Below are 278,027 nucleotides of genomic sequence, written 5' to 3' on the forward strand. Positions count from 1 at the left end.
ATATACTACCTAGTTAGCTAGCTTACCCTAGACCTAAGTCTACCTTCGGCTAGTACTCGCGTATAATCCTTATAGCTAAGGCTAGGTATTATTATAGGCTCTATAGGTTTTACTCGAGTATTGGTATAACTACCGGTACTATCGTAGAGCTAAGGGCGGTAGGTAATACCGGAGTCCTTAGTTAGGATAGTAGGCTTTCCCGTAACCTAGCTAGTATAGCGGTACGTAGTAAATATATACTAAGTAGATTCTATTAGAGGTATAGCTCGAGACAACTTATTCGTAACGGTGTTACTATTAACCCTAATCGTATTAAGCCTAAGTACCTTATTACTTAGGGGGACCTAATTAGATAGAGCTATAAAGCCTATAGGCGTAGACAACTCCGGCCGGTTATAGTAAAAGTCTATAATAGCGACGGCCGCGTATTTAAACATATTCTTAGCCGGTTACTAGGTCTTACTATCCTTCTTATTCTAATATCTAAGCTATTTCACCTTGTACTAAGTGTCTACTTTACGCTTCTACCCCTTCTTTACTTTGCCTACTCGCTTACGGGTATATATATCTAAGATCTTCTCTACCTTATATATATATTGTTGAGAACATACAGGCCGTAGGACAAGTATATAGGTGTAGGTATGTTATGTGACTAGATCACGTGACTAGGGTTTGCTAGCCTATAGGCTAGCAAACATCCGGATACCTAGTATCTACCTATACTAATACTAGCGATACTATATATAGATATACGCTATCCTATTAGGTCCTTCTTCGTCTTTTATGTGATCCGCCGTCTTCTACTACTATATAACTCGTACCTATTTAACATATATATATATAGGTGTTACGACTATATTAGCGACTATATCGGCTTCGGTAGTATCGGGCTCGATAGTTATCGGCGATAGTAGTACTAGATACTAGCCTTCGAGTAGTAGGAAGTCGGGATAATCGGCTCGCTAAAGTAACGAGGTATAAAAGTAGTTGTCGAGTCCTACTATAGCGTCCGACAATCTCAGTTTATATAAGAGCTTAGCTAGTAAAACTTCTATAATCTAGTACGGGCTAGCGTATCTTCTATCGAGCTTCTTAGATAGTCGAGTCGTACGGATGTTCTTAGTACTTAGGTATACCTAGTCGCCTACTTTATAGTCTAGCGGGATGCTTTAGTAGCGGTTTACTACTTTAGCTTAGAGAGCTTATAATATCCGTATATTTTCTTAAAGGTGCTTATAAAGGTCGTAAATCCGGCGTACGAAGGCTTTAGCTAATTACGTATCTAGTCGCTAGAGAGTAGTTAGTCCTCCCTCTTTTCTAGCTCTTAGGTCTACGCGCTCTATAAACCTAGGGTTATAGCCTAAAGTAGCGTAGAATAGCGATATACTAGTAGTTTTAGAAAGGTAGTTATTAATTACGAACTGAGCTAGACAAAGCTATTCTACCTAGTTATCTTATACCTTGTTAGTAAATATACAAGGATACTGTTCTATTACTTAGTTAGTACGTTCCGACTGTCTATTAGTTTCTAGGTAGTATAAAGAACTTAGCTTACGACTTATACGAAGTATCTTATAAAGTTTCTTCTAGAACTAAAGTAATAGTATTAGGAAATCCGCGTCGGGAGAATATATACTTAAGGAAAAGTCTTACCGTATTCTATATAGTTATCGCTCCGATCGGAATTAGCTCGACTTCCTTCGTTAGCCTATCTATTACGGTTATAATGTTGTTATAGGTTATACTATCGAGGGTACTATTAGGAAGTCCGACTACGAAGTCTACCGCAATATATCTCTAAGGTCGGTCCGGTACTAAAAGTAGGTATAATAATCTAGGGGGCTAGGAGTATAGAGATTTTGTCGTACGGTATATACGGTAATTCGCGGTATATCTACGTACTAATCTTACTAAGCTAGGCTAATAAAATTCTCGTACTACGAGTTTATAGGTTCAAGCTCGTCCTAGATGTCCTACTACTAGAGCGTTATAATTTATTCTAATAAGTCGAGTCCGTAGGGCCTAGTTATCGGGTACCTATAGGCTCTAACTATCGTACTAGTTTTGTATATATCATATATTACTATCTACCTTATAGTACGTAGGATATATCTTCGCCTTCTATAAGAGTAGAGAGATAGTACTATCTTTCTGTAGTATCTTAATTGCCGCCTTAAGTTCTTAGTCTAGGGCGTAAGTAGTCGTTATACGGTACTCGAGTTTAGCTTCGACTTTGGCTTTATTCGTAGTCTATACTTCCTAAGCTAGTGCTAGCTATATTTATAGTACCTATTCTAGTTCTAGAATGAACTCGATTGCTTTAGAACTTAGGGGAGTCGTCTCTTCTTCTTCGGGCGTATCTTCGATAGTAGCTCGTATAGAGTCGATCTTAAGGAATTGCTCTAGCGGAAGTAATATCTAATACTAGTACTAATTTCTCGGATCGTCCACCCCCTACGGAAGGTCCTAGCTACGTCTCGTTAGGCTATCTAGCTTCGTTCCTTATATACCTAGGCGGTATATAATCTAGAAGTTAAATTGTAATAGAAATTCTACCTATCGCGCTTATCGGCGATTTAGCTACTTCGTAGTTATAAAATATTCGAGGTTCTTATAGTCTATAAACACTTTAACTAGATCGCCGTCCTCGTCTACTTCGTAAGTAAGCTCCGGGCGCTACTCTTCGAATACTTTAATAATCGCGAGGAGTTCCTTATCGTAGATCTCGTAATTATACTCCTAGGGGCTTAGCTTCTTCGAATAGAAAGCTATAGAATACAATACTCCCTACTCGTCGTATTATAAGAGTATACCTATATTAATAAAGTCTAAGGAGTTAGTCTTAACGACTGTCTACCTACCCGGTATATAGTATACTAGTATACCCGCCTTACTAAATACTACTTTTAACGCCTCGAATACTCTCTAGTAATTATTAGTCTAGTTGATTCTACGGTTCTTATAATTACTAGGCGAGTATCGTAGTGACCCGAGCGATCATTAGAAGTACTTCAACTCTTTTACTCGTAATATAGAGATCCTTAAAGTTCTCTTCACCCTGTTTCTTTAGCTCTAAACGCCGCGGAGGTGCCTAGCTATATTAGGTAACTCCTAGGCAATAGTAGCCTAGGCTACGGCACTAACGGCGCCTACGGCCCTATAGGCGAAGCCCCCCTAAGACAACTAGTAGCAACTTATAGAGGACGTAAAAAGTATAGAAACTAACGATTAGCTCCCTTACCGGTCTCTATAGATAATAATCACTTAGCTACGTACGGCGCTTATACTATCGTATTACCGAGGGCAATAAGAAATAAGGACGACGTCCTAGGTAATTAGTAAGGCTACCCGGAATCAACACCCCTATAGCTAGGCATTGGTCGCGGCATCGATACTAGGCCCCCGCCTAACGTACGATATAGTTACGATCCGCATTATAGCAAAGGAAGACTAGGCCGAAGTTACGAAGCTATCGAATAAGGAGCTCGCCTAACGAATTAACTAACTAGGGGTAGTCGTAGTGAACTAATAGTCTAACGGCACTCTATAGATCTATACTAGCTCTACTACTACTAGGAGGCACCTAGAGGTATAGCTATAGTAGGCATCTAAGGTTACGGCATTAGCGAAGGTCTTAACGAAACAATTTACGATCCTAGTCTACGACATACCTAAGGAGTTTGACCTAACTAACTAGGGTCACCTACGCGCTCTCTAAGAGGACAACCCGGTCACTCTTAACTCTCTAATCTAGAAGGCGACTTGGCTCTATATAAAATGGCTAGAAGGCAAGAAGGCCTCGGCGCTAATAGTATAGCTATAAGACGCGAAAGCGGCGGATCTAGCGATAGAACAAGGCCTAGTCTAGTAATATAGCCTTAAGATAGTAGAAAAGTACTCCTTATTCTTTCGTGTCCTCTAATGCTTCAAATGCTAATAGTATAGACACTAAACCTATACGTATATAAATAAGTAGGCCTACTCGAACTATATAGGAGACTATATATCTAGGGACTATATATCGGCTACGAGACGGTACGCGAACTGTCCGGGGTACTACCTATCGTATAGCGCGGAATGCCTATAGCGGAAACTAGCAAAAAACAAGGCAATTATAAACAGAACCGTCGCCCTAAGATTCTACGGCGACCGTAAGGCTAGCCTATACCGGAACTAGCTAGCGGCGGTCGGGTATAAGCGCCCTAGGGCCGAGAACAATATAAAGGATACGTAACCTAGGGCGTACGGGAGGCTACGTACTCTACTAGCTACGGCGAGGGAATCTAACTAGGCCCGGCTCCCCTTTAGTATATAGCCGATAGGCGTAGACTAGGACGTATAAGGTAGTAGGATATAGGACGCTATAGAGGAAATAATTGTCGATACCGATAACTAGCCTCGATACGCTTAGTATTATCTAGTATAACGTTAACTATAGCAAGGATATAGTCTAGGACTATTTCCTATACGAGGAGGACCCGTACGTCCACTACGTCCTAGTAATCTAGGAGCTATAGATTAACCCGTACTATAAGAGACTAACGACCTATAAGTCACTAGGCTATACGATATGCCTACGAGGCGACGGTAGACCCCGTACGTACTTCTATATTAGTAAGGACATACTAGAATCCGACTAGGAGGTAGTATACTACGTAGACGAAGAAGGCGGGGGCGATATTACCTCTCTCTACGTAGGTAGTACCTAGATACACAACCTATATATATAACCGCTAGCCTCGAGGACTAGCCGCGACCTAGAGGTCTATAGACACCTAGATAGTACGCTTAAGAGACAAGGGTACCACATCGTAGTAGGACACTTTAACGTATACTACCCTTCCTAGGAAAGCCTTATATAGCCGTACCCTATAGCCGACGAAGTACTCGACTTAATAGCGAGTAACGTAATTGCCCTTAATACCCCGAAGGACCTAGGTACCTAGAAGAGAGGGGGACTCTAAGGCACGATCGACCTCTCCTAGATCTTAGATAGCTACTACTATACGGTAACCTACTATAGGATCGAACATAAACTCGAGGCGTCGTTAGACTATATACTAGTTAGGACCTCTATTACGATAAAGATATAACGTATACTAGCGAGAACCCCTAAGCTAAACTAGGGAAAGGCCTACTAGGCTAATATCTAGGCGTACCTCGATAACTCCGAGAGGCTAGTCTAGATCGCGTAGTAGCAATACATTAGTAAAGACGAGATAGACGAGGCAGTCTAAGGGTTAATAGACAAAATAAGAAAAGCGACCTCACTTTACGTTCCGCTTACCTAACTAACGACATAGTCTAAACTATACTAGATGCCGAAGTGTACTACGGTAGTAAGAGAAGTAAGGAGAGCCCGCCGGGTATAGACGAGTAGCTATAGCGAGGAGGCCTAGAACGTATATAGGGAGGTATACTAATAGAAGAAAGCTATAATACGGAGGGAGAAAGTAGTCGGCTAGAGGGCTATAGTAGAAGAAATCGCCGGCAAGCTAGCGAGGATGTAGAAGCTAGTAAAATAGGCCCGATAGGACCCTATATAGAGCCCCTCCTTCTCTATACTAGCGCTACAATCGCCTAGTAGCCCGGTTAGCGACCCCGAGGCTAAGGCGCGTCTACTAGCTAGTAAGTTCTTCCCGCCCCTAGTCGAGGCTAATCTAAGCGATATAAACAGCTCTACTCCCCTAGCCCCTAGTATCGCGGTCTAATAGGAGGTGTCCGAGGGAGAAGTTACCGCTATACTTAGGAAGTTACCGGCGAAGAAAGCCCCGGGGCCGGATAGGATCCTAAACGAGCTACTAAAGAAGTATAGAGATTAAATAGCCCTAGTAGTTATAGCAATCTTTAACGCCTACCTATAGACCGGATACCACCCGATAGCTTTTAAACAATCGACGATAGTGGTCCTACGTAAGCCGTAGAAGGAAGACTATACGTAGGTGAAGTCGTACCGCCTAATTGCGCTCCTTAATACTCTTAGGAAGGCGCTTAAGAAGCTAGTTATAGCGAGACTCTCCGAGGCGGTAGAGGAACACTCCCTACTCCCGGACACCTAGATAGGTGCGCGCCTATAGCGATCGACGCTATCCGCGATAGAACTTATTACCTCTTAGGTAAAGGCTATCTAGTATAAGAATAGGGACAAGGTGGCTTCCTTACTTAGCCTAGATATATCGGGAGCATTCGACTACGTGTTATACCCGCGGCTACTCTATATCCTAAGGTCGAAAGGACTCCCTAAGTAGCTTGTTAACTTCGTACGGTCCTACCTCTAAAACCGTAGTACGTCGATCCTAGTCGGCTAGTATAGAAGCCTATTTTAAGTAGTCTATACTAGAATCCTATAAGGCTTAACGCTAGCACCTATTCTGTTCCTCTTCTTTATAGCGACGCTACTCCTAGCCCTAGAATCCCAGAACACCGCTACGAGCGGCTTCGTAGACGATACGAATATCCTAGCGTAGTCTTCCTCGACTAAGGAGAACTATAGGCTACTAGAAGAGAAGTACAAGATCTACGAGGACTAGGCTAGGAGGTACGGGGCTCGGTTTGCCCTAGAAAAGTACAATCTAATACACTTTACGCGCCGGCTACGGTTCTATAATATATAAGCTTCTATCTAGATATAGGGGCACACGACTAACCCGGTAGATTAGCTTAGGATCCTCGGACTATAGGTAGACCCGGCGCTACGCTAGAGGAAGTACGTATAGGTAATATTACGGAAAGCTAAACAGAATATAGCATTATACTAGAGGCTTACTACGTCTATATAGGGGGCGGACTTCCGGTAGTTATAACTCCTATATACGGCTATTATACGGCCAGTCCTTACCTATAGTAGCCAAGTATAGTCCTTAGGCGAGAGGGCCTACCTATCGAAGGGACTCGTCGCGCCGCTAGCGAAGATCCAAAACTAATGCCTAAGGAAGGTTACCGGGGTATATAAGTCGACACTAATAAGGATACTTAAGTATAAGACCGCTATACCGCCGATCGACCTATATATCTAGGGACTACGGACCTCCTACTTAGGCAAGTCGGTATAGTACCTAGTATAGAAGGTCATCGCTAGTATAGTCGTAAGGGTCCGCAAATTAGTACTAGCGTATAAGGGCATTCGACCCGGAAACGAGCCGAACTACCGGGTAAGGGACGAATAGCTAGTAATATAATAGGAAGGTAAGAAATCGTTTATAGAGCAACTATAGAAAGAGAGGTAGAACAACTAGGGTATAGGGTATAGTAGACGCCCTTAGCTAGCGGGACAACCTAAGGAATAGTTAGCTACGAAATCCGCGGTTAAGTACTCCCCGAAGCTTATCTACTACCGCCTTACGAGGGTATAGAGTAGTATAGTAACCTAACTACGAAGCGAACATATCGGCCTCTAGGGGTACCTATTATAGAGGAAGGTTCTAGGATATACAAATACTAGCTGCCCCTATAGCTATCGCTCCTAGAACGTACGGTACGTACTCCTCGTCTATCCGAGGTAGTCGCTAGGAAGGGGGGAGTAGATAGTAAAGGCGAGGAATCGGACGATTAGGGCACTTCTTAACAACGCTAAGGACCTACGGCGTATTACGAACTAGATACTAGAGAAGGGCTGGCTAGAATAGTACCGCCTAGTAGGAGCAGTATAGGAAGAGAGGATACGACGTAGCGCGACGAGACCGGCTAGGAGCGGGGGCTAACGGGGTAGTAATATAGACTACGTACGTTTAGAGGGAAAGCTAATCTAGATAAGGAGATGTCGGGGGCGGGAAGGGTTTTTACCTATTCGGGTTTCCCTTTATATATAATAATAGATATATACCTATATAGGCCGGATAGGGTCCTAGAATAGGGGAATGACAAATCTATCTATCTATAATTACTAGGCCTATCTAACTTCGTTAGGTTAGTTAATAGGGATATAATACGAGAGAAGGCCTCGATAAACCTACGGTAGAAGTTCGCGAATCCTAGGAAGGCTTAGACATCCTTATAATTAGTTAGTACTTCCTAGGTCTATATACATTCCAATTTCTCCGGGTCTATCTCGATGCCCTAGGGTCAATAATAAGGCCTAGATATTTTATACGTTCCTAGTAGAACTCGGACTTATCGATATTAATAGTAAGCCCGGTATCTCGTAGCTTAATTAATACCTTTCGTACGTATTCGACGTGTTGCTCTAGAGTATCGCTAAAGATAAGGACGTTATCTAGATATACTAATACAAAGTTATCTAGATGTTCCTATAGAACCTTATTAATATATAACTAAAAGGTTACGGGTCCGTTATATAGGCCTAACGGTAATACGAGGCATTCGTAAAGACCGTAGCGTATTACGAAAGCTATTAGCCACTCGTACCCTTCCGCGATACGTAACTTATTAAAGGCTACTATAATATCTAGTTTCTTAAAGTACTTCTTTCCGTATATACGGTTAAGCGTTTCCTATATTAATAGAATAGGATAGTAATTCTTAATAGTAATAGCGTTTAGCCTACGGTAGTTAATATATACTCGTAGCCCTCCTCTAGGCTTTCTTACTACTAATACCGGTACCGGTAACTAGCTTATTTTCTAACCGGCCTTACGTACCTTACCTTCTTAAGTCTATTCGAGTAACTATTTCTTAACGGCTTTATTCTCCTTCTCGGCTAGTCCGTATAGCTTTCGATATAGTAGTTCTTAAGGTCTACCGGGTTTAATATAAATCTCGTAGTCGATACCTAGTCGGTAAGGTAGGAGTCCCTCGTAGTCCTTTACTAAGAAAGTATCTATAATGTCGTAGTATATAGGCGGGAGCTTCTCTTTAGGATTATAGTTGAACTACTTATTTAAGAACTGATCTAGGTTATTAGCTACTATCGCGCTTAGTTTAAGGCTATTATCGTTATTATCGTTATCCCCGCGCCCCGTAGGTATAATATAGAAGCACTCGGCCCTAGGCCGGTACGCGTATATCTCCTATACGCGCTACGAGACTTCCTAGTAATCCCCCTCTTTATCTACCTCTAGAGCGGACATATTTAGCTCCGCCCCTCCGGCTATAAATCCTACTAATTCGCTAGTAAAGGGCTTTAGTCTATATTTCGTTTACTAGGTTCTACCGATATAGTTTAGAGATTATACTTTTATTAATATCTTATTATATAGATAGTAACCGAATAGTAGTCAGATCTAAACGCTACCTCGCTAGTTTCCTAGAAGATGTTTAGGTTATACGCGGAGAGCTACGGTAGTCTAAAGACGATGTTATATTCGAGGTCGGTAACGTAGTATAGTATTTCCTCGTAATGACCGCCGATAACTACGTCTATAAGGGCTATATATATAATCTAACGCGCTATAGCCGATCTATCTCCTAGTATTAGTTATCTGTTCTTCGTTAAAGGGATTAAGGGGGTTATATATTTACGTATAAATTTCTAATTAAGAAAGAGAGAGGTAGAGGTAGAATCTATAAGGCTGCGAGCCTTTTTATATTATATTATTACGGGTAATACTATATAAGGGTATATAGCTAGTTATTGTTTATCTAGTATATATACCGATATCTTAAGCTCCTTACTATAGTCCGTCTCTTATATTCTATATCTCTTAATTATAGATTAGGCGGTTAGCTCTAATATAGTAATAGGAGTTATAAGTAAGCTAAAAGGACGAAAAGCCCTAGGCCTAGACAGGATACTAAACATACTACTAAAAGAGTATAGAGAAGAGATCGCGCCGAGCCTTATAAACCTATTTACCGCGTACCTACGGCTAGGGTATCACCCGAAGCTGTATAGAGAGTCTATAATAGTAGTACTACGTAAGCTATAGAAGGAGGACTATACTTAGCCCAAATCGTATAGACTAATCGTACTTCTAAACACGATAGGGAAGGTCCTAGAAAAGATAGTAGCCTAGAGACTTACGTAGCTAGCCGAGGACAACTACGTACTCCTAGTAATATAGATAGGGGGAAGAAGCTAGCGATCGACACTAATAGTAATAGAGCTAATTACGGCGCAAATTCAGACCCTCTAGTACTACGGTAGGAACCGAGCGGCGTCCTTACTATCCCTCGACATCGTAGGAGCCTTCAATAACGTCTTATACCAAAGGCTAATATATATCCTATAGTAGAAAGGCATCCCCTAGTAGGTAATAAAGTTCGTCTACTCCTTTCTCTAGGAACGGACGACATACCTAGTCCTAGGAAGGTATACGTCCGACCCGGTAAAGGTAGAGGCTAGAATACCTTAGGGATCTACTCTCTCCCCTATCCTGTTTCTAATATTTATGTCTAATCTAATCCCCCTACTCACCTCTCCGTAAACCTTAGTACTGGGATTCGTAGACGACATAAATATTCTAGCCTAGTTAGACTCGATAGAAGAGAACTATCGCCTCCTTAAAGATAGGCATAAGAAATACGAGGAGTAGGTAAAGAAGTATAGTGCCCAGTTCGCCCCTAAAGAGTACTAACTTATATACTTTAGTAAAGCGAGAACATACTATAATATAAAGGCGGCGGTAAGAATCTAAGGCTATAAGACTAAGCTATTAGCGGAGCTATAAGTACTAGGGATCTAGCTCGACCCGAAGCTAAGCTAGAATATATAGATTAAGAAAGCCTAGAGTCGAGCGTAAGTTAACAAAGCCTCGATAAAGAGGCTTACGGCGTCTATATAGGGAGTAATATTCGATAAGGCAAGAGTAATATATAAGGCGATCGTTAGACTAGCTATATTATACGGGGTATAGATTTAGGGAATAGGAGGCGTAGGCAAGCCGATCCTAAAACGGATAGAGTAACCCCTAAATAGGATATAGGTAGGTAACCTACGTAGGATACTAGGCGTATATAAGACAACGTTAATAAGTACGGTAGAAATAGAGATAGGAATACTACTAATCGGCCAATATATCCGGGGAATAAGAATTTAATACGCGGTAAAGACGATAGATTACCTAGTATAAACTACGATCTAGGAGATAAAGAATAAGATAGAAAGCCGCTACCGGAGAGGGGCCGGACATAGGATAAGCTAAAAAGAGGATGACCTTACTACCTTTACGGCCGTATAGACAAGCACCGAATAGCTAGCACGAAAAGAGGAGGAGCGTAGGACTCGCTAGGCCGGCGGGAGTAAGGCTAAGACCTAAAGCCTAGCGGAATAGATAGCGAGCTACCTATAGGAGTAGGACTAGAAAAGGAAGCCCCCTAAGACAATAGGTCCGATAGTACTCCGAGCATTCTAGAGACACAATTACTAGCTATATAGGGACCTAATAAGGGCCGAAGCAAGTATAGCGATCCAAATTAGGTCCGAATATATTAGATTTAGGGCCTACCTATTTAGGAGACGCGTACTAGACATCTATAGCCTAGCCTACTAGTATAGCTACCTATCGTAAAACCTAGAATATATACTACTACGATACCCGTAGTAGGCGAGAGGTAGGGGAAATTAGAGGTACTAAGCGGGAAGGAGAGACTACAAGTCAATCATTAGGGACAAAGGCAACATTCGCCGAATCTCTCGGTAGATACTATAGTAGGGATACCTCTAGTAGTTTAGCCTCGCTAGCGAGACGGAGGAGTAGATAGATAAGAGGCGGAAGCTAGGGGGGTTATAGATAGGGTAGTTATCAGGGCAGGCCTATAATACTAGCGTACCCCTAATAAGAGAAATCTAAGACGATAACTAGGGGGAAAAGATAGGCGGGAAGGAGGAGGGGTTTTCACTAATACGGTTTCCCCTCTATATATACGAAAACAAGATAGTATAGCTATATAGGCCGAAGGGCACTCTAATAGCTTAATGAAATATCTATCTATCTATATCTCTTAATCTTATGCTCCTTCTGTCTTAGAAAGTTCGGTTACTAACCGCTATCTACTACGCTTAGGTAGCGGTCGTACTATTTCCCTATTACTATAGGTCGGTAGTAAGGGAGCTAAGGTTTAGGTTAGCGTTTGCGTTATTTCGTAGACATAGAGGGCGGTAGTCGCTATCGTAACTATATATCGGGCATTTAGGGTCCGTTAATACGTACGAGCCTATACGGTAGCGGTAGTACTTACCCTACTTCTTAAGGTCCTTACGCTACTTACGGTTTAATAAAGGTAGATTCTATAAGTAAGCCGGTAGGTCCTCCTTTTTCTTCGTACCTATATATTATAGTAGTCGCTAGACAATTATAGCGGTCGTACTAGTAGCTACGGCGCCTACGGTATTACTACCGCCCTATACGCCGTTATTGTTCTAATTAGGGTTGCTACGTAGGCGCTCCTTCTATAGATATAGTCGGTCGGTCTCGTAGAAGCTCTTATCTAATACTATATATTCCTTAATAATATCCTATATATAGTATAAGCGTCTATCTACTTCCCTATTACTAAAAGTCTTAATAAAGTACTTACGGTTTAGACGGTTACGAAATAGTATTAGCTTAGTCTCGTCGGTCTACTCTATTTAAGTACGTAGCTTTAAGTAGCGAGCGTAGAAGGTAATAAAGGTCTCGCCCTACTCCTACTTATAGGTAGCGATATTAACTATAGCCTTAGTTCCTTCGTTACGGGTACCGTACTAGCGCGTTATCTAATCTAGTAGTTCTTTACTAGTCTTAAACTCGTTAAATAATTATTATCTAGGTACGGGGATCCTCGGCTTAATACTTCTCTAAGGGTTACCCTATATCTATCTATATATAAAACGTAGGCTATCTACCTCGGAGCGGAAAGTAGTTATAGTTAGCTTAAGAAGCACGCTACTATACTAACTATTAAAGTTAGGGTCGTTATCGTTCTTGAAGTACTTCGGGTTAGGTACGCCCTTACTAACCTTAATATAGCGTATTAGAGTACGGTTAATAGTACATAGGCGTTCTAAAAGTTCGGTTAGGGGAGTCTATATATAGGTATTACGCGCTCGAGAGTCGCGACCGTTATTATTATTAGGTCGTAGACGGTTTCTGTTACGTCCTCGGTCGTTATTACTATTACCGTTATTATTATTATTACTACTACCTCCGCCGCCGCCGCCTCTACTAGTAGCTTTACGATACTTACGTATTAGCTACTCGAGTAAAGTCTCGCGCGGAGGTAAATAGGAGGGTCGGCGACTAGAGCGGCCCCTACCTCTATTCTATATAGTGTCTTTAGTAGCTTAGAGTCGAGTCTTTAGATCGTTAACCTCCTTCTATAGAGCCTAGTTCTTAGCTTCGGTATCCTATACCTTCTTCTTCTCCTTTTCGTAAATCTCGCTAAATTACTTATATAGGTTATTAGCCTCCCTATTACGAATATAGGTCAGTAGGTATGTCGTACGGTACTAAGACTAACTTAGTATATACTAAGCTAAAGGAGCTTTTTTTATCGATCTCTACGCCAAAACAAGACATATTCGAAAGCTCTTATTAAGGCTATTCTAACGATATACAAAGTAGGCCACTGCCCCTAGGACTAAGGGAGTTCTACCTCATTTAATCTAGATGGCTTAAAGCTCTCTTCACCCTATTTCTTTAGCTCTAAACGCCGCGGAGGTGCCTAGCTATATTAGGCAACTCCTAGGTAATAGTAGCCTAGGCTACGGCACTAACGGCGCCTACGGCCCTATAGGCGAAGCCCCCCTAAGACAACTAGTAGCAACTTATAGAGGACGTAAAAAGTATAGAAACTAACGATTAGCTCCCTTACCGGTCTCTATAGATAATAATCACTTAGCTACGTACGGCGCTTATACTATCGTATTACCGAGGGCAATAAGAAATAAGGACGACGTCCTAGGTAATTAGTAAGGCCACCCGGAATCAACACCCCTATAGCTAGGCATCGGTCGCGGCATCGATACTAGGCCCCCGCCTAACGTACGATATAGTTACGATCCGCATTATAGCAAAGGAAGACTAGGCCGAAGTTACGAAGCTATCGAATAAGGAGCTCGCCTAACGAATTAACTAACTAGAGGTAGTCGTAGTGAACTAATAGTCTAACGGCACTCTATAGATCTATACTAGCTCTACTACTACTAGGAGGCACCTAGAGGTATAGCTATAGTAGGCATCTAAGGTTACGGCATTAGCGAAGGTCTTAACGAAACAATTTACGATCCTAGTCTACGACATACCTAAGGAGTTTGACCTAACTAACTAGGGTCACCTACGCGCTCTCTAAGAGGACAACCCGGTCACTCTTAACTCTCTAATCTAGAAGGCGACTTGGCTCTATATAAAATGGCTAGAAGGCAAGAAGGCCTCGGCGCTAATAGTATAGCTATAAGACGCGAAAGCGGCGGATCTAGCGATAGAACAAGGCCTAGTCTAGTAATATAGCCTTAAGATAGTAGAAAAGTACTCCTTATCCTTTCGTGTCCTCTAATACTTTAAATGCTAACAGTATAGACACCAAAACTACACGTATATAAACAAGTAGGCCTACTCGAACTATATAGGAGACTATATGTCTAGGGACTATATATCGACTACGAGACGGTACGCGAACTGTCCGGGGTACTACCTATCGTATAGTACGGAATGCCTATAGCGGAAACTAGCGAAAAACAAGGCAATTACAAATAGAACCGTCGCCCTAAGATTCTACGGCGACCGTAAGGCTAGCCTATACCGGAACTAACTAGCGGCGGTTAGGTATAAGCGCCCTAGGGCCGAGAACGATATAAAGGATACGTAACCTAGGGCGTACGGGAGGCTACGTACTCTACTAGCTACGGCGAGGGAATCTAACTAGGCCCGGCTCCCCTTTAGTATATAGCCGATAGGCGTAGACTAGGACGTATAGAGTAGTAGGATATAGGACGATATAGAGGAAATGATTGTCAATACCGATAACTAGCCTCGACACGCTTAGTATCATCTAGTATAACGTTAACTATAGCAAGGATATAGTCTAGAACCATTTCCTATACGAGGCGGACCTACGCGTCTACTACGTCCTTATAATCTAGGAGCTATAGATTAACCCGCACTATAAGAGACTAACGACCTATAAGTTACTAGGCTATACGATATACCTACGAGGCGACGGTAGACCCCGTACGTACTTCTATATTAGCAAGGACATACTAGAATCCGACTAGGAGGTAGTGTACTACGTAGACGAAGAAGGCGGGGGCGATATTACCTCCCTCTACGTAGGTAGCACCTAGATACATAACCTATATATATAACCGCTAGCCTCGAGGTCTAGCCGCGACCTAGGGGTCTATAGACACCTAGACAGTACGCTTAAGAGACAAGGGTGCTACATCGTAGTAGGAGACTTTAATATATACTACCCTTCCTAGGAAAGCCTTATATAGCCGTACCCTATAGCCGACGAAGTACTCGACTTGATAGCGAGTAACGTAATTACCCTTAATACCCCGAAGGACCTAGGCACCTAGAAGAGAGGGGGACTCTAAGGCACGATCGACCTGTCCTAGATCTTAGATAGCTACTACTACACGGTAACCTACTATAGGATCGAACATAAACTCGAGGCGTCGTTAGACTATATACTAGTCAGGACCTCTATTACGACATAGATATAACGTATACTAGTAAGAACCCCTAAGCCAAACTAGGGAAAGGCCCACTAGGCTAATATCTAGGCGTACCTCGATAACTCTAAGAGGCTAGTCCAGATCGCGTAGTAGTAATATAACAGTAAAGACGAGATAGACGAAGCAGTCTAGGGGTTAATAGACGAAATAAGAAAAGCGACCTTACTTTACGTTCCGCTTACCTAACTAACGACATAGTCTAAATTATACTAGACGCCGGAGTGCACTACGGTAGTAAGAGAAGTAAGGAGAGCCCGCCGGGTATAGACGAGCAGCTATAGCGAGGAGGCCTAGAACGTATATAGGGAGGCATACTAATAGAAGAAAGCTATAATACGGAGGGAGAAAGCAGTCGGCTAGAGGGCTATAGTAGAAGAAATCGCCGGTAAGCTAGAGAGGATGTAGAAGCTAGCGAAATGGGCCCGATAGGACCCTATATAGGGCCCCTCCTTCTCTATCCTAGCGCTACAATCGCCTAGTGGCCCGGTTAGCGACCCCGAGGCTAAGGCGCGTCTACTAGCTAGCAAGTTCTTCCCGCCCCTAGTCGAGGCTAATCTAAGCAATATAAACAGCTCTACTCCCCTAGCCCCTAGTATCGCGGTCTAATAGGAGGTGTCCGAGGGAGAAGTTGCCGCTATACTAAGGAAGTTGCCGGCGAAGAAATCCCCGGGGCCGGATAGGATCCTAAACGAGCTACTAAAGAGGTATAGAGATCAACTAGCCCTAGTAGTTATAGCGATCTTTAACGCCTACCTATAGACCGGGTACCACCCGATAGCTTTTAAACAATCGACGACAGTAGTCCTACGTAAGCCGTAGAAGGAAGACTATACGTAGGTGAAGTCGTACCGCCTAATTGCGCTCCTTAACACTCTTAGGAAGGCGCTTAAGAAGCTAGTTATAACGAGACTCTCCGAGGCGGTAGAGGAACACTCCCTACTCCCGGACACCTAGATAGGTACGCGCCTATAGCGATCGACGCTATCCGCGATAGAACTTATTACCTCTTAGGTAAAGGCTATCTAGTATAAGAATAGGGACAAGGTGGCTTCCTTACTTAGCCTAGATATATCGGGAGCATTCGACTACGTGTTATACCCGCGGCTACTCTATATCCTAAGGTCGAAAGGACTCCCTAAGTAGCTTGTTAACTTCGTACGGTCCTACCTCTAAAACCGTAGTACGTCGATCCTAGTCGGCTAGTATAGAAGCCTATTTCAAGCAGTCTATACTAGAATCCCGTAAGGCTTAACGCTAGTACCTATTCTGTTCCTCTTCTTTATAGCGACGCTGCTCCTAGCCCTAGAATCCTAGAACACCGCTACGAGCGGCTTCGTAGACGACATAAACATCCTAGCGTAGTCTTCCTCGACTAAGGAGAACTGTAGGCTACTAGAAGAGAAGCACAAGATCTACGAGGACTAGGCTAGGAGGCACGGGGCTCGGTTTGCCCTAGAAAAGTACAATCTAATACACTTTACGCGCCGGCTACGGTTCTATAATATACAAGCTTCTATCTAGATATAGGGGTATACGACTAACCCGGCAAATTAGCTTAGGATCCTCGGACTATAGGTGGACCCGGCGCTACGGTAGAGGAAGTACGGATAGGTAATATTACGGAAAGCTAAACAGAATATAGTATTATACTAGAGGCTCACTACGTCTATATAGGGGGCGGACTTCCGGTAGTTACGACTTCTATATACGGCTATTATACGGCCAGTCCTTACCTATAGTAGCTAAGTATAGTCCTTAGGCGAGAGGGCCTACCTATCGAAGGGACTCGTCGCGCCGCTAGCGAAGATCTAAAACCAATACCTAAGGAAGGTCACCGGGGCATATAAGTCGATACTAACGAGGATACTTAAGTACGAGACCGCTATACCGCCGATCGACCTATATATCTAGGGACTACGGACCTCCTACTTAGGCAAGTCGGTACAGTACCTAGTATAGAAGGTTATCGCTAGTATAGTCGTTAGGGCCCGCGAATTAGTACTAGCGTATAGGGGCATTCGACCCGGAAACGAGCCGAACTACCGGGTAAGGGACGAATAGCTAGTAATATAATAGGAAGGTAAGAAATCGTTTATAGAGCAACTATAGAAAGAGAGGTCGAACAACTAGGTTATAGGGTATAGTAGACGCCCTTAGCTAGCGGGACAACCTAAGGAATAGTTAGCTACAAAATCCGCGGTTAAGCACCCCCTAAAGCTTATCTACTACCGCCTTACGAGGGTATAGAGTAGTATAGCAACCTAACTACGAAGCGAACATATCGGCCTCTAGGGGTACCTATTATAGAGGAAGGTTCTAGGATACACGAATACTAGCTACCCCTACGGCTATCGCTCCTAGAACGTACGGCACGCACTCCTCGTCTATCCGAGGTAGTCGCTAGGAAGGGGGGAGTAGATAGTAAAGGCGAGGAATCGGACGATTAGGGCACTTCTTAACAACGCTAAGGACCTACGGCGTATTACGAACTAGATACTAGAGAAGGGCTGGCTAGAACAGTACCGTCTAGTAGGAGTAGTATAGGAAGAGAGGATACGACGTAGCGCGACGAGACCGGCTAGGAGCGGGGGCTAACGGGGTAGTAATATAGACTACGTACGTTTAGAGGGAAAGCTAATCTAGATAAGGAGTAGTCGGGGGCGGGAAGGGTTTCCACCTATTCGGGTTTCCCTTTATATATAATAATGGATATATACCTATATAGGCCGGATAGGGTCCTAGAATAGGGGAGTAACAAATCTATGTATCTATCTATCTATTAGGTAGTATCGTACGTATCTTACGACGTTACTTACTATACTAGGCTAGAAGAGGTTTTGCCTCTATAGTAGATTAAAAGTCCTTACTATACCTTAGTAGCTCGCTACTCTACTATTATAGTATTTACGTACTATCCGGGTACGGAGGTTCTAAAAGGCTAGGATATATAAGGCTTTATCGATATATAGTCGATCCGCGATAATTTTGTAATCTAATATAGCGATCTTCTATTATTATAGCTATACGTTAGCGATCCCTTACTAGAGATCGGACTTTAGTTTAAGTATACGTATCGTTATAGACCGGCTATTATATACTTCTATATATAATTCTTCTTTATATAACTCCGTTTACTCCTATTCCTCTAGTAGCGTAGGTTTGTCTAACGGCTCTATACTTCCTTCGATAGGTTACTCGTTACTAGGCGTCTCTTCGACTAGGACTCTACTATCTAGTTCCGAGTCGACGTCACTACCTACCTCGGCGTTATTTAGTTCGAGTAGCGGCTATATTACGTCTCGCTAGGCGAGGCGAGTTAATCGCCGGGGGGTAGTGACATCGCTAGTATAGTAGTCTTCTTTATCGTCCGAGTTACAAATTAATAGTGCTTAATAGTTTATTAGTAGGTCGTCCTATACTTATATAGCGAACTAAGTAACGATATCTAGGTTATAGGGTTTTAGAATAGTCTATTATTAATACTACGTTCTAGTATCGTCTACCCCCGCCGGTATGTCCTAAGAGCGACGGGTAAGACTATCTAGTTTCGTTCCTTAGACGCCCGGGCGATAGGTAATCTTAAAGTTGAACTAGAATAGGAACTTAGCCTAGCGTACCTAGCGCTAGTTAAGCTACTTAGTAGTTATAAAGTACTTAAGATTACGGTAATCGGTAAGTACCGGAACTAGCTTATCGTCTATAGCGCCGATAAGTTCCGGTTACTATTCCTCGAACGCCTTAATAATAGCTAGGAGCTCTTTATTATAAATGTCGTAGTTATATTCTTACGGACTAAGCTTCTTCGAGTAGAACGCTACGGGTCTAGGGACGCTATTAATTATCTATAATAGTACCCCTATATTAACCTAGTTGCTAGAGTCTATTTCTACCTAAATCTACTCGCCTAGTTAATAATAGGCTAGTATACCTACTTAGTTAAAGCGCTACTTAAGTTCCTTAAAGGCTATATCGTACTATTAGGTCTATACGAAGGGTAGCTTCTTAACTACCTTACCGTCGACTTTACTCTTTTTACCTATCTTTGTAAGGTCTATAAGGCACGCGGTTACTTTAGAGAAGGCGTAGATAAACTTCCTATAGAATCTAGTGAAGCTAAGGAACGTAAGAACGTCCTTAACGTTACGAGGTACCTCCTAGTTTATAATAGCTTCAATCTTTATAGGGTCTATCTTAACGCCCTCCGTCGTGATAATAAGGCCTAGGTATTTAATTCGTTTGACGTGGAATTCACACTTGTCGATGTCTACTAGTAGCCCTATATCCCGTAGTCTATATAGAACCTTTTATACGTAAGCTCTATAATTATCTAAGGAGCCGTCTATATAAATTAGGACGTTATTAAGGTATACTATAGCGAAGTCGTCTAGGAATTCTCGGAGGATATCGTTAATCTTACGCTACTAACTACTAGGGCTATTATAGAGGCCGAACGGAAGGACCTTAAACTAGTACAATCTATACCTAGTAATAAAGGCGGTTATCTATTCGTCCCCCTTACGGATACGTATATTGTTAAATACGGCGACAATATTAAGCTTAGTAAACCACTTAGCCTTAGAAACTCGCTTAAGTGTCTCCCTTAATAGAGGTATTAGATATCGGTCCTTAACTATAATAGTATTTAGGGCGCGGTAGTCGATATAGATACGGAGTCCGCCTCCTAGCTTTTTAATAATTGACACGGGAGACGACATGTCTAATTTAGATAGTTCGACCGTACCGTTAGCTATACTATTATTAATGAATTTCTTAACGACTACTAGCTAGTCCGGGTTTATACTAAAGGCCTTCTTATAGGGTCGCTACGCTTCTAATCCTACTTTTAAGTTAATCGTATAGTCGGACGGGCTATACTTAGGCAGCTTGAACTCGCTCTTATACCTAAAGGCGTCGGCTAGGTCGTAATATTCGGGCGGTAGCTTAGCCTTTAGGTCCTATACCTTATTCTTATTTATAAAGATTTCTAAATTATCTAGCGATATAGCGAAGGTATAGGTATACTCCCCGTCGTCGAAATCCTCCGGCTATAGTACGAAGAGCTTATCGGCGTCTAGCTAGTCTTATCGCTTCTAGGCTCGCTTTACTATACGATAATAGGCGTCCGCGCTAATAAAACAGATATCGGGTTCTAGCTCGGGTAATACTAGTTTCGGCGCCTTAGGCTTACTATTATCGGCTTCTATTATAATCGTATAAGGCATACCGTTCTAGTAATAATATTAGTAGTAGGTAGGCTTATCAAAGCTAAGTATCTTATGTTTAAAGCTATACGAAGGGTCGTGTTCTTCGAGCTAGGAGATACCTAGTACTAGGTCGTACTTATCGAGGTTAGTAACGTAGTATAGCTCTTAACTAGTATAGCTACCGATAGTAACGTCTATTAGTACTACTTCGAGTAGTTATATAGCCGCTCCGTTAGCTATACGTAGGCGTCTTAGCCTTTCTAGCTTAAAGGTAGGGACTTTGTTTACGCGAATGAATCTTAGGTTAATAAACTTAGAGGAGGCGCTAGTATTAGAGAGGGTAAGTACGTTTGCTCTTCTACCTAATATACTAGTTATAGTACTAGTATATACTATATACTTTCTATACGTTAGTTATATATATATAGGCGTATAAGTGTTACCCTTAGCTATTACTATATATAGGTATTCTTCCTCTCGGGTATATATCTCGTAGTCTTGTTCTTCATATTTATAATTCGTAGATTCGTATATTACTCCTTTAGCGCGACGGTACTAAGGAGCTAGGCATTTCCCTAAACGAGTAGTACTTCGATCTAGAGGGCTAGCGCGTCGGTTATAGCGTTAAGAGCGATAGGTATTTTACGGTCGACGTCGCCGGTACGCTACTTACCGCGGGAGTTATAAAGAATATATACAGGGTCGAGGCCGGTATATCTAGGTTCACGACGGCGGAAGTAGCGGCCTTACTAGCGTAGCCGGTCGCGGAGTTCGTCGGTAAGCTTAGGTAGTATAGTATAATACTAGGGGATAAGGCGTACGGCCTAGCTAGCGTTCTAGGTACGCGTAGAGACCGTAAGCGTATTATTTATAGTAGGCGGCGCGGCTCGTAGTACTATACTAGCGCTCTATTGTCTAAAACCCTATTAGCCTTGTCCTTAACTACTACGACGCCCGTTACTACCTTACTAGGTGTCCTTATCCTTATCCCTCTTACTATATATAATCTTTACGGTATTATATACCTCTTCTTTGTCTTTAGCGATACGAATAAACTGGCTAACGGGGTCTATAAGCTAGTAGTCCTCTATCTTCTTTATCTAGAACTCGTTTAGGCTAATCTATAGCTCGTACGACACTATAGGCTTACTAGCCTTAGCGCTAAGGCGGCGGTATTCGACGATATATTTACTAAACTCCTAGCCGTACTTCTACTTTAGCTAGTATAGGTCGCTTCTAGCCTTAAGCTTAATATCTCGAGGATTCTTACCGAAGTTATTGCCTAACTCGTACTATATGTCCTCGAGGCTTACCTATTCGTCGTTCTCGATAGCCGTACGGATAATATCTCTAGAGATACCGAGAGTATAACACTTAACGTAGTTAAAGATATTAAGGCAAGGTATTTATATAGATAGATAGATTTGTTATTCCCCTATTCTAGGACCCTATCCGGCCTATATAGGTATATATCTATTATTATATATAAAGGGAAACCCGAATAGGTGAAAACCCTTCCCGCCCCCGACTACTCCTTATCTAGATTAGCTTTCCCTCTAAACGTACGTAGTCTATATTACTACCCCGTTAGCCCCCGCTCCTAGCCGGTCTCGTCGCGCTACGTCGTATCCTCTCTTCCTATACTACTCCTACTAGACGGTACTATTCTAGCTAGCCCTTCTCTAGTATCTAGTTCGTAATACGCCGTAGGTCCTTAGCGTTGTTAAGAAGTGCCCTAATCGTCCGGTTCCTCGCCTTTACTATCTACTCCCCCCTTCCTAGCGACTACCTCGGATAGACGAGGAGTACGTACCGTACGTTCTAGGAGCGATAGCCGTAGGGGTAGCTAGTATTCGTATATCCTAGAACCTTCCTCTATAATAGGTACCTCTAGAGGCCGATGTATTCGCTTCGTAGTTAGGTTAGTATACTACTCTATACCCTTGTAAGGCGGTAGTAGATAAGCTTCGGGGGGTGCTTGACCGCGGATTTTGTAGCTAACTATTCCTTAGGTTGTCCCGCTAGCTAAGGGCGTCTACTATACCCTATAACCTAGTTGTTCGACCTCTCTTTCTATAGTTACTCTACAAACGATTTCTTACCTTCCTATTATATTACTAGCTACTCGTCCCTTACCCGGTAGTTCGGCTCGTTTCCGGGTCGAATGCCCCTATACGCTAGTACTAATTCGCGGGCCCTTACGACTACACTAGCGATAACCTTCTATACTAGGTACTATACCGACTTGCCTAAGTAGGAGGTCCGTAGTCCCTAGATATATAGGTCGATCGGCGGTATAGCGGTCTCGTACTTAAGTATCCTTATTAGTGTCGACTTATATACCCCGGTGACCTTCCTTAGGCATTAGTTTTGGATCTTCGCTAGCGGCGCGACGAGTCCCTTCGATAGGTAGGCCCTCTCGCCTAAGGACTATACTTGGCTACTATAGGTAAGGACTGGCCGTATAATAGCCGTATATAGGAGTTATAACTACCGGAAGTCCGCCCCCTATATAGACGTAGTAAGCCTCTAGTATAATGCTATATTCTGTTTAGCTTTCCGTAATATTACCTATACGTACTTCCTCTACTATAGCGCCGGGTCTACCTATAGTCCGAGGATCCTAAGCTAATTTGCCGGGTTAGTCGTGTGCCCCTATATCTAGATAGAAGCTTATATATTATAGAACCGTAGCCGGCGCGTAAAGTGTATCAGATTGTACTTTTCTAGGGCAAACCGAGCCCCGTACCTCCTAGCCTAGTCCTCGTAGTAAGGAAGGAATCGTATTTAGTAAGCTAGCTACGAGATAAGGTAATAAGTCTTAACCGCGCTTTCCTACTTATCTAGTACTACCGTATAGCCTCGTTTCGAGAGGTTAGCCCGGAGCAAAAGCTTCCCTCTACGCCCTCCCTCCCTATTTGCTCCTTAAGCTAATATCTACCTCTATAGGCCGAAGCCCTTTAGTGCTCTCTATTGACCGACATACGTATCCGTCCTCTCGGGCTATATAGACAGTATTAGCCGTCGCTACTAGTATATACTACGCCCTAGGTTTTAATGCCCTTCGCGTTACCGTAGCCTATCTCTAGAAAGCGGCCGTCTATACCTCGTAGGTTTGCTCGGGGCACACACTACGCCGGGTAGCGTACTCCTTACGTTTCTACCTACTAACTAATATAAAGTTCCTTATTACCCTGCCCTCGATCCTCCCCAATTATAGAACTAATCTACTTATATTATACGTCTTTTCCCCGTCCTAATAGCCGTCTTTTCCTTGCTTAGGCTATCGTCTTTTCCTCGTCGTAATCTACTATATTAGACTAGGTGCGTTATGTAGCGGGATAGGTAGTGCCTTAGGCAAAACCCTCGTTCCTATACCGGGTATTTAATAGGCCCTTATAGGCTTTATCGCGTATCTACCTACCTACCGTATTACCCGCTAGTAAACACTAGATTGTTTCGTAGTCCGCTCGACGCCGTTATATAGTCCGCTTAGTTGTTATTCTATAGTCCGCTCGTCTAATGTTCGTCGCTTAGTCCGCTCGGTTTATAGTCTCCGGAGGTAAAAATTCTATACTTATACTAGAGGTGTCCTATCGAGCGTATAGGCTACGGTTCCGCGCCCTTCTTATACGTAGAAATAAGAGGGACTCGCTCCCGACACGAGTATACGCTCGTCGGATGGTTTTTATACCCGTGTTACTAGTAGTCCTCTATTCGCCGCGGCTTCGCCTACGCTACGCGCCCGTCGCGCCTACGACGCTCTAGCGTAAGAATACTTAGCTCTCTCGTAGCTAGACGAGAGGTTCGTAGCCGACACTACGTATAGGTGATTCTCGTCGTCGACCAAGGTATTTATATAGTATATCGTACCGCGATAGAGTCCTTATAGCTCTCTTTCTAGTCGATATAGGAGAGCTCGCCTAAGTTGTCGAACTCTTTAGGATAGGGGAAACGTTAGTCGGTTTAGGTAGCGAATATTATAGTATTATTAGTACGGGCTACTAAGGGTACGAGAGAACCGGCGCGGGTAGTACGGTTATAGGTACGGGCCCGATAGCTACTACCTACTAGAGTCTAAGAACGACGGGTACCGGCTTATAGGAATTCTTCTAGACTAGTAGTCTACTATTCTTACTACTACGGCTATTACTATAGTCGTAACTACTTAGAGAAAGTGAGCGGGCGGTCTCGCTCGCTTAGTAAGGCGATAAGCCGGGCTTATATCTTAAGGTACGAGATCTTAGTGTCCTACTATATAATCTTAGCCTTAAGTTAGTCGACTTCGTCCTCTACTTACTCGAGATAGCTATTAGTAGTATTAATACGGCCTACTAGCTTATTAGTAATCTTCTTATAGTACTCCTTAGTTACGGCGTCGTCTAAGGCTATTTATAGTATCTAGATACGGGCCTTAGTATCTTCCTAGGATGTCTAATATATTATAGTATCGGCTTATATCTTATCTCGCTCGGTTACTATATCCTATCGGTCTTCGAAGACGATATTATATTCTTCTTAGAGCTTCGCGAGTTTAGTATCGACTTGATCGCGTTCCTCGCGATAGCGTCGTACCTAGGCTCGAGAGTAGTCGAGTATAACCTTCTAGTAGGCGTACCTATCTATAGTACTCTTAACCTTAAGATATATAGTATTAGGCCGGAAGGTAACTACCCTCTTAAATGCTTTAGTATCGGCAATCTTATAGTTTATTAGATTATACTCGAAGTCTATATCGTCGAAGTCGATCTAGTCTATACGAGGAGGCGATATACTATTAATAAACTATATAAAGTCGATACCTTTACTATCGTCCTTATAAGACGAGAGACGAGTATCTTTAATATCTAGTCGTACTAGCTTCTTAATCTCTATCCTACTACCCTCGTATCCTATTAAAGACTAAGGCGTATTATTAGTTATAGGAATTTGTAAATCGGGTATAAAAAGATAAGAGAGAGTAGACCTACCTATACCGAACGGCGGTATGTCCCTATCTATTCTATTTCCTTACTTATACTATATCCTACTTACGCGGTCCGGATATATACTATCGCTAAGGATTAAGTTAAGCTAGTTCTAAAGTTCTAGGTTCTAAGGGTCTCTAATTAGTAACTCGGCTAAGATAGAGGGCGTGCGATATAGGTGCTACTATCGCTAAGTAATAGTAGTAGGTCGTATACTTAAAGGTCGTAGGGGAGGGCGTCGAGAGGCCTCGTCGGCGTTCTCTATTATCGCGAATTAATCGTACGGTCTAGTACTATTGTACTGTCTCGGGCGGTCTCGGTCTTGTACGTAGAGGTTAGCTATCTACTCGTAGGTAGGCGTAACTAACTATTACGGGCGAGAGTACTATAATAGGGTCGGATAAAGATATATATAGTTACGCGAGCTATCTAAGAGAGCGTAAGAAGCGCGAGAAGATAAAGTCGCGCGAATCGAGCTAGCGGGCACTAGCGGCCGCTAGCGCGCGGGCGTACGGCCAACGATACTATATTACGAGGTAGTTAGTAAAAAGGGCTGTCTCGTAATAAGTATCCTTAACTAGGACACCTATAACTTCGACGAGATAGGGTTTATAATAGGTATTATTACGTCTTAGAGCGTCGTTACGGGTTTAGAAAGGCGTAGTAGAAAGAGGAAGGTCGTTTAATAGGGTACTAGAGAATAGGTAATAGTAATTAAGACTATTATTAAATAGGTATAGTATATATATACGGAAGTTAGGATACGTAATAGGGAAGGAAGAAGGACTAATATAGTATATAAAGGTATATAGTAGAATAGTATTTAGTACTAAAGGTGTCTCTACTATTAGTATAGAGACTACGTCTCTTATACCTATATAGAGGGATATTGCTCTAGTCCTAGTTCTATTTTACTACGCCTTATCGGTTTTACCTATATCTTATCCTACGACGGTAGTTCCTCCGATAGTCTCGTACTAACTAGCTTAGCGACTTTAAGTCCTCTATATAAGGGAGCCGTTCTTAATATAGGGCAAATAACGAAGTTGTTAGATAGGCTATCTAAGAGGAGTACGAGGTACGGAAAGTTAATATATAAGCCGAGGTATACGGGCCGGTACGTACCGAGTCACGTGACCGACTGCTATTTACTAGACGTCCGCCTAGGCTGTGACACTACCCCACCTCTAAAAAATCGGCCTGTCCTTAGTACTATTCTTTCTTACGACATAGGCCTATACGAAGGTCGTATCGTTCTCTAGATTATCCGCTTTATTATCTATCGCGTTATTATCTATTACTTCGTCCTCTATAACGTCGTCTTTGTCGTTAGTCGTTAAGTCGTCTATCGCTACGCTCTTACGCTTTACTACACTATTATTATCCTCGCTATATCGAATACCGAGAGAGTCGTAGCGATTTACAAAGTCTACGAGGCCTCCGTTATAGGCGCTATTATATAAGTATCTAAAGAGCTATAGGACCTAATACTATTCGAAGATAGCGGTACCGTTAAGCTTATAGAGTTATAGGAAGCTTCCTGTTCGTATTAACGTATATTACTCGTATTCCTACTATCGGTCGCTTTTCTCGGGTCCGTACTATACGGGTCTTTATCTAAAGCTACTATCGCTATTAGACTAATATAGTTATCTATCTTATATAGGAGAGCTATAGGCGCTATTTCTACCTAAAGGTAGTGCCTACCTATAGTTACTACTTTAGCTATAACTAATACTAACGCGGAGGGGTTTGCTTTATTCGCTACCTATCCTTCTAGTACTATAAAGCCGGTAGGTATTAGTTTCCTTAGGCTGTTATAGTAGAAGTCTCTAATAGAGGCGGCGGCTATCTCTATTATATCCTCCGCTAGCTCCTATAATAGATCCTCGTCGTCTCCTACCTAACTAACTAGATACTTATACTAGCCGTACTCCCTCCGTATATTTAGGATCTTATCTATATACTAGAACTAATTAATTCCCTCTTCGTTCTCTACCTCGATCGGCGGTAGGGTTAGTTCTACTTAGCTAGGTAACGCTTTATATATAGGGAGTAAGAGGTTCGTATAGAATCTGTTATATAGGTTCCCTAGCGACCGCGGTAGGCTTAGGCGATACGTATCGTTCGGTAGTACTTCTGTTATTACGTAGGGGCCTACGTAGCGATAGTTAAGCTTCTTAGATAGCCGAGCTATATACTAGTTACGGGTACTTAAGTAGACTTTATCGCCTACCTCGTACGTAGGTACTAGCGTACGATATTAATTAGCAAAGTCGGCTTATAAGTCTTATATTATAGATAGATAGATAGATAGATTTGTTATTCCCCTGTTCTAGGACCCTATCCGGCCTATATAGGTATATATCTATTGTTATATATAAAGGGAAACCCGAATAGGTGAAAACCCTTCCCGCCCCCGACTACTCCTTATCTAGATTAGCTTTCCCTCTAAACGTACGTAGTCTATATTACTACCCCATTAGCCCCCGCTCCTAGCCGGTCTCGTCGCGCTGCGTCGTGTCCTCTCTTCCTACACTACTCCTACTAGGCGGTACTGTTCTAGCTAGCCCTTCTCTAGTATCCAGTTCGTAATGCGCCGTAGGTCTTCAGCGTTGTTAAGAAGTGCCCTAATCGTCCGGTTCCTCGCCTTTGCCATCCACTCCCCCCTTCCTAGCGACCACCTCGGATAGACGAGGAGTGCGTGCCGTACGTTCTAGGAGCGATAGCCGTAGGGGTAGCTAGTATTCGTATATCCTAGAACCTTCCTCTATAATAGGTACCTCTAGAGGCCGATGTATTCGCTTCGTAGTTAGGTTAGTATACTACTCTATACCCTCGTAAGGCGGTAGTAGATAAGCTTCGGGGGGTGCTTGACCGCGGATTTTGTAGCTAACTATTCCTTAGGTTGTCCCGCTAGCTAAGGGCGTCTACTATACCCTATAACCTAGTTGTTCGACCTCTCTTTCTATAGTTACTCTACAAACGATTTCTTACCTTCCTATTATATTACTAGCTACTCGTCCCTTACCCGGTAGTTCGGCTCGTTTCCGGGTCGAATACCCCTATACGCTAGTACTAATTCGCGGGCCCTTACGACTATACTAGCGATAACCTTCTATACTAGGTACTATGCCGACTTGCCTAAGTAGGAGGTCCGTAGTCCCTAGATATATAGGTCGATCGGCGGTATAGCGGTCTCGTACTTAAGTATCCTCGTTAGTATCGACTTATATACCCCGGTGACCTTCCTTAGGCATTAGTTTTAGATCTTCGCTAGCGGCGCGATAAGTCCCTTTAATAGGTAGGCCCTCTTACCTAAGGACTATACTTAGCTACTATAGGTAAGGACTGGCCGTATAATAGCCGTATATAGAAGTCGTAACTACCGGAAGTCCGCCCCCTATATAGACGTAGTAAGCCTCTAGTACAATGCTATATTCTATTTAGCTTTCCGTAATATTGCCTATACGTACTTCCTCTACCGTAGCGCCGGGTCCACCTATAGTCTAAGGATCCTAAGCTAATTTGCCGGGTTAGTCGTATACCCCTATATCTAGATAGAAGCTTATATATTATAGAACCGTGGCCGGCGCGTAAAGTGTATTAGATTGTACTTTTCTAGGGCAAACCGAGCCCCGTGCCTCCTAGCCTAGTCTTTATAGATCTTGTGCTTCTCTTCTAGTAGCCTACAGTTCTCCTTAGTCGAGGAAGACTACGCTAGGATGTTTATGTCGTCTACGAAGCCGCTCGTAGCGGTGTTTTAGGATTCTAGGGCTAGGAGTAGCGTCGCTATAAAGAAGAGGAATAGAATAGGTACTAGCGTTAAGCCTTACGGGATTCTAGTATAGACTACTTGAAATAGGCTTCTATACTAGCCGACTAGGATCGACGTACTACGGTTTTGGAGGTAGGACCGTACGAAGTTAACAAGCCACTTAGGGAGTCCTTTCGACCTTAGGATGTAGAGTAGCCGCGGGTATAACACGTAGTCGAAGGCTCCCGATATATCTAGGCTAAGTAAGGAAGCCACCTTGTCCCTATTCTTATACTAGATAGCCTTTACCTAAGAGGTAATAAGTTCTATCGCGGATAGCGTCGATCGCTATAGGCGCGCACCTATCTAGGTGTCCGGGAGTAGGGAGTGTTCCTCTACCGCCTCGGAGAGTCTCGTTATAACCAGCTTCTTAAGCGCCTTCCTAAGAGTGTTAAGGAGCGCAATTAGGCGGTACGACTTTACCTACGTATAGTCTTCCTTCTACGGCTTACGTAGGACTACTATCGTCGATTGTTTAAAAGCTATCGGGTAGTACCCGGTCTGTAGGTAGGCGTTAAAGATCGCTATAACTACTAGGGCTAGTTGATCTCTACACTTCTTTAGTAGCTCGTTTAGGATCCTATCCGGCCGCGGGGATTTCTTCGCCGGTAACTTCCTTAGTATAGCGGCAACTTCTCCCTCGGACACCTCCTATTAGACCGCGATACTAGGGGCTAGGGGAGTAGAGCTGTTTATATTACTTAGATCAGCCTCGACTAGGGGCGGGAAGAACTTGCTAGCTAGTAGACGCGGCTTGGCCTCGGGGTCGCTAACCGGGCCACTAGGCGATTGTAGCGCTAGGATAGAGAAGGAGGGGCCCTGTGTAGGGTCCTATCGGGCCCATTTCGCTAGCTTCTACATCCTCTCTAGCTTACCGGCGATTTCTTCTACTATAGCCCTCTAGCCGACTGCTTTCTCCCTCCGTATTATAGCTTTCTTCTATTAGTATGCCTCCCTATATACGTTCTAGGCCTCCTCGCTATAGCTGCTCGTCTATACCCGGCGGGCTCTCCTTACTTCTCTTACTACCGTAGTACACTCCGGCGTCTAGTATAGTTTATACTATGTCGTTAGTTAGGTAAGCGGAACGTAAAGTAAGGTCGCTTTTCTTATTTCGTCTATTAACCCCTAGACTACTTCGTCTATCTCGTCTTTACTATTATATTACTACTACGCGATCTAGACTAGCCTCTTAGAGTTATCGAGGTACGCCTAGATATTAGCCTAGTGGGCCTTTCCCTAGTTTAGCTTAGGGGTTCTCGCTAGTATACGTTATATCTATATCGTAATAGAGGTCCTGACTAGTATATAGTCTAACGACGCCTCGAGTTTATATTCGATCCTATAGTAGGTTACCGTATAGTAGTAGCTATCTAAGATCTAGGAGAGGTCGATCGTGCCTTAGAGTCCCCCTCTCTTCTAGGTACCTAGGTCCTTTAGGGTATTAAGGGCAATTACGTTACTCGCTATTAAGTCGAGTACTTCGTCGGCTATAGGTTACGGCTATATAAGGCTTTCCTAGGAAGGGTAGTATATGTTAAAGTCTCCTACTACGATATAGTACCCTTGTCTCTTAAGCGCACTATCTAGGTGTCTACAGACCGCTAGGTCGCGGCTAGACCTCGAGGCTAGCGGTTATATATATAGGTTATATATCTAGGTGCTACCTACGTAGTATACTACCTCCTAGTTGGATTCTAGTATGTCCTTACTAATATAGAAGCACGTACGGGGTCTACCGTCGCCTCGTAGGTATGTCGTATAGCCTAGTAACTTATAGGTCGTTAGTCTCTTATAGTACGGGTTAATCTATAGCTCCTAGATTATGAGGACGTAGTAGACGCGCGGGTCCGCCTCGTATAGGAAATAGTTCTAGACTATATCCTTGCTATAGTTAACGTTATACTAGATAATACTAAGCGTGTCGAGGCTAGTTATCGGTATCGACAATCATTTCTTCTATATCGTCCTATGTCCTACTACCCTATACGTCCTAGTCTACGCCTATCGGCTATATACTAAAGGGGAGCCGGGCCTAGTTAGATTTCCTCGCCGTAGCTAGTAGAGTACGTAGCCTCCCGTACGCCCTAGGTTACGTATCCTTTATATCGTTCTCGGCCCTAGGGCGCTTATACCCGACCGCCGCTAGTTAGTTCCGGTGTAGGCTAGCCTTACGGTCGCCGTAGAATCTTAGGGCGACGGTTCTATTTGCAATTGCCTTGTTTTTCGCTAGTTTCCGCTATAGGCATTCCGTACTATACGATAGGTAGTACCCCGGACAGTTCGCGTACCGTCTCGTAGTCGATATATAGTCCCTAGATATATAGTCTCCTATATAGTTCGAGTAGGCCTACTTGTTTATATACGTATAGGTTTGGTGTCTATACTGTTAGTATTTGAAGTATTAGAGGACACGAAAGGATAAGGAGTGCTTTTCTACTATCTTAAGGCTATATTACTAGACTAGGCCTTATTCTATCGCTAGATCCGCCGCTTTCGCGTCTTATAGCTATACTATTAGCGCCGAGGCCTTCTTGCCTTCTAGCCATTTCCTATAGAGCCAAGTCGCCTTCTAGATTAGAGAGTTAAGAGTGACCGGGTTGTCCTCTTAGAGAGCGCGTAGGTGACCCTAGTTAGTTAGGTCAAACTCCTTAGGTATATCGTAGACTAGGATCGTAAATTGTTTCGTTAAGACCTTCGCTAATGCCGCAACCTTAGATGCCTACTATAGCTATGCCTCTAGGTGCCTCCTAGTAGTAGTAGAGCTAGTATAGATCTATAGAGTGCCGTTAGACTATTAGTTCACTACGACTACCCCTAGTTAGTTAATTCGTTAGGCGAGCTCCTTATTCGATAGCTTCGTAACTTCGGCCTAGTCTTCCTTTGCTATAATACGGATCGTAACTACATCGTACGTTAGGCGGGGGCCTAGTATCGATGCCGCGACCGATGCCTAGCTATAGGGGTGTTGATTCCGGGTGGCCTTACTAATCGCCTAGGACGTCGTCCTTATTTCTTATTACCCTCGGTAATACGATAGTACAAGCGCCGTGCGTAGCTAAGTGATCATTACCTATAGAGACCGGTAAGGGAGCTGATCGTTAGTTTCTATACTTTTTACGTCCTCTATAAGTTGCTACTACTTGTCTTAGGGGGGCTTCGCCTATAGGGCCGTAGGCGCCGTTAGTACCGTAGCCTAGGCTACTATTACCTAGGAGTTGCCTAATGTAGCTAGGCACCTCCGCGGCGTTTAGAGCTAAAGAAATAGGGCGAAGAGAGCTTCAAGCTGTCTAGATTAAATAAGGTAGAACTCTCTTAGTCCTAGGGGTAGTGGCCTGCTTTATATATCGTTAGAATGGCCTTAATAAGAGCTTTCGAATATGTCGTGTTTTGGCGTAGAGATCGATAGTCCGGCAAGTCTTATATTATATATATTGCTTCGTATAGATACTCCTATATATCGCTTATTCTCTTTACGAAAGCGTCGGCCGATTATACGTTAAGCTTCTACTTAGCGGGTATCGCTCGGATCGGAAGGTCTAGCTCGCCGTCTACGTATCGCGGTAGTTTACCGTAGTTAGCTATAAATAGTAACACTCCCGTACTTTTAGATACTCTATTATTAGCTATAAATTCTACTAGCGGTAGCCAATCCGGCTAGTCGTCCTAGGTATAGTTAATAAAAGCTCGGAGGTACTTTTCTATTTCCTTATTCGTGTTCTCGCTCTATCTATCGGTTTCGGGGTAGTATCTAGTAGACAACTTTCGCTTAATCTATAGTAACTCGTAGAGGCGTTACTAGAATACTAATAACTATTACGGACCGCGATTAGACGTAATCGACTTAAGGAGCCCGTACCTACTAAACACGTACTTAATATAGATATACGCGATATACTCGGCCTTTATACTTAGTACTAGGATTAGGTGCCCCTCCTTACTTAGTCTATTAGTTACTATTAGGACGTTCTAATAGGTCTAGCTATCGGTAGTATAGCGTCCTTTAGGTAGCTCGACTACGAAGTCTATAGCTACGTCTTCCTAGGTATCGAATAGAATCGGTATCGGGTATAGTAGGCTATATAGCTTTTTGGTTAAAGCCGTAGTGTTTATATATACTCGATAACTACGGTAGAAAGTACGAACGGTACGCGCTATCCTCGGCTATACGTAGTACTAGGTGACCTTCTTATACGTCTTAGCTCTTCCTAGATGTCCGGTAGTAGGTATATCATAGAAGGACTTAATAATTCGGCTATAGACCGTATAATACTTATCTTCGGACGGTAAAACGAATAGTCTAAGCCCGCTAAACCGGTTCTTTATATAGATTATATCGTTAATAATAATAGCGTCGCGGTCGTTAAGCTTACTACTACGGAGTAAAGTCACCTTCTATTTATCGCGGAGTTACTATAGAGCTTCTTAGGCGTTGTCTTAGTTATATAGATTCCGGATATCGGTCTCGAGGCCCTAGTCAATAAATATACTAGTATTCGTAGTCGTAGCTATAGATATAATCCTACTAGCTAAGAGACTTAGAGCCTTAGAGGCGGAGACGTTTATTCCTACTATACTAAGGAATTGTTTAGGGCCGAGTAGTACGCGGTTTTAGTATTATCGGCGTAAATTGTTAGTATTATACCGCTCTAGTAGGTCCTACGTCCGTCGTATTAGGCTATTAGGCTTTCTACCTTATTTACCCGGTCGATATACGATCTTAAAGAAGAACTAGGAGAGGAATTCGGCCTAGCGTACTTAGCGTCGGTTTAGCTCTTTCGTAGTTATAAACTACTCTAGGTTTTTATAGTCGGAGTAGACGAGTACCGGCTTACCGCTATCTTATAGGTTCTTAAAGTAGCCTTCCTTACTATCTATATCTCCGGCTATAAGCTTAGGCCGCTATTCTTCGAAGGCCTTAACGATCGTAAGTAGTTCCTTATCGTAGATATCGTAATTACATTCCTAGGTAGACATCTTCTTAGAAAGGTAAGCGATAGGCCGTAGTACGCCGTCTTTATCTCGCTAGCTAAGTATAGTAGCCGTTACGAAGTTAGATATATTAGTTTCGAGTACTGTCTCTCTTCCGGGTTTAAATATAGCTAATACGATACCTTCGGCGTCCGTGAATACCTATTTAAGTCCCTTAAATACGGATTGACATTCTAGGGACTATATAAAAACTACGTCCTTCTTAGTAAGCCTAACTAGCGGTAGGACGATCTTACTATAGTTCTTAATAAATCTTCGGTAAAAGCCTACGGATCCGTTAAACGCGAGGATATCCTTAGCCGACTACGGCGTAGCCTAGTCTCGTATAGCCTATACTTTAGCTAGGTCTATAGACACGCCGTCCTTACTAATAATAAGGCCTAGGTACCTCGTAGATTACGTATAGAACTCGTACTTACAAAAGTCTAGTCATAATCCCGCGCCTTAAATCTTCTAAAGGACCTTCTTTATATATTCTATATACTCTTCCCGGGTATCGCTAAAGATAAGAATGTCGTCTAAGTATATAGAGCAGAAATTATAAAGGAACTCGCGAAGAGTATCGTTAATATAAGACTAAAATGTGCCTAGCGTATTATATAATCTAAACGGCATTACTAAGTACTCGAACTATCTATATCTAGTAGTAAATACGGTCTTCTATTCGTAACCCTCTATAATACGGATACGATTAAAGGCGGCGACTATGTTAAACAGGTACGAGTTGCGCAGCAGTGGAAGACGGCGGATCACACCAAAGACGAAGAAGGACCCAATGGGATAGCGTGTATCTACATACAGTATCGCCGGTGTTGGTGTAGGTGTTTCAGGAGGGACAGCTGTACTCAGGACTTGACTAGCAAGCCCTGATTACTAATCCCCCTAAGCACTCAATGTTGACCCTATGACCTGCATATTCTCAACACTCCCACTCAGGTCAGAAGGTCTCAAACAATCCCTTATACAAGCTAGAGCTGCCTCACAAAGTTTTGAAACTGCTGGCCATTGAGGGGCTTAGTCAGCCCATCAGCAACTATGTCCTTTGTGTGGCAGTAATCCACTGCAATCTTCTTTTGCCACTAGAGATTCCTGACATAGTAGTATGCCACATCAATATGCTTTGACCTGTCATGGACATGGGCATTTTTGACAAAGGTCAAAGCTGCTTGGTTGTCACCCATAAGCTTCACGGGTCTCAGCTCATCAACAGTACTGCTTGCCTTCATCCTAGGTTGGAATGAACACTCTCCAACCAGGTCAGGACACCTCATCTCTCTAAGGACTGCAGCAAGAAACTGTGACTACTTAGCTGCTGCATTCATGGCCATGAACTCAGCCTCCATTGTTGATGTGGCAACAGACTTCTGCTTCCTACTCATCCAGGACACAGGTGATCCACAAAGGAACCACACATGTCCAAGGATTGAGACTCTGTCTGCCTTGTCTATGGCATAATCAGAATCTGAGTATCCCTGGAGAATACCTCCTCCTCTTCTGTACATCAAGCCCAGGTCTGGGTATGATCTCAGATATCTGGAGAGTTTCTTCAAGGCTCTAAGATGTTGCTTTGAAGGGTCAGCAACATATGAGCTGATTCTTCCAAGGGGGAAAGCAAGGTCTGGCCTTGTCATTGTCATTGGCCACATCCAGGTACCATTGCAACTCTGGTACTCCTGTTTGTTGCACCTCTCATCCATAGTAGCTGAAGGTCTCAGATCCTCATAGCTGTCCATAGGTGAGAGTGTGGGTGTGGCCTTCTCTGGAGAGATGCCCATCTTGGCAAGGTTAGTTTGGATGTAGTGTCCTTGATCAAGCTTTACAGTACCTTGGGACCTGTTTCTTGTAATCCTCATTCCAAGGATCTTCTCAGGTTCCCCAAGATCTTTGATCTTGAACACTCTTCTAAATTCAGCCTTGAACCACTGAACATCTGACAGCTTTGGAGCTGCAATGGGGATGTCATCCACATAGGTGAGGACCATGATGTCTCTTCCTCTGTGGATGAGTAGGCATGGATCCACCTGGGACTAGGTGGATCCAATCTGTTCTAGCTTGGCAACACAGAGCTTGTTCTAATCTCTAGCTGCTTGCTTCAGTCCATACAGGCTTCTAAGGACCTTGAAGACCATATTTGGTGGAATTTCGACACCTGGGGGTGGGATCATGTAGATGTCTTCAAGAAGGCTGCTTTCGGTGAAAGCATTGTTCACATCCACCTGGTGCATCTCAAGATCTCTCTCACATACTACAGCCATGAAGACCCTAAGGGTATCATGCCTAACAGTAGGTGCAAAGGTCTTTTCAAAGTCAACACCATATTTCTGTGAAAACCCTCTTACAACCAGTCTTGCCTTGAACTCTTCAATGGCTCCACTGATCATTCTTTTCACATCAAAAACCCACTTAGATGTAACCAGGTTTGCACCCCTTGGTAGTACAACTGGATCCAAGGTGTTGTTGCTTCCTAAGGCAATAAGTTCTTTCTGGATTGCCTCTTTCCACATATGTCCCCAATTGGGGTCTCCCACTGCCTCCTTATAGGACTTTGGGATTGGCACTTCCTGCCGGTAGGCTATGGCCTGCCTAACAGCAGCAAATGCATATCCCTCCACATCATTCAGGATTTCCTCAACCCAGCTCATAGTTGGATCAAGATGAAACATCTGAGCAATCAATGCCCTATGATGCTTGGCTTCATGCTCAGCAGAGCCATCATCTTCATCCCCCCTTGACCTCTTGTTGCCTGCAAGCTGAGGTGGCTGTTGAGGTTGATCCTCCTGAACAAGTTCCTCTTCCTTTTCTTTTCTTGGAGTCCCCTCTACTCCAATCTTCTGGTACTCTCTAATGTCTTTTGGAGGTTGGGGAAGTTGCACAAACACTGTTTTAGCAAGGAAAGAATTTCCCTTGCACCATCACTACGGATTGCAGATAGAAAACACCTTGAGCTGTTCTCTACCTGAACCTTCCATTCCTTTAGAGCTGTAGGAGCATCACTCCTAGCCTTCAAAGGGACTACCCACTTCTTCCTCAAGAAGTTGTCTACAATCTCAAGCCAGTACTTGAAGCCAAGTCTTGAGACTGCACCTTGAAAAGGCCCACAGATGTCAATAGAGATGAGGGCCAGCCTCTCTCCTTTCCTCTCTGTGGCAGGTCCTTTGAACTTCCTCATGTCTGCAAGGGAGCAGACCTTGCAGTTCTGGTGTTCAGAAGGAACAGGAATGGGATCTTTCTTGTCAGTGACTCTATGCAGGTTTCTTAGCAGTCCCTTGCTAAGGTGTGCACATCTTCTATGCTATAGCTCCCACTGGTCCTGGGACTCAGTGGCAGTCATAGCCTGTTCCAATTCACACTCAAAATGTGTACCTAACTTGGACAGATCCAAGTCATGCTCCTATAGAGAGGCATATGCTTGAGGCATAGCTTCAAGCTGCTCTGAAACACTTTGAATGAATGGAACACCCCCTCTCAGCTTTGTCTGGACAACAGGTTTTCCAGGAAGGGATTTGAGGGTGAAACTGGGCGGTTGGACAGCAAACTGTTGGCTGAACTGATTCCAAGAGACAAGGCTAACTCCAAGGCCAGGAACAAACAAAACATTCTTCAAGACAATCTGCTTCCCAGAAGGACCACCCATCACTGCACTCCCCTCATGTGTGGCATGTAGGTAGCCACCCCCAACCTTGATCCACTTCCTCTTCTGAAGAGGTTTCAGGGTCCTGAAAAGTGAATCCTGGTCAGTCATATGGGATGAAGCACAAGAGTCAAGCAACCACTCTGAGGAGGGGTACTTGCTTTTGGCTTCCACAGTTGAATGGGCAACCTCATCAACTTCATCATCCTCTGATGGTGTCTCAGGGTCTGATAAGTCTTCCTGGGTTGCACAGGCTCTTCCTTGTAAGGTCCTTCATCACCACTAGGATGTCCCTCAGGCTTGGGGATGGGGACCTCGTTCTCGGTGGTGATGATTGTCTCTTTGCAACAGAGGTGTTTCCTCTGTTGAGCTTGTCCTTCCTGACGGCATGCTTGGCTCCAGAGAGGTGTGGGCAATCCTTGATCACATGATCACCATCACAGAGATGGCAGGTGATCTTGCCCTGGAAACCTCTTCCTACAAACATTGCTGTTTCCTTGGATGCAACTTCCAGCCTGGATTCATGTGACTCAAGCAGTTGTAGACAATCTTCATATGACAGTCCTGGCTAGGCCAGGATAGTGTTCTTGGTCCCAAGATACACCTCAGGCAGGGCTTGAAGCAGATGCTTCAGCTTCCTTGTAGGCTCTCTGTAGTGAGCCTCTGCTGGGTCAACTTCAGCAATCCTTCTTACAAGATTGCCAAGGTGGACCCAGGCCTGTCTGATGGTCATGCCATCTATCATTCTGAAGTTGATCAATTCTTGAACAACTGTCATTGCATATGCAGCATGAACCTTGCTGTACTTTGCCCTCATCTTGAGCCAGATCTCTCCAGCTTGTCTCATCTATTTGCTTTCCTCCAAACTGGACTGTATCTTGACTCTTCAAGTCCAGGTAAGGGATCTGATGACTCAGATGGTGTTGAGGAGCTGGGTGTGCTTGATAATAGATGGCCTCCATCTACAACCCAAAGCACATCTTGAGCTTCAAGATGGTCTTGTATCAATGAGAACCATGTCCTCTAGTTGTCCTTGGTTAGGATAGGTGCTGCTCTCCTCCTACCAAGGGTGCTGTGTCCGGTTTCCTCCATGCTTTTATATATAGGACAGGATGGCTGCCTACAGAAGAAAGGTATTCGTTCGTACGCGATCGGATCGATAGGAGGTGAACCGAACGCGAGGTTGATAGTGGAGAGAATGGCTGTCCACAAGAAAGCGAGGAAAGTCGGTCGTAAGGATCGTGTTTCTGAGACACTGTCTGTAGCTCTCTCAGGGGAGGGTGTTCTGAGACACTACGGCTCTCTCAGACGGAACAGTTAGTCGATGCGAACGCGATGTCCGGAGAGCGACTCTTCTCAGTAAGCTCGCCCACTTGTCTGAGGTATTGGCACAGGCTCCCTGACTCGGAGTCTGACAGTGCCTCACTAGGCTCTTTCACGTCTTATATGCACCTACAGCGCGGCTGTAGCTTCCTGTGCAATGCGGGTGCGGCCTCCAGTCTGCCTTCCTTTTGTTCTGAAGAGGAATAACTCCAATACGACTTTGTCGAGGGTGAAACACCCAGTTGCTAACTCGGGCTCATAACCTGTTAAACAGGTACGAGTTGCGCAGCAGTGGAAGACGGCGGATCACACCAAAGACGAAGAAGGACCCAATGGGATAGCGTGTATCTACATACAGTATCGCCGGTGTTGGTGTAGGTGTTTCAGGAGGGACAGCTGTACTCAGGACTTGACTAGCAAGCCCTGATTACTAATCCCCCTAAGCACTCAATGTTGACCCTATGACCTGCATATTCTCAACAGACTATATCGAGCTTAGTAAACTACTTCTTACCCGCTATCCTATTAAGCGTATCTTATATTAAGGGGATAGGGTACCTAGACTTTAACGTAATAGCGTTTAGGCCGCGATAGTCTACGTATATCCGAAGTCTACTACTAGGCTTATATACTATAAATACGGGCGAAGCTATATCCGCTCGTCCTACGTACCTTCGAATCTTCTAGTCGGCTAGGTAGCTATCCGTCTAACGTGTTGAGAATATATAGGCCGTAGGACAAGTATATAGGTATAGGTATGTTATATAACTAGATCACGTGACTAGGGTTTACTAGCCTATAGGCTAGTAAACATCCGGACACCTAGTATCTACCTATACTAATACTAGCGATACTATATATAGATACACGCTATCCTATTAGGTCCTTCTTTATCTTTTGTATAATCCGCCGTCTTCTACTACTACGTAACTCGTACCTATCTAATAGGTTATAAGCCCGGGTTAGTAACTCGGTATTTCACCCTCGACAAAGTCGTATTAGAGTTATTCCTCTTTAGAACAAAAGGAAGGCAGACTAGAGGCCGCACCCGCCTTATATAGGAAGCTATAGCCGTGCTATAGGTATATATAAGACGTAAAAGAGCCTAGTAAGGCACTATTAGACTCCGAGTTAGGGAGCCTATACTAATACCTTAGACAAGTAGGCGAGCTTACTAAGAAGAGTCGCTCTCCGGACATCGCGTTCGTATCGACTAACTGTTTATTCTAAGAGAGCCGTAGTGTCTTAGAAACCCCCTCTACTAAGAGAGTTATACTATAGTGTCTTAGTACTAATACAATCCTTCGACTTTCCTCCCCTTCCCGGCGGATAGCTATCCTCTCCGCTATTAAGCTCGCGTTCGTTTTATCCTATTTCGATCCGATCGCGTACGACCGAATATATCCTTTTACCTAAGGGCAGCTAACCTATCCCTTAACTTACAAAAATAGAGAACGAAACTAGGTTTATAAGAAAGAGATTAGCACCTATTCTAATAAGAGAGAACTACGAAACATAGTTCAAGCTAATAAGAATACACCTAGTATTAAAGCAGGTTAACTAGGTCCTCGAAGACATTATTACGGACATTCCCGCTATAACCCTATCTATAGCGACACCCTCTATATTATCGGAGTCATCCCTTCCTTTAGATTAAGTAATAAGGAAGGCATCGTATAGACGGCATAATATAACGGCCCTATATAAGATATATATTACAGATGACTAAGAGATGATATACGAGATCCGGTATACGAAGGAGTTGTAGGAATAGGCTAAAGCCAAATATAAGAGAAGACTTCTCGCTACTAGAAGAAGTTTGCTTTAGCAATATACCAATTTCGTGATAATAGAGGACCAGTTAATAGATAACGCCTAGTAGGAGCTTAGCTTAATTATAAGGAGGGCTGTTTTAATCTCGCCTTAGTTCTAAGATATTAAGACTAAGGACAGAAAGATCTAGCAACTCTTAGTAGCTCTACTAGACTCATTTAGCTCAATTCGCGATGCAATTGATACCTAGGTGAATCTCTTACTATAAGACATTCTTACAATCCTTAGGGAGAAGTAAGAATCAATAATTTATTAAGGGACAGCTATATTCGCTAAGAAGGGTTTCTAGGGCAAGCTTACGTACTATCTCTATAATAGTGACCATTTTATAAGCAAGTGCCTATACCTTTCTGTAGCTTAGTAGGCTGTTAGGAATAAGGACAAACTAGCTAGGGTTACCTACCCTACTAAGAGACAACCGTCACCACCTCGTAGGAGGTCATTATTACTAAACCTTCGTGATGTCCTTAAGGTAATAACGGACCTTACAAAGTAGATAAAGGAGAGCCGTAAGCCAAAGGCCTCCTCTAGTAAGCCTATAAGGGCCTATACGACCTAGGAAGACGCATTAGACTCTAAGATACTATTAGAAGATAATGATATTGATAAGGTTGCCTATTCTACTATAGAAGCTAAAGATAAGTACCCCTTATCCGAGTAGTTGCTTAACTCTTATACATTATTATATATAACTAACTAAGATTCACTATTTAGGACACTAAAGCCTCTTTAAAAGAGGAAGTGGATCAAGGTTAGAGGTTGCTATCTATAAGCTATATATATAAGAAGTGTAGTAATAGGTAGTCCTTCTAGAAAGCAAATTGTCTTAGAAAATGTCCTGTTTGTTCCTAGCCTTAGAGTTAGTCTTGTTTCGTAGAATTAGTTCAGCTAATAGTTTACTATCTAACTACCTAGTTTCACCCTAAAATCCTTGTCTAGTAAACCCGTTATCTAGACTAAACTTCGAGGAGGAGTACCGTATATCTACTCGATCTCGGAAATTCTTAAGCTATAGTATACTAGTATACTCTCTTAAGAACGTGACGGTACCGCTATAGCTAATACTAAGTCCGAAGATTAGTAGGAGCTATAGTATAGAAGATGTACACACCTTAGTAAGGGACTGCTAAGAAACCTATATAGAGTCACTAATAAGAAAGATTCTATTCCTATTCCTTCTAAACACTAGAATTATAAGTTCTGCTCCCTTATAAATATAAGGAAGTTCAAAGGACCTACTATAGAGAGGAAAGGGAAGAGGCTAGCCCTCATCTCTATTGACATCTATAGGCCTTTTCAGGGCGCAGTCTCTAGGCTAGGATACAAATATTAGCTTAAGATTGTAGACAACTTCTCTAGGAAGAAGTAGGTAATCCCTTTGAAGGCTAGGAGCGACGCTCCTATAGCCCTACGGGATTAGAAGGTCTAGGCAGAACGGTAGTCAAGGTGCTTTCTGTCTACGATCCGTAGTGATAGTATAAAGGAAATTCTCGCCTTACTAAAAGAGTAGGAGAAGGAGTTTAGTACTTAGATAGACACAACTAATACCTATAACTCTCTTCAAAATAGACCTATAGAAAGGTCAATTTAAGCCTCTAAGAACATAGTCCGGGCTATACTTAAAGACTCTAGTATACTAGTTAAGTTCTAGCTAGAAGCTTTATAAGTATAGACTATAATTAGAAACAGACTACCTAATAGTCCGAGTATTAATAGTATTGCTCTTTTACTAGAAGAAGCCTTTACTAGCCAAGTACCGTTAGTCGACTATTTCCGCGTCTAGGGATACAAAGCTATAGTCTATATAGACCTAAGAGCCTAACCTTAAGGCTTAAGGAGAGACAAGTTAATAAACCGAGGAAAAGAAGCCGTATTTATAGGCTACTTAGAAAACACTACAAAACAATAGCTGTTCTAGGATCCCGATATAAAAGCAATAAAAGCGTATAGTCACGTCGACTAGTTTTAGAATAAGAAGGGGGGGAGATATAGATCTTAGTATCACCTTTACTAACTAGCCGAGTCGAGCGCTATAGCGTAATCCTATTAGGAGGAAGCCCTTTAGGGCGAAATTTTCCGATAGGGGATTATTAGAGACACCGTTACGAAGGCTAGGAGAAAATATTAAGGCGGTTTTAACACTATTGAAGTCCGATAACGGTAGATCTATACAGAACCTACCTAAGTTATTAATACTATAGTAACCGCTATTTGTATAACTTCCCCCTCCCCTAAAGGACATTAGGGAATACTAGAAGTTTAGGGATTAGGGTACTCTAATAAAAGAAAAAGAAGATGTCGTTTAGTTCGACCTATCCGAACACCTAGCGCCACCTTAGGTTATAGGTAATAAGAGGTCAAGGGGGGACGGAGATAATAACTCTAAAGAGTATAAGGCTAAACACTATAAGGCTCTTATCGCCTAGATGTTCTATCTAGACCCTACAATGAGCTAGGTAGAGGAGATTCTGAACGACGTAGAAGAATATACATTTGCTACTATTAGGCAGGCTATAGCCTATTAGCAGGAAGTACTAATCCTAAAGTCCTATAAGGTAGCCGTAGGAGACCCCGAATAGGGATATATATAGAGAGAGGTAATCGAGAACAAACTTATTGCCTTAGTAAGCAACAATACCTAGGACGTAGTTATACCGCTAAAGGGTACGAATCTAATTACTTCTAGGTAGGTCTTTGCTATGAAAAGAATGATTAGTAGAGCTATTAAGAAGTTTAAGGCAAGACTAGTTATAAGAGGGTTTTTATAGAAATATAGGGTTGACTTCGAAGAGACCTTTATACCTACTATTAGACATAATACTCTCCGAGTATTCATAGTAGTAGTATATAAGAGAGATCTCGAGATATACCTAGTAGATGTGAATAATACTTTTACCTAAAGTAGCCTTCTTAAAGACATCTATATAATCCTATCCCTAGGAGTTGAAGTACCTCTAAACATAGTGTTTAAGGTCCTACGAAGCCTTTATAGGCTTAAGCAAGTAGCTAGAGACTGGAACAAGCTCTATGTTACGAAGCTAGAGAAGATTAGATTTACCTAGTCCTAGGTAGATCTATACCTACTTATCTATACAGATAGAGACCTTATAGTCCTTACCTATATAGATAATATACCTATTATAGCTCCGAAGCTATTAGATGTTCAGTAGTTTAAGGCTAAGCTTAGAAAAGTGTTTAAGATTAAAGATCTTAGTAAACCTATAAAGATCCTTAGAATAAGGATTATAAGAGACAGGTCCTAAGGCACTTTAAAGCTTGATTAAGGACACTATGTCCACGCTAACTTAGCTAAGATGAACATAGCTAGAGAGAAAAGGCTACGCTAACCTACTTACCTATAGAGAGCTACGAGCATTTAGTACCTACGGCACCTATAGATAAGAGGTGTAATAAACAGGATTACTAGAGCTATAATAGTACCTAGATATGGCCAATGATAATAATAAGGCCAGACTTAGCATTTCCCCTTAGAAGAATTAGCTTATTTGTTACTGATCCCTCGTAGTAGTATATAAAGGCTTTAAAGAAGCTCTCCCGATACCTACGGTCGTACCTAGACCTAGGTCTTATATATAGAAAGGGAGGTCGACGACGAGAATCACCTATACGTAGTGTCGGCTACGAACCTCTCGTCTAGCTACGAGAGAGCCAAGTATTCTCACGCTAGAGCGTCGTAGGCGCGACGGGCGCGTAGCGTAGGCGAAGCCGCGGCGAATAGAGGACTACTAGTAAAACGGGTATGAAAACCATCCGACGAGCGTATACTCGTGTCGGGAGCGAGTCCCTCTTCTTTCTACGTGTAAGAAGGGCGCGGAACCGTGGCCTATACGCTCGACAGGACACCTCTAGTATAAGTACAGAATTTTCACCTCCGGAGACCGTAAACCGAGCGGGCTAAGCGACGAACATTAGACGAGCGGACTATAGAACAACAACTGAGCGGACTATATAACGGCGTCGAGCGGACTACGAAACAATCTAGTGTTTGCTAGCGGGCAATACGGTGGGTAGGTGGACACGCGACGAAGCCTATAAGGGCCTGTTAAACACCCGGTATAGGAACGAGGGTTTTGCCTAAGGCACTACCTGTCCCGCTACATAACGCACCTAGTCTGACATAGTAGATTGCGACGAGGAAAAGACGATAGCCTGAGCAAGGAAAAGACGGCTGTTAGGACGGGGAAAAGACGTACAATATAAGTAGATTAGTTCTATAATCGGGGAGGATCGAGGGCAGGGTAATAAGGAACTTCATATTAGTTAGTAGGTGGAAACGTAAGTAGTACGCTGCCCGGCGTGGTGTGTGCCCCGAGCAAACCTACGAGGCATAGACGGCCGCTTTCTAGAGATAGGCTGCGGTAACGCGAAGGGCGTCAAAACCTAGGGCGTAGTGTACACTAGTAGCGACGGCTAACACTGTCTATATAGCCCGAGAGGACGGATGCGTATGTCGGTCAATAGAGAGCACTAAAGGGCTTAGGCCTATAGAGGTGGATATTGGCTTAAGGAGCAAATAGGGAGGGAGGGCGTAGAGGGAAGCTTTTACTCCGGGCTAACCTCTCGAAACGAGGCTACACGGTAGTACTAGATAAGTAGGAAAGCGCGGTTAAGACTTGTCACCTTATCTCGTAGCTAGCTTGCTAAATACGATTCCTTCCTTGCCTCGGACTATAGGTAGACCCGGCGCTACGGTAGAGGAAGCACGTATAGGCAATATTACGGAAAGCTAAACAGAATATAGCATTATACTAGAGGCTCACTACGTCTATATAGGGGGCGGACTTCCGGTAGTCACGACTTCTATATACGGCTATTGTACGGCTAGTCCTTACCTATAGTAGCTAAGTGTAGTCCTTAGGCGAGAGGGCCTGCCTATCGAAGGGACTCGTCGCGCCGCTAGCGAAGATCTAAAACCAATGCCTAAGGAAGGTCACCGGGGTATATAAGTCGACACTAACGAGGATACTTAAGCACGAGACCGCTATACCGCCGATCGACCTATACATCTAGGGACTACGGACCTCCTACTTAGGCAAGTCGGCATAGTACCTAGTATAGAAGGTCATCGCTAGTACAGTCGTAAGGGCCCGCGAATTAGTACTAGCGTATAAGGGCATTCGACCCGGAAACGAGCCGAACTACCGGGCAAGGGACGAACAGCTAGTAATATAATAGGAAGGTAAGAAATCGTTTGTAGAGCAACTATAGAAAGAGAGGTGGAACAACTAGGTTGTAGGGCATAGTGGACGCCCTTAGCTAGCGGGATAACCTAAGGAATAGTTAGCTACAAAATCCGCGGTCAAGTACCCCCCGAAGCTTATCTACTACCGCCTTACGAGGGCATAGAGTAGTATAGCAACCCAACTACGAAGCGAACATATCGGCCTCTAGGGGTACCTATTATAGAGGAAGGTCCTAGGATACACGAATACTAGCTGCCCCTACGGCTATCGCTCCTAGAACGTACGGCACGCACTCCTCGTCTGTCCGAGGTGGTCGCTAGGAAGGGGGGAGTGGATAGTAAAGGCGAGGAACCGGACGATTGGGGCACTTCTTAACAACGCTAAAGACCTACGGCGTATTACGAACTAGATACTAGAGAAGGGCTAGCTAGAACAGTACCGCCTAGTAGGAGCAGTATAGGAAGAGAGGACACGACGTAGCGCGACGAGACCGGCTAGGAGCGGGGGCTAACGGGGTAGTGATATAGACTACGTACGTTTAGAGGGAAAGCTAATCTAGATAAGGAGTAGTCGGGGGCGGGAAGGGTTTTCACCTATTCGGGTTTCCCTTTGTACATAACAATAGATATATACCTACATAGGCCGGATAGGGTCCTAGAACAGGGGAATAACAAATCTATCTATCTATCTATATAGAAAGGGAGGGGGCAATCTCTAGGGATACTCGGACTCTAACTACGCTATAGACAAAGTGGATAGAGTCTCAATTCTAGGATACGTATAGTTTCTTTATAGATCACCTATGTCCTAGATAAGTAGGAAGCAGAAGTCTGTTATAATATCAATAATAGAAGCTGAGTTTATAGCTATAAATGTAGCCGCAAAGTAGTCACAATTTCTTGCTACTGTCCTTAGGGAAATAGGGTGCCTAGAACTAGTAGGAAAGAGCTCTTTCTAGCCGAGTATAAGGGCAAGCAAGGGCACTATTAACGAGCTAAGGCTAGTCAAGCTTATAGGTAATAACTAAGCCGCTTTAATACTTGTTAAAGATGCCTATATATATGAAAGGTCAAAGCATATTAATGTTATATATAACTATGTTAGACATCTCTAGTAGTAGAAGAAGATTATAGTAGACTACTACTATATAAAGGACATAGCTACTAATAGGTTAATAAAGCCTCTTAATAGCTAGTAGTTCCAAAACTTTATAAGGTAGCTCTAGCTTACGTAAAGGGATTGTAGGAGACTATGTGGCCTAAGTAGGAGTGTTAAGAATATATAGATAGATAGATATTTCATTAAGCTGTTATAGTGCCCTTTGGCCTATATAGCTATACTATCTTGTTTTTGTATATATAGAGGGGAAACCGTGTTAGTAAAAACCCCTCCTCCTTCCCGCCTGTCTTTTCCTCCTTGTTATCGGTTAAGAATATATAGGCCGTAGGACAAGTATATAGGTGTAGGTGTGTTATATAACTAGATCACGTGACTAGGGTTTACTAGCCTATAGGCTAGTAAACATCCGGATACCTAGTATCTACCTACACTAACACTAGCGATACTATATATAGATACACGCTATCCTATTAGGTCCTTCTTCGTCTTTTATATAATCCGCCGTCTTCTACTACTACGTAACTCGTACCTATTTAATATAACGCTTAATTACTTTATCCTCCTAAGGCGATATACGGAATAGATGCTTAAAAGGTAGCTTACTTCCTTCCTTAAGGTTAATCTTATAATCGATGCCTAGTCGGTATAGTAGTAGCTTATATACCGCCTAAGCCGAGAAGGTTCGAGCGTACTTACGGTACTCGGGTAGTAGGTAATCTACCGGGTCTATAATATTGTCCTTATTAAGCGATTTGTAGAACCGGTCAATATCTACTTACGCGTACATTTTATACGCCCGTAACGAGGGCCCGGATCTTTCTACTACTAGTATAAAGGCTACGGCTCGAGCATCTAGTCGTTACGTAGTCTTATCGTCTACTACTATACTATAATTGCCTATTATACGCCGTATAGAGTATAAGCTTAGCTAAGCGGTTAACATTGCGTATAAGTATAGAGGATCGGTACTTTACTTCGATCCTAGTAGTTTATCCTTTTCTCGGATATATATAAGGTAGACTTAAGCACCCTTTTGTCTTATATATATTATAAAAGCTCCTACTCCTACTTCTAGGATGTCTAGTAACTAATTATCCGGTATTATAGTTACGGTTACTTCTACCGGCGTTCTCCGGTCCTTTCCTAAGGAGCGCCTATATAGCTTCTTAATAGTATCTCTTCCGTCTACTAGTAAGAGTAGTCTAGTATAGAGACGGGGCTTCGGTTTATCCTCTATAGTCACTACCGGACGGAAGGTTTAATACGTCTATATAGACTACTTTCCTTTATTATAGACTGACTGTACCTATACCGGCTTGCCGTCCTATAGGCATAGCTCCTTATAGCGCTCCGAGTCGAGGGTAAGCGTCCTAGATTCGTAATAGACACCTAGCTAATATACTATACTCTAAGGCCTACCGAGGACTATATTATATTCGAGGTCGGCGAGCTATATACTTACGACTTCCTTATAACTATTCAGGTCCAGTTCTATCGTTGTCTATTCCGTAATCTCTACTCCTAAGGTAGAGCTATCTACTAGCGTAAGGAGTAGAGGCTCTAGTAACGAAGAAACCTTAAAATTATTATTATACGTATATATTCGGTCTATAAACTTAGAGTTAGTACCGATATTAAAGAACGACCAAGATTTGATACTATTCGCTATACTAGGCATTACTAAGTATATTACTACCTTAGGTTGCTAATCTTATTCCTTTCGAATCGTTCTTAAGGAACGCGAAGATATCCTTAGCCCTTTACCTAGTAGCGGTAGTAGCTCTAGTTCTTTTAAACTTCTAAGAGGCCTAATACTTACTACGCTTAAGTACTAGCCTGACTATTTCCCCGCTATTATAGAGTAGGTAGACGGGATAGTATCTCGTAGTCGAAGAGCTTATATACTCGATAAGTAAGGCGGTGTCCGGTCTTACGACACTTCTTATAGCGGCCTTTGTTTATATATCGAGTGTACGGTTCTATAATATATAAGCTTCTATCTAGATATAGGGGCACACGACTAACCCGGCAAATCAGCTTAGGATCCTCGGACTATAGGTAGACCCGGCGCTACGGTAGAGGAAGCACGTATAGGCAATATTACGGAAAGCTAAACAGAATATAGCATTATACTAGAGGCTCACTACGTCTATATAGGGGGCGGACTTCCGGTAGTCACGACTTCTATATACGGCTATTGTACGGCCAGTCCTTACCTATAGTAGCTAAGTGTGGTCCTTAGGCGAGAGGGCCTGCCTATCGAAGGGACTCGTCGCGCCGCTAGCGAAGATCTAAAACCAATGCCTAAGGAAGGTTACCGGGGTATATAAGTCGATACTAACGAGGATGCTTAAGCACGAGACCGCTATACCGCCGATCGACCTATACATCTAGGGACTACGGACCTCCTACTTAGGCAAGTCGGCATAGTACCTAGTATAGAAGGTCATCGCTAGTATAGTCGTAAGGGCCCGCGAATTAGTACTAGCGTATAGGGGCATTCGACCCGGAAACGAGCCGAACTACCGGGTAAGGGACGAATAGCTAGTAATATAATAGGAAGGTAAGAAATCGTTTATAGAGCAACTATAGAAAGAGAGGTAGAACAACTAGGTTGTAGGGCATAGTAGATACCCTTAGCTAGCGGGATAACCTAAGGAATAGTCAGCTACAAAATCCGCGGTCAAGCACCCCCCGAAGCTTATCTACTACCGCCTTACGAGGGTATAGAGTAGTATAGCAACCTAACTACGAAGCGAACATATCGGCCTCTAGGGGTACCTATTATAGAGGAAGGTTCTAGGATACACGAATACTAGCTACCCCTACGGCTATCGCTCCTAGAACGTACGGTACGTACTCCTCGTCTGTCCGAGGTAGTCGCTAGGAAGGGGGGAGTAGATAGCAAAGGCGAGGAACCGGACGATTAGGGCACTTCTTAATAACGCTAAGGACCTACGGCACATTACGAACTAGATACTAGAGAAGGGCTAGCTAGAACAGTACCGCCTAGTAGGAGCAGTATAGGAAGAGAGGACACGACGTAGCGCGACGAGACCGGCTAGGAGCGGGGGCTAACGGGGTAGTGATATAGACTACGTACGTTTAGAGGGAAAGCTAATCTAGACAAGGAGTAGTCGGGGGCGGGAAGGGTTTTCACCTATTCGGGTTTCCCTTTGTACATAACAATAGATATATACCTATATAGGCCGGATAGGGTCCTAGAATAGGGGAATGACAAATCTATCTATCTATCTATATCGAGTGTTCTTAGCGTTATCGAGAGGACCGATATTAGCGGCCTATATACTAACTTCGCTACGATCCGCCTACGCCTTACGGGTACGTCGAGATTGTCCTTCGCTACCGCTACTACCTCCGTTATTATTACTAGGACCGGCGGTAGGTAGGTCGGTCTTCTTGTCCTTCTTACTATCCTTCTTATTATCCTTCTTAGTAGGCTACTTTCTTAGGTATAGTATATCGACTAGGCGGAAATCCTCCTTAGCTCGATATAAGTAATCTTCTATAGCTTTAATCGTCTATAGGTCCTTAGAGATAAACTTCTAGAGGTACCGGTAATTTAGCTTACGCTTAAGTATATCGATATAGTCCTCTTAATCGCGGTAAAGCTATATAATATTTGTACTCTTTCTAAATAAGACGTTAAACTTAGTAAAGGAGTCGTTATGTCTATCTACTTACTTTAAGGCGACTATATCGTCGCGTACGTAAGCCTTTACGTTACGCTTACTATAGCGCTTACGTAAGTCCTTTATAAGCTTATTAAGTGTCTTATATATACGGTCGCCCTTTACGCTAGTAAGGGACGGGATTTAAGGTCCGATTAATTAGAACGCGCTACCCTTAGTATAGTTATATACGAACTTTAACGTAGCCTTCGAGATATAGAACGTAGTGTTCTATAGCTTTTTCTTCAGGTGTTCTACTACACCTCGAACGTTAGCCCGATAGGCGTGTTGTCCTTATTCCTATTACCGCTAAACTTCTTTACCTCCGTCTTATCTATCTTAAATATAACGTTAAGGTCTAGGTCAATATTAGGTATCGTATCCTAGTCCGCGTCGAGCTCCTCGTCCTTACTCTTACGCTTACTCTTCTTAGACTTCTTCTTATAGTACTTACGGCGATCTTCGTCGTCGCTAGGGTCGGAGTTAGAATCGGAGTCGGACGAGCTCGAGCTATAGGAGCTATTAGATAGGTTATCGTCTTAGATACTGTCCTTACGCGACCCGCGGCTACGACGTCCTTACTTAGGCTTCTCGCTAAGTCGCTTCTTTAGGTCTATAATTTCGTCGTCCTTAGTCTTCTTAATATACTCGATCTCGCGGTTATAGTCCTTAGCGGTAGACTTATAGTTAGAGAGCTTATTATTAACGTCGCTCTATTAGTTCTTAAGGTCCTAGACACGATTGACGTACTCTACGATCTAGGCGTTAAGTTTAGAGAGCTCTACGTTCTTATCTTAAATCTACGACATAGCGTTAAGTATATATTCGCGGTTCTTAGCTATATCCGGCGTAGGCGGTAGTTTCTTAAAATCGTCGACCTACTATTAGAGTAGATTACGGGCTACTATTAGCTAGTCGCGATCCTTTACGGCGGTATTACGTTTCTTAGTCGTGTTGTCTAAGCTCTTCTAGATATTATTACGATCGGCTATAATTGCCTTTAGATCGTCCTTTACTTTAGCGACATCCGGCTCGTTCCTCTTATACTTGTCGACCTTATTCGTAAGATACTTAACCTACTTATCTACCTTCTACTATAATATCTATATATCTAACTTCTTCTACTTAAACTCGGCCTTGCCCTACTTTAGCTTATCCTAGGCTATTATAACCACCGCTCTCTTATCCTAAAGCTTGTTATACGCCTAGTCGAATATCTTTAACAGCTCGGTTATATTATAGTCGTCGGCTTAGGCGCGTCGAAGGAAGTAATAGATCGTAGATAGTACTTTAGGTATACTAGCTATAAGGGCTTAGAACTCGGTTATATCTAGGTTCTTTAGCTCCTCTAGATTATAGCGGAAAGTCTTAGCTACCTATTATTCTCCTTCTCCTTTGTCTATTACTATATTATCGTTATAATTAAACTCGACATCCTATCTAGTCGTATATTCTTTTACTTCGTCGTCCCGGATATAGTCGGAGAGGTTGATTGTCTTAGGCGGTTCGGTAACTAGTTGTATTAGTTGCTTAATACGCCACTATATTTACTCGTTAGTTAGCTATTAGAGTTAGGTTTAGTGACCTTAAGTCTAGCTACTATTAAATATAAGCGACTCGCGGCGGATCGTAGGGCGACTAGTAAGTAGGGAGTGCCTACCGCCTATACTCTTAGCTAGTATCTTATTAATAAAGGTGCGATTGTTCTTATTAACTTAGACCTATCGCGTTTGTCGCGTAATTAGTATAGAAAACTCGTAATAAGCGTAGTTTCTATATCTTTAACCTATTACTTTATAGGTCCTTCGTAGTACGTATTCTACGGTTAGTAAAGGAGGTCTAATAAAGTATAAGGGAGCCGTTCTTAATATAGGGCAAATAACGAAGTTGTTAGATAGGCTATCTAAGAGGAGTAAGAGGTACAGAAAGTTGATATATAAGCCGAGGCATACGGGCCGGCCCGTGCCGAGTCACGTGACTAACTGCCATTTACTAGACGTCCGCCTAGGCCCGTGACACTCTAAGTCGCTCCTACTATTTATATAGTATCTCGGTAGTATTACCGTACTATTATCTCGACTAGCTTAGTATATACTAAGTTAGTCTTAGTACCGTATAATATACCTACTAACCTATATTTATAATACTCCTACTTAGGTCGTAAGGTAAGGAACGATTATTCCTACTATACTAGCTATAGCTATTACACGAAGGTCTAGAACTAGGGACCGGCTAGCGGTTTAGTTAAACTATCTACTACTATCTCCTTAGTATAGTAGTACTCTACTTTAATCTTCCTCTACTACTAGAGGTACCTAATAGAGTTATAGGTAACATTAATATACTTAGATCTTTCGTAGATATAGGCGTCCTTAACTAAGGTTAGAGCCGCCTAGTTATCCCCTATAAGGCGTACTAGTCTTAGTTCGTCGACGGTACTCTTATCGGCTAGGACTATTAGTTAGAAAGAGTAGTCTCCTACTAGCTCCGGGTAGTTTATCTCTCGGAGGATAGCCGCTAGGAACTAGAATTACTCCGCGGCGGCGTTTATCGCTATAAACTCTACCTCTATAGTAGAGGTTACTATAGACTTTTGCTTCTTACTTATCTAGGATATAGGCGTACCGTATACTAGCTAGACATGTCCTAGAATTAAGACCTTATCTACTCGATCTATCGCGTAGTCGGAGTCTAAGTATCCGGTTAGGGTACCGCTACTACGTCTAAATATTAACCCTAGGTCGGGGAACGACCTTAGGTATCTCGAGACCTTCTTTAGTACTTTTATATACCGCTTTATTAGATCCGCGACATATATACTAGTTCTCCCGAGTAGGAAGGCTAGGTCCGGTCTCGTTATAGTTACTAGCTATATCTAGGTCCTATTATCGCTCTAGTAGTTATCCTTACTATATCTCTTGTCGTTCGGAGCTATAGGACGGAGATTATCGTAACTATCTATTAGCGAGAGTATTAGGCTTGCCTTTTCTTTTGCTATATCTATTTTAGTAAGGGCTTTACGGATATAATAGCCCTAGTCGAGTTTTAGGGTACCGTTACGCCTATTACGAGTAATCTTTAGTCCTAGTAGTTTCTCCGGTTCCCTAAGATCCTTAATCTTAAAGTATTACGTGAACTACTTCTTAAACTATTAGATGTCGGCTAACCTTAGTACTATAATAGGTATGTCGTGTATATAGATAAGTAGTATAATGTCTCTCTTAGTATAAGTTAGGAGATATAGGTCTACCTCGGACTAGTAGAATCCTATTTTGACTAACGTAGCGATATAGAGCTTGTTCTAGTCTCTAGCTACCTACTTTAGGCCGTAGAGACTCCGGAGTACCTTAAGGACCGTATTCGGTAGGGTTTCGACTCCTAGTAGGGGTTTTATATAGATATCCTCGGTAAGATAGCTTTAGGTAAACGCGTTATTAACGTCGACCTAGTATATCTCGAGATCTCGCTCGTAAACTACTACTATAAAGACCCTTAGGGTGTTATAGCGTACTATAGGTACGAATATCTCTTCGAAGTTAACGCCGAATTTCTATAAAAACCCTCTTATAATAAGTCTTGCCTTGAACTTTTCGATCGCTCCGCTAATAAGTCTCTTTACGTTAAAGACCTACTTAAAGGTAACTATATTCGCCCCCCTTAGAGCAATAGCCGTTTCCTAGGTATTATTACTTAAATACGAGAGTAGCTCGGTATCGATAGCGTCCTTCTATAAGTAGCCCTATTTAGGGTCCCCTACCGTAGCCTTATATATCTTCGGGATAGGTACTTCCTATTAGTAGGCGATACCGGGTCCGAATATAGTTAAGGCGTATTCTTAGACTTCGTCGAACAGTTCCTCTACCGTAGCTATAAATATACGTTCGTCGGTATTGGTAAGTCTATTCTTTACCTATAGTAGTTAGTAGAACAAAGCTATTATAGCTTTATAGTGCTTAGCCTTATAGTCCTAGTCCTAGCCGTAGTTATTATTAGGATCTCTAGTCCTTTTCCTTCGGACGATTAGTTCCGGTAGCTCCGGGGTTTCCTCGATCTTCTTATAGTCCGCGATATTATCTAGTCTACCGGGAAGTCAGATATAGAGCGGTCTTAAGACAGTTAGACCTTTGTCCTTAGCCGTAGCAGGTTCGGTCTCTACGTAGGGAGCGGGGATTAGCTAGGTCGGTTCTTCTATAGAGGACTCGGCTACTTTAGTAGTAGAAAGTTAGGGTATTTTATACCCTATCTCGCTTACGTTACTCTCGTCGGGCCTAGGTATTATACTACGCGAGGATCGTAAGATTGCTATCGGGGTATCCGCTAGTCGCTAAACTAGTAGTAGTCGCGAGACCGCCGGTAGTCAACCGACTAGCCTTCGTTTAGGTACCCTACTAGGTTAGTTCGTAAAGGAGATACCTAAGTCTAGATCTCCTCCCTTCTCGTTTTCGAACTAATCTACTTAGCTATACTACCTAATAGCTCGTATATCTAGCTCCTAGAACAACTATTACTTAGTCGATTAACCGTATCTAATGAAAACAGCTTCCTTATCCCGGTTTATTAACTTATACTATCGTAGCCCTTTTAGATATAATTTCGGTTCTACGTAAAGTACTACCCTATAACCCTATACTCTTAGGTAATCTACCGTCGGTACTTTGCTAATAAATACTTCTTCCGGCGAAAGTTAGACACCGTTAAATAACGGTCCGTTCGGTAGTAGGTTACGTATAACCGTCTATACCTCTAGCGCTTTAGGCTAGAATTCTACCGGCATCCCCGATTCCTCGAGCATTACGCGGATCGCGTTCTCTAATACCTAGATTGACCTTTCTACCACTCCGTTTTATATAGAGTTATAAGTATCCGTCGTATCGTATTAAACCCCTAATTCTTTCTCCTATTCTTTTAGAACTATTAGTAGCTTAGGTATATTATTACTCCGTACTACTCTTACGTAGCATTTCGATACTTTCTCTATAGTTAGCCGCTATTATTATAGTACTTACGGTACGTCGGATTTGTTCTTAAGCGGGATTACCTACTTCTTTCTTAAGAAGTTATCTACGATCTCTAGCTAGTATTTAAAACCTAGCCTAGATGTCGCCTTTTTGAAGGGTCCGTAGATATCGATAGATATAAGCGCAAGTCTTTCGTTCTTTCGTTCTACGATAGCGCCTTTAAACTTCCGTATATTCGCGATAGAGTATACCTTATAGTTATACTCGTCCGGGATAGGAATCGGGTCCTTCTTATTACTTACCCTATAGACGTTCCGGAGCAATCCTTTACCTAGGTATACGAATCTTCTATACTAAAGCTCCTACTAATCCTCGGTAGTTACCGTAGCTAGAGCTTCCTCGTATAATATCTCCGGGGGTCTGTTATCTACCTAGTTTAGGGAGTCGGATATTAAAGATACTACCGGTACCCCCCCTCGTAGTACTATTCGTACGATAGGCTTTCCGCTCTTATACTTAAGTATAAAGTTTAGAGGTTCGATATCGAATTACTTACTAAACTGCCTCTATAAAACTAGATTAACTCCGAGATTAGGAACAAACAAGACTTTCTCTAGCGTAATTTATTTCCCTATTAGTCCTTCTATAGTTACTATTCCTTTATAGAATATATCTAGGTACCCCCTACCGACTTTAATCACTTTCCTTCTCGTTGTTTCCTAAGCGATCTAAATAGAGACTTATTATAAGTTATATATAGATAGATAGATAGATATTTTATTAAGCTGTTATAGTGCCCTTTAGCCTATATAGCTATACTATCTTGTTTTTGTATATATAGAGGGGAAACCGTATTAGTGAAAACCCCTCCTCCTTCCCGCCTATCTTTTCCCCCTAGTTATCGTCTTAGATTTCCCTTATTAGGGGTACGCTAGTATTATAGGCCTGCCCTAATAACTACTCTATCTATAATCCCCCTAGCTTCCGCCTCTTGTCTATCTACTCCTCCGTCTCGCTAGCGAGGCTAAACTACTAGAGGTATCCCTACTATAGTATCTACCGAGAGATTCGGCGAATATTACCTTTGTCCCTAATAATTAACTTATAGTCTCTCCTTCCCGCTTAGTACCTCTAATTTCCCCTACCTCTTACCTACTACGGGCATCGTAGTAGTATATATTCTAGGTTTTACGATAGGTAGCTACACTAGTAGGCTAGGCTATAGATATCTAGTACGTGTCTCCGAAATAGGTAGGCCCTTGATCTAATATATTCGGACCTAATTTGGATCGCTATACTTGCTTCGGCCCTTGTTAGGTCCCTATATAGCTAGTAATTGTGTCTCTAGAAGGCTTAGAGTACTATCGGGCCTATTGTCTTAGGGGGCTTCCTTTTCTAGTCCTACTCCTATAGGTAGCTCGCTATCTATTCCGCTAGGCTTTAGGTCTTAGCCTTACTACCGCCGGCCTAGCGAGTCCTACGCTCCTCCTCTTTTCGTGCTAGCTATTCGGTGCTTGTCTATACGGCCGTAAAGGTAGTAAGGTCATCCTCTTTTTAGCTTGTCCTATGTCCGGCCCCTCTCCGGTAGCGGCTTTCTATCTTATTCTTTACCTCCTAGATCGTAGTTTATACTAGGTAATCTATCGTCTTTGCCGCGTATTAAATTCTTATTCCCCGGATATATTGGCCGATTAGTAGTGTTCCTGTCTCTATTTCTACCGTACTTATTAACGTTGTCTTATATACGCCTAGTACCCTACGTAGGTTACCTACCTATATCCTATTTAGAGGTTACTCTATCTGTTTCGAGATCGGCTTGCCTACGCCTCCTATTCCCTAAATCTATACCCCGTATAATATAGCTAGTCTAACGATCGCCTTATATATTACTCTTGCCTTATCGAATATTACTCCCTATATAGACGCCGTAAGCCTCTTTATCGAGGCTTTGTTAACTTACGCTCGACTCTAGGCTTTCTTAATCTATATATTCTAGCTTAGCTTCGGGTCGAGCTAGATCCCTAGTACTTATAGCTCCGCTAATAGCTTAGTCTTATAGCCTTAGATTCTTACCGCCGCCTTTATATTATAGTATGTTCTCGCTTTACTAAAGTATATAAGTTAGTACTCTTTAGGGGCGAACTGGGCACTATACTTCTTTACCTACTCCTCGTATTTCTTATACCTATCTTTAAGGAGGCGATAGTTCTCTTCTATCGAGTCTAACTAGGCTAGAATGTTTATGTCGTCTACGAATCCCGGTACTAAGGTTTACGGAGAGGTGAGTAGGGGGATTAGATTAGACATAAATATTAGAAACAGGATAGGGGAGAGAGTAGATCCCTAAGGTATCCTAGCCTCTACCTTTACCGGGTCGGACGTATAACTTCCTAGGACTAGGTACGTCGTCCGTTCCTAGAGAAAGGAGTAGACGAACTTCGTTACCTACTAGGGATGCCTTTCTACTATAGGATATATATTAGCCTTTAGTATAAGTCGTTATCGAAGGCTCCTACGATGTCGAGGGATAGTAAGGACGCCGCTCGGTTCCTACCGTAGTACTAGAGGGTCTGAATTTGCGCCGTAATTAGCTCTATTACTATTAGTGTCGATCGCTAGCTTCTTCCCCCTATCTATATTACTAGGAGTACGTAGTTGTCCTCGGCTAGCTACGTAAGTCTCTAGGCTACTATCTTTTCTAGGACCTTCCCTATCGTGTTTAGAAGTACGATTAGTCTATACGATTTGGGCTAAGTATAGTCCTCCTTCTATAGCTTACGTAGTACTACTATTATAGACTCTCTATACAGCTTCGGGTGATACCCTAGCCGTAGGTACGCGGTAAATAGGTTTATAAGGCTCGGCGCGATCTCTTCTCTATACTCTTTTAGTAGTATGTTTAGTATCCTATCTAGGCCTAGGGCTTTTCGTCCTTTTAGCTTACTTATAACTCCTATTACTATATTAGAGCTAACTGCCTAATCTATGTCTAGGGGTTCCGGGTATATACTCGGGTCGATGTCCGTAAGGTCTACCTCTACTTACGTCGAAAAGAAATAGTCGGCTAATACTTTTGCCTTATCCCGGGGCGTAGCCTAGGCAATCCCTTCGCGGTCTACGATTAGAGGGAAGTGAGGGGTTTATTGCTCTTTAGGTAGTCGTACCTATTTAGCAAGTCTCTATATCTATTCCGGGTTTTCTATAACGAGCCCGATCGTCGCTCTCTAGTCCTATAGCTTATTACGTCTTATCTATACCTTCTTCTCTTATGTCGCGCGATAGTATTACTCCTACGTCTCTTAGTAAGGAAGGAATCGTATTTAGTAAACTAGCTACGAGATAAGCTAATAAGTCTTAACCGCGCTTTCCTACTTATCTAGTACTACCGTATAGCTTCGTTTCGAGAGGTTAGCCCGGAGTAAAAGCTTCCCTCTACGCCCTCCCTCCCTATTTACTCCTTAAGCCAATATCTACCTCTATAGGCCTAAGCCCTTTAGTACTCTCTATTAACCGATATACGTATCCGTCCTCTCGGGCTATATAGATAGTATTAGCCGTCGCTACTAGTATATACTACGCCCTAGGTTTTGACGCCCTTCGCGTTACCGTAGCCTATCTCTAGAAAGCGGCCGTCTATACCTCGTAGGTTTGCTCGGGGTATATACTACGCCGGGTAGCGTACTCCTTACGTTTCTACCTACTAACTAATATAAAGTTCCTTATTACCCTACCCTCGATCCTCCCCGATTATAGAACTAATCTACTCGTATTATACGTCTTTTCCCCGTCCTAATAGCCGTCTTTTTCTTACTTAGGCTATCGTCTTTTCCTCGTCGTAGTCTACTATATTAGACTAGGTACGTTATATAGCGGAATAGGTAGTGCCTTAGGCAAAACCCTCGTTCCTATACTAGGTACTTAATAGGCCCTTATAGGCTTCGTCGCGTATCTACCTACCCTACGTATTACCCGCTAGTAAACACTAGATTATTTCGTAGTCCGCTCGACGCCGTCGTATAGTCCGCTTAGTTATTGTTCTATAGTCCGCTCGTCTACTATTCGTCGCTCGGCCCGCTCGGTTTACGGTCTCTAGAGGTAAAAATTCTATACTTATACTAGAGGTGTCCTATCGAGCGTATAGGCCACGGTTCCGCGCCCTTCTTATACGTAGAAAGAAGAGGGACTCGCTCCCGATACGAGTATACGCTCGTCGGATAGTTTTTATACCCGTTTTACTAGTAGTCCTCTATTTACCGCGGCTTCGCCTACGTTACGCGTCCGTCGCGCCTACGACGCTCTAGCGTAAGAATACTTAGCTCTCTCGTAGTAAGACGAGAGGTTCGTAGCCGACACTACGTATAGGTAATTCTCGTCGTCGACTATATAAGGAATATAAGATCTTAGCCCTATATATACTATTATACGCCTCGTACTTACTCTAGCTATTAGATATAGGTTGCTATTCGCCTTTAAGGAAGGTATACGGTACTTAGCTCTCGGGCTTAGTACGCTAGCGTATTACTTATATCGATAAAGTAGAGTTTCTACGCGCCTTCCGGGTAGCCTATAACGCTATATTTAGATAGGAGAACATCCTATCGAGCTTTAGAGGCGCTAGTTTAGTTCTATTTAATCTATAGGTAGTAATAGACAAGCTTAATATTAAGCTACGTACGCTAACCCCTATAGCTCCGGACTCTACCCCTTAGGAGTCGAAGACACTATAAACTATAAAAGAATTCGACTCTTAATTAATACTAGTAACGAACAAAATACGTACCCGGGCAGGTTTATCGCTAAACTCGTTATAGGAAGGGGTGTATTAGCTTGTGAAAGGGAGTAGAGAGATAGCGTATTAGATAGCTCTTATACGAAGCGAGATTAGTAAGCTACGTAAGTCTAACAAGGCCCTTATATAGCGGAAAGTACGAAAGCGTAAGTATATTTAGTCTAGAGGGTCTCTAACCTTCGATAAGGCGTCGTAATTAATACTTCTAGAGGATACTAGGAGGTAGGAAGTGAGTAGAGAGTCGCTAGATAGTATTCGGCTAGTACTAAGGCTACGAGGCTATAAGCAATATAGCGAGTCGGGGTATAACGTACGTACCTATTAAGTTGACTTGCTAGATAGCGAAGAATCTGAAGAGGAATTGTCCTCCTAGTAACGATTCTATAGGATGTCGTCGTATTAAGATACCGTCGTAATTAAAGTAGAAGTAGTATAGTTCTTAGTAAAAGTGGCCCGCTAGGTAGTGTGGCCCGCTCGGTAGTGAAGTACGTTATAATTAATCGCAAAGTAATGTATAACTAGTATGTTTCTACCTCCACCTTATCAATGTATATCTAAATAGAGTATAGCACCGGGCCTTGTCCGGCGCCGCTGTTGCTAGCGGGGAAAGAACAACTCGTTTCGCGTCCTGCATCAACCTCGCCTCTTTCACCCATCTTCATCAGCAGAGGTAGCAGGCCAGACCCGCTATAGCTCTTCATGTCATGCTCTGGCAGAAGGCCGCAAGTAGTATGTGTGGCAACAATCGCCTCGGAAACGACAAGGCGTCTGGCTATTGGAGGCAGTCAGAATTGATGGTCAGGCAATACTCTCGGTGCCGTACCAGCTCGAAGAGAGCTCTGCCAGTCTTGACTGTGCATCAAGGGTTGGACAGCCCTTCGGTGCTCGCGGCAAGCATCCAGATGTTCGGACGGCTCGTGATCAACCAAGACGCACCAATAGAACAAGCTCACTACTGGCCGATCCCATCACAGTCCTGGGACGTAGTCGGAGATTAGTCCCCAATGATGCCGTCGAGCACAGGCTCGAACCGATTATCCCCCGCTCAGGTCCAGCCATGCACCTTGTCGAACACGAGATCCCGGGTCCCCATGGGGAAGTGACCAGGAACGAAAGGCTATCTCAAGTAATTGAGATTCTCGATCTTGGGTCATAAGGTTGTAGTGTCAGTTTTTCCTTCGATGTGTCGGAGCTTGAACCACCACCATTCAACTCTCCGTACGCTCAACGACACAACTGTTGTCGGTCTGGCTGTCTTGTTGCATGCTACATATCTCTCCTCCACTGGACAACATTCAACGCTATCGACAAGATGGTGGCAGGAGCTGGCATAGCCATCGGAGCGGCTGCTGTTCGGCGCCAAGAATTGACTGGGAAGAGAGGAGTCGCATCGTTGATGCAAAATAAGAAGGCTTTCTTCATCGCCGTCTTTGCATCGTGAGCGTTGATGATCACGCAAAAGTATCCCAGTAGTGAAGACTGACGTGTAGGTAGCTTCGAACGTCTCCTGTATGGCTACCAGCAAGGCGTACTGGGGCAGGCTCTAGTCATGCCAGGCTTCGTGAGAATCTATTGACCACATTGACTCCGAAGAGAACTGAACGTGTTCACAGATCGCCGCCTTTCCTACAGTCCACAACTCCTCAGCAGCGACCGGCTGGGGAGGCGCATTGACGAGCGGGATACTCTGCGAAGTGTTCTCACGCAAGCACACTTTACTTTGGGGAGCAATGTGGATGACCCTCGGCAGCTATCTGGCTGCCGGTGCAGTCGTCAATTCACCTGCCTAACTCTTTGCCGGACGGTTCTTCACAGGCATCGGGGTCGGGACTCTCAGTGCCATTGGGTACGCTCTGTGATGCAACTCGGCGGTTGGTTGACGCTAACACATACAGACCGTTGTACAACGCGGAGCTTGCGCCACCTGAAGTTCGAGGATTCCTCGTCGCCCTACAGCAACTGACTACCACTGTCGGTATTTTCTTGGCGTACTGGATCGCATATGGTACATCGCACATCGACGGCGGCAGCTCACAATGGGCTTGGCGTATCCCACTTCTTGTCCAAGGCATCCCCGCGATCATCCTTGCTGTTGGCGTCTGGTTCTTGCGATTCAGTCCGCGGTTATTGATGAACAAGAGAAGAGAAGAGGAAGCTCTAAAAACATTGGCGAACCTTCGCGGGCTGCCGGATGATCACGAGCTCGTTCAAGTCGAGCTGCTCGAGAGCAAGGCAGAGGTCCTTTTCGAACGCAAGCCCTTCGCTAAGCAGTTTCCGGACGTCAAGATCGATAGCATCTTTCGCCGAGAGATCGCTCAGTACGTCACCATCTTCCGTAATAAGGACTCGTTCAAGCGTGTGGCGCTCGGCAGCTTGGTTATGTTCTTTCAACAGTGGTCCGGTATCGACTCCAATAAGTTGATACCACCTCTCGCCTCTCATCACAAGCTATCTACTGACCCCACAACCAGTCATTTATTATGCTCCCATCATCTTTCAGAATCTGGGTCTCACCAGTACAAGCACCAGTCTGCTGGCCACTGGCATCACAGGAGTCATCAATGTTGCCGTCACGATACCGGCGATCATGGTATTAGACCGATTCGGTCGCAAGACACTGGGCATATCCAGCAGTATCGGGATGTTCATCTGCCTACTGTCTGTCGGCATCATCGTTGCAGTAGGATCAACCGTTATCGAATTTGGCTTCTGAGGCTGACCTTGTACAGACATGCGGCCATGATTGGCCCAGCCATGTAGCAGCTGGCTGGGTTGCAGTCATCTTCGGTTGGCTGTACATCGTCAACATAGCATATGATTTGGGTCCAGTCTCGTGGACCTTGATAGCTGAGATCTTCCCACTGTCAATCAGAGCAAAGGGAACCTCAATCAGCGCCAGCAGTAATTAGATGAAGTAAGAACACCAGACTATTTTGGACTGCTCAAGACTGACTGAGGCTACAGCAACTTCGTCATCGCTTTCATCACTCCGCCAATGCTAGAAGGAATCGATTGGTTGGTAACATGTTAATGGCGCCTCTTTTGCATCTGGACTGACATAATGTAGGGGAACCTACATCTTCTTCTCTTTCTGGTGTCTGGCTGGCGCCGCTTTCTTGTGGTTCTTCAATCCAGAGAGTGAGTTCAGCTGACCTGAACACTCTTACTTTTGCAATGTGTCAAGCTGACCACTTATCTAGCTGTTGGGGAAGAAATGGATGCTGCTTTTGGAAGTCATAGCAGTCAGGAAGACATGGACGAGCTGTGCCGGATTCTGCAAGAGATAGGCCTCGTAGACCTTCTCACGCGCGACCATCAGGTACCATCCGACGAGAAGGACGGCACGACGTATACGGAGGTCAAGGTGGTTTAAGCAGCCACCACAGAGTTCAACGACGGCAAGACGAGCGGCTGAAACTTGTGCCGACATAGAAAGGAAGAATGCTCGATCTCGAAGTCGACCCTTTTGCAGCACCACACTGCGACTTCAATGACTCAGCCTGTTCTCGTTCCATTCAATTATCAACGGACATGGGAGCCGCCGAGTGCTTGGCTGAGCTCGTTGCAGTAAGCGCCGCGTGCGACTGATCAGTCGCTGCTCCGCGAACCGGAAGACTTTTAAGGACTTCTGATCAAGACGCTGCAAAGTCCTTGTGCCACGGCGAGAAAGACTCACAGCTCCGGTAACAGTATGCGGAGGACGCTTCAATATGGTATGCTATAGCTATCGGCACATACTGCCTCGCCCGCCAGAATATCCTCGCGCCTCCCACGGCGCTCGAGGGTCCACAGTTGTGTGTCCTGCCTAGCTGACCATCGCCCTTTTAACAGACTGCAAACTTGTTAGCTGAAGCTTCTACAAGTCCTGGAGGAAGATAACTTACTACCAATAACACCATTCACAGGTATATCAATGGAAGTCGTATAACTCGCAGCATCACTGAGCAAATACACATACGCACCCCCCAACTCTTCAACCTCCGCCAACCTCGGCATACCCCCATAATACTTCAACTGCTGCTCCCAATCCGGCTGCTGCGGAACCCAATATGTCATCGCAGTATTAACAAGACCAGGCGAAACAGAGTTGACACGAATATTGTACTGCGCCCACTCCATCGCAAGCGTGTGGGTCATGTTGCGCACACCAGCTTTGCTAGCACCGTATGGAGCCGAGGGAACGCGTTTATTCGGACGATAAGAAGCCATGGAAGCTGTGAAGACAATACTGCCTTTCACGCCTAGCTTAATGAAAGCTCGTGCCGCGACGCGGGCACAGTAGAAGGAGCCGAAGAGGTTGATGGAGAAGAGCTGATTCAGTTCCTCCTCCGTAAAGTCAAGAGCCGCCTTATGATTCGTTCGGCCGGCATTGACGACCATACCGCTGAGAGTTCCCGCTTGCTCGATGATTTGGTCGACGGCTTTGGTCGCGCTGGCTTCGCTGGTTACGTCCGCTTTGATGGCATGGAGCTTTCCTGGGTATTTCTTTTGAACTGCGAGGAAGTCCTCGCCGGCGTCGCCGATGTCGATTGAGAACACGTGTTCGGCACCGTTGCTGAGGCAGGAGTTTGCTATGCCGAGGCCGATACCCCTGTTGGCGCCGGTGATGGCGATGACTTTTCCGGCGAGCTGGATTTGTGTGACTGGCGTGGCGGTTGTGGTCGAAGTACTTGCAGATGGGGTTGATGTGTGAGGCACATTACCGTTGACAGCCTCCGATGTTCCATTGGCAGTCATCTTTGTGGTTTGTCCTTGCTGATGCGTCTGGCTTCTGATGCGATGGTCAGCGAGGAGTAGGTATGTGGCAGGTATTCGCAGAGTGCTTCATTTCAAACATCCTCTTCATGGGTGCCATGATGTACTTAAAGACTTCGGCCAGTGTTCAATCGCGACATGCACGACATGACAGGCATTGCTCGGATCGACAAGGTCCACCGCGGCATATGGGTTGGACGCTTGAAAGTGCCTCGAGGCGAGCTTTCTTTGCCCCCGGGACGAACCGATGGCTGGAGTGGATAATGAGCCGTCGTATCGAGACACGGCTTCTCATACCGACCGGGCACGCAGTATTCAGCCGAAGCGCGCTGGCGTGCATGTACGCACCTTAGGCAATCTAGTGAAGAAAGCTGAGTCATGCAATTCCTGCTCTCTGCTTACCTTGAGAGCGATCTTGAGGACAGTCAAAACATCGAACCAATCGAAAACGAAGCATCGCTATATTACTGAAGCTGCTCCGAGCGCACATGATTTCGAGCTTCGAAAGCGGAAGTCGTGGGATCCACTTGTCCCCATGGCGTGCGTATATAAATCCCAGTCCACTTCAACATGCATGTCTTTGCTCTTGACCATCAAGCAGTACAGCCACAAGTTCGACGGCCACAGGAAGGTCGTTATTGACCAGTGCGACACCTGTGACGATGTAAATTTTAAAGTCTTGGATGGGATGCGAGGATCTCTGAACAACAGAGCAGCGTAAGTCAACTGAAGAAGTTCTCATACCCCAGCGCCGCGCTAACGAGCAATAGTACATCATGCAGACCGTGCAGCATGCTCACTGTGTGTTCGCTTCTGCTCGCTCTCGAAGCACTTTCCCTTCATGCGAAAGGCCTGTCAACAGTTCGAATGTTGGTGGCAAGGACAAGCTCCGATCGGTTCAGCCTGTTGCTGATCTGCAACACAGACAGTACTGCAGAGCCTGTACCGCTTGGAGTTCAGAGTACGAATCGTAGAGAAGACGTCTTTGAGGACGAAAATGCGCTGAGATTGGTCGAAGCGTTCAAGCTGGACGCGCAAAGTCGGAAGCTGCCGATACGGCTGATGTTTCAGCAGAAACATCCTCCTCCCAACGTCACCTCATGCCTTGCAGAGCTCATCTGGTCTCGGAATAGTCGTTCAAGGCGACACACACAGCGCCTCGATGGTGGCCATTGTACTGGCGGATGATGTTCTTGCTTGCAAGTTCCCACAACCTGGCGTAGTGATCGCTACAGGCAGTGACCAGGTATGCAGAGTCGGCCGAGAAAGCGCAATCCCACACCCATCGCTGATGGCCATCAAGTTCGTTCTCGAGGGCGAAGGATCCTTCTTCGGTTCCAGGTCCTTCCCGTGTCTTGTCGTCCTCGTCCTTATCATCAGAAGGCATTGTGACGTTCTCGGTATCGACAGTCCAGATCCTGGCAGTGTGGTCTGCAGAGCACGTGGCAAGCTTTCGCACGTCGGGTGAGAGCAGCACTCGGGTGATGTAAGTTCCATGCGCCCTGAATTTGGTCACCGGCACAAGACTAGTCACATCTCTGACGGTGATGAGGCGCCAGACGAAGACTGCACCATTGACGCTCGAGCTGACCGCAGCACACAGGAGTGAGCCGTCTGTGGCCACTGTGACGGAGGCGACGCTCTTGTCTTCTTCAGGCACGAGTTGATGGCTGCATTTGTTCTCGCCGAGATCCCAGATGCGAACATTGCCGCCTCGATCGCAGGAGATGAGTTCGCCCTGGTTGGGGTGGATCACGACATCGTTGACAGGGACGCCATGCGAGTAATTTCGCTGGATATGGCCGCTGCGAGTATCCCAAATTTTGACAGTTCCTAAGACTTGAATTAGCGCCCGCGCTTCTGTCAGAAAATCACTACGACTTACCATCTTCAGAGCTCGTGACCATCCATTTTCCCTCGCAGTGAAAAGCGACTCCGGTGATATTACCAGTATGACCTTCAAAAGTGAGAACGGCTGCAGGATTCGTGGACTTGATGTCGTATAATTTGACTGTGTGATGTCCTGCAGCAGCCAGAAAGCGCTTATCGGGTGAGATGCATAGTCTGTTGACCTGCGAGTCTGGATGAGGAATTGTCCGCGAGCAGATTCCACTCAGAGCCTCCCAGAATCTGAAACGAGCACCCAGTCAGCACTCTGATTTAAATGTCCAGTAGTACTAATCAGTGGAAATCTATCCGCAGTGGGGATCTGGGGTTCGATGAGGACGAAGGCTGCCCGGTGCTGCAATTTTGGCATTGTGCGCTGACAAGAACATGGCAATTGCTTCGTAGTTCGCAATCTGACTTCATAGGGTCACAGCTGTGCTGAACAGGGGCCGATCCTGCATCGCTTCGTTGATTGTGATTCGTCGTAGGATTGTCGTAGTAGTCGCGATTCGAAGCCACTTTGCCACTACCGTTGGCCTGGCCACTCCTTCGATGGACCTTGAGGATTGATTTGAGGACTGATTCGAGGACTGATTCGAGGACTGATTTGAGGCCATGGCCCCTGATATACCCCTTTCCCTGACGTTCACTTACCTGATGGTGTGGTCGTACCCAGCTGTGATGTTGATCAGTGCCAATTATCGCAGAGGGTCGTGGCTACATACCAGTACACAATATCACGCTCATCTTGGGAGCATCTGCGATTTTCCCTTAAAGACAAGGAGAAGGTGTGGATCGAAGCAGGTGAAGAGGAGGTTGTCGCTGGTGAAGAGGTAGTTGGCGAAAGAAGGAAGTGGCGGCACTGGGCGGGAACACCGCGCTCGCGCCTCGAGCGACAAGTTGATGAACTAGTATCGCTATTCCAGACTTCTGCGATACTGACAGCGATACGCGGCAGTGGTGGACACGCGGACGCTGTCAATGTGGTTGATGTTGATGAAAGAGTGAGGGTTGTTGTTCGGGGATGCGGCCGACAAGGTTCATGACTAAGCCGCATTAGCGTCGCTCGCGCGTTACACCTTATTCCGACAGCATGAGGAAGGCGCGTACAGCGATGGCGATGCAAGCAGTGCCTCGAGATGGGAGGGTCCCGCTTGCGCGCGTTACCCATCTACTCGCTGTCGCTCACGAGCTGGCCACTGATGGCGTGTATTGGCTTGAAGAACGGATGAGACATGGCCGAGACATGGCTGAGCCTTCGCAAGCAACGCACCGGCCGGAAGCGGCGACTGAATGTTGACCACGACGAGAAGAATCGTGATCGAGCATCATTATATAGCTGATACTCATGACACACGTGCTACGGCTCACCTTCCGACTCCAGCTGCGACATGGTCGGCGTGCAACTCAAGCAATGCAGGCTTAACAATCGACGACATGCTCTGCCACGGAGGAGTGCATATGTTCAAGGCCCTGTCCAGCTGTCCTCACGGTACTTAGGGCGTCTGTTCGGGGGGAAGGAGAGCCATCGTCTCGATGTCCATCGAAGGATGCCTTACCGAGGATTCGGAAGATGGCACTGCCGATGAACAAGGATGGACGCACGCTCGATCATGCAGACAGAGCTGAAGCATCCAGTAGCTTCGGACCCTTCTTGCTCTGAGACATTGAGGGCTTGACCAGAAAGGCTGGCCAGTGTCCTGGGGCTCAGGACTTACGTCTCCATGATCCACGAACAACCACTTCCATGGTTTGTTTTCCGACTCGACGAATGCTCGCGCGGGAGATTGCAGATCAGACGAATGTTACAGCTTGGACCTGGGTTGATGGACAAGACCAGAGCTCGTATCGATTTCAAAAGCATCGCTCCTCTCTGATCACGGCCAGCCGGCGATGATAGCGAGCAACTACACCGCTAGATGCAGACCCACTGGTCAAGGCTCCCGTTCACGTTGCTGAACGCTGGAGAAGGTATCTCGAGAGAAAAAGTACTGGAAGGCAGAATTTTCGTTCCTTACCTATTCGAGCATTGGCCGGCTCACGGTGTTTGGGTCCATTGGCTGGTGTCCAGACTCGTTTGGCAAGCTCTGGATGTACTGGATGGCACACTGAGGATTGTATGCGGCCATAGGGGTCAGATTCTGGGCCGGTAATAGCAAGTGTCTGCTTCATCTTACCTCTGCAGTTGGCTGAAGACATGCCTGTTATGACGCAGTGGATGACCATCAACGATAGAGTGGCGAAGCTCTCCGATGGCATGCTGTGGTGCTGGTGCGGAGTGCCGGATGCCTCCTCTTTCAGACCACTGTCCAAGTGGAGTGGTGTTGGCCTACCGACCATCGTCTACCGCTGGCCGAGATGGTCCGGAAGTCTGAACGCGGACTTCCATGATCTCGCTGTCTTCACGACAGCTACACGATCGCAGATACTGTTTATTTGTCCATGTGGCCCTTTTGGCTTGGTGAAAGGGGGTGCCAAAGTTCTTCAGCTTGGCAGGCACCCCTTGCACGGCATGCAGTTTCAAGAGGTCGAGCAACAGTTCAAGAAGCCCTGTTCATCGGCCTAGGAGAGCGATATGTCCCTCCGACGACGCCTTGGGCGATTCATCAGTCGAAGGAAGAGATGGGCTGCCCACTTGTCCTTGAATCGGTGACAGCCTTGTCCTTGCGAAGTCCCTGCTCTACTCGCTGATGCGATGTTGCTTGCGGCGACCCCCGCTTGCTAAGGGTGGGAGCCTGAGTCTTGCCTCGTTGCCATCGAAGAGGTGTCCAGCCGGGATGTGCGAACATCGATTGCTCAGTATCATCGTTTGCGCCACCGGGCATGGGTGCTTGATATTGCCATGCGGCCTGATTTTTGGCCGCACGTGATATCCTTCTCCGCGTGGGCCTGCGGAATGTTCATCGTGGCGGAGAGGGAGCGAAAGTGCCTGACGATGCCATAGGGGCTCTGTGTCACATGCCGGACGTATCGCTTGCCCTTGAGACCGATGTAGAGTATGGCGCTCATCGTTTGGGTGCCGGACGACCTTTCGGATGGCGAAACGATGACTTGTAGAGCATCCGTCATGGCGGCAGTAGCGCGAGTCGTGCTTTGACGCAAGGCAACGGTATCGTAAGAGCAACGGCTTGTATTGCGACGGTTGTTGGTGTCTCGGAAGTGGCTGAGAGCTAAGCGCTGCTTGCATCTGGTAGGGGAGAGGATTTTCGAGTTGAAGTCGCGAAAATCTGCGATACGCCCATCGCCTCCGTCACTGGCGTCCAGAGCGCCTCTGGCAGGAGTTGCGCAGTCTTCTGGTCGTTGCCACTATGCAGAGGGAACTGGTTGTGTGATCAGGACATGGCTGCGACCGATGGTCGCATGGAGAAGGAAGGATGCACAAGCCCACCCTGATGCTCCTTGCCACGAAAACAAGTCCGTGCGGCGCCTTCCATGGCGGCTGGTCCTGCTGATGGTCCGCTGCTTGCCCACTGCACATGGAATGTAATGATCATACTGGAAAGTCAAGGTGGGTGCGCTGGTATTGTAACGATCAAGTACGGACGCATGTCAACCACTTGCAGCAGACCTCACTGCCCCCGCCACTACTACGCTAGCCCACGTGGACCTCTCCTCCTTGGCATACTGCGCACTGCCTCGTCGCAGACACTCGAAAAGGCCTCCGCTACGCACAGGCCGACTGTGACGTATGTGCTACATCTTGTGCAAGCTTGTCATCGCCGTCGCGAAGCTCCCTGTAGCGACTCGGTGTTTCAGCCCTCCGGCAGTCGCTCTGCTCCGACAGCCATTCCTGAGGCCGTTTGTGGCGCTATCGCCGTCGGTGTTGCTGGAGACTGTTCTAACAACACAGGGCTATCGTCTTATACCTTTATGATGCGTTTGCGGGCTGTATTGATGCCCTCGCCGTCGCCGGAGGCTGCACCTGAGCTCTTTCACTCAAGAAAGATTTGTCGTTGGACCCTGATAAACGCACTCTACGGTACTGGATCCCGTCCAGATCTCTGATATTTTCCCCCGAGACGCTCTACACAACGCAGTATCACGATTTGAGAGACACCACTGACATGCGCTTGTAGAGCTCGCTCGTCGCTATCTCCCCATCCAAGTTTCATGCAATGCAATCCAATGATGCGACCTGTAGGACCTCATCAACGACCGCAAAGCTTATTTCGTCTCCGAGATCTGGTGCACAGATCCAGAGTCTATGCACTGACCAAGTCCTTCCTTCAAGACAACATAGACAACGACATACTGCGCTTCATGCAACGCCATGCATATGCGCTTCTAGCCCTAGTCCATGGCTACCTCCCTGTGGTATGCATATCAAAATCACCTCAGGTTTGCGTTGTCTATGGCCTCGAGGGAGGAGGGTAAGCAAAAAACATGACCACCTTCAACTCACATTTTTTCTTCAGAATGACCCAGATAGACTCGTCCAATACAGCACAGCAGATATCAGCCATGAGAAAGGGAGCAGAATGCTGCTTCCCGTTATAATGTACCAGCGCGTCCTGCATTTCCTTTCCTTCTCCCACAATCACATCAAATCAGCCTCAAGCACAGTTATCGGAAGCACAGCTCTCCAATACCACTTGAAACTACCTTGAGCTATCACGCACTTGACGAGTACCTTGCACGACAACCCCTTCAAGGCTCTCAAGTACCAACCACCACACCCACCACACCCACCACCGCTGTCGAAGCTCTCCGAAAGGAAGCATCAAGTCAACCACAGCGCTTTCAACCACCTTTGATTAAAAGAGTCAAAGTAAGTTGTCACCCAGCTTTCCTGGTGCCACAGTAGCTTCGTCTAATACATATTCATAGATGTCTGCATCAGCACGCGACAAAAAGAAGCCAGCCAGGCCAGACAGCGCGCAACGCAAAGCATCCAAGCGTCAGCACGAGGACGCCTGGCGTAACGTTGCCTATACCATGCGCATCTTGTTCGCGCCCAAGGAGTCCGGCTACGAGCACGACATCCAGGGGCCGAACGGCCGCGTCATCAAGGCTGGCACACCATTTCGCCTGGCCGATCTGCAGCTACGGGGCACCAGAAACTGGGCACGACAATATGGCTACATTCCCGACTTCTCGCGTGGCGCCATCATCGACGGTCATGGCAATGCGTGGACCGTCGATCGCACCAGGAAGTATCTGGTGCCTGCACCGCCGGCACAAACACCACCGGCAGCTCAGCAGCAAGCTCAGCAGCAAGCTCAGCTGCCACCCCCGCCGCCACCTCAGCCAATGCAGTACCCGGCTGTACAGCAAGCGCAGCAGGACTACCAACCGCTGCCTGCTGTGCAGCAACCTCAGCAAGCCCTGTACATGCCGGCTACTGTACAGCAACCGCAGCCGTTCTACCAACCGCTGCCTGCTGTGCAGCAACCCCAGCAATTCCTGTACAAGCCGCCTACTGTACAGCAAGCCCAGCCAGTCCAGACCATGCCGCTTGCTGTACAGCAACCACAACAGCAGCAGTATGAGTCGGACTCTGCAACACCAGAGGCATCTGATGAGGTTTTGCATGGTTCCTTCGAAGAGGCGATGTGGGAGAAGGACTTCGACTTCATCGCCTACCTCGGCATCGACGACATCGCGGCGATGGACCCGGCAGCAATGCCGATCCCCGACCTAGGGTTGTTGTCCCCGCAGGGACATGATGAGTTCACGGAGCAGAGCGCGCAGTTCTCTGCCGACTTGTAGGCCTCGCTGGCGGCTTTGCATATTTATATGCATTGACGTATGCAGTCCCAGTGTTCTCACCATGATACCCACAGGGACGGCGTCACCAGCTTGCTTGCTTGCGTGCTTCAGACTGACTCGGAGGGAAAGGGAAATTGATGGAGGAGTTTATGGGAGTTTTTGTTTTTTTGGTGCTGTCCGCTTGCTTTACTGCATACCGGTTTCTTGGCTTTGTTCATGTTTAGACTGTTCAAATACAAGTAGTAATGTTGCTTTCCAATCTGTTGTGTCGCCCTCTCTGTCTATTCTACTGTGATGTGTTGTGCTGTGCTATGCTGTGATGTTGCTTCTGCCTTTCGTACCTGGACGTGGCTTCGCGAACGAGCACGAACGCCACGCGATCATGTTGGGTGCGACTGCTCCGCTTTGACTTCGCATCCTTCCTTCCCTTTCACTCCATACACAGCGCATACATTCCACATCCTATCCATATTTGAAAAACCAACGTCTCAACTCGTAGAATACCACGCAGCGCTTCGAGGCCGAAAAACCACGATGCTCCTCCATGGAGCAATACCATCCGGCCGCCTCCATCGTGCGCTGAGGACAATAGCCGAAAACGAGTTTGACGCACAGTGCGTTGCCAAGCATCACAATTCTGACTCGCGCACACCAATAACACAAGGTCGATACCACCAAGGACACGCATCGTACTGGCTAGGTGTTTGCTGGTCAAAAGTCTGATTTTGCGCGCGGTGCATCGCCATCGTCTACAGGCCTGGTGCCCAGCATGGCAGCCATAACATCACCGGAGATACAGGCAGTCATACGGAACGTGAACGCAAAAGCACTCGCGCTCGGATACGACATCATGGCAGACAGCAACAAGCCCGACCTCAGCGAAGCGATAGTCGACTACATCAACGTCACCATCGTTGATGTCGCTGGCAGACCTTCTCCTGCATCCCCGACCTTCACCAGTACAAGCCTCGTGCATTTCTTTCGAAGAATATCAGAAATTTACTTTGTGCGCTTTGCATCACTCGCTACCACTTCAATATTATCCTCTGACCTGCCGATCCGTCACTGGCATCTACTAGAGAAGCCCATGGACATGCAGTGCCCGCCTGGTGCATTGCCTCAGATTGACGGTTTTTGCCAATCAAGCTTCGCTGTGCGGTTGAAGCGTCTAGAAGGGCAAGGCCAGTTCTTTGCATGAAGCGCTCAACGATACCACAACAACATCAAAGCCTGACCTGCTGGAGCGTGATTACGGCGATCAATCCTATATCATGATACTATAGCACCATGTCCAATCGTGTCCGTGGAATGCACTCGTCGTACCGATCGGTGGCAGCCGAACCAACCTCGAGAGCCTTGCAAGGCTTCCCAAGATGAATGTTGTACTGCATGGAATCAGCCTGCTGACTTCGTGTTTTGTATACGTCCTGTGATAGTGTACCAATACTACAATCTGGCCTGCTGAGCTGCTCACAAGTACCACATGTTGGCTCACCACAGTGAAGCATACTTGAAGTATCATCTACACCAAGAGAGTCGAGTTGCCGCGCGCAACACATCTTCCGATACTGCCACAAAGCCACTATCTGACCATTTGGCCAGCTTATGGACCTAACAGGCCCCGTCGTCAATACTGAGCAGTCTCTCTTCTTCTTCTCGTGGGCTCGACATACCACAAGAGTCAAATCAACACTCCCAGGATCTGGCAAGGCTGCATCAAGCCTGGTGCCACAAAGGCTGGGCTGGGAAACCGAGTCTCGGATTGTATGAGGAGCGCACGCTCCCACACCTCCTGTATCTCGACTAGGCCGGCAAGTTATTACTATCCGGCTTGCAATCTATCATCAAAGAGGTCATCTACTGGTCAGATAAGGCTTAAAATCATTCGGAAGATGACTGAAAGCCGCCGTGTTCATGATCGGATGGCATACAGACGGCCCGGAAGATTTGGACACGATGTTCTGGACAGGTCGTGTCGATGGTGAGCGACTTCAGAGCATCAGGGATGCACGTAGCATACTGGTAGCACACTGGCAGAGGGGCCGATCACGATTCTAGCAGTGCAACCGTGAAGCTTCACGCGTGGTACGGCACTGCATTGATGATAGCTCTCGATCGAGTGTGCGATGCCCTCAAGTTGGATCTGGAGGATGCTATGCAATGCAACCACCTGCGGGCAGCACGATGCAAAGCTGCACATACAGGATTTGAGGTACATCATTTCATCGAGATAGCAAAGATCCCGCTCAGGGCCGCCAGCACTGATCACTCCACCTGCTTGCAGGAGCAACATGGGAGATGTCCGAGGACCCGCGGATCTGCCTCGCTGGCCCATCATGAGAAATCAACGTCTAGACTTCTGGGTCGTTTCCTGCCGCCGCATGACCGTTGTCTGAGCAGTGTATTGGTTGCGAGTCCGGGAGCACAGCCAGGGAATCTGGCAAGGAGTGGGTACAGTCGACCTCGCATTGTCCGATGCATGTTCTTGTCGCACATGTGTCGTTGGAGAGCCATTGAAGCTTCCAAGCGAATCGACAAAACCGACTTTCCCTGTAGGCTTGATGCTAAGACTCTTGAACTTCTTAGGGCGAAGACTTCGGGCCTCAGTCAACGGTTGTTCGGGATGCCGACACTTCGCTGCAAGTCACATCCGAAATGCTGCCGAGCTACGTCAGGGTGTTGCACGCAGCACGTAAGTCTTGCTCCATCGCGTGTACATGTACTTTACAACAAGCAATGATGACCGCTCACAAGTCCCTGTATGATGCAGTTCGCACGCCGAATCACCACAAGAACCACCAGCCTGCGATTTCAGCGGGCTGTGACATCAGAACGGAAACGATCCACATCGACACTTCTGTTGCCACACACAACTTCGTCAACACCAGTCCGTACTTACCGCAACAGCATCCCTCAATCTACGTCGCACCGGATTCATAGCACATCCACCACTCCCATCAATACACACACCACCTCCACAAAGCCCATCATGCCCTCAAAGAAAGTCCTGATAGTCCTAAGCGATGCCGAATCCTTCCCCATGGAAAAAGACCCGCGGCCAAGACGCCGGCCAAACAGTCCAGCAACCCTCCGGCTACTTCCTCATGGAACTCGTCAAACCCCTCGACCGCCTCCTCAACGCCGGCTACGAAGTAACTTTCGCCTCCCCAGAAGGTAAAGAACCCAAGCCAGACCCCAACTCCAAGTCCCTCCTCGCCTTCGCCGGCAACTTCTACGAGCGTCAGCGTGAGAACGAAGTCGTCGAACGCATGAAGAAGGAGAATGGGTTCTCCCGGCCCAAGAAGTTTAGTGAGATTACCGACGAGGGACTCGATAGCTTCTCTGGAATCCTTTTACCGGGCGGCCACGCACCACTGAAAGACCTCGGCGACAACCCAGCACTTGGCAAGATCCTCTGGCACTTCCATGAGCGGCAGAAGCCCACTGCTGCGATCTGTCATGGACCGTATGCTTTCTTATCGACTTCGAGGGCGGGAAGTGGAGGTTTTGCGTACAAGGGGGATAAGCTTACGAGCTGGTCGGATCAAGAGGAGAAGGTCATGGAGACGGCATTTGGCGGGAACATTCCCAAGGTGGAGAGCCAGCTGAGGGAAGCTGGTGCTGAGATGATTGAAGGACTTGGGGAGAAGGTTGGCAGCATTACGGTGGATCGGGAGGTGGTCAGTGGTGGGAACCCGATGGCTGCGGCGGCGCTAGGTGATAAGTTCGTGGAGATGTTGGGGCGGCAGGAGGTTAAGGCATATTAGATATCGAGATGCGAGAGAAGTGCTCTAACGCCGTTGGTGGTGTTGCTACTCGATGATTTGGTGCATGGCAATCATGATGGATGTAGAGAGGACAAGTCGGCAGCGTATTGTATCGTAGGAAGGTGGAAGTAGTCTGGTGCTGTGGCGGTGCACCTAGCCCTCGTCCGTGACAGAAGCTTGTACCTGAAGACAAGCAGGCATATCCCACACGATCATCTGCAATGCTGGTCAGTATGAGATGAGATGTCAGATGATGCCCCGTATAAGAAAGGCTTCGGCCTTGACGATGGTGACCTGCTAGAGTTGGATCTAACAGCAGGTTGAGTGGTTGAGATTGTGGTCTAAGGCAGCAGCTTTGGAGTAGTGTCGCATGTCGTAGCTGGACACAAGGCCTGGCCTCGCGATTGATATCCATGCCAACTGAGACCTCTACCTTGTTATCTCGTGCAGTGCATGATCGCAGGCAGCGATTCTCCGCACACTCTCCAGTACCAAGCATAGGCAAGTTGTTTCTGCACGGCTTCTGCAAAGCTGTGCATACAGTAGTAAAGCGTGGTTCATCATTACAACATGTCTCTCAACAACAGCACACGAGCGTTGTCCTCCCACTGGCAACACGCCTCAAGATCAGCGCCTCACTCCACAAGGAGGAAAATTCGTTGGGCGACCGGGTCCCGGCCCGCTGCAGCAGCATGAACGCGGCCTGTTCGGTAGCTGTGCTGTATGTTTCGTCTTCTAGCAGCTGCAGCATAACGAGGATGAGAAGGAAGGTATCATGATCAGGCGCAGCATACATGTATTCTGATGCTGTGCGAGAAACTTCGAGATTGGAAGGAGAAGACGTTGGTAATCCTCGCCCTTGCCGTGGTTACCGGACCGTTGATCTGGGCCCCTGGAGCTTCCATGCGCCCCCTGCCACGTGTGGCTTGAGCCAACGTTTCGGGATTGCCAGTAGAGAAGTCGATGGCCTTATGGAAGAGAAGTACTAAGAGCAATGACCCGGTGAATGGACAAGCACAACAGCCATATCACACTATAGCAGACACAGCATGTGATATGTGCTGCGGAGAGTGGGAGCAGAGCTCGTATTCGACGATTTGGTTGTCGTCAAGCGCTGGTGCTTGTGATCCACAGAACGTGGCGCTCTTCCCGTTTGGGGCCTCGCTTGTGCACGCTTGAAGTATAATTAGCCCACTGAAACCTTGCTGACGACCTTTTCGTCGTTGCAAGTCGCGCGCCTGTTTCCTTGACTGCTGTCTCTTCGTAACCACTTCTTGTGCACACTTTCTTCTTGCTTCCAGCCTCTATTCACCGACCCAATACTTTACCATTCGCTTTGTCATTCGTTGCAAACCCTTACAAGCAGAATTATCTCAGCAGAAGCCCTCTTCACTATCGTTTGCCCCTTCGAGCAGTACAGAAGGACTTGTAATTAGCCTTGCGCCCAATTACGATCAGCAACGATCTCCTTCACTACGATCGGCTGAGGGCGCCACCACATGTCAACAAGCTCCCACTACTACCCGTCCATAGAGGTACAAGCAAAGATGCTCGCTCTCGTCAGTCTGGGGTTTGCACAAGTTCGTGCTGAAGACATCCCCGCTGGCATTATACCGCAGAAGAGACAGATTTTTGGTACAGGAGTGACATCAAGCACTAGCATGGCCACTTCCGAATCCGCCACGCCTACGAGCGAAACGCAAGAGACCACGCCCACATCTGCCTCGCCGACCTCAGAGCCAACGCAAGAAACATCGGCATCACCGACAAGCGATGACGCCGCACAAACCACGTCCACATCAGCCGAAGAGACTTCACAAGCTCCTACATCTACCGTGCCCACAACCATCGACGTGACGACCACAGACTCGGCAGGCTCGGCGGTGACAACTAGGATAGCAACATCAACGGCTGTGGGGCCTACAGCAAATGGCGTCTCGACGCGAACAGGCTCTGCAAGCAACGAGGTCGTAGTTGGATCATCAACCATCAACCGCTCCACGCTCTCCAGCGCGACAGTCGTCACCAACGCCCTCGTTGCCTCCGAGACGATTCCCTCAACCTACACATCCTACTGGACGACCGATGGCGTAGCAATGACCTCGCTCATCACGACCCAACGAGTCGTAGTCTCAACGACTGGCTTCGCAACCGCGACCATCGAACCATCTCTCCAAGGCGGCAACGGCAATGGTTCTGGTGGCGGTCTCAGCAGCTCGAAGAAAGCTATCATTGGTGGAGTCGTTGGTGGTGTCGGAGGCGCTATCTTCGTCGGTGCTCTGGCGATCTTTGCCTGGCGACTATGGCGTAAGAAGAAGGGGCAACAGATCCCACAGGACGAGATGATGGACTCGCAGGATGGCAGTGTCAGGAAAGAGTCGAGGGCGTCAGGTGGTCTGAACAATTACACCTACGGTGGCAACGTCAACACTGCGAGCAACTTTTGAGGTTGACGCATGTCGAAGAGTCCCCGTGGCTTAGACCTGGGCTATGGTGCCAAAGAGGTTTTTGACTCCACAAGATTCGAACGCCAACTCGAGCGACCTGTATGTCAGGAACTGGCGCCTTGCACGCCGAATGCCACTGTTGCCCAACCTCTGCACACACCAGCCGCCAAGCCAGAAGGACGATGACGGAGCCCAGCTTCACCGAGAGGATACTGGCATTCGATCACGGACCATGCAATGGCGGCGGACCATCATTTGATTTTACTTCCTGCGATTCAGCGTACTATAGAACTCCCATGGAACTTGGGAGGAATTGTCACGACGACTGAATGAAAGCATCATATAACCATAGCATTAGTACTATTGAGACGAGAGAAAATTGTATAGAGGAGAACATGGTAATGGAATGCACACCGAAGCCTCGGCACATCTTCTGGCAACTTGATCCTGGTATCTTCTGGCCACTCTCTGGCGCTTTCTCGAGCTTTACTTTCACAATTCAGTGTACCAGCACGACGCCTCGATCACCTTATTCCCAAAGCTCTGGGCAGTCCTTGATCTACCGACGCATAAAGCAATAGAAGGAGTTACCCTCTCTCGCGTCCTGCTGCCAGCCTGCCGGTTTTCCGATTGCTTTAGCTCCCAGCTCATTGAGCATCTCGCGGGTGAGACCGAACAGACATTTGAGAGCCTGATAAAGTGACGGCGAGTCTGGGCCTCTGAAAATGCGATACTTCATGCCATCGCCCTTGGGGCCCCGAGGGTATGTGTAGGAGACTTCGCCAAAGATCGTAGTGCCGGTGCCCCTGATGGTGAGGTAGAACGTTGGTTCTGGCATGCGCGATGGTGTGTCCTGCGTCAGCGCAGGCCAGAGAACCTGGACGTTGGCTGTAGTGTACCATTAGTACCGATTGAGGTACGCAGTTTGACAAGTGGCCTACCCAAGATCTGCTCGCGCATGCCCGAGATGTCGAGCTTATCCTCCGCCTTGTCTTGTGGCGAGGTAAGTTGCTCAAAAAGCTTGGTGATGGATTGGTTGATCGTGGCGAAACCGCTCTCCAGGGTGGTCTTGATGTCGCCCATGGTGCCGCCGACAGTGGTGCTGAGCTGAGCGCTGATACCAGATAAGTCGAAGGTGATGGCGGTTGGGTTGAGCGCCGCCATGCTGTTCAGAATGCTACGGTATTGTCAGCTATGGATGTGATGTGATGCAAGGGAAGGTTCTGCACCTGTCGAAGTCTCGACAGACGCAGCGTGCACAAGCCAAGTGGGTCTGCCTCAGAGCCGACATGTGAAAGTGACATCCGGCGGACCGATGATGAATCGGCTACACATCATCACGATTTTGGTGAAATCTACCACTGTCGTCGAAGATCGACCCATAACACTACGTCCTCCTGTGGTATACAGAACCTCTGGAGACAGCAGGCTGTCAGGTCGGGGACGAACGAACAGAGATCACCCTGGTGTGGTCTTTTGCTTCGCTGAATACCGCAAGCAATATGTACTCCGCTCCGACTCTCGGCCAGTCCCGAGATCAAGTAAATACAGAAGACTCAGAGAAGATACTCTCGCCGTCTTGTAGCCCTCGGTCTCCCTGATCCTGCTCCTGCTACTCAAAACTTCCAGCCATCCGACTGCAACCTCTCGAGGTCAGCATCCAGCTCAGCCTCTAATTTGTGCGCGCGCAACTGCCACAATTTGATCAATCCCATCGCAACGCTCGTCGTCGCCTTGTGCTCCTTGTAGTCCTCCCATGTGATGACGCGATTCTCCTCCTCGAGCATGTCTTCGTATTTGTCCAACATATCGTGAGTAATCGAGCAAATGGCTTTCAGTACTCTGACGCAGCATTCGAAAAACGGCTTTTTCAGTTCCTCGCGGATGAGCTTGCAAGTGGCGAGGAGAGGCGATGTCGGTTTCTTGAAGTCTTTGATGGCGGGGGTTATTGGTTGGCGTATTGATTCTTCGAAGACATCGCTCATGTGATAGTCGTAAATCTTGAGTCGAACCTCGGGTGGGAGCTTGTTGAGCAGCGCACACTCCTTCGTCGATTGCGCGAGATCGTCGCACTTGTTCGCCTGGCGTAGCGCGGCCATAATGTCGTGCTGTGACGTGTGCTAAAGCTGGGTGATCGATCGTCCAGAGTGATGCTGGGGCGAAAGCGGATTTCGACCACTGTGTTAGAATTTGAATGGCTCTTTCCACGTTTTGCGAAGATTCAGACGCTAACGCAAACGGTCCGCAAAGTTGCAAGGATACTCGGCTGCACCGGCATGTGAAACTGGATGCTGCTCAATACGTTCACCGTATCTTCCTCGCTGCGGCACGCACTCCTGACTGCTGCCGGACGAGGACAATCGAAAGGTTACGTGGCGCTCAACGCCAATTTGGTGTTAATGTCCCCTCTGTTATCACTTGCTTGGTCGTTGAATGACAGCCTGGAAGCTGATGCCCTAGGTTCAGCTGATCTTGGACACAATCCATGGCGTGTACCGCTTGCAGATCCATCGTATACACTCGAGGATACGTACAGTCATCCGTACAAGCAAAATACCTGGAGTCACTATTCTGTGACCCTGTCCTGGGTCCCACTGTCCATATCTCCATGCTGCATACTCTCCAAAACCCTCTCCGCTCGTCGTCTGGCATCCACATACATCATGAACTCAGTATAGGTCTGCGGCATGACCTTGATATCCTTATCCACCGTGAATGTGTAGTTGAACTGCCCTGTTGGCTTGGCTTGGCCGTGCTCGACATCACGGACCTTACTGTCAACACGAACCTGGACACGAGTGCGACTGTTCTCTGACCGCTGTTGCTCTGCAGATTTGCCTTCAGAGTCTGAGGCGACCATTGGTGGATCGGTGAAGACGACCGTGGCTGTCAGGTAGAGAACGCTGCCGACGGGGACCGGGTTCTGGAAGGTAGATGGATCTAGGGACACGAATGTGGGTCGTGCGTGTGCGAAACTGGCGGCGCAGCAGAAAGCGAGTTCGAAGGTCTGTTTCAGGAGGTAGCCACCGAAGATCATGAACTGATGTCGATTGCGGTATCTGATAGCTGATCAGCGAGTGCTAAAAACAGCACAGAGATAGAGACTGAACTCACTGAGGTTGCATAATCGTTGCAGTATTGAGCTGAGTCCTGGACATGGCATGCAGGTTGGATGGCTTGCGTAGCGGATCAGCTGGGTCGTGGTACTGCAGCTGCTTCTGCCAGATCGCATGAATAAGATCGCTCTCTTCATCGTTAGGAGTCTGCTTCAGCAGAGATCGCTTTCCTAGCTCTTTGCGATGAAGGCTGTTCTTCTCGCCTTGAGCGTAGATCTCTCTTTCTTCTTCAGTGTCGGTCCTCACCGCAGGAATGTTGACCGGCTTCCTGGTCTCAGGATCTAGAGAGACCATAGTGAACTGACACGTCAACATCACATCCTCTGGTTTGGTCTGCTCTCCTTCCTTCGGCGCTTTGGCAACCTGTAGAGTGATCTCCATGCTGCTGCGACCTGAGGCATACGTGACTTTGCCACTGTATTCCAGATCACAGACCTCTGTCAATGGGTGATTGATGGTGATCCGGTCGCAGGCTGCCGTTACGGTAGTGACGCCATCGCCAGTGTGTTTGTATGCAACGACTCCAGACAAGGCGTCCAAGTCCATTAGGATCGTTCCGATACGGATATGACCAGTTGCATTCATATATGTATCCAACAGCCATGGGTCTTGAGCGAGTGGCAGTATCTAGAACTACGGATCAGTCAGTGAGCTGGGCATTCATCACATGGACCAGACATACCACGCTGTGATACGAATCGGACATCCTCTTGGGTGAAAGATCACGATCTTTCAAAGCGGAACTTTGTCCAGACGCTCCTTTGGCATTGCTGTCTTTGGCTTGCTGCTCGCGAAATGCTTCCACCCATGGCTTTTCGTTGCGCTGTGTCGTCAATGCTCGAAACACTCCATCCGTTCGTGTCTGGGCGGATGCTGAGAAGGCGCGTTGGAGGTGGCCGACATGGCTCGACCTGAAGCGTCGCAGGCATGTCACGGCCGTCTTGCTGGCCATGATGTCGACGTCCAACACAGCGATGCTGACCAGATGGAATGCCACAAAGCTCGTGAAAGACAGATACGAGAGCAGGGATTTGATTGGTTCGATATTAAGCGAAAGGGAACTCCCGCATCGTCATCTCCCTGCCATCTCGTCTTCTCTTCAATGTTCCTTCTTCGCTCACATCTGTGACCACAATGAACATGCAGCATCATGATGGCATCTGCCATGGTCAGCTTGGGAAGCGCAGAGCTTCTGTCTTTCACATCAGGCACGACGCTGAAGCTGCACAGCCATGCTTGTTTTGCTTCGTCTGAAGAAGACGCCGAAATTGCTCTACGATCACTGACCAACGCAGCACTGAAATCGATACCACAGAACAAGACATGGATCACCAAAGGCAATGAGTATGCTTTGATCATCAAACTGACCTTCGAGGACGGCATCGACCGGGCTTTACAGGCCGAGTGCGCAAGAGCTGCGGCAGCATCACTGCAGAACACACGCGTATGGTCTCTATCACTACTCCCAATGTCCTCATCGACTGATTTGAAGCAGCTCTGGCAAGAATCGTCACTACGGGTATCAGCCATACGTCAAAGCTACGAGGTTAGCGGCAGTAGCCTAATTGAACTGCACTTCGACTATTCGGCTGAAGATGCGGACAACGCGCGCTCACGAGTGCATAAGCTGGTCGATGGAGTTCCGCTGCACGATGTTTCGAGCCCTCCTGGAATCACAGCTGTTGAGTGCGAATCCGTGTGCCTGAAAATGCAGATCACGTCACTACCAAGCGAGCGCGGCAAGTTAGACCAGGATGAAAACGACCTCCAACTTGTGCTTGGCATTGCTGCCCATACTGACCCAGAGCTTTCTGATGCCAACCGAGATGATGAGGATATGCTCGATAGTCTCGCAGCCAGCCACACTGCATCAGGAGCCGAACAGCAGCCCGGGATCGAAGCAAGCGCGCCACGACGATCGAAGACTGATCCGGCGCAGCAAGCTTCTAAAGCCCACGATGGGCAGTCCTATGGTCTCAAGAGAACGTACAGCGCCAACGATTCTCACCAGCGAGCAAGTCGACTCGTACAGCTCAGCGATTTCCTTGACCTCTTCGAAGCTGCTTTCGGAATAGCCGTTTCGCCTCGACCCAAACGGCGCTCCCAGAACGTTGCAGTCATCGGCATGGAATCCCTACAGCATCTTTCGCAATGCATCCCCTCGCTGTGGTCTTCCGGCCATCTCGCAGAGCTTTCCAATCGCGCCGTGTTGCTACCTACCATCAGCCGTGCTCTCAGCAATGTGGGCTCGGTGAATCCACAGAGCAGGCAACTACGGTCCAAATTCGGGGAAATACTTCGCAGAAGCCCTCTCGAACCGCACTTGCATGATAGACATCAGCGACCGATGCAGCTGAAAATCAATCAAAACTGCCTCTCCGTTCAGATCTGGTCGCTCGCGCAGCATTTTCTCAGCAACCAGGACTCTGTTCCCAGGTTCTGCGATGTCTTCGCTCGACCAAACGCGGAGAGGTCAATGGAGCCTGAACCAACTTCCGACGATGAATTGGATGGGCACGGATCGGACACATACGATTTTGTGCAAGAGTACGAGCCACGCCAGCCAGAACGCGACGCCGTGCATGCGGACCTCCCCATAGGCATGGAACCGCCACGATGTGGCGTTGCAAATGTACAAAGCGACATATGTATGACAGCAGAGGACGACATGCTATCGCTTTGTGGAAGCCATAGTTCGGCAATGGACCTGGAGCTTGAGATGGGTCTGGATTTACAGACTTCGGACTTAATGTACACCAAAGTGGATGTGGACGCATACCCAGATCGGCCTACGGACAACTCGCGACTTCTGGAGGAAGACCTCGAAGAGATACTCCCTGTATGAGAGAAGCTTACCGTATAGTGGTTGTGCATGCGAGCATACGAACGCTGTACCATCCGCTCGCCAAACGGTAGCTGACACAATGCCATGTGGTTTGAGCCACCTCGCATCGCCATGGTCGCACACCGGAGTCTGTCTTACGTGTTTTTCTCGCCCAGCACTCCGAAGCGTTTGCAGATGCGTTGTAAAGTGGGACTGTCAATCTACTTGTTGAAGTCCCCCGCTACACGCACTGATCCGAAAGAAGAAACACCTCCGCGAATCTGCGGCTACATCTGCACAATGATCACCAACACCGCTGAGATAGCTGACGCGCAACAAGGATTGTTCGTCAATGCGTCGATCTCAAGTCTCTCTCACAGGATCCTTTGACACGTCTCGTACAAGGACATTTGCCGGCGATGACCATTGTTCAGCTTGGACGTGGCGCAGTCTGGCCTTCGTAGCACGAGTAGGAATTGAGAGACCCCTCCTTCCGAAAGAATATGATACACGAAGAAGCCACGGTACCAGTGGCTCGCATGTCCAGAGGTGCAGGTAACCTGCGCGGCCGTCGTGCCTATTATTTCACGCGTGCGTAGTACGAAAATCCTCGGTTGTTTGTTTCCGCTCACAACTCTTGTGCTTCCGGTCTGGACAAGCGAGCTGTGGCTCGAAACTGCAGCCCAATGAGAACCTGTTTCACCTGGGACTCGATGCAAGTCGCTGCAAAGAGGTGGTTGCCGGATGGGCGTGTGCGCCTACACCCGCAATCCATGGACGCCACCGACAATGTGGTCATCCAGGCTATCGGTGGCATTCGCTTTTTGGTGTTTGGTGACGGGTACTGCCCTCACCACGATTCTTCAATCATGGCTGCCCTTTCCTTATGGGCACAGTGTTTTGTTGTGATTAACAGGCGCCGGACGCACGACATGTTCCTGCCGCTTGGCGGGCGCCAACTACTTCGATGAGCGCATGCGGTACTGTGCCATTGCACCTTACTCCTCCAGGACTTCTGTATACGACCATGCAGTAACCCGCTATTACGGCCTGGGATCAAGCGTTTTCTTCCTGCATCTTTGACATCAACCACATCAGCCTCACATCGATCTAGAACCATTTACCTGGGAGCACCCTATTTCCTGGTCGTCCTGGTCTCAGCGACACTTCTACACGCTATGCCATGAGTCGCTTGCCCAGATTCATGAGCAGGGCCATTCTTCCAAAGAGCCATCCATACATGGCATGTTGAGCCTTATCCCTAGGTAAGCTACAGTTCACCCATGCATATCGGGATCGTGTCGCTACCATACACGGACTGACAATCGTGCTTCCAGTATTTGCGCGCACCCCAAGGCCGCGCTCTTGAGCGTTGGCTCTCAAGATGAGCTATAGCATCGGGGATGTGGTGCCAAGTAGCTTTGAACCAGGAATCGTTGCTGGATCATACTTTGCCAGCCTATGTGGATGCCTGCTGACAGTGGAAATTCTGCATCGCCGTGGCACGGCACTGTTGAACTGGAGGAGCTGGTGAGTCGTGGTCTATGGATCGTCAGACTCAAAATGCACTGACCATGTGAGGCAGGCTGGAAACTCTCGCATGCGCAGTATCAATGGGCTTGGTTGGTATCTGGTGCATGCACTTCATCGGCAACCGCGCTATCATCCTTGGTGATGGCGATCCTGGGATACAACTTGTCTACAACAGTGGCTATACAGTGCTGTCAGTAGTATTACCCGTCACTGGACTTATCATCGCCTTCTCAGCTGCTGAGTTCCCGTCTCGACTGCCTTGGTTTCACTGGACTGCGTTAGCTTGTACTGGCATCTTCGCCGGCCTGTCGATTGTGGGCATGCATTATCTGGGCAATTTCGGCGTCAGCAACTACGTGCTACATTACAGTCCTAGGTTCCTGGCCGCGTCTATCATCATTGCTATCGGCGACTGTCTGACTGTCCTGGTTCTCTTCTACAGCCTCCGCGAGAAATGGATCAGCTCGTGGTGGAAGCGAGTATTGTGCGCAATGTCACTTGCAGGAGGCGTCTCAGCGATGCATTTCACAGCCTCCACCAGCTGTATCTACCACCTCCAAAGCTTTAACTCGGACAGCAAGAACAGTTCGAGGGATATCCAGGTCATTGTCGCTGGCGTAATGTGTGGTGCAGCGGCGTTTTTGGTCATGGGATTCCTGCTTATATCACGATCTCGGGACCGACTTCTGAGAAATAGGTCGCAGAAGGTCACGCTCGCATGCGCAATCTTCGATCCCGCCGGTCGCATCCTGGTCACTACTGAGGGAGCGCTACCCTCTCGCGAGATCACGGACAAGTACCACCACCGAACGTTCGAAGAGGAATTCGACACTGCCCATCCGGTCTTCCAATGGGTCTTTCGTGTGACGCACAATTGGGTGGGTGTTGGTGACCTGATTCCCAAGATGAGGAGCCATCTCAATGCGCAGAAGCACAGTGAAATTGGAGAACGTCCCAGCAGCTCACAAGCCAGCTCGATCTACGATGCGGGAACGTACAGCAACTACGAGATTCTCTTCGAGGAGCGGTTTTGCACGGCCGCCGCCAACATCGCAATGTCACTGAACATACCCATCGAGCAGCTTGGCGTGCTTTACGACCGGATCATCCAAACTGGCACCTTGAAAGCAGAAGACAAGATCAGCAAGCGAGCCACGCAAGGTGAAGAACCAACACCATCACAATTAGAGGCTGCGCTTCGATTGAGCATATTCGGCAAGGGCCTTGTGCTTTTCCTCGTGCGTGAGGCCAGTCACGAGGACACAGACAAACTGCTGAACGCTGGCATGAGATTTGCAACTGTACATCATGTCACTCGCAACATCTCGTATGCCATGCAAATACCCCAGCCTTGCCTAGAAAGCCACCTCTCTGGGCTCAAGCGATACGTTGAGAACCTGCAGACTACCGAGAAGCCGGGAACATGGCTTAGCTTTTTCGCCTTGATACCGAAGCCGAATAGTAAGGGCTTTGATGTGGTCGTAAAGAAGGATGCCCGAGATCAATTACCTGATGTGCAGCTGCTGCCAAGGCACCCCGATCAGTCGCAGGTCACCTTTCTCAATAGGCTTGATGGCCAGCGTATCAACTCAATATTGGCACTGCTGGAAGATCGCGCCGGTAAACTCGCGAGCACTCTTACGGTAGAAGAGACGTGGTTTGGCCGGGACCTGCGCAACAAGATGCTTGAGCTGATACAGCCATTTCCACGGGAATGGACAGAGCAAGCACGTTTCTGGTCGAAGCAGCTGGTGGCGCACTATTCTCATCCGCTGCAAAACCGGTCGACTGTTACAACGATGTACGCTTTCACGGTCATCGGTGACATGCACGCATCCATTGATGCGTCTCAGACGCTCGGTCGGATTCCTCGGACATTCTTTGAAGCTCGGCATCGCTGCTATGCCGGATCGCCTGATCATGCGCTGCTTGCTCGAGACATACACCAAGCATTTGCTCCACTCTTCGCAAGGAAGCTGCCGAAGCGTCATCGGAAAGCAAAGCTATCGGTCGCACTCGCAGATAATCCGATTGCAAGACTCACGAAGACGTCAACGGGCGATAGGCGCAGTACGCGGGATAGTAGTCTCGATCATGGCGACGATAACTCTTCGATGCACGAGCTTGTGGACAGACCTTTACACCCGTCGGGCTCATCCCGTAACAGCGAGAGGAACCGAGCCAATACTTGGGGCGGGATTCTGGTTAACAGCGAGACTGTGGTCAAGACTGACAGTAAGCACGACTTTCCTCACGATGGTCTCGGCCCCGTTGGACTACCCATGGGCATGAGGGTCGCTGTAGGCACAGCAGAGCCAGACATCACCTTTGTCAACGAGCTCGTCGGCATCACCAGAGAGCGCTTCTTACCCGCTGCAAAGTCTTTGATATGAGAATATCGAATTGTCTGCTGCGCACAGAATACGCGAATGTGCTTCAGAGACTATCGATCATATATCTCGAAGCCCTACATACAAAGCAGGACACAGATCCTGAACGCCACTTTTGAATTGGCCTTTCGTTACAGAACGATACCCAGATGTTTCAGCAGGACATACGCAAATGAGGATATGTCAAGCAAAGCCCTATGCAAGAGCATGAGATACATGCACTACAACCACTGTAACATAATCGGTAAACATTCGAGCTTACTGCACAAAGCTCGGAGTACATATGCAACAGTATTATATAACATAGCCAAAGGTGAGACGAGATCGACATTGTTTCAAGCGCACCGTACCTGCGACGTTCTCATTAGACCTCGGAAGAGTCGCACCGCCTTCACAATCCGGTGTAACGGACGATCTTGGACTCAAGGAGGAGAAGTGAGGGTCTCGGAAACAAGACTCTGTCGAATGCAGGGACCAAGCCAGTTCGGCAGATGCGTATCTACCGGCCTCGACCCGACGAACCTTTTTCACCACCAGCTGACCGAAAGAGCCACGCATGGGATACCTCCTACCAATTGATGATATGACACAGTCCACTCTCAACAATCGCGAACCCTTTCTCTCCAGGCTCTCATCTAAATCACAGCAAATGATCGCAACCCCCGAAACGTCCAAATCGTCAGATCCAGCTCCTTGGATTACCCCAGACAAGGTCCAACCTTGAGACCCTTGATCCTCGTGTCAGTGCGGTGTGAAGGGACACCACACGTTCCTCGCGCCGAATGTCGGAAGTGAGGCGTGAGCTGTGACAAAGGGCGAAGACTATGCCGTGAAGGTGATGGTGAGATTGTAGATAAAGGATTGTCGCCCTGTAGTGGTAATTCTTCGTTCTGCTACAAAGGGAGATTGTCGTCTTATCGTGAAGCTGGAGCGGGCCGGATTGATTGTGGACGGAGATTGAAGGAGCGGGAGGTGTTATACTTATACTATCGTACGCCCACTGCTGGATGTTTTGGAGTGGGAAAGCTCACATTCCTCGCAGCACTAGGTCTATCTATCTTGCTTTCGAGCATCCACTCTCACTATACACCAGCGTCCGAACTCCGTACCAACAAAATCACACCCAAGCATCACCACGCGCGAAGCCACAATGTGCAAATACACCTACCTCTACTACTTCTGCGGCTGCGACTACTACATCGTCTGGGATGGCAGCGAGTCCTGCGCCAACAGATCGCTGAGCGGCTACTCTGTCGATATCTGGTCGATCGACATGTGCAGCAGTAAGGAAGCCGAATGTTTGGGGCGGAGTCGATATGTGTGTGCGGAATGTGCGGAGGATCATACGTTGGAGTATGAACTCGAGGAGTGATTTGGAGGGAGAGAGAAGGGGGATGTGTCGATGGTTTTTTGTGAGCGTTGGAGCGATTTGGTTGTATGTATGGCGTTGTGTATGGAGTTGATCTATGTCAAACTATGTCAAGCTGACCGCGTCATCATCATCATCCTCCTCCTCCCTCAGCAGCTATACCCACATCACTGCAAGATTGCCTTCTCCCTCATACGCGCAAGGTTCCTCTCGATGATCTGGGGCACTGAAGCCCAACGCACCATGATATCGCAGCAGCGTCTGGTCTCTCTCAGAAAGGCCGTAGCGATGGCCCCAGAAGGCCCAGACCTGGCACCCAACGCCTTCCAGTATCTGTCTGCCGCTGCTTTGGCCTTTACCGTGGCACGTGCGTGCATCTTGTCCAAGCAGTCGAAGTAGACAGGCATAGCCTCCTTACGGATCAGCTCTGACGTACGAAGGAGAGGTGCTGCGGTCTTGAGGACTATTCGTCTTTCGTCTTTGCCCACGGCGAAATGGAACTTCTCGAAAGCGTAGCCGTAGATCTCGAGACGCAGCTCCGGAGGCAGGTCCATGAAGGAACAGGGTGGTTTGTCTGTAGGCTTGGGGGTGATGGCGTGGTCCTTTTTGATGATCATGCTCTCAGGCTTGGTCTTGTTCTCGACTTCCCTTCCAATACCTGTGGTTGCCATCTGGGCCGGAGTTCCCACGGTGCGGGCTCTCTTGATGGGCTCTTCGGGCTCCTCGTCCTCACGCGAGCGCTTGAGGCTAGCCATGATGTCGTTACCCTTCGTTGTAGTTGTCACTGGACTGGCTGCTTGTCTCCTGAGACCAATTTGCGGTTGTGGCTCGCCAGTGTGTTAAGTCCGATGCCGTCAGGTCGATACTACGCAAGTAGGAAGTGGTTGCTGTCTCACAGAAGTCGAGAGATGGTAGGTGAGCAACATCGCAAGTGGTGGCTTGGAAGAGAGTTATGGGAGAACGTGGTGTGTGGTGTGTTGTGGATCCATTGTGAAACCCGTAAATGTGAATGTGCCTGTCGACATTCCCAGCTGCCTCGAACATTCACTTCCTCCCCCAGCCAAGCCCACTAGCGCCGGGACCATCAGAGCTCCCCACCTGGATCCACCTCCGATTGGCCAGATTCTGTCCCTTCGCTCCTGAGGCATCGAAAATTACATCACCGCCGCAACCACAATAGCCACACTCTCATTTCATCCCCCACTTCTTCCCACAATACAACTTCGCGACAATAGCAACCTCCCACTTCTTAAAGCTGGTCGCATCCCTTCTTCCTACCTTTACAACCCACACACAACCTCTTCCCACACCAAGACGTCCTCCCTCCCATCCCACCCGACATCGAGTCGCTTACCCACACACTGCGCACACCATGTTGGGACTCAGCGGCGATCGCCGACAACAACCACCACACTTCCCTCGAGCCATCGACATGCTCCGTCGAGCCAGCACGCCAGACTACGAAGCACCAACCCAGGTCGAGGGTAAGGCACCTGCATCCTTCCATCTCGAGTGCTCGAATGACTAACCTCCACAGGCTCTCTCAAGCGCACAGCACCCGAAGCGCCGCACAAAGATGCACGGCCTGCAAAGCGCACGCGCGTTACTAGCGAGGGTGTCGGGTTGCGTGCTCACTGGAAGGTGCATGATGATCCGGAAACGAGAGTGCTGCTCCAGCTGCAGGCTCGAGTGGCACTTGAGAGGCAGAGGAAGACTGAGGAGACAAGTGTTGCGTTGCAAAGCGCGCTTGATGCCGAAGAGAAGGAGAGAGCTGTGCTCGAGACAGAGAATGCCGAGAAAGATGAGAAGTTGACTGTGTTGATGAAGGAGAGTGCTGATAAGAGCGAGGAGCTGTCGGCGAAAGAGACGGAGCTTGATGATATGAAGAAGGCTCACCAAGACAAGGAGCAGAAGTGGCTGGCACAACTACAAGCTGCCGAGTCGAGCGCTGCTGACCTCCGCTGTCAACTCAACAACGAGCAACAAGCACGTGCGAACGAGCAAGACCAGTGGCAAGCACAACTACAAGCTGCCGAGTCGAGCGCGACCGACTGGCAGCACCAGTTCGAGAACGAGCGAGGACAGCGTGCGATCGAGCACCAACAGTGGCAGACTCAGAAAGACGGACTCGAGTCGAACCACAACACATTGGCACTTCAACTGGTCGATGAGCAACAGGCGCACGAGAACGACCTGGCCACTGCAAATGACCAGCTCAACCGTGCCGAGTCAACGTACCGCGAGCTGGAAAGCAAGTTCGAGGCCTCAGAAGCAGCGCGTGGCAACGAACAGAACCAAGCTGCAGTCACACTGGAGAGTTCAACCACTGCCCTCAAGCAGCAGTGCGCCACTGAAGTCCAGCAGGAGCGCAATGCTCGCGCGCTCGCCGAACAAGAGCGTGACAACGTCAACAAAGAACTGACGCAGCTCCGCGAGCAGGTGGCAAACTCCGAGAGCGTAGCCGCAACGCAAGAGGAGCAAATCAAGCAAGAACGCAGCGCCAAGGAGGTCGCCGAGCAAGAGCGCGATAATGCCATCAAGGAGTTGGCTGAGCTCCACAGCCGGATGGCCCTCTCCAATGCCCAGGCCTCGAGCCAGAAGGAGCAGTACGACACGCTCATGAGCGAGCACGACAGCCTTACGAGCGCCCACAGCCACGCCCTCGACCAGATCGCGGCGCTCCTCGATGAGCGCTCCGGCCGAGAGCGAGAAGTGCAGCAAGCAAACCAGCAGCGCGACGTCGTACAGAACCAGAATGTCAGCTTGCAGAAGGAGCTGGCTAGCACAAAGCTTACACTTGAGACCACACAATTCGGTCTCGAGCAGTATCGCCACATGAGCGAAATGGCCGCCACGGGTCGCCAGGAAGCACTGGCAACGGAGATTGCCGCGAAGGTCGCGGCCAACAAGCGTGCGAAGGAAGCTGAGAAGCAGGTGAAGCTGTACCAGCGTAGTGGTGCACAGCTTCCGAAGCCGAAGGCGAAGTCCAAGAAGAAGAAGGAGAACAAGGCTTCTTCGGATGGGTTTGTCAGCTTCGGCCACATGGACATTGATGAGTCGATTGAGGAGGCCAAGGCGAGAGTCGAAGCCGAAGCCGATGACGAGAGCGAGGATGATAGCGACGACGAGATGGACGACGATGAGGCCATCGCCGCTGCCATTCCGGAGGTGCAGCGCCATACTTCGCCCGCTCCCTCGTCTTCCGCCAGCAGCCAGGCCAGCTCATCCAGCGCCAGCGATGTTGACGAAGAGCCATTACCAAGCGACAGCGAGTTTCAGAAGGCCGTTCGCCTGTGGGACACTGGTCATCTGGGCACCTTATACCGCAAGTCGAACCTTGTGCAGAAATTCCTCCCCGGTAACACTGGCACACACGTCTACATCTTCCCCTTCGGTGAATGGCTCCTCAAGATCCAGCCACGACCGAGCGATATGCGACCTGACGACCGCGGCAACGGGATCTTGAGCTTTTCGCAGTCGATGCTTGGCGGACGACACCCGGATCAGTTGAGTATTGAAGAGCATCATTTTGCTGTGACGGAGTTTGAGCAGAAGGTCGTTTATGCATGCCTGCCAACGACCCAGATCGCCGCCGCGAAGCTGATCAATGAGGACGAGAAGGAGGACATTACGAACGATCTGTTCAGCGACAACGATCAGTTTCGTCACTTGTCACCCGTCATGGTCTGCAATGCCGCCGGGAAGTTCGTTTCCAAGATGAACGAGCTCAACAAGGGCTCGCTGCTGAGTATGGTTGACGAGCGTAGCGACAAGTGCTGCCATGAGCTGCGAGCACACCCCAAGATCTTCAAGGCGGCCGCTCGTCAGCTTGCCAAGACGCCACAGTTCGTCCAGACTCTTCTCGATGTCGTGAATGGACGCATCACCAACCTGGAGCCAGGCATAGGTATTTGGCCGGCAGAAGTGGCTGACCACGCCGCTGCATCCCGATCCTTGAGCGCCAACGCACGAGTGGTTGAGAAGAGGACCCGAATGGGACCACCAGCGCTGCCTGGCAAGGTCGCTGACGAGAATGATAAGACTATGGCGAGTGTTCTCCACGACCTAGACGTCGACCCGAAAGACAGCATCGATGCTCTGGCCAAGTTGGCGAAACAGGCCAAGATCGAGAGCAAGCGACAATCGCGCGAGCTGCCACACCAGAAGGATGGTCCAATGAAGGCAAAGTCCACCAAATCGCCACCAAAGCCCCTCAAGCCCACCGGCATCGGCAAGAAGAGCAGCAAAGCCGGGTCTGAGAGAAAGGAGGAGGTCTCGGAGAAGTACAAGCGTGGAGGAACGGGTGACGGAGGCCTAGATGCCATGTTCACATTCACCCTCAGAACACCACCGGCGACGCCACCAGGGAGTGTAAGATCGACGCCAGAGCCGGGTTCAGATGGCTCTAGGCCGGGTAGCGAGCCGGGACAGAGCAAGAAGAAGCCGGCGAGGAGTCCATTTGTCGTGGATGATGATGATGATGATGATGATGAGAAAAGAATGTGAATGAACGATACCCCTAAGATTGATGCGATGTTGCTTTGGCTTGGCGTTTGGGGTGTGTTTTCGAGGGCAGGACAGTGGCGGCAGTACTTATGGGACCATGATTTGGCGTTTCGGGGTTTGGAGTTCTTGCTGCGTTTGGGAGCCTTATCGAAAACAGGACGCGCATGGCTATGAAGCCTTTGACTCCGCACTCTCAAGGAGTGGGTAGCAGGTGGGTGGAATGGGTGGTGTTTGTAGCTTCGATCTCGCCTCTATGCAGGTATTGGGTGTAGATTGGCTGACATTTCAAAGCTGTGCTGATGAAGTGTCTTCCCATGCTTCTCTGTTTCACGCGGACTTTGGCACCGTGATGTGGTCCCGGAACTTCGCGCAAAGTACATGGACGTTGCTCGGCAGGGAGAGCTCTTGTTGAGGTCATCGCCAGGCATGTAGTGGCCTCGTACGGTGGCATCGGTATGCGAAGAGTATGGTTGTGGTGTCAGGCCATCAACATGATATTGGCGTACGATGCTCTTGCAGATGACTTTGCATCTTCTGTACCTGCGTTGGAGGCGTCGGGTATGAATGCGTGATGTACAGACAGTACAGTACCGAGGAAGAGGTGCATCAGCTGCAGGGCAACTGCTGCTGATCTGCAAGAGCAGGGGGCAAGAGCTCTTCTTGGCGATGGGCTCGTCCAATGAGAGCGACGAAATGGATGGCCATTTACACATTTGCAGCACACGGCCAGATCAGGGCGCGTGTTTCATCGAAGCTGTACCGGAATCACACCAAATCCACCCCGACGATTGGGAAGGCGCGGCGTGCGAGGGACCAGCAGCTGTACCCAGTCGGCTGCACACATCCAGTCGCACACATCCAATGCCGGCAGCCGCTGAGACATCAGAGCGACGCGGCATCCGGGGCTTGTTCAAGCGCGCTGCTCCAACCAACGCCGCCCTGCATATAGCTGCCACCAGCACGACCCACGACAGCAGCAACGCCCCTGCACCAGCATCACACCACGACCACACCAGCGATCGCGTCCCACCCCATTCGCACACATCGACCACTTGGGGACCGCATCATCGACGCGACAGCAGCATCTTGAGCCTAACCACGAGCGTTACGGAAGGCGTCAAAAGAAGTGTCTCATTGCGGAGCCATCGAACGAATTTGAGCAGCGGGAGCAGCTTCGGTGGAGGGCTGAAGGGCGGTGGAGGGAGGAGTACGTCCAGCGGGAACGTCTTCACACCGCTGAGCAGTCACGCGAGCCCGGTGGAGGACGCAGAGGCCAAGGACATCATACCTGTAACCATCAGCCCGAAGAAAGAGAGACACACATCAACGCTGGCGCAACACGTCAACAGCAAAGACCCGCAGGCCAAGGACAACGCGCCGCCACTGAAAAGGAAGATCTCCCTGGCAAAAGGACTCTCCCATAAATTCAGGTCGACGGAAGCCCTACCCACCCTCAACGCGCAAGCTCTCGCGCACATCAACCTGGACGGCGTCAAAGCTCGCTCTCCTCCCGACGGCAGCTATCAAAATCCCCTATCGCCCATACCCTCCGCTGGAGCGCCTATGTTGGTCGTAACACCAGGAGGCCATGCGCCGCCCACCATGACCAGGAAACTGTCCGCCGCACCCGCAGACCTGCCCAATCCCCGACCTGGCGTAGGCCTCCATACGCAAAGCAGCTTCTCCCGCGACATCTCCTCCGCGCATAGCAATCATCCCAATGGCGCGCCTCTCTCCCATACACCCAGTGCGCCAACGACGATAGGAGGAGGGTCTCTCAATCCCAACACAATATACACCCAAATTCAAGAAACCTCCGCTAAACGCATGGTCACGATAGACTACATGCGCCGACTTCACGACGGTGATATCTTCTACTTCAGTACTCTGCATTATTCACCTGCAGGCCTCTCAGCCATGCCCTCTTTGCATCCCCACAAGCTTGGCCGTCGCGCAACGAATTACTTCATCCTCGGACACAGCCTACCCGCTCTACTGGACATGAACTGCGCCAACCCGCTAGAGTACCTCAAAGCTCTGTCCGCCTTACTCGTGGAATTTGAGACCTTCCAGAACTTGTCCGGCTTCGATGCAAGTGGAAATGTCACAAGGACTGGCAGGGTAGGAGCCATGTTCAAGAGCGGAATGGGACTAAATCGAGGCAAGGGAGGAAGGAGGAGCAGCACCGCGATCGACACCGTCGGCAACCTAGATCCCAGGCAGGCAGACCTCCTAGGCATGCCAACGTCCGCCCGAAACACCAGCGGCGACTCCGGCTTCCCCCACGACCTCAGCTCCCCTGTAAACCCCACCGGCCACGAATTCACCTACCTCCTAACCCCCCACCTCCCCTTCGAGCCCGACTTCTCCACCACTCTCGGCACTCTCTGCGACACCTTAATCGACACCTACGGCAAACTCCTCGACCTCGTCAACGGCCCTGACTCCTGCACGCCCATGGTTGGCACAGAGTTCGCCAAAGCCGACAAAGCAATCCGCAAAATATTGGTCGCAAACGTCGTCAGAGAATTCGAAGATACCACGAGAAACGGCATTAAGGGGGAGATAGCGGGGCTGGGGAAGTTGGCGCTTGGTGGGCTTATGTAGGATATGGGCTGTACTAGGCGGTTGAATAGGAGCCCTGGGAGACGGGATGCGATTGATGAGGGGAGAGGGGGTACGCCGTTGCTTTGATGCGGTTGTGGATTGTGGGTGAGCGAGAGTTTTGAAGACAAAATGGACGACAGATGGATTCGGATTCGGATATGGAGATGGATATGGGGGTTTGGAGGGTTTTATGATCTGTTCACACGATTGATACCCCTTGATGCACTGGTTGGCGTTCTTGAAGGGTGGGGGGGGGGGTATGGTGGGTTTAGAGATTTGGATGTAGGATGGTATATTATGTTTTGATATGTGGCCATCTGGCATTGTGGGAAACCTGTGGACACCAAAGGCCCTTGACGGGAGAGGTGGCCGCTTGCTCAACGGCATGGTCTTGACCCCTTAGCTACGGCAGCAAATCATAGCGCAGCGGATGCTCGTGAAGTGGGTGTATTGAAGGGCGCCCTTCCCTCGACGACGTTCAACTCGATTGATGTCTCATTGAAATTCATCGGCTGACCTCTGGAGCCTTACATGACAACACTACGCGGAACCCAGGGAAATGACCAGAGGCTCGTTGCCCTATCTGAAACTCACGCCATCGTGACAACGACTTGGTGCCGAGGATTCTGAGCATCTGAAGCCTTCGCACTGAGGCCGAGATAGGCCGAGAGCTGCTCTTCTGCGGTGGTCTAAGCACTCGGAATGCCGCATAGCAGAAGCTACTATTGTCTCGGCAGCCTGTGCAGAGGTTTCCTGGGCCAGTGTTCTTCATTTTGACTTAGCAGCGTGGTGAGCTTCCAATGACTGGTGGAAATTAAGCGCTGGCTGCATACTGCAGGCAGGCAATGATTGTGAATCGGGGGTCGGGCTGAGCTGCATGCGTGTCAAGCTCATGCGCGCCACTTGGGCGGCCAGCTAGCACGCTTCGAGCACCTCAGCAATTGCGAGAAGTCCACCTCCAACAAACGAAGGCGCACAACACCTGGCTACACCTGATTCACGAGCAACAAAGAACTCCTTGACAGCGTACGGTGGACAGGTCAATCTGCGACATTGCTGGAGGGATAACAGTAAGGAGGCGGCGAGTGGCGCACAGCCCAGCCTGCTTCCCTCACCACTCTCACTACTGTGCCTACCTGTCTTCAACCGTCCGGCGGTCCGAAGCGATAGCTTCCGTGTGTAATTACAGGAGTGTCGCAAGTGGGGAGTCTCGCCACCTGCCACAAGAGTGTCGAGACGGACGGGAGCCATTGTCAATGGTAGTCGATGCAGACACGATGGCAACCTTTCGAAAGCTCCAGCAGATTGGCAATGAGCTGCTGGCTGAGCGCGGCCAAATCAAACGACAACAGGAGAAGCTACAGGATAATCGGAAACCCTATCAGTCATTACGGAACTGCGTCCAGGATAGTTTTCGCCAGATGATGTAGCTGCTACACAACGCTCACGATTACCCCTCGACGAGAACGATGGACCTCGCCCAAAACAACCATTATCCTCGCATCTGCGAGCTTGACGGCGTATATCTTGCTGACCACAGATCATTCTTGAGGCATCAGCGAGAGTCATGCGTGTCCAGTAGTCCCGAGCTCTCCAGATGTGAGATATGCGCAAGGACGTTCAAACGACTCTCAGATCTCGCACGCCACACCCGCAATCAGCATGGCGAGGGAAAGACGACCTGTGAAGTATGTAGGAGGCAGCTTCGATCCGACGCATATGCAGAGCATCTTCGCAAGACACATGGTGTGCAGAAAAGATCTACTGCCACCAGCGACCTGTCGGGGCTGACAGACACCCCGGACGATTCGCAGACCATCCAGCAAGAGAAAGCTCCAAAGCCATCGTACACCATGAGCAGCCTTGACTCACCAGTTGACGCCCCTCTTAAGCAAATCGAGGGTCAAATCGTCTCATACAGTGGAGAAGTCTCACTACAAACAATGTGGTCTTTGCTCAGAGCAGCTCGACCTCAACCGCCCCGATCAAATCCGCAAGCACATCAATCTCCATATCAAGGAACGGAGCCAAAAGCACTGGTGCAACGATTGTGGTGTCTACTTCCGGTTCAAGGACGATCTAAGCTCTCACTCCAAGTCCGCCGCATCTGACGATTCTGGCCAGACGGTCCCGGCCAAGGTTCACTATGATGCCAAGATAGCAGAGGCGAGCGTTGCCTTGAGGGGAATGTCGTTGCAATCTGTCGCTGCTTGAGAAGAAGGGACATGGCTCTACATAGTAGCATGAGACTGATCATACGCGTAGCTCTGAACCATACGAGCCTTGTACTGTACAAGGACCATGACAGCCGTGCCGCTTCTTCCACAATTCAAAGTTCATCAGTCTCAGCATGAGGCTCGCGCTACGCACTTTGGGACAAGGAGTCATCTCCGAGGCTTTTCTCTCGATAGGACGATTGGTGTCTCCAGTCGACGGCGACTTCTCTTCGCTCGGTAGCTGGAACGGAGTGCCATTGGCAGAGAGAGGAGCATCCTCAGTATAACCGCTTGCTGGGTGGATCGGGTCAACACGGGATCGTAGCATGGCCGACAATGTAGCACGATCGCTCGCTTCCAGGTCAAGGTATCCCTGAGCCAGAGTGAGGTTGCTGTTCAATGAAGTGCTTAAGAATGCTTCCGCTATGTCTTCGAGAGAAGGCTGGATAGATACTGATGTGTAAGAGCTGCCACTGTTGTCGATGCTGTTGCTGCCTTGCGAAACAGATCTTGAGCTGAGTGGCGGGTGGGATCCACCATCATTGAAGGCAGCTGGAGATGGGCCTTGTTGACTTCGCGGCGCTTGAAGTTGTTGTTCTCCCTGCACTGCCCAAGCGTACGAGCTATTGCCGATAGGGGTGCCTTGAGGGAGTGTTTGTTTGTTGGACCCATGGTCTGATTCATGACCATTATCGTCGATGCCGACTTTTGACGAGGCTGCCACCGACAAGCGTCCATTGATGCCGCCGCTTGTTGTGGGTTGCTGCAACAATGGTACATCATTGTCATTGTTTGAATATGAATCACTTGGACTGCCAGGCTTTGGATGGGCATCGCTGATATGGAGATGTCCGAAGAGCGCTGTGAAGTCTCCTTGTCGGGACAAGGCATTTTCGAGTTAAGAGCTGTTTTGCGAGGAGGTCATCTCCTGTCCTGATAGATCTGACGATGATCTCGGCCAACGCAGGAATATCGATCTCAGCCATAGCACGATAGTAGGACTCTTGGTGACTCTGAGTCGGCGAGGCACACTTAAAGGACGAGGTCGTGGAATGCTTGGGTCGAGAAATACTTATGTTGCGGGCGTTGCAGACACTGCTGCACACTGGCAAACTCTCGAGCATTTTTGCTATCTTTGACAGGAGGCCAGCTCTTTGAGCAGATGCCGACTGCCTGGAGGGTTCTAGTGGGCTTTGCGATCATGCTACCGCTCCAGCAGAACGCATTGGAGCGCGGCGTAGGCGCGGGCCATCAACCTTGTCCTCTCAGTCTCACAATGTGCCATTGGTTTGGGGGCCTAGCATTAAGTATTCACATTCATGCAACCTACATCCCACATCTCTGCATCACATCCTAGGGTAAGCTCCACCCCTCCCCCCATCTCTACCTCGCCTCATAAAAACTCTCCGTACTCCTTCCAGCCGCCAACTCATCCCTCCAAATTTTCCTATCAACCTTCGTCTGCACACCCGGACCCATATAAGTGCTCCCATACTTGTTACCAGTAGCCCACTGCGCGCCCTCGCCCTCCCTACTCTTCTTCGTCGCCTTCCTGCTATACCAGCGTCCATAGACAAGCAAATAGTACAGTCTAAACGCCAAGAACGAGAACTTGTCCCTCTCCAGATCATCAGGGTAGTCCGCGCCAAGATCCACCGCAGCGCTGATTCCAGAGATACAAGCGACCTCGTGGGCGTTGACGAGAGTCCAGGACGCAGCGTAGCGGGTGTGACGCTTGCCTTGGAGCAGCCACATCCAGGGTACGACGAAGAGGTAGTGAGTCCACGAGTGGCAGAGTTGATGCCACCAGTCCTTGCGGATAATCTTCTTCTCGTCGATTTCGTCGATGGTCCAGATCTTGCCGTCGCGTTCTTTGTTGAGGAAAATGGTCTGAAAGACGTGGTTCTCGAAGGGGACGTCGGGTGGGAATTGAGCTTGGTAATTGGTGCAGTCGAAGCACATTTCGAGCTTTGTGAGGTCTTCGGGATACATGCGGATGAGGTACATGGCCTTGAAGTTGTCCTTGGCCCAGTCTGTGCGTTCTTGCATGTTGACGCCGTTGATGCTAGACACGGCCAGCTTGTCGCTGTAGAAGTTCTCGTAGTGCTTCTTCATGTATTCGTGATCTTGGTGGGTGACTGTGATATCGTTGGCGAACTTGGCAGAGCCGAGCACGCGAGATTCGACACCGGTGATGGTTTCCTTCAGCAGGCGCTTGGCGGTGTCTGTGAGCACACAGAGGACGATCTCATCATACTCCTCAGTGGTCTCCACGGCGTCAGCATCAGCCTTGGAGCCCTCAATATCTGGCTGTGCCCATGCAGAGTTTTTGTTGTGGTTGTCCTCTGCTGGTGTTCGGCCAATGATCTTGACTGTGACGCCGTTCTTGTCACGCCGGGTGATGCGAGTCACTTCAGTGGACAAACGGACCTTCACACCAGCCTTGATCAGGTTCTTGCGCCAAGTCTCGTAGAAGTCGCTCAGGTTTGGAAAGACGATCATGGGTGGCTGATTCGAGGCAATACTGTTCTTGTCCGGAGGGTACCACATTCCATACGTCGGACTTGTGCAGAGCCGGTCCAGCATAATAGTTGGTACCTCTGGCGCATAGTTCCCCGTACCCAGGAAGAGCGCAATCATAGGCAGAGCCACAGCATTCGCGAACTCCGTCGAAAACCAAAACAACTTAACCAAGTACTTTATCGGCAGGAGCGCAAAGAGGAGCTCAAAAGTACGCACAATCTTCAGCATATAGAAGAACCTCTTGACCTCGCTCGCATGCTTCTCCAAGAGCTTCGTCGGGTATACGTTCGACCAGAACATCTCATCTTTACCGAAAGACACCTGAAGCTTGACAGGATCTGCCCAGAAGCCGTTTCTCGCGAACATAGTCATGGTGTGGTGGAAGATGTATGAGCCTCCTTGTACACCCTGGTTCAGCCATGATGCTCCCGTCTTTTGCTTATCCAATGGGATCGAGTATGCTTGGCCACCGCAGTAGTTGACAGCCTCCACGACGGTGACATCGAATTTATCGGGGTGGTTCGCGAGATGGTGGGCGCAGGACATGCCTATAGTCGACGTCAGTACTCAACGCCGCTCCCTCTCCAGATGCGTGTCACCTACCCGCCGCACCAGCACCCACAACCAACACCTTCTTCCTCTTCTGACCCTCCATATTCTTCGCCATATCGTATCTGGTCTGGGAGCCGTTGCTCTCAAGTAAAGGTCTACCCTCTACCATGCCGTCGTCACAGAGCGTAAGGGGCGCGTCGATGGAACAAAACAGCAGGAAACAAAGAACAATGCACTCACGCCATGTCTCTTACCAGCGGGCAGCTCTGACACGAACCTGACGCCCATAACCTAGCCGTTTGGCGCTTGTGCTGCTCATCAACATCGTCATCAGTGCCAAAAGTGAGATAAGGTTGCTGCGGATCTGAGATCTGATCTAGCCAATTGCGGGGGTGGATATTGTCGATCGATCGTCGGATATTGTGCAAGCTTGTGGGACAACAGCACTTTCTCAAGAGATACAGAATGTGTGTGTAGACTGCGCTACGTACTCTCCCAGTGTACGACTCTACGTTCATTGTCTACAGACAAAGTGAGGTTCAGGATACCATGACTGTCTCAGTCATGGAGTATTGGGACGACTAAGGTGCCTCCTAACATGTACATGCTTCGAAATGTAGCATTCGCCCTTCGTGTGGTCTATCCTATCATCCAGGCACTGTAGGAGCGGGCACTTTGTGCATCATCTGCGTGTTGGTCCTCGACTTCTATCTGCGTTCAACCGTCGCGGCTGATGCAAGCTGCCCTTCATAAATGCTACCACCGACTTAAACACCGAACTCGACCTTGTCCGGCACGTGCAATACACATGGCCACTGTCCATCTACACGACCAGTGCCAGATGACGCCGCAGGCAAGGACGCAGTGCTCGGCCAAACCCCCTCCCAGTGATCATGTGCAATCGGAGGCAGGCCTAGGACCCTCATACAACGCGAGGCCCTCTCCACCGCCGCACCTGGGGCCACAGAGGCTGGCGTAGAGGCTATAGGCACTGCCTATCTCAAGTCGAAGTAGCGCCCAGCATAGAGATGCGGAGTTCCTAGCCGGGAAGCCGGAGTAAGTATGAGGTGCGTTTCGAACCAAGTATGCTTGCGAGCTGGAGATGCTGCTCAGGTCGTCGTGTTCTTCAGAAAAGTGGACGCGATCGTCAGAGACTGAAGGAGGGAAGATTTGGTTATTTCGTTCCAGTCCGTTGGTAGCCCTCAAGGACAACGATTGACGGCCTGAGACCGCCACAAGATCTCGACCACAGTATCGACGACGGTCAGGCCGGTCATTCCATCTGTTGCAGCTGTCTACCTGCACCCCCTCAGGCATAGTCTTCCTGGTCGTATGTCCACAGCGCTACGGCGCTTCTCAACCATGCAACAACTCTGCACGCCGCGCCTGACACACCACCGCATTGTCTCCAGCAATGCCTCTCCCTCCTCATGAACCCCATCTCCACACCTTCCCACACCCTTCACCGCCTCGACAGCTCTTGCAAATCTTATCATCTTCACCTCATCAACCCACCCTAACCGTCTCCCCCTTCTGATTCAAAGCCGGATCCCTCCCACTCCCCTCCAACAAACTCACCCTCCCCTCCTCCCCCTCCATTTGCAAACTCCACTCCAACGTCTCAAACATCCCCATCCTCGTTTTCCTCTCACTCTTAAACCGCATCAACCCCTTGGCCCTCTTCCCTTTCACCCAGAAAGAAATGTCAATCCTGCCATGTAACTGATTCAGCTCCCCAGATATCCACGGTATCTTACTCGCGAAGTAGATCTCGTCTCCCAGAATCCTGTTTCGCGAAAGGGTTAGAATTAGAATCTTAGTATTCTGCAGAGGCCTTTGGGCTGTGTTGTGGAGCGATATCCCTTACCGCCTAGCCTCCTCATTCGTGCGCAGGGCGTAGAGCGTACTGCTCACGACGCTGCTGCTTTGTTTCTGGTAGTTGAAGATCGCGAGGGTGCTGCCCACGACTATAAACAAGAAAATCGGCATGGTCTTCAGCCATCGGTTGTCGCCTGTTGAGACTGTGGGAAGGGCGCGGTCGGCGCGGCGTTCCATGAGAGGGCCGGAGCCAGCTTTAGGTGCGGCGACGAGGGTGCGGCGTGCGCCAATTTGACGGGAGGGGTTAAGGGATTGTAAGAGACCTGTTGGTCGTAGGCGTGGTCGTGGGAGCATGGTGAGGTGTGTGGTGATGGGATGAAGAGATGGGTTGAAGTTCGAGGTGCAGCTTGGAGATGAGGGTATGCCAAGACTTGCTTGCCTACAGAAGAGATGCAGTTGCACAGACGAGAAGATCTGCAACAGCGGTACTGGCCCACGATCGTCGAGTCAAAAGGAACGTCAGTGTTACCAATAATTCAGTTAATGGAAGTCAAGAATTGAATGAAGTTCAAAGATGGTCCCATCATTGCACATATATCTACAAACAAAATTCTCTCGAAGCTCATCCTGAGCTGTGCCTCTCAACTCCACGCTTCGAACGCATAGATTCAATAACGATCGGGATATCTCATGCATATGCCTCGCACAAACGCCAATTAAGCAGTCCTGTGAATCCTGTATCCGGCTTGCTGTGCCAGCGTCTAATAGTATCTTGTTGGTAGCCGATGTCGTAGCATCGGCTTGATCACCCGTAGTGTCGTTTGCTCGTCAGGCGTCTTGATTATGTAGTAGTGGTTCGTCAAAGTATGTGGTTATGTCAAATGACAGGTCGTCTTGTGGAACGATGATCTTGATCATCTCGAAAAATCGCCAAGATCAGCGACGACGACATCGAACATAATCGTCGTCATGCCAATCAGCCGATCATATCGACCATCTCCTCGCCGTCGATAGTGACCATGCCGTCATCTGACGATGTAATGTCATCCAGTTTCGGTTTCCGAAATGTATGCAGTACCTCCTGCAGGTACTGACGTGATGCCTTGCAGCGCAGATCCTGTCGATGCTCCAGCACGGAGTGATTGTAAGGTGTGTCCTCGATCACCGGAATTGATCGCCAGTCGATATCATTGTCGCTGAAGATGAAGTTCTTGATGCGACGTTGCGCAGAATCGTGGCGCTTCATCCGTTCATAATCTGACGGAGCTGGTGCGTCGCGCATCATCAGGTCGTGCCATTTTGGTTGCTGTTGCGACGCCAACGAGGCGGCATGTGAAGACGAGTATGTCGACTCCGGTGTCGGGCGTCTGTCAATAGAGCTGTCGCTGGAGGCTTTCCGTTTCTGTGGCGATGATAATGTGCAAGTCGTGGCCATGCCTTTGATAGCAGATGGCGACGGCGACAGGATGTGGTAGATGTCGAGTGTAGGTGGTGGTACGAGTCGAGCAAACACCAGTCGTGACAGATGGCTTGTGAGTAATAATATGTCTGGCCAAGAGCCCGGCGCTAAGATAAAGGTCCGAAAGCGTCTGTGGCTATGTGGGGTGGCCAGGCACATGGCTTTCTTTGTTTGATCAGGTGAAGAACACCTTGTCGAAGTCGGTGGAAGGCTTGCTGGGCGGTGCGACGGACCCAAAACGGCTGCGTAGTTATTAAGACAGCGCTCATCCGATCATGTCGACACCGATTGATTCGCGTTCGTCAGATCCGAAACTGTTCAATGACCGAAGCTTCCGCTCGTAGTCGGCAGCTCGTTTCCGTGCGACTTCCAAGGCCGATATGCTCATGTCAACTTCGTCATTGTAGAAGACGGGAAAGGCTTTCCACTCGCGGCAGCCTTTCGACTTCTTCATCGAGTCGACAATGTTGCTGTACGTCTTTGGGTGGCTCATCCGCAGACATCGGCTTGGCCGTTCTTCCGGCGGCGACGGCATCATCATAGCCTCGACCTTGGGATTCGATGCTCGGTTGCAAGGTGGCAGCTTGGATATGCTGGAGTTGGTCGAGGCGGTGCTACATCGTGAGCTTGCTGATTCGCCGGTACCTTGTCGTCGAAGACCGCTCTTCTTCCTTGGCGTGCGAGGTATCTCGTCTTGGTCCAGCGCGGCAGCATTGGCCGACGGGGCGCGGAAGCAGCTGAAACGCATGGTCGCAGGACTGTCGACGTGTCGTGTATCAAGTCGTCCAAGAAGTGTGAGGCGATGGATCGCTCTATAGACCAAGTCCTGTCTGAGATGTTGACTACGATAGTCAAACGGTCGATAGATGGTAGGCCTTGGCGAAGTCGAGGCGCGCAGCTAGGAATAATGATGCTGTCGCGAGTAAATGAGAGTTCGATATGGAATGCAACTAATTGTCGAGAAGCTTGTGACTGTTGGGTGCTCGTCCACACATGGCCTTCGTCTGTTCGTCCATCACGCAGCAGAGAGATAGGGGGAAAAGTAAAGTGTTGAGTGAGTGGAGCAGCAGATATGAAGGGCACGGCTGCACAAGCTCACAGGTGGGATGTGGGCACCTCGACCACAGGCGATGCAATGACAAGCCTCTAGCGTTGAGGCAAAGCAGTTGTAGCAGGCCGATCGTCCCGACGGCCCTCGCTCGAATGCTGTCCATGCGCCCGATGTCGGATTGGGTCAGTGATCATTTCTTTGTTCGACGACAAGCATTCCATACTGCAACACTCTTCCTTGGCCTGCTGGACAATGCCGCACTGCGGAGAGTGAAGACACCGCTGCCGCTGTTCGAGAGCCCTTCTTCCCGCTGCTGTACCTACATTCATGCATGCGGTCGTATTACGGAGCTGTTCTGCTGGCGTATATATTCCAAGCGCCCGCCAATGGAGGCAAAACACTGGCTTCCCGTCCCATCGTGACTCGTGAGGCGTTGACGGGAGCTGGCAGCCACGGCGCAGACTCGCTCATTGCTAGGGAAGGCCTCGCCGTCGGCACTTGGCCTGGCGACCACGACGGGCTCCAACACCTGGTCAGTGGTCGCACAACATGCGGGCCAGCAGGTACGTACCGGCACACAGCATCCAGCACCCCACGCATGATGTTGCAGGCTGGCTGTTTCGCCGAGCAGTCAGCTGCAGGCAAGTGAGGCGAAGGTGGTATGCGGTGGTCCACGAGCCTCGCTGCGCAAGAGTCCGGCACGAGCGGGCTGGCGCAAGTGCCGGTACCCACGGTTTCTCCGATGACACGATGAATTGACATTTCGACACGTTCTGCTATCTTTTGATGCAACGTGTCAGAGCGTTAAAATGAACATCGATCACTTTCGCGATTCACGGCACGCTGACTTTGGGTAGTGTGGTGTGCTCGCGCTTTCAACACGAGCCCCACGGCCGTCGGACCAAACACTACACAAGCGATGAGGTAGCATCTGCAACGCTGAGAAATGCAGCGCGTATACAGCGCTTACGAGCCCGCCGAACCGTGTGCGCCGGAGCCGTGACCCTCGCCGCCTGTTGCTGATGGAGGGTGTGGACATCAGGCACAATCCATCGTTGGTCACGTCTATTCTCATGGTTCTCCATATTGCTGCTCCGCCTTGTTGCTGCGCAGATCTGGGTGCCGAGCCATGCTTGTTTCGACTTCGCCACGGATCCTGTCAGCTGCGCTGCTGGCCGGTAACGCTGTGTTCTCCGTTACCGCCTTCCGCAAATATGAATGCTTCGCTTCACCGGTCAGCCTTCTTCCTGATTGTGCATCTGCTCGAACGTCAGCGCCGGGCATCCAGAGCTTTGATCCGCTTGGACTCACAAGAAGATATTCTCCCGCGCATAGCTCTCGTGATCAGGATCATCGGTGATGTCCTCGACCAAGAACATCTTCTTGACCACTTTCAGGAAGTGCATGTCAGCCCTTCTCCTCCGCTTGAAGCAGAAGTAGCAGACGGTATTGGTGCCAATGAGGTCACGGAGCGTCTGCTGTAGCAACGGAAACGCTGGCTCGAAGTATACGCACTCAGCAGCGATCACGATGTCAGGCGAGGGCGGTATGTGTTCTGGACGTGATTCGCCCCAGTCGTACACCGAAGCAGCGACTTTGTGTTGGAGGTTGTTGAGCGCGATATTTCGCTGCATCAGCTCCAGCATCGATTGCATATCAGTCGTATGAAGCGGATACTTGGGCTCGCACCCGATGGTGATTGCAAGCCTGCCATGTATCAATACATGCAGTGTCCTTGTCACGAAGTCGCGTGGGCACTTACCCAGTCAGACCGCCACCAGCACCTAATTCAACTCTGCGAACCAGTCAGTCAATCAGCTGCTGAGGTAGATCCATAAACCAACATTGAGGCATTTCGCAACTCGTTCTTCTTCTTGCGCAGCAAGTATTTTGTCAATATCATGCCCGCGATCCATGCGCGTCCACCATTTCCATTGGTGGCATCCTCATGCAGCTTCAGCGCTGGCGACAGCAAACCGTCGAAGTCGATACTCGTCTCACCAGCGACCTTGTGCGCTCGCGAGTGCACGAATTCCTCTGATACATCAAAGCCATTCGTGCTCGCTTCGGGATCGCAGTCCGGAGAAGACATGCTGCTGTGTTTTGACAAAAGCAGATGTCACACTCGTCTGCCCTGGCAGATCGGCAGAGTTTTGCTCCCTATTGTAGGTTAGTGCAGTAGCTCTACCCTTGGAACGTGAAGCGTGGTTGGCACATGCTTGGCTCGTGCTTGTCAATGCGAGCACGGCGAGTTGCAACTCAGAAACAAAGCTTGTCGGCTGCATCGAAGTTGTGTCGAGCTCCCGAAAGTCGTGGTCCTCCAGCACTCATCAGCTTCGTCCTCCGAAGATCGCAGTGACCGATGTGATGGAAGGACATTGCCACAACCACCTTCCAGGCATTGCAATATCAAGCTCCGCGACACAAGCGCTGCTCACACCGACGTGTTGGTCTCATGGTTGCTCCCACGAGGATTCCACGATTTGTTCTGGCTTCGCTACCAGCATGATCCTCGATCGAGACAAGGCGCACGGAATCCTGCTGCGAACTTCGACAGAAAATCGCGCAACACGTCAGGGCATTGCAGCGAGCACACTTTCCGAGCGCGACGCGCAAGGCCACTGTCCGCATCTCACTGTCGCACCACTAATAATTTTATCGCAGATACGGCACAGCAAGTCCTGACCGAAGATCTGCGCCGAAAGGAGCTTGCCACCAGCTCTCGGCATCACAGCTAATAAGCTGCAGTTCTTCCGCCTAGAGCACACGTCTTCCGCTTGACCTCACCTCGGATCGTCCGAGGTGGCACAGTCCTTCGACTCAGGTACACATTGGCGAAGTCCAGATGGCCGCCGAGTGTATTGGCGAGCATGTCGTGATTTCCCGTTCATGACGTTCTCAATGGGAGCTGCGTCTGTGCGGGCCGCAATGGTTGTCATTCGGTGGGGTACACATACCTCCTCCTGAACTCGCGCATGCTGCCGTCCATCAACAAGGCCTGGTGACAAAAGTATGTTGCCGCCGGTATATTTGTCGACTTCACTTCTGGAGGGTTACGCGACGAACGCATGTCCGTGGAGCTAACATACATCGACGCGCTAGACCGTCGGACTGCATCGATCGGACCGTGTTCATCTGTGAGTTGCTCGACGATGGGTGTTGTCCGTGCAGGGGTTCATCGTCGCTGCTATCCTCCCAATCCCTCTCTTCACCATACCCGTCTTCCTCCCAGACGCCATGATCATGAATATGATCGAGGCTCCTCGCCGAGAACTGACGAGCATAGTCGTCCGCCAATTCGCTCAGCAGAAGGCAGACGACCAGATCATGAGCGATTACCGCAGGTCTGATATCAGCCAGCGTGACATGAATTCATTTCTGCTGCCCGTCGCTTTGACAACAGGTTCAAGTCGGCTTTAAAGCCGACTTGGATTGCAACCAGTCGTGGATATGGCTCAGCGTGGTGTGTCCTACCAAAGTCTCACGCCTGCACCACAGACGATCGTCGCTCCGTAACGGCTTTTGCCAGCGCAATTCGAGCGTGATCTTCCGTCCTGAGGAGCACATCCTGGTATTGCGCCACAAGTTCTGGCCACCTTTGTTCGCGACAATTTTCTAATCACGGGGGTCATAATCCCAGTATTTGTAGCCGGGTTCGGCGAACTCCAGCAGGATGTTTTCGCGGTTCCCGGAATTGCTCTGCGAAACCTCGAGGGCTGGTGACAAAGTCGATTGCCGCCGAGCGCGTCGACTCCATATCGAAGCTGAGGCCGTTGCTTTAACACGCTGGCATGTAGCTGAGTAGCGAGGTCTAACTAATGCTTTCGAGGGTACAGCGATTCGATGTAGGTATGTGTTTACCATGCAGTCCTCTAGAAGTAAGATCGACAGATACAGCGGCGGCAACATACTTTGTCACTAGACCTTGTCTGTCATGCCGAGATTGAAGCCAATGCCCTTCGGTCCGCGTCCCTTGGAAGCCGATCACGGAGTCGAATGCAGCATTTGGCTCGAGGGTGTCATCGAGCCAGGAGGTGTTGACGACTTTCGCGGCTGCAGTAGTTGCATTCTTGCAAAAAGTGTCAGTGGGTGTTGTATGACCTGAGGAAGATTGCTTACTCGTCCTTGGCTGTGAGGCCAGACATATTCGAGGGTACTGTGTGTAGTTGATTGCCACCTGCACGCGCTCGGATAGAAGCTGGCCGAAAGACGTTGTGTATGGTCGACAAGCTACTTCACGATGGATGATGTGGATGGAGGCTTTCCACAGTACGGAGGCCGGTATGTCTCCGCAGACTGTGACGTGAAGATCAGAGCCCCGGCTAACGGCACAACCCTGACAAGGTCACATGCCAAAGCAACCACCAACGGTACAATTCCAGCTCCTGAACGACGGCATCACTTTCAGTCCTCTCCCTACTACATAACCCAACACCCCCACCCCTAAATCCACCTCACCACATCCACCGCCTTATCCTTGATCAATCCCTACACCCCACCCCACTTCCTCAAAGATTATATGGTAGCTTCGTAGTGTTTGCTAGAACAGTCGGCAGAGTGGTTGGGATCGTATGACTGAGACAGAAGCATTTTCCTTCTCGATACGACTTGATGAGACATTAAGGGTACCTGAGCGATTGTTCGAGAATTTTGGCAAATGCAGCTCACGGCGCCTCTTCCAGTGAACGGCCTTTCGAAAGCGCATACACAATCTATAGTGCATTAGACTATCCATCGCCACAACACACACATCCCTCCCTCATTTCGGTATCCCATGCTGACTCTACACCAAACGCCTCGCTTCCTTCGATGCCGCTACACAACACCCGCCCAAAGAAGCTCTACTGATCAATCGCTTCCCTAAAACGGAGGACTGCGTTATCCTGCAGCAGACCATCGACGCCCTTCGGCAGATTGACCAGGCTTGCTGGTCGAGTGTGATGTGAGTAGTCTGATATGAGGACCAGTCCAGCTTCTTTGACGGATGAGACTAGCGCTGGGACGAGATCGAGAAGGCGTGATGTGCAGATTAAGCCCATGAAGTTGTTACTCTGTGCGATGCGGACGGATTCCTTGATGGACATGTCGGTTCGGCCGCAGTTTGTGACCATGTTTGGTGTTGAGCTGGGGCGACGTGCGTTGGCAGTAGAAGGCGCTACGCCGAGCTCGTTGCAGATTAAAATTGGGTCTGTATGCGATTAGTGATGGAAATGCCGCTGTATCAGTGGGTACTCACAATTCGGCTGCTTCCAGTTGAGAGCCATGCACACTTCAGCATTGTAGCTTGAAAACGCAAAATTCCTCAAGGGCGTATCCTTCGCCTCGCGCAATTGTCTCGCGTGATCAAAGACGACCTTGAGCACACTGTCGACGGTCACGTTGATATTCTGCGTGGCACCCAGATGATAGGTGTCCTCATCTGCTCGGCTGGGATAGCACACATGTATCTCAATGTGCAGATCAGATGGCAATAGAGCCAACACATCAGCCAGCGAAGCGTAGGACCGAGCGACCTGGCGCTGTACTGCGGAGAGGTTTCCACGATCGATACCGGAGCCAACGAGACCCTGTATGATGCCACGTCCTCGACCTGCGTCCAGTCCAGCGTTCTCAAATTCGGCATAGGTCATCCTGCTTATCAGATCGTTTCTGCTGCTTGGCAATGCCCAGTCGTTGTACAGCACGGGGACACCGTCGAGCGTCACCTGTACAAAAAGTCTCATGAAGTCGCCCGACAAGCTGCTTCCGGTGATCAGATTGCTTGGATGATTCTCCGAGAACTGGCTGGTGGCCTTCCAGTACGTTGCGAAGTGCGTAATCTCAAGTGGGATGCCGTGAAAGGGCGTGACGACCTGGTAGCGGAAGCTGAGCCTTCCAATTGCTCTCAAACGTGGATCGAACAGCTCCAAATGCCATAAACCAGAGCTACTAGCTTTGCTGGTAAACACACGACTCGATGCAGCCGCGCGAGCAATGACCTTGCTGCCAAAAGTGGGATAGATGTCGAAGTCGATGCTGAATGTGTCGAGATTCTCGATCTGGAAGGAGATATTCTTGAAGTCGTCCTGGATTGGCAGTGGTAGATTCCGTGGAATCAAGTCGGATGACTTTGAGGAGATCGTGAGGCGTGCAGCTGGGTACTTGCTATCGCCGTAGAACTCAATGGCTTCGCCAGCAAGCGCATCAAACGACAAGAGTATGAAAGTCTTCGTCGTGTCCAAGAAATTGTGGCCATATCGTCTAAGGGGAATAATTGGAGGTGGCAGGCTGAGGTCCGGAATGGCTTCTACGTCCGAAATGGTCATTGCCGGTGTGCCACCAGTCATCGGCGCTGATGGGGGCTCTCCTGCGACCATCTGCACATCGATGGTGTTCCGTATTGTTGTGCTGCCGGCCGTCGCGGCACCCGCTTGAGCGAGAAGTTGCATACAGTCAAGTTTGCCTTCCCACGCGGCGTAGTACATTGCGGATAGACCCTTCTCGTCGATAGCTGTCGGGTCAACATTGAATTCGAGGAGCTGCCTCAGGCAAGGCAGATGGCCTTCCGATGCAGCGTGAAAGACGGGTGTCCATTGATACAGCTTGTCCGGCTGGTCCAGATCTACGCCAAAGTCTCTGAGCATCGTCAAAATCGCATTATCTCGACCGAAGCGAGCTACCAGATGTTGTGGATACAGTCCCTCTGCATCGGGCAGTATCTGTGGCCTGAATCGCAGTATCTGCTGCACTATAGGAGCCGCACCATACTGGCAAGCCAAATTGAGAGGAATGTGATCCGCAGTTCCTGCAGCATTGACCACGGCGCCATACTGCAGCATCTCCTGCACGCACTCTGGTCGCGAATGCACGATGCCGTGTATAAGAGGTGTGAAGTTGTCCAGATCCTTCGCGTCCACGGTATCGGGCGCAGTCTCAACCAATATCTTGACCATATCCACTCTTCCATGCATGCACGCATAGTGCAGCGGCAGTCGTCCGTAGACGTCAGGAGCCCGAATGTTTGCACTTTTGGCCAGGGCGACCTGGAGTACGTCGATCCTCCCGCTGACTGCTGCCTCATGTATCGCATTGCGCTCGTTGATAGGGTCCGCATAGTTGAAGTCCACCAGATCGGTCTGGTAGAGAGCTTCCTGTGTGCTCTGCGCTGCGGTCTTGACTGTATTCACGAATACTCTACTGACACGCTCTTTCGCCTCTTGACTTCCTGCGATTCTCGAGGACCACTCTTTGACCAATCCAGCGTTGCCAGCATTCATCGCCTGCAAGACTTGGTTCTCAAGCTCTTCATCTTGGCCCATTGGCTGAGTCTTGCGCTCAAGCTCGACAGCAGGAGTGTACGCGATCTTTTCGCCTTCCGCCCACGCTTGAAGCTCAAGCAGGCCGGTCGTCGCTTGATCGGAAAGGTCGCTGATGACGTCGCGGTTGAAGCATGGCTGTACATCGACGGCGCGGGAAAGGTAGAGCTCCTTCGTTCGCGACTACAAATCATGTCAGCATTTACGACATCGGGCTTGCTTGGAGGTGGTAGCACCTTTGATATTTTATCCCACTGCCAGACGTTAGCTTAATCCAGCTTGACAAGAACAGGAAAACTCAGGACCTTCTTCAATATCTTGGAGAATGCGGTCTGGTTGACCTCGACGAACTGTTGGAGCTTGTCCAGATCGTTGCTGAACAGACGGAAGCCTTCGTCCAGTGTAACATAGCTCGAGGATAACTTGGATGCTGGCGTAGCTCGTGATTGCAGGACTCTCTTCTTGTCCAGTAAAGTGCGTAGTCGAAGCTTGAGCTGCGTGTTGTTAGGAGTGCGAATTGATTTTGAGCCAGCGATGTGCTGCATACCTCGGCTTCCTTCTGGAGGTAGAAGATGTTGACCTTCTCCAGCTCCCGCTCAAGCTTGAAGAAGAAGGTCGCTCTGTTGGCCTGCAACGAGGCCTGCGAGTCCTGTAGACGCTCTCGATCGCTGCCGGTAGTAACAGCTGCGAGTATGGGTGTCGCGCTCAGCTTTTTGATGAGCTGGTGGAGTGTCAATTATGAGCGTGAAAGACGTGGGGTGATGCCATTCTACCTTCTTGAGAGCCTTGTAGTCAACAAAGCTGGCTGCATACTCGGGAATGTCAAGCTGGCGCTTCTGGATGTGCTTGCCGAACTTCCTTCACCACCATCAGCACCCGTTCCCACCCCAACTCGCCACCACCGGGTCGACGTACATGGTTGGTGACGGAGAGACAAGGAGACTTGTCCCGGCCCCTGACCTCTGCTGTTCGGTGTCTGTATGGCTATACGATGCTCGTGGCGGATGGTGGGATATCGTGTTGGCGTAGACTCGAGGTTGCTGCCGACATTGTGGTCGCCAAGGAGCTCACGCGAGGTGCATCTCTGCAGTGCGCTATCAACGCGCCACAAGAGACCAAGAGCTTCGAAGGACAAGATGATGGCGGGAGTGTGAGGAGGCAGATGTTGTCACATGCGGGCGTGAGAGCGCAAAGTGAAGTGCTTCAGCAGATGAAGGTGGGGGCATTTGGAAGCTCGCTGTGGTGAAGCCGCCGCCGCCAAATTGATGGCCTTTCAACACAACAACCACATGCACTGGGTGTCTCTCACCAATGAGCTCTCGATATCAGCCACGTGCTGTCCAGTACGAGGCACCAAGGACTTCAGCATCGGCTGCGGACGGCGGGTTGGCGGCTAAATGATGTGCAGCGTGAGTCTTGGAGAGAAAGTGGGAAGCCGATCTTCGGCATCGAACGACCGCTCGGCACATCTCAAATACTCCACCTGCTGGCGGCTCGAGGACATGAGACGAAGTCGTCGCTGTCATGCCATGCGGTGATAGCCAAATCCCGTGTTCAATCACAAAACCGGTACAATGGAAATGCCACTCCCAAGACAAACAAGCATCCAGCCACGATGCGCGAGCCAGCATCATGATCGGTTCCGACTGCTTTCGTCGCCACACAGCACACGCGAGACGCCAGGATCGGTAGTTCTATCCTAGCATGGCTTCTTCGGACGACCTCCAAGGGCTGTGGAAAAAGTTCGTTGCCGCCGAGCGCGTCGTCGTCTCCAGTACAAACATTGATGCTGGAACCTGCCGGCGTGCTAAAGCCACGCGGCCATCATAGCGACCTACGCGAGGCGCTCGCGCAGGTCACCATCGGAAAGCAAACAGCATCGGTCAAGATATACCTCATGTCTTCATTTCGTTCTCAGCCGTCTACGTCCCTACAAGAAAGCAGGCCCACTAACATCACTCCTCCCACTCGCCGCAGTCCCATTCCCATTCCCATTCCCAAACGGCATAACCCTCACCATCCCCCTCCCCGGCGTCCCCAACCTCGCCATCCTCTCCATCCTCGCCATCAATCCCGCCTCCACCGCCTCTTCCTCATCCGTGTCCTCATCAGCATCCTCCCAATCTCCCTCGCTCCCAGCAGTCGTAGCAGCATCAGTCTCAGCCTTCATGCTACTCAACCTCTGCACGTCCTCAACGCTCACGGGTCTTCTCGTGGCGACTTGGTCAGGCCGTGGTGCTTTGGCCTTGCTCATGCTGTCTGTGCTGACGAGAGCGGTGGGGTCGGAGAGGCGGCTTTTGCGTTTCGTGGTGGTTGTTGTGGTGGGACCTTCGGGCGAGGCGAGAAGGACGTGAGAGGAGAGGGGAGAGGAAGATTTTTCGCTGATGCGGCGCTGCCAGTGGGGTCTGGCGGAGCTTGGGGTGGTGTCGCGGGAGGCGGATTGTTGGCGCGAGGCGGGTGGGGCGGGTGGTGGTGTTGGTGATGCTTCACCGGGTAAGACGAATGATCGTTCGTTTCGCGGCTTTGCGAGTTCTGCTCGCCAGTCGTCGCTGTTCATGGAGATTCTCTCGAGTCTGGAGTGTGATGGTTCCGGGTTTGACTTCCAGTTGCCGCCATTGCTGGAAGTTGATTCTGACGTGGTCCAGTCGTCGTCTTGGTCGGCTGCTGCGTCTTCCGCTGTGACGGAGTAGCGGCTCATGACGCGTGGGAACGTGGGTGCGAAGGAGGATCGCAAGCGTTCGCTGAGTCGCTTCTGCTCTTTCATTGCGGAACGTCGAGCGTCGTCGGCGTGTGGCTCGAGAGATGATGATTCCGAGTATGTGGTGAGCATGCTCTTGCTGTTCTTCGATCTTGTCCTTGTCCTGGAGTGCCGTACGCTGCCTGATGAAGACCCATTTGCTGATCGACTCCCATTCTGCCTACTGTGACTCGATGAACCTGCTCGGGAGCCATGCGCGAAAAGTGGGCTTTCGACGTTTGTGCTGACGCGATTGCGGACGGCACTCGCACGATGTCTGATATAAGACTGCCTTTTCTCTTCAAGAGGTCGTGTATCAATAGTGCTGTCACTCCTCTCCACCATCCTGATGCTCTTCCTCTTTGGATCTGCGCCAAAGATTGACATTGCTGTAGACAGTGTTGGAACAGACAGAGACATCGAGTGGCCAGGTGTAGATGGCGGCATGGGGAACTCGGATGCCTTCGTAGACAGCACACTCGTGCCTGTTGTCCGTATCGAGCCCACATCGCTAGCTTCTCTCGTGGTGGACAAGCCGCCGAAACTGCTCCTTGCTCTTCGGTGCTTGTTCCGTGATGAGTTCCTCGAAGAATGCCGTGCAATGCCACCCGAAGCGCTAGCATGAACACCCAGCCCAGCACTATCTCTCGACCTCTGTCTGTCTCGCAATCGCTTCAGTGCTTTCTTGGTCGGGGATGTATGCGACTCTCGTCTCGAGATACGTGCTAGCTCTGCTGGAATAGAGAAGCTGTCATGTGGCGTATGCAGATTTTTAGCATTCTCGCCCCATTTCGGAATGTTCGAATCGGCTCGAATGGCGTCTTCTCCAGCTCCAATCGATGAGACCAAGCTCACTCGCGATATCCTTTTCGACCATTTTGATCTCCTGTTGGGCGACTCATCGGTGTGCGTGGGCAGGTTTAATGTGATCTGCGGTGGAGGTTCCAGCTTCCTGCTGGCCACGGGTATATCCACTGCACTGTCTGCATCCTTTTCTACGTCTCTCTGAACTTCTGTAGTCACCATTATGGTGCCGCCGCTTCCAGGAGGTGCTAGTGGACGGGAAATCGTGTTCTTCGTAGGCGTGCTGGGCCTCTTATTCTCGCGTGCTTCTCGCCGTCTTCGGCGAAGGCACCATACGAGGCCCGCAAGAAGCAGCGCAGCAGCAATGACACTCAGGATCACGATTGCGGCGATCTCTCCTCCTCTTAGACGGTGTCCAGTCCGTGCGGACGCTACCCCTAGCACGGGAGTCGAAGTTGTAGTGGCTGTGGATGCAGTTACGATGGCCGACGATGTGGTACTACCTTCGCCTCCAACAATCCTGATAGTCAAAGTCTGAGATTGTACATCATCAGCACTCGATGCCTGCAAGGTGACTTGCACGGTGTTCGAGTCAACTTTGGATGGTACATCGCCCGATATTGTCTTGGCGCCAGAATCGTATTTGAGCCAGGTCGCGCTAGGTGGAAAGGCCACAGTAAGGCTTACATCTTGGTCGCTGGAAATCGTGTCCTCGAAGCTGTAGCTAAAGTGCTCCCCGGCATGCGCTGTGACGCTGCCGGTTCTCCCGCTGAAGAGATCTGTGTCGCCACTTAGAACGAGATTGACTTGCACGACTGCGGTATTGCCGAGCTGATCTGTTACAGAAATCGAGATGTCTTCTGTAGTCACATCTCGTGGCACAGTACCTTTCAGCTCAAGTGTTGCGGCATCAAACTTCAACCACGAAGGCAGATCTGTTGCAACGGCACTTTTCAGCTGCTGCAAGTCTAGTAGCTCGTTGTTAAGGAAAAGCGTGTCTCCCAATGCAAATGATGACAATTGCTCTCCCGCTGTAATGTTCAATATCTGCTCTTCTGGCACAAAAGCCAGCTGTTGCGTCCCGATCGCGATAGTAAACGAGGCCGATGTGCCTGCAAAGCCTTCGACGTCAGATGCTATGAGTTCGATCGTCCATGATTGCGGAAATGCACTCAGGTCAGGAGCAGTGCCGGTGAACGTAAGCGTCGTAGAATCGAATTTCAGCCAAGATGGCAGTGGAGTGTGATCGGCGAGTGTAGCGTAGTACCATAGTTTTCGCGACACAATATCGATGAAAGACTCTTGTTGGAAGTTGAAATTGAAAGTAGTCGAGGGTAGCAGGGTTGCAATGGGAGGATCGCTGCTGGAAAGGTTCGTAGTGGCCGCCAATTGCTTGCCAATGTCGCTTGGAGGCTGTGGTGCTGGATCGGTGGAGATTACAAGTGTGCAATCCATATGCGCTGCTCCCGTGCTGTCTGCTGCAGTCAGACTGAAGTTGATCGGACCAGCATCTGCTTGACCTGGTGTACCGCTCAGAGTGCGTGTCGCGCTGTCCACCAGGAGCCATGCTGGCTGACTCGCGAGGCTGTATACGTAGCTTGCTGAGGCCGGTGCAAATGTCGAATCGGAGAACTGGAAGCTGTAGGGTTCATTGACTCTAGCGACAGTCGGGACCTGTGAATTGAATGGGAACGCTGCGTTAGGCGCTGCGCGCGCTACCACGATCAATGCAGCGAAGATGCATGAACTCCGATTGAGCGCTCGTGCAGCTTGAAGCCCCATGATCGTCTGAAGTGGATATATCAGCTGCAGTGGACGCTGAAACGTCTTGTGGTATCCTTCCCTGCGTGCACCGCTTGTCCCGTCTCCTGCTCCTGCTGTCCTGTACGTCTCACTGGCAAACATCTGCATGATCGAGACGCAGGAAGGGAGTTTTTTACTCTACTACGCGCAATCGCGCGTGCAACGCGTAGAGCGAGCATTGAATTCCGCCACCCTTGCTGGAGGTGGCTTCGCAAGAATGGTGGTGGAATGTCTCAGAAGGCAATGCAAGGGATAAGTCGAATGGACAGACTGTCCAGATCTGTTCGAAGCCTCCTCTTCTCACCTTAAAACTCCGGAGTATGGGATAAATGATACAGTGAACAGACAAAACAGACCGCCTACCTGCTCGTCCTGCCATCGCCAACGATGCTGCTGTGCCAATATCCTCGAGTGGTGTGCCAAACGCTGCTGACCATGCGGGACACGACGACTGAAGTTGGTCACGACCAGGCCGGGGCAGCGCTAAGCTGCGGGCAACGGAATCATTCAGATGACATTTGCATCTTGAGACTGCTTCGCGCCGAAGGCGCCATAGCATGAGGAAGGGTCGGCGTATCGAGTTTGAAGGAAGCCTTTGGCGGTTGCCTTTCGCTTTTGCCCTCCATGAGCGTTGCAATCCGTAGGCCTCTGTGGCATGATGTAGAGATGGAGGACCCTGTCGGCTTTTTGATGCCTTGCAGTGGTGGATGCTATGCTCTTTGTGACGTTTGCGCGAAACCTCGAATGAATGGCCGATGAAGAGCCCAGAAGGGGACATGGCAGGTAATGGAAGATTAATCAAGATTTTATGCATCACCCATCGAGATCACGGTCACGAGATGTCGCGTAAAGTGCTTCGCGCCTTCCCGTCTCACGGCGCGTCTGCCTCGGAGTTCAGGAGATCATGTACCCTGAATGTTGCTGAGAAGCTCAACAACCTAAAGATGTCCTTTCTCCAGTTTGCTTTAGCAAGTTTGATAGCGTTGTTGATGCAGAGCAACTACCAACATGGTATCATAGCGCCTAGAAACATCCGGGAGTACACGACTGCAAGGCAACGAGCAGTACAAAGCTGGCAACTTTGCCGCTGCAGTGCCATTGTACCAGACGGCAGCTGAGCTCGATCCCAAGCAGGCAGCGCCACTTTTCAACTTGTCAACTGCTCTCTTCGAGCTAGGAGACTACAATGGATATGATGAGGTCTGCGCATCAGCTCTTGCTTTGCTCCAGGGCGAGCCACAAGAAACCGCTGCGAAGCACAAGATCCATGCTCGGCAAGCTCGAGCTCGTCTTGCCACAAGACGGACAGAAAAGACAAAAGCGGCTGTGAACCTGCTATTCGACAGAGCAGAGAAGATGTCACTGCTACATTGTCTCAAGAACTGCCACAGCAGCCAAGTAGGTGTCAAGGACGCCAAAGAATCGCACACCAAGCTCTTCCTCGAACTGCCACGATACGAACCGATGATCTGCGTGCACAGGTTTGTGATTGATATTTGATAGACTGACAATACCGGAATATTACTCCATTGACCGCGATGTTTTGGGGCCACTTTATACGGCTGATCTCATCAAGACTGGGCGCAAGGATATATCGATGACGTTCGGTGGCATTGGTGATGCGAATCATTTGCACTGTATAATGCTCGAAATAGTGAGCGCTGCATTCAAGGACTTGGAGGATGGTGAGCCTGGCTCGCAGTGTGAGGGGAGACAGAGGTGGACGCGGCGACCACCTTTACTGCCACCGAGCGCCTCGTGATCATACTCGTAACCAAGCTTCAGCTCGACAGCACTAAGGCGCGGCTACTTTGCAAGGATTGTAGCAGTACTTGCGAAGGAATCGGCCCACAACGCATATATCGTATAGCTTTCAACGAGGGACATCGCACAAGTGTCCAGATCAGTGTCATAGCAGCAAGCAATCCAGTCAGCGTTAGCCTTGCGGCTGTACAGTCTCGTGGAAGGCCCCGAGCGCGCGCCGGGTACAAGGCCAACTGATGTAGACAGACTCCCACGGCCTTGGGCGGACCTTGAATGTGTGTGTGGCCATCGATAACACGAGGCCTACAGGGGCAGCCGTTCAGGTAGTGTGTATCGTAGGTGCATATAACGATATCATTGGTCGTAGACCTCATTCCAGGTCCTCCATCCATCCATCCCATGTCATCTCCAACCCGCCCCCTCACCTATGCCCAAACAACTCCAACTCCTCCCTCTTGCCTCCCTTCCCCGTCTCCTCCTTATCCTCCTCTTCACCCTCATCCTCATCATCCTCATCCTCCCACTCCTCACCCTCACTACTCTCATCCTCCACCGCCTCCCCCACATGAACACTATCCCCACTCCCACCATCACTACCCCAAAGATCCGCACTCTCAACCCCCTCACTCCCCTCACTCCCGCTCCTCAACTTACTCCCCCCCATCCGCCTCTCCGGACCACTCCTCACACTCGCCGGCCGACGCGCCGCAAGATTCGGCAAATCCTCCTCATCCCTCGCATCCAGACCTCGTAGATAATACCGCATTGGCGAAAGACTTCGACTAACGGCGTCAATCATTTCGTAGGGTGAGAACCGCGGTAGTTCGACGTTCGGCATATTGGGGAGATTCTGGCGGAGATTAGGCCAATTGGGGAGGTCAGGGAGGTTCGGCATTCGCGGCATGCGAGGCATGTCGGGGAGATTCGAGAGGGTTGGCAGGTTTGGCATGCTGGGTGTGGAGAAGCGAGAGGCTGTGAAGCTGGGGCGGCGGAGCTCTTCGTTGTGGACGAAGTAGCGGCCTGGGGATTGGGCGCCGCTGGAGAGTCGTGGTGATTGGGGGGAGCTGGAGAGGATGGGTTGTTGGGAGGGAGATTCGGGGACTTGGAGGGAGCTGGGAGCTTCGAGAGCGCTGTTGGCGAATTCTTCTGGTGTTTCGATGCCGATGCCTGCGTCGCGGAGGACGGCGTCGCCGGTGAAGTCGTGGCGGTGGACTTGCTGTTGCTGCCGCATGATGCGCTCGGCTTCGGTCTCGTGGACGGCGGTCGGGGCCATTTGGTTGGTGTTGTAGCTGTCGCATCTCTGGCACTTTAGACCAAGCCAGTGGAAAGGAGTCCATGACCTGGCGCCGCAATCATTACACCCAACCCACACCTCCCTAGGTCTGCGTGGGCGGGTATCTGTCACGCCCGCCTGTCCTTGCGCAGCATCTGCCTCATCCCCATCTGGCCGCCCTTCAATATGCGGCAACACACCATCCAAAACTTCATCTTCCACCGGCATAGGCTGCGCCTCAATCTCATCATCCAGCTTCCTCCATTGCAGCTCCATATTCACCGCGCTCTTGCTACACACCGGACACTTGTACGTGACACCCATGAGATCCTTATAGCAGTCTCCATGCATATAATGCCCGCAAGGCAGACTCACCACCGCCGTCCTCGACTCGAAAAGCGGCACGAGACACAGCGGGCAGTTCCCCTCCGTAGCTCTTTCGATGCAAGGATGCGCCGCCGAAGTCGAAATGGAAATGCACACATTGCACCTCTTGCAATGCACATAGTCCTTCCCTAACCCTTCCCCAACCCGACAGATCCCACAATCGTCGCAATGATAGATCCGCTTATTACTATCGTTATCCCAAAGCTTGCACTTCGAGCAGTAATACCACGCCGTATACTCCTCACAATTCACACAAATCTCCGCCGCAGGCTGTGGTGTCTGGCAGAGCATACACAGCATATTCTGCGTCTTTTTCCGATTGAGCTGATGCGCAAACGGCAAGTCTCTCGCATTGTCATGGCAATGCCGACACGGAAACCAGCGCTGGCAGTCAAAACACTGCACCTTCACATTCCGCTTATAATGCATGCACCCCAGATCCGGCAGCTCATCATCAATAGCCTCATCCAATTCCCCCTCGACATCCCTCGGCGCCTTCGGCAGCGGGCTGAACACAGGCTCCAGATCGCCATGGCGGAGGTTATACGGGTTCTTCGGGTCGATAGGTAACGCCGCAGCACCCAGCATAGGGGAAGCGGATCCATCGATGATATCCAAATCACCCGATGCATGGCTCTGGAGCGGTGAAGGAGCCTGGTCGCTTTTATGCTTCAAGTAATCCTGCATCATGAGGAAATGCATCCTCTGCGCCTTCTCTTCCGTCGATACAGCGAGCATCTTAATCTCCTGCAATTTCTGCCGCAGGTCCGACATGCCATCGTTCTCGGGTATAGCGCCGTCCATGTTCGCCATGTTGTATTCGACGCGTGCCAGAGGGCGCTGCTCTTCCGGTGCTCCGATATCGTCGTTGTCGTTCGATGTTTCGATAGGTGATGAGGTATTCGTATCGTTCGCAGGGCTAGTAATACTCGGAGATCGAAGGGTTTCGGCGGCTTCATGCGCTGGGTTGACGCTCATGCGCTCATCTGATGCGGTGGTACGTATAGGTAGCGAGGCGACACGGAAACGACGTGTGCTGCCGGCGAAGCTTCGCGGAGCATCCTGGACCTGCGGTATTGCCTCGACCACCACCAGATCGTCGTCGTCTTCTATCGTGATAGTTCCACAATCGCAAGCATCTGATCCATTCTGCCCACCACTCGACGTCGTGGGCTGTGAAGCATTTTGCACATGAGCTTGGCTTTCATGTGACAGGCGATCGAATGACGGAGTGTGCGGGCACAGCGGCGCCGATCCGCTGCTCTCTCCACGGACTGCTTGCGCCGTGCCGCTCATTGATGAGGGATGCGCCTATAGGTGAAGACAGATGGTAGCAATGTGCCGTATGACCTGGAATGCATGTACAACACTCGCAGAGGACCACCTCCCCCATGCAAATGACGACGCATGCTGTCAGGCCCATACTGCCAATTGCATCGCCACAACCTCGCAAGCCAAGAGCGATGAAAACCAGGTTTCGTTTCTCGAAATCGAGCAGGCAGTTGCATAAAATCCCAGTCACGTGGCACAGCTTTTATGCTCTGCACAAAGTGTTTCACGACCATCACACGAACCACCTCAACACGATATACGAAACAACAAATCTTTGATCACGATCACACGGAACACACAAGCCGAAAGCGATCTGCACCGAACACTCTAGCAATAGTCGGAGACTTCAAGCACCGTCAACGTCTCCAATCAAAAATTGATGCCTTACACAAATGAAAGCCACACAAGCGATCCGGCATCCTTCGTCCCGTGTTTGGAATAGAGCTGTTGGTCCACGAGTTGCACTACAACCAGTGGTATTGGCCATGCACTGGCCAGCCTGTCAACCTGTACGAATCTAGACACCTTAAGTGGAGCATATCAGGCTAAATTAGGCATCAATATCTTCATCGTCGCCTTGAAAAGTGACTTCAAGGTCGATTTGGGGGCCAAAGTGACGCCACCATACTACGGCCATAAAAGAGCCACTATGGTACCGTTGGTTGGCCAGGTGGCTATATCTCAGCCAGCGTGGATACAACAACGCTAATTTGGAATGCTTCCAGGAACAAACAGAAACAAAACAGAACATGTGGCGTTCCCACTCGAAGCCACTACACGCTCCAACACCATTCACACATCACTATCAACAACTCGAGAGTCTTGGATGCATGCACTGCCAATGTGAACGTCTCTCAGATCGTAACATATGATATATACAAAGCTAGCATCACAGCCGTCTTGTAGGCCATCGTCTATACGTCCCGTCTCCCTCTCAGGTCATCACGACCCAGCAGACAGGACCTCACGACGGCGTAAGTGTAGTATAGTATACAACCGCCCGCCTTTTTGCTGTAGCAAATCATAACCAGTAAATGCGATGATGGGTATCTCGTAACAACATAGCGCCAAAAGCAAACCCTGTCCAACCAACCACCCTTTTTCGTTCCAAATTCTCGCACTGTATTCATCCCGGTCTGTGGTGATGTGATGTGATGTGTTTTCATGTATTCTTCGGTGTGATGTGTTTTATTATTGAGCGCTAGCGCGCTTCTAATCTGGGTCTGCGTGGATCGACAGCGTCGTCTGGCTGCGCATGTTCATAAAGGAGGTGCTCTTGTGGAAGAAGTCGAAGCGCTCCATCGTTGTGGGCGGGGGCGTGGCATGATGGCCACCAGCGGTTGGAGGACGCTGTGCGTCGCTTTCGCTTCGGAAGGAGAGGGTGTGTTTTCTCTCTTCCTGCTTTGGTTCGACTGCGAGACTGCGGCGGTGGAAGATGCTGACCATGTCGTCGTGGCCTCCGCGCATGCGCTGTAGGTATTGCTCGAGCCATGTCTGCACTTCCGGCACTGGCTTGAGCTTGTATTGCACTTGGAACTTTTGTAGGTGGCTGATGATCTTCGCAATGCGCATGTACATGTCAAAGTTGATGACCGAGATGGGTCCACCCTCGGCTGACGTGCTCCCCGGTAGTTCTCGTCTCTTGGGGTTGCCAGCAAGAACAAATGTCAGGTCCGTAAGGTAGACTCCGAGGAAAGGCAGGCAGGGTGCTGTAGGTGACTCGAGCCTTTTGCGGAGCATTGAATAGTTCTTCGACATGTCCACCACCTTGTCCAATGCATCCAGCTCGGCCTTGATAGGCTTCTTGACCAGATCCCAAGTCTTCTTCAGTCGCTGTATGACAGAAGAATGGATGGAACACATTATAGCCATGACGCAGTCGTAGTTGCTGAGCTCGAGACACGCCGTACCGATCCTAGCCCATTGCTTGATTGTCTTTGCTCGCTTCTTGGGATCCTCTGGAGCAAGTATGGAGTCATTGACCAAGTGGGACAGGTCGGTATTCAACTGGCACATGTTTCGAACGTTCTTGGCTCTCTTGGTGTTGGGTCGGGTCCAGTCCATGCTGAGCAGCTCTTCCGGGCGAATCTCACAGTATTCCTTCATCACCAGGAGCGTAATCTGTCGCGCAATTTCTTTCGGGTCGAAATCAATGATGCTACATGCCGCGCCACCTCCATTAGCCACCCGTATTGCATTCAACTGCTTAAGGGTGATGAGTGGCTCAGGCACGTTGGCAGCATTGTTGACAAGGTGCGAGCCGATAGACATGCTTGACTTTCCCACGCCGGATACAAGGGGTCCGTTGCTCTTGCCATTGGCATAACCTTCCGTGATCCTCTTGGTGAGCTCAGCAAGCCTGTCGCCGGCCGCAGGTAAAACCTGCTTCAGCTTGTGCATGGCGAAGAATCGGATCTCACCGAGTGCGTCCTTATCAGCGTCGGCACACCAGTATGTCTCCAGCCAGCCTTTGAAGACATTGTAGATCCTAAGGCGAGCTGGGGTTCCTACGGTTCTGCTGTCGCCGATGTAGTCGAAACGCTGTATGAGTGCCTGGGCGAATTCTCGCGGTTCGCAGAATTTGCGGAAAGTGAGAAAGAATGCAGTGACAAATTGCGGATCAGGGGCCGAGTCATGGGTAGTCAACTGCTCAACGAGCGCAGACAGACTGCCTCCAGTGACCTGGCCATCCTTGTTGAAGGTCAACTCGTGCGCGTATGTCTGCTGCAGCAGAGCTTCACCATCGATGCTATCATCCGTGATCAGGGAGCGCATGCTCGAGATACTGGCGAAGCTGCTCATCATGGCATGATCCGAGGGGGCCTCTTTGTCGGGCGTTGTTGCACGGGTCGACACTGACACAATCGTCGTCCTAGAATCGCGCGCGCTGCTGCAGAATGTGTCCGTGGAGCCTGAAATCGAGAAGCCAACACTATCCTTGCGAGCAGGGCTGGTTGAGTCAGCTCGAACCGATCTTGGACTCCTCAAGGTGTCGACATGCAAGCTCGAAGATTGCGACCCGCCCATGGTAGACCTCCGCTGCACTGCAGGCGGTGGAGGAAGAGGCTTCTGTTCTGGGGCTGCTGTCGTGGTCGACTCGACTACGGTTGCTTTCTCCGTAGTTGATGGCTCTGCAACATCCTGCTCCTCCTCGAGAGGAGTGTCGTCCTTGATTACTGGCGGTGGTGGTGGCATGAGAATCTTCGACATTCGCTTGATCGAGATGCGTTTCGAGGAACGTCTGTCCAAAGCATCATCTTGTGGCATGCTGTCAATCCGCCGCGGTATCTCGTGATTTGATCCTGATAATTGTACTGTCCTAAGCTCAAAATCTCCGATTTGCTCAATCAATTGGCGTGTCTTCACGACGCACTCGCCAGTGTTTCGTATCAAGTTCGTACCAACACTGATCAGATGGTTAGTCTTATCCGGAAGCATGATGACATCGTCGTCCTCCGAGTCGGAGAATCGAAAAACGTCCTGTGTTGATTTGGCCAATTCTTCCAGCTTTATTTCGAACTCGTCCTTGGACTGTTGGACGAGCGAGGACTTTTGAGGATCATGCGTGTAGACCTCATCGATGATCGCCAGTAGGTTCCGACAGACTTGCACCAACCGTTCAGTCGTAGCAACAAGCTCTGCTGATGGCCTCGAGTGTAGATGGTGTCCTATGAAGGCACCGATATGGCTGATGCAAATATCATGGACTTTGGCGAGCTGCTCGAGGGCCAAAGGGCCGGATCTGGCGTGGTTGCTTTCGCTTGGTACGAGTGACACACGATGGGCAGCCAGACCATCCGGCGGCGAAAACGCCATCGACAAGCGAGGCGCACGCTCTTCCGGGAATTTCTGCTCTTCATTGGCGACAGTTTCATGACTACTGGTGTGGCTCGTCTCAGAAATCTCTGGGAAATGCTTAGCCGAGTCGATCGCGTCCACCGTGTCTCTCTTCGTGTTGACAGAAGCCTGGGTGTCGATGGCCAATCCGATGCTCTCGATCGGTGGGGTCAGTGGGCGGCGTGGCGCATTCTTCGATTCACCTTTCTTCGTCTCCGTTGTCCAGACATCAGTAAAGCTCGCTGCTCTCGTGACCATCCGGAATGCCTTCGAGATGAGATCGTCAAGCAAAACATGGATTACCTCTCCCGCGAAAGCTTCGCCGATCGTTTCCTGGAGCTTCTTGGCGATTTGCACAAGTGAAGAGAGATCTGCCAGAAGACCTTTTCGCATTCGTCTCACGCCAGCGTGTCGCTTCACTGTCGCTGCGTCGCGGTGTAGACAGTCTGCACGCTCTAGTAGGTACCTCACACCAGCGATCAGTCCTCTGATATAATCTTGCCTGACAAACGTGGATAGGCTCGCATCCTCACTTGCTCCTAGCAGATCCCAGAACTGTGTCATGGCATTGAGCAAGTTGCGCAAGTATGGATGGTCGTACGCTTCGCAATAGTTTGTCGGCAGCCAGCCTCGCTCACTCGTGTTCAGCACAGTGCCATCTGCCCATCCGTTGGCGTGAACACAATGTACCAGTATCAGGTCGCCAGGCCTTAGGGCGACCGCCGACTGCGAAGCATCGTCGTCGGGCATCGATTCGGCTGAAGGCGCAAAGGAGTACATCGCGCGGAGGTAGTTGTGGAAGAGTGATTGCGCTGCGGGTTGCAGATCCATCTCAGAATCAGGCGATGGACTCACCGGTGTCTGAGGGGGAGTGATGTGCGACACAAACCCAGCGGTCGTTATCGTCGTCGTTTCGATGTTCTGGGAAGGCTTCCGGCGGCTTGAAGTCGCACTCGCGGTAGAAGAGTGGATTATTCTGGTCGCTGGTGCCGAAGGTCGTCGCGAGGCTCCTGATTCGCTCCATGTTCCATCGTTGGCCGTGTGCCAGTTCTCACTAATAGGTCGGGAATGCCTGGACTCCGCGCCAATGCTGACGGGCCCCTCGCTCGTATCCATTTGTCCAGATTCGAGCGGAAGTGAGGTGAGTGCTGAATCGCTGATTATCTCACATGCGGCGCAAACATCGGGGTAACCGATCCGTGAGTGATGGGTGAATCGTCAACAAGGATGCGCGCCTAAGGAACTGCTATTGACGCCTGTGCTGTCAGTATTCTGTGGTAGCATGTTGTGTTGCTGGTGTGGAATGCATGGCACGCGACAACCGACATGTGTCGGTAGCAGAGCCCCGCTTACACTTTCGTAACTTTAGAAAGACATTGCGGAGGGCAGAACTCAATGGTGTACTGCAGGGGTGGCCTCACCTGAACAGTTCTGTCCGGAGCACTTTCACCCTTTTCCGTCTGAGGACCTGAACGTTGTCTGCGGATGCTGGTATCAGAATGGTTTCGCCGTGTCCCGTCCAATCGCAATTCGTCTGATGCAGGATGCTTCGATCGAGTCCAGTTGCCGTCCAAAGGCAGTCGCAGGCAGTGTTCGTGTGGTAATTAGTTGCTGCAATGAATGTCCTAGAGCTGACGTTTCAAGTGTTCGTGTTCGCAGAGGGGAGCTGGAAAGACAGTCTGGATGTTCGAATCGGTCCAAGCAAGGGTGTTCGGTCCCTGCCTCGCCTCGAAGGATGAATCGAAGGAGTGACCGGCGTGAAGCAAGGTCGATTATGTGGTATTCGTGATTGGCCGTCGGCGCCTTACTTTTTGCAACTTGCTGTACCTGCTGCCGCGTGAAAGAGTGGCTTTGAGCGGACGCGCTCGTTGCATGTCTGGAAGAGCAGACGGAGAGCGCGCAGCACACAGCGATTGTGATGAGTGGCAGTCTGCACGAGCTGTTGCGCCGTCACCCACTTCGGCAGTATGGCGTAGCAACTGCGTTTAGGTTGAGCACTCCGGCACCACTGATCGTCGGCCTGCAGGACAGCCGACAGAGGTAGCCTCTTTGGTGAACACCAACGCTACGGTTAAGTGTGGCTAGGCGGTAGTGCGTGCAGCTACTGGCCCAGCCGGTCTCCTGGAAGGGTTGTTATTCGACTGCCAAATCTGCTGTGCCGTCCAGTAGTGCAGCACGAACAGCTGTGGAGTGCTGTCGCTGGGTGAATAAGCACATGTGGCCCTCATTGGAGAGGTGTCTAATGGGAGACGTATGAGCCGCACTTCTCCCGGGCTGGTCGGACATCCCCCGTGGAGTCCCTTTGCTCGGAGCAGATCATCAGGAATAGCTGCACGCTGGACACGGCTGGCTGCCCAAAAACAGGAGAAACGGAGGCGGCGTCGCTAGTGGTGAGTAAAGACTCGGGAGCTCTGCGCTGCATAAGATCCAAGCACGCGCTCAAGGACAGGCTCCCCTTGCCGCCGAGTCAAAGTTCCAGTCGGCAGTGAAGATGTTATGTAACCTCATCCCGGCTGCTCTATCTGAAACACATCCGCCTTCCCTGCAGCTGCATCTCGTGTCTGCGCGTTGATGTCCCCGATCTGTGATGAACGTGCAGGAGCCTCACCTCAGCTGAACGCCGTCGTGTGTCTGTATATCCTCCCTCTACCACGATGCGCCCGTGAGGCCATCGTCTGTCCTCCATGAAACAACACAGCAACTTCAGGGCAGCCACCACGGTGCTCACATTCAAGCTTCCGAGCTACCAACCGTCTGTCAGCCCGGCAAATTGGCAAAACGATCAGCACGAGCGCCATCGATTCTGGCCTAGACACAAGCACGCGGTGTTGACAACTCTGCATAAAAGCACATGCAAAAGCAACGCTGCAAGTTCAACCATCACGTCTCCAGAGCAATGGGCCGCTAGACGGAGGTGCAGAAGCGGGTGCTGGGATGGAAGCTGAACTTTGGTCATGAACTTCACCCGCTTGCTGGGTGAGCCCCTGTTCGATTGGATTCTACTCCAACGCCTTACTTTTTCCTGCCGAGACCCGTCTTCTCAATGTCCACTCTGCCGTCTGTGTGCGTGCGAACAGGCACCGCGGGCGCGTCGATAGACTCGATACGAAGAGCGCGATCGTTGTGGCCGCGTACAAACACACTATAGCGTGAAGAATAGAGCATCCACATCAGCCTGGGTTTCGCGGAATCGGCCGGCACAGTAAACCATTTACCATTGTGGTATGCACGACTCGTGGGCCGCATGGACTCGCTCGCTTACGTGCATCCGTCCTTCCAGACGCGAACATGCGGCTCAAAGCGCCGCAGTGTGGCAGAGACCTCGTCGGCAAGCATAGCCTGTTCCTTGCATCGGAAATGGTTGATTCAGATGTTTGATATTGCGTGAACACAGAAGATACTGCTTCTTGACCAGCAGACTAGCAATGTTTCGACTCTGGTGAACCTGCGGACGAGCCGTCAGTTCGTACTTAGCACCGCTGACGTGGTTCTACCATCGCCTGTCAAGATTACATGTACTGTCAGCCGTCTGCATAAGCATGACAGACACCAGGAGTCGTCTCGCAGCTTGACGTACGAAACCACAGGAATAGTGACTTCTTCACACTCCCCAGCCCTGACGACCATCTAAGCGGCCGCGATTCGCCATCGCCATTGCCTCAAACCCATCCGGCAACATCAACCGACTCATGGCACATCTCTGACACCACATCGGTCGTGCTTCGGACAACATACCATGACCATGTCACATATACTCAAGTACCACGCTGTACCTGTGACGCGACCACAACCCACGCGATTCTTACGAAATCACAACCACGACCGCAACAAAGCTGAATCAGCCCGCGCCTTACAGCCTCCCCCGGACGTCACCTCCTGAACCACGCATACGGCGTGCTGCGAAGGCGTTGGATGTGCTACTCGTACGCCTACGTAACCGTTCGCAGGCACTGCCACGCTCGAGCAACTGCGAAGTCAGGCTTTCCAATGATAGCATTAACGAGCTCTGATATCTATCACCTACAGCCAGAGGCAACAACATGCGCCGGCCTTATCGCAGCGAAAGACGAGCCGAGAGAATCTTCCCATAAGCGCAGCGTGCGCGCAACGAGAACCCTGCCATAGCCGCCGTGCATCAGAAACGATAATCGTCCAAGAACCGCGAGCGAGCTATCTGCGAAGCTATCGACGCGCCCTTTGCCATTCGTTGCTGGGATACCTATTGAAACTTGAAAACCAGGATGACCAGCCTTATCCGTCAGCCTTGACGCTCGCTTGAGTGAGAATCCCGGTGACGACCACTCCATGTCTTAGTCCCTTAGACGACGACCTCCATAGTGCGAGTCGGCTTTAGTTGCCTATAGACGTGGCTGATTGTACTTGCGGGTGAATGGGATACATACAGCGAGACTGTCCTGTGAGGATTGGATGGAATGATGCTTGCTACGGCTATATCTCGTCGATGCTCATATGATATCTTACTGACGATGTCGCCGGTGCGTGTCCTTATCTCGGCGCCGCAATGGCCAACACAACATGCATTTCCCAGCTTCATTACAACATCTGACAAAGGAAGTGCCGGCTCGACTGAAGGGGGAATTGCGCCACTAACATCGTCCCTTCTCGTATAGCAGTCGATATGAGCCACTGCTATCTCATCAAGACCAACAATGGCAGCGACTTCAGCTGACCCTCACAACCACCACAACGAGAACATCAACGACGAACACACGCAAGCTTCCACGCTAACTTTGTATCATTTCATCCTCTAATACGTAGACATTCTGTCGACGGCAAAACCGCTCACCTCATTCATGCCCATCCCCAACGCCACGCTCCCCAGGATCTCATCACGATGCATCTAGCTGGTACCACTGACCGCAAGCTTCATCAAATGGTCCATGAAAGTCTGCAAGCTAACATCATCCGTGAAGATAGTTTGCGCAGTCTGGCTGACGCCACCATAGCTCGATGAAGTATGTGTCGTAGAGGGGTTGAGCTTGGCCAGCAAGAAACGAGCCTGTGAGCCGCCGGCGTCACAGACGATGAAGCGAGGAAGTGGGAAGCGGTCTTGGATGAGTTCCTGGATTTTCTGTTAGTGATGTTATGGCATGGAGAGTGTAATGCAAAGCTTACCTTAGCATCCTGCTTGGGCGCATCAAGCAGTTCCCTAAAGTTCTCATACCCCTCCATATCCTGGTATCCAGCCTTGCGCCACTCCGCCATCGTTTCACCGTGGAAGATAAGAATGTGGAAGAAAGTATCCAGCAACAAAACCGTAGTCGGCTGAATAGAAGTCGAGTCAAGCAGCACTGGCATTGCGCCTTCCTGGTCGAAAGTGTACGAGTCAAGTGTGGGCTGAATCATGACGAGCGAATTCGAAACGTCCTCGTGGTTCAGTACATGCCTGTAGAACGCCGTTTCATCGGGAGAGTTGTTGAACACTTGCAGGAACTGCGATCGTCGCAAGTGGAACATGAATTGTGGATAGAGTGTGAAGTTCTTCTCGAGGCGGAAGCTTGACGGGTCGTCTTTCCGGTATTCTGCAAAGCGTGAGCAGAGGCGGATGAGCATGCGGTCAACCCAGCGGAGGACGTCTGGGCCATCATCGAATTCTGCCTTGAAAACTGCGATTCTGCTCATCAACACTGCGGACGCTTCCTGGTCGAAGGACTGTGCAATGGCTGGGTCACCGCTTGGTCCGCTCATGTTTCGTCCAACAGTCGTCACGCGCAGATGGTACTGGCCTCCGCTGTGCTGGTAGTATGTGAGGAATTGGATCAGACCCTTTTGTGGACCCTGCTGCATCGGTGCTTGTGGACCGCCCTGGCCAGCGATTTCGAAATAGACACCATAAGATGCCGACGGGTCAATGCCGCACATCTTCCAGCTGCAGGTGTTGCCAATACCGCACTCTGTCTCGCCGACGGAGCTGGACTTCTTGTTGAGAGAAATGGCATGTCCGATAAGACCGGTGACCTTGAGCTCCTTCGTAGTCAGCACTTCAAGCGAAGCGTTGAAGCCCATTGTGAGGTTGCCGTCTGCGTCCGAGTCGAAGATCTTGGAGAAAGACTGCTTATACATCGACGATGTGAAAGAATCCGTCAGGATCATGTGCCCACCGGTGTTGTTGGGAAGTGCTTTCATCTCGAGCAGACCAACCTGATCAAGACATCCAGCGAAGATGTCGATAACATGTCCGTTGTGTGCCGTCCGCTTCGCAAGCTGATCGTAAAACTTAAGCGCCTTCTTGAAGTACTTGATGTTGTCGCGATCAATGTCGTGGTGGGAACGGATCTGCTCCTTGAGCTCTGGGCCAACGACCATACCTGGACCTTCTGTCGCTGCACCACCAGTGAACAGCATGACACGAGCTCCAGCGTTCTGGAAGCTGCTCTCGAGGAGGCCAACTGCCACTGACAGAGCAACACCAGTACATCGGATCGCACGCCTGTCGTTGGCGACTGGCCATGGGTCCTTCTGCAAGCTCTCAAGCACATTCGTGAGCTGGAACTCACACTGCTGGACCGGCAGCAAGAATCGTGCCTGTGCTCCTCCCGTAGGCGCCTGTGGTGGTGCAGGGCGGCCTGGCTGAGGCTGAACTGGCTGCATTCCTGGTCGAGCACCAGCCAAGCCAAGCATCTCCTGAACCTGCTTCGCACCATAGTCCTTGTTGCCGCGGAAGACGTACAACTTTGCGCATTCGGTGTATCCTAGCTCGTGTACTTGTGCCATGGTGCCATATGTGATCAACCCAACCAGGGCATGTGGAGGGAGATATGAGAGGGCACCAATGATGCTGTCCCGCAGCGCCTTCAGGGAGTCCTCCTCCTGACATGTGTCCACGACGAAGAGGAAGATGGGAGGAGTGGGCGCAGGTCTCGCTAGTCGGTACTCGATCGTGGTGCTACCAGGGTGGAGTTCTGGCGGGATCTGGTTCTCGCTGATGTCCTTGTAGTGGGGTGGGAGGTTGTTGCGCTGCAGACAGAATGGGCAAATCCATATCCGCGCTCGCATGTCCACCTGGCAGAATGGGTTGAGCACCGCTCGACATGGCGCTTTACATGTGACTGGCTCGTATGACACCAGAGGCGTCATCTCGGTCCTCTCCTTCAGCGGTGTGTACAGAGCTCCAATGGGCACGACCAGCCGGCTGGCCTCCATGCGCGACGAGGGGAATGTGTTCCATGACAGGCGGATACCGTCGCGGTCCTCGATGTCGCTCCACTGGTCTTTGAGCTGTTCGTAGTCCATGTTGGCAATGGCAGTCGCTGTGGCAGCTCGGGAGTGGGACTAGGAGATGCGGAGGGGCTGTTTTGTGCTTATTGTGTGCGCATGCGAGGGGTTGAGTTGTGGTATGCTGGGTTATGGATGCTCGTGGTGACTGCTCGTGATGTGTATAATATCGTGCCTGCTCGTGTGAAGATGTGGCAGCAGTGGTGGTGGTGATGCCAGGTGTTGTCCTTTCCAACTTGGCCAGCAACACTTTCCCAGAGCTTCGTGCAACGTTTCATGGATCGCTCGGACCACATCCCGCCAAGCCCCGAACATCACAAAACTTCGCCGCTGTCTTCACCACTTCTTCCCTTTCTCATCACATTGCCAGCATACAACACATTACTTATCGACAGACTTGCTCACCATCTCGTATGGCCTGACTGTTTTCGCGCTGCGCATAGACCGATCTGACCCGTTGCTGGGCGCCGGTCCTTGATATACTTCCGTTTTGGGAGGTAGGACAGGATCGGAATCAGTTGTGGCCACATTCCCTCACACGAAGCGCACATGCATTTTCACGTGTCGTCCTGCTCATGGAAGTAAACGAGTTGATATCTCCTCCCACCCACACCTCCAAGAATGCCTCGCCACCCTCAGGCCGCGCACCACGAACTTCCATCCGGCAATATGTCCTGGATTGGCATTGGCATGAACTTGTCGCTACAATGCACGTGAGATACTGCCTCTGCCGCCTATCGGTCTTCATATGGCGTCTTATCAGCATCGGCAAGCACTCACGCTCGTCATTGGTAACGGCAGCTTCTTACCTGCCCGCTTGGGCTAGACACATCAAGGCGCATGTGGCCAAGATGCATGGCACGCGTGGCAACCACTTCTCCACTTCATCCTTCTGCTCGACTTCGACACCGGCAACAGCAAGGTCAGAACCTCAAGTTGTACAGCTGAACATGCTGAGCCTTGGCCGCTGTCTTGGGTTGCACTCGAACACGCAGCACTTTGCATACGATGCTCGGCTTAGGCATTGGCCCGATGCAGTGATCGGGTCCCATAAAGAATGGTGCTGAGCACAAGTAGGTACATGTACCACGCGAGTATCCTTGGTCTCTTCAGTTGTAATCATCACACCTTGGTCGCGTTCTGTAAGAGCTGTGCTTCAAACATGGCGTTCACCAGAATGAAAGTCTTGACCCTTCTGTCAGTATGGGCGATTTCTACGATGGCAGCTGTGTTCAGCGAAGCGGATTATGCTTCAGGAGCTGTCCACGAACGGATCATGGGTATTAAAATGGTGAGCAATGTTTGAGCCACTCCGTCCATGCCAACCTAGCTCACCATGATAAGGCACACTGGGCGAACGAGCTCGCTGCAGGTCAAATGAACAGCTCTCAGTATCCAGAACTCGGCTACACACCATGCGAGAATGGCTTTGCAGCAGCCATTCCTGGAGACACTAACAACACCTTCAGATGCAACAACATCGACCTGTACCACTTTCTGCCGCACTCAGCACTGGGTAGCAACTCAGCACGAGGCTCATCGATGTGGGGCTGGACTTCGGAAGATGACAGAGAATTTGTCGCCATCGGTCAATACGATGGCACAGCTTTTGCCGAGATCAGCTCGGAAGGCAAGATGGTATATCTTGGGCGTCTGCCTCAGTACGACCCAATTGGATCCAACTGGCGTGAGATCAGAATTCTCCGTGACTACGCTGTGATCGGTTCCGAGGCTATCCACCACGGCGTCCAAGTCTTCGACATGAAGAAGCTGCTCGACTTGGACCCAGCAAATCCCAAGAACTTCACGCAAGAAGATCTCACCGGACACTGGGACGAGCTCCCTGTGGGCCGCACCCATAACATCGCCATGAATGAAGAACTGAACTACGCCATCGCTTGCGGCTCCGTAGGCGGCAATGAAACCATCCGAGTCCGAGGCGACCTCCCCTGCCGCGGCGGCCTGATCTTCCTCGACATGTCCGACCCTACCAACATCACCAGCCCAGGCTGCGCCGCTGCCGACGGGTACGTCCACGATGCCGAATGTCTCGTCTACCGCGGCCCTGACGCCCGCTACTACGGCCGTGACATCTGCTATGGATACAACGAAGACACCCTGACGATCTACGACGTGACAAACAAAGTCGGCAACACAACCACCATCATCTCCCGCACAACTTACCCAGGAGCCGAATACGTCCACCAAGGCACCGTAAACAACGCCACCTGGTATTCTGCCCCGACTAGAACCCCATTCCCCTGAGACATTCTGAGACAGAGAGAGAAGTTCTAATCGTTGGTTTAACAGGCAGGAATACATCTTCCTAGACGACGAATTCGACGAACGAGATGCCGAGACAGGCCCAATGACGCAGGGTTTACCGACTACACACATCTTCGACATCCGCGACCTCGAGAACCCCTTCTACACCGGCAACTTCGAAGGCCGCACGAGGTCTATCGATCACAATCAGTACATCCACGACGGATACCTGTACCAGTCCAACTACGGCAACGGTCTGAATGTCTGGGACACACGCTCCATTACATCCGACCCCACCGGTAGCAGCATCTGTGAAGCCGGATTCTTCGACATCCACCCGGAAGACGACGAGCTCGAGGGCGGTGGCAGCGTCGTTTTCACGGGCTCATGGCATTCTTACGCTCAATTCAAATCTGGATACATTTTCGTGCACACCATCGAGCGCGGCTCCTTCGTCGTGAAGATGACGAGTAAAGAATGTCCCAAGCCGGCGGTATGCAAATCGGACGCATGCTTGTCATCGCTACGAGTTTCGAGTATTGAGGGCAGGATTGAGCAGAGTCAGGAATTTTGTCATAGGTTTTTGGTGAGGCAGAGGGAGGATGTGGATTTGGTGCCGGAATATGCGAGGATGGGGTGTGCGGGTAATGATACTGTGGCGAGGGTGAGTAGTGCTTGTGCTTGTGTGCCGACGAAGATGGTGCCGGAGTTGCCGAGGACGACGAGTAGGCCGCCGGTGCCGACTGTGTTGCCGCCGTGAGCGGAGGGAAAGGGGTGGCTCCTTGTGGTAGGTACGTGTGGCTACACCTTGTCGGCAGCCCTGTTTCGAAGGTTCAATCATGGAGATGTCGGTCATGAGCAGCTACGAGGTCCGCGGCTGCTCTGTCCGGCCTGCAAGAGCTCGGGTGAAACACAACAGTCCAAAACGCTCTCTCAAGACTATGCTCTCGATCCTGATCTCCTTCACCAACAGGCAACGCTGCTGCTGCAAATCACAGCCTTGAAGCTCTGCACCATTGCTGTCGTTTCCAGCGCTTCCTCAGTCCGAGCATCTTCGTGTCCGAGCGTCATCACCCCTTCCGAAGCCATATCCTTCAGGGACCAAAACATCGCCCTCCAGCCCATCACCAACACATTCCATCAAGCCTTTCCGTCTTTTCGATCCATCGTATTGTTCGAATATCACAACTCCAGACCATACCGTTATTCGCTGCTGTCCATCAAGCTGCAGGCCCAAAAGTCCAAATCAAAAGCCTGGCAAAACGAGTGAAAAAGGGGCAGCATCCCCAAGCACCACTTCCACACGCCCCTTCCAAGAATCGAACACAAGACCTTCCACCTCCATCCACCAAAACAGCAAAAAGAAGACCGCAACCAGGCGGGAAGAAAGAGGCCTCATTACACCTAGTCCCGCAGACTACTCCTCACGAAACGGTATGCGTAATCGTTACACCTCCCGCAAGTATGGCTCGTAACAGCTCGCGCCACCGAGGGAATCTCTATTGCTTCTTTGATGCCTAAGCAACTTTTGCGATTGAATATATACATCAACGAGGCGGGAGCTTGCCGAAGTGCGCCCTGGTGAGATGGCAGGTGCAGCTTCCTTAGGTGGGATGTGAGGTGGTGCTCCACTTGCGACAACCACTTGTGGCCATCGCTTACAACGACCACCCTCTACTGTTGCAGGGCGGCACTGCCGTCGACTAGAAATTCCTGCTCTTGCCGTTGTTCTTACCGTCGGAGATGCGCCATGAAGGCGGCGCGCTGTCGACTTGTGAGTCCGCCGCCCGTCACTTCGCCTTCATAACTTCACCTGGTCAGCAACCCGTCTGATAGCTGCTGATAGCCTGCAGAGTATCTCCGCCAGCTGTTCCACTGACACTTTCCTACCGCCATGGACGACTCGACCAAACAAAAGGAGCATCCGTCATCATCGCCACCTACCACCAAGCTCGCTGAGCATTACCACATAGCTCAGTCCTCGAAGCCATCCGCTTGACGGGGCAGCTGCCACACACCACACTCGCCAGCGAACTTCAGTGCGGTCTGTTTACCATCGCCGGCACCATGGCCACCAGCTCGGTATTCCGTGTCAAGTGGCGAGAAAGCTGAAGGAGCGCAAGCTGTTCCACGAGGATTCCTCGGCGATGTGTACACCTGAGTTTACTCGCTTCCCTGGCGAGCTGGAGGTGAAGGCGAGCATGTCCCATGGTCTCGCTGCTTCCGATGTCGATGGCAGTTTGCAGCGCTCCGACGCCTACAAGATGGCGCAGCTACCACAGCTGTGTTATTTCCTGCAAGGAAAGGGCGAGCTTGACAAGAAGCTGAACATCTCCGTGGTCTCGTATAGCGGTGACGAGAATGGCGTCAAGCTCGAGGGTGCCTGCGAAGCGCTCGCGCGTGCTCAATTATTGACACCAAGAGAAGCAGCGGCCAAGGGCTTCAAGTCCATCTACCTCCGCAACATTAACAACTCGCACTATGAGTACTATACGCAGTTGCTCGACCCGGCAGACCTCTCCACCTGGCCCGTCTACGATCACTATGGTACCGACCTCGCCGGTATCGTCACAGACCCTCGTGATCAGGACTGCGACCACGATGTTATGGTCAGTCTCGAGCTGCTTCACGACTCGTGCGATGACGTTACTCCATGCCGTGTTATGAGGGAGGCTGTCAATGCGCGTGGCAGCTTCGATCCCTCTGACACCGGGTACTCTCCAATGCTGGCAGACGCCGAGGCGGAGTACAATTCACCGCCATCGCCCCCAACTTCAGGGAATGATACGCAGCTGGACAGTAGCATTGCTGGAAAGAAGGCCATCGACACCACAGAGCAGGATGCTGCTACCGTCAAGCAGACTGCCAATGCCATGACGCAAGCTGCCGTCACTGACAGGAAGAGAGAGCAAGTCGAGCTCGACAAAAAGCCCCAGCTCGCTAAGCCGAACAGCAAGAAGCATCAAGCTCGGTCCGGTGGTGGCAGAGGCTGGGGCAAGCGCCTTCGTCGTATCTTTAAGACCTTTGGAATCGCTCGTGCAACAGGCGGCTCTAAGCCCGAGTACTCCAACCCTCTCGCACCCAACGACTGACAGTGACACTGATGGTGCCGACTCTGACTCTGACGCCGACGACGCCGATGATGAGTTGGAGGAGCTTGCAATCACACTGAGAGCTCGACGCCCTAAGACTGTACACGCGATGTTTGCAGGTCTGAGTCCCGGCGAGGTGCGTGAGGTTGCACGCCGCAATGACTTGGAGGATCGATACCAGCAGGAGGTCAATAAGGCAGCGAAGATTTTAGACTACACCGCGCAACTGCCATGTCCGGCGACTCGGTGGAGGCTGTTGTGCTTCAGCAGCCGTATTACAAGTACACCTTCGCAGAGCTGTACGCCTACCGGAATGACTGGGTTGTTGACAGCGAGACAAACGGCAAGACTGACGACCTTGATACGTCGCTCTTCACCGCCGCCGCCACCACCCAGCAGGATGCTGCCAGCACCGATGCTGCTCCGGAAGAAGACATCGAAGACCGATCCAAGCACGGCTCCGCCACCTCTGATGCCCAGAACGCACTCGCAGACTTGGGCGAGGATCTCGGCCTTGATCCTGCGGCACTCGAGGAGGAACAGCCGGTACTGACCAAGAACACTCTCTTCCCGGCTCCCTCGAGCAGGTTCACGTATGATGTCAATCTTATGGGACCAAATCTACTGTTCCGCTTTGCAAAGCTGGCGTATGCACCTTTCATACGCATCCACATACAATTCCGAGACACGCATAGCGATGGTAGACCGTTTCTCGAGGTCGTGATCGACTTCCATTGGGCCAACGATAACGCCCAAGAGCGACGCGGCGTCATCGACTATTGTATGGAGCCTGAGAACCCGAAGACTCGGCTCACCAGAGTGATATTCAATTCTGCGTACGCCACGGTGGTCTTGGGCTGGACCAACCACCTCCGAAAGGACATCGCTGACCGGTTCACTACCACGGACAAGGCTTTGCTCAAGCAGATTGATACCTGGCTCGAGCCGAAGGAGGGCAAGCCGTACGAGGCGAGCTCGTCAGCAAAACTTTGGCCATATTTACAAGCTGACGCTTCGTGCCATGGTTGCTGTGCAGAGTTAACACAGTCTGCGGCAGTGGTGCCGAAGCTGTCGGATTCAAGGCTCTTCGCTCCTACAGAGGCGGCACGAGACAGCTGGCGCCAGCTAACATAACTGCCACCGGTCCTATCCAGCACTTCCAGTCAGCGTGGTAACACATTGTGGCCCGTTTGGCTCAAGGGGGAAGGCAACCCCGGCATCCAGTAGCTATAGGAGCAGAGTCGTTTGCACTCTGCAATTGCTGGGGTCCCGAACAAGGAGTTCTACAGAGACAAGATGCGCTATGCTAAGCACACCAATGCCGCACTCGCGAACGGCCTCGATGTAGCCCTGACCGACATTCTCCAGGCCCGGCGGCAAAGTAGGTCGCCGCCGGTATATTTGTCGAATTCACTTCTGAAGAGTCACTAGAGCAACGCGTAGCCGTGGAATCAACATACGTTGACGCGCTGTGCCCTCGACTGTATTAAACGGACCTCGCTACTTAGCTACATGCCAACGTGATGAAGCAACAGCCTGCGCTTCGATAGGCGTCGAAGCGCTCGGCGGCATTCAACTTTGTCACCACCCCTCGCTCGCCCACTTCGGTGTTGCGCGTAAGGACATCACCGAATAGAAGCTCCGGGCACACTACTTCGAATTGAAGGGCATACGACGCAAGAATGATAACTCAGGCTCTGACGTCGTAGTCGAGCACTTGTTGTTCTCCTTCGAGAAGATCTAGCCACACCTCCATGAGCTCCTCGGTGCTGGGATGTTCAAGCGTGTCACCCTCGTTGTGGCCTACAAACAGACCTCCCAGAATCACGCCGCCAAGTCATAGGCTATCATGAAGCTCGATACTGCCCTGGTCTACATGGTACGACCTCGTCAGGCATCGCCTTTTCCACGTGTCGTACGGGCATATAAGTAATGTTTGCTCCGTCGCTGCTTTATCCATGCCGAAGTACTCTTTGTACTCAGAGGGAAAGTCTTCGTGCGCAGGACCGTGCCTCGTCGCTGTTGCAGAGAGGAATTTGTAGGATGATTTCTCAGTGTTGGGCTTCCGATGTGCAGCGACGAATACTTCACACTGTCCCGCGAAGATCTCTGTTGCAGCTTTGATCTAATGCTCGACAAGGGGTCCACACGGGCAGGTCAGGACCTTGGGTCGGTACTGTGCTTCCGGGTAGTCTTTGTGCCGCTCGATGTATCTTGGTTGTCTAGTAGGAGCAACAGCAGTGCTGTCCAGGTCTTCCCGGGTCCGATAATGTCCTGTAAGAGACCGCGGGCCGTTACTGGGTCTCTCATCTCGTTGCAGATGCGCTCGAGCTCTTCCTTCCCCCTCACGATATCCAGATCGTGCTTCTTAGCCTCCACTGCATCGCGAGGGGGGTCACGTTGCAATACTTTGTTATTAATGGACGGCACACCTTTACTTCTCGCACTTAGTATTCGGCACCCGTCAATTAAGTATTGAAAACCGCCGGCAGTTGCTCAAAGTCATGCAGACGGCACTTTGGGATCTTCCCCTTGCTATCAATAGTGGATCCCCGAGCACCAGTTAGTTTTCGGCACGGGTTAATAGCGTAGCCCGAAATCTCTATACCTCCCTCGAAGATCCGATGAATTTCTTGATCCAGAGGGTCTGCTGCGCGAGTCGCGTCTTCTTCTTGAGCCAATGCTCGCTGCTCCGCTACGCGAGCGACCTTGCCGCTGCGTTACGTAAGAGTTTTGGTTTACGGTGAAGTGCGGGTACGTGGGATAAGACAACAAAAGAAATAATAACAGGTAATGTTATGGTTGAAGGAAATGACATTGATTGATCAAAAGGTCTCCTAGGAAAGGAAACCGCATAGTCGGTCTCCTCCGCCAGAATCGTCCTACCGTTTCAATGTCATCTAAGTCATCATCTGAGATGTCTTTACCAAAAGCTTGCTGGGGCGCGTTGGAGTCTTGGTACCGCTCTTGAAAAGTCTCGAATGCATGCAGACGGGGATCCTTGCGCCTGAAGGTGGCTTGCTTGAAAGCCTTTTGAGTGGCGGATCTGGTGCGAAGTCTCTGTGCGCAGGGAACTGTTCTGGCGTCCGTGGCCAACAGTGTGTTATGTTCGTTGCAAGGTCTGTTGTCGTAGAATGATTCTGGTGGCGGTGGTCCGTGCCTCAGGGGTTCCAGGCACCAACCGGTCCCTTTGTCCATGTCCATCAGCGGCCATTCACAGTCTGCGTACACGCTACCCCCACCGCTGAGCAGGTAACCTGATGTAAGTCCCTTTCAAACGCCATGCCAACATCATATTACAATCATAGGAACATTGAGTGCGGCAGAAGAAGAGACTGGTTGTTGGTCGTTGTCAACGTATCAACATTAACGAATAAGAATTATGTACTTATACAGTACGTCCCGCTGTAAAGCATGCGGGTGCAAAACAATGTCTCCATCATTCCCGCCTAGTCAAAAAAAGCCGCGCCCGCTAGATTAAAGAATCTAGTATGGGTGGTAGGACTCATCGCAAGGTTCCTTGTTGCCCTGGTAGTCGATGGTGTAGTACTTGTTCTCCTGCGAGTCGTGGTAAAAAGGCTTGCCGTCCTGGGGTATTGTTAGCGATGCTTGATAAGTCGGAGTTTTTTTGATATATGTACCTTGTCGTTAGGGTACTGCTTTCCGGTCTCCTTGTTGTAGACGCAGACCTTGCCATCCTGTAGAGTGAGTTAGCTTCAAACCCATTGCTCTTCGAACTCCCCAACTTGCCTTGTCAAGTGGGTAAGCGTGGCCCTCCTTGTCCTTGTACTCCTTCTTCTCAGCTGGGTACCCGGCTGGCGCGTCGTGCTTTGGCTCATCCTTCTTTGGTGCCTCAGGGCTCTTTGGCATGTCGTGCTTTGGCTCGTCCTGAACAGCAATTAGTAACTGATGGGCCGCCAGAAAGCTGGACTGAAATCAATATGTTTACCTTGTGCTCTGGGTATGGGGCTGGGGCATCGTGCTTTGGCTCATCCTTCTTTGGTGCCTCAGGGCTCTTTGGCATATCCTTGTGGGGGTACTCAGGGCTCTTTGGCATGTCCTTTGAAGGGTGCTCAGGGCTCTTTGGCGTATCCTTGTGTGGGTATTCGGGGCTCTTTGGGGTGTCCTTGGAAGGGTAAGTTGGTGCCTTTGGCATGTCCTTTGATGGGTGGCCGTAGCCCGCTGGCTTGTGCTCGTCGTCCTTGTCGCAGTCCTTGCCGTAGCTGTAGTCTGGGTTGGCGGCCTGGAACTCACCAGCGTTGTCGAGGACCTCGAAAACGGCTGGGCCGGCGACGGTGTCGTCGTCAGTTGGCCCACCACCGCTGGTGAAGACAACGTATGCCTGACCTGGCTGGGCCTTCTCTGGGACGGTGACCTGGTAGGTCATGCCGTCGGCAGTGGCGATGTCAGCCTCGATGGCACCACCTGGGAAGGTGATGAAGTAGGCCTTCTGGGCGTCAACCTTCTCGGAGACGGTGAAGGTCAGGGTGTCGCCAGCCTTGGCAGCGCCAGCTGGGGTGACGGCAATGGATGGGTATGCCTTGAATGGCAGGCCGAGGGTACCGGCCTTGCCATCTGGGCAGGACTCAATGAGAGGAGCGGCCAACGAGAAGACGTTGTTGAACTCCAATGGGATGTCGAAGGGAGCTGGAAATGGCGACAATGGCTTAGGGGTCTGGTTCTCACGGATGTAGGCCGAGTGGCGGGACTCGACGGTGAGGATGGCACCGGCGGCGGTCAGGTAGTCCGCGCTGGCGATGTACTTGGCAGCACCGAGGTAGGCGCTGACACCGACACCCTCGAGGAGGTTGGCAGTGGCAAGGAAGCTCTGCACGTCGGTGTAGCCGAACTTGTACTTGCACTCCTGGGCTGGGACGGCACCGGCCTCTGATAACAGTGTAAGCATGTGAGCGCAAAGCTCATCGCATGGACTACTTACGGGTCAGGCCAGTGGTCAGGAAGTCAACGTGGGTGGCCTCATCCTTGGCAATCTCCTTGAGGTTGTTGACAAAGTCGGCACCGAGACCGGCCTTCTTGAAGTCCTCGTCGGAGAACTTGGCGAGGGCCTCACGGTAGAAGGTGGCCTCGAGGTGCTCAAGGGAGAGAGCGTAGTTGAGGATGACAGCGTCGTTGACATCCATTGGTGGTGCAGCTGCCTGACGGCGGCTGACGAGTGGCGCTGCGACAGCCGAAGCTGCGAGCGAGGCGATGATTGCGGCTTGCATTATGTCGACCTTGTAAAAGGAGTGTTAAACGAGTGACTTGGTTAAAAGAGTGAACTGTGGTCGATGGAGCAGAGAAAGTCTGAGACGAGTGGTCGTTGGCAGTGTATCTATACTGTTCTGTGCCTCTACCTCCTCGGTGTGGGATCCGCTGCCAATGATGTGATCGCCCGACAGTCATTACAAGCCGCCATGACAGGAGCGAGCAATCTCCCATGTTGCAGCGCCTAGGCGCGTCGCTGGAGTGAACGTCGGTCTCATCGCAAAGTGCGTGTAAACAAAGTTAAGCTTGTCAGATTCCCTTATGCTTAGACGGTGTCTCCCCAGGTTAGCACGTTCGCACTTCACGTGGTTTGCGATGGTATCATTGGAGGGACGCCCATAACGTTCGAGCTACCGCTTTATGCCAAGATGGTTAGGACGGTAGAGGCTGATAGGCTGAAGAAGACTGACAGATGCGGTCGGTCTCCAGATTTATGCGAGCCTATTCGAGGTAGCGTCTTGAAATAGAGAGCTTGGCATTATGCTGAAACGAGATAGTTCCCCTGGATTGCGGCGTTGAGAGCTGGAGCTTGTCGTGTTTATGCTCCCGCGTGTGGTGTTGATTCGGGGCGTCATCGTGGATGTACATTGCTGATATTGCTGCTAGATGGATATGGGAACGTGTAATCGTTGTGCTGAAGAAAGTCTTGTATGAGCATGGAGTTGTGATTGACTTACCCATCAAGCGAGTTCCGCCCCGCTCCACCACCAAAAAGAGACGCCGTCTTGGCATTGGTAGCGCGTTTTGTAAGATTGCGCTCTCCGACATGAATCTTCAAGCGCCAAAGTCAGACAACATTGCACGCCGCCACCAGCGGCATCGCCACCCTCCGGATCAACAATAGGAAAATTGCAGCAAACGTCCGTGTTGACAAATGTAACACGAGCATGATCGCCCGTGTCATCATGTTGCCGAGTACGATGAGCGGTGATGCGAAAGACCAGGCATACCGTATATGCATCGAGCAGATGCCGCGGCATGCCACTGGTAGTATTGAAAGGACTCCTTCAGTTGTCTCATCACATCCACGAGAGGGGGACGGTGTATGATGCTTCCTGAGCGTCATCTGCTGTGCGTCTTGGAGGTGACCATTTCGACCTCTTTCTCGTGATGCACGACCATGGTTCCTGCGAAAGTTCGGGGAATGAATACAGGTAGGTCGGGCGGCATATGCTCGAGTGCGGACACGTCGAGGACGGCGAGGTGAGGTGTGCGAGGCGGCGTTCTGTCGATGTGGGAGTGGTTGGTTGAAGAGATGGGCATCGACCGCGGAATTGCGCCGCTGTACGAACAAGGATGTCTTGCCTCAGTCCAACATGGCATTGAAATGAAGACACGAGCCTTGGCAATGCGAGGAGAATCTGCGCACGAAAGATGGTGAGGTTGCGCGCGATCAGAAGCCCATGGATATATCCTGCTATCCATCGAACCGGATTCCGCCGTGTCACCATCTACGCCTCGCTTCATTTCCTGGAGCCGATCCATCCGATCTTCACAACAGCCTTGCGACTCTAATCATATCCAGCCAGCGTACTGCAGTGTGACCTCTTCTGATTGCGAGCATCTCTGCTTTCGGATTGCTCGTCCGAGCTGCGAGCGCATGCAGGTTGAATTGCGCCATCTGCCATCTCAGTGCCACCCCCTAACAGGTCCGGTGGACATGCGAGCTACTCAGCTCTCCTCATCAGCTCGACACCGCGCTCTGCAGCACAAGTGGAGCACAGTCATGCCCGGCTATGCATTGCACCGTGGACTCCTTCTCTGCAAGACCCATTTCAGGGTCCTCATGTGAATGAGTGCATGCTCGACCAATGCCGATCCAGATTGGCCCCCAAAGCCCGGTCCCTCCTCTTGTTCAACGGGGGTTTCTCACCATTGCTATTAATGCCCGTCGCTGGAGGATGTCCTGACTGCTCTCCGACCGTTCGCCTGGGTGACTGTCTATCTGATAGACCACAAACCGCCGGGACCGCTGTGGTACTTTATCCACCAGGTTAGGCCTAGTCACGTATGCCTTTGCCGCTAGCATTCACTTTACACAAGCTGCTTAAACACAAAAATAACCGCTTGTGACCCGCCCTAGATTTGGTATATCTCTCGTACCAGACGTGGCGGGCTACCATCCAGTCTAGTTGCTACCACGCCTGATTAAAGGCATGGCGGGCTCAGTCCCTGTCACCACCTTCAACACCACCATGTCCCCAGCGAAGCTTCTGCCACCAGATCCGAAGAACGTGCAATCGACCAAAGTTCATTGACCTTCCCTTTGAGGTTCGTAAGATCATCTTGGAGCTGGTGCTTGAACTCGGCATCGGCTTCAAGAAGAACAGCGACAGACCGATTACAGCTATGGCCCTGGACTTCCGGTGTATCTGCAAGCATGTTGAAGAGAATGTAATAGCTTTTGCTTATAGGCGAGTGCAGCCAGTCATGCGCATGGGCGTCGGACAAGGCATCCCACTCCCTTTCGGCAGTCGACTCTACGCGCGTGGTGGTAAGACTAACAAATTCGTGCTGCACTGCTTGTCCGGCAAAATTCGTATTGTTAACTTGAGGACTCTAAGTGGTATCTTAGGGAAATACAACAACTTCATAAGATCCTATAGAGCAGTTCGCCTGCGCGGCAGATTGTTCGTGCTTCCGCTACATGCACGGCTGTGTTCGAGATGGTCTTTAGACTCATATCGTAGGCTCGAGGTTATCTCCCTCTTCGTTGTCCGACAGCGGCCCCTGATGCTCATATACAGCACCGGCGACCGTGTCTCCGGCGCGAGACTGAACACAGATTGTTGAGAGAGCATGCTGACATCCTAGCCGCGTTCGTTCGAAAAAGGCAAAGTCCCACGGCGCGCCTCGTCTCGACCGTCTACAAGACCCGCTGAGAACTGCTGGAAGTATGCAAGCTGTGCGTTCGGATAGGTATCAAAAGCGTTGCCATTCAGGAGAGGTGATGCGCAAATGTCCTTTGCTCAGTTCTACTCGCGTGCCTCTAATATCGATGCCCAGGATAGCAGCATAAAGATAGCCATAACAGCTATCAAAAGCCGCCTAGTCAACGGCACTGGTTTGACAGATGCGCCCGAACGAAGGCGCGCTGTAGCTGATGGCCACTTGAATGTACAATCTTGTGCACCGACTCCGATGGTAACGATGCATTCACAGCCACTCCATTCTGCGCATGTGCCATCAGAGTTCAGGCGCTGACAACTTGGCGTGCATGTTGGCACGGGTGTTCCGACCACTGTCACTGGGCTCGAAGTCGGTGTGATGATCGTACTGCCAAAATCACCAGCAACACCGACAATGCCTGACGTCGTAGTAGTCGGCACTGCGGTGAGGAGCGTTGCCATGAGGTATTGTCGAGGAGGACGGCGTCTTCTCTTGCACTGTTTAGAACGGCCAAAATCGTCAGCATGGTATGGTCGCCATAATCTTGCTATCGCGTCGTCAGGACGCGGTTGGATTCAATATAAATCAAGGTGGTCGTTGGCCATCGTAGAATAGCTACTAAGCGCCCACGAGTGGCAGCATTATGCTATCGTGACGAGTCCGACGGATGCACAAGGAACGCCCATGCTTACTGCCGAGGTCATTAGCCGGTCGACAGGGTGTTCAGTGTGCTGAGTCTCCGGCTTCGACCATTGGCCGATAGCGTGTCACCATAGAGCTGCATCTGAGTAGTCACCAGATTGCCTGTGTATTTGCGACGGTATGTTGCGATCGAGAATCTGTTTGGAGGGTGGTTGAGACGCGGAAACTCCCGTTAGCGTGACTTTATCACGAGCCAGTGATATATGGCCTTGGCAGTATGAGTCTCGCGCTGACTTTGGAGTCATTTTTCGAGCCAACAACAACTTACTCCATTACGTTGTATAAGCTGAGATACGAAGCACAGCCTCCAGAACTCACAAGATGTGGTCTTCAGGTCATTACATCAACACGAATCACTCGTCTGACCTCTGCGGCTCCTCTCAACATTCCAGACGGTAACTTGCCTTCGAAGGACATGAATTGCTGCGCGTCAACAGACTTAGGGATCATCCCACTGGGGCCATCATTTGGACCCATCGATCCCATGTGCCGGCATGGACTACAACACGCTGTGGCGGAGGCTGACACATGATATTGCTCACTTTGTAAGACCGAGCCCATCTGGCGTAATCCGAGTGCCATGAAGAGCGCCCTAAACAGCACACCAGACAACGAGCCCATTGCGAGCAACCGTCACCGACGGGTCGAGCTCCTCATGGAGACGAATCCACGGCAAAGTATCACGGAAAGGAATTCACCTGGTGGACAACGCTATGGAATCCACTGCTACCTCGTGAGGACGACCTGGATTGGATATTTCGCACTTCTGGGACCTTACTGCTTCGTGTGATCTGCCTTCACGCTGTCTCTCCATTACGATGATCTAGACTCGATGGGTCAGTACGATATGGAGCGGACTACATGGCGTCAAGATTGGATCAACGATGTGCTGTTCACCTTACGTTCCGCGAAGATGAGATGTTAGCTGGACAGGCAGAAACTGGAATATGTCCCTGGAACAAAACATGAGTCTATGTATGCTGCAGGAGCACAGCAGAACAACCGTGTACGCGGTACCGTACCTGCGTGATCACCCACTAGCTAAACCCCTCCATGACCGAAGCTTTCCAGTGACGTCTGCGGTAAAGATAAGTACATTTCTATGTTTTCTTATGGGTAATGTCCTGGTACAACGTTTGTGTAACCATACCCGCACGAACTTCACAACGGAATTACAACTCGCAACCATGACACTCCGACTGATCAGCGCAACACCTTCGCCATATGCTCGCATCAATCGCATTGCGATGATCGAGAAGGGCATTGACTTCGAACTTTCAGGCGAGATCCCATGGCACAACGATACGGAGACACCAAAGTACAATCCGCTCGAGAAGCTTCCAGTCCTCATCTTCGACGATGGTCGCGAACCCATCTACGACAGCGCCCACATACAAGACTACATCATCCAGAAGTATGCCTCCCAAGGTCCAAAGCTCATCACTGGCGATCTTGATACAGACCTTCGATTGAAGCAAGTCCAGGTGCTCAGTGAAGGAGTGATGGATGCGGCCGTCCTGGCATTTTTCGAGAAAGCGAGAGAGAAGGGTAAGCAGAGCCAGAGCTGGCGGGAGAGATAGGAGAGGAAGTATCACGGAGGGTTCAGGGCATTCGATGAGCTTGCGAGAGCGAGGAAGGGCGACTATCTGTTCGGCGATCAACTGACGATTGCGGACATCGCGGTGGTCTGTGCGATTGGGTTTGTTGACTTTAATGGTGCGATCAAGGGATGGAGGCAGAAGTATCCAGAGTTGGAGAAGTACTTTGTGAAGGTGGATGAGATTGAGTCGTTCAAGAGTACGAGACCGGTCATGTTTGATCTCAAGACGGAGAGTGTTCTGTAGGTTGCGGGAGCTACCTTGCGACGAGGTACAAATCGGCGGTCATGATACCTTCACCAAAGATGCAATACTAAAGTAGCGTCGTGTGGCGGCCGCGGGCGAGCCTACACTCTGAAGGGCAGTGGACCAGCAAATCTTCTCCGACATATCAAAGTGTCCTAGAGCAATTATATGTCTACGTCTTGTCTGAGGACGATCATCGAGACTGAAGCGTGCCTGAGGTCCAGGTACAGATCGCGCTGTTCTGCTAGTCATGCAAGCAGGTCTTGGGACACGATCTTACAAGGCTTCTGATTTGGTTCGATACCTCCGCAGGAAGGAGAACGCATGCGAATACAGATCACAGCAAAAGATGTACAGTGTCACCATACGCAGCCCTCCTGTCAGGCACCTTTGTCCAGGGCATCGAAAGCATGCCAAGACTTTGCTCATGATGATCTTGGACGACTACTCATGTGTGTTATACTCCACTCATTGATTCAGTGCGCCCACATGGAGCATTGAGGAGTCAACACACGTTCTATGACCTTTCTGTAACGTTGTGCAGAGTAAGAACAGCTTCGGAACTACACCAAAATCTCAATATTGCATATCGTAGGCTGAAGGTCTGCAATTGAGACCATTCGAACGACGGCGGACGCGGGATAACTGTTTCACGGCGTCGTTGCGACCAAAATAGGGGTCCCCGGCCGCAACTCGTCCCGAAAATTCACCCTGGTGTCAAAACTTCACTCCATGATATCTCAAGACCCAGGGGGGCTGTTGAAGCCATTGCAACGGCAAAAAAAATATTGATGAGAATGGGATTCGAACCCATGCCCTTTCGGACTACGGGACTAACCAGCTTGAAGCTGGCGTAGTAGAGGACGATATGGTCTGACCCATACAGACTATCATAGCCTTAACGTAGCGCCTTAACCGCTCGGCCCTGTAGGACGTGTCAGTAGATGTTCAGGAACACGCTGATGCTCTGGGATGTACCTACATCTCACCCGAATGTGGAAGCAACTGTTTTCAAATAAATCATATAGCCTCATAAGTTTGCCCCTCTTCTGTGGATAATGCTTGGCCTGTAGCCGCGTTGAAATCAGCTTTTTGAACTGCTGCATCTCCTTTCACGTCGTGACAAGTGCTCAACCATGCTACGTACCGATTGGAACATTGCTATAGCATAGGACATCACAGCGCCGGTCGTCACGACACAGCATTCAGAAAGCCGATCCTGGTTTAAGTTCTAGGTGAACGAGTATGAAGCCAAGAAGCGTTGAGTTTCGCGTAAAGCCGGAAGCCAGATCTTTCAGCTTCCCATCTGGATGGCACATACATGTCATCAGGACCCTACGTCGAACTCCAGAGAAAGCACGAAGACAATGAGACATTCATGACGCTGAGCAGGGTGTGTAGACGATGTAGCAAATTGTACTGCTGATTCATGCCAGGGACCATTTCGATACCAGCAAATTGGAGTCCAGAAGTCCATACCGCCCGACCACACACCGCCAACCGCATACGATGCACGAGTACAACCTGAAAGAGCCCAAGAAAGACAGTAAACGAGCTATGCTATCTTCGAGATGTAGGAAGAAGACAACCCCGGAGGCAGTTTGAACTTGCACATTCCGGTGGAGCTTGAGGGCATCTCCTACAAGCGACACATCTTAGCAGATCCGAAGTCACCATATCCTTGAGGTTGGGCATGGCGAAGCCATGTCGTGCGAGAGGTAGTGCATATCTGGTTCGTTCAAATCGCCATGTACACGTGTTACACCTAAGATTTTGCAAGGCGACGTTGATGTTTGCCTGCCTCGGTCTCAGGTCAGGCGTAAATCTTCCAATCGCACCTTCTCCTGCTCGTACACGCTCACCATGGCAGAAGTACAACACGCTGATGCTGCAAGCCGAAGATTCCGCCAACACGTGCTATCGATAATGCTATGCGATCAGCTCTGATGAGTGCGGCATTAATCACCACGATCCTCCTTCAAAGGGTGCAGTATACAGCGACCAACACAAACGTACTGTACATGCAAGATAACACAACCTCGACATCCTTTGATTGCGGCGTAATGTGCGCCTATGCCATACGCTGCCTCCCACTGCGAAGCTGGACCATGAATCCTGCGACCTCGAAAAATACAGCTGCGATTGTCAAGCCCAGACCCAGCAGAAGCTGCCTCTCATGCTTCGCTTGGTCTCCAATCGCTGCTGACAACTGAGTACAAATCTTTCGGACCTCCATCATTCCTCCATGACCTGATCCAAATCGAACTCGAGGAGTGCCATACGGCCGCCATACTATCAGCATCAGGCCATCGCACTCGACCTAAGCGAAGATCAACAGCCCAGCTGTATCGGTCGTGGTGGAAGCGTAGCGCTTTGCACACAAGACCCCTCGAAGAAATTGCGGCCTCGATGTTGGCTCTCGTTAAGACTGATAGTTTGGTGAGTAGCAGTAGGATCCGAGGCGCTCACTGCGATCTTAAGCGCCCTGTATCAATTCTACAAGCTGATCTTCGAGATGCCACTTGCACAGGTGCAGCATGCCCAGCACAAGAACGCCTCCATCACATACTACCTCTTCACCGCCGAACGCCAGTGGAAGTATGATGTGCCCGCCTCGCTTAGCCAACGGTTGTGGCGTGGACTTATGCCGAGCCAGGCTCTAGTACAAGCTGAAGGTGACGGCTACAGCTCCGCATTATTGGTAGCGATGCATCATGCGCCTCGTCTAACGACACGTGGTGAAGCATGTCTACAGACAGTCTACTGCAAGCTCCTCCGAGACAAGACGAGCCGCCTTGCCTACAATGCTCACTGCTCTGGACTTTCGGTGTTATCAACTGTCCTGTATGCGCGAAGTCAACATTCCCTGACTTTGCCTTGATACAAGACATTCCGGCTTCCGGTCCAACATCGAGATCAAGAATCCAAGATTGAAGGGCCAGCTCCAGAACACAATTCAGGCCGACACAGCTCCCACACCACGTGTGAGATGCCAAGCTCTTGTCTGTCAGAACTTTGAGGAAAGCTTAAAGCCATTCCCAACGTGGCTTGACCCTGATGAAGCTGACGTTTCAGCCTATTGTGGAAGTTGGACGACTCGTAGCTGCAAGATCACCTTAAACTCTGAGCGTGGCGCGGCAGGTGTGCCACAGTGCTGTGGTGGATGTTCTCAGTGGAGCTGAGGTGAAGCCACTCTTTCCAGCGCATGTGGACCAGCACGTCTCTTGTAAGCCCAGGCTGTTGAGATGCTGCGCTGGCATGGCGAAGCCAGTCTGAAGGCGTCGAAACGACGGAGAGTCTGGAACGTGTCGGGACCGACCCCTGACATTGTAAGTCCTGCTTCATCAGCTTGTGTGGTTTCCGACTGTGTGACATACATAAAGCCTCCAGGCCCCCAGAATGTCGCGCAAAGATCCATTCACCACTCGTGTCTGTCCCCATCGAAGAAATGGTCGCAATCACGGCTCTCCTAGCCATAGGCCTCTCCACCCTCACATACGCCGCTCCATCTCCCAATACAGCACCACCAAGCTACAATCAACCTAAACCCAACAAATGCGGCAAGATCGATGCCTTTCTAACAGGTCTACCGCCAAATCACCCATTGGTGATCGAGCAAGGATATAATCCGACCGCTGTCAACAATGCCTTGAGAGCGGACCAGAAGAATATCATTGCCGCGGGTTATAATGTTCGATGTGAGTCGAGACTAGTCGATCTATCTAGAAGGACAGTTTTGCTGATGCTGTTATCCAGATATGCTCTCAGGCCCAGAGAAAGGCCAAGGGATCGTCGCGCGCAGCGGCTGAAGGGGATTAGATGGGAGGCTGTTGGTGTTGGTTTTGGTGTTCGGGGGTCTGGGTCAGAGGTTCTTACAGCTGATTTTGAAGGTGAGTTGCATCTCGATCCAATTCCTGATGATCCGCACGCTAACATTGTGGACAGACACTCTGGCTACGTTCCGCAAGGAGGCAGATGAGGCGGTGTTCTTCTTCAACAGGTCGCCGAATACTACCCTTGAGGCGTTGCAGCGACGAGCACCTCTGTCAAGCGGATGTCCTCCTGGGAAGGATCTTGGGTTTGAGATTTACTGTGATAAAACTGTGTGTCCTGCGCCGTATTGAGGAATGAAGTTGTGGACAGGCGGCAGAGGTGGAGGAGTTTGATCTTGTTAGCAGTTGACGTACTGCGTACTATCATCGCTGAACGACGAGAGCAGGATCCTGACTGACCAGATCCACACCGGACAGGAGAAGAAGGAGAGGAAACCTCACATTCTCTGCTTCTTTCGAACCAACTCCCTGCACGTCCACGAGGTCTTCATGGCGCGCTTCTTTGAGCGCTCTTCCTCCATTCCACCTGTCCGGACCAATGTGGGGGGGGAGAGTCGACGCTGCAGTTTCCCAGATATAGAGTCGAGGCTGCGCAGCTTGGCTGTATGCACACACCAATGACGATCCTGGAAAAAACGGTGCGCAGTTTCGAAGAGATCGGCCTTACAAATAGGCATCGACTGTTGATTATGGTATACACGCATGATGTGTTGGAAGGTCGAGGACTTGCACCGGGGCGCCATTGAGGAGGGGGCATCTTGACGTTTGCTGGCCGTGGTGGCGTGGGAGTGGTGAGAAGTTGCGACTGTACGAGCAGTATGAAGAGATGAAGAGGATCATGAGGTTACCTGGTGTGAAGAGGAAGCGAGGCCAGACCGGGGCTGCGAAGGCAAAGGAAGCAATCTTCGCGGCTACCTACCAGAACGATCCCAACGTCTCCACCATGAGCCGTCCAAGGCTCATCAAGTAAGCCACAAAGTCTTTGGACCCGAGAAGAAAGTTGAGTACGACGACCTCATTGCTGCGGTGGACGCCTACGGTCCAAATGCCCCGTCTCTTCACGTGTCGGCAGGAGTATGCAAAGGCAAAGGCGACGTACACGTGAAGTGCTGCTAGGTCACTGCTCAGGCGCTCTTGACGTGGTACTGCTTGTCCATGTAGAAACCAGTAACGCGAGCTTCTTGGAATGCTTTGGATTTCTGCATCACAGTCCACCAATGGCGATGGAAGATGGCATACATGGGCAATTGTCGAGGTGAGCGCTCCGTGCATCGTGGATGCCAGGACTGGGATATCGCCTCGGCCGCCCCAGGAGCTGCGAGATTCCTCACATAGCTGTATGGCCTACCTCATCAACGTCGTCGTCTTCTAACATCTTGCTGTCCTTGACGTTGATGTTGTCGTTGTCGTTGTCGTCGTTGTCGTCGTTGTTCTTGCTCACAACTTCAGGACCCTGCGTCTCTTTCACCGTCTTATAGATGCGCTCCTTCGCGCGTCACGCTGGAATGAATTTGCGCCTCTTGCGCTTCAGCTTTTTGCCTCTCCAGCAGTCCATCCTCTGCCGTGCTCAACCGAGGTCCGCCCCCTGGCCTTAGCAGCAAGACACGACCAGAAAGCTCAACAAAGCGAAGCCACGAGCGCCTCGTAAGCAGCATCGTTGTTGTCCCCAATACCGCCCGCCACCGTGAAAGGGCGATGTCGCGTTGTGGTATGTGACCTTGTTGGACAAGAAGAAGACTGGGGAAGAGAAGTGATACTAGTACCCCTGATCTGGTGGCGATGTGGCCAGCTCGCTTGCGTGGTCGAGACGCGCTGTGCGTTTGTTTGGATGTCCTGGCTCTGTACCATACTGAGCGCTAGCCAGGGCGGCTTGGCCAGCGATCTAAACCGCGAGCAGTCGTTCGGTGGCGGTAGTTTGCTGAACGCCATCTTGTCGAGAAGAGACATGTAGCCGCTGAGCGCGTGGACAAAGTCGTCCTCGTCCCAAACCACATTTATCATTGACAAGCGTTGATCCGACCCTGTTCCTTCGCTTGCCTGGTCATCTGGCCGTACTCAAAGATGAGTCCTGGTAGAAGGGCCGGACGCGCTCGTTGCTGTGTGCCTGGGCACCTCAGCTGCAAGAGAAGATGAAATATCAGCAATCAAACATATGAACATTTCGATTTCGAGTATCGATCGTATCGTACTGAACGCCTGACAAAGTGCGGCTGGTCTGTGGGATATCGCTCGTTCCATGGCAGACCCCCACCCAAAAACTAACTCCGATAAGGGCATTCCGCAGCATTCTGATGCGCCTCATTCTTCTACGCTGTATGAACGCCTGAGATATCCCTCCAATGTTAATGTTGTGTGGCCGTTGATTCGTCGCCATGTATCCTCCACTCTCTCAGAGGCTCCATCTTCAGTGCTTCTCCTCATCCCTTTGCTGATTCTACCAACTAGGCGGCCCAACGCCGAGCTGACGCTGTTGTCCGTAGGTGCCTGAGAAGAGCTGCTGCCGTATGCTCGCCCGCTCTGCTGAGATGCGCGAGCTCTGTGTTGTCTGTGGTGCTTGCATGAAGCCGAGCGCTGCTTTCAGCTCGTTGACTGCTTCCTCCATCTTGCTTCCGCTCTTCTGGTTGTGCTCCACCAGTTTGTGGTCCCAGCCGCCGAACTGTAGTTGAAAGCCTCCTGCACGTTTCGCTGCTTCCCGTATCACCAACGCCCATGCCTTTGCAATGTCATCGTACGCCTCGTCCTGATGCCGCTGATACATTGTGGTGTCCCAGTCTGGTAGTCGGTGGATCATGTTGGTGACGGAATCGAGGTAGTCGAGGGAGAGGCTGTCTTGAGTTTCGTGGGGTGGGAGGAAGTGAGGTGTGTATTCTCGTACTGCATCGATGAGCTGCAGTAGATGGTGTCGTACACGGTTGTAGGAGTAGTCGGAAGTCGGTCGGGTGCCCAGTGGGAAGGCGTCCTGGAAGGCTTTCTCGTACTTGCGCAGGACTGACAGTGTGGACTCGATGGATGGACGAGGTGCTTGTGTGACAATGTCCCGCTGCAGCTCGGGATGCTGGTCGCACACATTCTGCAGAAGCTGTCGCATCTCCTCGGCGGATAGTGTCTCGAGCAGTCGTGGGAGGGCGAGTGGTCTGCCGGTCGCGGTGGTGGTCCTCGTTCGCTTGATGCTGCGGTGGGCGCTCGACGATGGCAGATTGCGGCCTGATATGGAGGGCGAGGCGGTCGGCGAGGTGGACATGCGGTCGTTGTCAGGCTCCTCGGAAGCCTTTCGCTTCCGGCCTGACATGCTGGCGTGCGGTGGTGATGGCGATGGGCGGTGAGGATTGTGTGTGTCTGGTGAGAGAGGAGGAGATGTTAGCTGCAGTGCCTGTCTGGGTGCGCCACGTGCGTTGTCGCAGAGAGCAGTTGGGCCATTGTTTCGCCTGGGAGCGGACCAACCACGCTTGACGAGGACATGTGCTGCAAGCGGCAACCCGGCCTTCAGCACGCTGTTCATCTTGTGAAGTGTGTCGTGCCGGCGGTGGATACGAGTCGTTGCCGAGTCGTGTGTTGCGCTCGATCGTGTGTGACGGTGTGTGGTGCATGGGCGCAGGCGCTGGTGCTGCAGGATCTTGACGGACAAGGTGGAGGTGTTGTGCTCGGCGGATTGAATGTCGCTAAGCTGCGCCTTCACTGTTTCCGAAACGACAACCACCAGCCAAACAATCAACCACGACATCAACATCACCGTACAGCACACCCTCAGGACTCGCTACCCAACAGTCCCCGCCAGGCAGACCTTGACATTGCAACCATGGCAACATAATTCTTTGCCTGTTCCCACGCACTCTCCGCGTGCCTGCCCGGACTCCCTGCGGCCATCCTTTCAGGCTCCTTCCTGTCCAACATGAGCCGCCCAATGCCAGACACTGCCCGCCGCAAACCCAATCAAGACGACCACGACGAGCCTCTCCTGGAAAATGGACGGCATAGCCTCGAAAGCGACGTCGAACTTGCCGAGCTTGACGAACGGGGCGGCTACGACCTCGAAGGCGAAAGAACTCCCGCTAGCCATTATCGCGACAGAGATCATCTTCCACCAAAACGGGTGGCCGCATGGAAGATTGCATTGGCGTTGACTGTCTGTGTTGCTGGCCTTGTCATCAATACAGAAGCGACTGCCTACTTCGAGGACGAGATCGGCTGGAAGAAGCCATTCGCAGCGATGTATCTCATGCACAGCTCACTTGCATTGCCTTGGGTATGTCATCTCGGCTGGCAGAGATGGCAAAACCGCAGGACACCCTACATGCAATGGGTGCGTGACTACAACAACCAACTTCGAGGCTTGATCGCATCAGTACCGGCCTTCGCATCCTCCGGCCCCAGCTTGTTAAAGTACATGAAACTTGCCGGCCAAATCGGCGGTCCACTCGACTACATGTGCACAACCATGGCCATCGTCACGATCGCCCTTACTTGCAGCGGTAGCTCCTGGTTCTTCGCCTTGGCCTTGACCACCCCAGGCGACCTCACAGCCATCTACAACTGCGCAACCTTCTTCGCCGCAGCGTTCAGTATCCCACTTCTCGGCGAGCGACTCGGCTGGATGGGCATGCTCGCCATCGTCATCTCAATTGGCGGGACTTTCACAATCGCATACGGAGACACGGCAGGAGAGCACTCTGGAGGCGACGAAGCGATCGGTGCTTCACGACTTCTGGGAAATGTTGTTGCATGTTTTGGCGCTGTTGCATTTGGACTTTATGAAGTGCTGTTCAAGAAATGGGCGTGTCCGTCGGGGCCCGAGAGTCAGCATTCGAGCTTGCCGTTGCCGCTTTCTGCGAGCGCGTTGACTGGGGCGTATACCTTTGGGATTCTTTGGGTGGTCTTCTTGCCGTTGCACTTTCTTGGCTGGGAGACGTTTGAAATTCCGAATGCTTGGGATTGGCTGTGGATTGCGATTGCTGTGCTGGCTGGGGCGAGTGAGTCTTCCTCAAACCATCAATGTATCCGATAATCTGCTAACACTGCACAGTCGCAATGACACTCCTCGTCATTCTCGTCATCTGGACCAACCCCGTCTTCGGATCCATGGCGAACGTGTAAGTCAACACCCAACACCAACCTTATCGCCTTTCTAACACACTGCACAGCTTGAGTGTCTTCTTCGTAGCACTAGCAGACTGGATGCTCTGGGGCATCGTGCCCTCGATGGCCACATACATCGGCGGCGCTCTGATCTTCATCGGATTCGGTCTCTTATCATACGAGACTCTCAGCGAGTCCGCTCACAAGAAATAGATACACAAAAGTGTAACCATCGTTATGCGTCAATAACAACCACCTCTATCGCTGGCGACATCTTCTCCACCGCCTCTCTGGCATCTCCCACTCACTTCTCCACTTCATCCACAATTCCGCTCAGCACCTTTGCGTCCTATTCCCCATGTCCCTCCAAATCCGGCAAGTCTCGCAATAAACCGTGTACGGCATTCACACCTTTCACTGCGTTGTCCTTCCCCTTCTCCTTCTTGTCACATACCGGGATCGGTCCCACAGGCTCGGTAAGCGCCACCTGGCGTGCAAGCTGTCGTGCCGGAGCGAGGGCTGGTGACAAAGATGTTCGCCGCTGAGCGCTTCGACTTATCATCAAAGCAGAGGCCTTTGCTTGAACAGGCTAACGTATAGCTAAGTAGCAGGGTCGTACCGATGTGGTCGAAGCGAGCTTGTGGTCGGCGTCGCCGTGTGGATCTAATCTAAGGCTATGCGTGCGATTGCGACCTGAAGTGTTTAGACGGCAATGTTGAGGGAAAGTCGATCCTGAAGCCGGCAACATAGAAGGTACTTTGTCACTAGAATGGCCCTTACAGCATTCGTCCCTTCCAGAGTTTGGGACGGACTTCGCAGCGGAACTTGATGCCGAATGATTCCCACGTGCGTTGTTCATCTCATCCTGCTTCCTCTCCGCATGCGCTACACGTCAGTCACGATACCGCCATGTGACTGCCTCTGCTAGGCCTTCCAGCCGGAGGTCGCGCTGCCGTGCGACATTCTCGATTGATCGCTCGATCATTGCCTTCTTCTTTTCGGTGTGAGGTTCTTACTGGGACGTTCAGTTCCAACCTCTGATGCGGGACGGAGGGGGGACGTTGGGAGTCTCCTGGGATTCAGGGTAAGCTCTTCGCAATGTACGCACCATCGTCTCGGGGGTCTGGGTAGCTGGAACCGCTTCTGGCTCTGGTTGTTCGGCATTGTCGGCTGTGAAAGGCCTCTTGGAGTCGTGGCACGTAGACTTGAATCGTATGGATGTCGGTAAGGCGGGTGTCAGGGTTCCATGTTGGGGAGGCCGAAAGGGCTGATGATGGAGTCCATCGTCGTCGAGCGCTTCGTCGTGATACTGAGCAGAAGGACTAACCTTGAACTCGATGGCGCGCGGCTGCGTCGTGAAGCATGGCGCAGTGCGAGCGAGGGAGGCGCTTCACGGTCGCTATGGGGATCCATTTCCCCCTTTTGCAGCGGGCGGATGAGCTACTACCTTCCGCTCGCTGGCAGTCGATTTTTGGGGATAGGGGAGTCACGGAAGTGACATCCAGCCTTGAAGAGCCGGCGCACCATTACGGGCCTCGACGCTCTGCCATACGTTCTTCACACTCTCCCTCACCGCAGTGTGCGGAGGACAAACTCTCATCGTGGTACTCAGCGCTATTACCCCCAACACGGGTTCCGTCCCCATTTCACCCGTGCCTTCCATGCCTCCCTATCCCTTACCTCAATAGACATACCTGAACCCCCTTCTCTCCCCATCCGTCAAATTATCCCAGCAATCCTTATGCAACGCACCAACACTCACCTCCCTCCCCCACTTCTTATCCCTCCAATTGTTAATACTCATATAATACAACGCCAAACAACACACAATCACCGCCGCCCCGGCCTCAGTCCCCACCAGCGTTATCCGCGCCGGCATGAAATCCGGCGCATCCTGCTGCCGCACCGCATAAGGTCCAATAATGTTGCCAATCGCCAGGCCAGCGGACATGAGCGAGACGGCGATACTTCTTTTGGTGTGGCCGGCCACGTTGGCGGCGGTCCATTGGAAGGAGATCATGATTGTTGGCATGCCGGCGAAGGCGATGTAGATTCCGGCGAGCATGGCTGCGCGGTTGGAGTGGGGCATGAAGGACATGATGGCGGAGCCTATGATGGAGCAGCAATTACAGGCGGCGAAGATGGCCCAGCGGGGGATCCAGAGTTTCCGGATGCAGAGACCTGCGATGAGGACGGCGGTAGCGCCGACGAGGCCGCTGGGCATGTTGAGCAATGCGGCTTCTTTGGGAGTGTAGCCAAATCCGCGGACGAGGGTGGTAGAGTAGAGGGTTACGATCCCGGCTGAAATGCCGACGGCGATGACACCTGCGGTGAGGAAGTAGAGCTGTGGGTCCCTTAAAACGGAGATGATGTGATGGGAGCTGAAAGAGCGGTTGGAGACGCCTGTGCCATTTATAGCGACGTGTTTGAGCACTGCGGACTTTTCTGCGTCGGAGAGGAACCAGGCTTGCATCGGGGAGTCCGGGAGGAGGATGAACGTTATTATGCCAATGATGATGCTGATGCCACCTAGTACGATGTACATCACTCTCCAACCCTCGATCGCGGTAGTGGTGAGGTGCTGGAAGCCGTAGGAGATGAGGCCGCCGAGGATCATGGCGGAGCCGACGGAAGTGTACCAGCCGGCGTAGCGGATGACTTGCTCATCTTTGCGGTAGTACTGCGATGAGATGATCATGCAAGCAGGCGGTATCGTGGCATCGCAAATCCCCATGAGGACTCGAAGCGCTACCAGACCGTGGTAACTTTGAACGGCGGCCGTGCAAGTGACGAGGATGCCCCAGATGGTGAGAACACCACCGAGCCATTTACCTATGGGTACTCGGTTGAGGACGAAACCGATTATGATTGTTGTGCCGAGGTAGGTTTCCCAGAGCGCGGCGGAGGCGTGGTTGAGCTGTTCGCCTTGGAGGTTCAGGTCTTCGGGCATGCCCATTACTACAGCATACTGGTGAGGTGTTAGTTGTGGGTAATGCGCGATCGGGTTGTGTGCGCAACTCACGTTGAAGAGGAACTTGTCCAGGGACTGGATCGCGTACACGAAGTACAGACACACTGGAATGTGCCGATCAATCTTTCTCCTGACATATGCGATGTCAAGCACCTGGTTCTCTGTCGCTGCATGTTGCTGTAGAAAGTCATATGCTTCATCAAGCTGCCTTGTATCCACTCGTACTGGTCCCTCGATATGTGTCTTGACAGTCTTCCATTTGTTCCAGCTCCCGAACGACTGGCTCCCAAAGGTGCCGGACATCTTCCGGATGTGGGATGCGCGCATGGTGTTCGTGCGGTGGTGGCAGACGATATGTAGTGGCTATCCGCCGGACTCGTCTGCCGCTTTCAGCAGATGGCCGCGCTTTTGAAGGCGGATACGACAGCAAATCAGTCTATAACAAGGTCGTCGTTGGTGATCAAAGTTCGCCCAGGATATCGAACATGGTACATGGCTGCTGAAAACCGCCGCTGTTGATGAGAAATCTTCTGCTTGAGGCACTGGCCGTGGTGGAAGCATTGCATTGTACCGATATGCCGGCCAGACCTGAGCATTGTGCTGCGAAGATGATGACTTTGATAGACCACGGGCTTTGTTTCAGTGCTTCAAGGGTGTGCCAACTTCAATGCCAAGGCCAGCGCCAGAGAGCTATCCTGACAGACGCTGAGAGCAGGGTACACCGTCTTCTCTCGATCATAGGAATTCCAAGGATTGATACTTTAGTATCGCTAGGTTCACCTATTAGATACAGGCTACCCTTCTGTATCTTGTAAGTTACTAAGACTGTACGCGATTGGCCCGTTAGCTACTTACTTTCCCTCGGGCAGGCCTTGTGTATTCGTTGTGACGACAACGGTGTTTCTAGAAGGCCTACAGAACAGTTGAAGTCCTACATTTTGCCGTATTGGGCCTCGAGCCTCGGATCCTTACAGCTTTGGATATTCCTACGACAGGGAATAAGAGGGTGTACTGATACCATGTGTTGGGTGCTCCGTGCCTTCCGCAAGCTGCCTGATATCGTGACGAGTGAACATCGCTTTGCTAGTGTGTATGTCAGCTGTACTGACACGATTGAGAAGTGTCATCGCCAATATGTAGTGCGTGTAGTCCAGTTTGAGACGGAGCTGCATTTGTATGAAGTTCTCTAGGTCAGCATGATCTAGCCCACGACACAAGTCTCCGTCTGAGTGCTTATACACTCAACATGGACTCAATGCGCGAAGATTTGAGCTGATTGATGTCCCGAGCACTGCGTGTACGAACAGAGTCGAACACAGATACTGTCTGTTCGCCCTTGCTATTTTTCGGACTGCTTAGTGCTCAGTTCTCGCGGTCGAGTCCCTCGACATAGACGGCTGTGTATCATGCAAGCAAGTCTGTGAGCGCCAACATACAGACACGTTCCTTTCGGTTCTAGGCCGTGGGTTGTCTTGTGGTTGTCATCTGCTGCCAACGTCATGCTGCAGCAGACAGAAGCAGGCTCAGCAAAGTGTCATCTATCCCCAGTGTCGTATGGCCAACGACAGGGTTGCTGCGTACATGCGATGCTGTGTGCATGACGGTCCGTCCTGCGAATAATTCTCGCCACATCGTTGTCGACTGCCGGATGTGATACCGCCTGACAGGGGAAGCTCTGGAGCTGTTCAGCAGGGTCGTCCAGTGTGGTTGTTGCTGTCTCTTCCTATCTCTGACAGATGCATTCTTCCATGCTCTAGTGCTGCCTCGCTTGCCCGACGTGACGTGTCTGATGAATGTCAGAAACGAGCACTTTCTGCTCGAGCAACGAAGATACTTCACTCGTTCCTGCCCAATTGATCATTAGCCAAGTTTGCGGTTAGCGGCGGGCGATTGTGGCCCCTTGCCAACCTTGTTTGGACGGCAGCTGGCGCCTGAGTGCGACCATTGCGACGATTGACACTGCGTCAGACATCACGAGGACTGACAATCTTCTTGGGCACCAGAACTTCATTTCTCTCCTGCTTCTTGACCATTGACCTTGACACACAATTACGAACCCCGACAACATCTGCTATACCATACAGAAGCCGCGAACGAAGCTTGCCCGCTCGACAGTTCCTGCCAAAGCGAGGGATCACCCCACCAAGACACCGTCCCGCTGTCAATATCGCTGCTTGAGCGTACTGCATTGTCCTTACAAGCTGCCTAAGACGCATTGAGGGTCACGTGCGGCAGTCAAGACAAAGAGCCGTTCCTGCTGGCCAGGAGCGACACCTTACATTCAGCCATTGGCAGAGCCGGCAGCGGCGCATAGCAGGACAACAGGATGGCTCTCAACCCGCACCAGAAGAACAAGGTGGATGTTAGCGTATGATTGAGCCTCAAATGATATCGTAGACAGCACTGATATCGTATAGTCACTCTCAGAGGAGGAACAGAAGCTCTTTCGCCTCTACGGCAAACTCCCGAACAAGAAAGACCTCTTCAACAAGAAGCTCACCGAGCGCAAGTACTTCGACTCCGGCGACTATGCCATGTCAAAAGCTGGAAAGGCAGACACAAGCTCGCTAGGCACAGGTCTAGGACGCGAGCATCCAACGTGGGCACCCACACTTCCCATTTCAGCATTCTTCTTTCACTGACCAATTTTGGCCCAATAGACCCGAAAACATTCCCCACCTCTCCCAAGTGCAAAACGCCGGCACCCCCACCGCAGAAGGCGGACCTCGAGGCAGCGTCTCCGGAGGCCCCCAACTCATGCCAACCGAATCAAGAGGTCAGAGTGGCAGTCCCGTGAAAGAGGGCTCGATTCTGCAGCGCGGAATGAGTGTGGATGAGCAAGAGACGGAGGACATTGCGAACGTCGCGGGCGATACAGAGGCGAAAGGTATGCCGATACGGCAGTAGATCAGAACAACGAGGCAGAATTTGGGAATGTGGGTATGATGTCATGATATGGACAGCACGGCGAGAATGGCTGTTTTGGTTGGTGGTGGATCTCCTTTGAGGCGTCGAGGACCTGGCGTCTGGCGCGCGGTATGGGCGTGATTTCGATGATGGTGCGAAAGGGCAATGGAGCAGGAAGCTTTTGCCCAGCCTAGCTCTGATAAGTACGTATGTTTTCGAAACTTTACGATCAGAATTCACAGAGTCGTTCGCGAGATACCAAATGACGTTTCTAATTGAGTCGACATTTCGAGACGTCTATACCAGACATACATGATGCAGGGTGAGCAAGATATCCCTCTCGCAAGACGGCGAGACGAGACAGCGCCTTTGACATTCATCAATACGACTGGATCGATCTCTCGAGCATATACCCCTGCATCTTTCCCCGACAGCATGCGGACATCAATCATCCAGACATCAAATACTCAGTCAAAACTTACAAGAGGCGCTCCCCACCACACACCACTTCTCAAAGTATCACCTACCATGCCACCACATCACCCTCCCTCCGATAACGAGGTGATCCGCGAGCTCGAAGAAGACGAGCTCCACAGACATTTGCGTCAACTCCGTGCGCTGGGTCGTGATCCATGGGCTCCAATCGTACCCAGAATGGGACCAAGTGAGCGACAGCCTCAGCAAGCACCACCATCTCAACCAATGTCAGCTACACAAGAAATCTCGATGCCTCCTTCAGCCACAACGCCTGCACAAGCAGCAACAACTCCACAGGCAGCACCGACAGCATCAAGATACCAGTATTGGACCCTCGGGCGCGAGTTGGGACGTTCCATCAGCACGGTCTACATGCAGAATGAATCCGAACTGGCTTTTGAAAACGATGCACCGACGTGCGCGGAATGGAGTATATGCCGAGCGGCACAGCGACAAGGTGCGCTGGCAGGACTTGGCGGCCGTTGAGCAAGCTTTGGAGGACGTGGATGTCTCCAGGAGTAGCGAGGTAGAGACAGTGGACGAGAAGGGGGCGTGAGAGTTATGCAGGAGCACTGGGGTCGGGGCGGCGTGTGAGAGGTTTTGGATGATGAATTATCTTTCTACAGGTGATACATCCTAATGCTCCGCTTCGCTTTGCATTACAATACAACCCATCTCCATCTATACAAGCTCGTGACATTCGTAGCCTTTATACCTAATCAAGCCCACTCCATAACCCAACGCCTCGCAATGCCAGAAAACAACCCACCCTCAATTAGTCCTCCTCACCAACCCATCAACATCCCCATCCCAATCGCTACAACCAACCCCGCCGAGCTGGCACGCACATACGGCGCTGCAGACTTAGCAAGACCACAGCATTGCGCAGTATACGCAACGCCATTAGCACTAGCCGCCACTTCAAAGACCGATCCGGGCTCCGGGCTGCCGTAGTTGTAGTAATCCACCAGGAACCAATTCGGGGGACGGCCCCATTCTGCTGTGCAGTTGATGTTCATAGCGCCTAGACGGCCGAATTCGTTCTGTTGGCCGTTGGTGGCGTTGATTTCGGCGGTGTTGGGGACGAGCAGTTCACTGGTGTCGATGCCGATGGAGGAGAGGTCGATGGCTGTGTTGAGGTTGTGGTTGGCGAGGTACATGTAATTCTCCCTTGCTTCCGTCTGGTTGAGATCTGGGGGGCGTTGCTGTGTGCATGGGAAGGCCTGATCTTGCGGGGAGAAAGGTGTCTCCCACATGTGTGTGAACTCATCGAGGATGAAGGGGACTGACTCCTGGTTTGCGTTGTAGTCCATGAAGACGACGAGGCGCTCGTTGCGGAGAATCATTTCGCCTAGTGTGGGCCATTGGTCGCGGTATTGGGGGATGAAGGCCGGGGTGTAGACGTAGGGCATGAGGCCGGCGTTTTCGAAGGGGGCGGTGAAGTTCTCGACCCAGACGAAGTTGCTGTTGACGATGAGGAGGGACATGACGTCGTAGGGGTGGTCTTGGAGCCATTCGCGGACTGTGTTCAGGCCGGATTCGTAGGTGCCGGCGTTGAGGAGGTCGCAGTCGGTGTGGCAGTTGTAGAGGGTGCCGTTGACGCGGTGGACTTCGCCCGTTACTAGGGAAGGGTCAGTATGAGGTGTTGTGCATCTTTGAGCTGTGTTGACTTACGCATGCGGACGCCATCATTCATTTGTGTGGTGATGGGCAGATCCTGGTTGCTGGCTGCGTTGTTGTTGACCACGAAGAAGGCATTGTGGGCAGCGACTTGGGTGATGTTGCTGTACTTGCGAGTGCAGAACTCTGGGTATCCATTGCAAGGGACCGTGTTTGTAGGCGCGGCAGCGCTTGAGGTGGAGCTCGCAGTGCTGTTCAAAGTGCTATTCTGCGTTGCTCCTACAATCTGCGTCAAGGACACCGACTTGCTGGACACAGTCACTTGTGAATTCGAAGAAGCGGAAGAAGTCGTTGTGAGTGTGGTGAGCGAGCCATTGAGCGATGTCGTCTCGGTCAAGGTTTGAACTGTGCTCTGTCCGGTGGCTGATAGGTATGTGTACTCTGAGCCCGTGAAGGCTTCCGTCGGGATTGGACCTGATATCGTCGAGATGGCGTTTGTGAATGAGAATGCGTTGCTCCTTGTGCTGCTCCGACTCCCACTGCTGCTCGTACTGCTGCCACTGGTCGTGCTTGATGTATCCTGTGCTCTTGTCGCGACTGCCAGGCATAGCAGCCACAATGCTGTGGGTAGCATCTTGGTACTCTGATTAAGGATGCCCTGCCCGATGATAACGCGCACCAGGCACAGGAAAGTATCAAAGACAAGCACTTCCTCTGTCAGTTTCTCGACGAGGATGTACACAGCGGTCACTGTCCTTGATGCAACAAGTAGGAAGCACGCGGCTCCTACACTCAAAAACGCTCATCGTAGCGTGCGGCGTGCCTACACTACACGGTATCCCGCGTACCAGCAGAACCGTGCATACAGATCTCTTCCGCGGAATCAGAGGCTCCACTAATGGCTATGCTCATGTTTGGTGACGTCTGTGGAGGAAGGTCCGCGCAAGCAAGCTCTGCGCTCTACCGTTTGATCCAATTGCGTTGAGATTTGATGGCCGAGATTGGGTCACATGCACATTCTTCAACTTCTCGTGTAGAATCCTTTCGCTACGAGACGTCTTCAACTCTTCATCGTCCAGCGACAGTCGTTGCGGTGTGAAGATGAAGACAAGCGTGATCCGTCTTTGCAGTCGCCACGAGCAAAACACAGCACAAGGATATGCATTAGGGCTGTGCTTCCGAAGATTTGCATGCACATCACCTAGGTACATGTAGACTCGGCATTGACGCCGCCTTACCAAACTCGGGTGTTTGGCGCTTCACCTCAATGCAACTTTCTTAGCTCTGACGTCTGCGCACGCTGGCAATAAAATCCTTCGACGCGTGCTCGCACCGCGGGATGGCTGCTTGTGTGCTTGGTCTCTGCGGGTGCCCGGTGCCGTCTGCTGGCGCGGTAACGATGATGTCGACTGCTGCCTCTCGCGCTCTGCACCACGAATCTGCGTGTGTGGCCGATGGGCAGAGTGGATCCAGCAACGGGTAGGTGGCTACGTTGCTCGCATCCGTCGACTTCTTTCTATGGTGGTCGGGCATGAACGTCTTCTCTACACGACTGGCCGTGGGAATCTCTGACTTTGCCCACCGGCTTGACCCTGACACCATCTCTGGCGAGCAGAGTCGTGACTTCATCACGGGGAAGAGGAGCAGTGTGGACATGATGTTTGGGCGCAATAAAAAACAGACGGCGACGAAGGAGAAGAGCGATGATGATGTGGGAGTGAGGTCGAATTCGGATAGAACTCTCACGAACGACTTTGAGCCTTCGAAACAGCAGATCAAGCGAGCGACGAGGACGAGGTTCTTATGGTCCTTGGTATCGTCGTTTCTGCTGCTGGTTTCGGTGGTATTCCTGATCCTGGTGGAGATTGGCGACACGAAGAACGAGAGCATACGGAACAAGATTTACTTCATCAAGCTCGACTTGTCCGACATCATCCCTGTGGCAGTACCCAATGCTGTCTTGATCAACAGTATTGCGCAGTCACTTGGTCTGCACGACTTCTACACTGTTGGCCTATGGGGATACTGCGAGGGCTACAACGGACAAGGAGTCACAAACTGCTCCTCACCCAAGACCTTGTACTGGTTCAACCCTGTTGAGATCATCCAAAGCCAGCTTCTCGCAGGTGCTACAGGTGAGTGACTAGACATACCGCGATCGCTCACTTGATGGAAGTGCTCAGACTAACACACCCCAGTCGCCCTCCCCGCCGACATCAACGACATCCTGGACCTAATCCGCATCGTCTCCAACTGGATGTTCGGCCTCTTCCTCACCGCAGCACCCCTCAACTTCATCCTCATCTTTCTCCAGCCCCTCTCAGTCTACACCCGCTGGCTGACCCTCCCCGTCGCCATCCTAACCTTCCTCGGCGCCCTCTGCGTTACTGCCGCCGCCATCATCGCTACTGTGATGTTCTACATTATGAGGAATGTCATCACCGGCGCGACACAACTGAATATCGGAGCGTCATTGGGATTGGAGATGTTTACTTTCATGTGGATCGCTGCGGGGGCTGCGATACTGGCGTGGTTGGTGCAGATGGGGATGTGTTGCTGTTGTGCGAGTCGGAGGGATGTAAGGAGGGGGAAGAAGAGGGGAAGTAAGAAGGCTTGGGGGACGGAGACGGTGGGGGTTAATGAAAGTTATGGGGGCGAGAAGGAGGGAAAGAGGAGAGGGTTGCCGATGTTTAAGAGTGCTAGGAAGCAGTGAGGAGAATTGAGGCTCTCCGACGGGTTCGCGTCTGTGTTCAGCATGTCATTTTTGCTCACCATAGCGAGGCGTTACGACCGGGATTCAGACTTTATTTGGTACGATGAGTGTATATAGAAGTGGATTATAACGACAGACATTACTTCAGGAATCGGTCAATGCACCGAACGGACTTCAAGGACATGCTGACTAGGAACCAGTGGAACACACAGCGATCTGATAGTGATGCTGTTGCTGTCACAACGACACTGCGTGTGAAGCGTATTTTGCCGACACCCCATCTTGATCTTGAAACATGTCCTGCATTCGATGCTCGCTCAAAGATGGAAGGAGCATGTGATGTCGCGTCAAAGCTCCTGCAAGGATGTCGCGTGCCAACGCGCCTCGGTGCGTCACTCCTGTCATCAACCATCCACTTCATGGACACATCAATACTTCTTGTTACAGCACGTTGCCGGCGTTTGGGAGTTTGCTTCGCTGTTCGGTCTTCTTTGATGGCTCCAAAGCTGTCTTTCAAGCGGGTGGCGTCAACAGATCGTGACATCTCGCCGCCTCCATCAAAGAGGAAGCTGCCAGCGACCACAACCAACAGCGCTGTCGCGAACTTCTTCAAGCCCGCATCGGAGAAGACACCCGAGAAGATCACCTTTCACGTTCTCCACGATACCTTGCTCGTCGGACGTTACGAGAATGCAAGCACCACACCTCGACCCAAACCGGTGAAGGTCGCGGCCTTCGATTTTGACGACACATTGATCAAGACCAAATCGGGAAATGTTTTCGCTAAAGGTGCAGATGACTGGCAGTGGTGGCACTCGAGCATACCTGCCAAGCTGAAGCAGCTCAATGCGGACGGATATGCTGTGGTTGTGGTGAGCAACCAAAGTGGCATCAGCTTGAAGTCCGATAAGTTGAGCGAGAAGAAGAGTCTTAGCAATTTCAAAGGCAAGGTCAGAGCAGTATTCAACATTCTGCAGCTACCAATCACAGTCTATGCAGCGACCGAAAAGGACCTCTTCCGAAAGCCCAGGAGTGGCATGTGGGAACAAATGCTGAAGGACTACGGCCTCAACGACCCAGCAGACATCGAGCGTGACAGCTGTATCTTCGTTGGAGACGCAGCAGGTCGTGAAGGTGACAAAGCTGCAAAAGTGCGCAAGGATCACTCGTGTTCGGATCGTGACTTGGCCGCCAACGTTGGCATACCTTTCCAGACTCCGGAAGAGTACTGGCTAGGCGAAGACCCAAAGCCCTATGTCCGATCATTCGACCCGAAACCATACGTTGAAGCAAAGTTGGACACCCACACAGACGTCGACCCGATCGTCTTCACCAAGAAGCATGACGTGGAGCTCGTAATATTCTGTGGCAGTCCCGGTGCTGGCAAATCGAGCTTTTTCTGGCGACATATGGAACCATTAGGCTACAAGCGTGTGAACCAGGATATCCTCAAGACTAGAGAAAAGTGCATGAAGGTTGCCACACAGTTGATCGAGGACAAAAAAGCGGTGGCGGTGGACAACACCAACGCAGATGTTGAAACGCGGTCAGCGTGGGTGGGACTGGCGGCGAAGCTCAAAGTGCCGATTCGACTGGTACACTTCACGGCCAATGTCAAGCTATGTGAGCACAATGACACGGTGCGAGCATTGTCTGATGGATTGGTAGGTGTGGTGGACAAAGACCGATTCTCTTCATGCTGACATGCCTATAGATGAATCCCGAAAAGAGGGTCATGCTGCCGAGAATGGCGTTCACCGGATTCGCGTCCAGATATCGTGAACCGAAACTTGAGGAAGGCTTTCAGGACATTACGAAAGTTGACTTCGTTTTTAGAGGTACAGATGAGGAGAAGGCGCTGTGGTCGAAGTACTGGATCAATTGAGAAGACGACACTGCATTTGAAGTGTCATTCTTGGTGCTTGCGCAGAGTAACTACCACGCCAATACTGTCAGCGGGCTTTGGTGCTCCGATCATCGACATGCTGTGAAGCCAAAGCACAACATCACTCCACTGCCTGAACTTGTCCTTGATGCGATGACATATCAAGCACGTCGTTCCTGGAAGTGCCTGCAGTTTCCATCAGTCTCTTGCCAGATTTCGTGGACCGGAAATCACATGTCAATTTGCTGTTGACTGCATCATCACCGCCGAATGTCGCATCACGTGCGTGTCATGGTACCTCCCGACACAATGATCCGGAGTCTGGACACGGACAACTATCGGCAAGTCGGTCACAGCACCGGATTTGACCAGTCGGAACCAGATTCGATGGAGCCTATCCCTGTCACAGACTGGGATGACAGGTGCTGCGTTTGCACCCCGACATGACGAATCGAGGCAGTTGAAACTGTGGTCGTGGAGCACGCAGAATTACACTGCTTCTTCAGGTAGGTCGCAGTGAAAGGTGTTGTATACTTCGAGGCACAAGCATGACTATATATCAATACTGTACCTCTACCATGTGATTACTCCGGCAAGACAAGAGGGAGGAAAAAGTAGGTTAAGCAGCGGCAGATTTGATCATTTGCCAGAATCCAGTGCTGACCGGACGAGCTGGGAACCGCCTTGTTTGCAAAAAGTCGAACCGGCGAATGACGGACGACCTCGCTGTGCGCTAGAAGTCGACGGCGGCGGCTGCGTACAGAGAAGCTGCTGGACGTGCATGTTTTCTCCTTGTGCTGCTGCAGCCCTGCCGCGGTTCAATCATTGGACTTGTGTTAGTGACGTTTGTTGTTCTGCAAGAGCGGCGCGGGCGAACGGTTCCGGCGTTGAGGTGCATGCAGCGCGTTGAACGCCTCTTCATCAATTGTCAGGTACGGATGCATGCGGTCAATGGGAAGGCAGGGCGAGTTGATCCATCCGTTCGGCGGAATCGCGAGAACGGTACATGAAATCCTCAGGAACCACGGCTTTCGAGTCATGAGAGACATGATGAAACACAACAACAACTTCGGACGGCAGTCGAAAGAATAACGTTAGTGAGCGAGCTGACGACGACTGCAAAGCAGAGCGGAGTGCGCCGTTGCAAATTGTTTACCTGCTGTGGATGCACTGGAAGTCTGCGGTCTTCTGGCCACGAGCCGGGGACCAGCGTTGAACTCTGCGCGCCCCGCTTCCAACTCTCACAGTGAGAAATCCTTTCGGACTCCAGTCCACGAGAGGACGGGAGCAGAATCCCTTGCTTCCAGTTCTTCCAAGCGTCCCACAGGAATCGACGGCGAGTTTGGGGCTGCTGCTTCTTTGCCTCTCTTATTCCCATCTTTGTGAAAAGTCGATGCGAAGGTTTATTGGTTCTGGTTGTGCAATCTTGTTGGTCACACGAGCATGACCGAACAACACAATTGTTCATCGCACACACCACACAGTCTACGGCAGATGCACTTTGTTCTAACCGGAGCGATTTGTGGCTTGTCGCAAGCAGAGTAGCAGAGCCGTGGCTGGCAGCAGCAGCAGCAGCATGTCATTCCTTGCTCTCAGCGGCAGGCGCATGCATCCACGGGTGCTGGCAGTTGCTGCAGTCACCATTGCAGTAGCTCCATTCATTTGCCGTGTTGTAACCTGTGTGGTACAATCGCTGCAGCCAAGGGGCAGGAAGAGGCTCACAACAAATGAACTTACAGCTAAGCGAAGTATTCAAGCAATGTGGATGGTTGTGCGAGCAGGCTTGCATCCTGCATCCGGGTAAAGCTGACCACCAATGACCTTTGTGTTTGGATGAAACTGTCGCACGGCAGTGATTGTTCTGCTGTTCGTGTGTGTTGGAATTGGTGTGAAGACAGGTGGGTGGCAGAGATGACAGGATGTCAACGATCGATGCAGACGTTGGAGGCGCAGATGTGCAGGCCGTTTGACGGTCAACGTGGCCGCACCAGCCAACAAATGATGCACCCTGGCCTGCTGGTCTGTGACGCCAGATCACGGCGTCGTCTGCGCCAAATGTTCGTGGTCTGGAGTAGCATAGCAGGCGGAGTGTGGTCACGTCGCCGCTCGACTCACGGGAAAAGTCCGTAGGTGGACCACTGTGATGGCATAGCAGGAACAGCCTGCGGTTCTCAGTCATTGACGGCATTTCTTACGACCGCCTCGGTGAAAAGCAGCCCCTCCAGCGATGCTGCTAGGAGGTAGCTGGTGTTGGCTACGTGGGAGGAGGAAGATGCCGTGCGCCTTTGTGCAGCTGCCACCACCACCGTTCAAGGCCAAGCCCCAAACGCGCAACAATTTGTTTATGGTGCTGTTGTTTGACAAGAAGAGGTGTGCAGATGCCTGGGACAAAGCACACAATGCACGGCGTTCCATCCACCAAACGCAGGTAATATGCATCACATTCGCAGCAGCCAGCACCAGCACCGCCCACCACACGACCCACTGCTGCTGCTGCTGCTGCTGCTCCTCTGGTTGCTTTTCCTTGAGCCTTTGCAGCGCACGACCCAGCATGTTGTGAAGCGATTGCGAAACGAGAACAAGCGACCGATCTTTTTGTCGCTCCTGCAAGGTTCTCGTTAGCTCGTCGGCTCTGGGATTGTTGTGCCTGACAGGCCCTGACGACGGCAGCCATCCGGGCCCCGGCCTTCCACGCCTAGCGCCTGATCGGCCTCAAAGTCTGAGCTGCTTCCCACCGTTGCGAGCCAAAGAACCAGCGCCGACCCCATTTCCCCGTCACTCCGTCCAACATTGTCTCTCTTTACTGCTTTCGTCTGCCGCCGTGTCACGCACTCACACGACACCTCTGCGACAGCCTCAGTCACAGCACTCACACTCACACTCACACTCATCACGCTCCCTCCAAGACAGGCACTCACTCGAAGCAGTCGGCCGTGCTGCGCTGCGTCCACTCTCTGCGATAGCCAGCACGCGTCTGACAGATAGCGGCCACGCGATATAGACCAGACCTGTCCAGCAAGCGACTCGTGCCAGCACATCCTGCTTTGAACCGGACTCGCCTTCGTGGCACCTTGAAACCACACGTCCACCGCCACGCACCGCTTGAGAATGCCAATGCATCGATAACAACAACAATAAGACTCACACCATCATGTCTCGTGATCGCACTTTATAGCCACCTCGGATCCGGAGCCAGGAGTACAAACATGAGCAGGATGCGCTCGTTCACGTTTCCCAAGATCAACGCTTCCAAACAACACGAAGACACCACTGCTACTGCCACTGCCGACAACATGGGATCGCCCTATCAGATCTCGCCTTCGCACTCGCGTGAGTCCTCGGCGGCGTCCACGACGTCTTCACCAATCACGCCTACGTTCTCTGCCCGGGGCCACAATCGATGGCCAAGCTCTAGCTCTTCGCTGGTCACGAGTCCGGATTCACCAGCTGCTACGCCAACGTCGAAGTCGCCGCTTGGCGATCTGGTGGAGGATCCATCTGAGCGCGACGACCCTTTCGATGATCTGAGATCGACGGATGAGCCCTTGTGCATTTGCGACACGCCGTGGTGCGAACATCGACAGGAGTCTGTGTCGCGGCAACTTATTCCGTTGCCGACTCCTGAATGGAGTCCTGGCGATGATTATTTCAGTGATGGTCAGCTTCCTGGCCACACTGCGAAGCGTCGCAGATCTGGCGAATATTCGACTGACAGCTTCTCGTCTCGCCTCAGTCGCCGCTTTCCATCTATCAGGAAGCGACTCTCAGGCCATCGATCTGCCTTTTCGGTCTCGAGCACCAAGCTGAGGAGTGCGCCAAGCTCGCGCTCTTCGTCACTCAGGCTGCCTACCACGCGATCTGTTACGGCCCCCGCTACGCCTGACATTCGCAACACGATGATACAGACGTTGCCACCTCCTGCTGTCAGGGATGAGCCACGATCTGTCAGTCCACCCAGGTCTCGAGCTGTGTCTTCGGCGACGACTCCAAGGCCAATTGAGATCGATCTGCCTGCGGAGCAGGAAGAATCGACTCACGAGTTTGCATCCACTCCTCTCCTGCCACCAATGCTGGCGGACTACTTCAACGACTCGTCCGACGCTGTACAGTCGCCACTGCAATCACCTACTATCGCAGGCCCAAGTGCGGCTGCATCACTTTTCAGCACACCAGTCGGCACTCCCGTGATACCTGGATTCCCAACACCACCGCTATCTGCCAAGGCATCAATGGCCTCTCTCCGCAATGCACGCTCAGGTCCACCGCTCCATGCTTCGACAGAAATACCTCCCCTCACCATCGCAGAAGAGGTCGAGTCTGCTGATCCCTGGGCAACGAAGCTAGGACACGCAAACTTCGAGATCGAGCCAGTCCCCTACTTGCCAGCAGTTTGCGACGCACAAACCTGCAAACAACTGACCGAAGACTGGGAATGCGCACGCAAACAATACATGCAACTAGCCGGTCGCGTTCGCAGCGATTACGGACCCACATCCCAGACTTTCAAGCTTACGGAGCAGAAGTGGGCTGAGATCGATGCAACATGGCGCGCAAATCACGAGATGGCCAATGCGGAAGCTCAGGCGACAGGCGACAGTCCGACGTTCCAGCCTCTCGCAGAGACAATGCCGATTGCGAAGTTGCCATCCCTTAATGATCCTCAGCAGCCTGGAAAGTACCCGACCGTTGAGGAGAAGGACATTGTCGGTCCTATGGTGACTTATGCCAAGATCCAGCATGATCAATTGCCCGCGAGAAAAACTTCGACGATTCTCAAGCTCTTCACGGATCCTGGATCCTTGCTTGGACGGCGGTCGAATTTCAGCGTGCGGAGGTAATGGATTGGGTGACCCTGACTGGAGTTCCTTGGGAGAATAACCACATCTTTTCTACCAATGTGTTTTACAACCATCACATCATCAAAACGACAACGATACCACGATCACGACCATAACGACCCTACCAAAACTACCCCTTATTTCTTGGTGTACAAAAAGTTCCAACGGCCCCGGGAACAAAATTCAGCGCGGCGCAAAGGACGCAGGGAGGGATACACAGCGAAATCAACAAAAGCAACGATAAAGAAAAGGCTGGCCAGCCGCACCTGCAAACATAACCCGCCGGGACGCAGTGCAATATGTATAGATGGATTTGTGCCAGACCTTTGCCTTATGCGCAAATTCCTTTTCCACACCACCACCGCTTTGGGAGGCAGGCTGCTTTTTCCCGGATACCCAATCTGCGAAGACTCGAAGTGAGAAACTCCGCAGCTGTTCGGAAGACGATGCAATCGTACGATGAACAGATCACACTGATGCTTTAGCGTACCAGTATGGGTATTGACGGTGAGACATGGCATATATACTTAGATTTTTTTTCTTCTTCGAGCTGCTGCACAACAGTTGCGCAGACTCTTACCAGGTGGTGGAGGATGAGAGCCACAGATGGAAGATGTATATATCATGGCAATGTCAATGAATGATGTTGAAGATTCTTTACTGGCCACTCTCTCGTTTGGGTGCCAATTGCAGCTTGGACAATGCGGCTGCGAGGATTCTAGCGGTGTGCGACAACAAGGTCAGTTAACGCCATCTAAACCTGTTCTTGAGCATCAACCTCTTTATCCAGCGCCACAGATCGACAATGATGCTCTTCATATACCTGAGACCGCAGAGCACTCGCTTTTCTCGTTTAGCTGCCAGTGTTGTTGATGTGGCTGCGCTCGACCAAGCGGTGTGCCACAGACAGGTTCGTCAACTCCATTCCATCTAAACCTGTTCCTGGGCGTTGATCTTGACCATCAGCCTCATCGCCCAGCGCCACAGATCGACAAAAATGTCCCCCATCACACATATCCCTGGATTTCCCCGCGTGTTCTTGGAAGCCCTACGCGCCATGTGTCCGATTTCTTGGAACTGGGATGACGCAAGCACGGACAGCTCTCACAGCTCTTTCTTGTTGGAGCTCGAGGCAAGCTTTAGTCGATCTTTCCAACAACAGCACATTGCGACGACGGCTGTCATCCACATGCGCTTGCCAGCCACACCATTGCACACGATTGGGATGTGTCCTGCGGTGGCGACTGTCGATTGGTGTGGCGCAGGCGCCTATTGTGCCGCGACGATCTGCAGATCTCGCATCAACACCAACTTCTTGCGCCACAAAAGTTGGCACTCTCTCGTCAGTGCCCTTCCTGCGCCGCTACGCGTGCACATGTGGCTGAACAGAGCCAGTAGGATACCTCGCATTGCATCGATTCCTTGGATGAGGCCTCGCATGAGAGCTTCGCAGACATGACGTACCTCGGCGGTATGGAGCGAGGGCGAGGGCTTGTGGCACATATTATTGTCGTGCTCCTCTCGAGGAAATGGAGTTATCCTGGCACACGGGAAGATTTTTTTTTGTGAGAAAGCGATATGACAGGTCTCATGAAGAAGATTGAGTATAAGCTCAGCGGCTCGGGCAAACATGATGAGCAGGGCCATACCATTGATAGCAATGAGGCAGAGCATGCCCAGGGCTTGAGTGGGAACCATGGCACTACTACTGGACACTCTTCTGGTCTTACGGACCAGTACCGCACCAACAATCCTACTACAGGACACAACGGCATTGGCCTAGCTCAGAGCAGCAGTGTACGACACCCGGTTGGCGCTGGTAAGAGTGGTAGTGGTATTACGGATGGTACTGCTGTGGGCAGTGCAGATATGCCAGGGAGCTTTCCTTCGAATAGTACCGGCCATGGCTTGGGTAGTGGAACGACGGGAAGCAATATCGAGAGGCATTCTCATGTTACTTCTCAGCTGCCGGGGACGAGGACGTCGACGACTACGACTACGTCGGGGCCGCATACGACTACGACTGTTGGGGGGTTGACGGGGAACCATGGCTCTTCGCCATCGACGCACAACCGTGATTCGACTGGGTTGACTGGCAACCACAACAATACGACATCCGGCATCACTGGCACACGCAACCAGAACACGGGACTCAGTGGAACGCACGTTGGCGGCTCGCCGACTACGCATTCGAACACATCGGGCGGCTTGACTGGGAATAACAACCACGGTCTCTCGCACTCCGCTTCGAGCGGTTTGACGGGCAACAACCACAACACGACATCAGGTGGTCTGACCGGGAACAATCATGGTCTCTCGCATTCGACATCCAGCGGCCTGACGGGTAACAAGCATAACACGACAACTAGTGGCTTGACTGGCAACAATCACGGACTCTCGAACACGACATCAGGTGGCCTGACGGGCAACAACCATGGCGTGTCGAATACCTCCAACTATGGACGTGATGACCGTGACTTCGCAGGAGGCGCCGCTCCAGCCGGGTCAGCACTGAGCAGTGGACATACCGGTCAAGGCTCGCACCTGAGCCGCGATGGGTATCGAAACCGTGGTTCTCGCGATGACCGTGACGACTACGTGGACAACCGTACCACAATGGAGAAGATCAAGGACAAGGTCGTTCCATCCCGCACGGACCGTCCAGATGACCCAGTCACAGGCCAGAACTTCAGTCAGCAGACCGGCTCGAACAACTCTCCTACTTCCAACTATGGCTCAGGCGCGGGAGCTCACGATGAATACGGATCGGTGCAAGGCGGACGTGGCCAGTACCCAGGCGGCGAGCGACTTCGCGAGAACGATCGCACTTCCTCTTACGATCCTTACAGCTCTCGTGGCCAACAGACAGCCGCTGACCAGCGTTACGGCAATGAGAACTACAACGCTTCGCAAGGACGCCGTGAAGCTGGCGACCTCGGCAGCCGATCGCACGATGTTGACAGCCATAACCGACGAAGCAGGGATGGAGGTGTCACGCACGGCATGAATGACCTCAACTTGAAGAGTAGACCTCACTCGCATCGTGAGAATCCTGCTGCTGTACCCACTGCGGGTGGCCACAAGGTTGGAGGCGTCGGAGAAAACTCGAATGTGTACAATGATGGTACAGGTCGACACGACCAACATCACTACGGCAGAGATGCGGCACTTACAGGTGGCGCTGGAGCACTCGGGGCAGGAGCTGGACGCCACTACGACAACGATCTTGACTACGAGCGGGGCAACCGAAGTGGATACAATGACCGAGATGAATACGTTGATAACCGTTCCGGCATGGAGAAGCTCAAGGACAAGGTCATCCCTAGCAGGACTGATCGTCCAGACGATCCACGTACTGGACAGAACTACAACGAGACCAACCGAAATGACTATGACAACGACCGTTCGTCATATGATCACACAGGCAATAACCGTCACTCCCTAGGCTCAGGCCAGCGCCAACACAACACCATTGGATCAGGACCAACCGGTCTCGGCAACAATGTTTCCTACATGAACCGTAACGAGGCAGAGACGCCAACTAGAGGCAACCCAGACTTGGTTGACAGATACCAAGAGCCACCCAGCAACCACCTTGGCTCAGGTATTCATCATGACGCTCATCTGGGCTCACACCACAATGCTGGCTCTCATTTTGGCTCGAACCACAACTCTGGCATTCATAATGACTCCAGGGGTACCACTGGAGCTCGTCTAGGATCGAGGGACACTACTGGCGCTGCAGCTACTGGATCAGTCCTTGGGCACAATCAGCATGGTCACAATCAGCACAACCGGCACAATTACGGACGTGACGCTGCGCTGGCTGGAGGTGCTGGTGCCCTTGGAGCGGGCGCTGCTCGACACTATGATAATGATCGTGACTATGAGCGCGGAAACAACTACAACGATCGAGAGCGCGGGTTAGGCTTTGGCAACAACGATCGTCGTGATGAGTATGACGATGGCAGGGCTGGTCAGTACAATGACCGCGAGCGTGGACTTGGCTTTGGCAACAACAACCGTCGTGATGAGTACGATAACAATCGGACAGGCCAGTATGACCCTACTGGCAGGACTGGCAACAACAACTTCAACAACCGCGACGAGTACAACGACAACCGCACCGGCATGGAGAAGATGAAGGATAAGATCCTCCCAGGCCGAGCTGATCGTCCAGACGACCCAGTCACTGGTCAGAACTACAGCCAGCAGCAGGGCAACGACAACTCGAGGACTGGCAATGCCTACAACGACTCACGTACTGGTCAGAACTACAATGACTCCTCGCGCTTGGGACACAACTACAACGACTCCACGACCGGCCGAAACTTCAACGATTCCAGAACTGGCTACGACAACCAGTCCACCTACGAGAACGACAACGACCGAGGTAACGCGTATGGAGCTGGTGTAGGAAGCGGTGTCGGTCGTCACAACCACTCGTCGTCCACTGGACTTGGCCACAACAAGGACAACTCGTCGATGTCCGGTTTCCAGACACGGAATGTTGATGGTAAGAGGATTGGTGGTGCTTATGGAGCGGGCTATGAGCAGGGGTGGCAGGATGCTATTGAGCATATGCAGGGGCTGAGATAGATGTGGTTGATGCCGGATGTGGATGACGAGGATGATGGATGGGATGTTTTCGTTTGTTTGTTGGGTTGCGTTGGGATGGAGGATAGGATAGGATGGATCACAGGACGAGATGGTATGGATTGATTTGTTTGTATAGCAGTAAATGACTTGTTCCGCTATGTTGTTGGGCAGTTCTTGTCATTGCATTGAGTCTTTATCTCGAATCCATCTCCAGTGAAGGCTAGTCAACGCCAAGCCGAGGAAGCTGTCGTGGCTGTGTTCCTTCGCGAGCGAACATCCTTCGTCATTTTCTCAGCAACGTCGTACAATCATGGATACGACGTATTATATTCACGACTGTAGCAATGCTCATATGTATATCACTCACATACGATAAGTCCTGACATACTTCTCAATCCACGATCTCAACATCTCACTCCAGCAAAGAACGCTCTTCAGCCCACCACTACATACCAAAGCAGCTCACCTCACCTCTAGCTCACCACACCTTCAGCCCACCGCACAGCCTCTAGCAAGGACATGACCCCCTCCGCAACCACCACCTACCGCGGCACCTGCGCCTGCACCGCCGTATCCTGGTCCTCCACCGCCGCGCCTACATCCCTCGACTTCTGCCACTGCACGCAATGCCAACAAATCTCCGGCGCTCCCTTCATAGCTTGGCTGGCTTTTACATTCCCGTCCATAACATTTCGCGGTACCGACTTCATCAAGACGACCCGCCTCCTCATAAGCGATGGCATGGACTCCATCGCATCGCGTTCCTTCTGCAGTGCGTGCGGGAGTACGTTGAGTATGCAGTATGATTGTTACAAAGGGACGAGGATACATCTTGCGGCAGGGACGTTGGTGGAGGGCACGATACCGGAGGGGTTAGGGAGGGCTCATATTTGGGTTGGGGATAAGGCGGGGTGGTATGAGATGCCGCAGGATGGGGTGAGGAGGTGGGAAGGGTTCGATGATGAGTTCAAGGAGGTGCTGAGGGGGTTTGAGGCTGGGGAGAGGAGGGAGGGGTATGAGGTGCGGGAGGAGAGGGAGGTTGATATAGAAAGTTTCAAGGGGGAGGAGGAGAGGGAGGATGATGAGATTGTGATACGACGGGCGGAGGAGAAGGACAGGGAAGGGGAAGGGGAGGATGGGGGAGAGAGTGATGAGGAGTTGAGGGAGTTGAGGAGAAGGTATGGGGGTGGGTCGAGTGGGAGTAAGAGGCAGGAAGTGGAGGTGGATGAGTATATGTATGATTCTGATTGAGAGGATGGGGTTCATATCTTCATACCGGCGTCGGCGCCTTTCGGGGAGTATGAGGACTTGACTGTTGGGGCGCGGCAAAGACGATGCTGACGTTGATGTCAGTGTCACAGACTACGACGAAGACGGCCGTAGTATCTACGCATACTCAAGCTCTTTGCCAAGTACTCTGACAAGGACTTCATTGGCGGCAAGCCGTCAAAAAATCTAGAGCTGGAAAGACGGAGTACCTTTGGTCGCCATATGACAACCCGTTCAGGAGTAAGCATATTTCGAGCATCAGTACCTACAACTGTCGGCTGAAGGAATCCGGTATGGAGCGTGGTGAACCCTATGAGAACAAGAACTTCAGAAACCCATATGTGTGACCGGGGCTCTGGGATCTTGACGTTCTGGACGGTCGACTGGAACGGAAAACAAGCCAGGAGCGTAAGCCAAGCTCACATTATGCTCATGAATGAGGACCTGTCTCGCGAAGAGTGAATCTCAAGGAAACAACACATAACACACCCCTGCACTTCCTACAAAACACCTGATTGCCCCTTCCTAAGCGTTGCAACGGCAGACCATGGCTCCTCGAACGAAAACACAGTCCAACCCAATGCCGACCAACTCCCACCTTCTCGACCTCCCAGCAGAACTTCGAAACACGATCTACCGCTTCGCTCTCGTCGATTATCAGCGCATCACCCTCCATTCAACCACAACCATGGAACCCCCCCTCCTCTCAACCTGCCACCAAATCCGCAACGAAGCCTCATCAATCTACTGGGCTGAGAACACCTTTGTAATCCCCATCTACCACTGCAACTCCGACCCCCTCATCAAATTCAGCCGCAAGATCAGAGCGCTGTACAACGCGTATAGGGTTATGCCAAAGGTTGCGCTTAATGCTCTACCTTCGCCGAACTGGTCTAACTTCCTTGTGTGGTTGAAGAGGATTCATGCGAGAAAGGTTTGCGGCTCGTTCCCGGCGCCTGTAGTGGTAGAGCCGGGTAAAGGAGGCGGCGCGGTGGAGCAGCAGATGTTGCATGCTATGGCGGAGATGGTGAAGGGGCTTAGGAGTGTGGAGTGGGAGACGTGTGAGAGGTTCGTGGAGTTGCAGCATGGGGCTTTGGTGGGGGCTAATGCGGCGTGGAAGTAGCTTGATGTACTGTGAGAGATCGGTGCAGTTGCAGCATGGTGCTTTGGTAGGGGTCAATGCGGCGTGAAACTAGGTTGATGTACTGCGAGAGATTATGAAGGTATCAGGGCGTTCGAAAGGTATCAGGAGCAGGTTAAAGTCGTGAGCAAATGATAGCATGCAACTTCAATACTGACAGTGTCGCAAGGCTAAACCATAGGTCTGTGTCCTCGAAGGACGCCCCAATTGGCTGTCCACGAAGGCCGCCCAGAACATTATCACTCACTACGAGATGCAAGCGGTTCGAGCTACACCCCAGTATTGCTGCTCTGATATTGTAGCATGTCCAGTGTCGGCCATATCTGATCGACATTCCATCCCAGTCATATCCCTTTTGATGGCACATACCCTGGTCCCGTAGGCCCCCTGACGGCTATCTTGGCTGATCGGCCGTACGGAAGTGCCTGAGCTCGAGCAATTCCTTGCCTGGTAGAAAGTGAAAGTTCCAATAGTTTCTTCTGATTCAATCCTCGAGCCACCTTGAATCCGCCGCACCTAGAACTAATAGGCGTTGGCTGATCAATACCCGCTCGACCATCTCCCACGGTTGGCCACGAAGTTCCCGCATGGTTAGGAACATTGCAGCCAGGATGTACTTGACTGCTTTTTCTGATGTCGGCGCCGTCAGAAACTTTGTCGAGACTGGACAACCCCATGCGGGTGCTGCGTGGAAGTGCTTGCACCATGTCAGCAGATTGGGCCAAGAGGGACGTTGGTGGCTGGTAGAGGTTTGCATGTGCATTTTCTCGGACTGTAGACCGAGTTCAGTCTGATGCTGGTAGAAGTGAGTGACCGGTGAAACGTCATACCACGTAATTCGGGTGCCGAAAGAGTTCTCGTAGTAGAAAATTTGAAGAGCTTCCGAGCGAATTTACTTGCAAGTGTTGAGAAGTGGTGGTCTGTCGTAGCCATCTTTGGTGTAGGTAATGCGATCTTCTTGCCCCACCGCAAGGCGGTATATGCGGTTTCTGAGCTCTGCGGGTAGCCGAAGAAGGTGGCAGGTCGAGTCCGCGGTAGGCGGTGGCGGTACATGCGCAGCCATGTCGCTCGAGTTGGCGGTCGCTGATGTTGTCCTGCCTTGTGTGTTGGAAACGTCCTTGTTGGTGGTATGTGTTGAAGCAAATCGCTGCGAGGAAGCGGAGGTGAACTGGTTGCAACTTAGGAGCATTGAGAATGATGTTATTTGTAGGTCGTTTGCAGAGAAGGTGTCGCGAGAACGTAGCGTAAAGAAAGAGACAAGAGCCGCAGAAGCGAAGGTCACATGCATAAGCGAGCGACGGGAGTTGTCCGCGTGCTTCTGGCATTCACTTCGCTGATTAAAATGACTAGCGTTAGATCTTGGTTCACCATCCCTTTACCGAGGGACTCTCTCAATCCAGCAAGGCGCTTAGTCCCTTCAATCGTCGTAGCCTTTGCTCAGATCTACCAGTGCCTGAAAGCGATGCGTGACACCTCGTTGTAGGTCTGAGGTGTAAGACGTGGCGCTGTCAGCATTGACAAAGATTTCACAAACCGTCGATCACACTTCAGCATGCACATAGTCACCTCCTGAGTGCCGTGGCAATCCTTGGCTATACTCGAGTTATCTTCGATAAAGTCGAACATCTAGCGTTCACCACAGCGACGGTCCAGGGCCACAAGCACTTCGCGGTTTCACATGCCTGCCAAGCCGCCACCAACAAACAAAGCTATATAGTTTTGTCCGCAATTATTTTACTCATCGACCACGGACTCAAAAAGCTTCGGCTTGATTGGCGATTGGCTGAATTCAAATCACACCACCTCTGCCACGTCGGTTGGTATTGATCGAATCTCGCGAGAGACCACCTCTGTCACGTTGGTTGACATGAACGGATGTGTCTTTTTGTATCACCAAGCTCTGTGGTGCACAACGACGATATGATAGTTCTTTTTGCCAGTCATTGACTGGCACATGCGCTGGACTTTGAAAAAGTTGAGCCTGCAGAATGAGTCTGTGGGCGGATACATACAGCATTTTGACACGGGGTGCGAGCCTCTTCTGTCCCATAAACACTGTGATTTCGAGTACTGGCTGCCTGCCTTTAAGGGGAAGTGCGAAAAGGTGGGGATGTTCACAGCGTTCGCTTCGAGTACATAGCATGTGATCGCGCCTCTGCCGATCAGATCCCTGTCATCATCGCTCTTTCAACCACTCGACTTTCTCAAGTCACCCAGACCCCTCCACCCAACATGTTACGCCTCCTTCCACCTCGCATCAAGCACAATCAGTGCCTCGTGCTGATTACTTACAACGCCCTCCACAAACTGCCACGGCTGCCCACGGAGATCCTTCGCAGTATCGAACAGACCAGCTATGATGTAGTCCGTCGCCCTAATCGAGCCTTTGGCCTGGAGAGACGCAATCCTCCTAGACCGACCATGCACATCCTTCGCATGATACCGCCGCAGCCACTCCATTAGATTGCGCCAGTCAGGCTCAAAATCATGGCCGCAGCGAGTGTGGACTTTGTCGGGCGAAAGATCACAACGTCGCAGATGTGCCCAGAACTTGACCATGGGTGAGCAGTCGAATTTCTCGATCGTGCAGGTGAACTGATTCTCGTAGTAGAAGATGGCGCGGTTCTCAGAGCGGATTGCTTTGCAGGTTTTGAGGAGTGGAGGGACGCTGTAGCCGGTGGTGTCGTACTCGATATAGCCATCCGCATCACCTACGGCGTCGACAAGGACGAGGCGATAGATGCGATTTCGGATTTCTCCAGGGAGCTTGAAGAGGCGACAGTTCGTTTGCGGGCTTTGGCTGTTCATGGTGTCTTGAGTTGCTGGTGGTATGTGGGAATTGTCGAGTAGAGTCAGGTCGGTCGATGTTGACGTTGGTGGTCGGTTCGTGGTGGTGCGGAGAGAGAGTGCTCTATGTTGTAAGTGAAGATGTGAATGGAAGGGTAAAGTGGACCTCTGAATGTCTGTGCATGCGCGTCGCATGTGGCTTTACCAATATGTGCGGCCTGACATTTGCATGTGCACGTGTTTGTATACACTCGGCGCCGGACGATTTAGTCAGCCTTCCGTTGTGGATGAAGTTGCTCATGCAAGTCAGAAGGGCTGGGAGCCGAGTTTGTTTACTGTGCAGAGCGCGCGCTGCCTTCGAGTCAGCTACTGCGTACCTCGCATCGAAACGACGCTTTCGCGGATTCGAGCGTTTGCTCTCGTGCTCGGAAGGACGAAGCGCTGTCGGCGGTAACGAACCATATCAAGAGCCCTCGCCCGCAGCATGTGAAAGTCCATGAACTTATGATCGCAGTCACTGGGTGCTCGCTACTACAGTATTTGGTCCGATCTCAAGAGTCGAGAGTCTGTACAGTAACGCCGTCCCATGCATCCCGGGTATCTCATGCCTCGTCTCCATCTTTCCACATCTTACAAATCTTTGTACAATCCTCTTAAATTCACCTCTTACAGCCCAAACCACCTGGCAACCCTCATCTTCACCCCCTCAAAACTATTCAACTTCGGCCTCGTATCCAGGAAAAAGCTCAAAGACCCTCCTTTCCCTTGATAAAAGTCAATCACATACTCAACCTTCTTTCCACACCGATCCACCACCCAATCGTGTCGATCAAATGGCTCGCTGTACCCCATCATACTGTAGTATCGTGCCCTGGGCGTCAAAGCTTTGCTATTTCCCGCAAAGCTCACCAACTTCGGCCCACCACACCTCTCCGCCCCCCACCCTGCTTCCCACTTCTTGATCTCACCCCACGCCCTCTCATTGACAGCATTGTGAATTGGAACGATGTTGTTCATGTCCTTCGGATCCGCATCGTGACCTTTCCGTTTCATGGCGGCGAAGAATTGTTCCTGAGAGGGATATATCCAATTCCCGCTATCTCTGTCGTGGCCGGTGTCTTCTTGGGCATTAGCGGGCGTGCCATGGCTTGCAGAGGTACCATCTGGGAGGGCAGCTTTCTCGGCGCTGTTGAGGGTGGAGGGGTCGACGATTGCTCGTGGGATTGTGGAGATTTCGCGGTCGGTGGAGAGGGAGTAGAGTTTGGGACGCTTTGGTTGGGAGGAGGGGGAGAAGGAGGGGATGGGGCTGATGGGTGCGCCGGCGTGCCAGCGGCCTGTGTCGAGGGAGTAGAAGGATTCAGGTTTTGGGGTGGGTGGCACTGAGGCTGGTGGATGTGGTGGTGTGGCTTGGCCTTTGGCTTTCGCTGCTTCGAGCCATCGTTCGCGTGTTCGGTGGTCTACAGGGCATTTCTCAGCCGGGTCTGCGCCTTCTGGTGGCATGGTGAGGATGTGTTGCAATGGACGGAAGTTGATGTCTCGCTGTCGTAGATCTTCATTGTTTAGGTCAGCAGCTTTGGACCCTGCTGACTATCCTTGCTCAAGCATAACCTTAAAACATGGGCCCACTCACAGAAGGAGAAGTTGTCCGTCAACACTGCACGAACAACAGCATTGATTGAACGGAATAGAAGGAGGACAGATCGACAGTATGGCAGAGAACGGAGTGCATCGCGCCAGCACGTTTGCGCCTGTGGTAAGTTCCAGTCCAAGAACAATATGAAGCCTCCACGGGCAACAGAAAGTGATCAGAAGCGGGGTCCGGAATATTGGCTGACCTGTGCAGAATATCGCAGTGATCAAGTAGGCTACAAGTCGTCAGTATGGACATGACCACGATGCTGAGCTTCATAGATACTGGGGCAAGCGCGATACCAAGCTCAACCTACCCACCAATGGATCGATCAGTGTAACCCTCTCGCAAGACGATCTGCGAACACACACGACCGCGACAGCCTCGCCTTCTTATACTGAAGACAGCCTGGAGCTCAATGGCTCGCCACAGGATATCAGCGGCGCTCGAACACAAGCATGCCTCCGAGAACTGCGAGAACTACGAGCCAAGGTGGAGATGGGTGCACCACAAGCAGCCAAGCTTTCCCAGATGAAGCTCAAAATTGTTAGCCAGAATAACTTTCCCACTGCAGCAGGCCTTGCCTCTTCAGCAGCAGGCTTCGCTGCACTAGTACGCGCAATTGCAGATCTTTACCAGCTCGGCACTTCACCCACCGACCTCAGCAGGATCGCACGACAAGGCAGCGGCTCAGCATGCAGAAGTTTGATGGGAGGCTACGTTGCCTGGCAGAAGGGAGAAGAGGCAGATGGCAGTGACTCGGTGGCATACGAAGTGTCACCAGCATCACACTGGCCAGATATGCGTGCCTTGATCCTCGTGGCATCGGCAGAGAAGAAGGACGTGAGCAGCACAGCAGGAATGCAGCAGACCGTTGCCTCATCAGCACTGTTCGAGCATCGTGCCAGCGAGGTCGTACCCAAGAGGATGAAGAGAATGGAGCAGGCCATACACAGACGGGACTTTGAAGAGTTCGCCATTTTGAGCATGAAGGACAGCAACAACTTCCACGCATGCTGCTTGGACACGCAGCCGCCCATCTTCTACATGAACGATACCAGTCGTGCTGCGATCAGAATGGTTGAGGCAATCAACTCGGCACAGCCAGATGACAAGCCTATCGCTGCATACACGTTTGATGCGGGCCCGAACGCAGTCATCTACTATCTGACCGAGAATGAGGACAAGGTCGCGGGCACTTTCAAGTCCATCCTTGGTGATGTCACTGGCTGGGACAACAAGAGAGGTCAGAGTCTCTCGGCTACGGGTGGCGCTGTAGAGAGCATAGACAGTGTGGCCGCAGAGGTGTTGAAGAAGGGTATTTCAAGAGTCATCTTGACCAGTGTTGGAGACGGACCTCGCAAGACGGAAGAGCATCTTGCTTAGATGAGTCTATCTGTAGGATCGGGCTGGCACGGTGTTTGGTGGGAAGGTAGCCGGAGATACCACTTTTATTATGTGCGGTCCTGTGTCTTGTGTCCTGGGATCTTTACCAGCGTGATCGGCGCAGCTTTTGCCATATGAGGTATAGCGCGCAATCGACGGGCGATCAACCTCTCAAGTTCCAGCTTCCTTTATGCTCATCCCTTCACCAACACAAAGTTGACCAGCTTCCTTGCGAATCTCGCTGCACTACCCACACGGTCTATGGGCAGACCCCATTTTCGACTACGGGCAGACCCAAGCTGATGTAATCAATCAAAGTCCATCAAACCACATCCCCACCCCAGCCCTCCGCCTATCTCCTACATCAGACCGCTGCTATCGCTCGGTGTTAGTGTTGAAGTGAAGCCACTAGGATCCGAGCTTGCGAGGGTCTAAAAACACCGGGTGTAGATGTGACATTAAGGAGCAGAATTTGCCCTCCCTGCTTAGAACAACACAACAACGCCGTATATACACAACTTTGAAGATGCACTTCGACTTGGAATTGTATAGACTCGAAGCTCTAGCTTTCAGTTTTTCGCAAAGTGTTGTAGTTATGTTTTTAGATTTAGACAGCTAAAGCAGAATGTCACTTACAATAAAATGATATGTTGAAAGGCCTCCGTCCTTATAGAGATAAGCGAAGGGTAGCACCCGCAGCTCGAGAAACAACTTGTTCGCTATCGTTACGATGTTATCGCAGTGTCGTAGTCGTCGTAGTGTCGTACAGCATAGTATATAGTTCTTACAACCCCTGTTATCCGACTTTACCCTTTCGAGTACTAAAAAGCTCGCTTTAGCTGCTTAAACAGGTATAGCAGCACGACAGGGGTTATAAGATCTCTGCACTAGACTATAGTCGTCGTAGTATCGCAGTCATCGGTTATACTCTCGTCGTAATGTTCTTACGTGCTCGGAATAGGATTCACGGCACCGGAGCAGCTAGTAAGCGAGCTAATCCTGAATTTCTAAGTTCTTTTTAACTGATTAGACGGCAGCTCGAATTTGTTAGCGATAGCTTTTATTCTAAAGGCCCCTTCCTAAGCACGGACCCTCGAAGAAGCAACAGGTAACAGAGTCTAATTATTGTTCTCGCTACGGGAGCTTTACGGACATGCTCCGTTCACTCCGGCTCGCAAGCTCGCCTCGTTTACTCACGTATGCCCTTCAAGCTACCCTCCGCTCAATTAACTATACTAGCAATATCTTTTGTACCCTCGGGGCTGCGGGCGCGTAGATAGCTGGAGAAGCTTAAACCTATAGATACGGAGGTACAAGCCCGCAAGTGCGAAGCGATATTTGCGCTGTGTGCTATGTTGTCGTAGTTTGGGGGTAGCAATCCGGGCTTCAAAGTGACATATTTGAACCCGGCTACATCAGGCGCTCCGCCAAGAAGCTTGCGCCGGGGTCACGTGTGGACCAGACACGTGAGCTTCTGCGGAGTGAATAGCCTGACTTAGGAGGTAGCCCTCCGCTGCACCTAGGGCCTCCTAAGAGATCCTCCCTCCCTTCGGGGGGCCCCTCCTACCTTGGGTCCCTCCTAGGTTTGCTTCGGCTACGAGAAACAGAGGGCTATTAGCCCTCGCCGGGCGGGCAGGTGCAAAGTTAAGTCCTCAAAACTTGATTAATTACATAAGATTGGGTCTGCCTGTAGTCGAAAATGGGGTCTGCCCATAGAATTTATGTGCACTACCTCGACACGAAGCTGAAGTCTCGTGGCTGCCTTTGTCTCTACGGCCGTAATATCTACAGGGGCCATTTCGGGATCTCACGTGTCGAAAAGGACGCCGTTTTGTCAGCCAACGCATCCTTGTCGTGAGAGGATATACCCGCGCGCTACCGAAATGCTGAGAATCCGACATGACCCCTGGAGAGTGGAGATGTTACTTCTTCCATGCCCACGGGGTCAACAGCCCTGCGCCTCCTCGGCTCATCGTTCGTTTCCACGGTTTCTAGAACACCATCCTGAAGACTTCCATTCTGTAGACTGTAGCTGCATGCAGGTGATCAACCCGACACCCGACCATCAAGCATAAAAGCTCGCGCGAAGTAGCGCCAGACTCGCCATGCACACGTCGTCCCCCATGCATGACCGACGGCGAAGCCAGACTTTTGACTTTGCAGGCAACAAAGTCTTCTTTCAACCCAATGTCATACTTCTGACTGAGCGAGGCTGAACCACTAGCCAATCCAAGCCGCAGAGCATGCTTACATGTACTGCATGAGGTCTTTGCATCACCTGCGTTAGTGACTTGCCTCGAATTCTACAGCACCATCTGCTTCACCCAAGAGTTACCATGATCGATCGGCTGCAAACGCTCTCCGAATCTGCTTGGTGTATACTAAATCCTCCACCAAGCCGACCCGACATCCAAACGCCGACTGTCCTCAAGAAAGACGGGCTTTTGCTTTCCGCTGGCAAATGCTTGCTGAGATTGCTTGTTCTCTAGGGTTACAGTACTCCGAACTCACCCATCCCAGCAACGGCCCGTCCCCCGCCCAAGGTGAGGTGCAAATTTGCGAAGAAGGTTCATCTGCGTAGCGTTCGACAGAACACCGGCAGACCAAGACATAGCCAAGCCATCCCCAGTCGTGCTCTGGCATGCCCCGCCGATCCTGGTGCTTCTGTGCTTCTTCGAGAAACATGGCCTGCGCCGTGCTCGCAGACATTCCATGATCCTCACGTCTTATGCCAAGCGATTCTTGTCCGAGTGCTTGGGCCTTCCTTTGCGCCCACTACGGTACACGGCATTCTGTAGCGTATGGCACATCTGCCACCCGATGTGGAACCACTGACAGTGCCAGACAGTGATAGATCATCATAGATGCTGCCTCGCGGCAACGATCGTCACTCTTGCGTGAGCCAGTCACCACTGTGAGAGCAGAAGATGAGCCACACCGATACATCGGGTACAGTGACACCGTTGCCGGAAGTACTGCGCCGTGGACTCGTGGCTCTTACATTCTTCGGACTCCTGTCGCTGACGCTGGCGACCGCTCTCTTTGTTCATCTGGTATATCGACTAGTCACTTGGAGACCTGGAACTTTGGCACGAATCAATCAGTATGTGGCGCTCCTGCTCAACCTGGTACTGGCGGATATGCAGCAGGCGGCTGGGTTCTCCATGAGCGCTCACTGGCTGATGAAGGACGGTATCATCGCTCACACCGATGCGTGCTGGGCTCAGGGCTTCGTATTGAACGCAGGTGACGTCGCTGCAGCTGTCTTCACCTTCGCCATGGCCGGACACGTCTTTGCGGATATTGTGTGCGACTACCGACTCGGGCACAAAGCGTTCCTGCTCACCATCCTCTCGCTCTGGGTATCGGTCTACGTCTGCTCCTCCATTGGCATCATCATGTTTCCGAAGGACTTTTACGCCGGAGCTGGAGCATGGTGCTGGATAAATGCAAAGTACATGGATGAAAGACTGTACATGCACTACCTCTGGCTTTTGATGACGGAATTCGGAGCCGTGGTCATATATTCGTTAATGTTCCTCGTTTTGTGGAAGCGGGTTCGATCATTCTTCTATGCAGACTCGGATCCCGACGGTGGCATGCAGCTACGAGCAGAATCTGCGGCGCGGAGTGTGATTGTGTACCCGCTCATATACGTGATCTGTACCCTACCGGCGGTCGTGGTTCGGCTCAAGATCATGACAGGAAGTACATTTGGCTGGCCGACCATGACCGCGATTGGAGTCTTCCTGTCGTCCATCGGCACGTTCGACGTTGTACTGTACACCATCACCCGACGGTCACTAATTTTCGGACCCACAATACCGGACCAGAATACCCACGGTCTACAGACCTTCACAACGTGGGGCAACTTCCGAACGGACCACTTCTACGGCACAACGACCACGGTCGAGGTAAACAGGGCCAGGAATGACAGCACAGCCCCATTTATGCAGCGCGGCGATGAAGATAGTGGCGATGGGTTCGAGAGCCAGGCTATTGACAAAAGCGACAAGATTATCATGACGGCGACCGTTGAACAGACCTCGAACTTAGCGACCGAGGAAGAAATCGAAGCGATCAAGAAATGGGAAAGAGAGAGATACCCCGAACAGTACCCAGGCGACGACGATCCATCACATATGGAGCTCACGTTCCTGTCGGACAATGTAGAGATCGAGACTAGTATGGAGAATGATGGACTACAGCTACACCGGACTCTCAGGCCAGTATTGGCGATACCCCCAGTTGCCGTGACCCGCAGCGCTCCCTGAAAGACGTTCACTCCTTCTTCGAGTATTTTGGCATATACATCGTGGAAAACCCACAGAGCTTCGCGACGTTGGCAAGAGCACCTTGCAGTCTCCATGGAATCCACCATCGTAGTGGACCGAGGAATGTCCAGCCTGGGAAGATGACCATGGTGGAATTAGTCTCGGTCCTGCGAAATCCGTCAGCTAACGCACCATACCAATTAACCCGGGCGCCACTCACTGGCTCAACATCATCTGCAACAGATTTGGCTGCCTCTTCTCCTCAAAACATTGTCCCGTGTACATGAAGATCTGATCAAAGAATGGCACATCCATCGGTTTCGGCACATTACTGGGATGCCCCCAGGCCAGGATTATGGAGTCTTCTTCCATCGGAACCGGCCATGGAAAATGAGGTAGCCAGGGCGGGACTGTATAGGGCTCGTTGGAGGGTGTGAGGATCACGTCTTGGGTGTCGTAGCCGGCTGTCAGGCCCCATTTGCCTTGGAGGACTTTGAAGGTCTCGACTTGGTCGAAGTGGAGGTGGAGCGGCGGCGACTGGGGCTCATCAGCTGGTGGCATCTCGTGGTCGGTGAAGAGGCAGAGTTACGATCGGATGGCTCTTGCCTTGCTTCACCAGAGGATGCGATCCGGTTATGGTCATACGGATAAGGAAGCTGGGATGTCGAGTCAGCACTGCACCGGTTGGATACGCTGGCAAAGACTCAAAGTGTCGTACGTGGCATCAAGCTCGTCATCTTGCAGGAATTCGGCGGTGATTGAGCCGTCGAAGAGGATGTATGGGCCTGCGATCACTTTTGGGTCTTTCTTGTTGTTGAGAGAGGACATCTTGAAACGTGCTGCTGGAGCATTCGGAAAAGTGCTTGGGAAGCAGGTTGGCTCTTTTTTGTGGTCGTGGTGGTTCGGACCCGAAATCCTTCGAGCAGAAGGGGCATCCTGGATGTCGATCACTTTTTGATGTGCGGCTGAGGCAGGAGCATGTACTTTATCCGGAGCGTGCCTTCAATGTTTGGTATGTCCACGAACAGAGGCCGGACGGTGCACGATCATCGCGTGGTAAGATGGTAAGATGTCTGGAGTGGAAGGCGACTGCCCAGATGGCCGTCTCGCATGTGGACAGCAAGATTTCCAAGGAAGGACATCACTCCATCTCTAGCACCCAGCTGCCACGTCCCTTCAACCGACCGCAGAACAAGAGAGGAAGTCTTTCACCTTCTCCCATGGATCCCGCCCGTTGGAGGTGGTGGTGGGGTACGATAATTGCCAGCGCAAGGCTGGTGGTTACCACCCCAAGCGCCGCCACCGACCGCTACCCGACTACCTTGAACACCGCCTTACCTTTTGTCGACCTGTGACCGCGGCTCGGGACTCGGCGCTTGTGACTTAGGACTTGAGGGAGAACACGTAGTCGACAAAAATAGTCATATTTGCTGTCTGTGCCGAGCGTTGGAGTGGCATGTGATAGAGTCACGATTGGTGTCGACTGACGACCACGCTGGTTTTGTGACTGTCGTTGAGAAGAGAGTTGACAAGTTCGTGCAGTAGCGATAGACGAGCTCATCATGGTTCAAAGATGTGAGTTAGCCAGTCAAGCAGGAGACCGAACTGTGGTGACTCGCGCAACGCGGCCGCTCACTTGTGGCCGTGCCTTCACTAGCTCCGGTAACATGTGCACTAACGCCAGTAGCGGGACACTCAGGACGCTGCGCACGTTTCACCTTCTACACCATAAGACATCGACAAGATCAGAGCACCGCCAAATCCCTGCCATCACCACCACCTACCGAGCTCCGCTTCGCGACCGACACTCAACAGGCTAAGCACAATACTATATGTGCGACCAACAGCTAGCACCATCCATAATGTCGACTAAAGAGGACGAGCGCTGCCGCCTTCTCGAGTTGCCTGGGAAACTCCGCAATCGCATTTACCGTGATGCGCTCGTGCTCGGCCCAGGTCTCGAGATCCCGGTCAAGGCTACGGGCTACAACACCGAGGGACTCATGCGCACATGCAAGACCATCCGCAACGAGACCACAAGTCTCTTCTATTGTGAGAATCATTTCGCAGTCGAAGTCTGGGACTATGATCCGACCGCGCTCATTCGTTTCACCGCCATCTTATCTTCGCTCGGATTTTCTTCGCTCGGATCTGACAACGCTAAGATGCACATCGAAGGAGATGTGAAGAGCAAAAAGCCTTCCTGGCCTAACTTTTTGCGCCTGCTGCAGGGTATCCACGAGGATAAAGTCATTCGCATTCCGAGCACACCGGCTGCGGGCTTGGAAAGGGGTGGGCAATCTTTGGAGGATATGGTTGTAGCAGGACTGGTCGTGCTTGTGATGCAAACGAGGGATCTGTCGTGGACACGGGTTCGAGACCTGTTGAGAGAGCAGCGACCAGTGCTGGGTAGGATCGATGCAGCGTGGATGGAGGAGGATGTGTAGAAGGGGAAATGTTGGCCTCGAGAAAAGGCGAATCTATTGCGAAGGGAATGAGTCTGAGGTATGTGTAAGAGAGCACATCACAAGAGCTCTCTTGCGGGGATACAAGCAGATAGAATCATGGGCTGTGACTGTGGAACATGCAAGAGAACACTACGGCCGTTGGTATCGTACCCATCATGTGATGGCAATCCAGCGTACCGCGGCGTCCGCAGCATAGTCGAAGGAGACATTACTGTTGCAAGGCTGACACGAGTCTCGACCAGTCTGCAGAGGTATGGAAGACACTAGCCACCATTTTGGCAAGGCTTTGCAATCGTGCCGACCTACTGGCAGTGGCGCGTCCGCGCGTGGATGAACTCTATTGCAGTGGACACACATTCGCTCACAACGTGGATAGGGCGGCTACAGCTAGTAATGTCTCGAGGACACCCCAGGACGTTCCTGAGTACGACCACATGGAGGCAGTTCCAGGAAATCAGACAAGACTGGCTTGTGCAAGGCTGTGGACATAGTGAACGACTTCTTAGCCATCCTGGCTATGCGTTACTCTCTACTGCCTTCTCCGGTCTGGCTCCTTCGTTACTGCCTCTTAGAGACTTAGCCACTCATCGGCCATGTGCTAACCAGATTCCATGCTAAGAGTGATGGCGCCACTGCACAAAGACGATAATGGACAGCGCTTCATAAGAGGAGCCCAGATCCACCTCAACTTCCCCATATTGCCTTTGAGTCAATCGACCAGCGACAATGCTCCTCTCTTACCTCACCAGCATTGCAGCGCTAGCATCTCTCGCCACCGCAGCAAGATGTGCGAACTACTCCAATTGCAAATGCCACAGCAACGACGATAAAGTACACCACCAGTCCACTCCCCCTCCATTCTTTCGCATACGCTAACATCGTTACCTCGCCACTAGCTCCAGCGGAATTCCGTAACGAAGGCTGCCTGAGATAGAGGTTATAGAGCTAAGTGGTGGTTGGCGGAGTATACTGATGCCGCGGGTGATAATCGCCAGTGTAAGGGCGTCAATGGGGGAGGTATTGTGAGTAATGCCTGGTCTTGGGATTCCAATGGCATGGGGTGTGGAGGGTGAGGACAGCGGCTGACGATACATGTGTTAGAACAATTGCGATTGGGAAACAATGTGCAAATTGGTTGATGAAAAAACCTATCAGTGGTGTTGGGATAAGGATGAAGGGCATGCTTAAGTGGTGACCTGACACAACAAGTGAGGGCATATGGTGCGGGACAGTCGTCGTTGAAAGAGGAATATCTACGATAAGATCATACCAAACCATCCTTCTCCTGCGCCTGCAACCTGCTCCCTAACGCTTGCTTCGGCCTCGTCACGTTCCTTAGCCCAAGCCAGGGCTCATTGATCGGGCTCGGCCCCGTGTAGATCGCAAGATCATACAGCAAACCACCAAACAGACCTACACGGTGTCAGCATGCAGTTCATTCCTCCTTCGAGACAAAACGGCTTACATCCACAAAACGGCGCTACCATCGGGATCCAGAAATAATACCCTCCAGCACTCCACACGCCCCGGTACCCAACAGCATAACTCATCAACCTTGGGCCGAAGTCTCGAGCGAGATTGATGGCATACCCTGTGTCCCAGCCAAACGCCGCTCCAAGGCCGAAGATGAGGAAGAATAGACCCAGCGGGAACCAAGACCCTGAGGCGCTGAAGGTGCCCTTGTTACTGTCGTCCTTGAGCGCGAAGATTACGAACATCAACAAACTACTTGCGATGAACTCCGAGAAGAACTGGCTAGCCTTGGTAAGGTCTGCTTGCGGGTATGTACAGAAGATGGCACCAGTAGCATTTGCAGCAGGCGGAACAGTGCGTAGTCCGGCTCCGCCTTCGAAGGTATTGATGCCGTTGATGTAATTTGCGTAGACGATACCCGCTCCTACGAAGCCGCCGAGGAACTGAGCGAGGAGATAGATTGGGAAGCGGCGCCAGGGTAACTTCCTCAGCACACAATTCGTGAAGGTGATGGCGGGATCTGCTCACACAAGTCAATACGCCAACTCATCACACAGGCGCGCTTGCAACACTCGGACGCTTGCGACAACTCACTGAGATAAGCACCACTATCCCCCGCTACGTAGATCCCCAACATCACACCCAAACCCCATCCCCAGGAGATAGACTGGTAAGAACCATACCCATTCATTCCCGGCGCACTGGTCATGCCTGCAGAAAGAAGCACTTGCGCAACGCTTCCATTGCCGAAGCAGACCATAATCATCACGCCGAAGAACTCAGCCAAAGGCTCCTTGAACGCGGCGCGAGTCTTGGGCCACCAGAGATTCGCATGGTCGGCCGTGTCGTGTTCGCCAATGATGGGGGCCGTGGGCATCAGCCCCAAGCGAGATCGCAATCCCTTCACATGAGAAGTTGTGCGGACAGTGTCGACATCGTCTTTCTCGCCGGGCGGAAGAGTCTGTTCTTGAGCGTGTTCGTGGTGGGAGATGTCGATTGTGGGGATGGAGTGCAGCGATACTGGGCGCAGTGGTTCGTCCTTTTCGTGCGAGTGGAGAGATTTCTCACCACTGCTGGACCGGTCTGTCGCGGTGGTTTGGGCGTTGCGGTCCATGGCTACTCCTCAACAACACTTTTTGTCCAATGCTATGGCTGTGAGGATATCATCTTCTTTGTGCTCAAGGTAAGCTGAGGTGCTGCTCAGTGCTCACGCGCCAGAGGCATCCTTCGCTTAGCGACAAAGGAACGCCACCTCGGCCACCCAACCGTGAGCCGTTCATGCTGTGACGCAGAAATGCATTGTTATGAATGGTTCGCATGCAGATCTGCATACCAACCCGTGCGGCTCTGCGGTTAGGCCGTTAGAGCTCCAGTAGCTGAAAGTCTCCACCTCCGCGATCTCCATGTTGGGGAAGTCGGGGTTGTTTGGCGAGGTGAACGAAGTTACACCCTCGGTAGTCTGCTACATGGCACGAGGGATCTTCGGCTCCGGGGAGTCGGGCTGACTGCATAGAATTGTTTGACGTGTGTTCGACGTGCGTCTTTGTCACGATCGTGATGAGATGCGATGTATGAAATGCTGTTGCTAGACACGGACAAGGTGGTATCTGTCGCACTTTTCATCGTCCCTGCCCGCGAGAAGTACATCATGCTGTGTCGGTGCAACCATGGTTCGTTCTTTCCAATCGCTGGGTCATTCGTCCTGAAAGATATGTGAACACCAAATACTCTATGGTCAACGCTCAACTGCAGAATGTCTCGGAATCACCTCAATCTTACCAGTGACATCTCTCCCATACCATCTTCCCCGACGTAGCATGCCATCACTAGCCACCGCCCTCATCCTTATCCCAACACCACTGGTACGTGTTCTCATCCACTGCGCTACACAGCGTATCCCAATCACAATTATTCTACTCCAGAATCAGCTTCATCCTCACCCCTCATCATCAAGCCCTGACTGACAATAGCCCCTCCATTCACGCCCTTACACTGATGGTTTCCCCCCTCGGCAATGTACTCAGCTAAAATCCATTTGAGATCGTAGCCGTTCTCGCAGGCTTTCCTCGTTACGGCGTCGCGATGGAGCTGAGTTGAAGAAAGTTGTCAGTGCGTGAAATGAACATTTTGGAGGGAGGTCCCTTTGGAAGACGTGGACATGCCTTGTCATCTTTGTGGTGGCATTTACAATTGGAGTAGAGGGCGCAAGAGGTAGCGAAGCTCGCTTGCGAGGCGAGGGTCGCGAGGTGGGACAGTAACATGTCGGAGGCGGATCACTAGGTGGAGATGTAAGAAACTATGGATATGCTACTCTTATGGAGCATAGTCAATGAGAGAGCTATGGCCAGTGGTGCCATCGTCGGGAACATCCGCTCTCTTTCGTACGAACCGTCTTTGCGAGACAAGAGAACCGTCGTCCTATGCCTGTTTTGTGCAGTGCTAAAGGGCGTACTTCGGTGCGTGCACTTAACAAGAGTCAAGTTCATGGCCATTTCTGGTAGTGCAGCCTTCGCTGACGCCAGAGCGCTATATTGACTTCTGATGGCCAAGTGAGGACCAGGGTATTGGCGAATTGCTCCTCCTCTCCAAGAGGGAGAGAGTCAGAAAGAAGTGGTCCATCGCTCCAACACGCTGTACCGTTTGCCATCCCTTTACGGACCAGAGGGTAATTAGGTCATCGGCAGTGACCTGCCTGGTATTCACTCAAGTCGCCGCTTGTAGGGCTATATAGCCAATCGAGTGACTGACGGGGGGGTTGCACGGACTCGAAAACTGGGTCCGCTATCGCTTTGAAAGGTCAAGATCGCGCATTAGCTACGGAAGCTATATGAGCATGAGTTTTCAAAGGGATTGGTGTAGCGCAAGGCAGTTGAGTAATCCAGCCTAATTAGGGCAGTGCTGAAGGCAAAATTCCGGGAAAGGCACCAGGCGAGGCTCCGGTCACTTGGCGAGTAGTATTAGTAGTCCCTATACGACTGCGAGACATCGCTAAAAGGGCGGCTAGTTCTTCCATCCCCATGTTGACTGATCGAGACTCGCGTCGGCCTTTGGGGGACATTTCTGGTCCAATTGTGCTGTTGGCAATAGTTTCGCTCGACTGCCACCACATAATCAATTTGACCAAGCGACCCTTGCTCCTTCAACTACATATGCGCTTACTCGCCAGGTCGTTGATATTCGTTCCCGAATGATGTGTGCGAGCTGATACCCAGATGATCCCCACTAGAATAGGCACCGTAATGCCGGGGAAATTTGTTTCCATACTCTCGCTGAACTTTGTCGTTTCGCCACATGCATCTCGTGGACCTCTGCGACTTCGCTTAGAGTTTCTGCAGCTTCGTTATGTATCGAGGTCGGGAGGCGTCTGGATGGTACCAGAGCTTTTTGCAGCAAACGGTTCGTGTCATAAATGTGGCTTCAAAGCATGGCCCGGCGCGGATTCCGAAGCATTTCTCGGACCAGTATGGGTTCCGCAAAAATCAATGATGAGCTGAAGCAGACGATACAGAAGCGAATGCAGACCGGCACACCGCGCTTTCTGTTCCGCGTGTGGCATGCAGAGTCCGGTGGTACTGTCGGACTGAATACCATCAATCGAATAACACCGCTTAGATTTCGCCTGAACCCAACACATAGCAGGAACTTCTTTGACAACAGCATCGAAGACCTTGCTCAGACTGCCGAAGACCACATACAGAGCGGTAAGATACCCGAGGGCACAATGTACTCGTCCTGGACCCAGTCCCTCCCGCAGGCTCTCGTCTGGGCCTGCATCCGTTTGAAGACCAGATCCAAGCATCTCCACCTCTGCATACTCGATACTCGAGAACTCTCAAGCGCTCAGGTGGTTCTCCATACGTATGCTATGCGTGAGCTGCTTTCGGAGAAAATCAGCGAGTGGGTGGACTACGAGCTGTTGGCTTACGGTCCGCTCGAAGGTCCAGTTTATAAGGCAGTGCCACTGAACGACATCCCCAAGGTCGACTTGGAAAGGTTCTATGCGGGTTTCTGCCAGAACATGTTAAATCCGAAGGTGGGCGAAGGATTCTTCAAGAAAGGTGACGCAGCATCGCTGCTGTCGGCGGCCAGCGACATTGGCAGACTGTTTGGTGAGTACTCACTGCCTATGCAAGTCCATCTATTGTCTTGCATGTCTCACACCGATATCAATCATGCAACCATTGTCGATGCGCTATCTGGCCCAACAGTTCCAGAGGAGTGGTTGGATGACCCCGATCCAACAGACCTTGATGTTGCGGGTCACACAGAAGCACAACGAGCAGCCATCATCCTGCGTGATCTTGCGATACGCGCCCATCGCCGTGGTCTGGGAGTGTCGACTTCGGGCGGAAGGCAAGATTTGCAAAAGTCGCAAGAGCTCAAGAGAACACATATGCTGGCGGGTGGGGTGACGCCACATCCCATGATACCAAAGCATGTGTAAGAGCACGAGATGACGCACGAGGCCGGGAGGGCATCGTGGAGCGAACAGGTGAAAGTACTATGCCTTCCTTTCGTTCCAGAATGAAGTCCGGGAACAGATCACTCAATGGAATCATTAGAGGTTCAAGGCTCCTGGATACCAATTCTTCCCGATGTTGTCGATCTCCTTGATGAACCTTGAACTGGTGATCTGCATATTGCCTCGTGTCTTGGCAGTCTTCGGATCATGGTCGTCTGGTGTATAGAAGGGATTCCTTAGTAGTCGGATGTATGCTGTCTGCAATGCTTGAAATGCCTAAGAAACCACATTAGCCGCTATTCACAGACACATCCCGCTAGACTTACGGGCGAAAGATCAGAATTCCTCAAGCCCAGCATACTCGTCTTCACAGCTTCAGAGTTCGGTGCAACCCTTCCTTCCATATCAACCACAATGACAAGCTTGACACCAGTATTAAGAAGCCAGCCATAGAGTGCAATACGTTCATCCAGAGCATGAAGAAGACCAAAGTCTTGGCCGACCGTCTTGCTTGGTATGCGTGCTTCGAAGATGTCGAGTGATGAGTTGAGCATCATCTCGTACTCCAGCTGATCGCGAGGCTCCTCCTTGTCTTGGTATGTCGCTGGGAAGAGGGCGACATGAAGAGGGTTGTTGTGTCTGCCGATGACGCCTATGGCGGCGATTGAAGGAGAGCGGTCCATGGTGAAGATATTCAGTGCTTCATGTGCATTGTATGGCAGTATTCATAGCATTTGCTTGCCATTGATGTAGTGTTCCTGACTGTTGAAGTTCACGAAATGGTGATACTGCTCGGATGTCGCTGCCGAAGAGCCCTGCAACAGCTTCCGCTTGACCAGCCAATGAGGAAGTCGCTGATTCGCATCGACCTCATGATTCTGGAGGCGAGGAAGGGACGCCAGCATTGAATACACACCTACCCGACTCTCCTCGCTCCCTACACTCCCCTCACTCCCTCCATACCTCACACCCAGGATGTTCGTACTACGGCGGCAGACTCAGGCGTTGGCGCTGCGCGGTACGTCCACTTGCGAGACCATCCGCGCGACAGAAGCAGAAAACTGACAGCAGCACCAACAGCCAACCCAGTGACCGCACTCCAGCCTCTACGAACAGCGAACGCCGCCTTCATCTCTTCATCGTCGAACAAGAAGGCAGACCCGCATGCCGGCCCTACTACCGCCGTCCGAGCAGTCGGTCCATCAAATGTTAAGGGCAACCCAGGCGCGCCTTCACCGATGAAGAAGGTCACAGAGGGCATGGAAGTGCCATTGGCAAGTCAGGAAGGAAACAAGGGTGTCGTACAATATGCGCTGTAAGGAGTTGCTACACGACGAGCTGGCAATGGCGGGATACTGATATGTTCTAGCACGACTCTGGACTCGATCGCCAACTGGGCACGACAAGGCTCCCTCTGGCCCATGACCTTCGGTCTCGCCTGCTGCGCCGTCGAGATGATGCACCTTTCCACCCCACGATACGACCAAGATCGACTTGGTATAATTTTCCGTGCCTCGCCACGTCAATCCGATGTCATGATCGTCGCCGGCACACTTACCAACAAGATGGCACCCGCACTGCGACAAGTCTACGATCAGATGCCAGATCCCCGTTGGGTCATTTCCATGGGCTCGTGCGCGAACGGTGGAGGATACTACCACTACAGCTACAGCGTGACAAGAGGGTGTGACCGAATTGTGCCAGTGGATATCTATGTGCCGGGCTGTCCGCCGACGAGTGAGGCGCTTATGTACGGTATCTTCCAGCTTCAGAAGAAGATGAGGCATACCAAGATTACGAGGATGTGGTACAGAAAGTAAAGGGAGAGGGGGGAAGAAGAAAGGACGAGAGGCATGGCATACCCGGCGTTGCGGCGAACAGGCACGAACAGCGGCCTTGTGTTCATATGTACATATTCTACGAATAAGATGGAAACTGTGTACTGCAGCCGCCTCTACGGCCACATCCCATCAACCGAAGAAGACCGAAGTATGAGAAACACCACCAGGCACATAAATGTGTGTTACCGTACAGCCACGCAGCCGCCGGCGATGTGCTCCGGCTCCAGTTTCGTGCAACATCAGAGCATGGTGACATATCTCGGCTTCAGCTTTCCGGATCGAGCGAATAGATTGGTACGCGGGCTCACATCAGATGCTCGTGCGCTCGAATGTGTGATGAGCCACACGCCGTGCTAGCGCAAGTTCTGCTTCAACGACCGAAAGCATATTATGAATTCGACAGTAAGCTTTCGACCAGTACGTGGATGACGTGCACACCATCGGAAGCACAAATAGTAAGATGAATCCACTTCCAGACTGAGCGAAGGTCCCTTGTACAACGAAACCTATCGAGCAAGTCACCCAGTTAACAAGATGCGCTTCACAAACGCCGTCCTCCTAGCAGCTGCTAACAACCTCGCGCTGGCACAAAACTCATCAACCACACCCGGCTACCATGCAGCACCGCACTACGTTGCGTCCACCATCCCCGCCAGTAACACAGACCTCACATTCGGCCACAACTACGCCGTCCTCAACCTCGACTTGATCAACGCCCTCGTCGGCAGCGTAGCCTCCTCTCCCAACGGCCAGCGCTTCATCTCAAACACCGCCAAATGGATTGATTTCATTGACGCCCAACACCCAAAGCCTCTGTCCATCTTCACGCGGATCTACTACAGTACTGCTCGTAAGCCAGAGCTTGGGCCACAGTGTGCGAAGGTGCCTTTTGCGAAAGCTGGAGGCACGCTAGGGACGAAGGAGGATCCCAACACAGAGATATATCCAGCTTTCAAGGTTAATGATGCGGCTGGAGATGTTGTGTTGCAGAAGACGAGGTATTATGCTGGGTTTGGGAATCAGCTCGAGGAGATTCTGAGCTCGAATAAGATCGACACCGTCGTTCTATCTGGTATCAGGACCAGTGGAGTTATCCTGAGCACAGTGTACCAGCTCTTCAACCTGAATTACAACGTGTAAGTATGAGAATCAGTTGTGGTAGGAGGAGCCGGCCGCTGACTATGTGGTGCAGATATGTCATCGCCAATAACACGATCGAAACACCGCCGGATGCAGACTCAGCTATCAATACGGCGATCTTGGAGGGCGTGATTCCGAAGCTTCCGGCTAATGTCATTACGATTGAGCAAGCAATGGCCGCGGTGAGGAAGAGTCCTGTGGAGAGTTGTTGATGGGTCGAGTAAGCGATCGGCTTCGTATGTAAGCGAGCGCTGGTGACAGAGTGTGTTGCCGCCGTCGGTGTCGACTCTATTCCCGGTGAACTGCTAGCGAGATGCATGGCATTGGACTAAAGAGATCGTGACGCGCTGCGGGCTCAAATGTATCGGTATGGCCTCGCTATAGAACTTGATGGCAGCGCGTCAGGCAGAGACGTCTGCTTGATGAATAAAACGAAGTGCTTGTTGGCCATCAGCTTCGTAGCCAGTCCTCGGAGGTCAAGCGGGCCATGAATGGTGGAAGTTGGGACATGATCAGAACGGATTAGAAGATCGCATCATACTCATCATCAGTAAGGGGTCGTTCATCTGACGGCGCCATCATCCTTCTTCCCAACCACCACCGACTCCCTTTCAACACTACTAGTCAAACTATCTGCACCCTATTTACTCCATCCCACCCCATGCCCTTGTCCTTCCTTCCCATGCGAACTCTTCCCACCAGTCAACTTCCGTTTAATCCACTTCATCGGTCCTGGGGGCACGAGTTGGCCTTGGGTATTGTTATTCTGTGGCGGGCAGGGAGTGTTAGCGAGGGCTCTCCAGAACTATCGAGCGCAAATCACTGTCAAAACGATCCAGGCTCGCAACGCTCACGAAGAGATGAGGATGACAAGAACTTACCTTCCCCATAATCCTATTCGCCTCCTCCTCATCGCCTCTCTTCAGCGCCGCCATGACAGCCGCGGACTTGTCGCGGGCGGACTGGGCTTGAGTACTTGGCATGGAGGTAGCGTCGAGGGTGTTTGTGTTGGGGGCAAAGGCTGGGCCGGCGGCGTTCCAGGAGGAGTTGTTGGCGGCGCCTGGGGTCGGACGTGGGGTCGGACGTGGGGTCGGAGGCCATGTTGGAGGATTCGGGTGTAAGGTGTGTGTGATTGGAGATACTTTGGCGAGGGTGATGGTTATGGATGGGTTGGAGTGTGGTTGGGATAGGATGGTGGAGGTTGAGGTGTTGTGTTATATGTTATGTCACTGAAGTCGATTCAATATGAAGTGAATCTACATGACAATCAATACTTGCGAAAAACCTCGCGATCAACACTCCAGCCCAAGGCGCAGCTCTCTGCAGGGCTGGCTTTGTGGTAGAAGCTATGCATGGCCTTAACCCATTTCGGTACGATCAAAGAAAGCCCATGACGTGAAGGGCCACGTGAAGTGCATGCATCCTTCGATCCTCCGAAGCGTGTACATGTGACCTCTGCATTCTGCATGTTCGAAGCGTGGTGGCATTGCTTCCCGGGGATCTAGTCACATCTTTCGCGAGCGGTCGTGCTATTCTTAGGTGAGAGTATCAGGAGATCAACTTACAGTACCTCTCCGCCTTCTGGCGTACTTCGCCAGACATGCTGGAGAGCGCCTCTACGGATTGTGGTGGCGCTGGGCTGGTGACCAAAATGACTCGGTATCTTGTGATATGTTGTGGGCTGAGACGGCGGCCTAGTGTGATGAACGAGATGAAAGTATGAGGGGCTGAAAGACCTCAGCATTGCAGCCTTCACGAATGGAAATTGTATGTATCGTCGCTCGCTCCACCGGATCTACGTTTCTTTCATCATCTTGGTAGACCGTAGCTTTGCTGCCAGACCGGATCTTGGTGCTAGCTACTTGATCGATACTGCCCAGCGGGGAAGTTCCTGTCGAATGGCCCCACAATTGAGACTGCCGCAGCTCTGCTGGTTACTTTCATCCGGCAGGGCTGTCATTTGTGGTGGAGCGGTGTATACGAACTACACCCTTATGCTCGGAGTAAGCATCGTAGACCAGTCTGAGGTTTAGTTCATTGATTGCCAGCGAGAACGAGCGAGGGGAGGCGATCACGGACTTTTGATTTGATTTGACCGACTGTTCAGAACGATTCTCTGAAGATCGTTGGCCTTTACCTTCCTGTCGCCTCGAGATGATGGATCTGGCAGCAACGGCGTAGACAGAGTAGAGTCCGCATGAGGTGTTCTGTTGAATTGGAATCTGATGTCGATGACAAGTGAACGACACAAGTTGTAGAAGTGTGTTTCACTCAGTGGAGCTCTGGTCGCAAGCTGGTCCGAGGTGATGTCTCGCGGGGAAACAGCTCCCGGCAATGGCACCAGGCAAGCAAGCGTCTTCTACCTCTTCACTACTGTACATGTATCTTCACCATTGCAACAAACATGCCCTAGAGCGTATCTATACCATTTCTGCTATTTTGTATAGTGCTCGTCCTGTAATCATATATCTACGAGACCCCCTCCACCACCGCCGTCTCGCCAGCTCGCCAGCTCACAGAATGGCAACCATCCTGAACCCTCCCTCGAAGCTCCTGTCACTGCGAACTCTACTGTCGCTCCCAGCCTCAATCAGACCCGCCGTGTACGCATCATGTCACTCGCGAAGTCTATCTACCGCACCGGAGAAGAAGCACCCAAAGACAGCCATCTTCTTCCCGGGTCAAGGAGTGCAACGCGTGGGCATGACCACAGACTGGCTAGAAGCATTTCCCAGAACCGTGAAGCCCATGCTGGAGCAGATGGACGAGACCTTGAATGTCAGCCTGTCGAAGATCATAGCAGATGGGCCCAACAGTCTGCTCACAGCGACGGAGAATGCGCAGCCTGCCATTATGTGGAGCTCAATGATCATCCTGCGAGTCCTCGAGCAAGAGTTCAACTTCAAGGTGTCGGAAAGAGTCGACATTACACTAGGTCACTCGCTGGGAGAGTTCGCCGCCCTCGTAGCAGGAGGTTACCTACGAGACACCGATGCGCTGAAGTTGGTACGGAGAAGAGCAGAGATCATGGCCCGCTGCTCGAAAGAAGCCAATGAGGAAGTCGGCATGGTCGCGCTCGTCTGCGAAGCCGATCACGTCGCCTCCATGGTGCAGGCGATCCACTCCTTCCTCGATCAGAGCTCCGAAGGCGCAAAGACAGACTCCCACTCCGACACCGACCTGCCTCCCGTGCAACAGGTTATGATCGCGAACGTCAACTCGAAGAACCAGGTGGTCCTGTCCGGCGGTATTCGTAGAATAAATGAACTCCTGACCCACCTCCGCCAATTCTCTGGTCACGATCCTCGCGCTGTACGATTAAAGAGCGACTCGCCATTCCACTCCCCCTTGATGAAACCCGCCGCGGACCTCATGAAGAAGATGCTACACCAACCCTCCCCGACCGCAGGGAGGGAAGAGGACATTGTAATCTGGCCAGGCGTCATGCCGTGTATCAGCAACGTCTCAGCACGACCTTTCAAGAGCAAGACGCAGCTGAAAGATTTCCTGGCGCAACAATGTGTCGCGACGGTTCTGTGGCACGACAGCATTGTATACCTTCACCAGGAAGAGAAGTGCAAGCGCTGGATTGGCATTGGGCCAGGCAAGGTGGGCAGGAACCTTGTGGGCAAGGAAGTGGGCATGAAGGGGGCTGGCACGAAGGGAGGAGGGGTGTGGGGGGTTAGTGGACCGGGTGAGGTGGAGGCTGTATTGAGCGATTTGGATAGGACTGATGCGTATGAGGAGGAGTGAGCAGTGGTCTGTAGGCAAGGAATCCGCTGGAAGGGGATGGGTCGTACGATCGAGAATGTGCAGACCAGCCGGGAGGTATTGGCGGGTTGGGTGTAGCTCTATGGAGACTGGCGGCGCGCTGCGGTGAGCAGATGATCAGATAAGATGATAGCATCGAGCGCTACCCTCGCCGCCGCATACTTTTCCCGTATGCGCCCGAAATGAAGGACAGCGCAGTCCATCTCTGTCCATCTCCACTCCTTGTTGAGGCTCGCGGTTGTCTCGCGTGCTCCAAACAGCTCTCCCCACGCCCCATTCACAGATCGCCGACCTCGCAGTCCCAAAGGACTCAAGCTTCGCGGTACCGCAGCTGCAGATCGAGACCCCTGTACGAATCCATGGAACATGACTGGCAGGCGCGTTCCTTATCGTGCTTGCCTATCTTTCGGCACCACTGAATGTTTTGGTAGACAACTTTTTGATGTCACGCTCGCCATTATCTTATGGATGCGCTCTGCACTTTCTGTTGCGATCGAGTAAAAAGCTTTCGCGCCTGTCGCCGTTTCAGGTACGGTTACTGGCTCGGTAGATGCCTTTTGCCTCGCGTGCATTGAACAAGGTCTCCTAGACCAAGAGGCGTGACAATGGTTGTGGAGGTGACGTTGAGGTCTGAAGCGCACCGTGTTCTTTTGGCTTGTGAAGGGTCTAGGTCTAAGGCGCGAGTATATTCTGCTTTCTTGGTCACTTCTCCCACTTTCTTCCTCATCTTCGCATTTGACACCCGCTCTCCCTCCACAAATCCCAAACTTGAAAGAGTACGACAGAGGCTCCATCCAGAGGAAGAACAAAATACCACAAACACACCACACAGCAACCATGGCCGGCGTCTCAGGACCAAACCTCTCAGAGCCTGAGTTCGAGCAGGCTTACAAGTAGGGCTCACAGACAACACGACTCGCTCCATAAACCACCTCACTAACGCACTAACAGGGAGCTCGCCTCCACCCTCGAGTCCAGCAAGCTGTACGAGAAGAACCCAGAATACAAGAAAGCCCTTAAGATCGCCTCCATCCCCGAGCGTGTGATCCAATTCAGGGTAACATGGGAGGACGACAAGGGCGAGGTGCAAGTCAACCGTGGCTTCCGAGTCCAGTTCAACAGTGCTTTGGGACCCTACAAGGGAGGACTGAGATTCCACCCCAGTGTGAATCTCAGTATCTTGAAGTTTTTGGGTTTCGAGCAGATTTTCAAGAATGCTTTGACCGGGCGTGAGTCGCAATGATCAAACACTGCTGAGAGAATTTAGAACGCTGATATTGTGTGCAGTCAACATGGGCGGTGGTAAAGGTGGTGCCGACTTCGACCCCAAGGGCAAGTCAGACAACGAGATCCGCAAGTTCTGCGTGGCCTTCATGCGCGAGCTGAGCAAGCACATCGGTGCCGACACTGATGTGCCAGCCGGTGACATTGGTGTCTCACCACGTGAGATTGGTTGGATGTTTGGCACATACCGTGCTGAGCGTAACAGGTGGGAGGGAGTCCTGACCGGCAAGGGCGGCAACTGGGGTGGCAGCTTGATCCGTCCAGAGGCGACTGGGTTTGGTCTTGTATACTGTGAGTTAATCTGCCACGACCATGGTCCCATGAGGTCTGAAACTGACAGTCCTTTCTTTCAGACGTCCAGCACATGATCCAATACGCCACCGGCGGCAAAGAGTCCTTCAAGGGCAAGCGTGTCGCCATCTCCGGCTCCGGCAACGTCGCCCAATACGCCGCTCTCAAAGCCATCGAACTCGGCGCCACAATCGTCTCCCTCTCCGACTCCAAGGGTGCCATCATCGCCACAGACGACAAGGGCATCACAGCGGATGAGATCAACTACATCGCCGACCTAAAGGTCAAGCGTAAGGCACTCACCGAGCTCTCCGAGAGCCCCGAGCACAAGAACAAGTTCAAGTACATCGAAGGCGCACGACCCTGGGTTCACGTTGGAAAGGTCGATGTTGCTCTCCCATCTGCGACACAGAACGAGATCTCAGGTGAGGAAGCACAAAAGCTCGTCGAGGCAGGCTGCAAGTACATCGCCGAAGGCTCCAACATGGGTTCGACCCAAGACGCCATCGATGTGTTCGAGAAAGTCCGCAAGGAGAAGAAGGGAGACGGGATTTGGTACGGTCCCGGCAAAGCCGCCAACGCCGGCGGTGTCGCAGTCAGTGGTCTAGAGATGGCGCAGAATTCCCAGAGGCTGAAGTGGACGAGCGAGGAGGTCGACAACAAGTTGAAGGGCATTATGGAGGCGTGCTTCCAGAACTGCCTGGAGACTGCGAAGGAGTATGTCCCTGCTGCTGAGGGAGAGTTGCCGAGTCTGGTGGCAGGTGCGAATATTGCGGGTGCGATTAAGGTGTTTTCGGCAATGAGGGACCAGGGAGATTGGTGGTCTTACTAGACGTCAATCAAGCTTGGGAAATCTGAGGTACATGTATGGTTGGATGAGTATAGATGCATGATGGATAACGGCTTGAGGAGCGTGGAGTTTGTGGGTTGAGCAGAGATAAGACTGCACTCTCGATATCAGGAGATCTGAATGCAATGATGAGGTGAAACAGCCTTCGCCGCTTCCTCTTCAGCTTGATCGTGGTTATCGATCTGTCGTGGCCGCCATAGAGTCTCGGAAGATCTCGGCAACGGCGACTGGGCGTTCTTGCATTTTGGACACTTGGACATTCGTCTTTACCATCACAGGATCCATCGAGATGTACCATACTGCAATGTCGAACAGCTCGACCGCGTTCTATCGATGCATGGATGTGGATGTTGACAAGGTGATCGTGCTGACACTCTTGCCGCGCTGAGAAGTGATCAGCCGAGGCCCCGCTTGCAGGACGTCTCGACTCCTTCGACATGCCATCAACAATAACGTCTAAGTCGTCCTGTTCCATCAGATCAGACGATCGACTTGAACAGGAAGCACAAGACAAAGTGATTGATCGGAACTCACCATGGCTCACTCATCAGTAACCGCAGACCTGACCGTCGCCAACCTCTTCAACTTCAAGCAACATGTAAGCCCGTACTCAACACCTCTGATTATCATCCGACCGCTGACACAACCACAGGTCGTCCTCGTCACGGGCGGCGCAACTGGTCTCGGCGAGATGGCTGCCCAAGCCTTTGTCCAGAATGGTGCCAAGGTCATCATCGCCAGCCGGAAGAAGTCAGAACTGGAGAAGACAGCCAGTCGCTTGAACAGCCTTGGTCCAGGGAAATGCGAGTACGTCGTAGCAGACCTCAAGGATCGAGCTGGGTGTGATGCGCTCTGCGCAGAAGTCAAGAAGAAGACTGATCGTTTGACGGTTTTGATTAACAACTCCGGTGCTACATGGTACGTATCCCAGCATGTATCGAACATTCCACTCCACGATGCACCAAGTAGCTGATGATAACAATTAGGGGCGCTCCATACGACGACTTCCCCGAATCCGGCTGGGACAAACTAATGGCCCTCAACGTCAAAGCAATCTTCTACACAACCGTCGGCCTCCACTCCCTCCTCACCGCCAACGCCACAGCCCACAGCCCCTCCCGCGTCATCAACATCGCCTCCATGGCCGGAATTCAAACCCTCGACGTCACAACTGGCGACGAGGGAGGCCTCGCCGCCCCCGGTAGTGGTACCTTCTCCTACGGCCCATCAAAAGCCGCTTGTATCCATCTTTCCCGCATGCAGGCGAGTAAGTTGATGCCGCACCATGTTACAGTGAATTGTATCTGTCCGGGTGTCTTTCCGAGTCGCATGACGGCGTATGGGATGGAGGCGTTTGGGGAGACGTTGGTGGCGGGACAGCCGTCGGGGAGGGTGGGCAAGCCGGAGGATTTTGCGGGTCTGGTGTTGTTCTTGAGTGGACAGGGAGCTGGGCATGTTACGGGGAATGTTATTGAGATTGATGGGGGGAGCACGAGGAGTGGGTTTAGGGGCAAGGCGAAGGCTGGGAAGGAGAAGTTGTGAGGAAGAGATGGAGAGGGAGTTTTGGTGCTCTGTATGCAGTACTTGCATCCAGGGATGGTGAGCGAGGCGAGCATGTGATACGAAGGGCTGACGTTCGTGTAGTCGTAGCCATCAAGCATCCTCATCAGCCTGCTGCTGTTCCTGCTGCTGTTCCTGCTGTTGATCAGCAACCCGCTCAGCTCTTCTCCTTTCTCCCTCTTCCCTCGCCGTCTCCTGGAGATTCAACGCCTCCATTGTCTTCTCCCGGTAGTACTCGAACCTCAAGCAATTGACTAAATACTTTGCCTCTCGATTGCTGCAAGTCGAGACTCGCACTCGCCACCCATGGAAATCGGTCTGGTACTTCGGGTGGTATCTTGCCAGCAAGACGATTCGAAGCACGTCTCTATCTGTCATGTGAGAACAAACACGACGGATTGTGGCGATGTCGAGATCAGTAGGAGGAATTGGGGTGGCGGTGAGGAGCTCTTGGAACCAGGTATCGAAGGAGTCATCAGGGATGTGGTACTGGGTGTAGGACATGATGGATATGGTAATAGCACCGGTGATCGGCGTTCGGAAGGTGATTGTGTTGTTTGCCATAACAGGATGGAACAACGATACATATACACTGACCTGATGGCAAACATTGGCGACCTTTACAGACATGTGGAAAGGTCTCGGATCTTGTCCAAGACAATGGGGTGTAGACGGTGCAGTGTCTTGCTCTCATGGCGGAGTCTTCAGAACGACGGACAAGACATGCAGAGGAAACGGTCTTTAAGACTGTCATATAGCCGTTGTTGACAATGGTACGATGGCTATGAGCAGAAGATGTGGCCGTCGTGCTTCGAACGACAATAGTGCCAGCGAGCGTTACGAGACCGGCCTAGTACCTTCGACACTGTTGATGTTCGCGAGACGAGGCGCGTGACAGTACTTAGGTTTGATTGCGGCGTGGACTGCCAGCTCTTTGGTCCACAGCCCTCGGTGTTGTCAATGGTACATGTATGCCATGCTGTGGCAGGAACAAATTTGCCCTTAAAAGTTATGCCTCCATTGATTAGTAAGACCCGAGTCCTTGTCTGCGTGCCTTCCATCATCTCCAACCATCCTCTTTCACATCCAAAACTCCATCCATCATCCCATTTCCATCAATGAAGATGACTCCCATCACTCTAAAAGATGAATCGGAGTACACGGCATTCAACAAGCCAAGCTGTCCAGCAGAGCTTTCCACTCCGATCCAACGCCGACTCCGCAGTGCCACGACGGACGGCTTAACCGCGTCCACGGTAGCTGTCATCCATTATGTTCGGTCTCGTTGGCCGAGCTAAGCGGCGAACTTCGAAGGGCGTGTTTGCGCGCGGGACAATATAGCCAAAGATGAGTTAGTGTGGGAGTCACTTGCAGATATAGATCTTGGACGCTTTTGCAAACGGTGAGTGGGATAATAAGTCTCTTCTTTGCTGTCCTTCCTTTCTGTGCACACTAGCGGTTGCCACTGACCACAGAAATCACGATGGATGTCGAAGCCAATCCAGTCATTCACCTCGTCGCTTCGCGGGCTTCGGCTCAGCAGGACAGGATGGATGGCAAGAACAACGACGTTGAAGAAGCGCGGGAAGTGTCGCAAGAAGACGCACCTGATCATGCAGAAGCTACATTCCCAGGCGATCGAGGAGAAGCAGCTGCTTGGGTAGTTCTAGCTGGTTCGTTCCTCGCGCTCTTTCCGAGTTTTGGACTCATGGTCAGCATCGGCACGTTGCAAGACTACTGGCAGTATCATCAACTGGCCGGCTTCTCCTCTAGAGACATTGGATGGATTTCTGGCGTTTTCGTCTACCTCGCTCTGGCATTAGGGATCTGCTTCGGACCAATATTCGATCGTTATGGGCCTAGAATTATCATGTTTGTGGGGAGTATTGCGTACATTGCCGCAATCTTTCTGTTGGCGGAGTGCAAGCTGTACTGGCATTTCATGCTGTGCTTGGGACTGCTAGCTGGACCTGCTGCTGCGGCGCTGACGACGATTGCGCTGGCTGTCGTCAGTCATTGGTTCAAGGTCAAGAGAGGTCTTGCCTCTGGCGTTGCAATGGTCGGGAACTCCTTCGGTGGTGTTCTCATCCCGCTCGTACTGCGCCATTGCTTACCTCGATATGGCTATGCATGGTCTGTGAGGACCCTTGGCTTCGTCTTCACAGCATGTCTCATCATCTCGAACTTGCTAGTGCGATCACGGTTTCCACCTTCACCCGATGCAAAGAAGGCGAAAATCTTCTCTCTGGATCTCTTCGGCAGCGGAAGCTTCACGTTCTTGACTCTAAGCGTCTTCGGCATCGAAGTCGTGCTCTTCGGATCCCTGGGTATTCTACCAACATACGCCAGTCTCAGTACCGATTACCCTGCAGCAACAGGATTCTACCTCATCGCAGTGATGAATGGCAGTTCTTGCTTCGGCAGAATTCTACCAGGCTTCATCAGCGATTACGTCGGACGCTTCAACACTTTACTGGTCATGATGGTCTTCACACTGATCGTCATTCTCGTCGTCTGGCTACCTTTCGGCACATCATCCCTTTCAGCATTATACGCTTTCACGGCGCTATTTGGTTTCGGGACTGGTTCATGGATGGCGATGGTGCCTGCAACTATTGCTACACTGTCTGGCCCGCATCACTTCGGAAGATACTTCGGAACTTCGTACTTCGTGGCTTCTTTGGCGACCTTGGTGTGCATACCGATATCCGGAGAGCTTGTGCAGAGTGTTGGTCCTCGGGCACTGGTTGGATTCATCTGTGTCATGCTGTTCGTTTCGATCGGACTTTTCGCAACGAGCAGGTGGTGTCTGCTTGAGAGGAGGTGGAAGTGGCTGGCCATCGTCTAGCGGTGTATATCAACTTTTCAAGTGAGCACCGAGCAATGTCGAAATACCGACAATGCCTTCCTCTCGACATATCGCATGATTCGGTGATCGTACCAGAAGAAGCCGCCTCCTTTGGTTAGCTGGCATCCTACATCACCACTATTGCAGTGCCCTGCAGCTTCTTCCGGACGGTCTAGCCGAGCTCGGCTTCGACGAAAGTGCTCCACAGTGGCGCATTGCTTTCAGCTCTTCCTCCACGAAACTCAGCACCCAAATGCATACCGTGAACGATGTGCTTGTCAGGTCGCTGGTTGATGTTCAGCCTTGATCAGAATGTGGCTGATCGATGTCGACACGCTGAAGCTCCAGAACTTCGTTGGCAAACCAAGCGGCGACCAAGATGAGTATGCGATCCTGTCGCATACGTGGGCACAAGACGAAGTGACCTTCCAAGACCTGGCCCATCTGTCGGCAGCTAAACGCAAAGCAGGCTTTTGGAAGATACAAAAGTGCTGCGAACAAGCAAAGAGAGATGGGTTCAAATGGGCTTGGGTCGATACCTGCTGCATCGACAAGAGCTCAAGTGCAGAGCTGCAAGAGGCCATCGACTCGATGTTCGACTGGTATGCTAATGCAGCGCACTGCTATGCGTACCTCCCCGATGTCGGTCTCGGTAAGGGAGACGTTGCTGACAAGGATGGTTTTATCGAAAGCAGATGGTTCAGCCGTGGCTGGACCCTACAAGAGCTCATCGCGCCAGGGCTACTTACGTTCTATGGACGAGATTGGTGTTACCCAGGCCCAAGGATCGAGTTGAAATGGCTAATAGCTAAGCGCACTGGCATTCCACAAGGCCTGCTTATATCAGGACCTATCAGTCAGGATTCCAGGGCCGTGAGGAGCTTAAATCACTACAGTATCGCACAGCGCATGTCTTGGGCGTCTGAACGTCAGACGACGAGAGTCGAAGATCGAGCTTATTCACTGCTGGGTCTGTTCGGCGTAGCGATGCCGATGCTGTATGGCGAAGGTCGGCAGGCTTTCATGCGCCTACAAGAAGAGATAGTGCGCATCAGTAGAGACCTCTCCATCTTTGCATGGGAGCGACCGAAAATGTCCATTCATCAAAATCATATCTCCAAGCGTGACGAGGATGCTCGGCTGAGCTTGCTGACACCTTCGCCAGACTTCTTCGGCCAATGCGGGGATATCATCTTCTACGAGACAAAGCAAGCTGTGCAGAGCTCGATCGAAAAGACAATCTCCAGTGTCGGCATGAAGCTCACTATGCCAATCATGCCAATATATGTCAGCGATTATGAGCCAGCAGACTATGTCGGAATCATCAACTGTTACCATAAGACCGACGTAACATATGTGATTGCCCTCAAGCTGATGAGCGAGAGGGCGATGTTGATGGGTTCAGCGGACCCTGCTCAGATCGAGCACAAGACAGAGCCCCTTCACCTCACGCCTTATGCTCTACGAAATGTCACCGGCGAGTGGGCACTGGCAGAAAGTCGTACGTTCCATCTTGATGCTCTCCGCGCCGAGCAGGAACCAGTCATGCGAACAGTGATCCTTGCCCGGGATCAAGAAGTGCTCGAGGATCCACTCTTGGCCCAACATCGTGAAGGCGTCTCCCATGGCTATGACCTGGTCCTGCCAGCTGACCTACACAAAGCCCTAGACCATTACCTCTTCAACCACATCTGGCTGCGAATGGCACCTCCCAAGGACGGCCCACGCTGGGAAGTAATCGACATGTACCCGAAGGATGCCTGGAGCACGTCCAACCTCTCCTTTTCAGTCGGTGAATACTTCGGTAACCAACGCCCGGGGCCCTCAGAAATTTCATACGGAGAGGTACCCTACATAATCAGCGCCATAGCCCTCAAACGCCACGACATCGTCAACAGCCGCCTCCTCATCTCCTTCGCATGCCCCGTAGATCGACCAAAGAAGCGACGTGTCTACTTCCGCATCGATCAACTCGAACCAGAAACTACCGTGACTCATCGGCTCTTCCTGCGGTACTGCGAGAAGCTGATGCGTGAGGAAGTGCAGAATGAGCATGAGGATAGGTACATGAGGAAGGAGAGTCGGGGCGAGTATCGTGCTGCCAAGGGTGTGCATCTTTACGATGGGTCGAGGACTTATGATGCTTCGAGCTTTGTGATTGCGCCGCAGACGAGGATTCTGGCGGGGAGGTGGGTGGCGATTATGCATGTTCATGATGTGGCTTCGAGGGAGGAGGTTGAGGCGTTGACGAAGGAGTCGGGGTTGCCGGTGTGGGTTAAGGGTGCGTAGTGAGGCGGCCTCGATGCTTTGAATGTACACGGCTGATGCATTCGATGGAGGCCACACTGCTTTGACAACGCCGTGAGGCAGGCATCACAGCCAAGTCAACATGGCTGTTTTGCGTCTATCGAGGTACATCGTCAATGTATAGAGGAGATTAGGGCGGATGTTGGAGGTAGCTTACAGATATTCTCGATTTCGCACCACTCATGATACTTCACCACACTTCACCGCCTCAACCTCCACGCCCTTTGATAATATAGATAGATAGATATTTCTTTAAGCTGTTGTAGTGCCCTCTGGCCTATGCAGCTATACTATCTTGTTTTCGTATATATAGAGGGGAAACCGTGTTGGTGAAAACCCCTCCTCTTTCCCGCCTGTCTTTCCCCCCTCGTTCTCGTCTTAGATTTCCATTGTTGAGGGTACGCTAGTGTCATGGGCCTGCCCTGATGACTACCCTATCTGCAACCCCTCTAGCTTCCGCCTCTTGTCCATACACTCCTCCGTCTCGCTAGCTAGGCTAAACTGCTAGAGGTATCCCTGCTGTAGTATCCACCAAGAGATTCGGCGAATGTTGCCTTTGTCCCTAATGATTGACTTGTAGTCTCTCCTCTCCGCTTGGTGCCTCCAATTTCCCCTGCCACTCGCCCACTGCGGGCATCGTAGTAGCATATACTCTAGGTTTTGCGATAGGTAGCCACACTAGTAGGCTGGGCTTTGGATGTCCAGTACGCGTCTCCTAAACAGGTAGGCCCTTAATCCAATGTGTTCGGACCTAATTTGGATCGCTATGCTTGCTTCGGCCCTTATCAGGTCCCTATATAGCTAGTAATTATGTCTCTAGAAGGCTCGGAGTGCTATCGGGCCTGTTGCCTTAGGGGACTTCCTTTTCTAGTCCTGCTCCTATAGGCAGCTCGCTATCTGTTCCGCTAGGCTTTGGGTCTTAGCCTTGCTCCCGCCGGCCTGGCGAGCCCTACGCTCCTCCTCTTTTCGTGCTAGCCATTCGGTGCTTGTCTATACGGCCGTAAAGGTAGTAAGGTCATCCTCTTTTTGACTTGTCCTATGTCCGGCCCCTCTCCGGTAGCGGCTTTCTATCTTGTTCTTTGCCCCCTAGATCGTAGTTTATACTAGGTAATCTATCGTCTTTACCGCGTATTGAATTCTCATTCCCCGGATATATTGGCCAATTAGTAGTGTTCCCGTCTCCATTTCTACCGTGCTTATTAACGTTGTCTTATATGCCCCTAGTATTCTACGTAGGTTACCTACCTATATCCTATTTAGGGGTTGCTTTATCCGTTTTAGGATCGGCTTGCCTACGCCTCCTATACCCTAAATCTGTGCCCCGTATAATATAGCTAGTTTAACGATCGCCTTATATATTACCCTTACCTTATCGAATGTTGCTCCCTATATAGACGCCGTAAGCCTCTTTATCGAGGCTTCGTTAACTTGCGCTCGACTCTAGGCTTTCTTAATCTATACATTCTAGCTAAGCTTTAGGTCGAGCTAGATCCCTAGTACTCGTAGCTCCGCTAATAGCTTAGTCTCGTAGCCTTAGATTCTTACCGCCGCCTTTATATTATAGTATGTTCTCGCTTTACTAAAGTGTATAAGTTAGTACTTTTTAGGGGCGAACCGGGCACTATACTTCTTTACCTACTCCTCGCATTTCTTATACCTATCTTTAAGGAGGCGATAGTTCTCTTCTGTCGAGTCTAACTAGGCTAGGATGTTTATATCGTCTACGAACCCCGATACTAAGGTTTGCGGAGAGGTGAGTAGGGGGATTAGATTAGACATAAATATTAGAAACAGGATAGGGGAGAGAGTAGATCCCTAAGGTATTCTAGTCTCTACCTTTACCGGGTCGGACGTATACCTTCCTAGGACTAGGTATGTCGTCCGTTCCTAGAGAAAGGAGTAGACGAACGTCGTTACCTACTAGGGGATGCCTTTCTGCTATAGGATATGTATTAGCCTTTAGTATAAGACGTTATTGAAGGCTCCTACGATGTCGAGGGATAGTAAGGACGCCGCTCGGTTCCTACCGTAGTACTAGAGGGTCTGAATTTGCTCCGTAATTAGCTCTATTACTATTAGTATCGATCGCTAGCTTCTTCCCCCTATCTATGTTACTAGGAGTACGTAGTTGTCCTCGGCTAGCTACGTAAGTCTCTAGGCTACTATCTTTTCTAGGACCTTCCCTATCGTGTTTAGAAGTACGATTAGTCTATACGATTCAGGCTAAGTATAGTCCTCCTTCTATAGCTTACGTAGTACTACTATTATAGACTCTCTATACGGCTTCGGGTAATACCCTAGCCGTAGGTACGCGGTAAATAGGTTAGTAAGGCTCGGCGCGATCTCTTCTCTATACTCTTTTAGTAGTATATTTAGTATCCTATCTAGGCCTAGGGCTTTTTGTCCTTTTAGCTTACTTATGACTCCTATTACTATATTAGAGCTAACCGCCTAATCTATGTCTAGGGGTTCCGGGTATATGCTCGGGTTAATATCCGTAAGGTCTACCTCTACTTATATCGAAAAGAAATGGTCGGCTAATACTTTTGCCTTACCCCGGGACGTAGCCTAGGCAATCCCTTCGCGCTCTACGATTAGAGGGAAGTGAGGGGTTTGTTACTCTTTAGGTAGTCGTGCCTATTTAGCTAGTCTCTATATCTGTTCCGGGTTTTCTATAATAAGCCCGATCGTCGCTCTCTAGTCCTATAGCTTATCGCGTCTTATCTATGCCTTCTTCTCTTATGTCGCGCGATAGTATTACTCCTACGTCTCTTAGTTATGCTCCTTTGTCTACTGTCGCCTTGCCCTTCTAGCCTACTTTACCTTCGTAGAGTATTTAGGGGTCTAGAAGGCCTTCTACTACGTTAAGGGCCGGAGTAACGGCGTATATTGTTCCGCTACTTACTATATAACCGAGGTAATCTATTCCGCTACTTAATCTAGCTGAGCTGTCGTCTCGAGTTCTCTATACTATAGTAGGTTCGCTATTAGGAAGCCTCTTATATCGTCCTAGCGTACCTTCTTCTAGTTACGGCGTAGTTTACTTACTAGCTCCTCTATCGCCTTTATCCCTAGCGTCGTTTAAATAGGGATATAGTCTAAGGAGGCTTCTAGCGCGTAGTTCGGTCGGCATTAGACTAGTCTCTCTTTAAGTTCTCGTAATAGAAAGTATAGGTCGATTGTACTTATACTTATACGAGCCTTCTACGTCTCTATTCCCTTTAGTATTACTAAGGTCATTCCGTAGCGTACGGTTATATCTAGTAGCCTTCCCCCTAGAAACGCGTACGGGGGAGTGAATTCGAAATCCCTACTATAGGTAGTAGAGGTTAAAGTCGCCGAGGAGTACTTACTTCGTGTCTTAGCTTAGGGTCCGCTCTAGGTAGGCGAGGGTTCCTAGTTCCCTACTCGTCCGACTCTACGGTAGCGGGTTATAAACGTTATAGATCTAGATAGAGCCTTATATCGTGTCGATCTAGATTGATGTTATGTCTCCTAGGTTACCCTACTACGGTAGTATAACCTTCTACGACTCAACGTCTATAGTCTTGCTTACGTATATATATATCCTCGGGATAACGCCTCGTTAGCCCGCGATTACGGTATAGTATCTCCGGTCATTATAAGTAGCTAGGAGTCCTACGTAGGGGTTGATCTATAGTTTCTATACCGTAATAACGTAGTACCGTAGCGGATCTAGCTCTTATAGAAAGTAGCGCTAGACCTTGTCCCTACTTTTATTTACGTTATACTATATAATAGTAATGTCGTCGTATAGTATTATTCGTTATCCGTAAGGTCCATTTCCGTACTAACCTACTATGTCTCCTAAGCCTATATCCCGCTATCCGGCTAGCCCTAGGGCCGCTAGGGCGCCCTAAAGATTCGTATTTGGCCTAGTTCGTTAGCGGCACGGTTAAGGTGTCGAGGCCTACCGGGAGGTAGATACGTTTACGGTTAGGTTCCCTTATTCGTCTCTTCTACCCTCTTCCTTTTACTCGGCTCGAAGCCCTTATATACGGTAGGTCCCTCCTACTATCGTTAGGGGTACCTAGCTAGTATAGAGATCCTTACTTGTCTCGCTCGTTCTTATACTACTATTCTAGCTAGGTATTAGTTTGAATACGCTAGGTACCTTCTACCGTAGTATATATACCTACTCTCCTTTTTTAGGCATTCTCTTCCCTAGTATAGGCCTACGTAGTAGGGATACCTTAGGGTCTTCTCCCCGTATTTTAGGGCGATATGACCGTACTGTTAGTATTAGAAGTATTATAGTACCCTATAGCTACTCTAATAGATCTCCGTGTCTATTCTCTTATAGTTCTAGAATAGCCTATTATCTAGTATCTAGTTAGCTTGTTCCGCTATCTCTATCTAGATAATAAGCGATAAATATGTCTTCTCTTAGTCTACTGTCTTATATAGCTATACCGCCTTCGTTAGTCGTACTCCTAGAGAGGTGTTCTAGTTCTATACTTAGAGGTAGGGAAGGTCTTCGACCTTAAATGTCCTAGGGACCCCGTAGGCAATAACGGTATACTATTAGTAGGAGACTCGTACCAACTTCGCGACTTTAGTAGTCTACTCCTTATAGGTCTCTAGCTTTCGTCTATTAGACTCTTATACGGTAAAGAGTCTCACTACGCCTATTGCCTCTACCCTCGCCCTAACTACCTCCTTTTAGCCGATTCTGTCGACAATCTCCTTGCTTATTAGGGCTACGATTTCTTGTTTCTCCGCCGGATTAGTAATGTATAGGCGTACCGCCTTACTTGCCTTCGGAGGGGGTTAATTCTTACCTACTACTACTATTGCCTATATAGTTAGTCTCTAGACTGCCTTCTATGTTACTTATTAGATTGTCTTCGGGATTTAGTATAATAGCGCTTTTAGCGCTCCTAGTAGCTATACTATAGTGTTCTTATATATCCGGGCTAGGTGTTCGTTATCCCCTAGCAAGTTTTCCGCCTCCGTATATAGGGTCGTCTACGCTATATTATTAGTCGTTAGCCTCTACTTTCTATATAGTAGGCCTTAGCTTATGTCCTAGGTTTTTCCTTAGTCTATTCCCTAGTTTGACTCTTAGTATAGAGTGTTCGTAAGGCTATAGCTCTCGTTAGTTACTATCCTTTGCTACTATTCGGGGTCGCGCTTCCTAATTAGGTAGTTGTCCTCCGTAACTCCGTAACTCTAGGGTCTACCTTTAGAGGAACGGAACCTTAGTTTTAGGGTTCTTTATACTACGATTACGCCGCCGCTAGCGTAGGCGGGTCGCTACTACTTAAGTAGATTACTCGTCTTAATAAGGGCTATTAAATAAATAGTCCTCGTCGATGTTCCGCTCTCCTCTCTTTAATCGGAGTTGAGCGACTATATAAGAAGTCGAATCTTACTACTCTAATAGCTAAAGGACCTAAAGTATAGATTTAACCCGTCTATCGCTAAAGGCCTACCTCCCTATCGCCCCGAATTAGATTTAGCGATTGAATTCGTTAAAGGCGCTAAGCTACCTTTTAAGCGTCCTTATACTATATCGAAACTAGAGCTCGATATAACTAAAGCCTACGTCGATAAGGAAGAAGCCGCTAGTAAACTCCGACGCTCTACGTCCTAGATCGCTAGCCCTATCATTATTATTAAGAAGCTAGGTAGAGGACTCCGTGTCTACGTAGACTATAGAGCTATTAACGCTATCACCGTTAAGAATAGGTACCCGATACCTTAAGTCCGTAAGACCCTAGCTCGTATAAGCGGCGTATAGTAGTTTACTACCTTAGACATTATTATAGTATTTAAAGAGCTACGTATCCGTGAAGGCGACGAATAGAAGATAGCCTTTACTACCCGATAGAGCACCTACGAATAGCTTATAGTGCTATTTAGTCTCTATAACGTACTAAGCGCGTTCTAGGTATATAAACAAAGCATTATATAGATACCTAGACGACTTCGTGTCTATATACCTAGACGACTATATCGTGTTTACGTATAGTTCATTTAAGGAACACGTAAAACACGTACGTACTATTATTAAGTATCTAATTAACGCTCGACTTCCTATAGACGTCTATAAGTACCGCTTCTTCTAGAAGAGCGTTAAGTTCTTAGGACTGATTATTACTAATAAGGGCATTTAGACAGATAAATCCAAGGTCTAGACTATTATAAATTAGGCTACTCTATAGAGCTTAAAGGATGTACTGTCCTTTCTTAGACTAGCTAACTTCTATAGGGGGTTCGTTAATAACTTTTCCGGTATCGTTATACCTTTAACCGACCTTATACGCGGTAACGTACTTAAGAATCGTATACCCTTCGTATAGAGCCTAGACTACTAAAGTGCGTTCGAGACCTTAAAGGTAGTATTCTATAAACGCCTAGTATAAGTACATTTTGATATTACTAAGCCCTACGTCGTAGAAACTAATTCCTTAGATAGGTGTATAGCTAGCGTATTATCTTAGGTTAGAGAGGACGATGAATTGTATCCTATCGTATTCTACTCGATAAAGATAAACCTAGTAGAATATAATTACGAGATTTACGATAAGGAGCTAATAGCTATTATTAGAGCGTTCGAGGAATAGAGGCCGGAGCTAATAAGCGCTCCCTCTAAGGTTCTTACCGACTATAAGGGCTTAGAGTAGTTTATAACGACTAAGTAGCTAACCCGCCAATAAGCGCGCTAGAGCGAGTTCCTATCCGGGTTCGACTTCTAGATAGAATATTGCCCTAGTAAGCTTAGGACAAAGCCCGATAGCCTTACGCGCCGTAGATAAGATATAGACGATAAGGATGATATAAAATATAGGTAGCAAGCTATATTAAAGCTACGTAATCTCCCTTCTAATATACGTAAGCGCTTAAAGCTATTAGCTATAACTACTCCGCGTACTACGGCCGACTAGTATTAATTAGTACTTTACGTACTCGAAGTAAACGAGGCCTCTATCGAAGAACTTATCGAGGAAGCCTATACTAAAGACGAGCTAGCGTACGGTATTAAGAAGGCCCTAGACGATAATACTCGTACTTTACTACAAAACCTAGAAGGCTCTAGCTATATCTTACTTAGCGACTATAAGTTAGACGGTAACCTAATTAAGATCTAAGGACGTATATACGTACCGTATAAGCTTTATCCGGAGCTAATAGCGAGGCACTACGATGCTCTATTAGCTAGGTATCCTATACGTAAGAAGATAGTCGACCTACTTACGCGTATATACTACTAGCCTAGTCTAGTAGTAGATGTCGCTAAGTACGTTAAGAATTGTTACCTATATATACGATCTAAGGCTTTTTATAATATGTACTAAGGTATACTCCGATAGTTACCCGTACCCTCGGGTACCTATAAGGAGGTAGTACTCGATTACGTAGTAGAGCTACTAGATAGTTATAGTACTAAGGGCGTAAAGTATAACGCTATCCTTACCCTAACCTATAGACTTACTAAGAGGAAGTATCTATATATATTTACTTAAACCCGCGGGTACGTATCTATACCTCGCGCCCGCTAACTAATCCGACTAGCGGCTTAGCGCCCGTATATAACTCTCGCGCCCTCCGCGCCTCCCTTAGATAGAATATCTATTCGACTTATACCTTACCCGACTACGTACTTATACCTATTTATAACACTTCGAATAGATTATTACTAACGTATAGAGAGACACGAGAAGCTATGTTCGGGAGATTATATAGAAACCGCGATAGTATACGAGGAAGTACTAAGATTAGGTATCGTACTCGCTAAGTCGTACCTTAAAGTAGATTATAGCTAATATAGTAATTATAGCGAGACAGACCGGTACCGGCGTACTAGGCGTAAGTATAGAGAAAACTAATAGACGCGTTCATCGCGCGTCCCTTAATAGATTATCCTTCTTTACCCTACTATCCGATCTACCTAATAACGATAGCGTAAACCCGGCGATATAGACTTAAGGACGTAAAGAGGATATCGTAAACAGGCTCCTCGACGAGAATAACTAGTACCGTAAGTAGTATAAGAAGGTGTTCGACTAACTTAAGGTAATTAAGGAAGAGGAGATCGAGATAGAGCTAAACTTAGCTAACCTATATAGGGCGGAGTTTATCGAGGATAAGATAGAAGATAAGGGTACTAAGGTACTAAGGAAGAGGAGGGTCACTATCGACAACTTCTAGGAAGCCTTCGACTCGTTAAACGGGTAAAATATAGACAAGTTCAAGAAGACGGTTAATAACTATCCCTAGTAGATCTATAAGATCCTCTATAATATCGAGTCCGATTACCGACGTACGTATAAACTTAATACTACGCTCGATATAGCTAACCGTATTAACCTCCGTAAGGCGTAAGATACTAAGGACTAGATAGACCGACTCGAGGATATAATCGATACGGAATAGGCGACTAGACAGTCCCTAGAAGAGGAGGTTACGCGACTAAAGGAGGAGCTCGCTAAGCGCGATAATACTATCGTTATCGACCTAGACGAGCTTACGAGGGCTAAAGATATAAAGAAGGTATATCGTACGTAGTATAAGGTAGCGGAGAGTAAGCTAGTAGAGACCGAGACTAAGCTCGTAGTAGCCGAGAAGCGTATTACTAAGCTTAAGAAGCAAGAGATAGACCGTAGCCGGTCTAAGGAAAAGTAAGACTTACTACCTTAGCGAACCGAGTCTAAAGAGTCACTAGAGCGTCGGTAAAATAGAGGCAAGCCTAATAAGAAGAAGTCGGACCCGGATTTATCGGACGTATTAGACGACGAGGACGACGGTAATAAGGGCCGTAAGAATAGCCGTAAGGACGGTAGTCGTAAGGGTAGGAAGAATCGCCCGAGCACCGACTTAGATAGTAACCCTATCTCCGTATATACGACTTACGACGCCGACATAACTACTAGTATCAAGTCCTCTAACGAGCTAAAGGCCCCTACTAAGTTCGATCTAAAGAGCGACGATATTAAGTTCTAAGAGTAGTAGCGTACTACCGAAGCTAAGCTCTAAGCCTCTAAATACGGTACTATAAAGGACTCCCTTTAGAACGTCTAGAGCTAGTTAAAGAACGGTATATAGACCTATATCGACTTAGAGATCCCTAGTCTTACTAAGTCTACGGAAGGCACGACTACTTAGTACGCTTCTATAGATAATATAATAGAAGATCTACTCCGGCGCTACGGTACCCGTAATACCTATACTAATGCTATAACTAAGCTTAATAGTCTATAGTAGGGTGATAAGGAGAAGTTTAGTAACTTCTACCTATCCTTCCGTAAGAACGCCGATATCGTTAACCTTAATAACGGCGCGAAGGAAAAGAAACTCGAGAAGGACTTCCTACTCCGTAAGTTAAACTCGCGCTACGATAACCGTATTATAAACGAGGACATAGTCAACATGACCCTTAAGTAAGTCGTGTCTACGCTTTATAACTACGAGGATAAGTTTAAGGCGTTCGACCTTAAGTACGGTAAGACCGGTAATAGTAATAAGACCTAAGGTAATAAGAAGACTACTAAGGGTAACGACGATAAGAAGGATACGGCTTCGGGTAGTAGCGGCAACAATACTAACCCGAACGCTAAGACTAAGTAGACTAATCGACCTTAGGCATTTTAGTATATCTAACCTTTAGATACTACTCGCGCCTAGGAATATATCGATCAGAATCGGTACTTAAAATACGAATAAGAAGGTTACCGCCGTGTCGATACCGATTAGTACCCCCTTCGAGATGTCGCCCGCCGCCTATTTACGCTAGGCTATAACCTAAGTAATAACCGCCGTAACGGTAGTAATAGTAGTAACGCTAATAATACCGGCGGCGCGGGAAACGCCTAGTCTACTCCGTAAGCGTAATACGTAGTAGACCGTACGAGTTAGAGTTACGAGAAAACGAGAAAAAGTATAAATATAAATATAGGCCTCCTAAGGGAGGCAAGGTTTTAAGCATATTAGTATACTCCCTACTAGCTATAAACTACTCTATAGATAAATACAATCCGGTAATAGCTTCTTATCTAGTTATACTATATATAGTAAATAGAAAGATCCCTACTTAAACCCTTTATAATAATAGTACTAACTCTACGTACTTTAATATCGACTTTACGTATAAGAATAACCTTAATATAATATAGCTACCTAATCCGTTAGGGCTGATATTAGTAGATAGCCGACCTACTAGTAACCTTATTACTTATAGAACAACGGTATAGATTCAGATCGGTAACTACGTAGAGACTAGGTCTAGCTACTACGTATTACTAGAATACGATATAGTCCTCGGCCGTCTCTAGTACGATAAGCATTAACCTATATTCTACTATACGTTAGGAACTATAACCCTATTCTTACTATATTATTGACAGAACTGTATACTTAGAACTGAACTAGTATACGTATAGTCTATTAACGATAAGGGTATTATACTAAGAGGCGTTCTTTAGACCGAGATACTAGTACTAGAGAGTTCGCGACCTTAAGCTCTATCTAATTATACTAAACCCTACGTAGAGGATGAAGACGAACCTATAGTAGTATAGGAGACGTATACGACGAAGGTAGTAATACGACATGCCGTCGATACCTACGATAAACCGGAACCGTCTTACTATGTCCGCTAGCTATTACCCGCTAATAGGGTTGAAATACTTAAGCGCCTAGCGCGTCGAACGAAGAAAGAACTAAAGGTCGAGACTGAGCCGGAGATCGACATTAAGCCTATTAATATAGAAGCACTTCGGCGTATAAGCCGGAGGAAGGGCTATAAAGTATATATAATATAGATATTTAACCCGAAAGAAAATCCTAATAAGTAAGTCGCGCGAGACCCGTTATCCGCGTATATACTAAAGGCTTTCGGTATAAGAGCGAAGCTAGTACTAGGAGGTAGCGCGGCGATATTAGTAGATACTAATACTTAAGAAAATATAGATAGATAGAAGGAGCCCCGGGGTAACTATACCTAGCGGTAACTTAACGCCTCTACTATATTAGCTAACGACTATTAGCGTTTTATAAACGGTAAGGACAAAGACTAGGATCCTATCCCTTTGTTACTAGTAGAGTTTAAGGAAATAGCTAGGCTGTTTAGCCGTAAGAAAGTAGACAAGGTCCTACCGCGACGGTCTAGCGTAGACTATAAGATTAAGCTAAAGAATAGTTAGACACCGCTATTTCGAAGACTATACTCCTTCTCTATACGAGAGAACGAGGTGATTAAGAAGTGGATCGACGACTAACTTAAGAAAGGTTTTATTTAGAGAAGCGTGTTACTAGTAGTAGTACCTAAGGAAAAAGAGACTTCTATTAGGCGCTATCGCTAAACACAATACAATCGAAAGCCCTTATCGAGGCTATTCTAACGACCTAAAACGTAGGCTACTGCCCCTAGAATTAAGGGAGTTCTACCTTATTCAAGTTAGACAGCTTGAAGTTCTCTTTACCCTGTTTCTTTAGCTCTATAGCCCTAAACGCCGCGGAGGTGCCTAGCTATATTAGGCAACTCCTAGGTAATAGTAGCCTAGGCTACGGCACTACCGGCGCCTACGGCTCTATAGGCGAAGCTCCCCTAAGACAACTAGTAGTAACTTATAGAGGACGTAAAAAGTATAGAGACTAACGATCAGCTCCTATACCGGTCTCTATAGGTAATAATCACTTAGCTACGTACGGCGCTAGTCCTATCGTATTACCGAGGGCAACAAGAAACAAGGACGACGTCTTAGGCGATTAATAAGGCCACCCGGAGTCAACACCCCTATAGCTAGGTATCGGTCGCGGCTTCGATACTAGGCCCCCGCCTAACGCACGATATAGTTATAATCCGTATTATAGCAAAGGAAGACTAGGCCGAAGTAGCGAAGCTATCGAACAAGGAGCTTGCCTAGCGAATTGATTAACTAGGGGTGGTCGTAGTGAACTAATAGTCCAACGGTACTCTATAGATCTATACTAGCTCTACTACTACTAGGAGGCACCTAGAGGCATAGCTATAGTAGGCATCTAAGGTTGTGGCATTAGCGAAGGTCTTAACGAAGCAATTTACGATCCTAGTCTACGACATGCCTAAAGAGTTCGACCTAACTAACTAAGGTCACCTACGTACTCTCTAGGAGGACAACCCGGTCACTCTTAACTCTCTAATCTAGAAGGCGACTTGGCTCTATAGGAAATAGCTAGAAAGCAAGAAGGCCTCGGCGCTAATCGTATAGCTATAAGACGCGAAAGCGGCGGATCTAGTAATAGAATAAGGCCTAATCTAGCAATATAGCCTTAAGATAGTAGAAAAGTACTCCTTATCCTTCCGTGTCCTCTAATGCTTCAAATGCTAACAGTATAGACACTAAACCTATACGTACATAAATAAGTAGGCCTACTCGAACTATATAGGAGACTATATATCTAGGGACTATATATCGGCTACGAGGCGGTACGCGAACTGTCCGGGGTACTACCTATCGTATAGCGCGGAATGCCCGTAGCGGAAACTAGCGAAAAACAAGGCAATTATAAATAGAACCGTCGCCCTAAGGTTCTACGGCGACCGTAAGGCTAGTCTATACCGGAACTAGCTAGCGGCGGTCGGGTATAAGCGCCCTAGGGCCGAGGATAGTATAAAGGATATATAACCTAGGGCGTACGGGAGGCTACGTACTCTACTAGTTACGGCGAGGGAATCTAACTAGGCCCGGCTCCCCTTTAGTATATAACCGATACGCGTAGACTAGGACGCGCTAGGCTATAGGACATAGGACATTATAGAGGAAATGATTGTCAATAACGATGACTAGCCTCGATCCGCTTAGTATTATCTAGTATAACGTTAACTATAGCAAGGATATAGTATAGAACTATTTTATATACGAGGCGGACCCGTACGTCTACTACGTCCTAGTAATCTAGGAGCTATAGATTAACCCGTACTATAAGAGGCTAACGACCTATAAGTTACTAGGCTATACGATATGCCTACGAAGCGACGGTAGACCCGGTACGTGCTTCTATATTAGTAAGGACATACTAGAATCCGGATAGGAGGTAGTATACTACGTAGACGAAGAAGGCGGGGGAGATATTACCTCCCTCTACGTAGGTAGCACTTAGATACATAACATATATATATAACCGCTAGCCTCGAGGTCTAGCCGCGACCTTAGGGTCTATAGACACCTAGACAGTGCGCTTAAGAGACAAGGCTACTATATTGTAGTAGGAGACTTTAATATATACTACCCTTCCTAGGAAAGCCTTATATAGCCGCACCCTATAGCCGACGAAGTAATCGACTTAATAGCAAGCAACGCAATTGCCCTTAATACCCCGAAGGACCTAGGTACCTAGAAGAGAGGGGGACTCTAAGGCACGATCGACCTCTCCTAGATCTCGGATAGCTACTACTATATAGTAACCTACTATAGGATCGAACATAAACTCGAGGCGTCGTTAGACTATATACTAGTCAGGACCTCTATTACGATATAGATATAATATATACTAGCGAGAACCCTTAAGCTAAACTAGGGAAAGGCCCTCTAGGCCAATATCTAGGTATACCTCGACGACTCCGAGAGGCTAGTCTAGATCGCGTAGTAGTAATACAATAGTAAAGACGAGATAGACGAGGTAGTCTAAGGGTTAATAGACGAAAGAGGAAAAGCGACCTCACTCTACGTTCCGCTTACCTAACTAACGATATAGTCTAAACTATACTAGACGCCGAAGTGCACTACGATAGTAAGAGAAGTAAGGAGAGCCCGCCGGGTATAGACGAGTAGCTATAGCGAGGAGGCCTAGAACGTATATAGGGAGGCATACTAATAGAAGAAAGCTACGATACGGAGGGAGAAAGTAGTCGGCTAGAGGGCTATAGTAGAAGAAATCGCCGGTAAGCTAGCGAGGATATAGAAGCTAGCGAAATAGGCCCGATAGGACCCTATATAGGGCCCCTCCTTCTCTATCCTAGCGCTATAATCGCCTAGTAGCCCGGTTAGCGACCCCGAGGCTAAGGCGCGTCTACTAGCTAGTAAGTCCTTCCCGCCCCTAGTCGAGGCTAATCTAAGCGACATAAACAGCTCTACTCCCCTAGCCCCTAGTATAGCGGTCTAATAGAATATGTCCGAGGGAGATGTTGCCGCTATACTTAGGAAGTTGCCGGCGAAGAAAGCCCCGGGGCCGGATAGAATCCTAAACGAACTACTAAAGAAGTGTAGAGATTAACTAGCCCTAGTAGTCGTAGCGATCTTTAACGCCTACCTATAGACCGGATACTACCTAACGGCATTTAAACAATCGACGACAGTGGTCCTACGTAAGCCGTAGAAGGAAGACTATACGTAGGTGAAGTCGTACCGCCTAATTGCGCTCCTTAACACTCTTAGGAAGGCGCTTAAGAAGCTAGTTATAACGAGACTCTCCGAGGCGGTAGAGGAGTACTCCCTACTCCCGGACACCTAGATAGGTACGCGCCTATAGCGGTCGACGCTATCCGCGATAGAACTTATCACCTCTTAGGTAAAGGCTATCTAGTATAGGAATAGGGACAAGGTAGTATCCTTACTTAGCCTAGACATATCGGGAGCCTTCGACTACGTATTATACCCGCGGCTACTCTATATCCTAAGGTCGAAAGGACTCCCTAAGTAGCTTGTTAACTTTGTACGGTCCTACCTCTAAAACCGTAGTACGTCAATCCTAGTCGGTTAGTATAGAAGCCTATTTCAAGTAGTCTATACTAGAATCCCGTAAGGCTTAACGCTAGTACCTATTCTGTTCCTCTTCTTTATAGCGACGCTACTCCCAGCCCTAGAATCCTAGAACACCGCTACGAGCGGCTTCGTAGACGACACAAACATCCTAGCGTAGTCTTCCTCGACTAAGGAGAACTATAGGCTACTAGAAGAGAAGTACAAGATCTACGAGGACTAGGCTAGGAGGTACGGGGCTCGGTTTACCCTAGAAAAGTACAATCTAATATACTTTACGCGCCGGCCACGGTTCTATAATATACAAGCTTCTATCTAGATATAGGGGTATACGACTAACCCGGTAAATTAGCTTAGGATCCTCGGACTATAGGTAGACCCGGCGCTACGGTAGAGGAAGTACGTATAGGCAATATTACGGAAAGCTAAACAGAATATAGCATTATACTAGAGGCTCACTACGTCTATATAGGGGGCGGACTTTCGGTAGTTACGACTTCTATATACGGCTATTATACGGCTAGTCCTTACCTATAGTAGCTAAGTATAGTCCTTAGGCGAGAGGGCCTACCTATTAAAGGGACTCGTCGCGCCGTTAGCGAAGATCTAAAACTAATGCCTAAGGAAGGTCACCGGGGCATATAAGTCGACACTAATAAGAATACTTAAGTACGAGACCGCTATACCGCCGATCGACCTATATATCTAGGGACTACGGACCTCCTACTTAGGCAAGTCGGTACAGTACCTAGTATAGAAGGTTATCGCTAGTATAGTCGTAAGGGCCCGCGAATTAGTACTAGCGTATAAGGGCATTCGACCCGGAAACGAGCCGAACTACCGGGTAAGGGACAAATAGCTAGCAATATAATAGGAGGGTAAGAAATTGTTTATAGAGCAACTATAGAAGGAAAGGTAGAATAACTAGGTTATAGGATATAGTAGACGCCCTTAGCTAGCGGGATAACCTAAGGAATAGTTAGCTACGAAATCCGCGGTCATATACCCCCCCGAAGCTTATCTACTACCGCCTTACGAGGGCATAGAGTAGTATAGTAACCTAACTACGAAGCGAACATATCGGCCTCTAGGGGTACCTATTATAGAGGAAGGTTCTAGAATACACGAATACTAGCTACCCCTACGGCTATTACTCCTAGAATGTACGGTACGTACTCCTCGTCTATCCGAGGTAGTCGCTAGGAAGGGGGGAGTAGATAGTAAAGGCGAGAAACCGGACGATTAGGGCACTTCTTAATAACGTTAAGGACCTACGGCGTATTACGAACTAGATACTAGAGAAGGGCTAGCTAGAACAGTACCGCCTAGTAGGAGTAGTATAGGAAGAGAGGACACGGCGTAGCGCGACGAGACTAGCTAGGAGTAGGGGCTAATAGGGTAGTGATATAGACTACGTACGTTTAGAGGGAAAGCTAATCTAGATAAGGAGAAGTCGAGGGCGGGAAGGGTTTTTACCTATTCGGGTTTCCCTTTATACATAACAATAGATATATATCTATATAGGCCGAGTAGGGTCCTAGAACAGGGGAATAACAAATCTATCTATCTAGTAGTAGTACCTATTCTAATAGTCAAAAAGCCGGGTAGAGGGCTACGAGTATACGTAGACTATAGAGCTCTAAACGCGCTTACGACGAAGAGTCGCTACCCGATTCTACTATTTTAAGAGACCTTAGATCGTATTACTAGCGCGTAATATTTTACTAAGCTAGATGTTATCGCTACGTTTAATCGCATCCGTATTATAGTAGGAGACGAGTAGAAAACGGCCTTTACTACTAGATATAGGCAGTTTAAGTACGTAGTTAACGTACTTTACTACCGAGCGGGCTATACTACCGAGCGGGCCACTTTTGCTAAGAACTGTACCACTTCTATAGATATAGCTATATAACTACTATTATAGCGTATATTGTCTTCAAACGGGGCCAAACTGACCTTAGCTGTCTAGGCCACGAAACGCGACGCGATAATCACAAATCGACTTGCTATAAAGGTATACGACGTGTCACGGGCAGCCCGCGACCCCTCACTGTAGCTGCGTCGGCCCGGCTGAACCGCGGACCTTCTGCATCGGGTTAGCGCGGCTTGGCTTTACTTTATAACTTCGCCGCGCCTCGCGCTCCTCTTTCGTAGCTTCGTAGAACAACAACTATCTCATTCGGACCCTATGGTACGCGCGCCCTTACAGTTTGTTCTACCTTACTACCCAGATCGCGGATCTAGGTAAGGGACGCGTAACAACAGGAACAGACAGAACCGCAGAACTCGAGAACGCGCAGAGCCGCATCAGAACACAGAACACGGTAAGGCGCACAGCGCGCAGATGCCTAGAGAACGTAACGCGGCGACACCATCAGCAGGTGGTCGCGCGCTCGTAGACAGTCAGGATACAGGCACCGTCACGCCTCCCCCGAACCCAGACAACATGACTTCACAAACAGCGAACGGCGGCATGCGACCGCCACCTAAGCCTAAGGGCAAAAGCAAGCAGCGCACATCTCTTTTCCCCGACCTCTCCTCTTTTCCTCAGAGTCAGACACAGGACGACAACCGGCGGGTCACAGTAGACACCGGTGTCGCGCTACAACAAGAGATTGATAAAGCTTACCAGAAGGCCTTCGAGCGAGAAGAAGGTGGTGAGATTGACTTTACAGAACTGTTCGAGTTCAAGCTCGAAGAGAACCCAGGCGGCGACCCAGACGAGGTGTATCTATCACTCGACGAGGCAGAACACATTCTCGCATCCGAATACCAGAATGTCACCCCAGACAACCTCACGACCCTTGCATCCCAACACCCGAAGACCACCCACGACTTCGTGCTACAAGCAGTCAACACGGCAATTACTAAGGGCAGACAACTCGATGTAATGGAGCGAGCCAACGACCTCCAGAACACCCAGTACACCACGCTGTACACCGAATACGACCGCATCTACAAGATGCTGCGAAGTGAAGAGCTTGTCACACAGAAAATGGCAGCAGATCTCAAGAGCAAGAAGGATTGCGACCCAGCTAAGTTGCAAGAGCTGGGGAAGAAATACAAGGAAGCCAACAACCTGTGCAAGCAGTTCAGCGAGATCTGCGAGAAGGAGAAGAAGAAGGCACAAGATGCTGAGGCGAAGAACCAGGCCCTACAACAAGAAGTCGATGACCTGAAGGCTCGGCTTGAGGCAGGAGACACCACACAGAACGGAGGTAGGGGCCGCTCAGGCCGCCGACCCTCTCGTTCCCGCCCACGCGAGACCTCACTCGAGCAGCTATTGCGTAGGTATCGCGAAGCTGCTGGTGGAGGGGGCGGTGGCGGTGGTGGTGATAACGATAACGATGGAGACGACGATGACCGTGGCGACAATGGCCGAGGACGTGACAACGACCGTCCGCGACCAGGACCCAACAACAGTCGTGACTCGAGAATGCGCAACACCCGCACCCAGACACCACTGGTTGACCTTCCAGAACGTCTCTTCACCATTGACCGCACCCTCACTCGCGGCATGGAGATCGGCAAGGGTGTGCCCGACCCTAAGCACTTCAAGAACGATGACGACCCCAATTTCGACAGCTGGTACAGCAGTGTTCTCCTAAAGCTGACTGTAGCAACCTTCCGCACTGAGGCAGATGGTCTGCGCTTCGTGTATGGGTGGACACAAGGTGATCCTCAGCGAAGCATCAAGCCGAGGATCCCTGTGCCTGGACAGCAGTCCTTCAACGAGTTCAAGACTGGAGAAGAGTTATTAGACTGGATGACACGCCAATATGGCACACGCAATGAGGGAACCAAGGCTATGGTTGACATTGCTACCTGCAAGCAAGAACAAGGCGAAACCTTTGTAGCCTTCCATGCCCGCTACTCGAAGTTGCGCGCCTGGATGTCATGGACCGATGAGACCGAGCTCATGCTGTTCCGTAACCGACTGAACCGCAAGTACTTCATCAAGACCTTCGGCGACCGCGAAGTCGACCGCCGCCTAGACAGCATGCAAGACGTTATCGAGGAGTGCACCGCACTGGACGAGAGTTTCTACGAGACAGATCGACTATACCCGCAGAAGGAGCGCCCCCGGGGCAATGGCAACTCGAACAGCAATGGCGGCCAGAACAACCAGAACAACGGCAACGCAGTTGCTAGTGCCGCTGCCGGTGTAGCAGGTGCCTTGGTACAGCGCCCACTACAGTACGCTGGTACCAAGAAGAAGGAGGATCTGCCGACACATCTACAGAACCTGCCTACGCTCAACCGTGAGCAGCGCGAAGACCTTAAGAAGCAGGGTAAGTGCTACCGCTGCCGTACAGGTTCTCACGTGTCGACCAACCCTGAATGCCCAATGTATGGGTACGATGGCGACTATCGCCCACCGCGTCCACGCAATACCACGCCGAATCCGAACGCGAACCTCAGTTCCCTAGCCGCCGATCCGCGGCAGGGAAATGGCACGACCGCTGCCTAAGCGTGGTAGACAGCGGTCACCCGAACTTCCTAGGACAGAAAGAGCATGAGATTGAGAGACACGGAACGCAAGAGACGGTAACAGACTATAGTGAGGAGCTTAAGATATCGGCATGCGCACTGGATAAGCAACAGCCAGCTGTGTACCCTCACATAGTGTTACCCGTAATGATACAACAGAGAAAGGCTCGAGGCCTTGTAGATTCTGCTTCCACCTCTCTCTTTCTTGACTGGAAATTCACACGCAAATACACAATACCCCTGATCCCTTTGACGCAAAGCCGACGACTAACACTGGGAGATGGAACGGCCACTGCGCGGCAGATTACACACGCGGCCCCTGTAGACGTAGTCATAGGCGATCATCACGAGCAAATGTTATGCTACGTCACCGACCTCGAATACGACATCGTCTTTGGCCTGCCGTGGCTTACAGCGCACAACCCAAACATCTTCTGGGAGACAGGCGAGGTGGCATTCAGGTCGGATTACTGCTTTGGTCACTGTCTACAGAATAAGACACCGACAACAGTGCAATCCCTGAACCACCGCGAGAAGAAGAAGCAGGCACCAGTACGGTACGGACCAGAGCCCTTCACTGGAGATGTAGCGAGCTTCACAGCAGGAGGAGCAGAGCTGAATGCCTCATCATATGACCTGGAAGACATAGACGATGAAGAAGTGGACTGCCAGGGCGTTTCTCAACGCGCGTGGGGGATGTACGCGCACCGGCCTGGGGCTGAGTGCTTCTACATCATGCCCACTAGGCGTGAGAGCGACGGCGGAGAGCTTAAGCTGAGTGCAATGGCTGCTGATGATCTGGACCAATTCTTGAACAAGCAGTTCAATCACAACCCGAAGGAGAAGTTGCCGCCAATGTACCACGATATTGCGGACGCTTTCTCAGCTAAGGATCATGAAGGACTCCCACCTCACCGACTAGGCGTAGATCATGAGATTCACATTAAGCCTGATGGTCCACAAGAGCCACCATACCGCAAGCCCTACGGCCTAGCTGAGAAGGAGAACGAGGCAGTTAAAAAATGGCTAGACGAGCAAACATCTGAAGGGAAGGTGCGGAAAGCAGGGCAAAAGACGAACCAGTCTCCTGCACCAGTGCTAGTGGTACGTAAGCCTGGAGGTGGGCTGCGTGTTTGTATCGACTACAGAGGATTGAATGCGATCACTATCAAGAACCGGTATCCGATTCCCTTGATACAAGAGACGCTCAACCGCATGCACGGCAAGAAGTACTTCACAAAGCTGGACATTGTAGCAGCCTTCAACAAGTTACGGATAGCTGAAGGGCACGAGTGGTTGACAGCGTTTGCGACACGATACGGCATCTACGAGTGTCTAGTGTTGCCATTCGGCTTGTGCAACGGACCAGCATCGTTCCAATCATACATCAACAAGGTCTTGCAAGAACACCTAGACGACTTTGTGTCGGCCTACCTGGATGACGTACTTATCTTCAGTGACACCTTGGAGGAGCACATTGAACACGTGCGGAAGGTTCTCACCAAGCTACGCGATGCAGGACTTACAGTGGACATCGACAAAAGCGAATTCCACCAACAGAAGGTGAAGTATCTTGGGCTAATCATAACCCCTGACGGCATCGAGATGGACCCCGAGAAACTCGAATGTATTCAGACATGGGAAGCTCCTGAGAACCTGAAGGATGTCCAGGCCTTCCTTGGATTTGCCAACTTCTACAGGCGATTCATCGAAGCATTTTCGCGCATAGCTGCTCCTCTCACAAACCTGACCAAGTCGGACGGACCAAGCAATCACAAGAACAGAAGGATTCAATGGTCACTAGATTGCCAACGAGCCTTTGACAATTTGAAAGCTGCGTTCAGCAAAGCCGGCATGCTCGCACATTACGTGCCAGGCAGGGAAACAGTAATAGAGACAGATTCTTCAGATTTTGTGAACGCCGGCGTGCTTTCGCAGTATGACGAGAATGGTGTGCTACATCCTGTGGCCTTCTACTCGAAGAAGTTGAGTCCACAGGAGTGCAATTATGAAATCTATGATAAGGAACTGTTAGCCATCATCAAGGCTTTTGAGGAATGGAGACCCGAGCTCGCCTGCGAGGCAGATGATGAGGACTCACAGCCAGTCAAGATTTACACCGACCACAAGAACCTGGAATACTTCATGACGACAAAGCAGCTAAATCGGCGACAAGCGCGTTGGGCTGAGTTCTTGTCACAGTTCAACTTCAAGATAATATACCGTCCAGGACTTCAAGGTACAAAGCCAGACAGCCTGACGAGACGCAGCCAGGACCTTCCGCAGGGGGTGGACGACCCTCGGAACCAGCATCAGCATCAGACATTGCTGCCTCCTAAGCGATTCCTTAAGATCGCCTCACTACAGGCAACAGTAGAAGATGCGCCGGAAGAAGAGGAACCAGTACCGCTAAACCCTGAAGCTGAAGAGTTTATGCCTACAGAACGAGATGCGCCTACTGAACAACCGGCGACGCGTGAAAGTCAGCGGGAAGCCGAACTCGAGTATCGAATGTCGACGGCGTACGTAACCGATAACGAGCTCAAGACCGCGATTAAGGACCTGCAGAAAGACCGCACTCCTACACTGCTACAGAGAGCGAAGATTCACCCAGCACACTGCAAAGTGGATGGCGACCTGCTATATGTTCGAAACCAATACGACGGCTGGAGCTTATGGGTACCAAATGACCAAGCTTTACAGACCAGGATAATCAAGATAAACCATGACGCTCCAGCAGCAGGCCATCCAGGACGAGCTCGCACTTATGAACTCGTAGCACGTGAATTCTACTGGCCTGGATTAGCGAGATCCGTGCGCAGATACACCGCGAATTGCCGCACCTGCCGTACAACAAAATCTCTGCACTCCCAGCCACTAGGATTACTACAGCCACTTCCTGTTCCAGATCGGCCTTGGAAACACATTGCAGTCGACTTCGTTGTCGGACTCCCAGACAGCACTCTTGACGGCATGGTCTACAACAACATTATGACCGTCACTGACAGGCTCACTAAGGAAGTCGAGCTGATCCCTATTGGCGCAATGACAGCACAGAATACGGCAAGGCTTTTCCTCAAACATGTGTTCTGTCGGCGCGGGTTTCCTGACACCATTACATCAGACCGTGGCAAGCAGTGGGTTGCTACCTTCTGGAAGAAACTCTGCAAGATGCTCCGCACAAATCGCAAGCTGAGTTCTTCGTATCACCCAGAAACTGATGGACAGTCAGAACGCACTAACCAGGCGATGGAACAGTATCTCCGCATGTTCACCAACGAGGCACAGGATGACTGGGCAGAATGGCTGTGCCTTGCTCAGTTCGCGATCAACAATCACCTGTCTGAGACTACTGGTGTGTCGCCGTTCTACGCCACCTTAGGATACAACCCTGAGTTCATAGAGCGAGTTGACCTGAACGCTGGAAAGGAGGGAGGACTGACCACTCTCCAGCGACTGGACGCGCGATCAGCAGAAACCTTTGTGCGTCGAATTTGCGAGCTTCACAAACACCTTCAAGAGAATATGCGAATGTCACAAGCTCTCCAAGCAGAGGCAGCAAACCGCCACCGAAGCATTCCTCCAGACTACAAGGTGGGTGATTGGGTGTATCTTAGCACCAAGAACATCCGCACGACTCGACCATCTAAGAAGCTGGACAGGAGATATGCCGGCCCTTACCAGATCACGGAAGTTATGCCGGCCAGACTCTCTTATCGACTGAAACTATCAGACGCTCTAGTAGGACTTGATAACTGCTTCCACACCTCACTACTACAACGAGCCGACCACCCCGATTTCCCACCACTTGAAGGGCAGCATCTGGCGCCGCCACCACCGATAACTATCGAACCTGACACCACCGAGGCTGATGCAGCAGCCGATGTAGTGGCAGCACCTACGCACATGTACGAGGTGGAAAAGATCCTTGACATGTACACCCGTAAGCGGGCAGGCAAGGTGAAGAAGGGGCACAAGCGCAAAGTAGATACATGGTACAAGGTGAAATGGGCTGGATATCAGAACGAAGAGGATGGTGAGACCTGGCAACCTGCAGAGGACATGCTTGAACACGCAGCCGCCGCTGTTGCAGACTTTCACCATAACCGGCCGGAGTTGTCTACGCCTGTAGGCTTCGCAGCTCCATCTGACTGGTCCCTACCAGCCACTGAGATACTCGGGCTCAACTCGATCAGGGTCATTCCGAAAGACACCGTCACGAATGAGTCGCCTCGAGCCTTGCCTCTAATAGAATCTGCTCCGCACATATTCGATACTCGAGTGGAGCCTACAGAGCCTGCAATGATACCCAACTTTGGTCATAAGGATCATACGCGAGTGCGAGCCGAAGACAGACTTAGATCTGGGGCAAGCCAGCTAACTAGGCAACATGTTTCTCGAAGGAAGCCGGTCGAGGATAGTCTTGATAGAGCGAATGCGATGTTATCGGATGACGACAGGGCACTAGAGGATGATTCGGCGTTCGCGCGATTATGGAGCTCGACAGGCAAGTGGCCTCACAAGGTGAATAACGCTCAGAGGACTGAGGCGTGTTTTGGGAGGGGGGGTACTGTCACGGGCAGCCCGCGACCCCTCACTGTAGCTGCGTCGGCCCGGCTGAACCGCGGACCTTCTGCATCGGGTTAGCGCGGCTTGGCTTTACTTTATAACTTCGCCGCGCCTCGCGCTCCTCTTTCGTAGCTTCGTAGAACAACAACTATCTCATTCGGACCCTATGGTACGCGCGCCCTTACACGACGCGTCTCGAACTATACTAGGGTATCGATTGAATAGACGACCTCCTCGGGGTGACTACGAGCCTAATTCGAAGAAGCTTATAGAGCTAGAAGAGAGGGTGATACTTGAGTATATACTCGAGCTAGATCTTAGAGGTTTCCCGCTATTAAAGGCTAGTATACGAGTATTAGCCGATTTATTACTATAAGAGAAGGGTCTTAACCCCGCTAGTCTTAATTAGATAGACAGGTTTATTAGGCGGCATCGTGAGCTAAAGGTTCGTATAACACGTAGATATAATCGTTAGCGAGCCCTAATAGAAGATCTAGACGTTATCGAGAGGTAGTTCTTACTTATACGTTATATAAAGGAGAAGTATAGTATCCTTAACTAGGACACCTATAACTTCGACGAGATAGGGTTTATAATAGGTGTTATTATATCTTAGAGCGTCGTTACGGGTTTAGAAAGGCGTAGTAGAAAGAGGAAGGTCGTTTAATAGGGCAATAGAGAATAGGTAACAGTAATTAAGACTATCTATATAGACGGAATAGCGCTCCTACCCTACGTCATCCTTATAGGTAAATAGCACATTAGTACCTAGTACTAAGACGGCAACTTAGGTCTAGACTAGACAATCGGGCTAATAGAGAACGGCTGGACTAATAATGAGTTCGGTATATAGTAGCTAGAGTATTTCTAGAAGTATACTATAGCTCGTACGACTAGGGTATAGAGACTACTTATTATCGATAGCTACGAGAGCTAAACTCGAAGGCATTCTAGAATCTATATAAGGAATACAAGATCTTAGCCCTATATATACCATCGCACGCCTCGTACTTACTCTAGCTATTAGATATAGGTTGCTATTCGCCTTTAAAGAAGGTATACGGTGCTTAGCTCTCGGGCTTAGTACGCTAGCGTATTACTTATATCGATAAAGTAGAGTTCCTACGCGCCTTCCGGGTAGCCTATAACGCTATATTTAGACAGGAGAACATCCTATCGAGCTTTAGAGGCGCTAGTTTGGTTCTATTCAATCTATAGGTAGTGATAGACAAGCTTAATATTAAGCTACGTACGCTAACCCCTCTAGCTCCGGACTCTACCCCTTAGGAGTCGAAGACACTACGAACTACAAAAGAATTCGACTCTTAATCGACACTAGTAACGAACAAAATGTATGCCCGGGTAGGTTTATCGCTAAACTCGTTATAGAAAGGGGTATATTAGCTTATAAAAGGGAGTAGAGAGATAGCGTATTAGATAGCTCTTATACGAAGCGAGATTAGTAAGCTACGTAAGTCTAACGAGGCCCTTATATAGCGAGAAGTACGAAAGCGCAAGTATATTCAGTCTAGAGGGTCTCTAACCTTCGATAAGGCGTCGTAATTGATACCTCTAGAGGATACTAGGAGGTAGGAAGTGAGTAGAGAGTCGCTAGATAGTGTTTGGCTAGTACTAAGGCTACGACGCTATAAGCGATATAGCGAGTCGGGGTATAACGTACGCACCTATTAAGTAGACTTACTAGATAGCGAAGAATCTAAAGAGGAATTGTCCTCCTAGTAACGATTCTATAGGATGTCGTCGTATTAAGATACCGTCGTAATTAAAGTAGAAGTAGTATAGTTCTTAGTAAAAGTAGCCCGCTCGGTAGTATAGCCCGCTCGGTAGTAAAGTACGTTATGCCTTTTAGACTATAAAATATACTAGGAACGTTTTAGTCCTTTATAAACAATATACTAAGGGAGTTTCTAGATGACTTCGTGTTATGTTACCTTAATAACGTACTTGTCTTTAGTAAGATAAGAGAAGAGTATATCTAATATATCCTAAAGGTTCTACGAAAGCTAGATACCGCCGGGCTCTAGTTAGATATAAATAAATGCGAGTTCTTTAGATACGAGACTACTTATCTAGGTGTTATTATTATAAATAAGGGCATTAAGATAGACCTAGCTAAGATTAAATGCGTCAAGAATTAGCCTATACCCGCGAATATTACCGACATATTATCGTTTATAGGGTTTACTAACTTCTACCGTAGGTTTATTAAGGATTTTAGTCAGATCTACTTACCTATAACGAAGCTTATAAGGAAGAATGTCCTATAGAACTAGTCTCTAGTATATTAATAGGCGTTCGAGGCATTAAAGTAAGCATTTATCGATACGCCTACCTTAAAACACTTCTACCTAGGGCGAGAGACTATTCTAGAAACAGATGCCTTAGATTACGTAATAGTAGTAGTACTCTTATAACGTAACGAGCGAGGAGCGTTATATCCTATCGCTTATATATCTAAGAAGATAGATCCCTAGTAATATAACTACGACATCTACAATAAGGAGCTCCTAGCTATTATATAAGCTTTTAAGGAATAGCGACCGGAGCTAACTATTAACGAATACCGTACCGATAATTATAAGAATCTACTAGACCCGGAATCTAAGGACAAGCCGACGCTTATATACTCTAATTATAAGAACCTCGAATAGTTTATAAGTACGAAGTAATTAAACCGTAGACAAGCTCGCTAGGCCGAGTTTCTCTCGTAGTTCTTCTTTAAGATCGTCTATAGGCTAGGAGTTTAAGGTACTAAGCTAGACAGCTTAACCCGACGTTTATAGGACTTGCCAAAGCCTAGAGACCTAGATGACCTACGAAACTAATAGTAGCATTAGGTATTACTAGGCCTAGATCGCATCCTGAACCTATTATTTACTAGAGTGTTGTCGGTATATAATAATGACGTTATAACCCCGCTTACGACCGCTATTCGAGGACTCTATACGTAACTAGAGGCTAAGGAAGCCGTTTAATAGCTAGAACGAGATGATCTATACACCTTACTAAGGAAGCACCGTATTAATAACCGTTATATAGATAGATGATTCATTTACCCGTTGTGGTGCCCTCCGGCCTATACGGGGTTATGTCTATATATGTTGCTACATAAGGTAGGAAACCTGTTCCTAGGTAAAAACCTCCTCTCCTTCTCTAATAGCTTCCTTGCTATGAGTTCTCAGTTTTCTTTCCATTAGGGTGCACTAGTGTCATAGTGGTTAGCCTCTGACTACCTTGTCTACAACCCTGGAGTTGTCCCCCTCTTCCTGCTCTCCTCCTCCTTCTTTCTCTCCTCAATCCATCTCTCTGTTTCCCTAGTAAGAGAGAACTGCTCCAAAAATCCTTGGTGGATGATCCACCTTGTAATTCTCTAGAGGTCTCCCTTATTGCTGATCATGGCTTAGAAGTTTCTGTTCCTTGCCCTTGCCCTCTATTCACCTCTCCCTGTACTCCATTCTTTGCAAACTAGAAGTCTATGTTCGACATTCTAGGACAGGTAGCCGCATAGGCAACTCTTGTCTTCGATACCTAGGACTTTTCTCTAATGTAGGTATGCCCTAACTCCGATGTGTTCAGAGCGGATTTGTATTGCTATGCTTGCTTCTGACCTGGTCAGGTCTGAGTACAGTAGATAGTTGTGGCTACCAAACTGTTAGAGTGCCTTTGGGGTTCCTGGCCTCTGTAGGGTTCTTGTCTATTCAGTCTTCTAGAGGAGTCCTGCTATCCTTTCAGCTAGAGACTGTTGCTTCTTCCCTTAGCTGGCTACTAATCCTCTCCCTTGAGCCCTTCTGTCCTGTTCCTGCTGGGCTAGGTGCAGCTGTTCTGTTAGTTCTTTGAACTTCTACAGGTCCTGCTGCTTCTGTGGGGCTAGATTAGGTCTTGCTTGTCTGTGCCTTCTTGTGCACTGGCTCCTGATTTTGTTGACTGCCTTCTGGATTACTAGCTAGGCTGGGTATGCAGACGTCTTTCCTACATACTAGTATCTCAACCCTTGAAGGTAGAGCTTGGCTGGTGGGGAGCTAGACTCCATTTCGACCACCCTTATTAGAGTTGACTTGTATGCTCCAAGCACCTTTTTCAGACAGGAGGCTTAGGCTCTACTAATAGGATCTGCAATTCTCTTTGGGATCTTGTCTTGGGCTGACCAGATCTAGGCTCTATATAGCATAGCTGGCTTCACAATGGCCTTGTACATAACCTTTGCTTTCGCAAATGTGGCTCCCTATGTGGAGGCTATAAGCCTGTCAATTGATTGCCTGTTGTTGTCTGCTCTTGCCTGTGCTTTCTTGACCTATAGTCCCCAGCTGAGCTTTGGATCCAGCCATATTCCTAGCACCCTTAATTCACTTGAGGGTTCTGTTGTGTGTCCCTAAATGGTGATCGGGGCTTACATGTTGTGTCTGTTTCTAGCTCTACTGAAGTGGATAAGTTGATACTTCTCTGGGGCAAATCTGGCTCCATGTTTCCTGGCCCATTCCTCACATTCCTTGTGTTTCTTCTGCAAGATTCTGCAGTTCTCTTCTGTGCTGTCTGACTAGGCTAGGATGTTTGTGTCATCCACAAACCCTAAGGCTGATGTGTTTCTAGAGTTTAGCTTTGCTAGCAGGTCTGCTATAAAGAGGAGAAACAGGATTGGAGACATTGTTAATCCCTATAGGATTCCTGTCTCTGTAGGCATGCTGTCAGATTTGTATCTGCCCAGTCTTAGTCTTATAGTTCTACCTCTAAGGAAGGACTAGATGAACTGGACTGTCCAGTTAGGGATAGCCTTCTGTTTCAGGATGTGGATCAGCCTCTAGTATAAGACATTGTCAAAGGCTCCTGATATGTCTAGTAAGAGGAGTGTGGCTGCTTTGTTGTTCCTAAAGTGCCACAGGGTCTTGATCTGCTCTATGATAAGTTCCACAGCTGTGAGTGTTGATCTTTGTTTCCTGCCTCCTATCTGTTCTTCAGGAAGGATTCCATGTTCTTCAGCTAGGTTTGTCAGCCTTTCTGCTATGATCTTTTCTAGGAGTTTGCCTTGTGTGTTAAGCAAGGCAATAGGTCTATATGCCTTTAGCTTTGTGTAGTCCTCTTTCTGTGGGTTTCTCAAGACTATAGTCAGTGACTCCTTGAAGTGTTTAGGGCAGTGTCCTTGGGCTATGCACTGTGAAAAGATGTTTGACAGTGCAGGGGAGATCTGGTCCTTGCATGTCTTGATGAACAAGTTTGGAATCCCATCTGGTCCTAGGGCCTTGTTTCCTGAGAGTCTCTTAATGATGCTCTTGATCTCTCCCTCTCCCACTGTGCAGGATTGCTCTAGTGGTGTTGGATACACACTGCCCTCCAGATCCTGCAGGTCAGCTTCTACCTGTGTGCCAAAGAAATGTTTCCCCAATGCCTGTGCCTTTCCTGGAAGAGTGTGTTGGATTACTCCTTCCTGGTCTTCAATGTTTAGAAACTAGGGCAGCATGTTTCTGTCCTGTGTGGGTTGTCTTGCCCACTTTGCTAGTTTCCACATCTTCTCAGGATTCTGGGTAATGGATCCAACTGTTGACCTCCACTCCAGCATCTTGTCCCTCTTGATCTGGGCCTTCTTGTCTCTGGTTGCCTGGTTGTATCTGTCCCATGCTTCCTAGGAGTGACTCTGGGTAAGGGCTCTCCTGGCCTGCCTGGCTGCCTTGACCTTCTCTGAGCATTCCTTTGTCTAGAATGGCTTCTGGTACAGTGACTGTTTCTTTTCTCTAGTGTGGGCTGCTGCAGTTTCCTGCATTGTTCTAACCAGTTCTGCCACTGCTTGGTCTATGTCTAAGGCTGTTTCCAGTCTCCTGGTCTCTAGTCCAGCTAGCTTCTGTTCCAGGTCTTGTCTGATCTGTTCCCAGTTGGCTGCTTTCCAGGCCAGCTGAGGTTCTAGGTCTCCTTCCTGCTGTGCCTGTGTTTCAAACTCCACCTGAATCGGGAGGTGATCTGATGAGGACTCCAAGTCCTGGTTAACCCAGCATCTGGTGACCTTCTGCTGCAGGTCATGTGATGCAAATCACAGGTCAATGGTGCTTGAGCTTGCTCTCTGTGACCAGGTAGTTAGGCCCTTTGGGGTAACTAGGTGTATGTTGTTGCTTTGGGTAGTGGAGAGGAGTCTGTTAGCTAGGAAGTGATGGGCAGGTGCAAAGTCTGATCCCTATGTAGGATGGTGCAAGTTGAAGTCTCCCAGCACGATGTGTTGGGAGTCACTCTGCAAGATGTCTGGCAGCTGTTGTAGTGTGCCTAGCTGGGTGCTGCTTCTGGAGCTGGGGGGTGGGTTGTATACACTGTGGATGTGGATGCTGCCTTGGTTGGTGTTGAGTCTGACTGAGGTGATGTCTCCCCCTTCCTGTTGGATTTGTTCCCAGCTGTCTGTTGCCATCCCTTTGCTGATGTACATGCATGTTCTAGGGGTGCCTTGTTTAGCTAGGAGTGTGTGATACCTTGGGTCGTTAGCAGTAGATGGTCTATTAGATTTGCTGTTAATCTAAGGTTCCTGGACTGCAATAACTAGGTGTTTCTTTGGGTCCAGTGCTTGGAGAAAGCTTCTCTGGACCTTGTGCTGGCTTTTGTTGACATTGTACTGGATAGTGGTAAGATTGGGTGTCTCAATCATGACTCATCCATGCTGGTCTCCTGCTGGTCTTCTCGTGCTTCCTGCTGCTGGCTGCTATTTGGGATTGTGGTAAGGTTGAGCCTGCTTTGTGACGGGTCTCTTCCTGCAACCACAATTGATTTTGGTCTACCTATAGCAGGGTGGCCTTGGGCCTGTGTGGTCTCTTCTGTTCTGCCTCTTTTCAGAGGGTTGTAGACAGTCCTTAGGGGTTCTTGGGTGATTGTCCCTGTCTGGAATCTGATAGGGGTGTTGATCCTGGCTTCTCTTGCCCTCCTCTTTGCCTCAATCCTAGCTGTGCAGTCTTGGGACCAGGAAGGGTGTTTCTTTCCACAGCATGCACATCTGGCTTCACTCTTTGGGGCTGTGCAATTCTGTACTTTGTGGCTACCCGCACAGTGGGAACAAGTGTCCTTTTGGCTTAGGCATCTAGTAGAGATATGACCATACTGTTGGCACTTGAACCATTGCAGTAGTCTGTAGGTGCTCCTATAGATTTCTGTGTCCATTCTTTCACATTCCTAGAAGATGCCCTTGTCAAGCACGGTGTTTGCCTGTTCTACAGTGCCTATCTAGAGCACTAGAGAAGACTCTCTTTGTGTCCTTTGTCTTTCTGTTGACCTATGCTGCTTTTGTGATCTGTAGCCCTAGGCATACAGCCTGGTTCTGGTCCTACAGCCTCTTAAGGTCTCCTTCAATGTCAAACTTTGTGGTCATCCTATAGGCAATAACCATATTTTGTTGGTGTGAGACCTTAGCCGTCTTGCCTAGTTTGACTGTCCACTCCTTCTATGTCTCTAGCCTCTTCCTGTCTTGCTCCTGTGCTGTGAACAGCTTAAGGACACCTCCCTTCTCTTTCCTAGCTCCAATGATGCCTTGTATCCCAATCTTCTGTATGATCTCCTTGCCTGACAGGCCCTCAATCTCTTTCTGCTCTTGCTGGTCGGAAATGTAGACCTTGATAGCTGTTTTCTAGGGGGGAGGGTTTTGGGATGCAACTGCTGCCTAGGTTAGTTGGCTTAGTTTCTGGCCTTCCTATGTCCTCTTCTTTGCTACTGCTGCTACTGTCCTGTTAATGATCTGTCCTATTTGGCTCCTTAGTGCCTTTAGCCCTCCAAGGAGCTCCAAAATCATCCCCTTAAGTGCTCTTTCTAGGTGCTCGCCATCTCCTGCCATTGCCATTATTTCTGCCTTCCTGCAGACCTCCTTCCACTCGTTACTCTCCTGCTCCTGGTCGTTTCCTGCGATCGCTATCATCGTGTCCCTTTGCTTCCTAGGCCGCGTATAGTACTTTATTGATATATATTCTACGACTATATAGTAGCTAGTTACTTAGGGGACGAGAAGACGTATAAATTAGTAGCTCGTAACTATACCTAGCTAGGTATCGTACGATTTATTAAGAGCTATATACGTACCTACCGCGCTTACCGTACGAATAAGAATACTAACATCTAGTACCTAGGGCTATTAAGACCGCTACTAGTACTATTTAGCGCTTAGGAGGATATCTCTATTAACTTCGTAGTTAAACTACCGAAGGGAATAAGCGTAGTCGACGGGCAAACGTACGAGAACATTATAACCGTTATATACCGCTTAACTAAGGAGCGACATATCATTCCTATCACCTCGATAATAGTAGAGCATTACGTACTAGTATTCCTTAAGTACGTGTTTAGTAGATATAGGCTCCCGAAGTCTATTGTCTCGGATCGTAGTACGTAATAGGTTTCCGTATTCTAGCGTAGGGTATACGCGCTACTTAGTATTAGTCGAAAGCTATCTTTATCGTTCTACCTAGAAATAGATAGATAGTCGGAGAACACGAATAAAGTAATAGAGCAATACCTACGTATCTTTATTAACTATACCTAGGACGACTAGCTAGATTAGACTCTATTAGCTAAGTTTATAGCAAATAATGTAGTATCCGTAATAATAGGCGTCTTACCGTTCTATACTAATACTAGGCGTAATCTAAGGTTCTCTAAGTTCGACTTAGACTTACCTATACTACTAATACTATATAAATAGCGACTAGACGCCGAGTCCGCGGACAAGTTTACGGCTAAGATATAAGAGATATACTAATACTTACGATAGTAGATAGCCTAAGTATAAGTAGTCTAAGCTAAGTACGTAAACTAGACGCGTATACCTATACTTCGTCGCCTTCGGCGTACCGTAGTATAGGTAAGTACTAAGAACTAGACGATAGAGAGACCTTCTCGTAAGATAGACGTAAAGTAGTCTAGACCGTACGTAATTACGGAGGTACTACTAGGTAACACTTATAAAGTAGAGCTCCTACCTACTTTAAATATCGACAATCGCTTCTACTTATACCTTCTTATACTAGTTTATCCGCCGGTTATAGGACAGACATAACCCGTACTACTACCGATCCGAATTGTCGACGACGAATAATACAAAACCGATCCCGCCGAACCCGATTAATAGGAAGTTAAGCAAATTCTAGACTATAAGAAGAGATAGCCGCGAGGACTAATACCGGTAGGAGGCAAATAGCTATATTAGGAATACTTAGTGAAATACATTAGATATAATAAGCTATCCTATAAAGCTACGAACTAGGTTATCGAGACAGCCGCCGCCTCCGTAGCCGACTTTTACTATAACTACCTAAGAGCGACTAAGCTACCTAGTTTTTAACTACCTATAGACTAGATACCGAATAAGAATGCTATAGGTATACGTATAGCGCGCTAACTAGTAAAAGTAGCGATGACTCTAATACCGGTAGAACGAGGCCTCCGGGCTTATAAGAAAGAGAGCGATACGTATAGTCTAATAGATAATAAGGTGTTTACGGAGGTAATAAAAGATATAAGAGGAGAGGAGAGTGCTCCGGAGCGTACTCTAAGAGGGGGGGGGTAGTGTTACCGTACCGGCGTATATTTACTTAAACCTACGGGTACGTACCTAGACCTTGCGCCCGCTAATTAATCCGACTAGCGGCTTGGCGCCCGTATATAACTCTCGCGCCCTCCGCGCCTCCCTTAGATAGAACATCTATTCGACTTATACCTTATCTGACTACGTACTTATACCTACTTATAATAAGACCCCTCGTAACTTAATAGATATTCTGTCCTTCCTTAGCTTTTATAACTTCTATAGGCGGTTTATTTGTAACTACTTAGGCATCGCCTACCTAACAATATAGCTTACTAAGAAAGACGTACTATAGGTATAGGGTAACGAATATTAGGACGCTTTCGAACGTATAAAATAAGCGTTTACTAAGGACGATATTGTGCTCGTACATTTCGTACCCGGGCGAGAAACGAAGCTCGAAACGGATACGTCGGACTTCGTTACTACTGTAGTAATATCGTAGCGAGGAGAAGACGGTATATAGCGCCTAGTAGCTTTTATATCTAAGAAGATATCGCCGTAAGAATATAACTACGATATCTATAATAAGGAACTAACTACTCGCTATCGTAAAAGCCTTTAAGGAATAGAAGCTAGAGCTTATGTCTAGAGACATTAATAGAGATAAGGCCGACTTCGAAAACCTTACCGACGAAAGCGGTAAGCTAATCCTAGTATACTCTAATTATAAGAACCTTAAATAGTTTACGAGTACTAAGGTCCTAAATAGACGCTAGGTACGTTAGTCCGAGTTCTTATCGTAGTTCTACTTCAAGATTGTCTATATCCCTAGTAAGACGAATGTCAAACCTAATACTCTAATACGGCGGCTATAGGACGTCCCTATAAACGATAACGACCTACGAAGATAGTATTAAGAACAGACGTTACTACCTAAGTACCAATTCCTTAATATCTCGCCGATAGAGATCCGTCTAGGCCGATAGGACAATAAACTTATAACTAAGATCCGCGTTATATATAGAGAAGCGGAGCTATAGTAAGCGTTACGCTAGTTAGACGTAGGAGAGCCTTATACGCTACTACGCTAGTACCGTATAGATAATAGCGAGGCGGTAGCTATAGGCGGCCTTATCTATATTAAGAACAGATACGGCGGCTATAACGTCTTTATACTAGACGTACTAGGTTTACGCTTTAAGGTCTTCTAAGTATATTATAGTACCCCCTCTACTAGTTACCTAGGTCGTACGAAGACCTACGAGCTTATTACTCGCGACTTCGTCTAGCCCGGCCTTTTGTAGTATATACGTAATAAGATCTTTAAGTACTATAAATGCCGCTCGTTAAAACCCTTATAGACAGAATACCTAGGGCTACTAAAACCCCTACTAATCCCGTTTAAACTATAGGACGAAATTGCTATAGATTTCGTAGTAGGACTACCGAAGAGTACTAATTACAATGGCGTTATATATACTAATACCCTTACGATTACTAACCGTACGGGTAAGGGATGCTATATAATCCTAGTAAAGGAGATAACGGCCGAAGATATCGCCGAGGTCTTTGTCCGGGACTACTACTACTTATATAGTACCCCTCTATCTATTATTTAGATCGAGGTAGTTAGTAGCTATTAGCTTTTTCGTAACGCTTCTACGAACTAGTAGGGATAGTCTATAAGTTGTCTATAGCCTTCTATCCTAAGACCGATAGACAGTCTAAGAATACAAATAAGGAGATAGAGAAGTACCTCCGTATCTTTATCGACTACGTATAAGAAGATTAGGTATAGTAGCTTCCGCTAGCGGAATTCGTAAAGAACAACTACGTTATAGAAGTAATAGGTATATCGCTATTCTTTACCGAACGAGGCCGTAATCCTCGTACTAGTAACTTCAATAGAGATAGCCTCTCTAAGCGTCTAATACCTACTAAGTAACGCCTATCCGCCGAAAAGGCAGAGCGTTTTACTTAATAGATAAAGGGCTTCTATACGTACCTATACGAATACTTACGTTACGATCAAGCCCTATAAGTAGATAACGCTAATATATACCGTACTATACTACCGCGATATAGCCTAGGCGACCGTATCTATAATAATACTAAGAACTAGAAGTTATTACGCCTAGCTAAGAAGCTTAATATTAAATAGTTTAGACCGGTAATAATTACTACCGCGCTTAGTAAGAATACGTATAGTATTGCTCTACTAGAGACGATCCGCGTATATAACTCCTTCTATTTAAATCTTCTCCGACCGGTAGATCTAGAAGATAACGTACGACCGCCGCCGATCGAGGTTACTAATAAAACTAGTAATACGTTCAAGACCTAGGAGGTTAAACGCGTCCTAGATTCTAAGCCGAAGGGTAGAGGCATTACTATACTAGTAAAATAGAAGGGCTATTAAGATAGTAAGTCTACCTAGGAGCCCGCGAGCGTAGTATATAAGGATATACCGAAGGTAGTCGTAGACTTTAAGTATAATAACCTAACTAAGTCTATACCGATCAACTTTTATCCGCTAGAAGATTAGATTCCGAATAAGACCTTAGTCGATATAAGGCTAGACGCGAACGTAATAGATCTAGTACCTTAGTTAACCGTAACGGTATAGCCTCTACGGAAAGGTAATAGCCCTATAGCTCTAGCTAAGGATAACTATACGCCTAATACTAACGATAGCTATATTAAAAGGGTTTTAGTACCTACTTCTAGTAGGTTATTAGAGCTAATAGACGAAACGAACGATATAGAGGATAATAAAGCTTTCGTATTTACGCTAAGGGAGATTAAAGGACATTCGCTTCGAGACAAAGGTGTTTTAGAGGGGGGGTAGTATTACGGCCGCTCCGTAAGTAAAGGATTCGAATCTGATCACGTGACTCCGAGTCACGTGACCCGGATGACTAAGCTCGGCCCGATGCCGACGCCCGATACCTCGGCCTTTAAGTATAGGCCTCGTTCTAAGACTCTCTTCTCTCTTTAGCTATCGACTTCGTTAATACTATACCCTTATACTCTCGTACTATAGTCTCGTAATATATATACTACGGCCGAAGGTACCTAGCGTATATAAACTAATACCTAGCTAGAATAGTAGTATAAGAACGAGCGAGATAAGTAAGGATCTCTATACTAGCTAGGTACCCCTAATAATAGTAGGAGGGACCTACCGTATATAAGGGCTTCGAGCCGAGTAAGAGGAAGAGGGTAGAAGAGACGAATAAGGGAACCTAACCTTAAACGTATCTACCTCCCGGTAGGCCTAGATACCTTAACCGGGCTACTAACGAACTAGGCTAAATACGTATCTTTAGGGCGCCCTAGCGGTCCTAGGGCTAGCCGGATAGCGGGATATAGACTAGTACGGTTCACCTCGTAAGACTATACTTAGTATTACGTAACCTAGTATACTAGCGCGCCCGGACCCTAGACCCTAACCTCGACGTTTACTTTATCGTAGCTTCGCGACTTTCTTATCTTCTCTTCTTCGTAGAACTTATTCGATTCTAAGGTATTAATACGTTTACGCCCTATCTTACGCCTTATCCGTATTATTAAGTTCTACCGCCCTTAGATCGCTAAGCCGTACGATTATAGACTACGTATCGCTACTACGACCGCGTACGACCGAGACTCGAATAGCCGTAGGTACTAATACGACTATCGGACTAGACAAATCATCCTTTATCCTAAGACTTAACCTAAATCCTCTTACGAAGGCGTTCCCCCGAGAAGCCCGATAAAAGCGAAACGGCGTACTTAGCGTAGCGTAGTAAGAGGTAGAAGACGAGTCGTAGTAGGATCCGGATTTCGACGATACCGTAGGTATAGAACGACTACGTAATATAGCGTAAGAGATATAGAACGAGACTTAGGGTCGCGGAGATACTAAGTAGGCTCGTTAGTAAGAGGAAGAACGTCGGCGCTAGAAGTACTAAGAGCTACTACGTAATAAGTATAACTATTAAGATGTAGTATCTTAAAGGGAGTCAATAATTAGGAAGTGATCTAGTAGCCTAAGGTATCTACGATAACTTAGCTTATAGAGAGATACCTTCTCTCCCCTTTAGCTTAGATAGACATCTAATATAATCAACATATTCGTTCCTAATATATTGCTATATACTCGTACTATTAGTTAGTTAAAGATTGATCTCTTACTCTACTCCGCTACTATCTACCCGTACCTGTTTAATAGGTTATAAGCCCGGGTTTATATAGGAATAAGAGCAACCTATATTAGTATAAGTTACTTATATCCCTTACTATCGTAGTAGAAAACATCTAGGAATCAGAAGTCTACCCCGTCTATCCTATTAAGGAGCTTAGTTCGATACTAAGTAATAGGTAACCTAGATAAGGACTCTATACGGCTTACTTAAAGCTAATACCTTAAAGATACTCTATAGGCAGAACTGTATCGAGATACTATTAAGAAGGACTTTAAGTAAGTCATTTGAAGCTCTACTAGGAGAGACGGACCTATGTCCTAGCCCCGAGACCTTATACCGCTCCTTCTTTACTTTACTAAGTAGGCCTTAGTATCTATACCTACGAACTTTCCTACTCTATACTAGAAGCCTTAGTAGGATCTGAGCTACTACTTTAGAACATATATACCTTGTTTTATTATATCTAATCTATTATAGATTTATACTAAGAGAAGATAGAGGAGAAGGGAGGCAAAATCCCAATTCTTAGGAGGGATAATTAGAAGAGATAGTTCAACCTTTAGAGATATCAGATAGAGAGCCAATTAGCATTCTTTACAATTAATAACCTAATAGAAGTGTCTTTTGACAATATTAAGGGCAAGACTCTAAAACTCTAAGAAGAGGCTACAACTAAAGAGATCCTTAATACGCTAATATAGACAAGACACAATATAGTGTACAACTTTAGTATCCTTAGTAGGATTATAGAAGAAGATGAATTTAAGCTTAAGGGCTTATATAAATCTAGAAGAGCTACTAAGAAGTAGGTGTATCTCTAGAATAAGTATAGCTAGGTACTACTAACCTATATATATAAGCTTATAAAGCAATTTGTAACCTTTGAGATGAGTAAAGAGTTCACTATTAGATCTGTATAGACACACCTAGTTTCTCTTAGAAAAAGGATTACTAATGTTAACCTAGAGGGTCAGCATTATAGAAAAGCTAATATAAGGATGACCTAGCTCTTAAGCTTACTACTACCTAACTACTATATAGCTAGGGATACTATTATAGCTTAGCTAAAGATAGATTATAAAAGGACCTTAAAGATCCTTAAAGCTTAAGAAGCTAGGTTAGATCTCTCTAAGGCTAAGTATAGTATAGTAGCTACCTAGGTCAAGCCCTTAGGTCTAGTAAGACCACTCTCCTACCTTCTCTATAAGAAGGATCATCTAATCAAGGACTGCTCTAGTCTACCTAAGGTAAGAAAGGTCCTTAGATCTCATTCCTAACCACTATCTTCCTAGAATATAATATATATTAAGAAGAAGAGAACTCCACTACCTACTTTAAGGAGGACACTAAGAGAGAAGTCCTCTATAGAAGAAGTTAAGAAAATAGTAAAGAAACTCAGCTCTAACATGCTGTTACTCTAGAAGAACTAGGCCTAGTCTTATACCTCTAAAGCAAAGAAGACTAGAAAAGGTTTTTCCGCCTAAGAGTCACGTGACTTATGCAGCTCATCCCTAGAGACAATGTCTAATGATAATGAGTATGATAAAGTGGCTTACTTAACTACAGAAGTCTAAGGCAAGTTCCCCTCGTTAGAGTAGTTACTTAACTTATATACTTTATCCTATATAACTGACTAAAGCTACCTCTTTAGATCTATAACTCCCTTAATAAGGAAGAAATGGATTAAAGTAGGAGGTGGGTTTTTATTAGCCACTTATATTAGGAATGTAGAGATAAGTAGGAGAGCTAGTAGAAAAGTTGTTTTAGAAGATGTCCTACTTATACCTAAGCTAGGAGTAAACCTGGTTTCAAGGAACTAGTTTAGTAAGCAGTTTAGTGTTTAACCTCTATCATTTTCTCTTGTTTCCCCCTCTAGTAAGACTGTTGTCTAGACAAAGCTCCTTAGGGGGGTTCTATTTATTAATGAGATTTCTCCTCTCCTATAAGAACGGGCACATTACTTATTATATGCACTACTAATAGAGAATGCCTTTATGACTGCTTAATTAGAGACCGATCTGAAGTAGTAGGAGCTTTAGTATAGAAGATTTATACACTTTAGGAAGAATTTGCTCTAGAATCTTTATAAGGTAACAGACTTAAAAGAACCTATTCCTATCCCTAAAGATAGCTTTCACTAGTACAGAGTATGTTTAATAGCAAAAATGAAGAAGTATAAAGGCAAAGTTATAGAGAGAAGACCTAAAAGACTTGCCCTTATATCTATTAATATATATAGCCCACTACTAATCTTAAGACTAGGATTCAAATACTAGCTTAAGATTATTAACAACTTCTCTAGGAAGAAGTGGACCTTTCCTCTTAGGAAAAGAGAAGATGCTCTAGTTGCCCTCTAGAACTAGAAGATCAAAGTAGAGAGGAAATCATTAGCGTAGCTAAAAGCAGTAAGGCTTAATAATATAAAAGAACTTATTATATTAGTGAAGTAGTAGGAGAAGGATTTAGGGATTAGGCTCGAGCCGACTAAGGCATGTAACTCTCTATAGAATGGACTAGTTGAGAGGTCAATATAAACCTTAGAGGACTCTATAAGGGCAATGCTTAAAGAGGCTAAAATGCCGGTTGAATTTTAGCGTAAAGCACTAGAGGCCTAAACTTATATAAGGAACAAACTACTAAATAGCCTAGATTACAATAGGTTCAAGGTTTTACTAGATAAGGCTTTTGATAGTATCAAACCGACTATCAACTATTTGAAAGTTTAGGGATATAAAGCTATTGTCTATATAGATATAAGATCCTAACCTTAATAGGTAAGAAGTAACAAGCTAATAAATAGGGATAAAGAAGTAGTGTTTATTAGGTATATTAAAAACATAGCTAAAGCCTAGCTCTTTTAGGAACTAGACATAAGAGCTATTAAACAACACATATATATAGACTTCTTTAAGGACTAGGCTAGAGGTGATATAGGTCTTAATGTTCTCACATTAAATCTACTAAGTAGTATACTAGCTAGGAAGCCCTTAGGAAGGCCGAGGAAGAACGTATCTTTAGGACAATCTACCTACTATTTAGGCGTCTATTAAAGCACCCCCGAAATAGATCAGCTAATTAAGAGCTCTAAAGTCGCTTAGCCGAGAAAGCTGTTTATACAACTTCCCTAACCTCCGGAGAACGTAGGGAAATTTCAGACAATCGATTAGCTAATTAAGAGAAGCTCCCTAGATCTCTAGGAAATAGACGTTACTAGGTTATAAGTAACGGTCCCTAAATCATTCCTTAGAAAGAGAAAGGCTGACTATGATATTAAGGGCTATAATATGAAATAGAAAGCCCTAAAATCTATAGTCCCTAAGCCCGAACTAACTACTAAAGTAGGAGAAGCAATAGACCTCTTAGAGAACCTTGCTGCTTTTCACTAAGCTTTCTTTATAGCTATATAATCAGTGGACAGTTCAATACTATAGGATAGCGAATTCCTAGAAGAAGTTAAGGAAATGGCCTTTATAGTAACTATAGAAGCCATTATATATAAGTAAGAGGTCCTAATTCCAAAATCCTATAAGGATGCTATAAATAATAAGAAATAGGGACATCTTTAGAAGGAAGCAATCTAAAAGGAACTAGATGCTCTATAGAGTAACAACACCTAGGAAAATTCTGTTCTACTAAAAGGAGCAAATCTAGTTACATTAAGATAGGTCTTTGATATTAAGAGAAGCATTAGTGGAGCTATTGAAAAGTTCAAGGCTAGACTAGTTATAAGGGGCTTCTTATAGAAGTTTAGTGTTAACTTTATAGAGACATTTGTACCTATAGTAAGATAGGACACCCTTAGGGTATTTATAGCTATTATGTGTAAGAAGGATCTTTATCTTCACCAAGTGGATATGAACAATGTATTCACAGAAAGCACCCTCTATAAAGACATCTTTATGTTACTACTACTAGAAGTTGAGCTTCTACTAAACATAGTGTTCAAAATCCTTAAAAGCTTATATAGACTTAAGCAAGTAGCTAGAGATTGGAATCAACTCTATGTGTCAAAGCTTAGAGAGATTAGATTTATATAGTTAGAAGTGGATCTATGCCTACTTATCTATAAGAAGAGGGAGATTATAATCCTTATATATATAGATGACATTCCAATTGCTATACTAAAGTTAACAGATGTTCTCTAGTTTAAAAGAGAACTTGGCAAGATCTTTAAGATCAAAGATCTAGGTGAACCTGAAAAGATCCTTAGCATGAGAGTTATAAGGGACAGGAAGAGAGGAATCCTAAAACTTGACTAAGGACACTTTGTTAGGGACAGCCTAGCTAAGATAGGAATGAACTATAAGAAGGCAGCACCTACACACTCACCTATAGACAGCTATAAGGCCCTCAAACCTTCAAGCCACATAGATAAGAGGTGTAACAAGGCAGAGTACTAGAGTATCAATAGTACTTAGATGTAGTTAGTAATAATCACAAGGCTAGACATTGCTTTTGCCCTAGGAAGGATGAGCTCATTTGTGAGTGACCTATCCACCTACTACATAAAGGTTTTGAAGAAGATCACTAGGTATCTAAGATCATACCCTGATCTAGGACTTCAGTTCTTAAAGTCTAGAAAAGGACACCTTATTAGATACTATAATTCTGATTATATAATAGACAAAGTAGATAGAGTCTTAATCCTTAGGTATGTCTTCTTCCTCTATAGGGCACTAGTTTCTTAGATGAGTAAGAAGCAAAAGTCTGTAGCAACATCTATAATAGAGGCTGAATATATAGCTATAAATATATATACAAAGCAGTCCTAATTCCTAGCTTTACTACTAAGAGAAATGGATTATCTAGAGTTAGTAGGAGACTGTTCCTATTAACTAAGAATTACTAGAAACTAGGAGACTGTATTAAATTTGAGACTAGTCTAATTAAGAGGTGACAATCAAGCTGCCCTTACCCTAGTAAAAGATATATATGTTTATAACAAGTCGAAGCACATTGACATTGCCTATAACGCTATTAGGAAACTTTAGTAGAGGAGGCTTATTACTATTAAGTACACCCTAACCTCTAGGATAGTTATAGACGGGTTTATAAAACTAAAGACTAGTCTATACTTCTAGAGGTTTATAAGCTAGCTTAACCTGTTATAAAAAGGTCTAAGTACTATTGATAGGAAGTAAGCAGACTATAACCTCCTATACGAGATGAGTAGGAGTGTTAAGATATAGCATCTCAAAGGGAGTCAACAATTAGGAAGTGATCTAGTAGCCTAAGGCATCTACGATAACTTAGCTTATAGGGAGATACCTTCTCTCCCCTTTAGCTTAGATAGACATCTAACATAATTAATATATTAGTTCCTAATATATTGCTATATACTCGTACTATTAGTCAGTTAAAGATTGATCTCTTACTCTACTCCGCTACTATCTACCCGTACCTATTTAATAATAACCGACGTTAGTCTAAGAAGGAAACTCGACTCTATATAGGTAGAGAGGATAAGACCTTATAATAGGGCATACGTACGCCGAAGGAGGAATATCTTAGCTACCGCTATACGATACTAATTAACTTTACCTAGAAGGGCGAAGAGGTAGAATATAGGCTACGGTATAACCCTACCGAGTTCTAGATTACTATAGCCGAGGAGCTTTCTCGCTCGGTTATTAAGAACCTAGAAGCCTAGCTAGATATCCTAGACGAACACCGTCTCGCCTACCTCGGTCTTAAGGAGGTACGGGAGGTATTAACTACTTAGAAGAGTCGGCTATAGGCTAAGGCTAATCGGTATAAGGATAAGTTAGTATCGCTCTAAGTAATACTCGACGAGCTTAGGGACGATAAGGACTTAGTAGCTAAGATCGCTTACCTAAAGAAGTTAGGTAAGAAGGCGGCCGCTAAGATTAAGAACTTACGTAGTCGTAATATAGATCTAGCTAGCGAACTTAAAGCGACCTAGACTAAGTTAGCTACTAAGTAGAGCTTAGGTAAGCGTACTACCGCGTTTATTACGGATCTATAAGCTTAGCTAAAGGAGCGCGATGACTATATCGCTTAGCTAAAGCCTAAGGAACCGACACCTCTACTACCTCCTACGAGGTAGAAGTCCGCCCTCGAGAAGCTACTTAACGGCGAGGACTCTAGTATTAAGATAGGTATAACAAAGACTAAGAAGGCTACCTCTACCGTAGCTAGCGACAATAACAACACTACGGCAGTCTTAGTTAACGCCGCTATCTAGCGTAGTAACGGCGGTACCTATAACCTAATTAACTCGAGGAAGATTCCTATATTCTTAGCTAATATACCTAATTATAAGGATGAACTAGAATTTATAGAGTAGAAGGAGCAAGTAGAGGACTACATAACTATAGAAGAGTTATATAGCCGATTATCTATAGTATACTTAGTAGTATTTAATAACTTCGTCGTCGGTAATACTAACGCCCGCCTACGGCTATATAAGAAGAAGGTGACCGGTTAGCGTAAGTTAATAACAGTACTAAACGACTTTTACGGCGAGTACTATAAGCTTAGGAAGCATAAGAAGGCTTATAATAACTATACCTAAGGTAATCGTATATTTAACGTATTTTATACTAAGTTCCTAGAGTACGGGTACTACCTAGAGAAGATAGATAAGGAACTTATCGACGATATCTAGGACAAGCTAAACGATAAGTTAAAGTAGGCACTAGTATATCGCGACGACTTTGATAACCTCCTAGCCCTTTAGCGATACCTTCGCGATGTCGAACTGAAATTAGACGATATTAAGGGTTCCGGCGGAGGCGGTAGCGGCCGTAATAATAGTAGCCGTCGCGGTAGTAACGAAGGTAAGCCTAAGTATATCTACTATAACGAGAAGATTCGTAAGGAATATAATCTGAAAGCCGCTAAGTACGATAGTTATACCTTCCGTAATCTTACTAAGGAAGAAGTAGCTAAGCCTAAGGAGGATATATTCTACTACGTATATAAGGCTATAGACTATAAGGGTGCCTAGTCGCCTAAGTATCCCTTTAAGAAGTACAAGAAGACTAGTAGCGACGCTAATAACGCTACGAAGAACGTATCGATCTAGGTCGGCGACGTACTAGTAGAGCTTAAGGCTACCGAGTCGGGGGAAGCCTAGGCTCTAGTCGTATACGTACCGACTAGTAGCCTATACTCGCGCCTAGTACTAATCCTCCGAAGACGGTACTACTAGAGCCTCCTAAGGTTACGCCCTTATTATATTACCGTTATAGAGGAAAGAGGAACCCTATATAGTAGGAAATAGTAATTAGTAATATCCCCGTAATCTTTAGTCCGGAGGTTATACTATATACTATAAAGACGATAGACCTTCCGCTAAGAAGCTCGTATATTATAGTAGTAGGCGTAGCGGGTAGTAAGCTAGTACGTATACTAATAGATCCCGGTACCGAGTCGCTATTTTGTAATACGAAGTTTACGAAGAAATATCTATTACGAATACCACTGCCTTAGGCTTAGAAGATAGGCCTAGGAGCTAACCCTAAAGTATCTAGTTAAGCTACGGAATGTGTTAAGACTAAGGTCGACCTAAACAGTTATATCGAGGAAGTTAGTTACTTTATTACTAACCTCGACTACGACTTCGTGTTTAGTATACCCTAGTTCTAGAAGTACTACCCTATACTAGAACTATTAAGAGCCTAGCCGAGTTCGCGACTCGTACTATAGTATACCCGGAGATTATTTTTCATATCGTTCGCTAGATATAGTTAGACTTTATTATACTTTTTAACTAGGTTGAGTGCCTAAAGAAGGCTAATAAGGTTATATAGCGTAAGTACGCCGATATAAAGAAGGAACGTAACATTGTATCCGAGAGTCTTAGTCAACTCGAAAAGGATAAGAATGTTAAGGGCCTCTTTTTATTCTACTTTAACAAATACTAGAAGTATAAGAGTTAGATATAAGACCTTAAGGAAGCTAATTAGCGCCTCTTATAGGATAACGATACGCTCTTTAGATAGGTCGTAGAGTCGTAGGTAGATATATTACCTAACAATATTAAAGCCCTATCTAAGCGTAATTAGGCTCTAAACAAGGAGGTAGTAGAGCTAAAGGCTTAGCTAGTAGCTAAGGACACAAACGGTACTAGCGATACTAGCGGTACTAACGGTAATAATAATAATAACTATAGTCGTTAGGTCCGCGTCTACTCCCCTCGTCGTAACGGTGTTTTACGATCACCTACGCCTCCTACTTAGTAGGACCGTATAGGTAGAGGCACCCGACGAGGAGGTAGTAGAAGTAGTAGCGATAACGACGGAGACAACTCTAATAACGATAAGGGTAGAGATAATAGTCGACTACGCTATTACCTACGCCGTAACTCCTTACGACGAGAACGCTAGGGTATACCTAGTAGTACTTCTAGGGTAACTAGTAATACCGCCGTTAGCTAGTTTACTACTATCGAACCCTCCGTTAATATTATATATACTAATAAGTTAGTTAAGGACCTAGAAAGTAAGTTTAATAATAAGAATATTAACTTTAACCGTTAGCTCGATTAGCTAGGGATCAAGCTGTCTATAATATAGATAGATATTTTATTAAGCTGTTGTAGTGCCCTTTGGCCTATATAGCTATACTATCTTGTTTTCGTATATATAGAGGGGAAACCGTATTAGTGAAAACCCCTCCTCCTTCCCGCCTGTCTTTTCCTCCTAGTTGTTGTCTTAATTTTCCCTTATTAGGGGTACGCTAGTGTTATAGGCCTGCCCTAATAACTACCCTATCTGCTACCCTCTAGCTTCCGCCTCTTGTCTATCCACTCCTCCGTCTCGCTAGCGAGGCTAAACTACTAGAGGTATCCCTACTATAGTATCTACTAAGAGATTCGGCGAATGTTACCTTTGTCCCTAATGATTGACTTATAGTCTCTCCTTCCCGCTTAGTACCTCTAATTTCCCCTACCTCTCGCCTACTACGGGCATCGTAGTAGTATATGTTCTAGGTTTTACGATAGGTAGCTACACTAGTAGGCTAGGCTATAGATGTCTAGTACGCGTCTTCTAAATAGGTAGGCCCTTAACCTAATGTGTTCGGACCTAATTTGGATCGCTATGCTTACCTCGGCCCTTGTCAGGTCCCTATATAGCTAGTAATTGTGTCTCTAGAAGGCTCGGAGCGCTATCGGGCCTATTGTCTTAGGGGGCTTCTTTTTCTAGTCCTACTCCTATAGGTAGCTCGCTATCTATTCCGCTAGGCTTTAGGTATTAGCCTTGCTCCCGCCGGCCTAGCGAGTCCTACGCTCCTCCTCTTTTCGTACTAGCCATTCGGTGCTTGTCTATATAGCCGTAAAGGTAGTAAGGTCATCCTCTTTTTGGCTTGTCCTATGTCCGGCCCCTCTCCGGTAGTGGCTTTCTATCTTATTCTTTGCCTCCTAGATCGTAGTTTATACTAGGTAACCTGTCGTCCTTGCCGCGTATTAAATTCTTATTCCCCGGATATACTAGCCGATTAGTAGTGTTCCTATCTCTATTTCTACCGTGCTTATTAACGTTGTCTTATATACGCCTAGTACCCTACGTAGGTTACCTACCTATATCCTATTTAGGGGTTGCTCTATCCGTTTCGGGATCGGCTTACCTACGCCTCCTATTCCCTAAATCTGTGCCCCGTATAGCATAGCTCGTCTAACGATCGCCTTATATATTACTCTTGCCTTGTCGAATGTTGCTCCCTATATAGATGCCGTAAGCCTCTTTATCGAGGCTTCGTTAACTTATACTCGACTCTAGGCTTTCTTAACCTATACATTCTAGCTTAGCTTCGGGTCGAGCTAGATCCCTAGTACTCGTAGCTCCGCTAATAGCTTTGTCTCGTAGCCTTAGATTCTTACCGCCGCCTTTATATTATAGTGTGTTCTCGCTTTACTAAAGTGTATAAGTTAGTACTTTTTAGGGGCGAACTAGGTACTATACTTCTTTGCCCACTCCTCGTATTTCTTATACCTATCTTCGAGGAGGCGACAGTTCTCTTCTGTCGAGTCTAACTAGGCTAGGATGTTTATATCGTCTACGAACCCCGATACTAAGGTTTGCGGAGAGGTGAGTAGGGGGATTAGATTAGACATAAATATTAGAAACAGGATAGGGGAGAGAGTAGATCCCTAAGGTATTCTAGTCTCTACCTTTACCGGGTCGGACGTATACCTTCCTAGGACTAGGTATGTCGTCCGTTCCTAGAGAAAGGAGTAGACGAACGTCGTTACCTACTAGGGGATGCCTTTCTGCTATAGGATATGTATTAGCCTTTAGTATAAGACGTTATTGAAGGCTCCTACGATGTCGAGGGATAGTAAGGACGCCGCTCGGTTCCTACCGTAGTACTAGAGGGTCTGAATTTGCTCCGTAATTAGCTCTATTACTATTAGTATCGATCGCTAGCTTCTTCCCCCTATCTATGTTACTAGGAGTACGTAGTTGTCCTCGGCTAGCTACGTAAGTCTCTAGGCTACTATCTTTTCTAGGACCTTCCCTATCGTGTTTAGAAGTACGATTAGTCTATACGATTCAGGCTAAGTATAGTCCTCCTTCTATAGCTTACGTAGTACTACTATTATAGACTCTCTATACGGCTTCGGGTAATACCCTAGCCGTAGGTACGCGGTAAATAGGTTAGTAAGGCTCGGCGCGATCTCTTCTCTATACTCTTTTAGTAGTATATTTGGTATCCTATCTAGGCCTAGGGCTTTTTGTCCTTTTAGCTTACTTATGACTCCTATTACTATATTAGAGCTAACCGCCTAATCTATGTCTAGGGGTTCCGGGTATATGCTCGGGTTAATATCCGTAAGGTCTACCTCTACTTACGTCGAAAAGAAATGGTCGGCTAATACTTTTGCCTTGCCCCGGGGCGTAGCCTAGGCAATCCCTTCGCGGTCTACGATTAGGGGGAAGTAAGGGGTTTGCTACTCTTTAGGTAGTCGTGCCTATTTAGTAAGTCTCTATATCTGTTCCGGGTTTTCTATAACGAGCCCGATCGTCGCTCTCTAGTCCTATAGCTTATCGCGTCTTATCTATGCCTTCTTCTCTTATGTCGCGCGACAGTATTGCTCCTACGTCTCTTAGGTGTGCTCCTTCGTCTACTGTCGCCTTGCCCTTCTAGCCTCCCTTACCTTCGTAGAGCATTTAGGGGTCTAGAAGGCCTTCTACTACGTTAAGGGCCGGAGTAACGGCGTAGATTGTTCCGCTACTTACTATATAACCGAGGTAATCTGTTCCGCTACTTGATCTAGCTAAGCTGTCGTCTCGAGTTCTCTATGCTATAGTAGGTTCGCTATTAGGAAGCCTCTTATGTCGTCCTAGCGTGCCTTCTTCTAGTTACGGCGTAGTTCGCTTACTAGCTCCTCTATCGCCTTTACCCCTAGCGTCGTTTAGATAGGGATATAGTCTAAGGAGGCTTCTAGCGCGTAGTTCGGTTGGCATTAGACTAGTCTCTCTTTAAGTTCTCGTAATAGAAAGTATAGGTCGATCGTACTTATACTTAAACGGGCCTTCTACGTCTCTATTCCCTTTAGTATTACTAAGGCCATTCCGTAGCGTACGGTTATATCTAGTAGCCTTTCCCCTAGAAACGCGTACGGGGGAGTGAATTCGAGTCCCTACCGTAGGTAGTAGAGGTTAAAGTCGCCGAGGAGTACTTGCTTTATGTCTTAGCTTAGGGTCCGCTCTAGGTAGGCGAGGGTTCCTAGTTCCCTACTCGTCCGACCCCGCGGTAGCGGGTTATAAACGTTATAGATCTAGATAGGGCCTTATGTCGTGTCGATCTAGATTAATGTTATGTCTCCTAGGTTGCCCTACTACGGTAGTATAACCTTCTACGACTCAAGGTCTATAGTCTTGCTTACGTATATATATGTCCTCGGGATAACGCCTCGTTAGCCCGCGATTACGGTATAGTATCTCCGGTCATTATAAGTGGCTAGGAGTCCTTCGTAGGGGTTGATCTATAGTTCCTATACCGCGATAACGTAGTGCCGTAGCGGGTCTAGCTCTTATAGAAAGTGGCGCTAGACCTTGTCCCTACTTTTGTTTACGTTATACTATACGATAGTAATGTCGTCGTATAGTATTATTCGTTATCCGTAAGGTCTATTTCCGTACTAACCTACTATGTCTCCTAAGCCTATATCTCGCTATCCGGCTAGCCCTAGGGCCGCTAGGGCGCCCTAAAGATTCGTATTTAGCCTAGTTCGTTAGCGGCCCGGTTAAGGTGTCGAGGCCTACCGGGAGGTAGATACGTTTACGGTTAGGTTCCCTTATTCGTCTCTTCTACCCTCTTCCTTTTACTCGATTCGGAGCCCTTATATACGGTAGGTCCCTCCTACTGCCGTTAGGGGTACCTAGCTAGTATAGAAATCCTTACTTGTCTCGCTCGTTCTTATACTACTATTCTAGTTAGGCATTAGCTTAAATACGCTAGGTACCTTCTACCGTAGTATATACACCTACTCTCCTTTTTTAGGCATTCCCTTCCCTAGTATAGGCCTACGTAGTAAGGACACCTTAGGGTCTTCTCCCCGTATTTTAGGGTTATATAACCGTACTATTAGCATTAGAAGCATTATAGTACCCTATAGCTACTCTAATAGATCTCCGTGTCCATTCTCTCGTAGTTCTAGAATAGCCTATTATCTAGTATCTAGTTAGCTTGTTTTGCTGTCTCTACCTAGATAATAAGCGATAAGTATATCTTTTCTCGGTCTACTGTCTTATATAGCTATGCCGCCTTCGTTAGTCGTACTCCTAGGGAGGTGTTCTAGTTCTATACTTAGAGGTAGGGAAGGTCTTCGACCTTGAATATCCTAGGGACCCCGTAGGCGATAACGGTATACTATTAGTAGGAGACTCGTACCGACTTCGCGACTTTAGTAGTCTACTCCTTATAGGTCTCTAGCTTTTGTCTATTAGACTCTTATATAGTAAAGAGTCTTACTACGCCTATTGCCTCTACCCTCGCTCTAACTACCTCCTTTTGGCCGATTCTGTCGACAATCTCCTTGCTTATTAGGGCTACGATTTCTTGTTTTTCCGCCGGATTAGTAATATATAGGCGTACCGCCTTGCTTGCCTTCGGAGGGGGTTAATTCTTACCTACTACTACTATTGCCTATATAGTTAGTCTCTAGGCTACTTTCTGTGTTGCTTATTAGATTGTTTTCGGGATTTAGTGTAATAGCGCTTTTAGCGCTCCTAGTAGCTATACTATAGTGTTCTTATATATCCGGGCTAGGTGTTCGCTATCCCCTAGCAAGTCTTCCGCCTCCGTATATAGGGTCGTCTACGCTATATTGTTTGTCGTTAGCCTCTACTTTCTATATAGTAGGCCTTAGCTTATGTCCTAGGTTTTTCCTTAGTCTATTCCCCGGTTTGACTCTTAGTATAGAGTGTTCCTAAGGCTATAGCTCTCGTTAGTTACTATCCTTCGCTACTATTCGGGGTCGCGCTTCCTAATTAGGCAGTTGTCCTCCGTAACTCCGTAACTCTAGGGTCTACCTTTAGGGGAACGGAACCTTAGTTTTAGGGTTCTTTATACCACGATTACGCCGCCGCTAGCGTAGGCCTCCGGCAATATAATAATAAAGAAGTGTTCGACGTACGAAAAGTACGGGCGCGTATATAAGGTATATATTCGTTCCGGGAAATATAGCGAGTACCTTCGTCGCGGTTAGAGATACGACGTAAAGGTAACTTAGTCGGAGTTTAAGACGTTAGCGGAGGAGAAGGTCCGTCTCCGCGAAAAGATCTAGGAGTCTCGGTCCGCGTAGGACGAAGCTATACGGGTATAGAAAGAAGCTACGCGGGTATACGAGAAGGCTCTATATCCGTAATATAGTTCTAGACTATCGAGGATAGACTACGCTATATCCTTAACTACCTCGACGGGTACCCGTTGTTACGGGTAGCCCGCGACCCCTCACTATAGCTACGTCGGCCCGGCTGAACCGCGGACCTTCTATATCGGGTTAGCGCGGCTTGGCTTTGCTTTATAACTTCGCCGCGCCTTGCGCTCCTCTTTCGTAGCTTCGTAGAACAATAACTATCTCATTCGGACCCTATAGTACGCGCGCCCTTATAGTTTGTTCTACCTTACTACCTAGATCGCGGATCTAGGTAAGGGACGCGTAACAATAGGAATAGACAGAACCGTAGAACTCGAGAACGCGTAGAGCCGTATTAGAACATAGAATACGGTAAGGCGTATAGCGCGTAGATGCCTAGAGAACGTAACGCGGCGACACTATTAGTAGGTAGTCGCGCGCTCGTAGACAGTCAGGATATAGGCACCGTCACGCCTCCCCCGAACCTAGATAACATAACTTTATAAATAGCGAACGGCGGCATACTACCGCTACCTAAGCCTAAGGGTAAAAGCAAGTAGCGTATATCTCTTTTCCCCGACCTCTCCTCTTTTCCTTAGAGTTAGACATAGGACGATAACCGGCGGGTTATAGTAGACACCGGTATCGCGCTATAACAAGAGATTGATAAAGCTTACTAGAAGGCCTTCGAGCGAGAAGAAGGTAGTAAGATTGACTTTATAGAACTGTTCGAGTTCAAGCTCGAAGAGAACCTAGGCGGCGACCTAGACGAGGTATATCTATTACTCGACGAGGCAGAACACATTCTCGCATCCGAATACTAGAATGTTACCCTAGACAACCTTACGACCCTTACATCCTAATACCCGAAGACTACCTACGACTTCGTGCTATAAGTAGTTAACACGGCAATTACTAAGGGCAGACAACTCGATGTAATAGAGCGAGCTAACGACCTCTAGAACACCTAGTATACTACGCTATACACCGAATACGACCGCATCTACAAGATGCTACGAAGTGAAGAGCTTGTTATATAGAAAATAGTAGCAGATCTTAAGAGTAAGAAGGATTACGACCTAGCTAAGTTATAAGAGCTAGGGAAGAAATATAAGGAAGCTAATAACCTATATAAGCAGTTTAGCGAGATCTACGAGAAGGAGAAGAAGAAGGCATAAGATGCTAAGGCGAAGAACTAGGCCCTATAACAAGAAGTCGATAACCTAAAGGCTCGGCTTAAGGCAGGAGACACTATATAGAACGGAGGCAGGGGCCGCTTAGGCCGCCGACCCTCTCGTTCCCGCCTACGCGAGACCTTACTCGAGCAGCTATTACGTAGGTATCGCGAAGCTGCTAGTGGAGGGGGCGGTGGCGGTAGTAGTAATAACGATAACGATAGAGACGACGATAACCGTAGCGATAATAGCCGAGGACGTAATAACGACCGTCCGCGACTAGGACCTAACAATAGTCGTGACTCGAGAATGCGTAATACCCGTACCTAGACACTACTAGTTGACCTTCTAGAACGTCTCTTTACTATTAACCGCACCCTTACTCGCGGTATAGAGATCGGTAAGGGTGTGCCCGACCCTAAGCACTTTAAGAACGATGACGACCCTAATTTCGATAGCTAGTATAGTAGTGTTCTCCTAAAGCTAACTATAGTAACCTTCCGTACTAAGGCAGATAGTCTACGCTTCGTATATAGGTAGACATAAGGTGATCCTTAGCGAAGCATTAAGCCGAGGATCCCTATGCCTAGACAGCAGTCCTTTAACGAGTTCAAGACTAGAGAAGAGTTATTAGACTAGATAATACGCTAATATAGTATACGTAATAAGGGAACTAAGGCTATAGTTAACATTGCTACCTATAAGCAAGAATAAGGCGAAACCTTTATAGCCTTCTATACCCGCTACTCGAAGTTGCGCGCCTAGATATTATAGACCGATAAGACCGAGCTTATACTATTCCGTAACCGACTGAACCGTAAGTACTTCATTAAGACCTTCGGCGACCGCGAAGTCGACCGCCGCCTAGATAGTATATAAGACGTTATCGAGGAGTATACCGTACTAGACGAGAGTTTCTACGAGACAGATCGACTATACCCGTAGAAGGAGCGCCCCCGGGGCAATAGCAACTCGAATAGCAATAGCGGCTAGAACAACTAGAACAACGGTAACGTAGTTACTAGTGCCGCTACCGGTGTAGTAGGTGCCTTAGTATAGCGCCTACTATAGTACGCTAGTACTAAGAAGAAGGAGGATCTGCCGACACATCTATAGAACCTACCTACGCTTAACCGTAAGTAGCGCGAAGACCTTAAGAAGTAGGGTAAGTGCTACCGCTACCGTATAGGTTCTTACGTATCGACTAACCCTAAATGCCTAATATATAGGTACGATAGCGACTATCGCCTACCGCGTCTACGTAATACCACGCCGAATCCGAACGCGAACCTCAGTTCCCTAGCCGCCGATCCGCGGTAGGGAAATGGCACGACCGCTGCCTAAGCGTAGTAGATAGCGGTCACCCGAACTTCCTAGGACAGAAAGAGCATAAGATTGAGAGACACGGAACGCAAGAGACGGTAATAGACTATAGTGAGGAGCTTAAGATATCGGCATACGTACTAGATAAGTAATAGCTAGCTATGTACCCTTATATAGTGTTACCCGTAATGATATAATAGAGAAAGGCTCGAGGCCTTATAGATTCTACTTCTACCTCTCTCTTTCTTGACTAGAAATTTATACGCAAATACACAATACCCCTGATCCTTTTGACGTAAAGCCGACGACTAACACTAGGAGATAGAACGGCCACTACGTAGCAGATTATATACGCGGCCCCTATAGACGTAGTTATAGGCGATCATTACGAGCAAATGTTATACTACGTCACCGACCTCGAATACGACATCGTCTTTAGCCTGCCGTAGCTTATAGCGCACAACCTAAACATCTTCTAGGAGATAGGCGAGGTGGCATTTAGGTCGGATTACTGCTTTGGTCACTGTCTATAGAATAAGACACCGACAACAGTACAATCCCTAAACTACCGCGAGAAGAAGAAGTAGGCACTAGTACGGTACGGACTAGAGCCCTTTACTAGAGATGTAGCGAGCTTCATAGTAGGAGGGGCAGAGCTGAATGTCTTATTATATGACCTAGAAGACATAGACGATGAAGAAGTGGACTACTAGGGCGTTTCTTAACGCGCGTAGGGGATGTACGCGCACCGGCCTAGGGCTAAGTGCTTCTATATTATGCCTACTAGGCGTAAGAGCGACGGCGGAGAGCTTAAGCTAAGTGTAATAGCTGCTAATGATCTAGACCAATTCTTGAACAAGCAGTTCAATCACAACCCGAAGAAGAAGTTGCCGCTAATATACTACGATATTACGGACGCTTTCTTAGCTAAGGATCATAAAGGACTCCTACCTTACCGACTAGGCGTAGATCATGAGATTCACATTAAGCCTAATGGTCTATAAGAGCTACTATACCGCAAGCCCTACGGCCTAGCTAAGAAGGAGAACGAGGCAGTTAAGAAATGGCTAGACGAGTAAACATCTAAAGGGAAGGTACGGAAAGTAGGGCAAAAGACGAACTAGTCTCCTATACTAGTGCTAGTAGTACGTAAGCCTAGAGGTAGGCTACGTGTTTGTATCGACTACAGAGGATTGAATGCGATCACTATCAAGAACCGGTATCCGATTCCCTTGATATAAGAGACGCTTAACCGTATATACGGTAAGAAGTACTTTATAAAGCTAGACATTATAGCAGCCTTTAACAAGTTACGGATAGCTAAAGGGTACGAGTAGTTGATAGCGTTTACGACACGATACGGTATCTACGAGTGTCTAGTGTTGCCATTCGGCTTGTATAACGGACTAGCATCGTTCTAATTATACATTAACAAGGTCTTATAAGAACACCTAGACGACTTTGTGTCGGCCTACCTAGATGACGTACTTATCTTTAGTGACACCTTAGAGGAGCATATTAAACACGTACGGAAGGTTCTCACTAAGCTACGCGATGTAGGACTTATAGTAGACATCGATAAAAGCGAATTCTACTAATAGAAGGTGAAGTATCTTAGGCTAATCATAACCCCTAACGGTATTAGATAGACCCCGAGAAACTCGAATGTATTCAGACATAGGAAGCTCCTAAGAACCTAAAGGATGTCTAGGCCTTCCTTAGATTTGCCAACTTCTATAGGCGATTCATCGAAGCATTTTCGCGTATAGCTGCTCCTCTTACAAACCTGACCAAGTCGGACGGACTAAGCAATCACAAGAACAGAAGGATTTAATAGTCACTAGATTACTAACGAGCCTTTGACAATTTGAAAGCTGCGTTCAGTAAAGCTAGCATACTCGTACATTACGTACTAGGTAGGGAAACAGTAATAGAGACAGATTCTTCAGATTTTGTAAACGCCGGCGTACTTTCGTAGTATAACGAGAATAGTATGCTACATCCTATAGCCTTCTACTCGAAGAAGTTGAGTCTATAGGAGTGCAATTATAAAATCTATAATAAGGAACTGTTAGCTATTATTAAGGCTTTTGAGGAATAGAGACCCGAGCTCGCCTACGAGGCAGATAATAAGGACTTATAGCTAGTTAAGATTTATACCGACTATAAGAACCTAGAATACTTTATGACGACAAAGCAGCTAAATCGGCGACAAGCGCGTTAGGCTAAGTTCTTGTTACAGTTCAACTTCAAGATAATATACCGTCTAGGACTTTAAGGTACAAAGCTAGACAGCCTAACGAGACGTAGCTAGGACCTTCCGTAGGGGGTAGACGACCCTCGGAACTAGCATTAGTATTAGACATTGCTGCCTCCTAAGCGATTCCTTAAGATCGCCTTACTATAGGCAACAGTAGAAGATCCGCCGGAAGAAGAGGAACCAGTACTACTAAACCCTAAAGCTAAAGAGTTTATGCCTATAGAACGAGATGCGCCTACTAAACAACCGGCGACGCGTGAAAGTTAGCGGGAAGCCGAACTCGAGTATCGAATGTCGACGGCGTACGTAACCGATAACGAGCTTAAGACCGCGATTAAGGACCTATAGAAAGACCGTACTCCTACACTGCTATAGAGAGCGAAGATTCACCTAGTACACTACAAAGTAGATAGCGACCTGCTATATGTTCGAAACTAATACGACGGCTAGAGCTTATAGGTACCAAATGACCAAGCTTTATAGACTAGGATAATCAAGATAAACTATAACGCTCTAGTAGTAGGCCATCTAGGACGAGCTCGTACTTATGAACTCGTAGTACGTGAATTCTACTGGCCTAGATTAGCGAGATCCGTACGTAGATACACCGCGAATTGCCGCACCTACCGTACAACAAAATCTCTACACTCCTAGCCACTAGGATTACTATAGCCACTTCCTATTCTAGATCGGCCTTAGAAACACATTGTAGTCGACTTCGTTGTCGGACTCCTAGATAGCACTCTTAACGGTATAGTCTATAACAACATTATAACCGTTACTAATAGGCTTACTAAGGAAGTCGAGCTGATCCCTATTAGCGTAATAACAGTACAGAATACGGCAAGGCTTTTCCTTAAATATATGTTCTATCGGCGCGGGTTTCCTAACACTATTACATTAGACCGTAGCAAGTAGTAGGTTACTACCTTCTAGAAGAAACTCTATAAGATGCTCCGTACAAATCGTAAGCTAAGTTCTTCGTATTACCTAGAAACTGATAGATAGTTAGAACGTACTAACTAGGCGATAGAACAGTATCTCCGTATATTTACTAACGAGGCATAGGATAACTAGGCAGAATGGCTATGCCTTGCTCAGTTCGCGATCAACAATCACCTGTCTAAGACTACTAGTGTGTTACCGTTCTACGCTACCTTAGGATACAACCCTAAGTTTATAGAGCGAGTTGACCTAAACGCTAGAAAGGAGGGAGGACTGACCACTCTCTAGCGACTAGACGCGCGATCAGCAGAAACCTTTATACGTCGAATTTGCGAGCTTTATAAACACCTTTAAGAGAATATACGAATGTTATAAGCTCTCTAAGTAGAGGTAGCAAACCGCTACCGAAGCATTCCTCTAGACTATAAGGTAGGTAATTAGGTGTATCTTAGTACTAAGAACATCCGTACGACTCGACTATCTAAGAAGCTAGACAGGAGATATACCGGCCCTTACTAGATCACGGAAGTTATACCGGCTAGACTCTCTTATCGACTGAAACTATTAGACGCTCTAGTAGGACTTAATAACTACTTCTATACCTCACTACTATAACGAGCCGACCACCCCGATTTCCTACTACTTGAAGGGCAGCATCTAGCGCCGCTACTACCGATAACTATCGAACCTAACACTACCGAGGCTAATATAGTAGCCGATATAGTAGTAGCACCTACGTATATATACGAGGTGGAAAAGATCCTTAACATATACACCCGTAAGCGGGTAGGCAAGGTGAAGAAGGGGCATAAGCGCAAAGTAGATACATAGTACAAGGTGAAATGGGCTAGATATCAGAACGAGGAGGATAGTGAGACCTAGTAACCTATAGAGGACATACTTAAACACGTAGCCGCCGCTATTATAGACTTTCACTATAACCGGCCGGAGTTGTCTACGCCTAAAGGCTTCGTAGCTCTATCTGACTGGTCCCTACTAGCTACTAAGATACTCGGGCTCAACTCGATCAGGGTCATTCCGAAAGACACCGTTACGAATGAGTCGCCTCGAGCCTTACCTCTAATAGAATCTGCTCCGCACATATTCGATACTCGAGTGGAGCCTATAGAGCCTATAATAATACCTAACTTTGGTCATAAGGATTATACGCGAGTACGAGCCGAAGACAGACTTAGATCTAGGGCAAGCTAGCT

At 49.3% G+C, this 278,027-nt stretch overlaps 66 protein-coding genes across 66 annotated transcripts; 38 read left to right on the plus strand and 28 right to left on the minus strand.

Annotated features, from left to right (window-relative positions):
* Positions 1–62,394: 62,394 nt before the first annotated feature.
* On the plus strand, positions 62,395–62,658 carry CLAFUR5_13486 (uncharacterized protein; the record flags this gene model as incomplete). Its single annotated transcript, XM_047912634.1, has 2 exons — positions 62,395–62,519; positions 62,577–62,658. The coding sequence occupies 2 exons, from the start codon at positions 62,395–62,397 to the stop codon at positions 62,656–62,658; spliced, it is 207 nt and encodes a 68-aa protein (XP_047768712.1).
* Positions 62,659–63,212: 554 nt separating this feature from the next.
* Positions 63,213–63,795, plus strand: CLAFUR5_13487 (putative quinate permease; the record flags this gene model as incomplete). The annotated part of the gene is made up of 2 exons (XM_047912635.1): positions 63,213–63,483; positions 63,554–63,795. 2 exons carry the CDS (start codon positions 63,213–63,215, stop codon positions 63,793–63,795), a joined length of 513 nt encoding a protein of 170 aa, XP_047768713.1.
* A 196-nt stretch (positions 63,796–63,991) lies between these two features.
* On the plus strand, positions 63,992–64,455 carry CLAFUR5_13488 (uncharacterized protein; the record flags this gene model as incomplete). Its single annotated transcript, XM_047912636.1, has 4 exons — positions 63,992–63,996; positions 64,047–64,097; positions 64,150–64,220; positions 64,283–64,455. 4 exons carry the CDS (start codon positions 63,992–63,994, stop codon positions 64,453–64,455), a joined length of 300 nt encoding a protein of 99 aa, XP_047768707.1.
* Positions 64,456–64,906: 451 nt separating this feature from the next.
* On the minus strand, positions 64,907–65,819 carry CLAFUR5_13489 (NADP-dependent mannitol dehydrogenase; the record flags this gene model as incomplete). The annotated part of the gene is made up of 2 exons (XM_047912637.1): positions 64,907–64,914; positions 64,967–65,819. The coding sequence occupies 2 exons, from the start codon at positions 65,817–65,819 to the stop codon at positions 64,907–64,909; spliced, it is 861 nt and encodes a 286-aa protein (XP_047768708.1).
* Positions 65,820–66,951: 1,132 nt separating this feature from the next.
* On the minus strand, positions 66,952–68,471 carry CLAFUR5_13490 (Target of rapamycin complex subunit LST8; the record flags this gene model as incomplete). Its single annotated transcript, XM_047912638.1, has 4 exons — positions 66,952–67,670; positions 67,723–67,967; positions 68,379–68,400; positions 68,450–68,471. 4 exons carry the CDS (start codon positions 68,469–68,471, stop codon positions 66,952–66,954), a joined length of 1,008 nt encoding a protein of 335 aa, XP_047769069.1.
* Positions 68,472–71,984: 3,513 nt separating this feature from the next.
* Positions 71,985–73,433, plus strand: CLAFUR5_13491 (uncharacterized protein; the record flags this gene model as incomplete). Its single annotated transcript, XM_047912639.1, has 3 exons — positions 71,985–72,094; positions 72,276–72,492; positions 72,552–73,433. The coding sequence occupies 3 exons, from the start codon at positions 71,985–71,987 to the stop codon at positions 73,431–73,433; spliced, it is 1,209 nt and encodes a 402-aa protein (XP_047769068.1).
* Positions 73,434–74,202: 769 nt separating this feature from the next.
* CLAFUR5_13492 (uncharacterized protein) lies at positions 74,203–74,631 on the plus strand (the record flags this gene model as incomplete). The annotated part of the gene is made up of 1 exon (XM_047912640.1): positions 74,203–74,631. The coding sequence occupies one exon, from the start codon at positions 74,203–74,205 to the stop codon at positions 74,629–74,631; it is 429 nt and encodes a 142-aa protein (XP_047768841.1).
* Positions 74,632–76,456: 1,825 nt separating this feature from the next.
* CLAFUR5_13493 (Glutathione-independent glyoxalase) lies at positions 76,457–77,200 on the plus strand (the record flags this gene model as incomplete). Its single annotated transcript, XM_047912641.1, has 1 exon — positions 76,457–77,200. One exon carries the CDS (start codon positions 76,457–76,459, stop codon positions 77,198–77,200), a length of 744 nt encoding a protein of 247 aa, XP_047768840.1.
* A 1,499-nt stretch (positions 77,201–78,699) lies between these two features.
* Positions 78,700–79,647, plus strand: CLAFUR5_13494 (uncharacterized protein; the record flags this gene model as incomplete). Its single annotated transcript, XM_047912642.1, has 1 exon — positions 78,700–79,647. One exon carries the CDS (start codon positions 78,700–78,702, stop codon positions 79,645–79,647), a length of 948 nt encoding a protein of 315 aa, XP_047769071.1.
* A 559-nt stretch (positions 79,648–80,206) lies between these two features.
* On the minus strand, positions 80,207–80,811 carry CLAFUR5_20354 (uncharacterized protein; the record flags this gene model as incomplete). The annotated part of the gene is made up of 2 exons (XM_059463190.1): positions 80,207–80,535; positions 80,589–80,811. The coding sequence occupies 2 exons, from the start codon at positions 80,809–80,811 to the stop codon at positions 80,207–80,209; spliced, it is 552 nt and encodes a 183-aa protein (XP_059319165.1).
* Positions 80,812–81,263: 452 nt separating this feature from the next.
* Positions 81,264–81,746, minus strand: CLAFUR5_20355 (uncharacterized protein; the record flags this gene model as incomplete). The annotated part of the gene is made up of 1 exon (XM_059463191.1): positions 81,264–81,746. The coding sequence occupies one exon, from the start codon at positions 81,744–81,746 to the stop codon at positions 81,264–81,266; it is 483 nt and encodes a 160-aa protein (XP_059319166.1).
* Positions 81,747–82,213: 467 nt separating this feature from the next.
* On the minus strand, positions 82,214–83,715 carry CLAFUR5_13495 (Acyl-coenzyme A thioesterase 9, mitochondrial; the record flags this gene model as incomplete). The annotated part of the gene is made up of 3 exons (XM_047912643.1): positions 82,214–82,706; positions 82,762–83,390; positions 83,446–83,715. 3 exons carry the CDS (start codon positions 83,713–83,715, stop codon positions 82,214–82,216), a joined length of 1,392 nt encoding a protein of 463 aa, XP_047769070.1.
* Positions 83,716–83,916: 201 nt separating this feature from the next.
* CLAFUR5_20356 (uncharacterized protein) lies at positions 83,917–85,608 on the plus strand (the record flags this gene model as incomplete). Its single annotated transcript, XM_059463192.1, has 1 exon — positions 83,917–85,608. One exon carries the CDS (start codon positions 83,917–83,919, stop codon positions 85,606–85,608), a length of 1,692 nt encoding a protein of 563 aa, XP_059319167.1.
* A 1,363-nt stretch (positions 85,609–86,971) lies between these two features.
* On the plus strand, positions 86,972–89,513 carry CLAFUR5_13496 (uncharacterized protein; the record flags this gene model as incomplete). The annotated part of the gene is made up of 2 exons (XM_047912644.1): positions 86,972–87,117; positions 87,173–89,513. 2 exons carry the CDS (start codon positions 86,972–86,974, stop codon positions 89,511–89,513), a joined length of 2,487 nt encoding a protein of 828 aa, XP_047769073.1.
* Positions 89,514–90,660: 1,147 nt separating this feature from the next.
* On the plus strand, positions 90,661–90,882 carry CLAFUR5_13497 (uncharacterized protein; the record flags this gene model as incomplete). The annotated part of the gene is made up of 1 exon (XM_047912645.1): positions 90,661–90,882. One exon carries the CDS (start codon positions 90,661–90,663, stop codon positions 90,880–90,882), a length of 222 nt encoding a protein of 73 aa, XP_047769072.1.
* A 164-nt stretch (positions 90,883–91,046) lies between these two features.
* CLAFUR5_13498 (uncharacterized protein) lies at positions 91,047–91,634 on the minus strand (the record flags this gene model as incomplete). The annotated part of the gene is made up of 1 exon (XM_047912646.1): positions 91,047–91,634. One exon carries the CDS (start codon positions 91,632–91,634, stop codon positions 91,047–91,049), a length of 588 nt encoding a protein of 195 aa, XP_047768839.1.
* A 1,066-nt stretch (positions 91,635–92,700) lies between these two features.
* CLAFUR5_13499 (uncharacterized protein) lies at positions 92,701–95,385 on the plus strand (the record flags this gene model as incomplete). Its single annotated transcript, XM_047912647.1, has 1 exon — positions 92,701–95,385. One exon carries the CDS (start codon positions 92,701–92,703, stop codon positions 95,383–95,385), a length of 2,685 nt encoding a protein of 894 aa, XP_047768838.1.
* Positions 95,386–96,246: 861 nt separating this feature from the next.
* CLAFUR5_13500 (uncharacterized protein) lies at positions 96,247–97,992 on the plus strand (the record flags this gene model as incomplete). The annotated part of the gene is made up of 1 exon (XM_047912648.1): positions 96,247–97,992. One exon carries the CDS (start codon positions 96,247–96,249, stop codon positions 97,990–97,992), a length of 1,746 nt encoding a protein of 581 aa, XP_047769140.1.
* Positions 97,993–101,591: 3,599 nt separating this feature from the next.
* CLAFUR5_13501 (uncharacterized protein) lies at positions 101,592–103,452 on the minus strand (the record flags this gene model as incomplete). Its single annotated transcript, XM_047912649.1, has 2 exons — positions 101,592–103,279; positions 103,335–103,452. The coding sequence occupies 2 exons, from the start codon at positions 103,450–103,452 to the stop codon at positions 101,592–101,594; spliced, it is 1,806 nt and encodes a 601-aa protein (XP_047769139.1).
* Positions 103,453–104,789: 1,337 nt separating this feature from the next.
* Positions 104,790–105,455, minus strand: CLAFUR5_13502 (Cytochrome c oxidase assembly factor 1; the record flags this gene model as incomplete). Its single annotated transcript, XM_047912650.1, has 2 exons — positions 104,790–105,069; positions 105,151–105,455. 2 exons carry the CDS (start codon positions 105,453–105,455, stop codon positions 104,790–104,792), a joined length of 585 nt encoding a protein of 194 aa, XP_047769138.1.
* Positions 105,456–106,077: 622 nt separating this feature from the next.
* On the minus strand, positions 106,078–106,719 carry CLAFUR5_13503 (uncharacterized protein; the record flags this gene model as incomplete). Its single annotated transcript, XM_047912651.1, has 1 exon — positions 106,078–106,719. The coding sequence occupies one exon, from the start codon at positions 106,717–106,719 to the stop codon at positions 106,078–106,080; it is 642 nt and encodes a 213-aa protein (XP_047769137.1).
* Positions 106,720–106,825: 106 nt separating this feature from the next.
* Positions 106,826–107,308, minus strand: CLAFUR5_13504 (uncharacterized protein; the record flags this gene model as incomplete). The annotated part of the gene is made up of 1 exon (XM_047912652.1): positions 106,826–107,308. The coding sequence occupies one exon, from the start codon at positions 107,306–107,308 to the stop codon at positions 106,826–106,828; it is 483 nt and encodes a 160-aa protein (XP_047769144.1).
* A 1,531-nt stretch (positions 107,309–108,839) lies between these two features.
* On the minus strand, positions 108,840–109,703 carry CLAFUR5_13505 (Lysine N-methyltransferase; the record flags this gene model as incomplete). The annotated part of the gene is made up of 4 exons (XM_047912653.1): positions 108,840–108,870; positions 108,923–109,318; positions 109,374–109,406; positions 109,456–109,703. 4 exons carry the CDS (start codon positions 109,701–109,703, stop codon positions 108,840–108,842), a joined length of 708 nt encoding a protein of 235 aa, XP_047769143.1.
* Positions 109,704–112,452: 2,749 nt separating this feature from the next.
* Positions 112,453–115,988, minus strand: CLAFUR5_13506 (Ankyrin repeat protein nuc-2; the record flags this gene model as incomplete). Its single annotated transcript, XM_047912654.1, has 8 exons — positions 112,453–112,799; positions 112,848–115,089; positions 115,143–115,160; positions 115,212–115,400; positions 115,454–115,627; positions 115,680–115,760; positions 115,822–115,882; positions 115,978–115,988. The coding sequence occupies 8 exons, from the start codon at positions 115,986–115,988 to the stop codon at positions 112,453–112,455; spliced, it is 3,123 nt and encodes a 1,040-aa protein (XP_047769142.1).
* An 848-nt stretch (positions 115,989–116,836) lies between these two features.
* CLAFUR5_13507 (Axial budding pattern protein 2) lies at positions 116,837–120,358 on the minus strand (the record flags this gene model as incomplete). Its single annotated transcript, XM_047912655.1, has 2 exons — positions 116,837–117,165; positions 117,397–120,358. The coding sequence occupies 2 exons, from the start codon at positions 120,356–120,358 to the stop codon at positions 116,837–116,839; spliced, it is 3,291 nt and encodes a 1,096-aa protein (XP_047769141.1).
* Positions 120,359–121,089: 731 nt separating this feature from the next.
* Positions 121,090–121,750, plus strand: CLAFUR5_13508 (uncharacterized protein; the record flags this gene model as incomplete). Its single annotated transcript, XM_047912656.1, has 2 exons — positions 121,090–121,222; positions 121,278–121,750. The coding sequence occupies 2 exons, from the start codon at positions 121,090–121,092 to the stop codon at positions 121,748–121,750; spliced, it is 606 nt and encodes a 201-aa protein (XP_047769136.1).
* Positions 121,751–122,435: 685 nt separating this feature from the next.
* CLAFUR5_13509 (uncharacterized protein) lies at positions 122,436–124,970 on the minus strand (the record flags this gene model as incomplete). Its single annotated transcript, XM_047912657.1, has 1 exon — positions 122,436–124,970. The coding sequence occupies one exon, from the start codon at positions 124,968–124,970 to the stop codon at positions 122,436–122,438; it is 2,535 nt and encodes an 844-aa protein (XP_047769135.1).
* Positions 124,971–126,218: 1,248 nt separating this feature from the next.
* On the minus strand, positions 126,219–129,959 carry CLAFUR5_13510 (Ras guanine nucleotide exchange factor A; the record flags this gene model as incomplete). Its single annotated transcript, XM_047912658.1, has 1 exon — positions 126,219–129,959. The coding sequence occupies one exon, from the start codon at positions 129,957–129,959 to the stop codon at positions 126,219–126,221; it is 3,741 nt and encodes a 1,246-aa protein (XP_047768786.1).
* A 3,745-nt stretch (positions 129,960–133,704) lies between these two features.
* CLAFUR5_13511 (uncharacterized protein) lies at positions 133,705–136,097 on the minus strand (the record flags this gene model as incomplete). Its single annotated transcript, XM_047912659.1, has 2 exons — positions 133,705–133,926; positions 133,980–136,097. 2 exons carry the CDS (start codon positions 136,095–136,097, stop codon positions 133,705–133,707), a joined length of 2,340 nt encoding a protein of 779 aa, XP_047768787.1.
* Positions 136,098–137,136: 1,039 nt separating this feature from the next.
* Positions 137,137–139,104, plus strand: CLAFUR5_13512 (uncharacterized protein; the record flags this gene model as incomplete). The annotated part of the gene is made up of 3 exons (XM_047912660.1): positions 137,137–137,370; positions 137,424–138,310; positions 138,390–139,104. 3 exons carry the CDS (start codon positions 137,137–137,139, stop codon positions 139,102–139,104), a joined length of 1,836 nt encoding a protein of 611 aa, XP_047768788.1.
* Positions 139,105–140,545: 1,441 nt separating this feature from the next.
* On the plus strand, positions 140,546–141,436 carry CLAFUR5_13513 (uncharacterized protein; the record flags this gene model as incomplete). The annotated part of the gene is made up of 1 exon (XM_047912661.1): positions 140,546–141,436. The coding sequence occupies one exon, from the start codon at positions 140,546–140,548 to the stop codon at positions 141,434–141,436; it is 891 nt and encodes a 296-aa protein (XP_047768789.1).
* Positions 141,437–141,667: 231 nt separating this feature from the next.
* CLAFUR5_13514 (uncharacterized protein) lies at positions 141,668–142,611 on the plus strand (the record flags this gene model as incomplete). Its single annotated transcript, XM_047912662.1, has 2 exons — positions 141,668–142,413; positions 142,473–142,611. The coding sequence occupies 2 exons, from the start codon at positions 141,668–141,670 to the stop codon at positions 142,609–142,611; spliced, it is 885 nt and encodes a 294-aa protein (XP_047768782.1).
* Positions 142,612–144,922: 2,311 nt separating this feature from the next.
* On the minus strand, positions 144,923–146,661 carry CLAFUR5_13515 (uncharacterized protein; the record flags this gene model as incomplete). The annotated part of the gene is made up of 5 exons (XM_047912663.1): positions 144,923–145,024; positions 145,078–145,134; positions 145,187–145,324; positions 145,386–146,323; positions 146,376–146,661. The coding sequence occupies 5 exons, from the start codon at positions 146,659–146,661 to the stop codon at positions 144,923–144,925; spliced, it is 1,521 nt and encodes a 506-aa protein (XP_047768783.1).
* A 4,818-nt stretch (positions 146,662–151,479) lies between these two features.
* CLAFUR5_13516 (uncharacterized protein) lies at positions 151,480–152,136 on the plus strand (the record flags this gene model as incomplete). Its single annotated transcript, XM_047912664.1, has 2 exons — positions 151,480–151,840; positions 151,892–152,136. 2 exons carry the CDS (start codon positions 151,480–151,482, stop codon positions 152,134–152,136), a joined length of 606 nt encoding a protein of 201 aa, XP_047768784.1.
* Positions 152,137–155,584: 3,448 nt separating this feature from the next.
* On the plus strand, positions 155,585–155,945 carry CLAFUR5_13517 (uncharacterized protein; the record flags this gene model as incomplete). Its single annotated transcript, XM_047912665.1, has 2 exons — positions 155,585–155,834; positions 155,893–155,945. 2 exons carry the CDS (start codon positions 155,585–155,587, stop codon positions 155,943–155,945), a joined length of 303 nt encoding a protein of 100 aa, XP_047768785.1.
* Positions 155,946–157,296: 1,351 nt separating this feature from the next.
* Positions 157,297–157,898, minus strand: CLAFUR5_13518 (uncharacterized protein; the record flags this gene model as incomplete). The annotated part of the gene is made up of 2 exons (XM_047912666.1): positions 157,297–157,430; positions 157,820–157,898. The coding sequence occupies 2 exons, from the start codon at positions 157,896–157,898 to the stop codon at positions 157,297–157,299; spliced, it is 213 nt and encodes a 70-aa protein (XP_047768790.1).
* A 505-nt stretch (positions 157,899–158,403) lies between these two features.
* On the minus strand, positions 158,404–159,468 carry CLAFUR5_13519 (Tethering factor for nuclear proteasome sts1; the record flags this gene model as incomplete). The annotated part of the gene is made up of 2 exons (XM_047912667.1): positions 158,404–159,305; positions 159,411–159,468. 2 exons carry the CDS (start codon positions 159,466–159,468, stop codon positions 158,404–158,406), a joined length of 960 nt encoding a protein of 319 aa, XP_047768791.1.
* A 390-nt stretch (positions 159,469–159,858) lies between these two features.
* On the plus strand, positions 159,859–161,255 carry CLAFUR5_13520 (uncharacterized protein; the record flags this gene model as incomplete). The annotated part of the gene is made up of 3 exons (XM_047912668.1): positions 159,859–160,936; positions 160,990–161,056; positions 161,108–161,255. 3 exons carry the CDS (start codon positions 159,859–159,861, stop codon positions 161,253–161,255), a joined length of 1,293 nt encoding a protein of 430 aa, XP_047768625.1.
* Positions 161,256–162,723: 1,468 nt separating this feature from the next.
* Positions 162,724–164,340, minus strand: CLAFUR5_13521 (uncharacterized protein; the record flags this gene model as incomplete). Its single annotated transcript, XM_047912669.1, has 2 exons — positions 162,724–164,010; positions 164,065–164,340. 2 exons carry the CDS (start codon positions 164,338–164,340, stop codon positions 162,724–162,726), a joined length of 1,563 nt encoding a protein of 520 aa, XP_047768624.1.
* A 1,999-nt stretch (positions 164,341–166,339) lies between these two features.
* CLAFUR5_13522 (mRNA stability protein) lies at positions 166,340–166,920 on the plus strand (the record flags this gene model as incomplete). Its single annotated transcript, XM_047912670.1, has 3 exons — positions 166,340–166,381; positions 166,431–166,612; positions 166,674–166,920. 3 exons carry the CDS (start codon positions 166,340–166,342, stop codon positions 166,918–166,920), a joined length of 471 nt encoding a protein of 156 aa, XP_047768779.1.
* Positions 166,921–167,448: 528 nt separating this feature from the next.
* CLAFUR5_13523 (uncharacterized protein) lies at positions 167,449–167,883 on the plus strand (the record flags this gene model as incomplete). Its single annotated transcript, XM_047912671.1, has 1 exon — positions 167,449–167,883. The coding sequence occupies one exon, from the start codon at positions 167,449–167,451 to the stop codon at positions 167,881–167,883; it is 435 nt and encodes a 144-aa protein (XP_047768778.1).
* Positions 167,884–168,182: 299 nt separating this feature from the next.
* Positions 168,183–169,651, minus strand: CLAFUR5_13524 (uncharacterized protein; the record flags this gene model as incomplete). The annotated part of the gene is made up of 2 exons (XM_047912672.1): positions 168,183–169,018; positions 169,072–169,651. The coding sequence occupies 2 exons, from the start codon at positions 169,649–169,651 to the stop codon at positions 168,183–168,185; spliced, it is 1,416 nt and encodes a 471-aa protein (XP_047768763.1).
* Positions 169,652–170,548: 897 nt separating this feature from the next.
* Positions 170,549–171,730, plus strand: CLAFUR5_13525 (uncharacterized protein; the record flags this gene model as incomplete). The annotated part of the gene is made up of 2 exons (XM_047912673.1): positions 170,549–171,152; positions 171,216–171,730. 2 exons carry the CDS (start codon positions 170,549–170,551, stop codon positions 171,728–171,730), a joined length of 1,119 nt encoding a protein of 372 aa, XP_047768622.1.
* Positions 171,731–172,149: 419 nt separating this feature from the next.
* CLAFUR5_13526 (Bifunctional polynucleotide phosphatase/kinase) lies at positions 172,150–173,615 on the plus strand (the record flags this gene model as incomplete). The annotated part of the gene is made up of 2 exons (XM_047912674.1): positions 172,150–173,394; positions 173,445–173,615. The coding sequence occupies 2 exons, from the start codon at positions 172,150–172,152 to the stop codon at positions 173,613–173,615; spliced, it is 1,416 nt and encodes a 471-aa protein (XP_047768623.1).
* A 3,206-nt stretch (positions 173,616–176,821) lies between these two features.
* Positions 176,822–178,453, plus strand: CLAFUR5_13527 (uncharacterized protein; the record flags this gene model as incomplete). Its single annotated transcript, XM_047912675.1, has 1 exon — positions 176,822–178,453. The coding sequence occupies one exon, from the start codon at positions 176,822–176,824 to the stop codon at positions 178,451–178,453; it is 1,632 nt and encodes a 543-aa protein (XP_047768620.1).
* A 1,578-nt stretch (positions 178,454–180,031) lies between these two features.
* Positions 180,032–183,052, plus strand: CLAFUR5_13528 (uncharacterized protein; the record flags this gene model as incomplete). The annotated part of the gene is made up of 1 exon (XM_047912676.1): positions 180,032–183,052. The coding sequence occupies one exon, from the start codon at positions 180,032–180,034 to the stop codon at positions 183,050–183,052; it is 3,021 nt and encodes a 1,006-aa protein (XP_047769134.1).
* A 519-nt stretch (positions 183,053–183,571) lies between these two features.
* Positions 183,572–184,303, plus strand: CLAFUR5_13529 (uncharacterized protein; the record flags this gene model as incomplete). Its single annotated transcript, XM_047912677.1, has 1 exon — positions 183,572–184,303. One exon carries the CDS (start codon positions 183,572–183,574, stop codon positions 184,301–184,303), a length of 732 nt encoding a protein of 243 aa, XP_047769133.1.
* Positions 184,304–184,868: 565 nt separating this feature from the next.
* CLAFUR5_13530 (uncharacterized protein) lies at positions 184,869–185,444 on the plus strand (the record flags this gene model as incomplete). Its single annotated transcript, XM_047912678.1, has 1 exon — positions 184,869–185,444. The coding sequence occupies one exon, from the start codon at positions 184,869–184,871 to the stop codon at positions 185,442–185,444; it is 576 nt and encodes a 191-aa protein (XP_047768705.1).
* Positions 185,445–187,697: 2,253 nt separating this feature from the next.
* On the minus strand, positions 187,698–188,270 carry CLAFUR5_13531 (uncharacterized protein; the record flags this gene model as incomplete). Its single annotated transcript, XM_047912679.1, has 1 exon — positions 187,698–188,270. The coding sequence occupies one exon, from the start codon at positions 188,268–188,270 to the stop codon at positions 187,698–187,700; it is 573 nt and encodes a 190-aa protein (XP_047768706.1).
* Positions 188,271–188,915: 645 nt separating this feature from the next.
* On the minus strand, positions 188,916–189,749 carry CLAFUR5_13532 (Putative holocytochrome-c1 synthase; the record flags this gene model as incomplete). Its single annotated transcript, XM_047912680.1, has 1 exon — positions 188,916–189,749. One exon carries the CDS (start codon positions 189,747–189,749, stop codon positions 188,916–188,918), a length of 834 nt encoding a protein of 277 aa, XP_047768703.1.
* Positions 189,750–189,957: 208 nt separating this feature from the next.
* On the plus strand, positions 189,958–191,265 carry CLAFUR5_13533 (Diphosphomevalonate decarboxylase; the record flags this gene model as incomplete). The annotated part of the gene is made up of 3 exons (XM_047912681.1): positions 189,958–190,002; positions 190,093–190,109; positions 190,161–191,265. The coding sequence occupies 3 exons, from the start codon at positions 189,958–189,960 to the stop codon at positions 191,263–191,265; spliced, it is 1,167 nt and encodes a 388-aa protein (XP_047768704.1).
* Positions 191,266–194,192: 2,927 nt separating this feature from the next.
* Positions 194,193–195,539, plus strand: CLAFUR5_13534 (uncharacterized protein; the record flags this gene model as incomplete). The annotated part of the gene is made up of 1 exon (XM_047912682.1): positions 194,193–195,539. The coding sequence occupies one exon, from the start codon at positions 194,193–194,195 to the stop codon at positions 195,537–195,539; it is 1,347 nt and encodes a 448-aa protein (XP_047768980.1).
* A 7-nt stretch (positions 195,540–195,546) lies between these two features.
* Positions 195,547–196,367, minus strand: CLAFUR5_13535 (uncharacterized protein; the record flags this gene model as incomplete). The annotated part of the gene is made up of 4 exons (XM_047912683.1): positions 195,547–195,706; positions 195,760–196,076; positions 196,129–196,195; positions 196,258–196,367. The coding sequence occupies 4 exons, from the start codon at positions 196,365–196,367 to the stop codon at positions 195,547–195,549; spliced, it is 654 nt and encodes a 217-aa protein (XP_047768981.1).
* A 1,034-nt stretch (positions 196,368–197,401) lies between these two features.
* Positions 197,402–197,986, plus strand: CLAFUR5_13536 (uncharacterized protein; the record flags this gene model as incomplete). The annotated part of the gene is made up of 1 exon (XM_047912684.1): positions 197,402–197,986. The coding sequence occupies one exon, from the start codon at positions 197,402–197,404 to the stop codon at positions 197,984–197,986; it is 585 nt and encodes a 194-aa protein (XP_047768979.1).
* Positions 197,987–199,271: 1,285 nt separating this feature from the next.
* CLAFUR5_13537 (Aquaporin-3) lies at positions 199,272–200,594 on the minus strand (the record flags this gene model as incomplete). Its single annotated transcript, XM_047912685.1, has 3 exons — positions 199,272–199,420; positions 199,473–200,000; positions 200,075–200,594. 3 exons carry the CDS (start codon positions 200,592–200,594, stop codon positions 199,272–199,274), a joined length of 1,197 nt encoding a protein of 398 aa, XP_047768836.1.
* Positions 200,595–202,943: 2,349 nt separating this feature from the next.
* Positions 202,944–203,924, plus strand: CLAFUR5_13538 (uncharacterized protein; the record flags this gene model as incomplete). Its single annotated transcript, XM_047912686.1, has 1 exon — positions 202,944–203,924. One exon carries the CDS (start codon positions 202,944–202,946, stop codon positions 203,922–203,924), a length of 981 nt encoding a protein of 326 aa, XP_047768773.1.
* A 114-nt stretch (positions 203,925–204,038) lies between these two features.
* Positions 204,039–204,625, minus strand: CLAFUR5_13539 (Trafficking protein particle complex subunit 2-like protein; the record flags this gene model as incomplete). Its single annotated transcript, XM_047912687.1, has 2 exons — positions 204,039–204,218; positions 204,269–204,625. The coding sequence occupies 2 exons, from the start codon at positions 204,623–204,625 to the stop codon at positions 204,039–204,041; spliced, it is 537 nt and encodes a 178-aa protein (XP_047768774.1).
* A 292-nt stretch (positions 204,626–204,917) lies between these two features.
* CLAFUR5_13540 (NADH-ubiquinone oxidoreductase) lies at positions 204,918–205,762 on the plus strand (the record flags this gene model as incomplete). The annotated part of the gene is made up of 3 exons (XM_047912688.1): positions 204,918–204,960; positions 205,014–205,257; positions 205,312–205,762. The coding sequence occupies 3 exons, from the start codon at positions 204,918–204,920 to the stop codon at positions 205,760–205,762; spliced, it is 738 nt and encodes a 245-aa protein (XP_047768847.1).
* Positions 205,763–206,317: 555 nt separating this feature from the next.
* Positions 206,318–207,135, plus strand: CLAFUR5_13541 (uncharacterized protein; the record flags this gene model as incomplete). Its single annotated transcript, XM_047912689.1, has 2 exons — positions 206,318–206,919; positions 206,976–207,135. The coding sequence occupies 2 exons, from the start codon at positions 206,318–206,320 to the stop codon at positions 207,133–207,135; spliced, it is 762 nt and encodes a 253-aa protein (XP_047769189.1).
* Positions 207,136–207,563: 428 nt separating this feature from the next.
* On the minus strand, positions 207,564–207,906 carry CLAFUR5_13542 (uncharacterized protein; the record flags this gene model as incomplete). Its single annotated transcript, XM_047912690.1, has 2 exons — positions 207,564–207,689; positions 207,805–207,906. The coding sequence occupies 2 exons, from the start codon at positions 207,904–207,906 to the stop codon at positions 207,564–207,566; spliced, it is 228 nt and encodes a 75-aa protein (XP_047769188.1).
* A 1,537-nt stretch (positions 207,907–209,443) lies between these two features.
* CLAFUR5_13543 (Malonyl CoA-acyl carrier protein transacylase) lies at positions 209,444–210,676 on the plus strand (the record flags this gene model as incomplete). The annotated part of the gene is made up of 1 exon (XM_047912691.1): positions 209,444–210,676. One exon carries the CDS (start codon positions 209,444–209,446, stop codon positions 210,674–210,676), a length of 1,233 nt encoding a protein of 410 aa, XP_047769187.1.
* An 855-nt stretch (positions 210,677–211,531) lies between these two features.
* CLAFUR5_13544 (NADP-specific glutamate dehydrogenase) lies at positions 211,532–213,101 on the plus strand (the record flags this gene model as incomplete). Its single annotated transcript, XM_047912692.1, has 4 exons — positions 211,532–211,587; positions 211,646–211,923; positions 211,982–212,269; positions 212,332–213,101. The coding sequence occupies 4 exons, from the start codon at positions 211,532–211,534 to the stop codon at positions 213,099–213,101; spliced, it is 1,392 nt and encodes a 463-aa protein (XP_047768616.1).
* Positions 213,102–213,654: 553 nt separating this feature from the next.
* Positions 213,655–214,661, plus strand: CLAFUR5_13545 (Rhamnolipids biosynthesis 3-oxoacyl-[acyl-carrier-protein] reductase; the record flags this gene model as incomplete). Its single annotated transcript, XM_047912693.1, has 3 exons — positions 213,655–213,717; positions 213,772–214,037; positions 214,106–214,661. 3 exons carry the CDS (start codon positions 213,655–213,657, stop codon positions 214,659–214,661), a joined length of 885 nt encoding a protein of 294 aa, XP_047768837.1.
* Positions 214,662–214,772: 111 nt separating this feature from the next.
* Positions 214,773–215,183, minus strand: CLAFUR5_13546 (uncharacterized protein; the record flags this gene model as incomplete). The annotated part of the gene is made up of 1 exon (XM_047912694.1): positions 214,773–215,183. The coding sequence occupies one exon, from the start codon at positions 215,181–215,183 to the stop codon at positions 214,773–214,775; it is 411 nt and encodes a 136-aa protein (XP_047768832.1).
* A 979-nt stretch (positions 215,184–216,162) lies between these two features.
* Positions 216,163–217,527, plus strand: CLAFUR5_13547 (Riboflavin transporter MCH5; the record flags this gene model as incomplete). The annotated part of the gene is made up of 1 exon (XM_047912695.1): positions 216,163–217,527. The coding sequence occupies one exon, from the start codon at positions 216,163–216,165 to the stop codon at positions 217,525–217,527; it is 1,365 nt and encodes a 454-aa protein (XP_047768819.1).
* A 312-nt stretch (positions 217,528–217,839) lies between these two features.
* On the plus strand, positions 217,840–219,816 carry CLAFUR5_13548 (Vegetative incompatibility protein HET-E-1; the record flags this gene model as incomplete). Its single annotated transcript, XM_047912696.1, has 1 exon — positions 217,840–219,816. The coding sequence occupies one exon, from the start codon at positions 217,840–217,842 to the stop codon at positions 219,814–219,816; it is 1,977 nt and encodes a 658-aa protein (XP_047768600.1).
* Between the last annotated feature and the right edge of the window lie 58,211 nt (positions 219,817–278,027).

Source organism: Fulvia fulva, chromosome 12 (assembly GCF_020509005.1).
Source record: "Fulvia fulva chromosome 12, complete sequence".
NCBI lineage: Eukaryota > Fungi > Ascomycota > Dothideomycetes > Mycosphaerellales > Mycosphaerellaceae > Fulvia > Fulvia fulva.